Here is a 282,501-nt window from a genome sequence, read left to right on the forward strand (position 1 = left end):
GTCCCCTAGGATCTGTTGGCTTCTGGCCAAGATGAAGGTTAGGGCAGGGGAGAAGTGAGTTAGTCTCTCTGAATTCCAGGAATGGGACTTGGGTGTCGTATAGAACCTCATGGAAGTCCTCATGGGGGTGCATAGAGGGTCGGTGGACAGAGGTGGGCGCTGCTGCTGCTGCTGCTGCCTTCAGCTCAGTCTAGGAACACCCACTAGAGTTTGCCTGCAATGCTGTTCCCTCCCCACACCCAGGTGTCCTCCTATCCCACATGTACCAGAACCACAAAAAATTCTTGAAACTCGAGAGCTTGGCCCTCTTAGGCTTTTGAAGCATGGGCTCAGCGGCCTGGTTTCCATATTTCCTTGTAAGATACACAATGGCAGTGTGACAGTCCCCTTCCCCCAGCCACTGCTGGCTCTTCCAGGCCTCCCTGTACCCTTCACCACAGCCCCTGCTCTCCCTCTCCACAGTCCCACCTCTGTCCCCCTAGACCCCACATCTGGTCTGGCTGATCATTCTTTCCCATTCTGTGGCTCATGTCTCCCTAGGTGGGTGATGATTTCACTCAGTTGGTGGCCTTTGGGTGCACAGGCTTGGGGTGTGCTCCTGAGTTGTGTACACTTGTGTCTTTGAGCCCGAGTGACTGCTGTGTGCATTGCGGTGTGCACCTGCCCTGCACGGGGTGCGTGCGGTGGGAGGGGGTGGTGGGGAGGAGGGGCATCGGAGGGGGCAGCGGGGCTGTTCTATTTTTACTGGCCAGTTGTTGCTGGCCACAGTTTTCATAGCCTCCCCTCGGCTCTGCCCCTCACAGTCTGCTGTCTATATCGAGGCACAGGCCAGCCCAGCTCACAAAGGCTAAACGAGGTAAGTGTCTGCAGCCCTAAGACTTCAGACTAGGTCGAACTCAGGCAGAGTACCTGGGATTTTGTTTAAGAAGAAAGGGAGGTCTTACCTGTACAATGGATGTACTGGTAGAACAGTCCTAAAATGCTCTGACAGCATTTCGTCCCACAGAATGGTGTCTTTCCTTCTGCAAAAACTATTTGGAGAGGTGAAAACTCTGCCTGGCCATTTGGAGGCTGGGAGCCAGGAGGAGAATTTTCCACTAGGCTCTTCAGGAGCCCCAAGGCAGAACCTACTAGATTATGTTTTTGCACCCAGCAGGTGGTGGGAGAGAAAGAGCACCCAAGGGAAAAGGGAGCAGCACTGGAAATCAGAGAACAGGGTCAGGGGCTGCATTTGGAAGTTTGAGAAACTGGTAAGCAAGGCCAGCAGCAGGCAAGGCAGGCGCTCTGGCAGCAGCACTCTCAGGGAGCCTAGAGGACAGGACTAGAGCTCCCCGCTGACCCAGAAAATTATTTTGCTTCTTTGCTTTGTCTTTAAGGGACATTCTTGGCTCCCTTTACTCATCTATCAGCACAGTAGGACAAGAGCAGGAGCAGGGGAGGGTGGACTGCCAGCTCTTCTTGGCCAGCCCCTTTGACCACACCTGGCTCTGAGGAGCAGAACAGTTGTTGGGGGGCCTCCTGGGGGAAAGCAGATGGTGGCAGCAGGTGTGGGCAGCAGGTGCCCCCTGGAGACTGACATTCCTGGAGGATGATAACGAACAGACCAAGGGGGTAGTTCTTCATCAACTAGTATGTCTTTGGGGCTTCCTCAGTGTCTTTGGTGAAGCAAAGCCTTCAGAATGAGCAACTGCCTATAAACTCTAATTTTAGCCAAGCATCTTGGGAATTTATGGATGGGCCCTGCAACACATGCACCAGGGCAATGGCTACAGTGTGATCCATGGTTGGGGGTGGGCAGGGTGTTGGTGGTCTCTGACTGAGGTGGGGGCTAAAAGACAGCATAGGCCACTGGTTTTGGGAGTCGCTATCCCATGGCAGTTCTGAGATTAGGCTTTGATGTTTGGAGCTCTAGATGGGGGTGTGGTGTGTGGTAGACAGACGGCAGCCACAGGCTTGGGAGCACAGCTTTGTTAAGTCAGTCAAGGAGGAAGGTATGCCCTTGAACTGGGATCCAAGGTCAGGGGTAGGGAGCAGGGGGAAGAACATGAACCCGGCTAGATATTTGTATGCCTGATTATTAGGTGTGCAAAGAGATCAGTTCCTCCCCTTACACACACATTCTTTCCCTCACACACAATCACTTATACACATATTTGTACACACAATCTCAATCTCATAGTCTAGTAGGCTGTCCTTTCTACCCCACAGAGCCTTGGAGGAGGAAAAGCTCAGCTCTGAGCTATACCCCAGAGATTAGTTGCTCTGTCTGTCCGATTGTGAATTTTCTAATTATGTCCCTGCTTGCTCCTTGTCTGGGAGACAGAATCCTGGCTCTTCAAGCCTCGCCTTGGCTGCTGTCTACATCCTGACTTCTTATCAGGTCCCTGCTTGTCTTCCCTGGGACCTGTCAAGGGGTCCCATCTGCTGGGTGTCAGAGCGTAGATTGGGGCCTCCTGCCTGACGTGGGACCACTTGGTCTGGCATTTGTCAGTGAGGGACAATGGGGCAGGCCTTGGAGCTTGGCAGCTGGCTTAGACTGGCCTCAGCAGATGGGGCCCCACACTGGTGACAGTGGGTCTCTCTTAAAGAGAGGAGGAGGGGCGGCACCTGTGGCTCAAGGAGTAGGGCGCTGGTCCCATATGCTGGAGGTGGTGGGTTCAAACCCAGCCCGGGCCAAAAACCAAAAAAAAAAAAAAAGAGAGAGGAGGAGGCACGATCATGGCCAGTTGCCCACTAAGGATGAGACACATCTCAGGAAGACAGACTTGAGATCTCCTTGGCTGACACCTGGTGCCCCCTGGAGACTGACATTCCTGGAGGATGATAATGAACAGACCAAGGGGGTGGTTCTTCATCAACTAGTATGTCTTTGGGGCTTCCTCAGTGTCTTTGGTGAAGCAAAGCCTTCAGAATGAGCAACTGCCTATAAACTCTAATTTTAGCCAAGCATCTTGGGAATTTATGGATTTCTCTACACCTCTCCCTGTGTGGCCCAGGGTAACAGCTGATATTCTGGGGTCATAACCCACCCTCTACTTCATTTACCCCTGAGTCACCCTGGGTGGCAGAGGCAGCAGTGGAGCCCCAGAAGGCTTTTTGACAAGGTGGGAGACTCAGGAGAGGTGGACAAAGCCCTTTTCACCAGGGCCAGGAGGATGCTTCATAGGCACAGAGGGAAAGGAAAGACCAGGACAGAGGACAGAGTGGCTCTGGAATAAAACTACTGATAGGTGCTTTACGAGTGACCTTTAGAGTCTGCCCTGCTCTAGGTCCCTGAACCAAATGCAAACCCCCAATCTTGAGCTCCAAGCCTACCTGCCCCCCTCACTGGTCTCTCCCACCCCTCACTGTGCTGCCTAGCTCAGGGCCCTGTCCTACCCAGCACTCTCCACCCCATTGTCCCCTTTCTTCTCCTGTGCTTTTTCACAACCCTCCCCTTCTCCTCCTCCACTGGAATGCTCTATGCCCAGGCCCAGGCAAGATGGTGAGTCAGGTTTGGGTTTGAAATATCCCTCCCTGGAGACCCACAGACCCCCCCATGGCCTGGGCCCCAGGGACCACCTTGTCAAGGGGCTTCAAACCATGCTCCATGGCCAAGTGTCCTCACAGAGGACCACAGGGCGCCTATAACTTCCTTCAGCCAGGGCCATTTGCTCATGTTGACTGAATTTTTTTTGTTTCCAAGTATGATTTGGTTTGAACGAAAGATTCACGAGCTCAATCTTAAGTGGAAAACCACTTATTTAACCCCTTATTTTGCAGACAGGGAAACCCTCCCAGAGAGAATAAGGATAAACTTGAGTAGAACTCAGGGTTGTCCCTGCCTCCTGTCTTAACGCCCTCCATCCGGCACCTCCCCTGCCATCTGTGTGAGTGGCGCCCCCTGGAGTTGTCCCATGTGGAGGTTACCTGTATTCCAGCGTTCACTCCGCTGCATTCAGCTTCTGGGCCTTCCCCTCTCTGAGCTCTTTGGTGACACCTTCATCCACAGGATAAAGTGCAAACAGCTTGTCGTTCAAAGACAGCTTGTCCTCACTTTGCAAACATTCTTCCTATAAACTCTATTCTGTCCCCCATGGGGTCAATAAGTTTTTACCAGAAAGGGCCTGATAGTAAATATTTTAGGCTTGGCAGGCTTTTCACATGCAGTTCCTGTCCCATATTCTTTTTTAATTTTCTAACCTTTTAGGCAAAATCAGATATATTTGTGGGGTGTCCTTTGCTGATCCCTGCCCTATATCCCTGTCCCATACTGACCTGCTGGTATCCATTTTCTCTTATTTCTTCTTCCTGTGGTCCCCCTTTCCCAGGCAGCATTACTGGCTCCCAAGGCCCACCTGGGTCTGGGGTGGGAGTCACAATTTTCCCTTATTGGTGATTCCTCTGTGCCCTCTAGGTGCAGCCCCACTGCCACCATGCCGGAAGTGTAAGTATTCTCGCCTCTTCTGGGGCTCCAGGAAGGCAACTCCCTTTGCTGCAGATATCAGCCCCATAGTTGAGGCATCATTTGTTCAGCTCCTGAATCTGCTGCCTTGGAGACTAGATCCTAAAACAGGGACAGTCCCAAGTACCTGGATCAGCATTTACTGGCTTCCCCAATGTCTCATGTGTCCTCCCAACCTTGGAGCAGAACTTGCACCCCCAGGTTGCCCTGGGAAGACATTTTTGGCCTGTGCTTCAGAGTTTGCCCGTCTGCACTGATCAGATGGATTGCATGTGCCAGGCTATGATTTAACATTGGCCTAGGAGGTATACAAAGCGTTGAGACTTTACCCACAAGCCCAGGGATGGACCCTTTCATGTTACCGGAACCCTATCTTGAGGCTTCCATGACCTCCCACCACTCTCGCCCAACTCACCATGACTACACCCTCACAATAAGAACATCTAGTAGTCCAAAGGGCTGTTGGGTTCTATTCTATTCTGACAGAACCCTCAAACTGGTCCCCCACCTGATGCCTGATTTCTTTCTGACATACTGTTGGCCCCTCCTTTTCCCCAAGCTGGTCCCCATGGTTCTGGTGTGTGCATATAACATACATTGCTCATACTCACTCTGTGTTCTGTTTTTCTCCCATCCTTCCCGTGATGGATACATGAAGCGAGGTAAGTGATAGTTGGGGTATCTCTGTCCTGGTTAACTCTTCAGATTAGTGATGGGGGGGTGCTCTGAGAGAAGAAAGTTTGGATTAAGGCCTGGAGGTTGGAGGGTGCTCAGTGGCTAAGCAATTTCACAGGAGATAGACACCTTGGGTGAAGATTCTGGTTTGGGACTTTCTAAAGTCCAGGGAGTTGATGTTCTAGGGCACGGTGTCACTGGAAGGTGGTCCTGGGACTGCCACAGATCTGGGGGTGACTCTGCACCCTCGGTGAGAGCAAGTTCTCACTCACCCACTTTGATAGCTCATCCAGTCCTGGGGGGACCATTCTGGTCCAGAGCTGACTCTTTGCAAAGCTATATTTGAAGGGTAAGAAGAGAGTCACTGGCTGAACATTGAGGGAGGAGCAAAGAGATGTCCTCAGATCCCCCCAGCCATTAGGTAACCTTGACCTTGGTCTTCTATGCAGTCCAGATTTATTCAACCTGCTGAGAGTGCAGCCTGTGTACTGACCAGGGATGGGGACTGTAGGGGCGGGGCTGACTTAGGGATGCCAAGGGCTGGAATAGGCAGTGCTGATGGAGGGGACATTTGGTACAAAGATTCTCAATGAGAATGGAACATACTATTTTTCAACAGTCATGTCGGTTTCTGAAGTTTGCTGAGGCTCATCTTTAAGTGAGTGTCCACTGATTGATGGTCAAATGTGGCCATAAGCTCACCAAGTGGTGGGGAACCAGGATGGCAATAAAACATTTGGCATGGGTACATTACTGTGTGTAAATCATAAGGGTGATGGTTATAGTAACAGGACATTTCTCTTGAAATCACACTTACCTGAGATGTAGTAAAAATCTAGGTTTCAGGGGAGGAAAAGACAAACAACCCACCCTGAATATTAGGTTAGAAATCCCACATTTCATGTACCAAAACACTTGTATTGGGTGGCGCCTGTGGCTCAAAGGAGTAGGGCGCCGGCCCCATATGCCGGAGGTGATGGGTTCAAACCCAGCCCTGGCCAAAAACTGCAAACAAAACAAAACAAAACAAGACAAAAAAACCACTTGTATTTTCTTGCATGAAAACCGCTCTTGCAAAGCCTGATCACTTCTACTTTATGCACTAGAATAACAACCTAGAGCTGGAGCTGTGCGTTCCCAGCTCCCAGCTTGTCAGAAACAAATAGGATGCTCACTAGTATCTCTGAGAAGTGACAGCCTATGGCCCAGAAGAGACACAAGTGCTTGGAAGGTATTGTAGTCTCATTAGTTAGAGGTCTAGCAGCCTTACTTACTTTCGCCATCCCCGAGGCACCACTGACACAGGGCTAGGACTTATTAAGACTTATCAGAACATATCTAGTCAGCACAATACCTATAGATTTTTGTTTTGAGACAGAGTCTTGTTCTGTCACCTGAGTTCCAGTGTAGTAGCCTCATCATAGCTCACAGCAACCTCCAACTCTTGAGCTCAAGCAATTCTCTTGCCTCATCCTCCCAAGTAGCTGGGACTACAGGTGCCTGACATGACGACTGACTGATTTTTCTATTTTTAGTAGAGACAGGGTCTCGCTGTTGCTCAGGCTGGTCTTGAACTCCTGAGCTCAAGGGATCCTCTCACCTTGATCTCCCTGAATGCTAGGATTACAGGCGTGAGCCACTGTGTCAGCCAACTAGTATTTTTTCATAAGAGGAAGAAACAGTGTTTTAATATCTTACAAAGATTTATATGGTGGTGTCAACATTTTAAGAAGTTTTGAGGTCCACACAGATACGCTTCATTTATTTGGGAAATTCACAGCTTATTTCTTCAGCATGACAGATTATCGAGGTATTGCCATATTACTTTTCCGAGTACTAAAATGTACATTTCTCTCATGTTTTCAAATGATTTGTATATCCACGATCTCATTTTGTCTGTAATAACTCTGAGCATTAAGTGAGATGGGTTCTAGTATTCTTACTGACAAAAGATGGTGGAGGTGCATATGCATAATGTCACGTAGGGCCAGTAGCAACAGAGCCAGAGTAGGAAGTGAGGGCTTCACCTTGCATCAAGGCAGGTGATTGCAGTGTTCTGTGAATTGGAGGGGTTCAATTACATAGAGGAGCTTTTAAGGGACTGTAAGGTGAGCAGAAGATTCTAGGTAATGATGGTGAACCCAGGCTGGGATTTTTCTTGGTCTTGATCAGCAATTCAGTCTGCAGTACCCATCTCCCCTTTCTCACCCTCAGAGAAAACCCAAGATCACTGCGTCCCGGAAACTTCTGCTGAAGGTGAGGCTGGGGGCTGGATGCTTGGGGACACCTGTGAGAGACAGAGGGGCAGCCGTGCAGACCCTGAGTGGATGGAAGGGATTAATGGAGGGCAAAAGGAAGGAGGCCAGAGCAAGAAGGAGGAGGCGGTGGAGGTAGCCCCGCCGTTGCTGGAGTCAGTGCCAGCCTCAGTTGATCAGCGGGTGGGAACCTCGAACTATGGATTATGGCACCTGCCTGGGGTCCTGAGAGGGGCAGTGACCAGCTTCAGAATGGGAAGCTATTAGTAGGGGCACAGAGACTTGCTTTATTTTGGTTCAGGTTTCTCTCTTTGGAGCTCTGTGGGCCGAAACAGACAAAAAGTGGTAAGAGAAAGCTATGAGGGAAAGACAAGCTCTGGGGCCTGGGGGATGCCGTGCGCCGACACTTGGCATCTCTTCATATGCGCCTGCCATGGCTACCGCCCCCACCTGTATACTGCACAGTGGTCTCAGAGCTGGCTGGGCTTGGGGCCACCTCCCCTCCTTCCCTGATGCTCAGGGGACAGGGGGAGTAGGAGGGCCCTGGCTCAGTGGGTTTGTCCTGTCCAGAGCCTGATGCTGGCCAAGGCTAAGGAATGCTGGGAGCAGGAGAACGAGGAGCGCGAGGCTGAGAAGGTGCGCTACCTGGCTGAGCGCATCCCCACGCTGCAGACGCGGGGCCTGTCTCTCAGCGCCCTGCAGGTGAGCCTTGAAAGATGGGCTGGACTGGGGTGGCGGCCCCCATGGGTGGCCCCAGGGACCAGGTGTCAGACACCTGAATGAATGAATACCCCTCAAGGTTCTATAACTTACTTAGGAGGTGCTCTTCCCTGTCAGGGCCTCCTTTCCCCTTCTCAGCCACCGTGGGTGCTGATGCTAGATGGCATACCATAGGGGTAGCAAGTGAGCCTCAGAGGGACCAATTGACTTGATGGGTTGGGCCAAGCTAGGGATCTGGCTGCATTTGGGTTTGGGGCATGGGGCTTGAGAAGCCCCTCCCCCACCCCATTTGTTTTTGAGAGAGTCTCACCCTGTTGTCCAGGCTAGAGTGCTGTGGCATCAGCCTAGCACACAGCAACCTCAAATTCCTGGGTTCAAGTGATCCTCCAGCCTTAGTCTTCCAAGTAGCTGGGACTATAGGCACCTGCCATGTGCCAGGCTAATTTTTCTATTTTTAGTAAAGGTGGGGTCTCTCTCTTGCTTGGGGTGGTCTTGAACTCCTGAGCTCAAGGAATCCTCCCGCCTCAGCCTCCCAGAGTGCTAAAAGTACAGGCATGAGCCACAGTGCCTGTCCAGGGAAGCCCCATTTCTCCAGAGACTTGTCCATCCCCGCTTGGAGTTTAGGTCTTTAATGTTTTTTGAACATTGGTAGCTGTTTAAATGCCATGATTGCAAAGAAAAGAGACTGGAAGGACATATAGAAAAAGGTCACCAATTATCTCCAGGTGGTAGCAACAGTAGTTATTTTTATTACTATTATTTAATACATAGTTTTCAAATGTCTTCAATTAACTTGTATTTCTTTTATTGGAAGAAAAGTACTTTTAAAGCCAACTTGTACATACAGAAAGGAGAACCAAGGGTGTACCCTTTGCACTCAGTGGAGGAGTTTGTCAGCTGCTCTCCAGAGGCCAGGTCTGGCTAAGGGGCAGAGAGAGCCAAGGGAGCTGGATTTGGAGGCAGAGAGAGAGGCTGGAGATCGATGGCTATCCCCTCTGTGCCTGCCTGATCAATCTGCCTCCCCCAGGACCTGTGCCGGGAGCTGCATGCCAAGGTGGAGGTGGTGGATGAAGAGCGGTATGACATTGAGGCCAAGTGCCTTCACAACACCAGAGAGGTAAGTCTGTGGGAAGGGCATGGCTGCGTGGGGCTGGGGGTGGGCTGGGCACTGACAGGCCCCCTCCTTCCTCAGGGCCTGGGAGGTAACCACTTAGCTGGAAGCTTTGGTGTCCCCACCCTAACCCTGTAGGGCTGAAGATGGGCAGAGGATAAGCACACATGAAAAGCACAAACTTCCTCCCTCCCTGCCATGTGGGCTCTGCAGCCTAACAGAAGCCACCTCTTTATTCACCCCCACAGCTACTCATGTGCCTGTTAATAACATCCTACCTTTGGGAAGTGCTTTCATGTGCCTTATATCCTTTGATCCTCCCTACTCGCCTGAGGATGGAAGAGGGGCTATTATCTGTCCCTTGGAGAGGGGAAGGCTGAAGTTCAGAGAGGCTGAGAGCTTGGCCTGGGTCACCCAGGGGTGGTCCTGGGACCCATGCTGGGCTCTGACTCCTCGCACTCTGGTGCTCAGCATGGGGTGTGGGAACAATTAGCTCCTTCCAGACTCTGCTCCAGTGGGGTGTGGCAGAGGGTGGAAGGACAGGGCTCCTTCTGGGCATTTGTCCAAGCAGAGTGGGGTGTTGAGGGAGGGAGCACAAACCAATTCTCTCCTTCCCACTTCTGCCCTTCAGTAACGATGATCTGAGTGATCATCAAGCCAGAGATCACACCCTGGAGATCCCTGGAGGATCTAGAACAGGCAGCTTTGTCCACCTCAAAGGCTCTCTGGGGAGGGATGAGTTTAGAGCAGGCATGAGGCTGTAGAACGGGAAGAAGCAGCCTGGTATTCCTGTTGGAATTTTTTTTTTTGTTAGAGACAGAGTTTCACTTTGTCACCCTTGGTAGAGTGCTGTAGCGTCACAGCTCACAGCAGCCTCAAACTTTTGGGCTCAAATGATTCTCTTGCTTCTGCCTCCCGAGTAGCTGGGACTACAGCTGCCTGCCACAACGCCCGGCTATTTATTTGTTGCAGTTTGGCCGGGGCTGGGTTCGAACCCACCACCATTGGTGTATGGGGCCGGCGCCCTACCCGCTGAGCCACAGGCACCGCCCGCAGCCTGGTATTCCTAACAGGGCTTCCAAACCACACAAGTCTGAGCTTGGTGGGGCTGCTCTTCTACTTAAGGCTACAGCTCTATCCATGGCTAAAACGGACTTTGTGCACTTATTCACTCATTTTGTCAACAAATGTGTAGTGGCTATTTGCAAAGAGATGGGTGGGTCTGAGTGTCCTAGAGGCCTCAAAGCTGGGGAATCCTGAGTGTGGCTCTGGCTGGAACCCTAGCAACCTAAGACCCTCAGGCAGGGTGCTGTGGCCAGCTCCTCTCACCAAAATGGGCTTTATCTGTGTACTTATTCACCCATTTGTCAACAAATGTCTGTGGCTATTTGCAAAATCTCAGCTCTCTGGCCCCTTCTCACCTGCAGATTAAGGACCTGAAGCTGAAGGTAATGGACCTCCGAGGGAAGTTCAAACGCCCACCCCTCCGCCGGGTCCGTGTCTCAGCTGACGCCATGCTCCGGGCCCTGCTGGGCTCCAAGCACAAGGTGTCCATGGATCTGCGGGCCAACCTCAAATCTGTGAAGAAGGAAGACACCGAGAAGGTGAGGCTCCTCTGCTCAGAACCTTCCACCCCCTGTCCTACCACTTTTCCCCTGTCAATCCCTCACACAGCCTCAGGCAGGCTTGAGAGCTCCTGTTGGAGGCTAGTCCACCTGTCAGATAGAACCTTCTAGAAGACCAGGGAGACCAGTGTGGGAGGAAAGCAGGCTGTTTTGTTCTGAGGAGGAAACTGAGACACAAAGCAAGGCAGACCAAAGAATAAACTAAAAATCTTGAAACTAGTATGAAGAAACTGTGGAGATTTAGGGTACTAGGGTTGCCCTAGTCATTACGTGTAATGCCCATGTCATTACAGGGAAAGAAGAAAGGACAGAACTTCATCATGGGTGTAGGTACACATGAGTGCAGAAATTAGAGAGCTGAGTTTAATCACTCAGCATTGAATCACTCCAAGTTGGTTGAATCCACAGTGTTTGTGCCCATAATTGACAGCCCTGAAGGAACAGGGATAATAGGAACAAGAAGCCCAAGAAGCTCCATAAAGACAAGAAATGAACCAAGTATTATGCTGACAAAAGAAAATGAGGCTGGGTATGGTGGCTCACATTTCGTAATCCCAGCAATTTGGGAGGATGAAATGGGAGTTTGAGACCAGCCTGGTCAACATAGCAAGACTATCTCTAAAAAAAAGGGAAATGAGCCAAATTAGTAAGAGAAAGCTTCTTGGAAGAGGTGGCCTTGAGCTACATGCAGTGTTTTAGACCAGGAGTGTGGCGTGGGGCTGTGATTCATTGTGGGTGCGAACGGGTACCTGTAACCCTGCCACTGTCACCATTAGAGATTTCTTTTTTTTTTTTTTGGGGGGATATGACCTTTATTGAGCTTATCCACCAGAGTGGAAATAATGTCTGTACAAAACCAAATGTTTGTTACTATAACTTCTGCAACACAATTAAAATCCAAACAGTTTTTTAAAAACAGTCAACTCAATCAAAACCCACTACTTCAGAATCAATAGCTTCTTTGAAGCCACAGTAACACTTAAATATGGTTAAGACTTGAATGCAGAAATTTGGTTGGTTGGAAAAGCTAATTAAACTTACAACTTGCTCAAATAGAATTACAAAAAGGCAAAATTGTGTTTTTCACAGAGATACAGTCCACTGGAATCACCAACACTGGACAGCTGTTAGAGTATTTAGAGTCCTGAGATAATAAGGAATCCAGGCATCCTTTAGACAGTCTTCTGTTCTCCTTTCTTTCCAATCAGAGATTTGTGGATGTGTGGAATGACACCACCACCAGCAATTGTAGCCTTGATGAGAGAGTCCAATTCCTCATCTCCACGAATAGCAAGTTGCAAGTGACGAGGGGTAATATGCTTTACCTTTAAATCTTTTGATGCATTTCCTGCCAGTTCAAGTACCTCTGCGGTGAGGTACTCCAGGATGGCTGCGCTGTACACAGCGGCAGTTGCGCCCACACGTCCAGTGACTGGTCATCCTAGATTTCAGGTGTCCATGAATACGGCCCACCGGGAACTGCAAGCCGGCTCTCTGTGAGCGGAAACCGCCTTTGTCTTGGCCTTTCCGGAGTCCTTCCCAGCCTTACCGCCAGCCATTTCGAATTCAGCTGAAGCTCAAACAAGCAAGGCAGAGAAAGGGCTAATCAGAGAGACAGCGAGATCCCACCACCTACTCCTTCGTCGCACCGCGATTCAAACTGCCACCATTAGAGATTTCTAAGGAAACTTCTTCTTGGCCAGACACCAGCTGGGGAAGGGTGGTGTTGGAATTTCCTATCATTTTGAGGAGGCTGACTTTTTACCACACAGTTTCTCCTGAGCTGGGAGGCCTGATTCCCGCTCTGGCTGGGTAAGTTCTGATGTATGTGTGGTCTGCCCTCAGGAGCGACCTGTAGAAGTGGGTGACTGGAGGAAGAATGTGGAGGCCATGTCCGGGATGGAAGGCCGGAAGAAGATGTTTGATGCTGCCAAGTCTCCAACCTCACAGTAGAGGTACCTAGAGACCAGCTCCTTCCTCTTTGGGGTGCATCAGAGCCTAAAGGATGACAGGGAACACCAGATAAGGGCTGGGAGTTGTGTCTAGAGTCGTATAGGGAGCAAAGCACTGATGACAGTCAGCTCTCCTGGGCTCAGCCCTGGCTCCAGCACGGGGATACTCTGGGCATGTCATTTCTACTTTGGGGCCCGTTTTGTTCCCTCCATCTATGAAGTTGTGGGTTGTATGAGATCAGTGGTTCTCCAAGTATGGTCCTGGGCCCAGTAGCAACTGCATCACCCAGGTGCAAATGATCAGCCCCCACCCCAGACTCACTGAATTAGAAACTCTGGGGTGGGGCCAGCCGTCTAGGGCAGCGGTTCTCAACCTGTGGGTCGTGACCCACAGGAACTGTATTAAAGGGCTGCGGCATTAGGAAGGTTGAGAACCACTGCTCTGGGGGTTCTGATGCACGCAAGAGAACCACTGGATCAGATAATCCCTAGAGTCCCTCCAGCTCTGACTTTCTGAAAATCTAAGTTCTTTTAAATACCTCCTGGCAACATCCTTAATTTGTGCACCCTGCAAGTCCCCAGCACTCATGGTCCCTGCTTGCAGGGAGCTACCAGTCAGAGAGGATATGACTTACCACTGGGGAAATAGCTGGAGAAAGTGGACAAAGCAGGAAAATTAGGCCACATAAAATCCTCTGTGGGAATTCTGAGAGAAGGCACAACAGTGCAGGGGCCTACCCAGTAGCTCCCCAGTCAGAGAAGGCTTTCTGGAGAGGAGGCACTCTCTGAGGACGTGATTTCCAGTGTTAGTGGGTAAAGGGGAAGGGTGTGTAGTGTAGGCTGCTGATGTGATAAAAGAATAGAGGTAGGAATGAGCACCTGTCATAGAGGAGGGTAGCTAGGCCAGGCAAGAGCTGAGGGGCCCAATGTGGACAGCAGTGGGTAGGGAGCCATCCTGGAAGCCGAGGGAACTGGGCCACCAGCTGAGAAGCTGAGGTCTACGGGAGCCAGCCCAGGGGTGTTAGGAGTGAGAAGCCCTGGGTACCCCATGTGCCGTAGGTAAGTCAGGGGTTCATATACTGCACGCAGGTGCCCAGGAACTGATGGCTTTCACTACTCTGTTCCTACAGAAAAGCCTACTGTGCTGTGCTGTGGGCTCTGGCTTCATCCTTTTTCCTCCAGCCCGGCTCACCCAGCACCCTGCGCCATATCCCCATCTGGAGCAGCCCTCCCTGGCCCCACCTCTTCCCTCCAGCCTGCTCACTCTCCTCTGGAACCAGGATGCAACAGGCACACAGGAGAAAAGTGGACGCCAGTGTCTGAAGCCCTCACCCCAGACGGTGGGACTCCAGTCACTTTCAAGCTCTTGTGGTTTCCCAGCCATCCCCCCATGGCATGACAAGCAGAGGATGAGGAGGCAGTGGGCACACCTTTCCTCCAGCCTGTGCCAAGTCCCTTTGCTGTCTCTCCATTAAAAACCCAGCGTCCTGGTCCTTTCTGGAGCTCTGACTGTGAATGCTCAGAGGGAGTTTGTGAGGAGAGTGCTGTGCTGGGCCCCAGGCACTGTGTCCACAGTCAGGAACTCGGGATCCAAATGAAGGGCTGTGGAATTGGCAACTGCTTGCTCAGGTCCCCCACTGCTGTCCACCCCAGTGGCATCACACAGCACACACTCACACTGAGGATGCTTGGCTCACCAAATCCCTGTCCTCTGAGAACAGACCCTGTATCACCCCCATTCTGTCCCTCAAGTGGGGCCTCTCAATTTAGAGTGGCTTCCCCTCCCTGGTTCCATACTCTGCTTCCTCTGTAAACCTGGGTCATCTTTTTCTGGCACCCGCTGGATGGACTTGACCTTTCTGGGCTCAGATGTCAGGATGTTTTCAAGCCCTCACCTGGTCCTGCTGGCACAGTGCAGGGGGAATCATCCCATATCCAGCCCTCCAGGAGTGACACTTTGCAGTTCCAAGCCTCGCCACCAGGTGGTTCCTTCCCTGGGCTCTGTCACAAGTGCGCTCTGGTCCTTCCTGCCTCTGCTCTCTCCTCCCTTAGCTACCCTGCTCCTGACATTATTTCCCTTTCACACTCCTGTACTGGTCATAGCTGGTCATATCCCTCAGGACTGATTCGGTTCCCAAGGTAGTGCAGCCAGTGATCTTTCCTCTGGGTTAGGTCTTTTCTCCCTCCCATTGACATCCTGGTCCAAAGCCTGGTGAGGGACATAAGCCCAGGGGCTTTGGAGGTTTGGGGCCGTCCCTCTTCCCATCACCCTGAGAAGAATGGTTCCTATGAAGCAGAGACTAAGGTTCTGGGCCAGAGGTGGAATAAGCCTGACTTTTCTGGGCAGTGTCATGTGACTTCTGAGCTAAGCCTACGAAGGAAGTGGCCAGACAGGGAATTTTGACTTTTTGACTGCCCCAGCACTGGCCCCAGGAGAAAGTGAGCTGTCCAAGCAGCACCCCCTTCCACCCACCTTACTGAGTTCCCATTCAACGCTCTAATCACATGTATTACCAGCCATAAATTCCAGAAGCTGGTGCAAAGTGCAGTGCCAGCTACTCCCTAGGGAATGGTCTGGCACCCAGGGCTGCTCAGCCTGCCAGCTCCTTCCAGAGAGCACGGAAGTGGGAACAACAACTTGGGGTGCATTAGGGGAAGCAGCAGTCTGCACAGGGCTCCTGCTCTGAGTAGGTCAGATGGGCAGAGGCAGACATGTGCAGAAAGCAGAACTCCTACCAAACCTGTAGGCACAGACACGCCCGTTCTCACACACACAAAGCTGGAAAACCTGATGGGGCTGGTCCAGGCCACAGAGGATGAGGTTAAGCTTCATGCCCAGGCAGCCACAGAAACCCACCCTTCCCTGCCTCACAGGGCTTCTCTGGCTGGCCTGGGCCCAAAGCATCATCTCCTTGTTTTACCTTTTTCCAACCCTTTCATAGAACCTGGCCACAAGTTCCAGAGTGAAATCTCAGTTCTGCCAATCGACTATTAACCAGGGGCCCTGTCAGACTGGCGTATCCACCCTGCTATAAAGGTGGGAGAGCAGCCCGGGGCCTGACTCAAGGAAACACCTGGGTATAGAAGGCCTGTGGGAGGAGAAGGTGGGGCCACCCTCAACAAACCCAAGCTTATGACCCTCTGGGATGGAGCCTATCCAGAGGTCTCCCAGAGGTCATTGGGTTCCTTCTCCTTCCAGGCAGGACCAGACCTGATCCCTCCTGTGAGGATGGGGCAAGAACAAACATAGGCACAAACATCCCCTGAGAATGCAGATGGAGAGACCCTAAGTGGATTAGGGGAGGGGAGACTCTGTCACAGAGCTCCTTTGGGGTGGGAGAGGGATCCACAGAGGAGGCTGTTGTAGCCATGAACAGGGCCTGGGGGTGGAAGGCACTGTCTGTGGAGAGCCCTGGTTCTGTTCCAGTCCTTTTTCACCATGAAGGCCAACATGACCCAGCCTAGACACCAGACCAGTGGAACTGGGAGCTGGGGCCTCCTACTGACTCACTGTTCACATATACAGTACATTTAGGTGTCAGGCACAGCTAGCACTTTAATTCCTCTAACCTTCATGACAACCCTGTGAGAAAGGTACAATTACTACTCCCATTTTACAGAAGGGGAAACTGAGGCACAGAGAGGTTAATGACTTCCCATAGTTACACAGCTAGTAACTGGTGGGCTAAGATTCAATCTAGGAAGTCTGTTATTTGCTATTGCAATAATATTTCAATTACAACTATAATAGTAATGCTATACTAAATGCTTTGTTAGAATTGTATCATTACATTCTCACAAAAACCTAAGAAGTAGATACTCTTATCTCAAATTTACTGATAAGGAAATGGAAGCTTGGTGAGTTTAAGTAGCTCACTCTAAGTTACAAGGTTTGACTGATGCAGACCAGAGTCTGGAGCCTATCTATCTGCCTCTGGGTTGTCCCTTTCTGGAATCAGACTCGCCTCCACAGAGCCCAAACAACCTCTTTCCTGAAGGACACAGCAGGGGCTCAAGGGCCCTGCATATGCACCTGGGGAGTCCCCAGATTCCCACCAAAGGGGAAAACATCTCATGGGGTGAGTGACACCCAAATGGACAAAGGTGGAGGTGTTGGGGGTTACTTGGGGGAATGGGGGGATGTCTGTCTCTAACTCACACACAACAGCTGGGGGGGCACCCCTCTTTGCAGTTGGAGGCAGGTCAGTGCTCCTCCCTCCTGCGTAGGAATGACTAGGACAGCTTACCACGTGCTACCCCACCCCCACCCCGCTGTCTCAGAGCCCTTAGGAGGCCAGCTGTTGCCACCCCTTCCCCATAAGATGCCTCTGCCCTGGCAGAGCAATGAGGCCAAGCCCAGCTGTGTTTCTGGAGCCCACTTAGCAGTGGGTACAGTCAGGGCAGGGCCCAGCAGCTCAGAGCTGCTGGGGTTAAAGTGCCCTACTGAAGGAGGGGCTGAGTTAAACATTAGCCACAATGGCCCCCCACGAAGTAAGTCACACTCCCCACAGGGCTATGGGCTGGGCAGCAGGGGGTGGGGGCGGGCAGCTTCTGTTCCAGGTCGGTGATCAAGCTGCCAAAGCTTGAGACACTTGGGTGGGACTTGTTCAGATGGCAGCCTCCTCTCCTGACCCCTAAATGCTCTCTTTTTCCTTAAACATCCCCAAAGCATGACAGCCTTCACTGAAGGTGAGGGGCAAGGGGAGACTCTCTCACTCCAAAGATGTGCTTCTATGTGGCCTGTGGGTCCCCCGAGGGTGAGCCTCCATAACTCCATAGCACTGGCACACAGCACTGTGGTCAATGTCTGGAGGCCTGGGTTCAGAAAGTCATTTGCTCAAGGTCACAGAGCTAAGCAGAACTAGGAATTAGGTCCTCGGTCCCCATCTATTCAGAAAACTAGACATGGGCAGAGCTCTGATTTCCCAGCCACGGGCAAAGGCCCAGGGACCCACGCAGGCTGCCCACCTCCAGCCCCAATGCCAACGACTAGTCTCTCTCCCTACTGACACAGACTGGGTGGTCTCCATAAGTCAGGGGCATGTGAGCACGGAGTATGCAGGGTGATGGCCTGCCCTGTGACAGACACCTATGTATCCCCTGTACCAGTGCCTCCAGATGCTTTCCTCCCAACTGACTCCTCATGACCCAGGTTTCAACTGCCCCACCCCACAATGAGGCAACTGGGGCTACAAATGTAGTAAGATTTTCATAAAGCTCAACGTATTCAGTGGAAAGCACTCTCTTTTGTTCTGAAAGCATGCATGCCTTAAGTTTACTACTGTAGTATTACCTTATACTTACAGAGTGGGAGGACAATAGGTGGTAACTGTTGTTTTCTAATGTTCTTACTTCACACAATAAAATGGTGACAACACCATTTCAGTATTTACATTAAAAAAATATTCGTTTATAGAAACTAAAAGCCAGGAATTTACTGTCCTGGATTCTTTAGGGTATAGGTCTTAAATCACCACCTTCTTCCTCCGTGAGAACCAGAGGTGTGGCAGTGGCTCAACCATGATACACGAATAGGGACAGAACTGAAATGTCAGGATGTGACTTAAAAGCCAGCTGGGAGGGCTGGGGATCCCCCTGGATCTCCATGCTGGCCTCTCTGAAATTGAAGAAGCCGCCCATCAGTCTTGTGTCTGGGGGATTCCAGACGTTTGAACGTTTCTGGAGCTTCTCAGAACCCGGAGGGAGAGGAGGAGAGAAATGACCCCTTCCCCAACTACTGGCTGGAAAATCCTGAAACCCCCTGCCTTTGACCAGGGAATTCCCAGCTGTGCTCAGCACTGCCTTGGTGGACTCTCTCCAGAGGACGTGACAGTGCATGTTTACACTTTAAGTGTGTGTATAAGAATTATAACATGTACACTCATAAGCCAGCCACTCTTTTTTTTTTGCTGTTTTTAACCAGGGCTGGGTTTGAACCTGCCACCTCCAGCATATGGGGCTGGTGCCCTACTCCTTTGAGCCACAGGTGCTGCCAACCACTCATTTTTTTTTTTTTTTTTTGAGACAGAGTCTCAAGTTGTGGACCTCGGTAGAGTGCTGTGCCATCACAGCTCACAGCAACCTCCAACTCCTGGGCTTAAGCGATTCTCTTGCCTCAGCCTCCCAAGTAGCTGGGACTACAGGCGCCCGCCACAATGCCCGGCTATTTTTTTTTTCTTTTTTGGTTGTAGTTGTCATTGTTATTTGTCAGGCCTGGGCTGGATTCGAACCCGCCAGCTCTGGTGTATGTGGCTGGTGACTTAGCTGCTTGAGCTACAGGCGCTGAGCCCAGCCACTCATTTTAAGAACTAGGATGTTGCAAACAATTTTGAAGGCCACATGCCCCTCCCCAAACCCTTCCTCTCTACAAAGGTTAACATAAGCCTTAATTTGGTGTAATTCTCTTTATCACGTTACTACATGTTTATAGATTTCTAAACAATACATTGTTGAGTTTTGCTTCTTTTTGTAAACCTTACATAAATGCATGCACTTTGCTTTTTTTCTTCAACATGAAGGTTGTAAATTAATCCCTTTTAATACTTGTCACGTGTTCATTTTCACTGCTGTGAAATTATGAAATGATGAAAATACCATCAGTTATTCATTCTCTTCCCTGTTGATGGATATTTGGAAGGTCTCAGATTTCTACTACTACCAACAGTGCCGCTTTCAATATTCATGAGCCTCTCCTCTGCTGCTCATGTTCAAGACTTCATCCACTCAGGGGTTCAACTGCTGGTTGACAAGAATGACATCTTCATCTTTGCGAGGCTGTACCACTTACATTCCTGCCAGCAACTAGAAGAGTTTGTGATGCTCCCCATCCTGATTTTGCCAGATCCTGGAGGCCAAGGGTCCTGGGTGCTCAGAACTCCCTTGACCTCAGCTTCTCTCTGACCCAGCCTCTCAATGTCACTCTTGCCAGGGGTTCTCAGGCTATTTGAGGTTTCCTATTCTTCCTAAGTCAAGTTAGTGCAATTCTCCAAACCTTTATTAGCCTCCAGCTATGCCAGGCAAAGTGTTGAGGGGATACTGCAGCAATTAAGACATTCTTTTTCTTTTTTGGGGACAGAGTCTCACTCTGTTGCCCAGGATAGAGTGCTCTGGTATTAGCTTTGCTCAGAGCAATCTCAAACTCCTGGGCTCAAGCAATCCTCCTGCCTCATCCTCCTAAGTAGCTGGGACTATAGGTGCTTTCCATAACACCCTATTAATTTTTCTATTTTTAGTAGAGACAGGGTTTTGCTCTTGCTCAGCCTGGTCTCCAACTCCTGAACTCAAGGGATCCTCCCACCTTAGCCTCCCAGAGTGCTAGAATTATGGGTGTGAGCCACCGCACCTGGCAAGATATTCTTTTCCTTCTCCAGACACCCATAATATGCTGAGGGAGCCAGGACATGGGCACAGGTAACTTAAACACCAAGTTCCTTGCCCTCAAGGAACCATTTCCTCCTCCTTCTGACTTAGCATTCATCCTTGGGTACTATGGAAAGCACAGTGCAAAGCTGTCTCCTGAGCTTCCCCACCCTAACCTCCAACCATTTGCTTGACAGCTCCACCTGGCTGTCTTTGGAGATCTTAAATTCTAATAGTTAGAGGTTATGGACCCCACTGACCAACTTACAGTGCACAGACAGCACAACAAAGAACTATCAGGCCAAAAATGCTGAGGCTAAGAAACCCTCTGTGGTTTAAAGTCACCCGTCTCTGAAATCTCCCCCTTTCACAACCTTATCTCATCAGTGGCACCTGCATTCTCCCAGTCCCTCATGCCAGGGAGAGAGGATTCACCCAGATTCTCCTCCTTTACCAGCCACGGTCAATCATCTCAGTCCTGACAATTCAACCACTTAAAGCTCTCGCCAACACCTTCTTTTCCTCACTGCCCTTGCTCAAGCTGCCTTCATTTATTTTGTGGACTATATATTCAAAAAATAGCCCTCTAGGGCGGCGCCTGAGGCTCAGTCGGTAAGGCACCGGCCCCATATACCGAGGGTGGCGGGTTCAAACCTGGCCCCGGCCAAACTGCAACCAAAAAATAGCCGGGCGTTGTGGTGGGCGCCTGTAGTCCCAGCTGCTCGGGAGGCTGAGGCAAGAGAATTGCTTAAGCCCAGGAGTTGGAGGTTGCTGTGAGCTGTGTGAGGCCACGGCACTCTACCGAGGGCCATAAAGTGAGACTCTGTCTCTACAAAAAAAAAAAAAAAATAGCCCTGTAAGTGGTCTCCATTTTCATCTGATGTCTTTCATCTGCCTCTAGAGTTGTCTTTCAGTCTCGAGGCCCTTCCCAAAAGCCATTAACCCTTATCGTTTTCTTCAAATCCTGCAGATTCCATTTCAACTTTATTATATAGGGTAAAGGCTAACCAATTCCTTAGTATACAAAGTCCCTACTATCTGTTCTAACCTTTCTGTTCAGTCATGGAAGGTGCTCAGTGTTTCAGGCAGACTGGTGTCCTGTTCCACACACTCCTTGAACTTTACGCCTCTATGTTTTTTGTGTATGTGGTGTGCTGCAGCTGGAGGCCCTCACTGCCTTTCTGACAATTTGAATTCCACTTACACTTAAAGGTCCAATCTAAGTGTTCTTTCCTCTGTGAAGATTTCCCCAATTCCTCCATTAGGGTTAATCCCTCCTGAGGACAATTTCAATTTTTTTTTTCTTTTTTTGAGACAGAGTCTCAAGCTGTTGCCCTGGGTAGAGTGCTGTGGCATCACAACTCACAGCAACCTCAAACTCTTGGGCTTAAGTGATTCTCTTGCCTCAGCCTCCCAAGTAGCTGGGACTACAGGTGCCCCCCACAACACCCAGCCATTTTTTCAGTTGCAGTTGTCATTGTTGCTTTAGCTGACCTGGGTTGGATTCGAACCCGCCAGCCTCGGTGTATGTGGCTGGTGCCCTACCCACTAAGCTATGGGTGCTGCCACAATTTTAATTTTTAATCACAGTCTAACATGAATGAGGTGTGGGGCTGTAGGTATGCTTGCTGAATGTGTATTTACCAGCATATGTATATCTTTATTGCTAGACTAGGAATAGGTCTTGAGATCTGGAACTTTGTACCATTGAGTATCAAAGCTATTAACTGATTATAGTGGGCAGAATTATACCCCCTACCCCAGAAGTGTTCATTTCATAACCTTGGGTGCCTATGCATGTGACTTTATTTGGAAATATGGTCTTTGTAGGTATGATCAAGTTCAAATGAGGTCATGCTGGTGAGTCCTAATCTAATGTTGTACAAAATGAGGGCTACTTGGGAACAGGCACAGAGACACATGGAGAATGTCATGTGACAATGGGATTGAAGATTGGAATAACACAGCTGCAAGCCAAGGAAATCCAAGAATTGCCAGCAACCCTCAAGAGCTGAAAGAAGCAAGGAAGGACACTTTTCCTAGAGCCTTTGGAGGAAGCATCGCTCTGCTGACACCTTGACTTCAGAATTCTAACCTCCAGACCTGTGAGAGAATAAACTTTTGTTGTTTAGAGACGTCCAGTTTGTGGCACTTTGTGTGGCAGCTCCAGGAGACTAACTCACCGATCCAGCACTAAGCACTGAGCCTGCAGGGCACATAGAAAGTGTTGAGTAAAAACATAATGCCTGCCCTCCAGGAATTTTGGGGGCACCAACATGTATATGACTGACCTTTCCTTATTTCTTAGAATTGTCTACATACCAACTTTCCATGTCTTTGGCTATGTACATCCACAGACAGGGTATTAGATTTTGGGCTTTTACACACCTGGCTATCCTCTGTCTTCATAAAGCGACTCTGGCACAGCCAGGGTTCAAATGACTAGGGACATTTTTCTTCCTATGTTGAGGTGTGACTGCTGGCCAGCCATGGGAAGAACAATCCATCGGTTTCCAGGGAGAAAGCAGGTTCCCCGAGATGTATCAGGTCCTGGTCAGAGTATCCAGGGACAGAGATGATTGCCATTTCTCTGGAAAGGGCAACAGCTCGGGCCCTACCTTGGCTTCTGCTCAGCACTCTCTGAGGCCTTGTCAATGTTCACACTGCTCACCCCAGTGTCACTAAGAGAGAACTATTTGATTCCCACAACCCAGAAGGAAGCAGAGAAAGGTATCATTATGCTCACTTCTCAGATGAGGAAACTGAGGTGATTTGCCTCAAATTACACAACTTGTAACAGAAGAATCAGAGCTGAAAGCCAAGTCTCCAGGCTCCCAGTCCAGCACTAATTCCCTGAACTTCACTCCTCACCTCCCATACTAAGAAGGAAGCCTCCCTGAAGGAGGGGGCTCTATGGGAAGGAGGTAGCTTAGCAGACTGCCTATGCGAGTCTGTTTCCAGTCTTCTGCTCAACACCTGGTTTCCCTTCCACTGTGGAGACCACCAGCCCTGGATTAGCACCGAAGAGATGTTAAGCCTGGGCAGCAAGGCCCAGGAGAACGCTGGCAGTTCCAGCTGCCCTCCATCTTCTCATCCTGGAGCCTGGGGCCATGCCTCATTCATCTCATGGCAGGAACTGCTGCTGTGCTGACCTTGCAGTTCTGATTCCCCCCGGGAAGATAAGATTCCCCAGGGTAAGGCCTGGCCTTCCCTCAGCCCACCTGAAGCTGCTTCCTGGGTAGAAAGTACTTGGCACTGCCCCAGCCCAGACAGGCACTTAGCGGGGGCCAGGTGGTGCCTCAGCTGCCTCCAGTGGCTCCAAACTTCTAGTTGTAGTTATCTATGTTTAATCTTTCCTTGGGGAGAGAAGCTGAGCTTCCTCTGCCCTGCTGCATATCCTGCCCCTCCAGCCCAAAGTCCAGAATCAGAGAGTAAGGACAGCGCCTCTGACACATTTGCGTTTTCAGTGCTGTGGGCGCTCAAATGTTTGTCGAACTGAGTCTAAGGTTCTCCTTTTGGGAGGGGCTGGCTTTCTACGAGGTGTGTTTCGTATGCGCGGCAGAGAAATCAATACCCTTTCATCTCAGCAAGGCCTACTGGGGGTGTGTGTGTGTGGTGGTGGTGGTGGGGGGTGTTCTGCAGCCCTGGAAGGGAGAGAGTGCGCCCCAGGAAGGGGACGCCTAACTAGCGCATTACCTGTTCTAGCTTTTCCGCTGGCGTCATGTTCTTGGATTTCTCTGGGCTAAGTCGGTTTCCCAGTAGAGAGCTCAGCCTGACCCCATCTGCGCGTCCCCGCCCCCCACCCCACTCCCCAACACCCCGGGCCGCGACACCAGGAGAGGAGGCGGCCCAGCCCCAAGCTGGTCCGACTGGTTCTGAGCAGGAAGTCTCCCGCCCTCGCCCCGGGCAGCCGACCAGCCCCTCGCTGGCCCCTGCGTCCGTCTGTCGGTCCCGGGGCGAGTCCGACAGTCCACTAGGCGCTCGCGGCCGCGCGGCCAAGCCGGCCTGGGCTGCGATCAACGCCGCTTTGTCTGGGACGCCCACACCCAAGAGGCGGCTCCTGGTCGGCAAATCCGAGCGCGGCGCGGGGCGCGCGGGGCTGAGATAAGCGGCCATGTGATCCTACCTGGGCGGGCGGGGGAGGGCGCAGGTGAGGTGGTGGTGGTGGTGGTGGCGGCTGGGCGCGCAGCGCGACGCACGCGGCGGTCGCAGGGCTCCGGCAGCATGTCTGTCAGCAGGAAGGACTGGTCCGCGCTGTCCAGGTGAGCGGGGCTCCGGGTCAGAGGTGCACCTTCGGATTTCCTCTCCCTGGGCGTTGGCCACCTCCCTGCCCTGGGACCCTGGCACTGAAGCCGGACCCGTGTCTTGGTGCTTCTCAGTGGGGACAAAATTGGGGCCAAACTCAGGACTCCTCGGGTTCCAGGGTGTGTATTCCGGCTCCTCTCTAGCTTCTTGTCCTCTCGTTGTGGCCTGAGACCTCAAACGGGGTGCTTGGGGAAGGATGGTCCCCGGTTTGGACAGCCCCAGTATGTGACCACCCTGTGGGTTGGGGGCAGGCAGGAACGATGTGGGGACTGGGGAGGTGTTCAGGAGTAACTTCCAAGTCTCATTTCTGAGAGAAGCCTCTGCACTGCCTGTGTCTCTCCTAGAGAGTAGTGGAGTGGGCCTGGCAGTGTCCCCTGGCCCCTCTTTGGTTTGGGGAGTAGGAGGAGTGCCACCTTGGAGGGTCAGCAGAACAGGCATCAGTGAATAGGACCAGAGGAAAACAGACCCTCTTTCCACTAAGGGAGGCTCAAATTCTGAGTTTGGCTTTTTCAGGTGGCATCTGTGCTGGGGACCTCAAAATAGTTGTTGTCCCCCTCTGTGCCGCAATCTTTACTTGTGAACTGGTACCCCAAAGAAGTCAGAGGATCAGATGTCTTATCCCAGCCTGCTGGGCATCCTGTCCCGGGTGCAAAAGCCTGGGGAAGGGAGTATGGAGGGCAGCACCTCTCATTGTGGGTGGTGATTCCTCTCCAAAAGTAGCTACTCTACTTTTCCCACAAGTACCTACGCAAGCATCCTCCCCTCCTTATTCCTCCACTGGGCACACCCCCATCCTGTCCCTAGGGAAACTGAGGCTCATGCAGTAACCCTTAGGCTTTAGCCAGGTAGAAATTGGCTTCTTTGGGTCATGGCTTTTTTCATGAGGTTGGGTCTGTGCAGGTGCAGACCAGCACCCTCCAGTTTGGGTCCCACAGGTCTTCCCCATCAAGGCATCATTCACAGATTTTCTAGTGCTCTAGGATCCCCTCCTGAGAGTTCTGGAGAGTCCCATGTGGTCTAGAATAGGGAAAATGTAAGCTTCAAGAATGGAGGAACTCAGTGCTCTGGAAAAGGACCCAGGGTGCCACCGAGGATGGACACACCCCAGAGAAGTCTGTGTTGAGGGTGGGGCTGGGGAGTCAAAGTCTTGGACTTTGTGGATCAGTGTGTGTGTGTGTGTGTGTGGGTGGGTGGATTGGTGTCAGAGTCTTTGCTTCTGGGTGTGGGCGTATCAAGGCCTAAGACCGTATATGCTGATGTGTGTATGGGCAAGCATGTTTATGGCCTATGTAGTGATGAGACATTGGTGTGGGTAGGAGGTTCAGATGTTGCTGAGTTTGGGAGTTTGAATATGTTCAACATAAGCGTTTACTGAAGACCTTAGTATTGTTCATTGTTGGGTCAAAAATACAAACCAGACACTACTTCTTCAGAAGCTCAGTCTGGTGGGATATATGTGATTTTGTGTCTGAGAGCATGCCTGGATATGTACAGGGGTATGTGTTGGAGTGGGGGAGGCAGCTGGGGCACTAGAACTTTTAAAATGAGAGCAAGATCTGGTCTTAGCTTGTCCATTTCTCAGATGGACACGGACTCATGTGGCTGCAGGGGTGGGGCTCAGTTCCCATGGGATGGCCAGGGTGTCAGGGAAGCTCTGGGGAACCAGTCCTGCCATAGGAGCCCCTGGCCTGTCCTCCCTGCCTGGCCTCAGCCCTCACAGAGCCCTGTGGGCAGACGCAGCTGCTGCCAGTAGTCACCCTGATGAGGCACCTGGAGCAGAGGACCGCTCCTGTTACGCTCCCTAAGTGAACAAGCCTCAGCGAGCAGGCAGGAAAGGGCTGTGAGTCACTGTCAAACAAGCCTCCCTGCCTGGGGAGGACTGTGCCATGGGTGTGACAAGTAGGGGCCCAGATGGGGAGCTGGGTGGGTAGCTGAGGGCCAGCCTGCAGTCCATCCTTGGCATTAAGTAGAAATTCGGATGCTCTAGTCCTGGGATGGGGGCAGTGGTGAGCTGGCTGGCTAGGTGCCTTGGTCAGAGACCTTGTCCTTTCTTCCCTGGACTGGCCTGGTGACCAGTGGGGCTGGGCCAGACCTGTCTGCAGGGGGTGAGGGGTGGGTCTGAGAGGGCCTGGGATTGAGCAACTAGTGGTTAATCATTTCCCTGCCTGGGTCTTAAGCAGTCCTGCCACCTCCAAGCACTGACCTGGGTTCTCTTGACACCTTTTCCTGGACCATTAGGGCTGGAAGTGACCTCAGCTACTACCTACAGTGATCCCTCCTGTGGAAGGGGAGCCTGAGGCCTGCCCTACTCAGGTGCTGAAGACTGGCCCAAGATCACAGCCAGGCCCCAGGTTCCCTGCTCTATTCTCATTTCCCCTACCCCAGCCTCCAAGATTTGCAAATTATGCTCCTAGGGTTCTACAGAATGCTGCTGGGACAGCCTCACACCCTCTCCTGCTTTAACCAGAGGAGCTGAGTCTTGATTTGTTATATGATGGGCTTCTATCTGCAATTCAATTTGGGAATGTAGGTTTTGTTAAACATAACATTTAACAACCACTGCACTTAAACCCGTGCTGTCAGTTGCTACTGGATAGGTGTAAGTTAGATTTCATAAAGAAAACCCCCAGGGGAGAAGTCAAAACTAGCTCTCCAGGGAGTAATGGGGTAAAATGCCTTTTGGAAGTAAGAGAAAAAGAAGAGCCCCAAGAATGGTAACATTAAATGGAGGCAGCTGTATGCCTCCAACTAGTGGCTGAGAGGCAGAGGAAAGGGTTGTTGAGAGGGAGGGCTGTGGCATCAGCTGGTGGAGCCTGCAGGTTCCATCCCCAGTTTGGCTCTGGGGCTTGAAGGTCAATGACGCATTGGTCACTGGGTTTCCCCAAACCTCTGCCCTCCCTGACTGCACTCTGAACTTCCTGCCTGTTCTAGGTGGTGAATTCCACACCTTCAGAGGCTCTCAGGGGCCTCCTTGTTCTTTCCCCTGGGTGTTCAGCTACTGAGCTCCCACTCTCATTTGGGGCCAGCTCTCGTAGGACAGTTTTCTGGCAGTTGGTATCCTGGTTAAGGGCACTGGCTTTTGAAAGGCTGACCTAGGTCAAATCTTGGTTCCTTTTTTTTTAAATTGAGACAGAGTCTCATTTTGTTGCCCTCTGTAGAGTGCAATGACATCATAGCTCACAGCAACCTCAAACTCTTGGGCTCAAGCGATTGTCTTGCCTCAGCCTCCTAAGAAGTTGGGACAGAAATGGAAGGGAAGGCAAAGGTCAGTCCTCAGGAGAGACCTCAGCAGGTGCAATTGTTGAACCCCAGTAATAATTAAGGAGTTAGGATAGTGCTTAACATTTGATAGGTGCCCACCACAATTTTTTTTTTTTTTTTTTTAGCAGGCCCGGGCCGAGTTCAAACCCATCAGCCCTAGTGCTTATAGCTAGCACCCTAACCACTGAGCTACAGGCACCCAGCCATTGTCCTTCTTATTATTTTATTTTTTTATTTTTGAAAATTTTTATGAATTTTTTTTAATTGTTAAATCATAGCTGTGTAATTAGTGCAATCAAGGGGTACAATGTGCTGGTTTCATATACAATCTGAAATAGTCTCATCAAACTGTTCAATGTAGCCTTCATGGCATTTTCTTAGTTATTGTATGTAGACATTTGTATTCTGCCTTTAGTAAGTTCCGCCTGTACCCATTCTAAGATGCACCGTAGGTGTGGCCACACCCATTACCCTCCCTCCACCCTAACCTCCCCACTCCCTTCCCCTTCCTTGGCCTTTTCCTCATAGTCTTGTGCTATAGGTGGGTTATAGCCTTCATGTGAAAGCTATAATTTAGCTTCATAGTAGGGCTGAGTACATTGGATACTTTCTCTTCCATTTCTGAGATACTTTGCTAAGAAGAATATGTTCCCGCTCCATCCATGTAAACATGAAAGAGGTAAAGTCTCCATCTTTCTTTAAGGCTGCATAATATTCCATGGTATACATGTACCACAATTTGCTAGTCCATTCGTGGATCGATGGGCACTTGGGCTTCTTCCATGACTTAGCAATTATGAATTGGGTGGCAATAAACATTCTGGTACAGATGTCTTTGTTATATTGTGATTTTTGGTCTTCTGGGTATAAACCTAGTAAAGGAATTATAGGATCGAATGGTAGGTCTATTTTTAGGTCTCTAAGTATTCTCCAAACATCCTTCCAGAAGGAACGTATTAGTGTGCATTCCCACCAGCAGTGTAGAAGTGTGCCCTTTTCTCCACATCCACGCCAACATCTCTGGTTTTGGGATTTTGTTATGTGGGCTAATCTTCCTGGGGTTAGGTGATATCTCAAAGTAGTTTTGATTTGCATTTCTCTGATGATTAAGGATGATGAGCTTTTTTCATGTGTTTGTAGATCGTGTGTCTGTCTTCTTTAGAGAAGTTTCTCTTCAAGTCCCTTACCCACCCTGAGATGGGATCACATGTTCTTTTCTTGCTAATACATTTGAGTTCTCTGTGGATTCTGGTTATTAGACCTTTATTGGAGGTATAACCAGCAAATATTTTCTCCCATTCTGAGGGCTGTCTGCTTGCTTTACTTACTATGTTCTTGGCTGTGCAGAAGCTTTTTAGTTTAATCAGGTCCCAGTAGTGTATTTTTGATACTGCTTGAATTGCCTGGGGAGTCCTCCTCATAAAATATTCACCCAGGCTGATTCCTTCAAGAGTTTTCCCTGCACTTTCTTCAAGTATTTTTATAGTTTCATGTCTTAAGTTTAAATCTTTTATCCAGTGAGAGTCTATCTTAGTTAATGGTGAAAGGTGTGGGTCCAGTTTCAATCTTCTACAGGTCGCTAGCCAGTTCGCCCAGCACCATTTGTTAAATAGGGAATCTTTTCCCCACTGAATGTTTTTAATTGGCTTGTCAAAGATCAAATAACGGTAAGTAGCTGGATTCATCTCTTGGTTCTCTATTTTGTTCCAGACATCTACTTCTCTGTTTTTGTGCCAAAACCATGCTGTTTTGATCACTATGGATTTATAGTACAGTCTCAGGTCTGGTAGCCTGATTCCTCCTGCTTTGTTTTTATTGCCGAGTAATGTTTTGGCTATTCGTGTTTTTTTCTGATTCCATATAAAATGAAGTATTATTTTTTCAAGATCATTAAAATATGACAATGGAGCTTTAATAGGAATTGCATTAAAATTATATATTGCTTTGGGTAGTATAGACATTTTGACAGTGCTGATTCTTCCCAGCCATGAGCATGATATGTTTTCCCATTTGTTAACATCTTCAGCTATTTCTTTTCATAAAGTTTCATAGTTCTGTTTGTAGAGATCTTTCACGTCCTTTGTTAAGTATGCTCCCAAATATTTCATCTTCTTTGGCACTACTGCAAAAAGAATAGAGTCCTTGACTGTTTTTTCAGCTTGGTTATTGTTGGTATATATAAAGGCTACAGATTCATGGGTGTTGATTTTGTAGCCTGAGACATTGCTGTATTCCTTGATCACTTCTAAAAGTTTTGCAGTAGAATCCCTAGCGTTTTCCAGATATACGATCATATCATCTGCAAAGAGTGAAAGTTTGATCTCTTCTGACCCTATGTGGATACCCTTGATCGCCTTTTCCCTAATTGCAATGGCGAAAACTTCCATTACAATGTTAAAGAGCAATGGAGACAATGGGCAACCTTGCCTGGTTGCTGATCTAAGTGGAAATGATTTCAGTTTAACTCCATTCAATATGATATTGGCTGTTAGTTTGCTGTAGATGGCCTCTATTAGTTTAAGAAACGTCCCTTCTATACCAATTTTCTTACGTGTTCTGATCATGAAGGGATGCTGGATATTATCAAAAGCTTTTTCTGCATCAATTGAAAGAATCATATGGTACTTATTTTTTAGTTTGTTTATGTGCTGAATTACATTTATAGATTTACGTATATTGAACCAGCCTTGAGACCCTGGGATAAATCCCACTTGGTCATGGTGTATAATTTTTTTGATGTGTTGTTGGATTCTGTTTCTTAGGATCTTATTGAGTATTTTAGCATCAATGTTCATTAGTGATACTGGTCTATAATTTTCTTTTCTTGTTGGGTCTTTCCCTGGTTTGGGGATCAAGGTGATGTTTGCTTCGTAGAATGTGTTGTGTTATATTCCTTCTTTTTCTATATTTTGGAAGAGGTTTAGTAATATAGGTACTAGTTCTTCTTTAAAGGTTTGGTAGAATTCTGACGTAAAGCCATCTGGTCCTGGGCTTTTCTTTTTAGGGAGATTTTGTATAGTTGGTGCTATTTCAGAACTTGATATAGGCCTGTTCAACATTTCCACTTCATTCTGGCTAAGTCTTGGTAGGTGGCGTACTTCCAGGTATTGGTCGATTTCTTTCAGATTTTCATATTTCTGAAAGTAGAGTTTCTTGTAGTATTCATTGAGGATTTTTTGAATTTCTGAGGGGTCTGTTATTTCATCGTTACCATTTCTGATTGAAGAAATGAAAGATTTTACTCTTTTTTTTCCTGGTTAGGTTGGCCAAAGGTTTATCTATTTTATTGATCTTTTAAAAAAAAACAACTTTTGGATTTATTGATCTGTTATATAATTCTTTTGTTTTCAATTTCATTTAATTCTGCTCTGATTTTGGTTATTTCTTTTCTTCTGCTGGGTTTGGGGTTGGAGTGTTCTTCCTTCTCCAGTTGCTTGAGATGTCCCATTAAGTTATTAACTTCCTCTTTTCATTTTCTTGAGGAAGGCTTGCAGTGCTATAAATTTCCCTCTTAGGACTGCCTTTGCAGTATCCCAGAGGTTCTCGTAATTCGTGTCTTGATTGTTGTTTTGTTCCAAAAATTTGGTGATTTCCTTCTTAATCTCGTCTATAACCCATCTATCCTTCAGCATGAGGTTGTTTAGCTTCCATGTTTTTGTATGGGTATGCAGGTTCCTGTTGTTATTGAGTTCAACTTTTATTCCATGACCGTCTGAGAAGATGCAAGGAATAATTTCTATTTTTTTTAATTTGCTGAGGTTAGATTTGTGGCCTAGGATGTGGTCGATTTTGGAGTATGTTCCATGGGCTGATGAGAAAAGTGTGTATTTGGTTTTGTTGGGATGAAATGTTCTGTAGATGTCTGTTAAGTCCAGATGTTGAATGGTTAAGTTTAAATCTAAAATTTCTTTGCTTAGCTTCTTTTTGGAGCATCTATGCAGCACTGCTAAAGGGGTGTTAAAATATCCAACTACTAGGAACTGGAGGAAATCAAGTTGCTTATGTATGTTAGAGTTTCTCTTATAAATTGAAGTGCGTTCTTGTTGGGTGCGTAAATATTAATAATTGAAATCTCATCATATTGATTGTTACCTTTAACAACTATGAAGTGTCCATCCTTATCCTTCCTTATTTCGGTTGGTTTAAAGTCTATTGCGTCTGCAAATAGGATTGTAGCAGCCTGCTTTTTTCTGCTTTCCATTTGCCTGGAATATAGATGACCATCCCTTCACCTTGAGTCTATTTTTGTCTTTTAATGTAAGATGCGATTCTTGTATGCAGCAGATTTCTGGCTTGAATTTTTGTATCCAGTCAGCCAACCTGTGCCTCTTTGGAGGACAATTTAAACCATTCACATTAATTGAGAATACTGATAAGCCTTTTGAGAGTCCGGTGGGCATTTCAGTCTTTTTGCGACTGTGGAAGTTGGAATTTGATCAAAATTTTCTGGGTAGGTTTACTTTTGTGGTGGAGGATTATGCTGGTCTTTATGGAAGATAGGTCTGAGAATATCCTGGAGAGCTTGTTTAGTTATGGCAAATTTCTTCAACATGTGAATGTCATTGAAGTATTTAATTTCTCCGTCAAAATGAAACTCAGTTTAGCTGGCTGGGTACAGGATCCTGGGTTGAAAGTTATTTTGTTTTAGGAGATTAAAAGTCGATGACCATCCTCTTCTAGCTTGAAAGGTTTCAGCAGAAAGATCTGCAGTTATTCTAATATTTTTGTCCTTGTAGGTGATGGTTTTCTTTCGTCTGGCTGCTTTCAGAATTTTCTCCTTCATATTAACTTTCATGAAATTGATTATGATGTGTCTGGGGGATATCTTATTTGGGTTGAGTCGTGCTGTAATTCTGAAACTGTCTGCTATCTGAATTTCAGAATCTCTTGGCATGTCTGGAAAGTTCTCCTTCATAATCTCATGGAGAAGAGACTCTGTGCCTTGTGAAGACAGTTCGTTGTTTTCGGGGATCCCTATAAGACGATTATTGGTTTTCTTCTAATTGTCCCAGAGCTCTCTGAGAGAGTGATCTGTTTTTTGCCCTCCATTTCTCTTCCTCTTTGAGAGTTTGGGAGCATTCAAAAGCTTTGTCTTCAATGTTAGAAATCCTTTCTTCTGCTTGCTCCATTCTGTTACTGAGGGATTCTATTGTGTTTCTCAGATCTTTGAGGGCTGCAACTTCTTGTCTCAACGTGTCAAAATCTTTGGTCATTTGGTCTTTGAACTCGTTGAATTCTTGAGATATCTTTTGGGTTGCTGCTTGGAATTCTAATTCGATCTTATTTGCTATCCAGATTCTGAATTCGATTTCTGACATCTCAGCTATTTGTGCATGGGATCTTGTGCTGTGTCTGCCCCACTGATTCTTTGGGGATTTGATTTACTCTGATTATTCACATTGCCAGAGTTTTTCTTTTGATTTCGCCTCATGATTGTTCAGTGTTGCTTCTGGCCATCCTCAGAGTTGGGGAGGTGTCTCTCCAAGATTAGACCCCAGCGGGATCACTCTATTGTTGCTGGATCGTTGTAGGGAGTGACCCTGTGTAGTTCCTTTGGGGCTGCCCCAGCCAGGGGGTTCTGGTTGTGGAAGCAGCTCTGGAGTGTGACACACCTGGATCCAGCAACAGGGTGGGAGGTGGTGCGCATGGTTCTGGGAGTGCTTGGCGCCCAGTGACTTTGGCACAGAGTGCCCAAGGCTCCAGCAGTCTATGGCTAGGTGAAGGACTCTGTGCAGAGGCAGGGAGGACTCCAGAGGGCACGTGGCTACCAGAGTCCCTGGCCAGATGAGCAGGTGGGTGTGGAGGCAGGGAGGGTACAGGAGGGAGGATGCAGGGTTGTGCGGCTCCCACAGTTCCTGGTCAGGGCATGTGGAGGCCCGGTGGGCATGGGTCGTGGGTCTCCGCGCAGCTCTAATGGAGGTCCAGGCGGTGCCAAGCCCAGGAGTTTGAGGTTGCTTTGAGCTGTGACGCCACATCACTCTATCTAGGGCAACAGCCCGAGGCTCCAGTGTGCCAAAATTGGTCTCACTCTGCCCCTGAGGGTTAAGGCTGTCAGGCAGCTCAGTCCCTGCCTTTAGGCTGCTCAGTCACTAGGTTACTAGCTCCCTCCTGATCCTTGCTCTGCGACCCTGAGGGCGAAGCTTGCCGGGGCAGTGCTCTCACAATGGCTCCTTGCGGCCCACAGCTGAACTCTATTAGCTCTGTCCGGCTCAGCGGCTCAGTCTGGGGCCGTAGACAATGCCCAAAGTTCTCTGCACTCCTGCTCAAGCTCTCCCCAAGGCAGTTCAACTGAATGCCAAGTCCAAAAAACACTGAAACAGTTCACAGTTAAGGCCTTTCTGGTCTGCAGTCTCACTGCTGCTTGTACTTACGGCTGCTGATTGGATTAGGTCGATCGAACACACACAACCACTTGACAGTTTTCCACTGTTTTTTGTCCTCCTCTTGGGGTCCAGAAGTCCCTTGCTGACTCCCTGCATCCTCAAAGGGATGATTATAGGCAGATCCCCACCAGCCAGAGATGCCTGGAGTCTTTACCTCCCCAGACTCACCATGCCCTGTTGCAGGGAAGCTGTTACTTGGCCGCTATCTTGGATTGTTCTCCTTTCCTTCTTTTTATTAGCTGTGCTATCTTGGGGAAGCTATTAACTCCCCCAGCCCCAGTTTTTTCCTGTAAAATGGGGATGACACCCCCTTTCCTCCCAGTGCTGTTGTGTTAAATTAGTGCCCAGAATTATAGTTAGCACTTAGATGTTAGTGCACTGACTTATTTATTGATATATTATTATCTACCAAATGTTAAGCACTATCCTAACCCCTTAATTATTTATTACTGGGGTTTCAACAATTGCACCTGCTGAGGTCTCTCCTGGGGACTGACCTTTGCCTTCCCTTCCATTTCTGTACATTTCCTCATCTTCAAAGGTCAGTGGCTCTTTGCTTATTGGAGATAACATTTCTTCCTGGGGTGGGGTAGTGGTGAAGGGACTTGTATTTTTCCAGGGTTTTAGTTTGAAGGCAGCCTTATGATTCCTGAGCTGCAGGGGTGGTGAGCTTGTCACCTTGGCCTAACTGTGGGGTCTTGGTGTAAAGTTTGAGGTCACTCAAGGACACCTGGAGACCCCTTAAGACTGGGACTGGCTGGTGGAGTAAGTCATTTCTGGGGGACCAGGCTCTGACTGATCATATACCATATATGGCCCCACCAAAGGATAAACAAATAGGCTGCTTTTCCCAAGGCTGAGAGCAGGTGTGCGAACTGGGTTGCTCAGGACTGAGGAATCCTGGAGGCCCCAGCCCTGTGGACTGTGGGTGTGGCCAGGGGAGAGGTGCTTCCAGCTTTGTGGGTCACTTTTCCCAGTGGATCTCTCAGCTGTGGAAGGTAAGGGCTGTTCTCAAATGGCCAAGGGGAAGGGCTGCATCCAGGAAGAAGAGCGTGGATGACATGGCCTTAGATGAAAGGCAGCTGGAGTTGGCGCTTCAAAGTCTGAATGAGAAGCCAATGAGAGATGGGGTATCAGAGCCTGCTTCATAAGAGACCATCAGTTTGTTTGTAGCGAATGAGTGATGAATGCTCACAGGAGTCATGGGAAGGCCCAGGAATCTTGTTTAAGTTCCATGGTAAAGGCCATGGGGGAACTTTGATTGGGCTCTCCTCTGTCTCCACTGATGTAGGAGGGTTTGAGATTTTCAGAGAAGGGCTGCCCTGATGGCAGAATTGGGAGGATCTGGAAGGTTCCCTTTCAAAGGCAGCTTCTTTCCTGTGGGCAACGGGCAGGCGCTAACCTTTCCTAGCAGAGATGGGCAGATTGCTTTTGGGGGCACTGAGGACTCTTTTCCCACTTTGTACTCTTCTGTGTCAAGGCAGAGGTTTGCCAGTTCCTAGGGAGGAGAACCCTGCATTTCTGGTGGGTGCTAGATGCCAAACTGGATCCCAGAGATAACAGATGCCCTATCCTGTGGTCAGTTCTCTTATGGCAGGATAGCTACAGCACACTTTGATTTCACAGCACTCATACTCTTTCCACTGTCCTTTATTTACTCATCTTAAAAAAAAAAAAAAAAGGCAAAACTTAAGATCTATTTATGTAAATTATGCCTTAATTGTAGAAAGCATCCTTTAAGTCCACATTCTCCTTTAGCTGTTGTCCCATTTTATCTGCTTTGCTTCTCAGTAAAACTTCTTGAAAGAGGTGTTGCTAGTCACTGACCAATTTTTTCTAACTTCCCATTCACCCCTCAGTAGCCCAGTCAAGCTCTGACCTACCCACTGAAGCCGCCTTCCTGGGGGACCAGGCACCTCTGTGCTCATGACTGCGCCCTGGCCTTATTCTTCCTCATAGTAGCATTTAACTGAGGCCCTCAATCCTCTGTCTTTGCCTACTTTACTTTCAGTCTCCCTAGCTGCAGTGTGTTTTCTTTCTTTTTAAGAGACAGGGTCTTGGGCGGTGCCTGTGGCTCAGTGAGCAGGGCGCCGGCCCCATATACCAAGGGTGGCGGGTTCAAGCCCGGCCCCAGCCAAACTGCAACAAAAAAATAGCCGGGCGTTGTGGCGGGCGCCTGTAGTCCCAGCTACTCGGGAGGCTGAGGCGAGAGAATTGCGTAAGCCCAAGAGTTAGAGGTTGCTGTGAGCCGTGTGACGCCACGGCACTCTACCGAGGGCGGTACAGTGAGACTCTGTCTCTACAAAAAAAAAGAAAAAATTAAAAAAAAAAAAGACGGGGTCTTGCTGAGTTGTCCAGGCTGGATCATAGCTTACTGCAGCCTCGAACTCCTAGGGTCAAGCCATCCTCCTGCCTCAGCCTCCCGAGTAGTTGGGGAAAGCCATCAGGGCCTGGCTGCCTGCAGCACCTTGATCTCCTTTGCTTTTCACTGGTTTCTTCTCATTCTCAACAAGCCAGAGACAAAACTCTTCATTTTTCTTTCTCCTTCCACTGCCTCCTGGTCCCATCAAACTCCTTCCTCCTCTGGTCTTTCCCATCTTACTAATAGCACCAGGAGTTGCTCAAGCCCCAGATCTAGTTTTTCTTGATTTTTCTCTCCCTCACTTCTTATGCTGCTCTCCCCAACATCCAGTATATTAGCAAACCCTGTGGGATCTATCTTCAGAATGTGTCCTGAATCCATCATTTTTGCTCATCTCTCTATCACCACCTGGGTTCAAGCCACCATATCTCTTGCTGGGCAATTGCCGGTACCTCCCGACAGGACCCTGTTTCCCTTCTTCCTCTGCCCCCTTTGATTCATTTTCCATGCAGCAACACAGAAATCCTAACATGTCTCTTTGGGTACAGCCCTCCCGTGGCTCTCCTGCTCACTTAGAAGGAAACCCAAGTTCATTCCCAGGTCTCCAAAGCCCTCTGCTCTGGCTGTGCCTCTCTGTCCAGCTTCCCTGCAGGCCACGCTCTGGCTTTCCCTCCTCCCCTGAATACCCAGCTCCTCCCACTTAGGACCCTGTACTGTGCCCTCCTCCTGGGGCACTCAGCAGCCTGGTCCAGCTCTAGTGGTCTTCCTCATGAAGCAAGTCTCTCAGGACTTCCCCACCCTGTCACTTTCTCCCATGTCACTCACCTTGTTCCATTGTCCTGTGACACTTAGCCAATGTCATTTTGTTCATGGACTGGTTTCCTTATACATTGTCTAACTTTCCCCCATTTCCTCATATTGCTCCATGAAGGGAAGGACCCTGCTGGTCTTTTTCCTACTGTACCCCAGCCCCTGGATTCATGGTTGACACATCGTAGGTATTAAAAAAGCACTTGTTGAATGTGAACATTGGCTTAATAAGTGTGGCACTGGACCTAAAAAAAAAAAAAAAATCAGCCAATGTGTGGTTCATCTTTCTCATTTTAGGAAGGGAACCGAGGAAGGGCAGGAGGATGAGAAACCGGAATGTCTAACTCTGCCTTATACCAAAGACTCCCTGGAAATCTTCAAGGGGCCCATAGATGCATTTTATAAACAATTCCATTTATAAAGTTTGCAGGTTTTTGTGATTTTTTTTTCCCCCCTTCCCAGAATTGTGTCCTCTCTTTCAATCAAGGCTGGTTGTGTGACGATACCCCCTGGTGGGGAGAGGCTCAGTAGATCAGGGCTGTGGCTCTGGGAGGAGCTGAGACAGCAAAGCGGGTAGAAAGTTTGGCCCCCAACAGTGCAAAGGGGAGGCCTTACAGTCACTGCTGGAACTCTAAGACTGATCTAGGCTCCAGATAGTAAGGGGAAGTCAGAAGCAGGTGCCAGGGAAGGCTCACCCAAGTGCCTGTCAGAACCTGCTGCTCTCCTGCTCCAGCCCTCTCCTACCTCAGGCTGAAGCACAGCCTCCTGCCCCGAACAGACCCTGCATCTTCTGACTCCTTGGCCTGCTTGTTCTCTCTCCTCTGCCTGGACTGCCAGTTCTACCCCAACCCCCATCACTCATCGACATCCTGTTCCAGCCCAGGTTTGGTTTCTGCCATGAGCCTTTCCTGATTGTCTTGGCCTATGGCAGTTGTTCCCTCAGTCTGCAGAGGAACATCTCCATTTGGTTGGGGGAATTAATGGTGGACATACTTCTCTTTCTCACTAGCTTGTTGGTACTTCCAGGGCACATACCCTGCCATGCCATTCTGTGACCCTCCCCACCGACAATTCCTGATGTGGTGCTGGCTTATTGCAATTGCTCAGCCAGTATTTATTTGCTCTTTGGTTGAGTTGGAAGGGCAGGGGGATGAAAGAGAAGATGGGCTGGGGGTAGGTGGGTGGGTGGGCAGTAGGGCAGGGGTGAACAAGGATGATGGGGACAGGTGGGGCTCTAGAGGTGGGTGTTTGATGGTGGTGGTCGGGTGGGTAGGTGTGTGCATGAGAAAACACATGGCCGGAATGGTGGGGTCAGCTGGTCGGCAGGAGAGTGTGCCTGGCCCAGTGAATGATGGGTGATTGGGCACAGGGATCAAAAGTAGGATGTGCAGGGTCCCCTTCTCCCCAGGGAGATGAAAGTTGTCTGGATTTTCATCTAGATCTTTCAAGCTATGTGGCTTAATTCTTTCTACTGAAACTTTTTCATCAAAAAGGTAAGGATGGCACCAAAAGCTCCTTGGAAGCAAAGGGGAAATGATATCAGAGACTTGTGGGTGTAATTGGTCTTATTTGTGAGTCTTTCCCTCCTAAAAACTAATTCTGTAGGGAATTGAGTGTGAGAAAAATTTCTTTGTGACTGTCCTTTGAGGGATATTACCTAAGAATCCCAGGACCAAAAAGAAAAAGGCACTTGGCAAGTTCATCTGTTTCCTTCAGTGAGAACCATGCTCACCTTTCACATGCCTGGTCACCCCCAGAGAGGAAGGCCCCATGTCCTGCCCTGGAACCAAGGGTAAAAAGTCTAACCCAGTGATTCTCATCTGGGGTGACTTTGGCCCTCAGGGGATATGTGGTGATGTTGGGAAATATTTTTGGTTGTCAAACTGGGAATGGTGTTACTGACATGTGGCAGGGAGAGGCTGGGATGCTGTCAACACCCTACCATCCAGGACAGCCTTGTACACAGAATTATCTGGCCAAAACGTCAATGAGGCCGAGGTGGAGAATCCCTGATTAAATCTGTATAGCCATAGTAGAAATTTAACAGTCACAGAAAATAAACTATTTTTAAAATCGAAAATTTGAGGCTCAATGCCTGTAGCCCAGGGAATGAGACTGAGGGTGTGAAGATGGACTTCAGCGGCTACGGCACCAGCCACATACACCAGTGTTGGCAGGTTTGAACCCAGCCCAGGCCTGCCAAAGAACAATGACAACCACAACCAAAAAATAGCCAGGCGTTGTGGTGGGCACCTGTAGTCCCAGCTACTTGGGAAGCTGAGGCAAGAGAATCGCTTGAGCCCAAGAGTTTGAGGTTGCTGTGAGCTGTGATGCCATGGCACTCTACCGAGGGTGACATAGTGAGACTCTGTCTCAAAAAAAAAAAAAAAAAAAAAAATTGAAAATTTGGGATAGTTGCATTAAAAAGTAAAAAGCAAATTTAATTTCAATAATATGTCTCATTTATCCCAGCCTATCTAAAATATTACCATTTCAACATGTAACCAGAATACCTATTTTTTTTTTTTTTTTTTTTTTTTTTGAGACAGAGTCATTCTGTCACCCTGGGTGGAGTGGCCTTGGTGTCATAACTCACAGCTAACTCAAACTCCTGGGCTTGAGCAATCCTGCCTTAGCCTTCTGAGTAGCTGGGGCTACAGGTGCCTAATTTTTCTATTTTTTGTAGAGCCGGTGTTTTGCTCTTGCTCAGGTTGGTCTTTAACTCCTGATTTCAAGCAATCTTCCTACCTCCGCCTTCTAGGGTGCTAGAATTACAGGTGTGAGCCACCTCACCTGGCCATGTAATTCTTAATGAGAGCTTTTACTGGTCCTCAAAATCCAGCATGTATTTCAAACTTAGAGCACGTCTCTCTTCAGAACAGCCACATTTCCAGTGTTCCGTAGCTGCCTGTAACCCGTGTGGGCCTGGGGGACCTTCAGTTTGTTCTCCCAGCCCCATAGGAGCCTGGCTCGGGAGGGTCTGGGGTCTCTCCTGGGCAGCGCTGACCCTCTTCTACCCTCCCAGCCTAGCTCGGCAGCGGACTCTGGAGGATGAAGAGGAGCAGGAGCGGGAGCGCAGGAGGCGGCACCGCAGCCTGAGCTCTACTACGGACGACGAGTCTCCCAGGCCCACACAGAATGGAGACCGGACTGCGGCTGAGAGGTGCTGGGGCAGGGTGGGGGCCAGGGCATCCTGTCCTTAACCTGGGTGGGGGGAGGGACTTAGCTGCCCTGGACAGACTAAGTATGGCATATACAGCCAGCCCAGGGAGTGAGACTGAGGGTGTGAAGATGGACTCCAGGTTCCTCACCTTCCCCAGACGCCTGCTCAGCCCTTCCACCCCCATCCTAGCAGTGAGTGCTGCTGTTTGTTGGGATCATCTGAGAGCCAATATTTTGCCAGATATTTTATGGACATAGTTCACTAAATCCTCCCAATATTTCTGAGAGAGCAGTTTTGCTAACTCATTTTACAGATGGAGAAAGTGAGTTGAACTGTTTTTAGGCGAATTCCTAAGATCATTTACCAAAAAAGCAGCAGGGCTAGAATTTGCATCTGGACCTGGCTAGCTCTGTATGGCCCAACTCTTTCTGTTAACCAGGCTGCCCCCTCTAGCTCTGCCCCTTTATAATTCACTTCTGAGGGAAGGAACACTGGGGCTATGTTGCTATCTAGATGTTGGGATTATGAGGGAAAAGAAGGGCCTGGGATTTACTGAATACTACCTACATGCCAGGACTGTGCTGGGCACCCCCACAAGATGACTCTCATTTTGCTTCTTAACAAGCCCAGTTTGCAGATTTGAAAACAGACTCAGATGATGAGTTAATTTTCCTGAAATGACACGGAGATTAGGGTGGTGAGAAAATCCTCTTATGTTGTCGGTCCCCCAAAGAAGGGAGAACAGAGTGTGTACCCTGAGCTGCACCAATACCTGTGGCTGTCACCTTAGTCCAGCTGTCCCCACATGACAAGAATGTAGGATAGCATATTAGAAGCCTTGGGGTCTACTCCAGCTCACCTACCAATTAGCTGTGTGACCTTTGACAAGTCCCTGAACACTTCTAGCCTGGATCTGAGGTCTGTGGGTCAGGAACTGTGTTCATTCCTCTTGACCCTAATGCCTGGCATGGGGTTGGCATATATAAAGTGGTTGCTCAGTGTTTATTGATAGTTTCTATACATGAATGGTTGGGTCTTACATGGGTTTATACACTGTTTAAAAAACCACAGAGTGCTTTTTTCAAATGGAAACTTGGAAGCCCAACATATAGAGGGGATACAGGTGATCCTTATTTAAGCAGTGGTGGTGAGGAAGCCGTGGCCTGACTTTCTTACCTCCTCCTTGGCGGCTGTGGAGGCATCTTCGATGGGTTAGGGACACTCAGGGTCCTTCCCACCCTGGTATCCTGATTCTATCTCCACCCTGTCTCCCATCTTCTGACTTAGACTGCCGAGTGTGGAGGAAGGAGAGGTGCCCAAGCCACTTTCTCCAGCCTTTAAAGATGAGGATGAGGACGTGCAGGCCATCCTCAGGACACGGCAGGAGAGGAGGCAGAGGCGGCAGGTGCTGGAGGCTGCACAGGCCCCCATCCGGGAGAGGCTGGAGGCTGAGGAGGCAAAGGACAGTTCAGGCCCTGTGCAGGCCACGCAGCAGGCCCTAGCACCCAAGAAGGAGCTGGAGCCCCCGCCTCGCCGGAGACTGAGCCGGGAGCAGCGGGGGCCCTGGGTCTTGGAGGAGGAGAGCTCAGTGGGCAGGGAGCCAGCAGGCAGGAAGAAAGGGGTTCCAGAGAAGACCCCAGTGATGGAGAAATCCTTCATGCCAGAGAAGGCAGCACCTGCAAAGAGACTGGTCTCAGAGAAAGCCTCTGTCTCGGAGGAGGTGCTGGCCCCTGAGAAAGCATCCCTGTCCAAGAAGATGACTGTGTCACCAGAGAAGCTGGTTCCTGAAAAATCAAGTATCTCAGAGAACACTCCGGCCATTGAGAAAACGTCCGTGTCAGAGAAGATAGCAGTGACAGAGAAAAGGCCCATCTCAGAGAAGAAGTTGGCTGTAGAAAACACAAGTGTCTCTGAGAAGGTGTCAGCCCCAGGGAAGACAGCGGGCTCAGAAAGGAGACTGGTGTTTGAGAAAGCATCAATCTTTGAGAAGTCGCTGGTCTCAGAGAAGAGCCCGGCCTCAGACACCAAGTTGGTCCCAAAGAGAGCAGCAGCCTCAGAGCAGCCCCAGGCCCAGGGGCGGCCAGCCTCTGGGGGAAGTCCTGCCATCACCAAGGAGCAGAGAGGAAGGGCCCTCTCTGGGAAGAACCTGCCTTCCTCTGCAGAGCAGGGAGCAACGACCCCTCTGAATGTGGCTTCGCGCTTTCCCCCAGTAACACTCCAGGTTGGCCATGCTCTTGTGCCTTCTAGCCTCCCTCTCTACCCCGAGCTGTCCCGCCCCACTAGTCCTGCCCAGCTGGTCTCTCCCTTCTTCTCACCTGGAGGATGGCCTCAGTTGTCTCTCTTCTGCCTGCCTGCTTCCAGCCATGATTAGAAGAGGGACAGTGAGAGAGGGGCAGGCCACTGGAACTGACAGGGCATCAGCTGTGGGGCAGGGGGCACGTACCCCATACCAAATCTTTATCTAGGGCCCCAGAACTCCCAACAGACCTTTGGCAAGCCTCAGGTCCTTCCAGAAGCTACCCTAGAAAGCTTTGCCTGGTGGCCTGGCCCCAGGGAACTGTGTTTCCTAGCTACGCCCAAGCAGGTGCAGGAGGCAGGAGAGCAAAGCACAGGACTGTCTTGTTCTCCCCTTCGTCCTCCAGCTCCTGGGATGAGCCATGCCACTGGGGTCTATGGCTGTCTGGGCCTGGGGGGGAGTCTTCTGTGTGACACGCCCTCTGCTCCATCCAGGTGAAAATCCCCAGCAAGGAAGAAGAGGTAGACACATCTTCGCCCACCCAGCACACCTACAGCAGCTCCCTCAAACGCTCCAGCCCCAGGACCATCTCCTTTCGGGTGAGAGCCCAGGTCACCCTTGTCCACCTGATCCATGGGCAGACAAGCCAAGGAAAAAAAAATCACGGTATAGGAGCCTTAGGCTAGGTAGCAGGAAGATCCTCTGGATAGAGACGGGTTTAGATACCCATGGATGTCCCAAGCCAGATGAAGTTGTATTCAATAAAGGGAGCAGTAGCCCCCTCTAGTGGGAGAGGCCAGTGCTGCAGAAAGAGGGCACAGGCAGATGCTGGGCTGTGGGAAGCCCTCTCCTGCCCTCATCAATTCCTGGCCTCACCAAAGGAGGCTTGCCCTGGAGGGTGCAGAGGAGCTCTCTGCTCTGCCACTGCCACAGTAGGACAAATGGTGTGCCTTGTCCCAGTATTTATTCTTACTATAGTTCCTTCATTCACAGGGTCATTCACTCATTCACTGACCAAAGGGACATTGTGCCTCTAACGTGGCCAAGCCCTCATGGGTGTGCTGGAGGCCTGGTGTTGCTCAGTGCCCCACGAGGCTCATAGGCAGTGGGGAGGCAGATAGGAAAACATGGTTACAGGACTTCTGAGAAGGGAGCCTGAGGAAGGTCTCTGACTCAGACTGGTGGATGGGCACAGGTGTTTCCCAAGCAAGATGAGGGCCTTTAATGAAGATTTGGCCACATATTTCCTTGGGAGTAGAGAGGGTGGGAGGTCCAAGGAGGAGGAAGTGTTCTGAGAGCTCACTCAAGGGGGGGGGGTCATCGACCTCTCAGTGCTCCCATTCATTAATGCCTTTTCTTCCCATTTCAGATGAGCCCCAGGAAAGACAACTCAGAAACAGCCTTAACTCGCAGGTGGGGGGCCTGGAAGCTTTGGTTGTCTCACATTTGGTCATGTTCAGACTGTGTTTTTTGATCACCTGCCACCCATGCCTCTTGTGCTAGGCTGTGCCATGGGACATGTGAGGGGGAGGCATAATCCTTCTTCAGTGCCCCAGATCTGGCAGGGGGAGGCAGGATTTAACTGAGGAACTAATATTGGATGAGAAGGAACAGGGAGGGTGAGGAATCTGGGAAAGCTTCTTAGAGGAAGCAGGCCTTGAGTGGGGCTCTGAAGGGGGAGGAGGGTTTAGTCTTAAGCTTAAGAGTAGGTAGGGAGGTTAGGTATGTATAATCCCAGTACTTTGGGAGGCTGAAGCAGGAGGATTGCTTGAACCCAGAGTTTGAGGCTGCATTGAGCTGTAATTGCACCACTACACCCTAGCCTGGACAGCAAAGTGAGAACCTTTTCTAAAAAAAAAAAGTGGGAAGAGGGTGGAGGGCTTTCCAGGAGGGAGACCAAGAACAGAGTAGGGAGGGAAAGTCTCAGTAGGGACTCCTGCAGCCTAGTGCTGTCCCTGCCTATGCCATCGTCCCTCAGCAGGCTTTGTGTAGGGGCCCAGGAATCTGCAGACTTAAGGAGTTCCCTATATTCCACAATGCTGATGCAAGTCATTTGAAGACTATGCTTTGGGGGAAAAAAATAGGATCTGAAAAGTAGTTGTGCTTATGTGTTAGGAATTTCATCCACTCATGCTGTGTTCATCTACCCCAGCAGTTCTCAACCTGTGGGTCATGACCCCCTTGTAATAATGAAAATACATCCTGCATATAGGATATTTACATTACAATTCTTAACAGTAGCAAAATGACAGTTACGAAGTAGCAATGAAAATAATTTTATGGTTGGGGGTCACCACAACATGAGGAAATGTATTAAAGGGTCGCCGCATGAGGAAGGTTGAGAACCACTGCTCTACCCTCTGTATGTTACTGAAGCCTACCTGCTTATTTGTACTAGGCCTAGGGTTTGGGCTGGGGATGGACAAAGAGTACAAAGATGAGTAAGACACAGTTGCTGCCCTCAAGTAACTCACACAAAACCGTGAAACACAAGTCCCTCAAGCGAGGAAATACAGGGGTGGGAGTGTGAGCTCTAAGGGCTGGGAATTTAGAGCTGCAACAGCTCCAGCCTGCTAGGGCTGGGGAAGGTATCAAAGAGCAACTGACATTCGAATAGTACTTACAGGACTCGTGGGTGCTTTCCAGGTGGAAAACTAGAGGAATGGCATTTTAAATGGAACAGCATGTGTTAGGAATTTCATCCACTCACACTGTATTCATTCACTCTTTGCATGTGGTGAAAAGTGTGGGTTGACCAGCTGGCTGGCACATTAGGCATGTGGCGGGGGGTGCAGTGCTGGTATAGTGAGGGATGTGTGTGCTGTGCCAGGGACTTTGGTCTCTATCCTGTGGTCCGAGGAATCTGAGCCAGAAAGACAGGATCGGATTTGTTTGAGGTAAGAGCAGCCTGGTAGCAGAGGAGAGGGAAGAGCTCAGGGTGGCTGTCGGGAGAGCCGGGAGGTGGTGATTTCTGTGGTGTGGGGAAGGAAGAAGGGAAGAGCCTAACTCAGGAGTTTCTGAGGTGTAAGTGACAGGGCGTGGGAGAAGGGAGGAGGGAAGGAGTGGAAGATCTTTCTGATCCTATGGAGTGGGGTATTTCTTGGGAGGTGAGGAAAATCTCTGGAGACTGGGGTTCTTCACCAAGTCAGTACCCTGTAATGGAGGACCACGTGTCCCTTACCAGAACAGTGGGGTGTGAAGGGGCTGCTCCTCAGGCCCTGGGCACAAGCCTGGGCTCCCTGAGGTGAGGGGTGTGTCACCTGGTTTGTCCTGTCTTCCCATCCTGCAGTGCCAGCGTGAGGCTCCCGGCCAGCACAGTGAAGTTGGGAGAGAAGCTAGAGAGATACCACACGGCCATCCAGGTGGGTGGGGTGCCCGAGGAGTATGGGGGGCATGGTCCGTGCGCCTCACCAGCCACATAGGTCAACAGTGTGTTGTGTGTTCCCAGAGATCAGAATCAGTCAAGTCTCCAGGCTCCTCTCGCACAGAGTTCTTTGTGGCTCCTGTGGGCGTAGCCAGCAAGCGCCACCTCTTTGAGAAGGAGCTGGCAGGCCAGAGCCGAGCAGAACCAGCCTGTAGCCGGAAGGTAAGGGGCTCAGGGGTCTTTAGCCCTGAGATCTCCAAAACCTGAAACTTGGTCCTGGCAGTGCTAGGAAATTCTGAATTTTCATGTGTCAATTAATGTTGGCAGAACCTTAACTTGAGTTACCGTTCATGTTCCTGAGCCCATCTCTGTAGCTGTGTGCATAGCTCTCTGGGAGCAGGGGAGGGGCTGCCCCAGGCCAGCCACAGCACAGGTATATAGGAGTGAGGGAGGGTTCTGCCCCCATTCCAGGGCTTTGAAAATGCTTTACTATTGCCAGTGGCCCCAAACCCTGAGATGGAAGGCTGTCTTTTTAGGAGAACCTGAGGCTCTCAGGAGTTGTGACGTCCAGGCTCAACTTGTGGATCAGCAGGACCCAGGAGTCTGGAGATCAGGACCCTCAGGTACCCTGTCCCTCCCAGATGTCTTTTTCATGGTGGGGTGGTCAGGAAGAGTTCTGGAAAGTAGAGTCCCTCAGGAGTGGAGACAGCGGGGTAGTAGGCAGGGCATGGATGGGCCTGGGGGTTGGAATACAGCAGAGGGGAGGGGTGGGTCTGGGGTTCTTTGCCCTTTCAAGAGGGAGGATATGCAGGTAGGGTTTTGGGCCTGGGATCCTAAGCCCCTCACAGCCCTGCCTCAGTGCCTGTGCTCTCCACCTGATACCCCCAATCAGGAGGCACGGAGAGAGTCGGCAGCCACCAATAGGACTCAGTGGGCAAGGAAACCAGATTCCTCTCTGGATGCTGAGGTAAATAGAGTGGGCAGGGGGCTGGCCCTGGGCAGGAGGTCATGGGTACGCACTGGGAGACCCCTACATCCCCTGCCTCCCACCTGTGCATGACTGATTTGCCTGCAGTTGCACAGTCCAAGCACCCAGAATGCCCCCATTCCTGCTTGCACAAGCTGGTCTGAGCCAACCTGGAGAGCAGGATAGAACCCTCAGCCAGCTTTGCTTCCTGCAGCTCCACCGATCCCACAGATGGCAGGGCTCTGACCGGGTGCGGGTGTGGGGCTTGGGCAGAGGTCTGCCTTCCTGTCCAGGGGCTCCTCTCTCCTCCCAGCCCCAGGGACTCCCTTGCCTTGTCCTAATAGACCTTTGCCCCACAGGTGTGACAAGTGCTGCTGAGAGACCTGCAAATCTGCATCCCAGGGCCTGCCTTTCTTCCTGCCAGCCCCTGCCTCCGGCAGCACCACTACCCTGCCTGTCATTGCCCCTGCTCACTTCCTTCCTCTGGACCTGCCTGGCTGGGACCCCTGAGGGCCAGGACTGTCTGAGACTCAGCTCCTTCTGGGGCCTGCCTCTGGACACAGGGGTACCCTGGCAACTTCTTGTCCTGCTGCACATGCTGGGACCCAGCTTCAATCCAGGGGACAACACTGGTGGATGTCAGCACCATGGGGCCTCAGCATCCAATCCCGAGATGTCTCCCCTTCCTACTCACTTCCAGGATCAGGGCGGGGCATCTAAAGAACTCCAGGGCCATCTTTCTTCATGTTACTCATCTGCTCTTAGCAGGTGCCTACCTGAGCCTGCGATGTCTCCCTTGGTCCCTGCGGCTTGCTCCCAACCCCCGAAGCCCTAACAGGCCAGGTTGTGAAAGAACTGCCTTGCCTTTTCCATGTGCCTCCTTTCCCTCCTCATCCTCCCCTCCCTTCCCTGGCCTGCTGCCTTGGCCAGGAGCTAAGTGCCTCTTTTGTGCAACCACTTACCCTTCCTTTGAAAAACCCATTCTTAGGAAGGATCTGATAAACTCATTCACTCTCAGGTATATAAGTGACTGATGATAAACTCTACAAATGATTTAATTTTTAAGGTTTTCTTCCTAATAAGGATCATCTGCGGTGTGAGGAGGATCATCATTTGCCTAGACCCTTCCCCTTGTGTTAAGGTGATGGACTCGTCACTCAGGCCCTGGCTCGGTGACTTGAGTATCTAGAATTGCCACATACAGTACATATACAGTGCCAGACTTGTCCCCGCTGCCCATGGTTCTGACATCATGGCCCTTGTGAGCCTGGGGGATGCTGAGCCATTGGAGAATCTAGGATGAACCGAACTAAGAAAGTCAGCCCAGTGCCCTGTCAACCCCTTAAGGTTGTAGTTTAAAACTTGATTTTTTTTTTTTTTTTTTTTTTTTTTCATCAACAGAACTCTCACTCCTGGTTTTACCCAGAACCAGTTGGGGGTGAGAATAGGTTCAGAGCTCTGCTCACTTCCCTTTGCATGCCTGGGGAAACTCCAGGTCATGGAATACAACATAGGCTTCAGCATTCTCCAAGCTTGTGGGACAGAAGCAGCCTGCCTTGCCTTGGCTTTGAGTCTGTATGAGGGCTCTTGTCTCGGATCCCGTGGTTCAGGGGACAGAGGCCCCAGAGCTCTGTCTGTGTAGACTTCCTAGTGCCCGCAGGCTGGGTCACATCCAAAGTGTCCTGAGTTGGTCCCCCATGCTCTCACTGAGCTAAGTGTATGAGACCTGGAGGCTCTGCTCTGAGTACCCATGCCCACTGTTCCTGCCAGGCTGGAGTTTGCAAGTGTTCCCAATCCAGAGCTGGGTTTGAGGCCAATACCTGGGCAGGGCAGAGGAGTGGGTTGAATAGTGCCCAGATATTAGGGAGGCTTGAACTTGCTTGGCTCCTCCAAGTTGCCAAGTGTGATCCCTTCTGTGAGACTCAGGGTTCAAGCTGATGGCCTCAAAGGACTTCTGAATGCTCATGTTCTAAACTTTAGAAAGTCCACCCTGACCAGTGAACTTTTCCAGTAAGCAAAACTGTGCTCACACAGACTTAGTAGAGCTTCCTAGAAGCCTTCAGGCAGTGGAGGGGGCTGTTCAAGCAGCTGCAGCCTCAGAGTGGTGGGGCCCTTCAGGACTGCACACTATCCCCCAGGGTGCCCACCCAAGGCAGGCTGCTGGGGAGAATGTTGGTGTGGGGTGGGAGGGTACCTCTGCACAGTTGCTGCTCTTTTGTTTGGTGCATTTGACACCTTTGGGGACACAGATAATAAATGGACAGAAAAATGCACACCCAAGGTGACTTCAGCTGGTGATAGATCAGTGGCAGTGACTGGCTGGTGCAGTGGGTGGGGGAGGCCTCTTGGAGGCAGTGAAATGGAGCACACTCACCACTCCTTGACCTACCCTCCTAGTTTTCTGCCACGGTGGTCCTGTGACTCCACAGGTGGCCTGTCCTCTTGAGGGGCCTCTAATTTGCAAGCACTGTTCCAGCATATGCTGCTTCCCATACTGTTCCAGCTTTCTCCCATCTACCGCGGCACCGGGAGCTAACTTTATATCTGCTTGCAAAGACATCCAAAATGGACCAGGAGCATCCCTGCTATGTTGAGGAGTGGCTGCCAGATGGTGGCCAGGTCTTCTCAGTAGCTAAGTGGCTGCCTTGGAACAATTAGAAGTTTTACACATGTGTCCCCTGGGTATCAAGAATTTACTAGGTTTTTCCCATGGGATTCTGTATGGTTCTGGATGCCCACATCCTCCTCCTAGGCATCCATTCATACAAGTTATGGCTTGTTTTAAGGGTCGTTGGACTTAGAAGGAACAATACCCCCCTTGGGGGAGGGTTTAAGAAAAGCAGTTCCTAAATTCCTGGAGATCCCAGGCCAGGACGAATAGCAAGGCTAGGTCCTGGAGGGCTAGGATGGGAAAGAGGGATGATGGTCCCTCTGCGCTCCCCTGCCCCCCGACAGCCTGGTTCCTTCCTCACCATCTCTCTGTGAATCTTCCCTCTGTCTCCTGTGGTCTTCCCTCACCTCCATGCTGGCTGGCAAGCACGTGGCTTCAGCTTGCCCTGTCACTGATCTGGCAGCATGGAGGCCCATGTGGCAGGGTATAAGCCATGGGAGCCAGGGAATCAAGGTTATTAGCCCCGGGGGCCACTGGGGACCATGGAAGGGACAGTCAGCTGAGTGACGGGGTGAGATTCTAATAGCAGCGTGGGTGTGGAGCAAAGGGAAATCCTGTGTATGGAGGATTCTGTCAAGGACATCAGCATGGACGCAACATAGCCCAAGCAGGATTGAGAGAAGAATTTGAGGACTGGGAAGCTGGGACATGTGGTCAGGGGTAAAGAGAAAGGGCAAGACTGTTTGCTTTGTCTGCCAAGGAACAGAAGATTGTGGGTCTCGGGGGCTTGTGGTGAAGAGTGGGCCTGGCCCAGAGGAGGGCTATTCCTTCTCCAGACTGAGACAGGAACTGGGCTTTGAAGATTCAGGGATCAAGGGAGAGAGTCAGCTCAGCTGCCACCACACTTGTCCTCCTCGTATCTCTATTGATTTTTTTTTGTTTTTTGAGACAGAGTCTCACTCTGTTGCCCAGGCTGTGCTGTGGTGTTATCGTAGCTCATAGTAAACCTCAAACGCCTGGGCTTAAGCAATCCTCTTGCCTCAGCCTTCTGAGTAGTTGGTACTATAGGCATATGCCACAAAGCCTTGCTAATATTTCTATTTTTAGTAGAGACAGGGTCTCACTCTTGCTTAGTCTGGTCTTGAACTCCTGAGCTCAAGCAATCCACAGGCCTCAGCCTCCCAGAGTGCTAGGATTACAGGTGTGAGTCACCGCTCCTGGCCTCTCCTCTCTTTCATATTCCTCCTGTCCTGAGCTCTACGACATGCGTACACATGCAAGCAAGCAGAGTCCCTGTGCCCTGACTTTGTGGATCTTGTAATCTAGTGGGTTTAGTGGGTCATGGTCCTGCACTGCTTGGCTTTAAAGCTTTTGAGAGTGACATTCCATAGTCCTCACTGCTCCCCTTGCACAACCCTGCTGCCTGACCAAATTCTACCTTGTATTCAACCCATAGCAGTTTAAGTTCATTCTCTGTGAGGAGGGCTTGCCGCATGCCTTTGGGGATCATGGAAAAGATCCACTTTGCAGATTCTTTACTGAGGGCTGCGGAGGTGACCTCCCAAGGTGACTCAACCCAGTGGTAGCAGCTGGTAGCCTGGATACCATCTTTACCCACAGCATCAGTTCCAGAGGAGTTGCTGACAAGCTCTTCCCCTGCCTCCCAGAATTCTGGCACAGGGACTTGTGAAGTGTCTTGGAGGTTACTGTCTGCCTCCCCCGACCCTGTGCCCAGCCTGCCCTCCCAGACCTGGCATGCTGGCATCTGCTTTATCAGGGTTCTCAAGAGGGACAGCTGGTTTGTGTTACATGCCTGTTCCCGGCATATCTGTTCTGGTTTTAAATAGCTTATCTGAGCAGCTGGAGGACCACATGGGCTTATATGGCGTGGGGTACATGTTCCTGTAGACTTGTCCCTGGCACCTGCCAAAATAGCAGCCAACACCCCCTTCCCCACCGCCACCCCTCCCCTCTGCCTGTCTCGGCTGCACATTCCTCCCACCGCAGGGCTGGTCTCACCAGGCCCCAGCCCACATGCCTGCTTAAAGCCCTCTCCATCCCCTGCCTTCACCCAGTCCCTGCTGAGGCTGAGCAGACGCCTCCAGGATCTGTTGGCAGCTGCTGTTCTGAGGTAAGGCTTGGGCAGGCTCTGGGGAAGGGGAGAGCAGGGGATGGAGGGGCAAAAGTGAAGGTCCCCAGTCCCGGCACCTTGACCTAGTGAGTCTGCCTGTGTCCACTCTGAGTGGATGCTCAACTTGGTAAGAAGTCCACAGCCCTTCTGGGGGAGGCCACACTTCGGAGGAGGCATTGCTGAGATTGAGTTCCAAGATGAGTGCAGTAGAGTAGAGCTATTAGAGACCAGGGTTTGAACCCTGAATCTGCCACCAAAGATGTTGTATGGTTGGGAAGTCTTGGGTAAATCACTTTTCCTCCCTGGGCCTCAGTTCCCTCATCTGTAGAGTAGAATAGAGATTTGCTAGGCCTTTGCCTGTTCTAAATAACAATGATGTTACAGAGCAAGTATCTCAAAAAAGAAAAATATATATATGTATGTATGTATATATATATATATATACATATAGATAGATAGACACGCTAAGCATCAGGAACTCCATCAAACTGCTTGGTCCATTCCCTTGGCTCCAGGTGAGGGCCACCTAAACATTTCTGGGAAGGTCCTTCTGGATGGATCCCCAGAGAGCAGAGTAAGACCGTGGCCCAGTCAGTCAGATGAGTCTCTGTGGTCATATATATTCTCAAGGCTGGGAACTCAGAAACTATCATGGAAGCACTGGGAGAGACCAAATGCGCAGAGGCAGGCAGGACACTGGAGGCCTCTCCAAGTTGACATGTGAATTCCATTTGACTTCCCTGACCCAGCATCATTCCTTTCCTGCGCTGACAACACTTGAAGGCTGATGGGGACAGGGCCCTCTGGGAGAGCCTTTCATGGGGTGTGAGCCCAGTTTGTTATCATTACAAGGTTAACCCAGGGTGCCTGCAGGAGTGACCCTTGTCTCACCCCATAGGGACAGACCTTGCTCTGTGCCTGGAAGTGGTAGAGAAATAGTCTTTTGTTTTCATCTTCTCCTGGGCAGGCTGAGGGAACATTCCTTCCAGAGGAGATTTCCCAGCAGTGCATAAGGAATTTCCACCCATATTCCCCAGCCAAGTGCAGCTGGGAAGCCACCTGACCTCCTGCATTCCTCTACTGACCCATGTCTTATAGGGCAAGTCCTCCTTCTTTTGGGCAAAAGAGGAATCTAACAGGGAGTTGCCCACTGCCCTCTGCCTTCTGCCCCTCACTTCCGTTCCCCTTCCCCTGTCCTCCAGCTCTCTTGGTGGGCTAACAGCTGTAGGCGTAGGAAGATCTGAAGAATGTTGGGAAGAGGACTGAGAGGTGGGGCCTGAGTTTCCTCAGAAACTCAGGGACAGCTTTTGCAAGACTAGAACTTGAAGCTCATCTATTTTATAGATTGGTTAACTGAAGTCCAGAGAGGTTAAGTTACTTCACGAAAATTATACAGCAAAAGCTGAGTTTTAAGCCCAGATTTTTGGAACCCAATGTCAGCTTTCTTTTTGCCTTCTGTTGTTTTTCTTTTTTCTTTTTTTTTTTTTTTTTAGAGACAGAGTCTCACTCTATCGCCCTGGTAGAGTACTGTGGCATCACAGCTCACAGCAACCTCCAGCTCTTGGGCTTAGGCAATTCTCTTGCCTCAGCCTCCTGAGTAGCTGTCACAACTGGTGCCCGCCACAACGCCTGGCTATTTTTTGTTGTAGTTTGGCTGGGGACAGGTTTGAACCCACCACCCTTGGTATATGGGGCTGGCGCCCTACTCACTGAGCCACAAGCACCACCCTGTGGTTTTTCTTTAGTCCTCAAGAAAAGTGACCCTGATCTCTTGATTTTGAGAGAGTTGGGCTAGAAAGCAGCCTATGGAAGTAGGTGGGGCTTGAATGTGAGGACACTGGGGCCTCAGGACATTCTCATTGTCCTGCCAAGTTCTTGCCCTCCTCCCATCTGGAGTTCTAGTCTCAGTCCACCCTTTCCCCTTTATCTGGCCCTACCCTCGAGCCACTGGCTGTGATCTGCTGCAAGTCCTACTCCACCCTCCATTGTCTGCAGGCTATTTTTAGGAGCTGGATGGTGCTCCCAGGAGCAGGGAGAGGAGTCCAAGCTACTCTTTCTTCCTCTGGGCCCCAGCACTATGCCCAGTGGCTCTGAACTGGTGGGAAGGCAGGGCAGGAGAGGAGAGAGAAAACTAGAAGTGACCTGCCCCAGGTTGGCCATACACAATTCTCCTGAGAAACTTCTCCATCCTTCCAGAGGTGACAGGCTCCTCCAGGGGCTCAGGACACTAGTTCTGGCTGCTCCCCGGAGGTTTGGGCCAATGGTTGTCTGCTGCAAGGCTTTCCTCTCATCTGGGGCTAGAGAGGCTGTTCTCTGGGGCTGCTCTCATCCTGAGACCTGTGTAGAAACCCTCTGGGTTTGAGTCTTTCTTCAGAAGAATAAGGCTTGATCCACATTATTACACTGTACACGTTCAACATTTCTTTTTCTAGGAGTGGCTCAGAGCTGCTGTCCAGAGCTCCTGGTGCACAGGGCTCCTCTCTCGCTGTCCCCCTCCTGTTCCAGCAGAGGGAGCAAGAGAAGTGCTCACTCTGCCGCAGCCATGCTTGCCCCCCTCCCTAGCAGGGCCGGACAAAATCAGAGCAGGTTCAGAAAAGCAGCCAAGCCAAGGCTGCAGTGGGAGCCGTGTCTGAGGAAGCTGGGGAGTGGCCGCTCCCTCGGAACCCCTCAGCCTCACAGGGACTGCCTTGCCGTGGACATCCCCTGCCCTTCAGAGCACTGGCTCTCACTGGATGCCCACAGATGGCTGCCTGGGGTTGCTCTCAGCAGCTACAGTGGGAAGCGTAGGGGGAGATGAGGGAAGAATGAGCAGGACTATCTATGTGCTGCTGCAGCTCAGTCTGCAATTGGTGGCTGCAGCGCTGGCAGGAGGCACGGACACAGGAGAAAATCAGAGGGCAGTCCCATCCATCCCTCTGATTCTACTCCCGTCTCATGTTGGCTTCACATCACCTTGTCTCTTCTCCCCCTAGCAAGCCAACATCAGGAAGGTTTGCAGGGCCGTCCTCCTGCACAACAGCTGGGGGCGCTGTTCACATGTCAGCCCATGTGATGGTTCCCAGAATGCCGTCTCTGGGCGGGCCCTGCACCTCAGCTCTGCTCCGCACATCTGCTCCCCAGAGGAACAGCAATTTCGTAGCAGAGGGAACTGAGGTGTAGAGAAGTTAAGTGACCTTGCCAGGGACACACACACATACACACACACCCATGCACAGCGTTCAAATCATGTTAGTCTCACACTGGAGTGCTTGCCCCTTCCCCCTCTCTGCAGCCCTCCCTGTGGTTACACTTGCACAGCTACGCTTGACAGTGCCTAATGCTGGCCAGTTTCACTAATGTCAGCTTGAGTCTCACAAAGACCCCTGAGGAGCCAGAATGTGTACACTTGATCTCCCTAGGACAGAAAAAGATCTGAAGTTCAGAAAGGCTAAAAAGACTTGCCCAGACACCCTTAGCAAGCTAATGGGAGAGGATTTAAATTCAGATCGTGTGTTCTTTTCACACTGAGGAGAACATCTCGGCATGAGTTCCCTGGAAAAACTTTATTTAATTGGAATTTTAATTGATATAGTCAAAGGTTAATATGGAGTTGGAAGAAATACTACTGAGCCCTTGTACACTTTGCTCAGTTTCCCCAGTGGTGGCATTTGCAAAGCTGTAGTATAGCATCATGGCCAGCGTGTGATAGGGGCGTGGACATCCACAGTCAGTCCACCATCTCATGCAGGTTTCCCAGCTTCACTCCCGGGTCCACGTGTCCAGCACCACAGTCACGACTCTAAACAGTCCCCAAACCACAAGGCTCCTACATGTGGACTTTGGTCACCACACCCACCTCTCTCCCAGCCTCCACACAACCCCAGCAATAGTTTTGTCATTTCAAGACTGTTATGTGAATGAACTCACTCAGCATGTGACCTTTTGAATTGGCTCCCTCCCCCCCCCCAGCAGAATTCCCTGGAGACTCATTCAAGATGTGCATCTCAACTGTTCACTCCTTCTCATTGCTGAGTAGTGTCCTCCACGTGGATCTGCCACCGGTGGTTTAATGCTGCTCCTGAGGGACCTTTGTGTAGTGATGAACAGACTGTGGGGTGTGGGGGCCATTTGGACGGAGGGGTTGGGAAACTCTGTGGAGATTGCTTTGAGAGTCACCAATGGGAACCTCAGCATCTGGGCAGCAGGCCTGTGCAGAGACAAGGAATGGAATGGACTTCAGCGGGTTGCTTTGCTGTGATGTAGGTGTCATGATCTCCTGTTGGCAGCAGAGGAAACAAGCTTTTTGCTGCAGGGGGCAAAGCTCATAAGGGCGGGGCTTGATTCACCCCAGGCCTCTCTGGCTTCTTTGTAACTGGGGGCCTGGGGCTCTTCTGAACCGCAGGCTTCCCTTCCCAGCCACACTGACACTTTTCTCTTTCTGGAGGGAGAGCAGAGGCCATCCATGTCTGACACAGAGGAGGTGGCGGAAGAGTACGAGGAGGAGTGAGTATTGGGGTCATCCCGTCTGAGTGCTGGCCCCTGCCCCCCCACCTCCACCTGGTCCAGGAGCTGCCCTCCACCCTGGGATCCTGGCTGGCTGTGCCTGCTTTCGGGACCCTGAGGAGAGATACATGCCTTCCTTCCCTTTCCTCTACCTCTGGGTTGTGGGTCCCCGGCAGGCCACAGGCTGGGGGCCTTTGGGAAGTGCACAGTGCAGGTCCCAGGCAAACCCAGCCTTACCTGGCTAGGGGACTGGCCACTAGCAGAGGAGCGAGAAGCTGGGTCTCCTGAAGCACATTCGGAAGGTTCAGTGATTCTCCTGAGGCTATAGAGCTGATTATACCCTACGAAACTCAGCTCAGAACTCAGCATTCACTCCATCTTGGATCTCCACTCTCCCTCCGCCCTGCCCATAGTCCTGGCCTGGAGAGAACCCGGAGGGTGGGACACAGTCAATCTACTGTCTACTTGAGAGGTGCAGTGGTCATTAGGGAGGATACAGAGATACAGGCATGGCCCTGCTCTCACTGAACTTACTCTCCTGTCATGATGTTAAGGCATAAATTGTCAGGAAGAATTAGCAAGGAGGGGGCGGAGCATTGAGGGAGGGAGGGCTGTGGCTAGTGTGGGGGCTCTGAAGAGAGGGAGGCAACCTGGGTGGAGCAGGTGGACCTTACCTGCATTGAATTTGAGGAGAGAAGAGATTTGGGGGAAGGAAGAACTTTCTAGAAAGGGGTATAGCCTGGGAAAGCTCAGAGGTGAGTTGAGAAGGGAAGCATGCAAAAACACTGATGAGACCAACTAGGGCAGAGGCCTGCTAGGGACAGCAGGAGGTGGCACTGGATAAGAATGGTGGGCAGATAGGGGTGCCCAAGGGAGTGTGGACTCTTAGGGGGTGAGGAAAATATAAATGGTGGTCATGTTTGGGGAAGGGCCAGTGTGGTGTGTGTGTGTGTTTGTGTGTGCCCTTGAGGACAACTGACACTGTTTCCTGTTGCACCCAGGGAGCAGGAAGGTAAGCGTGAGAGCGTGTGCTCATTTGGATCAAGGACAGCCTGGCTCGACACTGACCCTCCTCTTCTCTCCTCTCTTTCTTCCCTGGCCTTCTCTTCTGAGCAGAAGCGGCTATGGAAGGTATGTACCTTGGGCAGGTGGAGGGCCAAAAAGTGGGTGTGTCAGGGATCCAGTGTTCCTGGGACCCCTGGAAAACCAGATCATGCATCCCAGCTGCTCACTGTCAGTTGGGCAGTGTCCCCAGCCACTGTGGCTCCTGGACAGGAATTAACTTTCTACTTTGGTTACTCGGGTCTTTAGGCAAAAGTTTTAAATCTGTCTCTTCTGTCTCCCATTTTCTTCACATAGAATCACTACTTTTCCCAATTATTTTTGCTTCCCCCCCATTTTTGATGGACATTTTTATTATTTTTTATTTTTTTGAGACAGAGTCTCACTCCGTCACCCCTGGTAGAGTGCTGTGATAGTGCCATCGTAGCTCACAGCAACCTCAGACTCCTGGGCTCAAGGGATTCCCTTGCCACATTCTCCCAAGTAGCTGGGATTATAGGTGCCTGACACAACGCTTGGCTATTTTTAGAGATGGTGGTGATGGGGTGTCTTGCTCTAGCTCAGGCTGGTCTTGAACTCATGAGCTCAGGTGATCCGTCCACCTTGGCCTCCCAGAGGGCTGGAATTATAGGTGTCAGCCCCTGTGCCCAGTCCTAATGGAAATTTTTAAATGCATTTAAAGGGTCCCCCCACCTCCACATACCCATCCCCCAGCTTCTCCAATCCTCAACTCAGGGCCAATCTCCTTTCATCCACTCCCTATCTCCCCCAGGTACTTTAAAGCAGACATCCAAACCATTCCCAGGCAGCATTAATATCTCAGTATGTATCTCCATTTAAAGCACTGTTTAAAAAAGCATAACCACAACACCATTATCACACCTAAAGACATTGCTTTTAATAATTTTACAAATTTGACTGTGAACATGATAGCGCTCAGGCATCTGAGATGTGTTGTACATCATGAAGGTTTATTATTATCACCTCTCAAAGGCCCATCTTGTTGCTCCTACTTTATCATCTATTAACATGTTACTCTCCTTGGCTTTGGGTTCCACATCTCACTGAAAGAATACCTTCACATTCCCTTCTTCCTGAGAGCTTGACACTTGGAAATGACTAAGAGACCACACTGCAGTGCCACCCCTACCACCAATGGCCCAGAATGGCCCTCGGGTGCCTCATGCAACAGGCAGGTTGGATCCTGATCCTTAGTGGCTCAGCTGTCAGTGCAGCACGTGGCATGTGAACATTAGGAGAAGGATCTTCATGGTTGGGGGGAGAGAGTCAAGGTGGCCCCTCCCTTGTTCCCCATGCCTTCTAGGGAAAATGGGGACCCTCCTGCATATTTAGGGCTATGCCAGGGGTATCTGGCCAATGATGAGACAGAAGAGAAATTCACAGAAGAAATTGAAAAGGGCCATAGGAGTCATTTTTGGTTTTCAAAGAACACCAAATACTTCAGAAGTTATCTGAAATGTTTTTTAAATCAAAAATCTGTATGGCTCCAGGTTCTGCTGCGTTCAGACTTGATATGGTGGGGCTTCTTTACTTTGGAGGATTTTCCACTTTGTTACACCAGATTTTGGGTGGTGGAATTAGAGATAGACCTCTGGATTTGGGACCAATCTGCCTGCTATGCATAGTAGGATTTGGCTGTGCGTTAACAAAATAATTCTCCACTGCACTGGTGGTCTAAGCTCCACATTAGCATCTGCTTTGCCTGTAATGAATGGATTGGACCATTTATTAGCCCCACTTGTGCCCCCACTGCACATTCCAGTGCTCTGTGCTGGGCCCCTCCCTGTGAGCTGGACAGCATCCAGGCAGGGTCGCCAGGGGTTGAGGAGTCTGAGGACAGAGTCATCTGAGGATCAGACTGGAAATAACCAAAGCAGAGAGGGCATGATGTCAGCCTTCAGATGTGTACTGCTGCGGTGGGGACTGGACGTGTTCCCAGTACCAGGGACAGGAATGGTGGACACCCCCTTTCCCACATGGCTAAGGCTGTAAATGATCAAGAGAGAGCAAAGTCCGGGTGGATGTCCACTCAGCCTACAGTATCTCTTCTTCCAGGAGAAGAATTGCTCCAATTACTGTAACCTCTTCGGGCAGAGAGTTGCATCTAGAATAGCTGTTGTTCATGAAGTCTGTTTTCTTAGGGTTATAAAGCTGGGCTTTCCCTTAGATGGCTCAGCCTTTTCCCAAGAGGCTGGGCACATCTCCCCTAATGCCAGGCTCTCCAGCAGGACTTTCTGAAGGGTAACTCCTGGGCACTGGGCATGGTTGGCAGGATATCTGAGAGGCTCACTCAGGGCAGGAACATGACAAACATTTCATGGGGCTGAACTGCTCCCGCTCTCTGCCCTTTAGGGGCCCCTGTCTTAGTAAGAGGGAAGCTGAGTCTCTGTTGTCCAGAGGCAGTGGCAGTGGCCACTGATCGAATGCTTCCTTTGTGCCCTGTGAATGTTAGGTCACTCACTCCTCACCTGCTGAGAATGAGTACAATTATGCCCACATTACTGATGACACAGCTGAGCCTCCGGGAAGCTACTGAGAGTTGCTCTGGTTGCTAGAAAGTGGTGGCTCAGGAATTGAAACCTAGGCCTAACTCCAAAGCCCACACTCTTAAACCACGTGCTGGCTGCCGCTCCTGTCCTGGGCCTTCTGCTCCAGACTAACCTGTCTCGCTTCTCCCCTCTGCTGCTGCCACTCCCCGACCCTCAGAAGAGGAAGACTGGAGAGAGGACGGAGACGGTAGTGCATCTTTTCCTTTTGCCCTGCTCTTCGCCCCTTGCTGTCCTGAGAGCCAGCCTGCCGGTCGAGGGACTGTTCTCAGGGAGGGCGCTGGGGGTGGAGGCCAGTGTGGAGTGGGTCAGTGGTTTCTTCCCACCTCTAAGAGGCCAGGACCACAGTTCAGAGCTGCTCACTGTGCCTTTCTTTCAGGGCCACCAGCTACTTCTTTTGGTTCCTGATCCTTCCCTGGGGCTGGGTGGTGGGGAGGACCCAGATGGCTCTTCTACCCTGCTCCAGATGTGGCCATAGTGGGGACGCATGCCTAGGATGGGTAGCCCCACCCTGCCCCCACTGCACATTCCAGTGCTCTGTGCTGGGCCCCTCCCTGTGAGCTGGACCACGTCCAGGCAGGGTCGCCAGGGCTTAAGGGGCCTGAGGACAGAGTCATCTGAGGAGCAGACTGGAAATAGCCAAAGCAGAGAGGGCATGATGTCAGCCTTCAGATGTGCACTGCTGCGGGGGGGACTGGACGTGTTCCCAGTACCAGGGACAGGCCAGGGCAAGGAAGACAGAATAGGCCATGATTTTAGAATGATCTTTCTCACAATGATGTCTCAAGATGCAGTGGGTGGCCTGGGAAGGCAGTGAGCAACCTGTCCTTGGGAGGGTAACATGACCGCTGAAGGACGGTGGGTGTCTGGGACAGACAGATGAAATGGCACATGGGGTGGGGAGAGGCATGAACGAGGTGGCCTGAGGGTGGACCCCACAACTGGTGGTTTATTTCCTGGCCAACTCTCTATTACTTTCATGCCTGCTGGAAGGATTGCTTTTGAAGTAAGGCTCCGGTGAGAATCAAAGAAAAGTCATCTCCAGGCCTCTGAGAGGTCTCAGACCTAGGCAAGGAGCATGGGGAGGACAGAGGCAGAGAGAATGAGGCTGACCTTTCTCCCACGATGGCCTCTCCCTGCCACCCTGAGCCTTTTCTTCCTCCTCTGGCCAGGGCCCCCTACTTGTCAGTGAGCATGACCAAGTGCTTCCTGCAGGTACAGACCTGGGCAAGGCGTCATTCTGTCTGCCTTATTTGTCAGTCTGTCTACTCAGGTGACTGGGGTGGAGTCCACATCCTGCCAAGCAAATGGAGGAAAGTGGAAAAATCCTGCCAGCTTTTTGGATAATGCAAATATCCAAATATTGACTATCTCATCTACCTGCATAGTCTCACTGTTTTGGCTTCTTGTAGATTTGAAAGAAGGGTCTCTAGACTTGGAGAGTCAATGGGTTCAGGACAGGAGCTTCCCTGACACTTCACCTTAAGCAGGACATGTCCTGTGGTATCAGATACTGGGTGGAAGTTCTGGGCTGGAAAGCTGGGGAATGGGGTGGATCATATCACAGGGAGGTCTGGGCACAAGGCACTAAGTACTGAGTTAGGAGTAGGACCCAGCAGGCACAGTCTAGATCAAGATCAGAGCAGCCCCTGGCATTTGCACTGGTCACCTTGAAATTCATCCAGACCCAGGTGTCTCTGACCCCCACCAGCCCCACTAGCCCTATCTGCCTGCTTTCTGTTCTGCTCTGCTGATGGAATACATGGGGGCCTGGTTGCTCACTGTGTCTGGTTCACTCCTCCAGAGCAGGAAGAGGCAGAGGAAGAGGAGGCTGACAGCAGGGCTGAGGCCGAAGTTGAGGATGAGGCTGAGACTGAGGAGACCAAGGCAGAAGGTAGGGTTTTTGGGTAAGGATGCTGGGACTTGAGGGATGGTGGTAGCCCCCAGAGCCATTCCTGTGGCAGTAAGAAATCCCCCTGGAGTATGATCTCCCACCTGTGCTTCTGCTCCCCCTTTCTGGGCTGGGAGTCAGCCATCTATTGCTTAATCAGTAAACATTGACTGAGCCCTTATCTTGTGTCAGGCAGAGTCTTGAGCCTGGGTGCACATGTATGCAAATAGACACCTCCCTGACCCCATGCACCAACATGGTGCCCCTGTGGGGCAGGCTCTTGGTGGGGGAAACTTGAGCTCAGAACTGTTACTGATTTCCTCATGTTTTGTTTAGAAGATGAACAAGAAGAGGAAGCTAGAGAGGCTGAAGGTAAGAACTGTTGGCCATTAGGAGAGAGGTTTGGGTGCATCACCAGGGGAGAATGGCCACAGGGCTTCTCCTGGGGAGGCAGGAAAAGCAGATCCGGGGAGGAGAGGACAGAACTTGGTGGCACTTGCAGGGTTTTAGATGTTGAGTTCTAAGCCTTTGCTGCTCCTCATCTCAGAGAAGCTGCTTTGTGGCACCCAGTGGGAGAGGGAACCAATGTCCAGCCCCCTGGTCTGGGCATGGCAAGGGGACCCAGAAGTCACATCCACACATAAAGCTCCTGGAGCTCAGGTGAAATCACTTACAGGGTGCAGTGTCCTGATGCATAGATGGTCCATGTGGTGGGTCATTGGCTGTTGCCATTGTCATGCTGCAGGTTTTACCAGGGTTCTACGAGGTCCCAGTCACATACCCAGAGGGAAGAGGGCAGTCAGCTGGGGCTTGGAATCATGTCCATCAGTTTTCTGGCCCTGTGGCCACTAAGAAGCCCAGGGGGCAACCAAGGAAGCAGAAACCTGGGAGGGTATTCCAGGGCCAAGACCCCTGGGGACCTTTCTAAAGGAGCTCGCTTCACTGTGAAGCCCAGAAGAAGCAAAGCTGCTTTGCCCAGAGCCAGTGACTGAGAGGAGACTTTGAAGTTCCACACTGAGAGTGTGTGTGCCCTGCAGGACTCAGCTGACCCCTGAGACATCCCCCTGGAATGCACTATGAGAAGGGAAAGGGAGTTGGCAACTCTGTTGTCTTAATTCTTGTTGATGCTCCTGTAATCAGGACCCCCTAGGGCTGGAAGGGACTCTCTGGGTACAGTGGAAAGGGAAGCCCGCAGGTGTCCAGTGCATCAGGGGCAGAGCTGGGATCAGATCTAGGGCTCTTGACCTGTGGCTCTGTGTGCCTCTCTCTCCTGCAGATGGCCCAGTGGAGGAGTCCAAACTAAAGCCCAGGTGAGTGGGATGCCCCTACAGTAAACCCTGGTGCAGAGGGCCAGTGAGGAAGGACAGTGATGGGGCAGGAATGCTGTGTGGCACGGTGGGCACGGGCTATGAGGGTATGGTTGTGGGAGTGTGCACTGCACAGGGGCTTCTTCCTGAGGGGTGAGGAGGGGTGGACATCTCTACCTACTACCAATTGTGCACCTGACCTGGGCAGGGTGCTTCACATGGAGGAAAGGGATGCCTACTCACAGCCCACCCTCCTCCATGGCTGAGATGGGACCTGGGGAAAAAGGAAGGCAAATTTTGGGGATCCAAGCAACGAAACCACGCCAGCCTAGACATGGTGGTTTCAGAGTGCTGAGAAAGGATAGGGCAGGGCGGCTGGGGGCCACACATCGGAAACACATGTGGAGGTGGTAGGTGTTGGGGCGGGTTGGAGCCATTTTCCCTGACTATGCTAAACCTGCCAGCAGGTGGCGCCTCCACACACTCGCAGGATTCTTGCCTTCTCAGTGGGACCTTCCCACTTCAGCACTGCCCAAGACAATTCCACTTCCCTTTCCCAGACACTTGTACACTGCATTAACTTATTTCAGCTCCACAGAGAGCTGAGGGAAGATGGGAAGCCAAGGACAGAGACCCACCAGGGCCTGGTGTCACACACTAAGTGTGTATTGGGGCTGGGACCAAACCACAGGACTCCTGAGTTCATGGGGAGCTTCTGTGGGTCAGCATGATTGATGTGGAGTTAGACGAGCATGCCATCTTGTCATAGCTTTTTTGTTTCCAAGTTATGTGGCTTCAGTTCTCTTAAATGAGACTAATGGCACCTATTCCATGGGACTGTTGTGTGCATCGATGAAATGAAATATATGAAAGAGCTTTGTGTATCTCCGGGCGCTGAGCAAAGTTGAAAACTGCTGTTGCTGACATCAATGTTGATGCCATTGTTTTTGGTGAAGGCAGTAGCAGAAGATTCTGCAGGAAGGAGAAGGGGCCTGTCTATCCCAGGCACTGCAGCCCCTGGTGTCCAGAGGGAGTTGATGTTCACCAACTCTTATTCCTCTCTCCAATAGGCCATTCATGCCCAATTTGGTGCCACCCAAGATTCCTGATGGAGAAAGAGTGGATTTTGATGTGAGTGGTGGTCCCAAGGGTTCTCAGTGAGAGAGAGTCTCCTGCCTGCTGGGGGCAGATAGCAGGTGGCATGGTTTTTAGCACACATCAGGCTGGGTGCCAGCTTCCAAGTATGGTCCTGGATTCAGGCCACATTTTTCCCTTCAATGGCCAGGCCCCAGGCCCTGCCAGAGGCTTTTTGCATTGAGGGGAGTATCTGGCCCTCCCACCTCTCCTTTGAGCCCCAGTGTCCACCCACAGGACATCCATCGGAAGCGCATGGAGAAGGACCTGAATGAGCTACAGACGCTGATTGAGGCGCACTTTGAGAACAGGAAGAAGGAGGAGGAGGAGCTCATTTCTCTCAAAGACAGGATCGTAGGTGTCCAGCCTTCCCCCCCAGTGCTCCCTGATGCCACAACCTGTCCTCTGCCCCTTTGGTTAGGCCCCGCCTTCTCCAGGCAGCCTTCCTGAGGCCCCTGGCCCTGCTGCAGGTGGGCTGTCCTTCAGGAGCCCTGAGGCACCGTGAGCTGCTCCTGTAGCCCAACCTGTGTCTTCTCGAGTCCCTGCCTTCTCTCCTCCCCAAACTGTACACTCCTTGATGGCAAGAGACGAGTCCAATCTGTTTCTGGGGCCCTGCAGGGCCTACTTCTGGCCCTGGCTGAGGAATAGCTGGCCAATGCCTGTTGCCTGACCCCTGTCCTGGCCTCCTCACATGCCACTGATGAGCAGAACTCAAGTGCTACCCACAGAATCCCAAACCATCCTACCCGGCAGTGGAGAGGTTGCTTTGATTCCTTTTGTCTGCCTCCACCACATGTGCTCTGGCTTGAGCCTATGACTTGACCACATATTAGAACACAGAGCACAGAGCCACTGCCTGGGTGGGGACATGGGGGAGTGCTTCTGGAAGACAGGAGAAGCCTGCCTGGCAGCTCCCAAATGTAGAGGGCAGTCTCTCCATGAGTAAGGTCATCTGCACGTGCCCTGGTGGGCTGTCCTGACCTAGCTGGGTGCTCTCCTGCAGGGCCCACTTGTTGAGGCATTGCCTCCACCCACATCATGGAGCTGGCCCAGAGGGGAAGCCCTGAGAGGCAGGGCACCACTGCCCTGAGACTCTGGGAGGAAAACCCCCTTGGGTCCTCCTGCGGTGCCACCTCCTCCCTGGGCACACCGGGCAGACTCTCCCTCTTCCCCACAGGAAAGGCGGCGGGCTGAGCGTGCCGAGCAGCAGCGTATCAGGAACGAGAGGGAAAAGGAGCGGCAGAACCGCCTGGCTGTGAGTAACCCCTGCCCAGGCCCACAGAGCCCTCCGTGCTCTCAGCTCCTGCTCAGCCCCCAGGCCTCTCTCTGTTCATACATGCTGAGTCAGTCAAGGGACAACATATACCTGGGTAGCGCTAGGCATTGTCTTGGCTCTCATAATCGGCCAACCAGCAGGACAGAAATGCCTGGGTCCTTATGAACTTGGTATTTTAAAAGCCTCTCCAGCCCTGATCCCTCCCCCAGCTTCCTGGTGGTGCAGGCTCTGGAGGAACTGAGGCCTGTAGCCCTCTTCCTGTGCGACTGCTGAGACCCTTCCGGAGTAACAGGCCTTCTTGGGGAGCTCCCTGCCTGAGGAATTCCCACGCTCTGGAATCAGGACCTGAATCATTTATTGGTTCTTCATTCATCCGATAGACTCCTGTGTGCCAGCCTGTGCTGGGAGTGTACACTTGCCTCAGAAAGCTCTTTGCCCAATGGGGGGAAAACTCAGCCCACCCATAAAGTCCACCAGCTGCAGTACAGGATCAGAGTTTAACACCCTACTCCTAATTTTCTCTCTTCCTCCTCCCTAAAACTCAGGAAGAAAGGGCCCGGCGAGAGGAGGAGGAGAACAGGAGGAAGGCTGAGGATGAGGCCCGGAAGAAGAAGGCTTTGTCTAACATGATGCATTTTGGAGGGTACATCCAGAAGGTAAGTGGAGAGAAGCAGCGGTCACCAAGAGGTCCTGCTGTATTTGTGAGGAATGAGGTGTCTGCTGCGGCATGCAGACCTCAGGCTGGATCCCAGGAAGCCATTGTCAGCTGCTGTGGGTGAGAGACAGGCCTCCCATGCTTGCCTCCTGAGAGGAGGGTCTGCCGGGGTAGGGGGCTATAGATGGAGCTCAGAGCACCAATGGTTCTCCCCAACCCTGGCTCCAGCAGTGCTCAGCAGCCCCCAGGTAGCTGGGTGAAGTTAGGAGGGCCTTGTGCCTGGATTGAGAGCTCTGGTTGGAGACCCAGCTCTGCCACATACAGCTATGTGGCCTTATGTAACCCCTGAGCCTCAGTTTCCTCATATGGGACTACGACTGTCTGCTCTGTCACTTTGGGAAGACCAAATGAGCTAACGTGGAAAGTGTCCATACGCTACCCAGGTGTGAGGTGGCTTGTTCCTGGGAACTCACTCTCCTTTCCTAACTTCCGTGCCCCACTCCTCCTAGACATTGCATGCTCAAGGGAGGCAGGGGTGTGTAAATTGATTTTCTCTATGCAGTGGAGGAATCAGAACCTTTTCTTAGATTTCCAAAGTCCCCAGCTCAGAACCAGGCCGGCTACTCTCCTTCTGCTCCCACCATGACCATACCAACCACCCCTTTGGCATTGCCCTGCTATCAAAGTGGTTCCTGTCCCAACCCCCAGACTTATGTCCCAGCAAACCAGGCTGCCTGCAGTGAGTGTCTGAACCATCCTCTTCCCTGTGTCTCTCTGCCTCGTCTCCTGCCATGCATCCTGCCTTCCCTCTGTGTCTCTGTGCGGTCTCGGTCTTTCTCTCTGGGCCTCTCTCTCATGGTTTCCTGGTTTAGCAGGCCCAGGTGGGTACCAACATCTCCAACATTCTTCCTACCCATGGTTTTGGGGAGCTTCTGGGGAGGGGAAGGTGCCTTGCTGGAGGGGAGGAGTGTGCAGTTTGGACTGGGTTGGGGAGGCAGGAGCCTGGAGAGAGGTGGAAGAGATTGGTGAGGCGAAGGAGGAAGGGGCTAAAGTGACCCTTCTTGTCCTTGCCTCAGTTTCTCCAGGGGATGTAGGCAGGCAGTAGTGTTCGGTGTTGCAGGAACAAGAGGATAAGAACCTGCCACTGTGCAGTCCTTGCCCCACTTCCCAAAGGGTTTTGGGAGGGTTAGGGCACAGGGAGGAGGCAGTCTAGCCAATTCTCCCTGCTTGCCACCCCTTTCAGACGGAGCGGAAAAGTGGGAAGAGACAGACGGAGCGGGAAAAGAAGAAGAAGATTCTGGCCGAGAGGAGGAAAGTGCTGGCTATCGACCACCTGAATGAAGATCAGCTGAGGTGGGGCTGGGCTGGGCGGTCCAGGGCCTTGCCTGCTTCTGCTCCGGGAGGGGTCTGGTGGAGGGCTCACCTCACTGCCAGCCACCAGAGGGCGCTACTGCCACACATAATTTCCCCAGGTCAGTTTGGCGGGACTGGCCTTGGGCCGCGCGCAGGTTAGACCAGCCCCTGTTTGGACTCTGTTGCTGAGCAAAGGGAACTGAGCTCCTTCTGAGCTTCAGGTCACCCTCCTGCACACAGGTGGTGGGAAGGGGGATTGCACGATGCTCTACAGTGCCTGAGAGCCTCCCCCCTTCCTCCTTGTTCTCAGGACTTTTCGCTGGCAGCTCCTGGGATCTCTGAGCCCCAGGCAGGGCTGGTGGGGGCACCCCGTGCGGGCCTGGAGGTGGGAGGGAGGGCATGGACCGGACCAGGACAGAGGCTCATAGGGGCTCTTCCATATTGCTCATCTTCCCCATTCCTTCCTGGACCTGCAGGGGGAAGGCAAAGGAACTGTGGCAGAGCATCTATGATCTGGAGGCAGAGAAGTTCGACCTGCAGGAGAAGTTCAAGCAGCAGAAATATGAAGTGAGCTGGCTTGTTGTGCCCCCAACCCATGATCTCGGTGTGATGGGGTCCTGTGCTGCCACTGATGCTGGCCAGGCCCCTGTCACTCTTCCCCACCAACCCTGTCCAACTCCCACACCTGCCCTGATGCCCACCTTCAGCCGTGTTTGGTGCCTGCCATTCTGGTTATTGCTTGCTGGGGGTGTCTGAGAGTTTTCTGGGGCTGAGCAGAGGCACTTTCCTGGGATTCTGGCTCTGGGGGGTCTCCTGAAGCATTAAGGCAGCAAGATTCAGGCAAGAGTCCTGAACCTTCTGATAGGATCAGGATGCACAAAGCCAGTTGCTTCATTGGAGGGGGAGGGTTGCCACTTGGCATGTCTTTCTGGTATACCAGGTTGCACCAGGCACGTGCACTGAGGGCCTGGTGTGAGCACAGTCAGGCTGAGCCCCAAGCCCGTGGCCTCACAGGGTCCTGTGAGCACTAATGAGGGCCAAGGAGTGCAGACACTAGGCAAGAAGATGGCTTATCCAGTAATGGCCCTGCACACCTGGGTGCAGACCTGGGAGCCAGCCCTTCCCCCCACTCTCACCCATGGAGGCTTCTCTGCTGACTGTAGAGGGGTTCAGCTGCCCCTCGAGGGGCCAAACTGCTGCCCCTGCCAAGCCACACCTCCTTGTTCAAGGAGTCCCTCCTTGGGCTTGGTTCAGGCCCCCATGGCTATAGGTGCCCCCATTCCCAATACTCAGGGAGGCAGTATTGTGTGGTGACAAGGAGTGTGGACTTTGGAGCCATGCTGCCTGGCTTAGATTTCTCCCTGATCTGTGCCCCTGACTAGCTGTGTGACCATGGGCAAGTTAACTTTTCCTTACCTCCATTTCCACAGATAACACTATAACCTTCTTCATAGGACTAGTGTGAGGGTTACAGAGATAGTAATAATTATTATTGTAGTGTTTCAAGCACTGTTCTGAGCACTGAATTATCTTTTATGTCCTGCCAACAGTCCTGTGGGTCAATGTTTGGGAAAATGCTTGGGACAGAGCCTGGCACCCACTGAATGCTCAACAGGTGTTAGCTGTTTTTACAGCCTTTCTAGGCCTGTCTGTGCCTTGCACTTTCCCTTTGGTTCCACACTTAGCTCTGCTCCAGCTGACAGGGCACAGATTTGCCAAAATCTGGGGCAGTGCCTGCAGTGTGATGCATAGGGATGCTGCCCCTCAGAGGACACAGCTTTGGGACGGTGGCAGCTGGGCAAGAGTGCCTGGGAGAGGGATCCTGGGTTGGGATGGGCTTCTGGGAGGGCTCTCTGAGGCTCTGCCCTGATCTGGCCTCCAGCTTGCACCCAGCTCTCAGAAGGCCCTCCTTACAGACCCTCATCGTGAACCTGCCATGGGCCTGACACCCCACAGAGAGGCCAGCAAGGTGGCCCAGAGCCTCTCCTTGGCTTCTGCCTCAGGGACCTGGACTCCTCCTGACCCAGAACTATTCTAACCCTCATAGTGTTGTAGTCCCTTCTCTCAGCCTCTTCCTCCTCCTCTCCCCTCCTATGAGCACTAATCAGGGTCTGAAGTATGCAGACATCAGGCAAGAAAATGTCTTAGCCAGCCCTGTCCTTCCTCCTCTCCTTCCTCCTCTTCCTCTTCACTCTCCCCTCTTCCCCCCACCCGCCTGTACTCTCCCTTACCCCCAGGCCACCTGGGACCTGAGCTGCACAAGTTCTGACATTACTCTGTCTTTCCCATGCCTCTTGCAGATCAATGTTCTCCGAAACAGGATCAATGATAACCAGAAAGTGTAAGTGTCTGACGTCATCCTTTCCTTGCTGCCTCTGCTTCCTCCTTCCCCACCCCCGGCCATCCTGCTCCCCCTTGGAGGACTCTGGGCATCCAGACCTTCCTCCTCTCCTGCAGTGCACAGGCTTCCTTCTCCGGCCTTCCGGGGCTTTCTGTTCCTCTCTCCCAGCCACTGCTTGCTGTAGTGGGACTCAGGGCCAGGGAGGCCTCCCTGCAGCCTGAGGCTGCTGCCCTCCTCTGCCCAGGAGGCAGCTGCAGGCCGTTCCTCTCATGTCAGCACCTGCAGGCTGCTCTTCTCAAGTCGGCACCTGCATCCTACCCCTCACCCTATGGAGACCTCTACCCTGCCTATGTCCCCATCTCACTGGGTTCTGCTTCCCCTGCAGCTCCAAGACCCGAGGGAAGGCCAAAGTCACTGGGCGCTGGAAGTAGAGGCTGCCCCCCTCAAAGATCTTTTCCTTGCTGTGTGTCCCCTGACCCCCGGCTCTGGGTCCCTCCTGCTGTGAAATGAAGAGCAGCCTAGCTGGTAGCTCCTGCCTGCCCACCACCCCACCTTGCCAGTAATAAAAAGCCACCCACACTGATTGGTATTTCTGTTCCTTTTCCTGGTCTTACGGCAAACATCAGAGCCTCAGGGACACAGGTGTCCCTTTGTATCCACCACATTTGGGGGAGTCTTCCCTGTCTGTTCCCCTCTGCCTGCCTCTAGCTGGGGAGATGGCTGATGCCCAGGGCATGCACATGCTTTCTCACGGCCCTGGAGGAGGCACGAACAGCCAAAAAGACTTTGACTTCAGCCCCTGTGAGTCACCAGGAACAGCACACTCAGAAAGGTGCTGTCAAGCAGGGATGGAGCATTCTGCATGAGTCATTCACTGGGGAACAATGGGGCACCTCTTCTGATGGCTCCTGTTTTCTTTTTCCTCCTGGCCAGAGCACTAAGAACCAGGCATCTGTGGGGCAGGAAGCCCTTGGAGGGCCAGTTTCACTGGGCAGTGTTCAGGCCCAAGCTGCTGAGAGGTGCAGGCTAGCGTGGGTGCCTCAGATTTCCTTTCCCACGATCTGCATGTCCTGTAGGGCTTAATCCCACAAATGGGGCACCACAGGGTCTCTGAGCTGAAGAGGACAGCATGGTGGCCCAGATTCCAGTTGGCAGGAGGACATGGCATCAATGTGGGACGAGAGAGCACGTGGTTCGGCAGCTGTCCACGTTCTCCTGCACCTCTGTTGCCTGTGCCGGGAATGCTGTCTCCTGTTCCCCACTTGTACTCATCAGCAAGAGCTCGATGAGCCCTGTGTCTGAAAGGCCTCCCGGGTCTCCCGGGCAGGGTGATCCATTCCTCCCTGCTGGCGCACGCCACTGTCACGTGAGGCCATCCAGCACCACAGTGTGTTGGACTCCTCTGTTCCCACAGGAGTCACTCTGTGTTCTCAGGAAACACACAGAGCTATTTATCCTGTGTTGGGTGCCATAGGGATGGAAAGGATGTGGTCCTTGGGCAATTGGGAGGGGCTTAGCCTGCAGTCTTGGCCTCATATCTTATTCAGTCTTTCATTCATTCGTACATATCTCCTGAGCAAGATCTGTGTGCCAGGCACTGTGCTGAGCACAGGGGTGCTGTCCCTTAAGCAGGCACACATCTCCAGGAGCCTGCAGGGCTCATGTGGGAGAGAGGGGCAGCGGCGGGAGGTTCCAGCCCCATGTGACAACTGGGGGCCTGCAATGCTGGGGTGACACATACGCACCCTGTCTGGCCTCATAGGTGGGAGGGTTTTCTTGAGGGCGGGTGTCTATACTGAGACCCAGAGGATGAGGAGGAGAAAGTCAAGGGGAAAGGTTGGGGTTAGGAAGGAAACAGTGCATACAAAGTTCTAGAAGCAGGAGCCAGCATGGTATGTTTTAAGAGCCACAGTTATTAGCAGAAGCCAAAGCATCCTCTGGTGGGGGCAAGAAGGCTCTGCTGTTAGAGCCCCCCAGATGGAAAGAGAGGCAGGAGCCAGGGCCTCGGGCTGGCTCTCAGCAGGGTCTCCAGCAGCTCCTGGCATGCTTTTCCTCTGCTATCCCCAGTTTGCAGGGCAGGGCAGGGCAGCTGAGGCAGTGCCCCAGCCCCTCTCCCCATAAGGGGACACTGTGGCCCCACCCTCACATGCCACCTTCGTGATTCATGTTCCTACAGTGGGGCCAGGGGCACTTGCCTCAAGTTCAGACTTGGGACATCAGAATTTTCTAGCCATCATCAATTCCGCCACAGGGCTCCACCTCCTAAGCCTCCATGTCTCCGTGGGCCCCCTCCCCATGCCTCCTCTCCCGACAGAGTCCTTCTGATCATCCCCCTAGTAGACGTGGCCTCTCCTTTAAAAACTGTACCTGAGGTGGACACAGAAGGCACTCTTACCCTCTTACTATGAAGCCTTCCAACCCCCTAAAGGCCAGATCCCACTTAATCTATTTTCTCCTACGGTCACTTGGTATTTAATGGTATTCCTTGATATTCAGGAAAGAACTTTTGAGTCCCCTGCCCAGTCAAGGTCCCTATACCATTATCTTAAGAGAAACATCACAGGTCAACCCGAGTGCTGCTGCCTCTAGGGAGGAGACCTACAGAGACCAGGTCTACATGGACCTTGGAGCATTTATTCCTGAGTGAAGTTTGTGGAGGTGGCCCTATCCTATCCTGGTCATTGAGGACAGAGCAAATGGGTGCCAGGTTGTAGGAGCATACCTGGACCATTTGCTTCCAAGTTCCACAGGCAAGGGGATAGGCTTCAGGCCAAGTGGCCCTGTGCCCTCCCCCTGTGACATTCCAGGGAACAGAAGGACCATGGTTGTGTGCACAAAATACACTGAGATGGATTCACAAGCCCACGCACTCACCCCTCGGTTCATTCATTACTTCCATCACTCTGGTACTTACCACGGTACTGAACCAAACACACAAGCTACAGGCATGGCCGAGAGCTGGCCTGGGCCTCCTGATCACTCAGGAGCTAGGTGGGGCTGCAGCTGGGTGGCTTCCACCCAGCCAGACACACTGACCCCTCCATTCCCACCAGTCCCTGTGCTCTCCCAGGGACCACCCTCTCCACTGCTCTCCGTTCCCATCTTGCCTCATGGTGAGACTTTGGATCCATGACCCCTTGCGACCTGGACCTCTCAGTGCCCTGTGTAAACCAGTATGTTCAGGGGAAATGACCTTCAGGCTCTGCTCTGCGCTGGGTCAGAGAGGTGGAGACCCTTCCTGTCCTGTGGTCAGATTTGCTTTCTCGACAAGCTTGTGCCCTGAGCAGAGCTGATTCCGCTCTAGATGTGCACTTACAGGTGGAAAGCTAGGAGAGAATGAGGGCTTCTCCAGGGCTTGTATGCCTTGGGGCCCAGCTCTTCCCAGGGAGACCCCATACTCTGAATCTGGAGTCTCCCTTTCTCCCACCGAATTCTTGTTCTGCCACTTCCCAGCTGTGGGCAAATTATTTGTCTGTGTCTGACTTCCTCTGTCTAGGAACTGGAGATTGTTATAAAGGTTAAATGGCAACATGTGTGTGGTAATCAGTGTGGGTAAGTATGGGATCAGTGTCAGCCACTGTCATTGCTTTACTGATTATAACATGTTATCAGGGGAAGCCGGGTTTGCAGTGGTTGGTCTGGGCTAGCCCCTCTTGTGTGTGGGGGGTTTATGGAGCCCCCAGAGACCTCTCTTTTCTGCTGGGTCCCAGGCCCTGGACTTCTCCCTGACCAGAAAGAGTGCTGGAGGCTGGGTATGGATGGGAACTGCTGCTGGGACCATCCCTCCAGGTGGCTGGCCCAGCTCTGTGTCACTGCCTGGATAGAGGTGGCAGAACCCAGTTCCAGACCAGGCCCCACCCCTGACTCTGCAACCTGGTTTCTGGAAAGGGCAGGGCAAGACCAGAGCTTGCAGAGGACACACCCTGGTTGGGGAAGGTCTGGGCTCAGCACCAGGCTCTCCAATCAGCTCATTTGGGGGGCAGGACAAGCTTGGAAGATGAGGGTGGACCCATGGTCCTACAGTGAGGCCAGGGGCACTTGCCTCTCTGGGCTCAGCTTCCAGCCTGTCCTGTCATCCCTACCAGTAGGCAGACTGAGTGTGAACTGGGGGACAACACTGTGGGCCTGGGGTAAACTCACCCTTCTCCACCTGGACACACACTCCACCCCTTGAGCCAGGTACTCTGCCAGCTACTTTGCATATGTTCTCCCTGGCCAACCATCCATGGTCCCCAGGTCACATCCCCACATTGCAGATGAGAAAGCCAAGGCAAAGAGAGTTTAAGCAACATGCCGGGGCCATTCAGTCATCATAGTAATTGGCCCAGTTGGGGTTGAACCCAGATGTATGTGACTCCAGAGCCAAGACTCTCCTAGCATATGCAGATTAAGGAGCACCTCAGATCTCCCCAAACTACCGTACTTGGGTCTCCTGTGGGTGGGCTGGTAGGTGGCCCTGGGGTTGGGGCACAGGGCATGAGTCCAGGGTCTCAGCCCCCTCTGTTCCTTTCCAGCCCTGACCCCTGGGCACTGATCAAAGGACATGTGCTCTGTCCAGCACAGGAAGCCCAGCCTGGGGGTGGAAGGAGCAGGTATTGAGGGGGGCTTTGCCCAGGGTGCAAATGTAGCTCTTCTTTCTTGGGGGCAGTTACAGCCCATTCCTATGTCCCAGAAGTGGTTGGGGGTTCTGGATCATGGAAGCACCTGTCAGTAGGGCACCCCTTGCCTCTGCAGAGAGAATGAGTGAACATTAGGGTGGGCAGAGACCTGGGCCTGAATGCCAACAGGGATGATCCTGCTCTTGTTGGAGGTGGTAGGGATGCTTTAGGGACCCTCAGCAGTCAACTTCCAATCTTACTTTCCAGCCAGATGGAGCTAGCTACTTTCATTTCCCCAAATGTTTTATTTTCTCCCACTTCTGCATGGATCTACATGCCTTTTTCTTTCTTTTTTATTTGTTGTTGTTGTTTTTTCCTTTTTAAGAGACAGGACCTCACTCTGTTGCTTGCCCAAGCTGGGGTGCAGTGGTACAATCTATCTCATTGCAGCCTCTGAAAGAACCAGACCAGCGCCATCTTAAGAGTTAAGTTTCGCTCCCCCACGCCATTTCACTCAGTAAGTTTTACTTTCCAGACAAGCCCAGGCAAGCCCAGGCAATTTCCCGAAATCATGAGACAACCGCCCACCAATCAGGGACCCCCCCACCTAACCAATCCAGAAGCGCCCCCTTTGTTTCAAGCTGTGCACGCCCACCGCTGCGTGGGACCGTAAGAACCCCCTGCTCCAGAGCTCGGGGCTCCTGGCTCGGATCTGTTGCAATGGAGTCCCCGGGAGCCCAAGTTCGAACTTGCAATAAACAGCTCTTTTGCTTTTGCATCGGACTCGGCTGCCTGGTGGTTTTTGTGGGGGATTTCGGGATCTGGGCACACACCTCAAACTCATGAACTCAGGGAATCCTCTTGCCTTAGTCTCCCAAGTAGCTGGGACTACAGGCATGCATCTCCAACACTCAGCTAATAAAAAAAAACTTTTTTAAGAGAGGGAGGCTCATTTTGTTGCCCAGGCTGATCCTGAACTCCTAGCTTCAAGCCATCTTCCTGCCTCAGCCTCTCAGAGTGTTGAGATTACAAGGATGAGCCATCCCTCCTGGCCTGCATGCCTCTTTCTACCCCCAGAATGCCCTTCTTTCTCTGCCTGTCCAACTGCTCCTCCTGCCTCAGGGCCTTGCTCAAGTCCCCATGACTACAAGAAGCCTCCTGGGCCTCTCCTGAGTTCCCTCAGCTTCTTGGGGTGATGGTCTTTGGGCTGCCCCACACTGGAGGCCCAGTCAGCCTGGGCCTGTGTTTTACAGAAATCAGCTCTGGGTGCCCGGCACAGCCTTCCCTCCCTGATGCTGTTCCCAGAGCCTCAGCCCCACCCTCCTGCTCAACCCAGTGGTTCTCAGCCCCCACCCCAGCATCATAGGAATTTAAATTGCTCTCAGTTGAAGACTCAGAAAAACGATTCCACACTTGTGCAGAGCGCCCAGGCCCAGGGTGAGGTTGTATGGGGGGGAGGGGGTCGGTGGTAGCCCCGCCCCTGGCCCTGCACTCAGCACTGGCCACACTAGCCACACCTGTAGCACACCCCAGTCCCAAAGCAGTTTTCTCCATAAAGTCAAGTCAGGCCTGGCAATGCAAATCTGAAGGAGACCAGGGAGGGGCTGAGGCTGCTCTTCAGGAAAGTGGTGGGTGGGGTGGGAGAGGCAGAGTCATTTCCAGGCTGGGATCAATTGTGCTGGGCTTGCTGAACGCGGGACAGGAAGACCTGCTTAGGATACACTGCCTCACCCCATCCTCTCTCCACCCACCCATACGCTGCCGATTCCCAGAAGATGACAGGCAGCTGGTGATGCAGGCTGGTGAGGATGAAGAGAGATCACGTCACTTATACGTAAGAGTAACAGACAAACCAGAGTTTTTCCCACTGAACTTGACACAGAGACCTCTCCGGTGCCACATTTCCCATCTCCTTAGGCAGGTAAGGTGGTGAGCAGTGGATTCTGCTGGAAGATGCTAGACATAACTTACAAGCCAGCTACATGTTAATACTAATAAGTGATATTAACCTCCATATACTAGGCGCCTATTGTGTGCTGGGCACTGCCGTGTAAGTTACATACACTCTCTAATTACAGTAACATGCAAAGTTAGGTGCTACACAGAAACTCCACTTTACACACCAGGAGACTGACTCATCAGAAGTCATACAGGGCAAGATCCTGATTACTGAATTTTTATTATGATTTTAAAATTATTTGCATGGCATACTTTCTACCAAATTAAGTCAAATTTCTGACAGAAACACAGAAAAGCATATTTTCATGTAATTGCTCCTGTATTTTAGCCAACAAATAATTGAATAATTTATGATTATACAATACAAAGTATATGTACATCAATACTATCATAGAAAAACTTGTGGGAAGAACAATGTTCAAATCTGTCTACTGCAAAACTTTGACCATTCACCTGGGCACCCAGGATTATGAATGGAGGATCTTACCACTGCTCCTTGCTCATTTGAAATGACTGTGGATTCACATAGCCCCATCCCACACAGTGGTGGTGGTTGATCCCCTCATCTCTGTCTCCATCTGGGTGGGGTGCTCCTTGGGGTCCTGGCTTGTTCATCCAGTGCCCTCTGCACATGTTGAATGGACAAGTGAGAAAAATCATTCCTCAAGTAGATGATCTCATTTAAGAGTTGATCTTCTAAATATCAAATATTGACAGAGAGGGAAAATATGGCAAAATTATTTCAAGATTAGAGTTGTATTTTTTTTTCAGGTTTTAAAACTTCTTATTTGCATTAAGAAAAAAATTGTGTGGGCGGTGCCTGTGGCTCAAGGAGTAGGGCGCTGGTCCCATATGCCAGAGGTGGCGGGTTCAAACCCAGCCCCGGCCAAAAAAAAAAAAGAAACAAATTGTGCATTCCAATAATTAAATCATTTGAACGAAAAAAAATGGCACTTAGATTAAACTGCATTTTACAGCCTGCAAGAAACCCTGGGCCAGCTTAGTTTTAACTCTAGATTTCACTGTCGTCCCACCCTGATTCTTTCTTCACCAACATGCAAGTTCTTTTCCTTCCCTGCCAGCCAGACAGGCAGATGGTAGAGGCAGGCGTGGCCCTTGTTGTCAGTAGTTCTGGATACTTTGATGTGAAAGGGGCAGCACAGTCACTTAAACTTGATCCAGCTTCTCTGCATCTTATAAAGTTTTTTTTTTTCATTTTATTTTTTTTTATTAAATCATAGCTGTGTACATCAATATGATCATGGGGCATCATACACTTGTTTCATAGAATATTTGACACATTTTCATCTCATTAGTTGACATAGGCCTCCTGGCATCATGCTAGTTACTTTGTCAAGACATTTACATTCCACATTTGCCAAGGCTCACATGTACCTTTGTAAGATGCACCGCATGTGTGATCCTTGCATCTTATAAAGTTAAACAGCTAAAAGAAGTAAAATAAGAAGGCGATGCTTGTGGAATGTCCAGTGCATATTGGCAGCGCTGCCCTCATTATGACTTGCCTGCTTGCTTCTCCTGTTCTGTTGTTTCTTTGGAAGGCAGTGGATTTTTCTCTTGCATTTCCATCTTCTTCAATTTTGACTTATTGAATTTCTCCATCTCAGCCATATCAAGTTTGCCAGACATGGTCGTGGGGAAGCGGAGCGAGGTGTGAGAGCTGGAAGAGTCCAATCTGCACAGTGGCAACCGCTGAATCGAGTTGTATTGTTTTTTACAGTTGTCAAAGTACTGTAGCAAGTCAAAACAATGGTAACTTTAGAAAAAGAATAGCATTGATTTTGAAAGGGTCATAGGTTTACCTCATTCATATAAATCCACACACTGAATCTGCTTGAAGGTCAATGTTTTTGTTAGAAGGATTCATTGATTCATTGATTCAGTCATTACATAAACCCAACATGTATTTGACACAGGTATCCCATGTGTCAACTAGAACAGCATGGTTGATAGTGTGGTCTCAGGAGGAGCTGAGAATGTAGATTGGTCTCATCACTACGTACACTGTCTAGTCCAGCTGATCTTATTTTATTGATTAAATTGGTTGTCAAAACTTTCTGGATGATGGAAGCAGTGAATAGACTTACATTCTCATGCAAAATCCCTATCTCATTATGGCCTGCAGTTTAGATTGGGTTGGGTCGGGGGACACATCCCTTGGGCCTGTATACTCTAGGCCAGGCACTGGCTACCTATCAGGGTTACAAATAGGGACAGACCAAGATTGCTCCCTACGTTTAAAGACAAGTGGAGTTATTAAGGGGACATTAGACAGATGAATATAGACAGACCTATAGATAGGTAATAGATGTATATTACACACGTGTATAAATACAGACATACAAATATATATACACACACATTATTTTTTGAGACAGGGTCTCACTCTGTAACCCAGGCTGAAGTACAATTGTGTCATCATAGCTGACTGCAACCTTGAACGCATGGACTCACGTGATCCTCCTGCCTCGGCCTCCCAGAGGGCTGGGACTGCAGGCATGAGCCACCACCCCGGGCCAATGTATAGATGTAGACACACACATACACACAGGTGTGCCTAAGTCTCAAATTGTGAAGAGTAATGGAAAGGAATAGAGCCGTGTGCTGTGAGAGAGAATGACTAGGGTGGATGTAATTTAAGTGGAGGGGTGGGTTTAGGGAAAGCATCCTTGAGGAAGACATTGCTGAGTTGGAACCACAAAGATTCAGCTGGGGGAAGAGATTGACGATGCTAGGACTGCAGGGAATGGCAGGTGCAGAGCCTGGTGTGGTTAAGGGATGGGAATGAGGCTGCAGCGGGCAGAGAGGGGAGGGGTGGAAACAAGGCAGACAGACCAAGCTTTGAGACCCTGGGTAAGGACGTTACTCTGGGAGTGATGGGAAATCATTGAGAATTTTACACAAAGGAAGGATATAGTGATTTACGTTTTCAAAAGATCATTCTGGCTGTGGAGAGACCTATTGGCTAGAGGAGGGCAGAGGGGAAATGGGAAGACTGGTTAGGAAACCATTCCTGTGGTGATGGTGGGGACAGGCTGGTGACCTGGGCTGGTAGTGGAGGAGATGGACAGATATGTGAGTTTACACTGGCAGAAGGCAGAATAGGGACCTGGAGAGAGTACACTGAAGGTGGCCTTTATTTCCAGTGTGCCACCTCCACCTGCCTGTGTTCCCTCCAGCACCATCCTTGGTCCTGGGCAACAGGGGCTCTCGCTGTGGGCCCTCACCTCCTACTCTAAAAGGTCCCACTCTGGCTCTCCTCTGACTGCATTCCTTTTCATGGGACAAGGAGTCTGCAGGCCCAAGGGATGTGTCCCCCAACCCAACCCAATCTAAACTGCAGGCCATAATGAGATAGGGATTTTGCATGAGAATGTAAGTCTATTCACTGCTTCCATCATCCAGAAAGTTTTGACAACCAATTTAATCAATAAAATAAGATCAGCTGGACTAGACAGTGTACGTAGTGATGAGACCAATCTACATTCTCAGCTCCTCTTGAGACCACACTATCAACCATGCTGTTCTAGTTGACACATGGGATACCTGCCGAAGGGTGAGGTCCTCTCCGAGTGAGCGAGTAGAGCGCTGGATCAGAGCCCTGCTCCCATTTGTCCCCAGTCTAGTCTGTGTAGAGCTGGAGAATGATGGAAGGGGCTGCTTTGAATTAAATAGGAGATGGGCATTTGGAATGGATGAAGACAGTTTTCATAACTAAAATGTGGCCCTTGTAAAATCAAAAGAGACTGTGGAGATTTGGAACCTTTAGTAGCACCTGCTGTCCAGCAGGGCAGGGGCTACCCAAACCACAGCTGGTGTCAGTTACTGAGAAACTAACCAAGCTTCTCACATTCAAACCTCACCTCCTTTGTGCCTTAGCCCAGCCTCCCAGGGAGACCACTCCCCCCTGTGAGGCTAACTTGGCAGCCCTGTCCCTTCCATGCTGCACTTCCAGTCCCCTCCCCAGCCTGACTTTTTTGCTTTTAACTGTCTTTTACACACAATATGTTTTCATTATTTATCTTGTTTTTTTTTTTTTTTTTTTGGTCTGTCTCTCTCTACTCGACTATAAGGTCCAAGAGAGTTGGGATTTATGGCTCTGTTCACTGGGCACATGGTGACACTCAGTAGCTGTTTGCTGAATGAATGACTGAGCACAGGGGGTTGAGGGCTCTTACTGAACAGGTTACATATATACAGTGTTCCCAAAAGGACAGAGAGAGAGTCTTGCGGAACTGAGAGATTTGGGGGCCTTGGGGCAAGTGCAAACAGATATTTGACAATCTGAAGAGCTCAGGAACTGTCTGGAACCAGGACTGCTGCACCCCGAATGAGTGACTAGTTGGAAAGAGATTTTCACAAGAAGAGATTGGGCTGTCTTGCCATGCCTGATAAAGTGGTTCTGTTGTCCTGGCCACCAGCAGCCCATTCTGCATTCTGCCCAGTTAAGGGTCAGGGCAGGGAGTAGGGGGAAGTCACATGTGTCCCAGAATCTGCTTCTTCTGGAAAATGTTTAGGGGTACAAACTCTGGGGCGGCGCCTGTGGCTCAGTCGGTAAGGCGCCGGCCCCATATACCGAGGGTGGCAGGTTCAAACCCGGCCCCGGCTGAACTGCAACCAAAAAATAGCCGGGCGTTGTGGCGGGCGCCTGTAGTCCCAGCTACTCGGGAGGCTGAGGCAAGAGAATCGCTTAAGCCCAGGAGTTGGAGGTTGCTGTGAGCTGTGTGAGGCCACGGCACTCTACCGAGGGCCATAAAGTGAGACTCTGTCTCTACAAAAAAAAAAAAAAAGAAGAAGAAGAAGTGGGACAAACTCTGAAGCCAGACTCCCTGGGTCCAATTCCATTTTTGGGGGGGCCGGGGCCGGGTTTGAACCCACCCTTTCTGGTATATGTGGCCGGCACTCTATTCCTTGAGCCACAGGTACCGCCCTCCATTTTTCTTTTTAGAGACAGAGTCTCCTCTGTTACCCAGGATGGAGTGCAGTGGTGTCATCACAGCTCACAGCAACCTCCAACTCCTGGCCTCAAGTGATTCTCCCACCTCAGCCTCCCAAGTAGCTGGGACTATAGGCATGCACCCCACTAGGCCTGGCTAATTTCTTTATTTTTTGCAGAGATGGGGTCTTGGTATTTTCCCCTGGCTTGTCGGGAACTTCTGGCCTCATGTAACCTTCCCACCTCGGACCCCCAAAGTGCTGAGATTACAAATGTAACCCTCCACACTGGGCCTCAGGTGAGTTTATGTAACTGTAAGTAAATACATTTATGTAAATACAAACATACGTGCATTCACTGTTCTCTTTGTGATAATGTGGAGATACAAAAGGTCCCGTGGCCTCTGTCTCCATGTCCCTTTCTGTTACTTGTGGTGCTCACTTTCCTCCCTCTCATTGGTTTCTCCAGCTTAGGCTCCTCTCCCTCCCAGGCCTGAGGCACAGGGTGGGCCTTGACTGGGTCCCTCTTTCCCGCCCTCTCCTTCCTTCCAGCCAAGCCTGGGACCTGCTGGTCATGGGAAGATGGGCCTGGTGGCCGAGTCAGCCCAGCCTGCCCTGCCCTGCTGTGTGCAGCCGGGTAGCAAGGGGTGCTGAGGACACCCCGCCTCCTGCAGGGACACAAAGCCCCAGGCCACTGCACCCTCTCCTGAGGGATTAGTGCTCATCCTGGGTGTGGTTTCTGGGCACTGCTCCTGAATTAGCATCAAACCCACTTGTGCAGGCCCTGAGAGATGGTGCTAGTAGCCTGACCTTGGCCTTTGTCTCCCACATCACTCCTGGCTTTAAAATCCTCGTTCCCAGACTTCTCTGACTTCCCGTTCCCACCTCCACCCTCCACCCCCAACACCAGCGTTGCTCGCACACTCTCCCCACTTTCATGTGAGTTTGCCACGCCAGCTGCTTCCTTGTATCTCTTCCCTCCAGGTTGCCCCTCTCTTACAGGTCTGCCCTTCTAGGAGCCTTCCCAGATTGGCTCCTAGGACCATGGTGCTCAAAGTAGGGCGCACAAAAGCACTCCTTGGAGCTTGCAGAAATGCAGAACCTCAGAATCTGAATTTTAACAAGATCCCCAGACATCCACGTGTACCGTCTGGTTTGAGAATTACCGAACTCATGTCAGCTGCTGCCCGACTGACCAGAGAGAGGAATGAGCATGTAAAATTCTGTAAATGACGTGAAAGGCGCCCAGCTGCTGTCTGGTGCTTCTAATCTTGCTTTCACAGGGGCCTGCCCACCCACCTCTCGGCTGGCCAGGCTGGATGTGCTAGAATTTCTTCTGCTGGGTCTCACCAGTTGCGTTTGGTCAGCAGAGACGAGGGCCTCTCCTCGTCTGTGCCCATCTAGTTTGCCATTTGACTTGTTCCAGGATGGACTTTGCTTGGGCTCTCAGACTCTTTTTTCAAAATCAAATTTATCTCGAGCATGGTGGCTCACCCCTGTAATCCCAGCATAGGGATTGGGAGGCCGAAGTGGGAGGATTGCTTGAAGCCAGCAGTTTGAGACCAGCTTGGGCAACATAGTGAGACCCCTATTACTACAAAATTTTTAAAAAGTAAGCATCAACAATCTAAGTGTTTCTGCTCTAACTAGCTTCTGAAACTGGTGTTCTGTTTAAAGTTTTTCTGCAATGAAATAAGTTGAAAGGGGCATCAGGCCACTTCTGTCTTTTTCTCTTCCTTACTTTGCCATGATACATATTAGCCCATTAAAGCTTCTGGGTATAATGAGTAAAGGAAACTGTTCAACTTCATTTAGCCCAGCATTTCTAAAAGCAACCTCATTTGTCGCTTAGCACCTATGAACATTCTGTGGAACTAACTTTGGGAAATGCTAATCAAATTTCCTTCTAGCACACACATGTACCACTCACTAAGATTTTCATGCAAAGATCTTTGGGTCCTGAGGGACCCCTTGCACTTCTTTTCTGAAGTGAGAAGCTGAGTCTGCTGGACCTTCTTCCCATGCCCTTTTGGGCAGGGAGTGGCTAGTGAAGGCAGTGTCACCTCCCCCGGGGCCTATGGGGCAGGCTGTCTCCATCAACCTCAATTTCTCCTGTATACAAGGTGGCTCGGATTTTATCAAGTTTCCAATGCTATTCATTATCTTGAACCCACCAGCCTAGTCCTGGAGTTGGAGTCTCTGCCAGCAGGGAGAAGACCATTCCTGTGAACCTCATGGCCATGGTGAAGGGTGGCATCCATAGCCTGGGGAAGGTGGGAAGGACTTCTACAAGCCTAGTTCTGGGCTGGGTTTATAAGGAAGCTCTATTTGCTCTGACCACCTGGAGGGTGTGTGGTGGCAGAGATTTCTCGCCAATCCCCCTCCTAGGTTTTTGCTGACACTGTGGTTAGATGGAAGGTAGAACTGGCAGGGCGAGTTCTGACGGCCTGAGTCATGGCTTCTTCAGCCCCCTGCCACAGGCTCAGCGGGGCTGAGAGGCTGGGTGGAGGAGGGTGTGGGAATCTCTGCAGGAATGCCAAACATGGAGATCCCCAGCCCTGGCCACAGAGCTGGGGCAGGCTGGGTACAAGTGTAGAGGTTTGCTGAGATTCTGGGGAACCAAATGGACATGAGAAAAGGAGCCCTGAGGGTTGTAAAGTATCAGCACAGAGTGGCAGGGCAGCATGTCCCCTGCCTTGGAAACTCACGTGAAGGTCTTTTGAGTCTGGAAAGGACCCCAGATACTCCTCATTTTAGCAGAAAGGTTAACAGGCAAGGAGGTTTCCCCAGGGCCATACATGACTCTGTGGCTCATCTGGAATCTCCTGAAAGTTCCATTGAGATGTTGCTTCTTGTGGCAGCTGGCTGCTTCCCCAGCTGGGACTGCCGTTTTCAGAATTACCTGAGAATCAATTTATCCTGAAGCTGGATCCATCTGCTCTGGGGAATTCCATTCCCAAACCAACATGTGCCACACCTGATTTCTTTGCTCCTCCCTGAAGAGACAGCAGAACAGGACCCACCACAGGCTGAAGGAGCTTGATTGTCTGGGGCTCCACACAGTCCAAAAAGATCTTCACATGTGTTTCCAAGAAAGGGGAGCTCGGAAAGCCCAAGCCCTGGCAATTTCCAGGCGGAGAGACAGAATAGACTAGACATGGATGCCTCAAATCTGAGAGATTCCAGTCTCACTGTACTTGGTGCCCCTCAGACTACATCCGATACCCTTTTCCCTGTTCAGAGCTCCAGTTCTTAAGAGGGACAGTGACCACCTGAGACATATTCAGAGAAGGTTGATCAAGACAGCCAGAGGGATGCTACACCGTGTCCTCCAGGCATGGTTGAAGAAGCTAAGCAGGTTTAGCTGCATATGAGAAAACACAGAGGTACAAGAGGGCTGCGTCCAGATACTGGAGGGATTGTCATGAGGAAGAGAGGTGGGACCTATTTTCCATGGTCCCAGGGGTTAAAGACAAGACCAGTGAGTGGAAGTTGTAGGAACCCAGAAGCTATCAGGATAGCTGAATCTTCTCCCTCTGCAGGTGCTCAGAGGGCACCATTGGTCAATGTGGAAGGTGGTTTATACACCTCCAAGGGCCAGAGGAGGGAAGTCTGGAAGTCTTTTAAGATCAATGCAATTCTATGAATCTCAGGGCCCTCTTCAATTTAGTGCATGTTGAACACGTGTTCTGCGCTGGACACAGTGCCAAGTGTTGAGAGTGGACACAAAGGCGAGCCAGTCACTAACACAGAGGGGAAAAATAGACACCTGTACAAGTCAAAGCATGACCAGGTACGCAGAGCTCAGTACCAGTGCGCAGGTACAAGCACGTAGGTTGCACAGAGAGGATGGCATGTGAGTTGGGCCTCAAAGGATGAATAGGATTTTGACAGGCAGAGCCAGGGGACGGGCACAGCAGTCAGAAGAAACAACAGTCCCAAAGACAGTGGGATTGAACAGGCACATCGTGTTTGGGGAGATGCCTACTCTGGGTGGAGTGAGGGAATGAATGGGAAGAAGCAGGAGATGGGAGGGTGGGCTGGAGCCAGCCTGGGAGAGCCTTGGGTGCAGCCTAGGGATTCCAGCTACAGAAATCTGTGTGCTGGCAGATGTGTCCAGGCAGGGGAAGGACACAATGACATTATTTATAAAGATCACTCTGGTGGCAGCACACACGGGGGCTGGGGAGGTGGGTGAGGAAAACCAGGCAGAGGAGCTCCCATATTGTAATGGGAGGGGCCAGGCTTGATGGTGGCCCAGCTTAAGGCAGTGGGGGATAGATACGAAGATGAACTAACATTTTAGAGTCACCAGGACTTTGTACCTAAATGGGAAAGGAAGTATGGAAGATGAGGCCCGAGTTTCTTGCTTGGATGCCTGGGTGGGTGGTGATGTCATTAACTTTTGTCTTTTATTTCTCAAAAGCTAAAGAACCAAAATATGTGTGGGTTGGGCTTGTTCTCAACTTTGTGGAGGCCTGAGCAAAAAAGAGGAAGGCCCAGGGAGGCCCTGGGAAGCCGGGAAGAAGCTCTGAGGGACAGCTGTGAGAGGTCTGAGTTTGCTGCGTGAGCAGCTCCCTTCTGGGGCTACACTTTCCCCTGGATGAGCATCAGGAGCTCTCTGGGAAAGACCCAGACCCTCCCTCATATTTATGTCTCTCCCTCCATCCCAACTTCTCTACCAATCTTGGTGAGTTCCCTCTCAAGATAAGCTGGTGGGGAGATGGTGGTGTGCTTACAGCACCCCCTGCACCTGTCTCCAAATATTTCCCCAGCCTGCCTGTTGGGACCACCAGGGGTGAAGAATAGACTCCTTCTCACTCTACTCTCAAACAAGGGTTTGTTCTTTGCTTATCTTTGAGTGCTTGGAAAAGAAATTTCCATCACTATATGGTGTTTATGTATTGACTGCCAACTACCATAGGTGCAGTTTAGGAGAGAAGAGAGCCTGGTGCCGCCTTGGAGTTTTACTTCAGTTTAGCTGAGCAAATATCTCATGTGGTTATGCTATACCACTGCTGTCCCTTCTTTTGCAGACACTGATAGACACCCCCCACCTTGCCTGCACCAAGGACACTCTTTTCATTTCCCTGAAGATTTTAACTCCAACCTACTATCACTTTCTCAATACTGTTATAATTCTCAGTGATTTCAATGCCTATGAGTATGATCCTTCCAATAGCCTGATCCTTGATCTCTTCTCCTCGAAAGATTTTGCCCTCTCTCCCACTTTAGCCATTCGTTTTCATGGTTGGACAAACTCGTTGTGACCAATAAATGCCAATTTCTCTATATTTGCTATGTCAAGCAACACACTCTTTGACCACTACTTTCCAATGTAGTGGAAAGTGCATTCCTTTGAGTACCCTGACACTAAGACTTCTTTCTACAATCCATTCATTCTATTGCTTTAATTTTAAGTATCTCTTGATTCTTTTATGTTTTCGCCTTCTTACCCAGGTGAGAGTTCACAGACCATCTGTAAATCACTCCCTTGCATACATCCTTAACTCTCTTACTTCTCTCTTGTCTCATTACACCTGCCCAGAAAAATCCCTGCTTAAATACTTTTTACTTACTCTACACCTGCACCTGTGCGGTAGCAAAACTGAGGGGAGAAAACACATGACTATGCTGACTGGTCTTCCTTTAAATTCATGACTGCCAACCTGAAGAGGGTTCTTAGTGATGCCTATCATTCCCACTGTATTTCACTAGTTGATTAGTTCTAGAAAATGATTTCGTTCTTTGTCCTGTCTTCTAAACATCCAATGTGTTCTCTTCTGTAGACCACACAAGCAATACAAATAGAACTCCACAGGCTCCACCTCCTCAGTGACTATAGATGGGCTGTCCACAATCTATCCAAGCCAACCTTTCCACTTGGGCATCTGGTCCTGTTCTCTCTCATCTGCTCAAGAACACAACACCAGCAACTTTTCTCTCTCTCTCTCAGATCATCAATTTCTTGTACCTGTTGTATTATTCCCATCAGCATATAAAACATGCTTTTATCTTTTAAAAAGGTCTATCTTGGATCAGCGCCCTTAGCACAGTGGTTATGGTGCTGGCCACATACTCTGAGGCTGAAGGGTTCAAACGCAGCCTGGGCCAGCTAAATGACAATGATGACAACCTCAACAAAAAATAGCCGGGCATTGTGGCAGATGCCTGAAGTCCCAGCTACTTGGGAGGCTGCGGCAAGAGAATTGCTTAAGCCCAAGAGTTTGAGGTTGCTGTGAGCTGTGATGTCACAGAACTCTACCTAGGGTGACATAGTGAGACTCTCTCTCTCTCAAAAAAAAAGTCTATCTTAATGCCACCTTAACTTCCTAAAGCCCCTTATTTCTCTTTTCCCCTTAAAAAAAAAAAATCTTTGCAGAAAACAGTCAATCCTCACTCTCTAAAATTCCTTTCACTTTCTCTTAGACCATTCCAGTTAAATTTCTGCCCTGGCCACTCAACCAAAATTGCTCTTTTTTGGTTTGGTTTTGTTTTTGATATGGGGCCTCAAGCTGTCACCCTGGGTAGAGTGCTGTGGCATCACAGCTCACAGCAACCTCCAACTCCTGGGCTTAAGCAATTCTCTTGCCTCAGCCTTCCAAGTAGCTGGGACTACAGGTGCCCGCCACAATGCCTGGCTATTTTTTTTTTTTGATTGTAGTTGTCATTGTTGTTTGGCAGGCCTGGACTGGATTCAAACCCGCTAACTCTGGTGTATGTGGCTGGCACCTTAGCTGCTTGAGCTACAAATGCCGAGCCACCAAAATTGGTCTTACCAGCTCAGCACCCATTCTCAGTTGTTAGGGCCCCAGCCACATGCTCCGGGGCTGGTAGGTTCAAACCCGGCCCTATCCTGCTAAACAAATAAACAACAACAAAAAATAGCTGAGTTGTGGCAGGTGCCTGTGGTCTCAGCTATAAGGGAGGTAAGAGAATTGCTTAAGCCCAAGACTTTGAGGTTGCTGTGAGCTATAATTCCATGACACTCTACTAAGGGTGACATAGTGAGATTCTGTCTCAAAAAAAAAAAAAAATTGCGCTTATCAATGCACCAGTGATTTCCATGTAACTAAACTGATGATCAGAAGCTTCCATTTCCAGCAATAGTGGAGTAGCTCAGCAAATCATCTTTTCTATAAATAATAGCTGTAACTCTGGGAAAACATAAAAAGTAACAACTAGCTGAAGACACTGAAGAGTGACCAAAAACAAGCAGAAATGGAAGGAGAGCTGACACTATGAAGAATAAAATTTCAGTGTTTAAGTATTCTATTTTGCACCTTTTCACCAAAGGGCAGACTGTAATTGGCTCCATGCAGACTATGTGAAACTCGAATAGAAGCTTGTCATCTGACTGGCTTGAAGAATCAGCGGAGAGAGATTACAGCAGCTTGAAAGAGGGGGAGAGGCATATTGGGAAGGAGAGCATCAGAGAGAGTGTGCTCTCAATTCTGAATATAAACTCTGCCTAAATCTCTAACTGGCCCTTTAACTATGCAAGCATTGGGGAGAATCCAAGCTACCCAATTGGAAGTAAGCTCACCACAAAGAAAACAGAGTTTGAAGTTCAGAGTTCAGTCAAACAAATATCAATATCTTTCGGAGGAAGAAGAATAGAATCCAGAAGCTGTACAGTATATCACTCATAAAGTTCAGGATGCAATCCAAAATTACTAATATAATAAAAACTAAGAAAATGTGGCTCATAGTTGAGAGAAAAGACAATAAGTGAGGACTCATCATAAAATGATTTAGATGCTAGAATTATTAGACAACTATTTTAAAGCAGAAATTATAATTTTGCTTAAAGATATAAAGGGAAGTATGCTTGTAATAAGTGGATAAATAAGTATTGTCAAAGAAATATAGATTTTTTTTTTTTGAGACAGAGCCTCAAGCTGTCACCCTGGGTAGAGTGCGGTGGCATCACAGCTCACAGCAGCCTCCAACTCCTGGGCTCAAGTGAGTCTCCTGCCTCTGCCTCCCAAGTAGCTGGGACTACAGGCGCCTGCCACAATGCCTGGCTATTTTTTTGGTTGCAGCCGTCATTGTTGTTTGGCGGGCCTGGGCTGGACTCGAACCTGCCAGCTCAGGTGTATGTGGCTGGCGCCTTAGCCGCTTGAGTCACAGGCACCGAGCCGGAAATATAGATTATGAAATAAAACCAAATAGAAATTCTAAAATCGAAAAATATAATATATTAAATAAAAATTGTGTGAGCTCAACAGCACATCTGCAATGACAGAAGAAAGTCAGTGAACCTAACTAAACACAGATTAATAGAAATAAACTAATCTGAAGAACAGAGGGGAAAAAAATAAACAGACACTCAGTGATCCGTAGGATAATAGCAAAAGATCTAACATACATGTAATTGGAGCCTGAGAATGAGAGGAGAAAAAATAATGCATAAAAATAATTGAAGATACAATAGCCAAAATTTCTGCAACATGGTGAAAGACATAACATATAGATCTCAGAAAAGCAACAACCCCCAAGCAAGATACATACAAGGGAAACCACCCTTGGGCACCTTATAGTCAAATTGATATAAATCAAAGATAACGAGAAAATCTCAAAAGTGGGCAGAGAAAAATGATACAATACATACATGAAAATAATATGAAAGACTGGTAAATTCTTATCAGAAACAATGGAAGTAAGAGATATTGGAACAGCATCTTTAAAATAATGACAGAAAAAAAAAGACATCATCAATTAGAATTCTAGAGAGAAATTTTTTGGTGAAGAATGAAGGTAAAATGAAGACATTTAAAGATAAATGCTAACTAAAAGAATTCACTGCTATTAGACCTCTACAACACAAAATGATAAAGGAAGTTCCTTAGACTGAAGGAATGTAATACCAGATGGAAATTTGAATCTTCAGGAAGAAACGAAAAGCACTAGAAATGGAAAGTATTAAAGTCTATTTTTCTGGATTAACAAATTGTTAATGTACACCATGGAATACTATGCAGCCATAAAAAAGATGGAGACTTCACATCTTTTATGTTTACCTGGATGGAGCTGGAACATATTCTTCTTGGTAAAGTATCTCAAGAATGGAAAAAAAAAGTATCCAATGTACTCAATACTACTATGAAATCAATATATAACCACCTACACACTCATATGAATGGCAAAACATAACTAAAGTCAGAAAGAAGGGAGGAGGAGAGAGAGGGGGGAGGAGAAAGGGGGTATGGGAGGAGGGAGGGTATTTGGGGGGACCTCACCTAATGTGCATGATGCAATGGTACATTTCAAAACTATTAGGAAATGAGTGTAATTGTGATGGATGTGTTACTAGTTCAATGTAAGCATCTCACATTGCATATCGAAGCAGTACCCTGAACCCCATAAATGCATCAATGTACAAAGTTATATTTAATAAAAAATAATTAAAGAGAAAAAAATAAAGACTATTTTTCTCTTAATTTCTTTCAAATGTATATGACATTTTAAAACAAAAAATTGTAACATTTTATTGTGAGTTTACAATATACGTAAATATAATACATACGACAGCTCCAACATAAAGGGGCTGATAAATGGACCTATATGATGGTAAGATTCTCATATTTATTTAAAGTGGCACAATTTCAACTGTAAGCAGATGGTGAAAATTTAAAGGTATATATTATAATGTCTAGATTGATCACTCAAAAATACAAAAAGTGTGATGATCTTACATACATTTATGTGTGCACAATACACGTGTACACATCATACATGCACACAGACATGGCATCAGTTTGTCACCTGTTGAGTCCTGGTCACCAATCCATGGCTGCAAGAAGAGTCGTACTCATCATACGGGGGTACTGATGCTGGCAGGGGCTACCACAGAGACTTCTACCAGCTGTGTGGTGTTATGTGTGTGTGTGTGAGCCCCCGTTCCATTTAGAGACTCCCTGCTTCATGAAATCAGGGGCTACTGATAAATTAAACATTCTAAAATGTTTAACCCCAGAGAAAGAAGTAAGGAAAGAAAAAAAAAAAAGAAGAAGACTAAAAAGAGATTTGACAATCAGAAAACAAATAGTAAAATAGTAGACTTATAACTATACCAATATTATACCAAAGGTAAATTATTAAGTACTCAATTTAAAACACGGAGATTATCAGAATGGATAAAAATAAGAATGTCTCAACTATTTGCTATCTACAAGAGCTGCACATTTAATATGAATACACAGGTATGTTGAAAGTTAAAAAATGGAAGTAGATATAGGATAGAAACAATAACCAGAAGAAAACTGGAGACTGGCTTAATACCAGGCACAATAGATTTCAAAACAAAGAATATCAACAGAAACAGAGAGGGACATTTTATGATGACATTTATCAGAAAAACACAGAAAACAAACATACACGCACACCCCCAAAATATAGAATGCATATATTTTTTAAGGGCAGATGATTCAATCACTAAGAAAATAGGTGTGGCCAAGAAGCAAATCTCTATAAATTCAAAAGGACGGAAATTATACAGAATATGTTCTCCGAGTATAAGGGAATTAGAGATATATAGAGAGAAAATATCTAGAAGCTCCAAAATGTTTGAAATTAAATAACACGCTTCTAAAAACCCCGAGTAAAAGAGAATTTGTACTCTTCTAAAAACCATAAGAGCATTTAGAATTTATTCTCAACAATGATGAAAGTTGTGTCAAAATTTATCAGAAACAGCTGAGGCAGTACTTAGAGGCTACTTAAATACTTGAGGGGTCCAGAAATCCAATGACCTAGATTTCTACTTTAAGAACTAGAAAAAGAAAAGCAAAGTAAACCCAAATGAAGCAGAAGAAAGAAAGTAATAAAGGGCAGAAACTGGATGAAATAGAAAACAATAGAGAAAATTGACAAAGCCAAAAGTTGGTTTTCTGAAAAGATAAGCTTCTAACTAGACGATTTGAGAGAGAGAAAACACAAATTATCAACCTTAGCAGTAAAAGAGGGTACACAGAACAGATCCTGCAGACATTAAATTTTTTAATCAGACAAAATGAATCCTGAAAAAAGCTCCAGTGGTTATCTCTTAGGGGTAAGGAGGACTGTTGATTGGGAAAATAGAAAATGCTTAAGGTGACAATAACATTCTATATTTTGATAAAACTTTGGGTTGTGCAAATGCAGGTGTGTGCATTTGTTGAAATGTTTTGAATGGTACACTTAAGGTCTGGGCCCAAATTTTACTTAAAGTGGAGAGAAGTACAGCCAGGGGTCAAAGGGAAGGAACGTCTTCCCACATCTTAGGTGTCCATCACAGGCATATCACACAGCTGGGCCCTCCCTCCATTCACACAGTTTCTTCCCCCGGCTTCCAGATGCCACACTCTCCTGGTTTGCCTCCCACTTTACTGGCCATTCCATCTCATTCTCTTTGGCTGGTTTTTTACAGTCTTTGAACCTCTTCTCTTTTCTGTCTAGACTCACTCCTTTGGTCACCTCCTCTAGTCTCATGGTTTAGAAGACCTTGGACCAGGGCTTAAAGGTGTCTAGCCCTCCCTGATTATCTGGACTCTCTTTAGAATGTGGGAGCATGTGGCATCAGTTTGTCTCCTGTTGAGTCCTGGTCACCAATCCAGGTCTGTGAGAAGAGTCCTACTCATCACACAGGGGTACTGATCCTTACCAAGTTTCTGCCCTGTGTCCATGTGCTGCCAGGGGCTATCACAGAGACTCCTATCAGCTTTTGTGTTTTTTTTTTGTGTGTGTGTGTGTGTGAGCCCCCCTGACCTTTAGAGACTCCCTGTTTCATGAAATCAGTTGAAATGGTATTCCAGACAAGAAAAGATTTCTCTTCCCTTATTCCCCAAGTCCCTCCTACTTCCTTCCTTCCTTCCCTCCCTTTTTCATTCATTTTAAAAAATAAGTAGCCAGCCCCTTCTCCATGCCAGGCACTGCCTGGGTGCTTGCCCTCAAGGCGCTCACAGTCTAGTGCAGAAAGAGATGAAGAGGTGGCACCAGCTGCCCAGGGTTCCAGGTGCTATGAGGGGCTCCAGCAGGTGCAGTGGCGCCCCAGGTATGCTCGCTCTGGGGGGAAGGGGACGGGCAGTTGCAACAATGAACAGAGGGCGGTGCAGGAGGAATGGCATTGCCCCTTGTGACCCTTGAGCAAGTTGCTTTCCCTCTTAGGGCCTCAGTTTCCTCATCTGCAAAGTGAGAGAATTGGGCTCAACCACAGGTTTCTCCGCGGCTCTTCAGAGGCTGGGATGGAAGAGGGTGGGCGGGTAGAGCTCCTGCCCTGAGTTTCTTCATCAGGGCTGCCTCTATCTTACCTGTTTGCTGCTTCAGACTTCCACCTTAGTGTCCATTACCTAAAGCATTCTGGGAAATGGGTATCACTTTTTGAGGAGTGTCTGGAGATCCTTCCACTCTGACAATGTGTCCCTGAATGTGTCTGGGCCAGCTCCATAGGGTGGGTCCTGGATGCTGGACAGTGTGTCCAGCATGCCACCTGAGCCAGCCAGCCTCCCAGCCTACCTATGACCACAGCCCACCCTCGACAGTCCTGTTAATGGGCCAGGAGATCTAGCTAGTTGGAGCCAAGGGTAAAGGATCTGCCTCATAAGGGCTCAAAGCCAGATAGACATGGGGATCAGGTAGGGCCAGCTTGGAACTGGCAAGAGAAAAAGAGGTAGAGAGGTTGGGCAAGAAGTGACCCCTTTTAGAGTAAGACGTCATCGGTAGGTCTGGTGTCTGGAAAAGGACTTTTCTCAATTCAAAGGAGTGGGTGGGGGTGGGGTACTGGCTTCTATTTTTGCCTTGAGAGGGTTTTTGGAGAAAGACTGTAACTTTTTTTCCAGATGTTTCTTGAATTAGAAAAGATGAGCAGTATATGACTAGGGTACAGATGCTTGGTCCATTCTCAACCCTTGGTGACAAAATGCTCAGGGGGCACCATGGTCTGAGGATGGAGTTATTAGAGGGCAGTTTGGGAGCCATCTGTTGACAACTGCCACATAGATGGCAGCTGTAGTGAAAGGGCGAGAGCCTTGGGCTTAGACCTGGTTCAAACCCCAAGTCCATTATCTATTAGCTGTGTGACCTCAAACAAGTTGCTCAACCTCTCTGAACCATAGTTTTCTTATGTTTGACATGGGAATGGTTGTACCTACTTTTTGGTATCATATGAAGATTAAAGGTAATTAATGTGTGTCAGTGCCCACCCTGCTAGTGGTCATGGAATGGGAGGGCATTCTTCTCCAGGTCTGTACCTGTCCCCCATAGCACAGCTGTCCTCTGGGAAAACCTTGGGCCCCAGAATGCAGGAGGCTAAGCCCAAGAGGATCCAGAACAATATGCATGCACCCAGTGTGGGCCTCACTAGCTTTGGAAACCTGCTTGCTGAGAGAGTGTAGGCAGCAGGATTGTCATGGCCTGGGTAGAGGGAGTATCATTTACGCCCCCCCAAGATTAAAACCACATGCTAAATGCTGAGTGCTTAAAAAATGTTTTCGAAATTAATTCACCAGTCATGAAACTTGTTAATGGTCAACCTAAGGGTTTGGAACATTGGAAACATGAAATTCTGCCTGTGTAGGGTGTGTCCCTGTTGCACCCAGGTCAGGAGGCTGGTCAGCTCTGACCTGCTTCCCACAGAGAATGACATGTCACTTGTGATGTTCACACTCTGCTGATCCAGCGGCAGGTGTCTGCAGGATGTCAGGTTGGGGTGGGGGACACCTGCAGAGTCACTGAGGTATGTTTTGCCCTGCGTCCTTGGCCTTATTACCCCCATATTCTAACCAGTCCAATCGCTGGTCCCAGACTAGAAGATCCACTCAGCAGTTTCTGGTGTCTGATATTCCATCTATTGGAACTCGTTATTTTTTGGCATGTCTGCACAGCAACCACAACTCACACGATGTGTAATCTGAAGATGCCTCAAGGTGCAGTGAGCTTCTGATTCACCAAAGATTTGATTGCACACAGTATCACCTTTGTGTCAGGCCTTTCTGAACATGTTCTAACACTTCGACACTGCACAGCCTCACGTGAGTTGACCAGACCACACTTGGGCTAGGACAGGGAGACCTGGGCCCTAGGTTTGGTTCTGCCACAAATGTGTGACATGACTCTGGGTAAGTCACTGTCTCTCTTTGGGTCTCACTTTTCTCACCTGTAAGCATGGAATTTAATACTCTGTGCTCTGCCTGTCTCACTACAGTGAAGATCAAAATAGAAAATGAAGGCTGGGCGCGGTGGCTCACACCTGTAATCCTAGCACTCTGGGAGGCTGAGACGGGTGGATTGCTCGAACTCAGGAGTTCCAGACCAGCCTGAGCAAGAGTGAGACCCCATCCCTACTACAGAAACATTAGCTGGGGTGGTGCACAGCTGTAGTCCCAGCTACTCAGGAGGCTCAGGCAAGAGGATTGCTCAAGCCTAAGAGTTTGAGGTTTCTGTGAGTTATGATGCCACTGTCTCAAACAAACAAACAAACCAATAAACGAATGAATGAATATCCCAAATCTTTGAAAACGAAAGGGGTTATTGTGTGGCCCCTCAAGTAAAATGGCATTTGTTATTGTTAATAACTTCTGTTAATTCCTTTTGCTAACTATGCTGGGCTTTTAGAAAGCAGTGCATTCTAAAAAGTGATGCTCAAATAATTCTTTGTCTCTAGTGGGTGAATAAGGTCCCTGGCCAGGTTAGTTAAAAAGGAAACAAGAGGAAATGGCTTTGGGTGGCGCCTGTGGCTCAGTCGGTAAGGTGCCGGCCCCATATACCGAGGGTAGCGGGTTCAAACCCGGCCCCGGCTGAACTGCAAACCAAAAAATAGCTGGGCGTTGTGGCGGGCGCCTGTAGTCCCAGCTACTCGGGAGGCTGAGGCAAGAGAATCCCTTAAGCCCAGGAGTTGGAGGTTGCTTTGAGCTGTGTAAGGCCATAGCACTCTACTGAGGCCCATAAAGTGAGACTCTGTCTCTACAAAAAAAAAGAGGAAATGGCTTCAAGGCTCAGGGGCAGACAGACTTGGGGGCAGCTTGGACACGGGATCTGGGAAACTCAGCCTTTAGGACCATGAGACCTTTTCTAGGTGATAGCCCAGGCTTCCATCTGCTCCTGGTGCCTCCCTGTTTTGTCTTGACCTGCCTGGACCCTCTCATTCTCTTTGGACAGTGCCCTGAAAGGCCAGAAGGGCCTGTCACCCTCTTGGCCAAGGATGGGTGACCGTTGAATCACCCAACTTGTGGGTGCATCTGAATGAAGGCCTTTGTTTCCCCTGGTCAGTCCTACCCATTAAATGCACCCACATCCCACATAATATCCAATTTCTTTACTGCTGTAGTTTCTTAGTAATCACATCATGCATGGGAGTTTTGGAGGAAGTGAAACAACTAACACAGTCATTTCTGTCTGTTTGCAAATAACAGCTGTGACAATGATGGTGATGTAATGTTGCATCTGTAGCATAGTAATGCTAACTATATAGCAGTGATTGTGACATGCAATAGGAAAGAACAAATCTCGTGAACATACTGCTGAGCTAAAGAAGCCAGACATAAGAAAGGACTTACTACTGACTCCCTTTGTATAAAGTTCAAAACCAGGCAAAATTAATATATGGTATTGGAAGTCAGGTTAGCCCCCCCTTGGAGGCTGGATAGTGACAGGAAGGATATGAGGAGGGCTCTGGGTGCTGATAATGTTCAGTTTCTTTTCTTCTCTTTTTTCGAGACAGTGTCTCCCTTTGTTGCCCTTTGTAGAGTACTGTGGGGTCATAGCTCACAGCAACCTCAAACTCGGGGGCTCATGCAATCCTCTTGCCTAAGTTTTTCATTTTTTAGTAGAGATGAGAGTCTCACTCTTACTCAGGCTGGGGTCTTGAACAGCTGAGCTCAAGCAATCCACCCAGAGTTCTAGTATTACAGGCATGAGCCACTGTATCCCTCCAATCTTTGGTTTCTTAATCTGGGTGCTGTTTGGTTTGTGAAGATTCATAGAGCTGCACACATCTCAAATTGCGCATATGTCTCTGTGCATGCCGTTATTTTCAGGAAAGCTTAGAAATGTCAACATTTATTAATTTAAAAATTTTAATGTCATCTCACGTTTTGGGGCCAATACATATTGGCATCAAAACATTTCTGGAGGCCTCAGGCCTTGTGTATTTAATAATCTGGGCCCTGGACAGGCCATCTTCCTGTTCTGGGCTGTAGTATAGCTCCTTGTTTCTGGTGGGCTGGGCCATTACTAAATTGCTGGATAATCCAGCATGTCAGGGCCATGGGCTGGAGCAGACAGGTTGTGCCCGTCACCACTCTCCCAGGCTGAAAACCTCAGTCCTTCCCTGAGCATCATGACCTTCTCCACCCAGGTGGCCGACAGTGGTTAGGTCCACTCCATAACTTGGAATTTACTATGTGCGTCTCAGAGTTCCCAGGTGCACATCTTGGCCCTCATGAGCCTCTCGAAGCTGATGCCCACCACATCCTTTATTTCTGTGACCTTCCAGATGCAAAACCCAGGTAGAATAGATATTCAGTAACCATAAGCTCCATGAACGTCATTCTTGAAGTTCTCTTTTCTACAGATACCCTGCCTGGAAGCATTTATGCTTGGGGTAGCTTTTCCATTTACAAATTATATAGCATTGGGAATATTTATTCCCTCCCTAAGCCTCACTTTAATTACTTATAAAATTAGGATAGCAATCCTAGTGTCACTGAGTTGTGAGGAGGCTAACCTAGGGCAGGCGCCTATGAATGGTGCTGTCCTTCTGCCCTCAGGTGACATTCCCAATCCCCACCTGGCAGTGGTCAGTGAGAGGAGATCCTGGAAGCCAATGAGTAGCCCCATTCATTCCTCCGCAGTACCCTAAATAATCCACTGCTTGAGAAAGTTCAAAGAAACATTAGCAATTTATTGATTTCCTGTATTTCCAAAAAAGCAAATACATAGCATATCACACAGGGCAACTGGGCCTGGCCACTACAAAGCTTTTATACAAACATGAAGCAAAGGGAGGATGGGCGATAAAAAGGCTCCCCCTGCCCCCATCTACCGCTAGCCCTGGCCTTATCTCTCCCAACCACCCACCTCCCAGACAGGCTCCGAGGTGGACAAGTAGAGAGGACATTGCTGCTTCTCAGGTCCCTATGAGAAGTGTGGGGTCTGAGTTGCCAGTCTGGCCCCACTGGAGAGGCTGCTGGTGGACAATAACCAGATTTTTAAGCACAGGCGATCCTGAGGTCAGGGTAGGGATAGAGTCTGTGTCTTCATTTGGCCTCAAATTGGAACTTCTTGTTCTAGGTGTCAACTTTGGTAGCGTGAGGTCCATGTGGACTTAAAATATGGAGATCTGTGTCAGATACTTACAGCCTAGCAAAGTCCTTCCTCTCTCTAGGAAATGCATCCTCAAGCCCCTCTCAGTGTCATCTCTTGCAAAGTGACAGGCATGGGTCAGAGGTCTGGGCCCACCTGGCTGGCCGAAGAGGGCACCAGAGGTTACTCAAATCAGACCAGACCTGCCTGTCTTCACTCCCAAGGCAGAGGGCCACTGCAGCAGGTCAGGCCAGTGCTAAGGTGAAGAGGCGTCTCCAGGCTTACATAGGTTTCACGAGTAGCGGCTTATTTCTCTGTCATCCCAACTGGACCACACATCCCCTCTCAGACCAAGGAATCCCTAAATCCAAGGACCCTGTCTCTCCTCTTTCCTACAGGAGAAGATATGCTACTCAAGGACAGCGCGTGGTCTGTTTTGTTCACAGATGTATCCTAAGTGCTTAGAATACTGCCTGGCACCGGGTGGTGCTCTGTAAATAGAGAGGTGAATCCCTCTGGGTCCTGAGGACTGGTAGATGGGACCACATTGAAACTTACTCCCAGGATCGTTTGGTGGGATCAGGCTCCCCTGTGGGTCCCCAAGAGGGACTGGGGAGCCAGGAGTTGGCCTTTCAGTGCGGGCAAAACAGAGTGTTTTTACCAGGTGTGCTCTCTGCTTGACACAGCACAGAGCACACCTAGTTTAATGGCCTGGGATTCCTCTCTGAGGACAGTGTCCTCGCATGTCTGGCCTCCTCCATTCTCACTTGTCACCACTCTTAACAGGCCCATCTCAACTCCAGAACGGTGTTTTTCAGTTCTGACTGCTGGGGTGACAGGTGGGGCTGGACTGTTAGGGTAGTGCAGAGGGTCAGGAGACTTAGGAGAGGGCTGAGAAGGAGTGAGGAGGTGGAGAAGGAGCATCTTACAGTCTTTTAGAGAAGGTATAGGCCAGGCAGTTAATTTCTGTCTGACACCAGCCATGCAGACACAGAGTTGGAGGCTGGAGAGGAGAGGCCCGGGAAGGCTATGGTCTGCCCTATCTGGCAGTCTGCACTGACGGCCATAGGCGCCGACAGGTTCCTCGGGAGGCCTCGGGAGGCCTCGGGAGCCCATTCCCTGCTTCTCACCTGCAGTGCACACAGGCTGGGGTCTTGGCATGGCAGGTGCTCCTGACAGGGCCTCCTTATCACATTCCTGGTTTTACAGAGAGGAATAAGACAGCTTGGGGGAAGGTGGTACCCTGATGTGAGGCTTCCCTTTTCTAGTCTATCCAAATTTCCTTACTCCAAGTGTTGTGGGAACCATCACTTGACTCACAGCAAGGTTTGGTGCAAAGCATTTTCCTGGTTTATTTCCAACCTCCTCCCCCAACTACCGCCCACCCCATGTCCATTCCATGGGAAGCCTAAGTAAGTGAATGCCTAGCCCGGGCCTATTTGCCCTCTTTACTGGGAATGTCAAGACCAAAATCCATTCCCTGAAAGCTCTTTGGCTTCTCCGAGCACCATTTTTGCCATCTGTCTCCTATAACAAGTAGGGACTTTGCCTGCTCGGTATACAGCCCAAGAGCTGGTGAGTCCCATCTCTCTGGCCCCTACTCCCTAGGCAGACCTCATACAGTAAAGCAAGTGAGAAAGCCCTGCTGTCTAAAGCCCCACCCACTGCCCGTGGCACTGCAGGAGGCATCATCAGACACACTAGATTTCCCATGACATCGACAAAGTCTCCCTGCAAAGCAGTGTCTTAAGCAGGGAGGTTAGCCCAGCCCCATTTCCTCCTCCCTCACCCCAGGAGATGGAGGGCAGGAAGCCCACAGGACTCCTCCATGGAACTGGACCACCAGAGCCCACACCCCAGCACAATGGATTTCTGGACCTACAGGCAGCTCATTGAAAAGCATGTGCCATCCTTGCCTGTGAGTAAGAACCATGGAACAGTCTTTTTTATCACCTGATGAGCTGCAGTGAAATAGCTTACCTAGCTTTTTGCAGTTTGTGGTTATGCTTTCAGGCACTCATACACACCACACGCACACACACACACACTTGCACACATATTATACACATATATATACCATTTCTTAGAGAAAGAAGTATTGACATTAGACTTAAGGCCCTTTAACTCAAGAAAGCCCTCCCTCAACTCCCCAATCCCTATCTCCTGCCAATTCCCCCAAGGAAAAAAAAAAGAATTTAAAAGTATTTCAATCATCCCCAGTTTGCAGGTTTCTTCTCAGTTGCATTTGGACTTTTCCAAATACCGCACAGGATGGACAGAATGACCCATCCAGCAAGGTCTGAGGTCTTCTCAACTGGGATATATCTTTCTGGAAAAAAACAAGTCCTCAAGTTAGTATTTGCTGCTAACTTTGCTAGTATGTTCCTACACCAGTGAGTCCGGCCAGTATTGCCACCTTTTCTCGCTTGCTTCTGCCCTAAGGTGTGCTCTGGCTTAGAGCACTGAACCCAGAGCTACACTTGACACATTTATAAGTTGTTCCTGTTGATTCATCAGCCTGTTAGCATTGTCCCCCACCCCACCCCACCCCACCGTCCCCTGCCCACCCTGTTCAGCACTAAGCATTGAGACTGAGATCATTAAGGATCTGCCAGATTGAATCTTCCTCAATTTTCTGTCTTCAAATCATTCCAGCCTATCTGCCAGGAAAGAATATCTAAAGTCTTATTTAACATCTATCTGGACCAAAGTTACAGCCCTGTCTCTCCTCCAGGCCACTCCTCAGATGTTGGTGGCAGAGAGGGTGCAGGTGCTGGCAGACAGCCTGGGCTAAGAAGTCCCCTTTGGCTCAGGAGGCCCCATCTTCATCCCAGGCTATTTGTAGATGGCTCCACACTGGGGCAGCTTCTCTAAGGTTGATGATGTCTGATTTGAGGATCTATCTGTGGTTCTCAGCTGGCCTGCATCAGAAACACTTTAAAAATGTTTAAAAATGCATTTTTAAACAAGGGCTACTAAGTCAGAATTGCTGTAGTTGGGGCCAGGAGTGTGTGAGCACCCCAGGGGATGCTGAGGAACACTAAGGCTTACAGGCCTTTGGTACAGGGTTGTTTCTGAGATTTTAGTCCCTAGAATCACCACCTGGAAATAAGCTTGTCCATACTAGGCATGTGCAGAGACTGGAAAGTGGATTATAAAAAGGATAAAAAAGTGAGCTATGGATGACTAAATCTAGAATGGTATATTCTATAACTTCAGTTATATATACACTGTATTACATGCTATAAACCTTGCCAATGGCACCACCTGTGTTGTGCAATGTGCAACCTACACATCTGTACCCAACAGTCCTACATAAACCATCTGGCCCTTCTGACATTACCAGCACATTATATATATATCTCATGTCCTGGGGTGGGACAGTCCATGACCCCAGCCAAGAAATCTACACAGCTGCTTGTGTTGGCCACAGCCAGGCTGTTTGCCAGGCCAAAGGATGTTTCTTTGCCCAGCCCTTCTCTCTGAGACTGGCTGAGGCTACTGCAGTGGTCCTGGAGGCATGGAGGACGCCCTGGGGGTGGAGCGGTTCTCACCTGCAAGGTGAACTTGCTTGGACAGCCTCTTCTTAGAATCTGGAGGTGAAATTCCTGAAGCTGTTGGCCCCGGCTAAGGTTCCCAGCATGTTCCTATCGAAACCTTGCTGCAAGCGAAGAAAGAGCAACAACCATGTGACACAGAGTGTGCTGTGGGACGAGACACTACCCTTTCAGAGCATCCTCGGCTCATATCGCCTCTGGACACAGGTATGCCCTGACCACTATGTACACGTGTCAGGGCTAAAACTGGTCTTATTCGATGTCAACCAAACATAATGCTATCACTCTCCATGAGTTAGGGAAACATGTTTGGACTTTCACCTGCAGGTTCAAATTTCCCAGTTGTATGTGCAGAAACCTGAAGCAAGGCATGAGGATTTAGGCTAGTATTCATTAGATTAGAGAAGCTGATAGCTGTTCTTCTTTCCAACCATCTCTGACAAGAGCTCTTGGCAGGGCAGACGTGCCCAGTGTTTCTCATACACAGGAGCAGGCAGAAGGCCTGCGGGTTTGAAGTGCTGTGCTAGGAGGCTCTGTTGACTTGTCTGTTCTCCAGTGCCAGCTCCACCAGCCCCTGAGTTCCCAGGACTTCTCCCTGTTATTTCCCCTAGCACACAGTAGGTGCTCTGTACATGTTTTGGAGTGAGTGAGGACAGCAAATGCGAGAGCAGCAGCAGGCCAAGGTGCCTTTGAGAAGCAGGCTCTGGCACCAGTGCTGAACTCTGAGGGCCAAGCCAGCTGTTGCTGACCTGTGGGAACAGGAAGGAGATGGCACAGGGGATCCAAAACAGCAGCCGGTTCAAAGCCCCATCCCTTCTATGTTTGGGCATGTGTTACATGATGTCAGGTTTTTCCCCCTGCAGATCTGCTTGCTCGATCCTGTCAAGCTTGGCTGAATTTGGTGGAAAGAACCCAGGACTGAGAAGTGCTGCATCCTTGCCTTGCTCCTGCTCTGACTCAACCGAATTGAGACAAATTCCCTAGACCCCTACTCAGCAAAATAGACGTACGAGTGTTCTGCCTCACCTGTGTCTGTGACAACCCAAAGAACAATGAATGTGAAGATACTCTGGGGACAGAAGCACAGACCTGGATTGTGCCAAGGCTGTCGTCCAGCATTGCTGGAGCGGGGAGTGGGGACTGAATGGGGATGTCTGTTTCCAAAGGTGCGCATAGAAGGGAATTCCCACTGAGAGCAATGCCAGTGGATTCTCCATGTGTCTTGGGTAGGGCGTGGTCTCTGTTTGAATTTTGGGGTGAGTTGAACTTTTGGGCCACCATCAAACAGCTGAAGGAAGAAGCTCTCCTGCAGGACTCTTCCCCTTCTCCCTGCCTTTGGTTTGTGTGGCAGCTGCCACTTGTCCAGCCCAGCCTCAATGTGGAGTTGTTGGAAAGGAGCACTAGTTATCACGTGGGGAACAAGGACTACTCTTGTCATAGCCTTCAGATTTCTCCAAGCATCTGTGATCACAGTGGTTTCATGGACTTCCCAATGGCCTCCCTGCTGTGCTGAAGAATTGTGCTTCCTTGTGCCCTGGGGCTGCTCTGTTGTTCCCCAGCCTTCCCCATCCTCCAGGCCCTTCCTCCTCCCCTTCTCTGCCCACCTGCCTGCTCTCTCTCCAGCATGACAGAGATACTTGGATCCCCCTCTATCTTTAAATCGGTCTCTCTTGTCCCCTAACTTTCTGAGCCAAACTTCAGTGAGTGACGTCTCCTCTCAGTACCCCATCACCTCGCCCCTGCATTGGGCCCCATAGAGCTCCCCTTGCTTCGCCAGCAGCATCTCCTGAGGTCTCCAGAGACTTTCCGAGCACGAGATCCAGGGCCTTTCTGGTGTCCATCCTTCTGGGAACTGCTGCCCGCCCTTAGAGCTTTTTCTTCCCTTCATGTCCGCAGCCCCTCCCCGGTACCTTGCACAGTCTCTCTGGTTCCCCTAGCCCTTCTCCTCAGGTTAGGGTCTTCATGCTTTTGCTGTTGTCCTTTAAGACTTTTCCACAGACACATGCCCCATGGTGGTCCTCTGCCAGCGTCCCACACCACATCCTGCCAGGACTCCCAAGTCTTCCAGACCCATCTTTCCCAATCAGGACCCTACTTACTCCTACTTCAAAAGCCTTCTCGACCTCTCCCTGACTGATCTGTCCCTGTTAATATAACTCTGTTGTCTGTAAGCTAAGAGCTCGAGCATCATCAGTCCTATTCTGTTTCTTCTGCCTCCTGTCTTTATTTCCAGCTTTGTTGCTGCCTACACCTCAGCCCAAAGAATGGCTGCTGCAGGATGGGAAAGTCAGCGTGGAGGTGTTATGTCATAAAGTAAGGCGTTGTCCTGCATGGGGCTTTGTGCCTGCTGAAGTGGGGAGGTGCTGAGGACAGAGAGAGCCACAGGTCACCCTGGACAAGCACAGCAGTCTTGAGCTCTCTCAGCTCACTCTGCCCTGCTCACGGTTGTGGAATTAGTCTTTCTAGTGCTGAGGCCCTCTACTCAAAAGCCTGAGTGGCTCTCTAGTGCCAAAGGCATAAGTCCAAGGCCTTTAGTTGGAAATTAAGGAGGTTTTATAATCTAGCCCAAACCTGTCTTTCTGGACAGAGCACACATCATGCCCCCACATGGCTCACCTGTCTTTTGTTCACCCTGCTTTTCAGATTGCTCCTAAGAGATCCCAGCCCTGGCCTCTCACACATTTCCTTGATTTCCTCTGTCCTCTACACAGTCAGCACCCCTCAGATGCCTCAGAGCCCAGACATTTGGTCAGAGCAATTATCACCTTCATTTTCATGGAAGTGCTGTCCTGTGTCTTGTGCAAGTCCCACCGAAGTGGGAAGAACCTCAGAAGGGGTTGATGATGTGGGCTTTTACCTGTCTCAGGACACTCTGCAGCTCCTTGTTGGACCACATATCAGACAGGAGAAGTCGGGCAGCTTCTGCAGCCTTGGGTGAGGCACTGGATGGTGGGATGAGCGTGTGTGAGATGAGATTCTGGGAGCCATGAGAAGGAACACCATCCCTCCCACCCTCGCCTCCAGGTCTCCCAGGAGCAAGGAGCCTAACTGGGGTGTGCTGAGCCCTGATCACTGCACAATGGGCACAACCCCATACCCCTGCCCACTTAGGGGCACCCCAGGACTCTCCTTGGGGGCCATGAGTGTGGTGCCCCCCCCCAAGCCATAGTCCTTGTCCTGGGAAGGAAGGGCCTCGTAGGGCAGGTAAAGTTTCTCCATAATTGGATCTGCTGCCTCTCTAAGGACACTGTGCCCCCCACATCCCCCAGGTGGTATGTGCACTGCCTCTGATCCCTCTTAGTAGCCTGAGGCCTGGATACTAAGCCCTCAGCTCTGCTTGCTCTCAGCTTCTTGAACTTCTCCATTCAGGCCTCCCCCATCCCTTGAATCCCCACAGCGTTGGGTAAAGGACCACCAGCAGAGCTAGAGGTGCGGGGCTATGATGCACCCGAATGGTGGGCCCCGCCCAGCCCCACCCACCTGTTGCGGCACAGATTGATGACATTGTTGAGCATGCTGCTGGAGAAGTACTGCTTGGCCATGTGTGGCTGTGAGGCCATCAGGTTCCTCACGGTATAGCAGGCAGAGGACAGGATGTCTTCAGAGTTGCTGGTGTTGCCACTGTGGCTGGTGAGGAGTCTAGTCACTTCTGGGAACACCTGGTTCCCTGGGACAGGAAGGAGTGGGGGCACAGGGTCAGGATGGCCAAGGGAAGTAGGGGTTCCCTCTGGGGCCACAATCTTGGATTGCCTTCTGCCAGGCTCTAAGCAAGGTGGCCACTCAGGGCTCTGTTCTAGCTCCGGCTCAGGACTCAGTGACCTAGACAGGACCTCTGCAGGTCTGCTCCCATATCTTAGGGGACTGGCTTCTTTCTATCTTCACCTCTCTCTTTGACCAACTTCCCTCCTGGAATGCTCGCCGTAGGGAATGGTTAAGAGGGTGATCTTCCAGCAGGCTCTGGAAAGTGATGGGTCTGCTATGTCCTATCTAGAAGGGGAGGAGAGATAGGTGGTCTTACCCATTACTCTGTGCAGCACAGGGTGGCGGGACATGTTGCTCAGGAGGGAGGCTCCAGACCGCACCACATCAGAGTTGCCGGATTGCAGGAGGCGGGCGATTTGTGGCAAGCCCTTTTCCTTCAGCCCAATCAACTGGCTCATGCCACTGGACATCTAAGAAAAAAGAACCCGTTGAGCTGGGCTGTGACTTCCCAGGTACCATGGCAGGCAGAAAGGGGCCAGTAATTTAAAGGTAGCCTTACTAAATAAGCTATTTAACAGAGGAAAATACATTATCTAACAGAAAGTAAAAGAAAGAAAGTCACAACACATAATTGCCCCTTTGAAAAGAAAAACTCACAGCACAACTGCCCTTTGTTTTGTATAATTTAACACCTGGGACTCCACTCACCTTCAAGTCTAACCCATTATCTCTAAGAGTTCCTTTTCACGGCCTTGAAGAGCCCTAAAAGCCATCCGCAGCAGTTTCACAGATGTTCTGCTATCAGTTGGCTGCAATCAATTTTTCTTTCTCTTTGCCCTCTAATAAAACCCCCAAACCCCTTATTCCAGTACTGATACTTCTCTTATGTCATGGCCTTCCAAACTTTGGGAAGTAAAATAAATTTTCTGTTGTTGAAACTGTTCTCTTGGTGTGAGAAATCTATCTTGTGAGTCTCGTGAGTCTCCACCTTAACAGTGATCCCTAAGAAATCCCAGAGCCTTTTATCTTCCACATTGGAAGCACTCATAGATACTCACACAGGACAACTACACAACACCCAGGCTGCCATCCCCTCTTTCCTGACCCCAATCTCACCCCCAGATGAGCCTGCAGCCCAGAAAGGGGTGAGAGTGAAGTCCCATTTCTCTCACTTGTGGCCACTCAGAGTCAACTTCTAGATAAAAGAAAAAATCTGATGCACTCTTCACCCCATTGTCTCAGCTCACATTCCCAGCACTATCTGCTCACATGAAACCATGTGGTCAAGGATATCTGTCAATTAAAGAAGCACTGGCCATCTTCTCCCAGCTTCCCTACCTGTAGACTCTAAGACAATACATACTTGTTGAGGGCGGATAAGGATGGATAAAGGTGGGGTGGTGTCTGTGTTCCAGGGAAATATAATCAGGGTCTCCTGGAGGCAGCCCAGGAGATAAAGATGGATAAGGTGGGGTGGTATCTGTGTTCCAGGGAAATATAATCAGGGTCTCCTGGAGGCAGCCCAGCTCCTCAGGCTTCTAAGCATCAACACCATCCTGGGTATAACCTGGTCTAGGCCAGTTTGGGGTTCTCAGAGCCCCCTACCCTGACCCTTCACAGTCAGGGAAGATCTTCTCTATCTTCAGTTCACCCTGGCCCTCTGCTGTCCAGTTACATCTTGTCCTAAGTGAAGCTGAAGGACAGCTGGCTTGTCCCATCTAAACTTAGACCCATCTAAACTTGTCTTCATTGCAAACAGCCTCTCTTTAGCTCTGCCCCATATTATTGTGATCCTCCAAGCTACGCACATTTGGACTCAAAATCTAAACTAATTCTGTTACATCCTCCTGGACCTGCCCATGCTCCAAGCCCTCTTTTTCCACCTGGAAGTTCAGCAAATGGGAGGCTCCTCCAGCCACAAACATTCCATCTCTGTCCTCCCTCCTTGGCAGAGCCAAGGAGGACAGTCAGGAGTGGGAGGAGTGGGAGATAGAAAGCCCAGGAGAGGTGTTGAGATAGAAACCATGTGGCCAAAGGGATAGTGTGGGAAAAGACAAGAGTCCAACAGGAGTGGGTCTGTCCAGTCTGTACCAACTGAGAGCTCCCAGAGGGCAGGGGCATTTCGACCCTCATCTCTTCCCCAGAGCCCAGCCCAACACCTAAGTGTATACCAGGTGTACTGCTAATGTTTGCAGAGTGGAACTCTGAAGCCCTAGGGCAGGGGTCCTCCAACTGCGGCCCGCTACATGAAGCGATTTGATTGTATTTGTTCCTGTTTTGTTTTTTTACTTCAAAATAAGATATGTGCAGTGTGCATAGGAATTTGTTCATAGTTTTTTTTTAAACTATAGTCCGGCCCTCCAACGGTCTGAAGGACAGTGAATTGGCCCCCTGTTGAAAAAGTTTGAGGACGCCTGCCCTAGTGTATTTGACTCAGCCAGGACAGGCTGGAGGGAAAAGGTAGAGAACAGAGGCTGGGCTACAGCTGGAGGCCAAGGGAGCTGCAGGAGGACAGCTGTGGCCCCTGCTCACCAGTCCCTTGCTGGCTGTCAGGTTCTGCAGGGCACCCGCGCAGGCCTCCAGGGTGGCATCCTTCTTGCTCTTGCCCATGAGATTCAGGTAGGTGCGGATGGCATCTGAGTGGTACAACCAGCTGCTGCCCTTGGGGTTGGTCTCTTCCTCAGGAAGGGGGCAGTCATAGTTGTTGTTCTGAGGACAAAGAGCAGGTCAGTGGGGAGCCTAGTGAGGGAACACAACCCAAGCATTCTGACCCTGTCCCCTTAACCTCAGGGTTGTGATTCTGGATGGGAGAGATTGAGAGAGTGCCTACTGAAGCAGGGGCCTACAGACAGACCTGCCACCCCTTTTCTCTGTGCACTTTAGCGGCTCTACGGGACAAGGAACTGGCCATGGTCACTGACTGTGGCTTACTGGCAGAGTGCTCCCAGGATCTCAGGGCATCTGCTCTAGGACAGCCTCGGCCCAAACCTGCCAGCTGTGTGAGGCTGCTTTGGGGTCTCACATCATGATGCTTCTACCCTTCCCAGCATTAGAACATGGGTTTACCCTGCTCTGGGGTAGCCTGGGGCCTGGGTTCCACAGTCGGGCCCAGTGGAGGAAGTCTGACCATCCCTCCACAGCACCTTCTGCTTCTAGGAAGACCCCTGGGAGGGCTCAGCAGATGGTGGGAACCAAGGTCAGAGAAGGGTCGGAGTTCTGGTTATCCCTAGGTCCTCAGGGGTAAGGGCAAAGAGACAGTGAAAGAGACACTTGCAAATACAAGGCTGGAGCTTTTGACCTCTGGTCTGGGCTCCTTTAGCCCCAAGGACACAGTGCCTCTCTGCACACAAGATGGAATGCCCTCTACCCAGCCCCCAGAGTGCAGCAGGAGCCCAAGGCAAGGCTGTGGTATGGGTCTGTCCTCAGGGGCTGGCTTTAGGCTCCAGGAGGACCAAGAAGATAGGGTGGATGAGTCTGCGGGATGTGGTGGGGTGCTTGGTGTGGCTCTGGGCCTGTGCCTGGGGCTCACCATCATCTTGTCACTCTTGTTGCTGAAGCAGCCGGTGGAAGACTTCTCTGTATAGGCGTTGCGGGCATTGTACTCCAGCTGGCGGTAGCGGGTGGGCACCTCGGCATCCAGGCGGTAGGAGAGGTTGTGCAGGATACACATGCAGTTCTCCACGGACTGGGGACCAAGCAGAAGCCTGGCGCTGAGCCTCTCCCCCAGCCCCGCGGGCTCCTGGGCTCACTTCCTACCCACACTAATAAGAGAGCATTGGGCACCTCGGCTGCATCGGAGAGGTGGGCACCCACCATGCTCTTCATCTGGAAAGATCTCCCTGGGACTCTTTGGGATCTGGATCTGAATCTATCATTCCCTGTCTGTGTGACTGTTAGCAGCTTGCTTCACTTCTCTGGACTACAGTTTCCTCAGCTGTAAATTAGGGATAAAACTTCCTACTCCACTGGGCTATTGGGAAAATAGTACATGGAAAGTACCCACCATGGGGCCTAACACACAGCAGGACATCACAGACTGTGGCTACTGCTTCTACTGCTGTGGACAGTGCACCAGGGACAGACTGCAATGTGGAAGAATGCATCTTCCCTCCTGGCATAAGCTCCTTCAGAAGCCCTGACACCTTTAGGTTCCAAAGCCATCTAGCCTCACGGCCCCTATCATTCCCACAGCCAGTCCTCAGCCCTCAAGATCACAGGTGCTAAGTCTGCACATACTGCCAGGCCAGGAGCCCAGTATTCCATGATGGCAGCTGGGCCCAGACCATTGTCATCAAACCTCCCAGGCTAAGGTTTGGGGGCAGCAGATTTATCTTCCTAATGACGTTCAGCCCCATCTGGGGTTTGAGGGATGCTGTCTTCCAGTGTTGGGGTTACACTGGTGCAGAGAATGTTGCACCCAAAGCAGAAAATCACTTTACCCACTGAAACCAGGCTGAGGCTAAGTGACAATGCTCTCCTCTGAGGAGGTCCTGTTGTCACCTCCAGCAGACGAAATGGGAAATAAAATCCCTCCTTGTGGAAACTGCTGAGGACCCAGATCTGGGGGTTGCTGTACCCCACCATCTCCCAAGTCACCGTCCTGCTCTGGTAGAAAAATCTCAGCCTTGAGTTTATCTGCCTGCCACGATTTTTCCTTTCTGTTTATGCTGGTACGTTAAAAAAGTCCAGGGAGGGCAGGAGGGTAGCTCTGCCAGTGGGTTTTTGGAGGGTCCGGAAGAAGATAAGAGTGGCAGAAGGAGCCCTGGACACACCACGGTGGATTCCTCAGGGCTGCAGGCAGGGCGCAGCACGGCCAACGACACACGGCCAGCAAATATGCATTGGGAGCTTGCTCTGTGCCCAGCCCTCTTCTTTGTGTTTTGCTTATTAATTAATCAATCGAGTTCTTCAAACAACACATGAATGAGGTCCACATGATTATGACCCTCGTCATTAGAATTAATGGTGAACTGAGGAACAGAGAGGTTAAGGAGGCAGCTATGTTGCTCACCATCTAAGTGAGGGAGCGAGGATTCACATACTGCCCCCATGCCTGCCCCTGTAGCCCTGGCCCTACCCTGTATTCCCAGACTTTATGTGGCTGCCTGTCACTGGGCCAGGCTTCAAAGGCACCCAGAAGGTGCAACCCTGACTCTTGGGATCTGGGAGAGAAAAATGCCACGACTGGGAGTCCAAGGAGCTGCCCTCATTGATTGGAGACCCTGGGTTTCAGTGCTTTGGACAAAGAGGATGGGGACTGGGGCTGGGTGTTGGGGGTGCCCTGGTGGTAGGGGTGCACTCTCACCTTGTCATCACAGCGGCTGGCTGCCACACAGTTCTGGACATAGGCCATGAGCGAGTCAATGAGCCCTGAGTAGTTGCGCATGGTGTGGCGGCCTGCATCGGCTGAGCTCAGGTTCCTAGGGGAGAGAACAGAGACGGTGGCAGGTGCAGAGAAGGAGGAAGGGAGAACAGGGCGGATGGGGACAAGGGATGTGGTGGGGGTCAGTCGGGGGAGAGAAGAGGCAGAGGGAGAGGACAGGTAGAGGTTGGAGTTTATGGTAGGGGGAGGAAGAAGGACAGTAGAAAAGAAAGGAAAGGAATGAGAAAAAGGAAGGAAAAAAATCATTTAATCCATTCTCCCTGGCCCTAGCTAAGGCTGAAATGAGGTCTCATTTAAGCTCAGTTCTTGCTCTTCTTTCTGGCCATGTGCTCCGTAGCTCCATAACATTTATGACTGTCACTGGCTCCATATGTCAATGGTTTCTCTGCAGCTGACAGCTCAGGGCTCACACCCTGCCACTAACAGCCATGTGTGGAACAGGAGCCGGAAGCTCCTTCCTGCTCAGTCTCCTTCTGGGGAGCAGAAAGAAGCTCTGGGGGTGCTGCCTTGGGAATGGAGCTGAGGGTGGCTTGGTTGGGGACCAGACACCCCCTCTCCATGCAAGCTGCATTCTGCCCCGTAGTAGGCTCATTCCTAAGTCTATTGCCTGATGCAGGTGGGGTGTGCTCTGGACAAAGGGGATGGGGACTGGGGCTGGGTGTCGGGGGTGCACTCTCACCTTGTTAATTATACTGGCTTTCCATCTCCCCAGCCTTCCTGCCTCCTGGAGGCCAGCAGGGAGTAGCACAAGCTGAGACACAGAGGCAATGCTGACTTCACCCAAACTCTAGGGGTTCTCAGGAGTTGGGGAAGACCTGGTGAACTCCAAGGTCTGTACCAGAGCCCAACCCCAGGCCCCCGCCAGCTTGTAAACCTCTGTTCCCAGAACAAGCACACCCACCAGCCCCACAGGGGCTCTGCCACACCCTGGTGTGGAACTCAGAAACTTGGGCAAAGCAGTGCCATCTTCATGCCAATGAATATGGCAAATGGTATTAGTACCACAGCCGGAAAGTGACTCATTAACAGCCAATCAGTAGACTTTTGTCTAAAAGAGCGCTCTTCAAGATAGCACAAGAATGCATTTTTTCAGGGGGTGGAGGTCAGGAAAATGGTTGAATCTGTTTGGATATTCAGATCCAGGCATTTCCACTCTTAGATTCCTAACTAAGAATCTGCTGTGTCGTCTCAAAGGAGGTGGTAGGACGCCTGGCAGATTCAGGGAAGTTCAGAACGCCTGGGCCTCATGCCTTGGAACCTGCTCATGGGAGCCATGCTGGGCTCTCTGTCATATTCTCTGTCCTGGCTGAATATTGGCGGAGACAGGGCTTCCTGGGGAAGGGCCCAGGGCTAGGGCAAAAAGATGCCTTGTGTCCTCTTCTCTCACCTCAAGCAGCCTGTGGCATTAAAGAAGACCTCGGGGTCCACCACTTCACGGGACATGTTGCTATTGCCATCGCACCAGCCAGAGAAGGGAACGATGACACGGTCGACCAGAACAGGCAGGGCATCGGCAATGAGCTCCTCCTTCAGCTCGTCAGAGGAAGACAGGTTCCAGAGCAGCCCTGGGGGGCAGAGACCATCAACCCAATGTGTGCCAGGCTCAGGAAGCCCCAGGGACCAATAAACCAGCCTCAGCCCAGGCTTTAGCAAATAGGCCCCATTGAAACATCAACCTTCCAAGTGGGCCTGGTCTATCAAACCTATTGCCTGCCTTATGAGCCCACTTCTCAATATTTTAATGAGACTGCAGTTTCTTTGGGGACAGAGAGCATCTCAGAGTTCCCTATCAAGGTCCAAATTATGCATATGGAAAGTTACCAAAAAAAAAAAAAAAACCCATTTGATTGATCAGTGGTTTTTAACATAAATTTTAGAGCTCAGAATCTTCTCTGTTTTCCATCTGAAAGCCATTCTGGAAATACCTATCAACTGTTACTCTGAACATGGCCTCATCCTCCCAGTCCAATCTGAGGTCTTCCTGGTGACATGAATTTCTTGTGCCTCCCACCTTGAGTGCTTGGCATATTTTTTGAACACAGGGTAGGTGTATAAGAACTATTACCCCCCTCCCAATCAGTCTTCCTCGCTCCCCATCACATGCAATCCCACAGCCTGCTGAAGAGGGCTCCTGCCTGGACACTAGCCTTCCTCCACTTACCCTCTAACTTCAGAAAGACCGTGACCTCTTGTGTGTATGCACATCAGGCAGGGTCACCATCTGGACACCACTAAGTGGGCGAAGGCCAGTGCCTCCAGGATATTAGCCCTGGGCCAAATCTGCACAGCAGTGCTTTGGCCCAGCCTGCCCCCTGGCTTGGGACCTCAGCCAACAGCCTTGCACAACACCCCACCCTCCTGGCTCTCCGCCGCTGGGGTGTCCTACCAGTCAGTTGCTTCTGGATTTCGGTGTTTCCGGTTCTCCTCAGGAGGTTAACAGCCTCTCGGATCCCATTCTGCCTCCGGGTCTCCAGCTTGTTGGTGGTGCTCCTGAAGACCAGGTTGCGCAGGGCCCCGGCTGCGGCCTGCTGGACGTTCTGGTTGGGGCTGCGAAGGAGGTCCACCAGTTTGCAGATGCCTCCCAACTGATAGACCTGCCAGGAGAGAGAGGCCACGGTGCCTGATCAGGGGAGATGAGTCTGACCTAATAATTCTCTACCCAAAGTGGATTTTTTCTCAGACAAAAAAAAAAAAAAAATCTGCTTTCAGTTCAGAAACATCCACGTCAACCAAAATAAATAGTATGAAGTAATGGTAACTGACCCAGGCTGGAACCAAAAGACATGGATTTAGGTCCTGGCTGCCCACATCCCTGCTGGGAGGCCCTCCTCTTGCCTGATCCCTATTTTCTTCCTTTGGAGTATGGTAGTGAGGATCAGATGAGACAAAAAGGATATAAATACGCTTTAAAATCCTTAAGCAGAACACAGACATAAGGGAGACTCTCCTACGCAAACCTTTTCTCCTACAACAGAAACTTTGATGCAAACTAATCCTGGGCTCTAGAAGACCCATGTATGGTACTACGTCCTTAGGTCAAATTGCAGAGTCGGGTAAGAGCCTCCCTGCCAGCAAAGCTTGGGAGGCATGAACAAGCCCTATTTTCCACCATAAGATGCCTAGAGAGAGAGAGAGAAGGGGATAGGAAGGTGGGAATTGACAGGGGCATGGTCATGTTCTTTTCTTTTCTTTTTTTTTTTTTTTTGCAGTTTTTGGTCAGGGCCGGGTTTGAACCCACCACCTCCGGTATATGGGGCCAACGCTCTACTCCTTTGAGCCACAGGCACTGCCTGGTCATGTTCTTTAGTGGAATCTGAGAAGGGATTTCTATTGAATCCATGGCTGGTGCTGAAGTGTCTCTCCCATGGCTAGTGGAAAAAATGTATCTGACTAATGTCCATTCAGCCAGAGGCCTTTGCTCATAGAAGATACCAACCTCTGCCCTCCAGCAAGGCAAGGCTGGAGCTGGGCAGGGTGAGAAGGAGCCAACTGCAAATGCCTGCACCCATCTCTGGATATAGGGTCAGGCCCTGCACAGGCCTACTGGCGAGTAAGATGTGCAGCCGGTTACCTGTTGCTTGGCAGATTCATCCTGGAAGCAGGTGTGCTGGATGTAATAGGCCCCAATGGCCTGATACTTCTCATCCTGGGAGCTCAGGTACTGCACAGCCTTGGGGATGGTCAGCCCACTGCACTCAATGTCCTCACTGCAGATCCTGCAAGGAAAGGGGAATGGGGGTGGATTACAGGGTGGGCTGGGAGCCCTGGTCAGGGGGCTTGGAATTCCTTCTTCCCCCACTAAGCTGCCATAGCCTCATCTGCCTTCCAGAGAGTCAGAACATGGCAGGCCCACGCCCAGATGGAGAACACTCTGTGAACAGCTCCTTCAGGGATTTCCCCCTGACAATACTGACTCTGTGAGGCCTGGTTGTGGTTGGTGTCCAGGCAGACAGGTTATCTCTGCACTGAGGAAAAACTCCACCCTTTACCCTGCAGGGAAGCTCCCCACCCCCAGGGAAAATGAAAGACCATGGCTTGAGGGCATCATCGGAAAACGAAAGACCATGGCTGTGAACAGCTCATCCATCCCCAGGTCTAGCTTCTTACACAAAATCCTCACATCCATCCCAGCTTCCCATCTTCATGGCTCCCACGTTCCTACTGATCATGATCACTCTTGTGCCCAAATGGGACATAACTGGCTCTCTTTCCCAAGTTCCTCTCTTCAACATTTTACATCCTTTTCCCAGATAAGTGGTCCTAAAATTCTGTTCACTGTGTTGTTCCCCAGTTCAGAAACCATCAGTGTCTTCTCCAAACTGCAGGTTCAGGTTCGAACTGCTTAGACTGACATCCAAGAGCATGTGTTATGTTGAACCATAGGAAATGGCTGGTAGCCTTTTTTGAGGCACAAAACTAGAAATTTCCTATGCTTTAACTTAATCCTTTGGCTCCAGGGTGTCCTCTTGCACATTCTGAGCCCCTTCACAAGGCTGTTCCTCTCACTGTACCCTGACCAGGTCTCAGGTACACCCGAGGGCACATCACAGGCCCTGCCGAAGCCCTGCTTCTGCAGAGCCTTTCCAGGGATCCTCTCCAGCCCGTGATGTTGAATCACAGGTTGGTGACTGTGTCCTGGTTCCCAACAGAGATAGAGAGATGTCTGAGGGCAAGGGGAAGATTTTTCGGTGGCACCCAGCTCTGCTCCACTCGATATCCTTTGGTATTTATCCAGTGAGACTTCTCCTTATAGATCTGCAGTTTGCCATCCCAGGTACTCAATGAATATTCACTATTTTAGGCATGACAACTCAACTTCACTTCTTGAAAAGAACTCTGGCACTGGGCTAGCAGTACCCCTGCCCTGTATTGAGAGAATGTTATCCTGCCCTGTCACTCAAATGTCATCCTGGGGGATGATCTAAATGGCTTGTTACTCATCATCTCACCGAGACCCCTCTCTCAAGGCCTCTGGTTGGGGCAGTAATCCAGCACACGCTGCTCTGATCAGTCTCCAAGGGAAAGAGGTTTCATAGTCCCTCTCCAGTCATCCCAGATATACCTACAGTAATTAGGAGAGGTCTAGCTCTCTAATAGGGTTCTGCTTATTTTTTGAATAATGTGGTACCAGCACGGAGAAGCACAGGATGTAGAGGCAGCTGTGTGGCTTTAGACGGGCTACTTAACATCTCTGGGCCTTGTTGCCTCCTCGGGAGTACTGGCGCCTGCCTGGCAGGGGTTGTGAGGATTACAGATGAAGAGTGCACTGTTGCTGGGTTCTATGAAGAGCGGTTAATCATGCAGCTCCAGGACAGCTCTGGGCTGTCCTCTGGCTGTGTCCCTGCACTTACCACAGAGCTTGGCAGGGAATAGATGCTCAGTAAATGTTTGCCAGAGAAATGATTAACAGGGATCATTAGGTGGTGATAAAGGACACTGCGAAGGTTCATGGCACTCTGAGCCCTGAAGGGCAGGTGCCATGCCAGTCATGACACTGGATGCCTAGGCTCCTTACGGGACAGCCCATCAGTCTCCTTTTCCTTTCTTTCCACTGGGCAGTAGCCTTTCAACATTTACATGTAGGAGCTGTGTTCTGTTCCTTAGCAGTAAATCATATGCCTCTGGTTTCATGTCTCTTTGTCCTATTCATTCTTTGGCGTTACCTGTCCTATACGACCTATCACCCATTCTATCCCTGTTGTCTACACCAAGCACTTTCCTTTGCTCTTTCGGAACACAGATGAATATTTACATGCCTAAGATCAGAGGTTCTCAAACTCTAGTGTGAGCTTGTGAGCTTGTGAAAACACACATTGCTGGGCCCCTCTCCCAGTGTTTCTGAGTTAGTAGGTCTGAGTGGGGCCCAAGAATGACCATTTTTAACAAATTCCCAGGTGATGCTGATGTTGCTTAATCACAGGCACATATTTTGGGAACCACTGGCCTAGCTATCCTCTAATTCATCTGCCTCTGTCCACAACCTATGTATGGCCTTTGAAACCTACTTACTGGGTTCCATCTTCCCTTCACCCTGAGAACTTCCTGAGGTCAGGGCCCACTAGGCTGGGCCCTCGCCACAGTGGCTGTGTCATCCTGGGAGGCTTTTGTGGAGTAAGCTAGGCTAACAGCCCCTACCCAGCTGCCAGCCCAGCCTAGAAGTACTCACTTGGAACTGGCCCTGGAATGGCTAAAGGACAGGTCCTTGTTGCAGGAGATGGGCGGGACATACACGGGCTCCTGCTTGGAGGCGCAGGAGGGTGGGCGCACGGGGCACTTCTTGACGGCCTTCTGACCACTGCAGGTGCTGTAGAAGCTATAGCGGTTCTGGGTGGTCTTGTGGCCCTTGCTGGCCAGTGTGCCCTTGCGCAGGGTGCCCCTTGGGTCGCAGTAGAGGTCTGGCTCGCTGCGGCTCGCCTTGATTTTCTGCATGAAGCAGATGTCACTGCCTGCGCCAGTGGTGTTACAGCTGCCCCGGGGATAGTGGCGGCTCCAGTTCTCCATCTGGCTGTAGGAGCTGAAGCGTCTGTTGTCAGGTTCCCGCTTGAGGGTCCCATTGTAGATCTGGTCAGGGAAAGGGAGAAAGGCTCATTCAAGGGTCCTGAGTGGGGATCCTGACTCCAGCTGGTCTTCAGAGACAGCCCCCCCTGAGAAGCCCCCATAATAATGCTCATAGAATCCCAGAATGTCTGGAGTGGAAGGGACCTTAGTCAGCATCTGACATATTACTTTTCAAACTGTAAGCTGCGACTGTGACGATCATTGTATAATAGAATAGAATAATAAATCCCAGAATATAAAACAACCGGGTGCAAAGCAGGTAGGAAAGACACGTATTATTTTGTGAAATAAGTGGGGGTACTAGACGGCAACACAGAATGGCTTTCTTACTGGGGGATGCAGTCTAAAAAGTCCACCAGCCACTGATCTGCTCTCACACAGGCACAGTCTGGGCAGGTGGGGGTGGCGGGGAGGTGGAGGCCCAGAGAGAAGAGGAGTCTTCCAATAGTTACTTAAGGAGGAGAGGGCGAAACCTGGACCTAAGCCCGCATGTGCCCTTGCCCCAACACCCTGCGCCATTCCCAGATACCAGCTGTTCTGATATAGCCAGCACGTAGGACTTCTGTTCTGGACAGAACTGTTTTCTACTGTTATTTTCTGCTAAATGCTTCACCTTGCCTCCCCTCTGCCAGGGCGAGAAGCAAACGGCAACAGGTCATCTGGGAAACAACTCTCATAGGCTGAAAGGGATGGTAGTCCCTGCTCCCGGGGACTGTCAGCTAGGGTCTTGCTGGTCACAGGGGTCCCCCTCCTGCACTGGTTTGTCAGGCTGGGGAGAGGCTCAGTCCAACAGGAAAACATACAACCGACAGTGGGGTGCCCCCAAGGCTTTGTGTAAGCCCAGCTGGGAAGTCAGCTCCCTAAGAGGAGCCAGGAAGGCTGTAGACTCTGTGGGAATTAGCTTTGGAACAGAACTATCCGAGGAGGACTTTCCCAGGAGCTCACAAGCTGGTGGGTCTGGCCTGCTGGGACTTGTTCTCAGACTACAGGATCAACATCGCGCCTGATAAAATGTCTCCACACAGGTGCTGACTTGGGACTCACCTTTGCTGAGTCGGGGCCAAATCCAGCAGCCTGGAGCCTGCCTACCCCTCCCTGTGAGTGTGTGTGTGTGAGAGACAGAGAGTAGGGGAGGTCCTTAGGCAACTGGGTACTTCCCCTGGGCACCACATCTAGCCACACGGCTGGCGAGGGGGAGGTTCCCTTTTATCTCCACAGAGCCATAGAGACGAAGAGTCTCCATGGTTTTGAGCTCCCAGAAAGACTGAGTGTCAAACTACCCATCAGAAGTGGGATCCAAAACTCAGAAGCCACATATGGTTAAACCTTGGCAATGGCCTGCTCATCCCCTTCACCCACACGACCAGCTGTGCTCTCAAGGCAGGTGCAATTTCCCTCCCCAAACTAGGTCAAACCAACCTACCTCAGAGGACAGTGGTGTAAGGGTGTTGAGATAGTGGGGCAGAGGGAAGAAGAGCTGGGTAGTTTCTAAGCATTTGGACATGGAATGTGCACCTTGCGGATTACAGGCAAAATGTGTAATTAGCCTCCCCTGCTTTAGACAATGGCCACACTGTCCATTCTCCTCTTGGTGGAAGGAAGGTGGCAGATGGCTCTTTGGAGGGAAAGCCAAGCACTGCTGAAGGGCAAAGGGCCGCCTAAGCCTTAAATGGAAATGCAACAAGGAGCACCCTGTTCTCAGTAAATGACACGCCTGGACGTCATTTCAGACACCTGAGGAAAAGTCCAAACGCTTGTTCTGGCCCAGACCCAGCAGAGATGTGATCATGCTGATCAAGCCTGACAGAGGCTTTGGGCTTTGCCCCCCTGTGCCGGGAAAAGGAGCAGCAGGCAGCCGTAACAAGTCTCAGCAAGGGGGTTGCCATAGGGAGCGGGCACCAGCTACACTGCTGGGGAGCTGGTAAGGCAGGAAGGCACATACGCCCTTGTGGGACCACAATCCCAGGTCCCTGTCACCTATTCCTGGTGGTGTCACCCATTCTACAGGACAAACTGGATCTGGCCCCACCTGCCTGGCCAGCCCCAGCTCCTGGTGTCACGGTGCTGGTGGGCTGTAAGGCTGAGTGTACTGAGGTCAGCTGTGGTGACCCTCCCCCATCATGATGGCCCTCTGATGTCACTTTGATTAGTAGTGGGAAATCTTCCTCTCAGCCAGACCTTGTTTTCTTCCAGTGCTATGAGGGGGATGAGTCCCCTTTAAGGCTCGATAAGGCAGGCTGGACCGACCCTGTCAGCATCACTGCCTGAACTGCAATGGCATCCTGGGAGTCTGGGTGCATTCCTTAAGCTCACTGGGCTGAGACCTATTCTGCAGAGGACAGCCCGGTGGCTAAGAACACAGACTACCCTGGCCTTGTCGGCTGCCTGCTCAGTGGCCTTGGGCAAGTTAGGTAAGCCCAGTGTACCTCAGTTTCTTCATCTGTGAAATAGGATTGCAGCCAACATATAGAGTTGCTGGGACAATTCAATGAAGAGTTTTTGAAGCACATAGGACAGTACATGACGTAGGTATTTGTTCAGTAGGGACATCCTCATCCCTCTAACTCTCAGATTGGAACAGCTGGCTGCCTTTAGGACCTGGCTCCTAAAGGAGGGGTCTTACATCACCCATGCCATACCTAAAGGAGCCACAGGTTGGTACATGAGGACCATGAACCCAGGAAAGCCAGGAAAGGAGTACGCAGTAGTATCAGAGTCCCATGCTTGGTCTCATCCCATGGCCACAACAGGTCTAACTACATCTCAGAAAAATGGAGGCACCCAGAGTGAAGCCAGGCTCTGGGATGGTATGGTATGGTGTTTCTTCACGTGGGCACTGTCGGCCTCTAAGGCAGGATAACTCTTCCTTGTGCAGCGTGCTCCAAGCATTGCAGGATGTATAGTACTGCTGGCCTCCAGGCCCTAACTGCCAGTAACACCTTGTAGTCACTGGGCCTAGCAAAAATGTCCCCACACATTTCCAAACACTGTCTGCCAGGTCCTGAGTGAGTGGCTGCAGCCGGTGCACACATGTGCCCACTGCAGGTGGGAGCGCTTTGTTGCCAGGGCCTGCCACACCCCCACACCCAGATAGCGATCTGCTGGCAGCGTCCTCCTCTTTGAATACAAAAGACAGTGACACACACACCTTTTGTCTGGTATTCTGTGCTTCCTGGGGAAACTCCAGCCTCAGGTGGGATGGATGGATCAGAACATTCCAGAGGCTAGAAACTCAACTGTGTGGGAGCAGAGTTGACCGCTCAATCCAAGAGTAGGCTGGGCTGGACAGTCTGACAGAAGAACAGGGTGTGCCCAGAGACACATGTTTCTCCACTTGGTAGGCCAGTGGAGCCCTTGGGACTCAACACTTAGAACCATAGTTCAAAGTGCGCCAGGGAAATCTGCCTTTAGCCAGGATTCCCCCTAGCCAGTCCCTGCTCCGCTATCCCATTCTGGCAACGATGTAAGGCTTGTAACTTATCCATCTGTCTTTCCTTCGCCCTTTCATCCTACAAGTGTGATGTGAACCTCACACAGAATACTCCCTTCTCTTCCTGCTCCTTCTTAAGCCAGGAAGCTCTCTGAGGCCACCTCTCATTTTGCAGGCAAGGAGGCAGTACCAGAAGGCGACTGGGCCAAGGTGAAGCAACACAGGCCCCCAGACCCAGGGCCTCAAAGAACTGAAGGCAGCCAGCACCTCCTTGAGAGAGCCATTTAGTCTGGAAAGCCCCCCAAACTGGAGAAGCTCCTGTTTGCCCAAGATCACGGAACAGAACAGTAACTAACCTTTTAGGAAGAGATAGTGTCCTGTCCTTCCACCTGAAAGTCCTTTCCAACGCCTCCCTCTGCACTCCAGGCTATGGCAGCTCACCGCTGGGCAGCTCCTGGGCCTCCCACCAGCCCCTACTCAGCCCTCTGGGCTCTGGCCCCTGCCTGGCAATGCTGTCACCCGACCTTCTTCACACAGAGATTCCATCAGCCCTCGCCACGCTGAAGAGCCTGCAGTGTGTCTCTGCCCGTTACAGGACACACTGGGCCTGGCCCCACTTGCCTGGCCAGCCCTCTGTGTCCCTATGCCTTCAGTCATTTCCTGGTCTCCCTGCTCCTGCTCAGACTCTGCTCCACCCTGGATGGTTTTCCTTGATCACCTCTTCTCAAATCCTACGTTTCTCCAAGGGCTCTTCTCAAACGTGTTATGTCCACAAATCCTGCTCTGACCTGACCACAGCCCTGTCTCCAGATACCAGTAATGCCCAGAACCAGAATTATTCACCCCCACCTCTGGTGGCCTGTGGTCCTGTTTGTTCTCTTGTGGCTAATGGATGTCTGTGTCATTACCTTAAGCTCTCTAGGGCACAGATGCCCTTTACTGTGCCTGGGACAGGGCTGGGTTTGCAGCGAGTACTGAGTGAAAGGGGCACTGTGAGAATTTGTTCTGGGAAAGGAGATTCAGGCTGCAAACTGGCACTGGGTCCCATGACCTGCAGAGCACAAGGGAGCCACCTTAAGCAAAGGGGGCTGCTAGGAAGGCAGGACCATCTCTTTGGGATGAACCAGTCTATGGAGGGTGGTCCAGAAAACTTCTCTTCTCCCCTTGATCTGGGTGACAACATTGGTTGGCTGAACTCAGAGAGTTTCACTCTAGCTCCAGCTGGCCAGACAGAGCTGCCTGGCTCTTGGGTGCTGGGTATGCTCTGGGCAGGCCAAGATGAAAAGAGTGTCTGTGTCCCCAGCTATTAGCCCATTTGAAACCAAGCTTCTGCCAGCAGGGAGGGGCCAACCAAACCGGCTCTCCAACAAGACACACCCTGGTCTGCCCTGCGAGTCACACACCCAGCAGAGTGTTCAACAGGGCCATCTTCAGCATCGTGATCTCCCAGCGCCCTCCCATGATAGTGAGTGTACACGCACAATTTCATGGAGTCCTCCTGTCTCTCAGGCCTGGGGAAGGACCTTGATTGGAAAACGCTGAAGATGGATTCCATTTGCCTCTCCTAGTACCTGCCACTCCCCACTCCGTGCCATCTGAGGGCCCCTGGTGTGGTAGCATGCAGCAGCCCTCTCTCATCTTGCTGGGATTTCGGTGAGGACTGGGGGACTGGACAGAGCCAACCCGTCTCAAGCTGTGCCTCTGCCAGTGGCTTGCATCTTCTGCTCTGATCCTCTCGAGGAATTCGGAGAGGACAGGTCTTCTCCCAGCAAGGCTGCCTAGAAGGGGGCACCTGAGCTCCAGGGTGTGGAGAATCCTCCTGGAGGGGTTGGGTGGCTGCTTGCTCAGTAGTCTGAGTCAGCATGGGAGCCACGGAGCCTGAGTCACCAAAGATGGGACTTCAGCAGGGGTGTGATCTTGTCTCCTCTGGGCATGGCTCCCACTCTGAGAAGCAGGGGTCCCACCCTGGGCTGGCCCTTCTTTCTTACTCTGGCATGCTGCTTTGGGCAGAACAGCCCCTCCACTCATAACCCTGATATCAAGACAAGGAACGATCCTTTGGCCTTGGAGGAGGTTGTGGTGGGTGTGCCTCACTGGTGCCCTCAAAGGCAGGAGGAGCTATGCCCACACTCCACCGGCACCCCAAGACTGGCCAGTGCCCACCAGGACTGAACTCTGGAAGGCACCTGCAAAATGCCTGTGAACTGAAGGACTGGCTGGTGGAGGGCTGGCTCCCCACTGCTGAGAAGAGAGGGCACAATGGAAACCAGAAACAGCCCACGCAGCCCACGCCAGGTTTGGATACATTTTGTCACCTGAATTTTTCAAATGTAAAAAACAAACAAAACAAAGTTTTGATGCTGATCCTGATAGTATGGACTTTACCAGAGATCTGGTCAGTGTCTCTTCTAACCTTCAAAAAGTAGGAATTGTGAGCCCACATCCATCAGGCCAGTGTTAACAGACATTTCTGAGTAACAGAGGCCAGATTTTCGAATGTATCAGGGTAACTAATGACCAAATAGAAAAGCTCCTATAAAACTCCGGGCTGTAGCTGTAGCTTTTAAGAAGTGCTGCTCTCTCCAGCAAGACCATGAATCTGGGAAGAAGAAGTCATCTTGGCCTCTTGGGCTCCAGGCTCCAAGTGACTGCAAGGGTCAGGCCCACAGAGGTTCCCAGGGCCCTGGGGAGGCAACATGCACTGGTGCTCCCACCTCCAGCTGAGAGTTGGTGCTCCAGAACATCCATGGTCTGAAAACGGTGAACGAGCCAGCTCTGGCACCAGCTCCAGCACCAGCTCTGTCTCATGGCCTGCACCCTGCCTGCTTGCTACACTGTGAGGAAAAAGCAGATTTCCTGAAATGCTTCCCTTTTCTCTCTCTCCCTTCACACCTGAGAAGTAGGTTTTCTCAGCTCCTGACAGGCACATCTAGGATGGGTTTGGGAACAAGGACCTAAGGTTTCACAGGCAGACATCACTATTTTGTTTGGGAAAGGAAACCTCTGCCCAGAGTTTGCCACCTCAGACGCAGCTCTCACAGGCCCAAGAGGCAGAAATCCCTGCACCCTGGCCCTCAGCCATCTCTTTTCTGTGGATTCAGACCTGAGTTGGGGCCATGGTCTTTCGGCTCACCGAGAGCCCATGTTCTGTGGTCATGGCTTCTGGCTTTCAAACCCAGAGGCGGACTCAACTGTCCTGTGACAGTTTATCCTGGGGAGGGAAAGATGAGGGGGACATCTGTATGTGAAATAACTCCTGGAGTCCTGGGTGACAGTCCAGCTTGTGGAAAAGCAAACTTGAGGGCCAGGAGTCCCCACCCTCTTGTGGGGAGTAAGAGGGAGAAGCTGGCAGCCCTGAGCTGCCCTATGCACTGGGCCAGGAGCCCCAGGAAGAGGCAGGCCAAAGACTGGGAAGTGGAAACATCCAGAAGGGCAGATGTTACCTTGACCCCCCAAAATAGCTCCTTGGAGACCCAATAGTGGAGGGAAACCATTCCTACTGCTTAGCCAAGAATTTCACATAAAGGAGGGACACTTGGCTGGGCCTTCCACTGCTTGGGTAACAGAGCTCCCCTCTGGAAGATGGGCACATGGTCATGTGTGCACACACACGTCCATGTGCACTTACTACCTGCCCACGAGGGACACATATCACTCTGCCAGAAGTGGATTCAGGCAGGGAAGGTCTTTGGAAATCCCTTGAGTACACCTAAAACACCTTAGCAGGTGTGTGCTCAACAGTTTGCAAAGGGTTTCCTTACTCATCATCTTGTGACTCACCTCCTACCTGGCCAATGAGGTATCAGGGCAGAGAGCAGCAACCTCATTCTCTCAGCAAGCATATTAAGCTTGGAGAACTTGACAGTGATTGTCCAAGACCAGCCACAATTAAGATGTGGCAGGCCCTGAGCCAGGACTCCAGGTCTTTCACTTCTCTTTCAGTGTTTGTCCTCCAGCCACCATGCCCCCAAAGTTTGGTGACACTAACAAAGTCTAAATGACAGAGAAGATCTATAGCTAGGGGGTTCCTCTGCAGGAACTCCACTAGCATTTCTGGCCAGTTTCTGGCCACAACTTCTAGAAGGTCCCCTCCCTAGGGATTCTTGTTCTAGAATAGGGAGTATCAGCCCCCCTCTTTTGGCCAGTTGTGAGAGGTCCTTTAAGACATTTAAGAAGTGTATAACTGCTCAGCTGGGTGACAGGATCTACTGCCCAAAGACCTGGGCTGGAAAACCCTCCGTCCCCAAGGATGCCTGTGGGCAAGGAGACCTTGTAGTCATGATAACTGGTCTGTTCTGGCCAGGACCACAAGAGTGAATGCTCAAAAGAGTGACTATTTGGTACCCCCAAATCACACCATCCTCTAAATGCACCACTGAGAAAACAGGGACTCATGTTAAGGTTGGTAACTGAGGCCGAGTTCCGGAGTCTCCTGTAGTCAGTCCAGCTTTCTGAGCTTCTTCAGGTTCAGGAAGCTGGGCCATCCTGCTCCAGTAAGGAGAAAGGAGGATGGAGGGGGGGCCACTGGCTACCCCTGAGCACCTCCACTCTGCCCCCAGCCTACCAGGGCCACAAATAGATGCGGAAGAAGCTTGGGGATTTCCTGTGGACCCTCTCCAGATTGATTCCAAAGGGCAATCCATCCCACAGACACTGCGAGATAACTCCTGGCATCCTCAAGGAAAGGCCAGCTTGTGGAGAAGCACACTGGATGGTCAGGCGGATCCCACTGGGCCAGGGGATTTTTGTCATTTGAAGCTTCCTTTCAAATTACACCCACTGAAATAGCCAGGGGTGGGGGTGTGTGCTTTTAGTCTCAGCTACTCGGGAGGCTAAGGCAGGACAATTGTTTGAGCCCAGAAATTTCAGAGCAGCCTGGGAAACATAGACCCTGTCTCTAAAAATAAATAAAGAAATGCATTGGAATTTAAAAGCAATTCTATTAAAAATAATGATTTTGCAAAAATTGTGACAGTAGAATGCAAATGACAGGGGTTTGGGAAACATGATTGCCCACAATGGCAGAAGTACAGTACCATGACCTGACAGTGTAACAGGTAGGCCTGGGCAAGGAGTCAGACCAGGGTCTAGACCTTGGGCGGTCACCTCAGCTCTCTGCACCTCGCTTTCCCCTTCTACAGTGTGCCCCCCGAGGCTGCTTCTGAAGTCGGCAGTCTGAGATTCTGCCTGGCTGCAATCACAGGCAGCCTCCTCCCCAGCCTGGCTCAGCCCTGTCTTCACCGGGCCAGGCCTCACCCTCACATGCCCGGTGTGGCTATAGGGGAGGACCTTCAGGTCTAGAGCCCGCAGCTGCTTCTCTCCCCACCTGTGTCTCTATAGATGCCCCATCCCCTCCTAGCCAAGCTGATTTTGTTTTTCAGCTGAGCTTGCTTTCCTGGGGCAGGCGGGCCTCCGCAGAGACATGCCAGGGCCCTGGGGGAGAAAGCCGGCCTCACCCTGGCAAAGGGTGGGGATGGTTCTTCCACCCACTTGGGAAATGCTGCTGCATTTGTCTCACTGAGCTGCCGCATTTGTCTCACTGAGTGACAAAAAGAAAACTCTCAAATCAGAAAAAAGGCACCGGAAGACCTCCCCAGGACTTGTTTTTTTTTTTTTTTTTTGCAGTTTTTGGCCGGGGATGGGTTTGAACCCGCCACCTCCGGCATTTGAGGCCAGCACCCTATTTGAGCCCCAGGCGCCATCCCCCAGGACTTTGTTTTGACGGCTTTTTCTCATCCCCTGCCTCCTGGCTTCCGAGCTTGGCGGGCAGGAGAGAAGGCCCTGCCGCCTCTCCCCTGCCCGTCCAGGTTCCTTCCTCCTCTTGCCTTTCACACCCCCCTCCAAGCCCACTAGGGTCACTTCTTGGTTCTGCTAAATCCATCTGTGGGCTAAGGAGAAGCCCATGTACTTTCGGTAGTTTCATTTCCCTGCAAAGAAAATCGGGATAGCAATCCCTGGTTTACCTAGGGAGCTCACAAAGACTGAGGGATCAAGTTGGGAAATGAAAACACAAGTACTTTGTGCAAGTTCAGAATGCTACAGTAATTCAAAGGATTATAAAATCACTGGGGAGCAGAGGATCCCAGCACTTCCCACCCGAGAAATGCTGGAGAAAGTGAGGAGGCTCAGTGGCCTTGCAGGCACCAATTGCTCTCTAATCTGGACCAAGGCCTCTGTCTCCAAATCTCCAGGACTCCAGGGGAAGAAGGCTTGGAGAGCACCCGGTCCCACCCTTTGTTTACAGACAAGGAAACTGAGGCCCAGAGAGATTTAAGTGCTGCAAAGTTTAGCTTTTAATTATATCCTCTCTTAGGCTTGTTTGTTAGTTGTTTTGAACTATCATGTAAGGCCTTTAAAGATGTGTTGGTTGAGTAGATTAGTTCTTGTCAGGACCAAAACAACAACAACAAAAACATATCCCCAAATAAAACCCCAATAATTTCTGCTGGAGCAAAATGAAGAAGTTTATAATTATCCTTAATTCTTCAAAGCTTCCCTTTAAACCAGTGTTTTTCAACCTTTTTTATCTCACAGCACACTTGAACCTATAGTTAAATTTCCACGGCTCACTTAAATTACGTTGATCAAAAAAAAGTTAAAAAAAAAGAATACACTTACTTGCTTTGAGCTTCTTTTGAAAACAATTTAATTGATGATCTTTAAAAAATTTCACTGTACACTAGTTGAAAATCTCTGCTCTAAAGTTTCAGAGGCTCTACTTTGAATATGCATGTGGGGGGTAGAGAGCAGTGGCTAACTCATCCAGATGCTTCTTTCTTGGGAGAAGACACCATTCCTTCCTCTTTGATGAGGGAATTATCTGCCTCACCATTATCTAGTTGGGGTAGAAGAAACTGAGCCTCAGGACAGTTTCTAAGCATTAGTTTTCCCAGTTTAGCCATAAACTCAGAGCTCCATATAAAACAAATGGGAATGATTGATGCTTGGTTAAACTAAAGGAAGATCAGACTGGCCCCCGTTGTCCCTGGGAAGCGTGGAGTTCCCTCCTGTGGCCTTTTTAGAAAGGGCCAACTGCTGACCCTATCTGGGGCCGGCAAAGCCTCATGCCATCCACAAGCCATACAGCTGTCACACTGAATCCCTGGCACAGTGACATTTTGACTGCCCCCCCCCCCCACCCCGAGTCCACACCGCCAGGACAAGTGACTGGTGTGGTTCTGTTCTCTCCTGGGTCTGGTACCTCTCACAGGGGTGGGAGGATGGTGCAGACATCTTGAGTTTGCAATCCTCAGGAATTGGCTGCAGAGGGCCAGGGAGGCTTATGACATCTCTGGAGCTGGCAACATGAAACCAGCTGTCCTCCTTAGGGTGATGCCTATTCTTTGTGAACAGCCACAAAAGTGCTCTCAGACTGCAGTGCCAGGTCTAGAGGCATCCCTCCTCTGCCCCTGCATCCTCTCTGCAGAGGGTAGCCTTCTCTTCTGCACACCAGCTCAAAGGTCAGCTCCTTTAGGAGCCTGTCCTAGTTCCCTCTACCTGGTGCTAGCGCTTGGAGAACGTCACTTGCATTTATTTGCTGGAGCCATGCCTTCCTCCTTAGCAAGCCCATGGGGCTGACATGGGGCCATTCTCTGACTTCTCTCCCCAATGAAAGACACAGAATACAAATGTCAGAGCTACAAGGAGATGGCCTGAGCAACCAACTAGCCTTGTGTGTGATAAAGCCGAGGTCCAGCAGGGAAGAGTCTCAGCCAGGGTCCCTTGGGCAGTGGCAGAGGACTGGCCTCAAGACTATGCTTCTTCCTTTTCTCCACATTCTCTGCACTCTAAAGAGACCTTCCTGGCTTGCTCCTACCCAGGCCTCACCCAGGAGGAGGGACTCCATGTCACTCAGAAAGGTGAAAGTCAGCCTGGAGGGAAAAGCAAACACAGAAAGAAGCACCCTGAGTTTGGCCCCAACTCTAAGGGTGACAGAAACTTCTTCCATGGAAAGCAGAGCCACTCTGAGGGACTGTAGCTTAAACAGGAGGGCCTATCCCCAAGGAACACCCCAGGTAGAGACATTTGCCATAAGGCTTCTCCTCCATAGTTTAAGTATAGGGAGTGTCCCAGTAGCAGCGATTTGTCTGTGAAAACATGCCACATGCTCGGCTGCTACCTTCCACAGGGAGGGGTGCCCTGGGTGCCGCCCTCAGCTCTCACTCACTCACCTCCATTCTCTCTTGGAGGCACAGTCTGTCCCTTGGCAAGTAGGATCGTTGCCTCTTCTTGTTGGGTGAGAGCCCGGGGCCCTGGTAGGACCCTCCTATCTCCTAGGGCTGGGTAGGGATGAGTCACAAGCTGGCAGCAGGGACACCAAGTTGGCAAACACATCAATTGCTCCCTCTTGGAGCAGAAGCCATGCCTCCTTGGAATAGGAGCCTGTGATCTACTCCCTGTCTTTCCCTCCACCTGGACTTTTTAAGAAAAGACAGGGGCCCATCTCATGCCCCTGGAAAGCATTCAGAGCTAAGAAACAAGTGCTGGGGAGAGGGAGTCAGGTCTGAGTTTTAAGTCAGGGTAGTTACTTGCTAGGTCTACATGCTGTGCCTCAGTTTCCCCCTCTGTAAAGCTCAAGTAAGTGAAGTCCTACATCTCTTTATCCTGTTGCAAGGGCTAATTAGCTGCTGTTTTCCTGGTGCCTAGAGCTGCTTAGATGAAAGCAGGGAGGAAGCACGGAAGCATTTATCCATCTGTAGGCCTGACGCAGAGGTCTGGGCTGGAGGAACTGACATTACCTTTGAGGAGACTGTGCAGGCTTTGGCTACAGGGCCCTGTAGCTACTCAGAGTCAGCTCTCAAGCCACACAGAACCCTAAATGAGTCCTTGGTGAGGATCTAGGACTTGCCTTGCTTTGCAGTGAAGAAAGCTGAGGTCTAGAGAGGCAAAGGCTGCTCCAGGGCCTCCCTCAGTTTGCAGCAGCCCAGCTGAGGCTAGAATCCAGGGCTCCCACAGCTGGTCTGTCATATCCCTAAGCCTTCTCCTGCCCTCTAACATAGGAATTTCCACCCATTGGGATGGCCAAGCTGAGGTTCAGTGAAGTTAAGAATTTGACTAGAGTCACACAGCTAGTTAGCAGAGTCAGGATTCAGATCCAAGGTTCCAGGACAAAGTCCAGGCTTGTTCCTCTGCACCAGGCTGCCTCTGGCATGGCCTCTGTTAACTGTGGATGGATTGGTTAGGATAGTCTTCTGCTGATCCTAGGTTGAAGGTCCTTCATGTTTCTCTCTGGCAGCCCCTCTGCTGTACTTGGTCCATGGCTTTGCCCTTGTGGACCCTCAGTCAACATGGCTAGCTATGACAGCACGTGAACCGCCAATCTGGAGAGCACTGTGCCAAGGTTTCCTGACCCCTACTGAAGCTTGATGCAAACCCAGCCCTCTCATCTGTAATGGAGGCTCTGCCAAGTTGCTTTGGGCCTAGGGTGAGCGGGATAAGTTGTCCCCAGGGTGAAGGTCCCTAGCACCTTGTCCACCCCAGGAGTCTATCATAATAGAATCATTGAACACTGACCTATCAGTTAGGCAAGTACAACTGAGAAGGGGCTGAGTGAGTTCTGAGTTGAAGTGGAGAACTGGGGTTAATGAATAGGACAAAACCAAGACAGAGGCAGAATTTTCCCTGGTTACACTCCTGACGAGTCTCACTCTCAGGGAATGAGTCTCTCCCTCAGGAGTCCTGGGCTGGATGTAACCAAGCATGGCCATACGACCCAGCATGGTTGTCACCATAGCATGCCCTAATCCACATCTGGCTGATGGTGCCACCTGGTTTCTCTCCTTAATGGTCAGATCCCGAGAAGGATAGTCTAGTCCAACCCACAACTGAAGAATATTTTACTTGCTATGACTCCCGGAAGAACTAAATACTCAAGGTGTGCTTCTTGATTTGAAAATAGAAAAACCTTTAGCGCCTGAGTTGATGGAAAAGGAGATTGTCATCTTAATCCAGAAGCATTTCCTGGAAATCAAGATTGTCCAGTGGTCTCAGCTTCATCTAGGACAAACCTGAGTGTTAAGTCTATTTTCAGCTTTGGAAGAGAAGAACTGTGCCTCCCAATGGCTCCAGCTCCCCATTGCCCTCTTCCTGGTCTTAGCTGACCCAGGAAAAGCTGTTCCAGGGACCCATAAAGAGGACAGCTAAGTGAGGCCAAAAAGCCTACCTTTTCTCACCAGACATGCAGCCTGGAGTAATTCTGTTTGGGTCCCTAGCCTGGGAGAGGAGCCTTGACCCAGGGGTTTATCAAATAAGTATACAGAATGTGTTTATAGTTGAACTTCATATAAGCAGTTAATAGTTTTAAAGTATATTCCAAATATTATATTTTATTATGTTCTACCTGGTAACCCTACCTGACCCCTATTAATGCTTATAGCTGAGTGATCCCAGCTTGAGTCTAGGAAGGAAAAATACAGCCACTTCTCTGCCTCTTTTGAGCTTGGCTGACTCCCCAAGGAGAGAGTAGGATGGTGGGAGGGCAGGGGAAGGGAAGAAATGAACGGATTCAAATTCCTGGGTCTCTTGCAAGTCCCTTGAAATAATTGTAGTGTTAAAATACTGAGACTGTGGAAATACACAAAATAGCCATCACCAAAAAAAAAAAAAAAAATGCAATTGTCTGTGGTAATGAAAACAAAACCCTACTAGATTAGGAGTCAGGAGGTCAAGGATCTAGTCTGCTATAGCATTGACCAGCCCTGTGGCTTGGGATGAATAATTTGTCCTTCCTGGTCCTGAGGTTCCTCACCTATAAAATATAAACTCTGCTGGACCTCTAACATTCTACAATTCTGGTTTCAAGAACTAGAATAGCAGAGCTGAGCCTGTCCCCCTCAGAGATCAGGCAGTGGGGATAAAAAGTGTCCCATCCTTTACCTCCTGGCTCCTTCCCTTCCCTGACAAAGACTGTGGGACTCTGGATTCCAACACTGTCCACCTGCAAATCCTTATTTTTGAAGGAAGAGGTGAGGTGGCCAGTAGACAGCAGAGTCAACTGGGCCAGCGACTTCCTTTGGTCATTCTACTGTAAGCCCCTTTCCGTATGTCACACTAACTTTAAGTTTTATTTTATTACAAGATTTTCTATGCTAAGCCTTCTTAATTTATAAGTGATTGTAGATTATAAATAATATTATTTAAAAAAATTATAAGGCCATATCTAATGTAGAATATAAGGTAGAACTACGAGGTCAAACCACAGATTTTTAAACATTTTTAGAACTTTCCTTTTGGAATTGCCGGCAGATTCTTTACTATTTAAAGAAAATATGAACATAATAGTGACAAAGCTCTGTTATTTGAGGATGGTTAGATATTGAGAATTGGAGCCAAATCTGAGGCGTGAGATGCTCAAAGTGGGTAAACACAGGTCATGATAATGAAAAATGACACTGGTTGTTTAATCTGGCTCCTAAAATGAGGCTGAAAACAGTTTTAACATTTGTAGAGGTTCTGGAAACATTTAGAGCCATGGCAGGGTTGCTGTAACACTCCAGTACAGAAGGCAATGCCTTTATTCTGTCCTTTTGCCTCCTTGCTTCTCCCCACCTGACTTCAAGTTCATTGAGGGCAGAGTCAGATTCTTTTCAACTGCGTGCCGGCAGTACGCCTTGCTCTCTGCTGTGCCCAGCAGTTGCTCAATACAAGTTGGCTGACTGAGTGAATGCAAAGCATCTGTAGGAAACAATCATGAGCTCTCAGGAGCTCCTGCAAACATGCTGACACTGCTCACACACAGACCACACCCTCCTCCCCACCCTCCCCACCTTCTGCTGCCATATTGGTTTTACCAGAGGGGAGGAAATAAAATGGTCCTGTGCCAGTTGTGCCATCCATGGGAAAATCTCATAGGCATGGGATTATCTCACGCCACAGATCTCTATTACCTTTTCTCCCGCTCTCTTTTTCCCTCAGTCTGGATCCCGTTTGGTTCCCGTTTGGTTTTGCCCAGTCCTTGGCTGATTATATGTCTGGCTCCCAAATCAATTATTCCACTTCCTCTCTACGCGGCCCCCTCCCTCTGACAAATCCTTATGTGTTCTCAGCTCTTCCCTGTTCCCATAGCCTCTCCTGAACTAAGAGGAGCCGGGACGTGCCTCAGCAGCTACCCCGGCGTGAGTCATGTCTGCAGTCCCACCAGTGAAGAAGGACTGAGGAGAGTTGGGCCTTAGGGCGCAGAGAAGGAAAGGGATTTTCACTGGTTGTCAGAAAGTGGGCACAGGGAGGGTGGGGACAGTTTGGGAAAACTAAAACCTACTGAGATAGCTGAGGATTAGCCAATGAATCAGAAGCAAAATGCTCAACATGGGCCATATGAGGATTTTTTTGGGGGGGGAACACCTCCCTTTATAGCTCTTGGTTGCAGATTTCAATGGTTATGCTACCCATCCAATAACGCCTCATAGTTAATGTAACATGATACCAACTTAAGAGTGAAGTAGACACACAGGTATCATCATTTCCATTTACAAATGAGAAAAGTGAGGCCCAGAGAGGTTAAAAGATTCATCTAAAGTCACAGAGCCAGAGAGTGGCAGAACCAGGACTAGAACCTTCTAAGCTCTGATCTGGTTAACATCATGTATGTGAAGACATGTAAACACCTGTATTGTCAGCATAATGATTCATTCTGACAGCTGGTCCAGTGGCCTGCCCTCCTTGGGTTTCACCTAATCGCTTTACACTGTATTCCTAAGCCATTTTCTCAGTCTGTCTGGTTGTCACCCTTTACGTCAAAGCCCTTTATTCACATCTGTGCCTCATCTGCCAGCTTATTGGGCTTAGCTGTATGTTGCACTGAGAGTGTCACTTAGCATTAAGAGTCAGGAAAAAAATGAGGGAAGTAAATTTGTGGCAAATCTAGCTGATTCTTCTCTTTAGTCCACAATCTGTAACATGCAAGAAAGACATAACCTCCAAAATTAACCCTAACAAGAATTTGGGAAGGAAGGAAGGCATCAAGTCAGTGACAAAAGAGCACCTGATTCCTAAACCACCCACCTTCTCCCTTGTCCAGGACCCAGGACCTTTGAAAATCAGTAGAGACATGTGTGAGCAATGTGGCCCGAAGCAAATGCTGCTGAAATCCTGCAGCCCCTGAAGACAGAGGCCCAGCTTCTCAGGGAAAAGCAGCCTTTATCCCAGTTTGACGTGTCTCGAGGGCTTCACAAAAGGATTCCCAGGAACAATACAGGCCGATGTTGAATCAGCAAAAATTAGTGAAAGTCATAGAATTTGGGGACTGGGAAAAGCCCTGGGTGCCATCTAGCCCAATACCCCTGATTGTACAGTAGAAGAAAACTCCTGCACCAGCTGGTATAGCTATATACAGAGCATCTACCGCAGTGCTTGACACAAAGTTAGGGCTCAACGAATATTTGCTCAGCAAATGGATGGATGAGTAGAGTAGTTTGAGATCACTTAGAAAGCCAGGATCACCCATTTGATCCTGCAATCCCATTACTAAGCATCTACCCAGAAGAAAAAATAATTATTATAAGGACATTTGCACTAGACTATTTATCACAGCTCAATTTATAATCACCAAATGTGGAAACAACCTAAATGCCCACCAACCCAGGAATGGTTTAACAGGCTGTGATATATGTATACCATGGAATACTATTCAGCCATTAAAAAAGATGGAGATTTTACATGTTTTGTATTAACCTAGATTGAGGTGGAACACATTCTTCTTAGTAAAGCATCACAAGAATGGAGAAGCAAGAATCCAATGTACTCAATTCTAATATGAAGGCAGTAGATGATCTAATTCAAGGTGTGGGGGGGTAGGGGAATGAAGGAGGGGGGAGAAGAGAGGAGGGAGGGGAATGGGGGTCACAGTGTATGGCACACCTCTTGGGAGTGGGACACAATTATGAGAGGGAATTTACCTAACAAATGCAATCAGTGTAACCTAGTTCTTTGTACCCTCAATGAATCCCAAACAATAAAAAAAAAGAAAGCCAGGATTAAAGGTTCTAGATTAATAGATCATACCCATGTTAATCAAAATAGTCTCAAGAATTATGTTCATCATATTTTTCTTGTACATTAGTTTACTTAATCCTAAAAACATCTCCATGAAGCACACTTTGTTATACCCACTTTGCACATATAGAAACTGAGGCCCAGAGTTTGAAGTAGTTTGCCCAAAGTCACATGCTGAGTAAGTGGCAGAGATAGAATTGAAACCCAAGTTTGTCTGACTGATAAGCTCAAGTAACACCCTACTCCAGCATGCAGCCTCATATGCAGGAGTCACCACTGTGGACATGCTCTGCTGGTCTCCAGGACCTTCTGGAGTCACCTCTTTGGCCACCAGCACAGACTGAAGAGAGATGCCCCTTCAGAATTTTCCTAGAAACATCTAAACTGGTCCACAAAACCTCAAGAATATAAACTTTTCCCAAATCCATGATGAAATCCGACATGTTGGGAAATGGACTTGATTTGGGCACTCTTTGATGCTTTCTCTAAAATGTTCTCAGTTGAGACATTAAAAAATATCACATCAGCCCTCACCCAGGAGCCACTGTGAAATAATGGCCAAGCACACAGATCTAGCCACAACTCATGGGCCAAAGCCTGGATTGTTCTTTAGCAACCAACACAGATTTTGCATCTTCAAACCCAAACCATCCCCATAAAGGCCGTAGGTCTTTTAGAGTCAAAGCACTCCCTTACCGGATATCCCCAAGAGCCAGTGCCTGTCTGGAACTTGGAATAGTAGCCACTCCTGCTGGTGGTCCCATAGTTGTAATTGTCAGTCAAGCCATCATACATAGAACCTGGAAGGCAAAGGAAGGAAGTCAGGACAGGGATAGCTATGATCTTCACCAGGCCTCTTCCCCAGGGCATCTCTTGATCATCCAGGTCTACAATGTCCATGGAGAAGAAAATAGCTCCTGGAGGAGGGAGACAGAGAATGTCATCTGCTGGTCACCTCCATCTATCTCCACTGCCAGGGCCGAGGGAAGGACCACCACAGCCTACAGCAGGGACAGCTATAAGAGTCTTGGCTACCTCCTTCCCAGAAGCATAATGGCTTCCCTGCTGCTTGGAGTCAATGGACACCTACAGGTCAGGAATTGGTCTGGAGGGCCTTGGAGCACTGCCATTCCACCCCAGGGAATCAGCATGCCATGTTCCATAAGAACAAGCTTCCCACTCGGAGAGGGCAGGCAGGATCCTGACATTCCTGGTCCAGCAGTGATGGCTGATTGGTCTGATTCGGGGCAGGATTCTGGATTTAATACTCAGCCAGGCCCCTTCCAATGACCAGGTAAACATCTGCCCCTTCCTTCACCTACGATGTGCTCTAGTTGGTGATCAACCTCAAAGGCCCAGTGAAGATTAATTAATGTTTTGGAGTGCTTAGAGACCCACAAATGACAGGCTACATGGGAAAACAGAGTGTCATTAGGGTTATTAGTGGCAAAATGGCTTTGAATCACAGAAAGCAGAATTGGATTTGGGCCTCCTGGTGGGATCACCTCTCTCTTTTCCCTTTCACCAGATGGCAGGGGGTGGGGGGGCCTAAGGGACAGCTTTGACTCTGAGCAAGCTGGTTTATGCCCTGTACTACTTTCTCTGAAACATGGCCAATGGTGACATGCTCATGATTTTGCTCACTCCTTGCCGAATCTGCCTTCTCTCCTCCACCATAGCCATCAAATCTCACGTATCTCACAAGGCCAAGCTCAAGACCCCACATCCTCCAGGAAGCCCTTTCTGATCAGCCTTGATCAAGGCAATCTCTCACACCTTTAAACACATGCTGTCCTGTTCTCTGTAGCCTAAGTCTCATTCTGCTTGGTGTCCCATTCCCTTGGTACCCTGGGAACTCTACAAGGGCCAAGCCATGGCTCTGTGGCCTAGATGCCTAGATCAAGGCCTGCCCTAGACTCTTTTTAAATCATGGCCTCTGGGAATGAAAGCAAGTGGGATCCAGTGAGAGCTTCCCAAGAGGGATACGTACGCCTTTTCTCTAAAGCAATGGACATATTCCCCTATTAGAAACCCTGTCCAGGGGGAAGAGAATTTGACCACAATCTCACCTGGGAAATTAGTTCCTCCCCACCAGCCACACCCACTCAGACTCCCCAGCCTTACCCACTCAGACTCCCCAATCTTTCCCTTGGGGGCCAGAATCACTGAGCTGGGAGGAGAGGGAACAGCGGAGGGAGGCAAGTATCCCTACCTGGTGCCAGCTCCTCTGTCCAGTGCCAGATGACTACTCACACTCCACAGCAGAGGACATTGCCCAATTCCTTGTCCCTACCCCAGCATGGAGGACCCCCATGGATATAAGGGCTGTCAGGTTGTGGCAGCACAACTTGTCCTCGGAGCCTAGAGATGTTGACATTGGGCCTGGCTCTGGCACTTGGACAAGCCTCAGCTTCCTGTTCAGTCAAAGGAAGAGGTTGGCCTCTATATCCCCTAAAAGATCCTATACAAGTCTAATGTTCGGTAGTGGTGTGATTATAGTGACACATTCCTGATGGCATTCAGAGAAGCCTGACTCCTTTTCTCCCGGAGGTAGCGTTCAACTTATGAGGAGGAAGGACAGACATCAAAGGCTGAACCTTTGCTGCCTGCCTCAGGGCCAGGCCCAACTCTGGAAGGGCCTCCCCCATGAGTGACATCTCATATGCTTACCTTTAGCATGGCCCATTGAGGCTCTGACTTCCTCCAAGCTCCCTGTTGAGTATAGGCAGCTCATCCCTCCCCTTCCCACCAGCAGCAGCTCCTTGGGAAAGACTCCTTTTATGCAAGTGAGGCCAGAGGCAGTCTTGGGGGCTCAGTCACTCAGAGCTGGCGCTCACCAGGCTCATGCATGGTTGGGACCTTCAGCAGCCAATGACCATGTCTCTCCCATCTTCCTTTTGTCCAGCCCACTTCTATCAACCCTTCTAAGGCTTGGCAGGCCAGTGTTCATTTGGCCCGTGCCTGACAAGCAGGTATTTCTCACCAAAGAGCAGGTATGGGTCAGCCAGCTGCCTCTGGGTGGCAGACAGATTTCTATGGAGCCCCAGAGAAGACTCCAGTTAGGAGAAGCTTGGGGGTGGGGGGGCTCCCACAGGGGCTTCCTTGACTTCCAGGAGGGAACCGTCAGCATGAAGGTGCTCTCCCTCTGGGTCTCCCTCTGCTCCCTCTACACTCTGCACCTGCCTACCTCCCTCTCACACCCTCTCCTGCCTGTGAAGGTGGAGGCTTCTCTGCCATGGAAGCCAGGGTGGATCCATGGACCCATGGAAGTAGAGCAGGGCCTCAAACTGTGGCCTCAATACTATGAATTGTATTTGTTCCCGTTTTGTTTTTTACTTCAAAATAAGGTATGTGCAGTGTGCATAGGAATTTGTTCATAGTTTTTTTTAAACTATAGTCTGGCCCTCCAACAGTGAATTGGCCCCCTGTTTAAAAAGTTTGAGGATGCCTGAAGTAGAGGGTGGAATTCTGAAAGCCGGTCCCCTGTGTCCCAGCAGTGACTCTGGTAAAGACAGGTGGGAATTGTCATTCACAATTCTGGTTGGGCCAAGGCCTCCAGGCCCTTCCAGGCAGCTCCTGAAGTCATTCCCTAAGACACGTCGGCAGTTGGGGGTCTGCCTGGCTTCTGTGAGAGTGAGGCTGCCATCATGACAGCCTGCACAGCTGCTCTGACAGGAAGGAGGTAGCAGTACTTAGGGCAGGATGGAGGTAGCAAGGGGGGACAGGGCCCAGAGCTGTCACACAGCTGAAGTTACACCTTGCACCCTGCACCAAGTAGTAGTGCAGCAGGCGAGTTGTGCCTGGAATAGTGCTGCTTCCACAACAGAATCAATCTGCCCCCCCCACCCCCCTTGACCTTGGGGCATCTGGCCAGTAAGCAATGTTCTCTAAAAGTCAATTCAACGGTGAGAGCATGGGGTTTCTAATGAGTGCAATGGTGACAGCTCACTTTATCTGGTCCTGGATATTTCTAGAACTCCCTTCTAGGAAGGCTTTCCTGATGAATGACACCTGGTCCAATCTCTCTCCCATGCTGTGCCTTTCTCCACCACCATGCACTTTGGGCACTCTCCGAAGCACCAACCACATATCTTCTTTCCTTGGGCCCTTGGGCACAAGGCACTGCTCCAGCTGGGCTGGTCCTAACTGGCCTGAACTGGCCCTTTTTGTCTACCACCTCCTCTCCTCTCCCAGCCCTGTGGTGAAGGTGCTCTGGGGCCTGGAGGATGAGTGTCCCCTGAATGGGGTCCGGGTCCTTGAACGCTACTCATCCAAGCCTTCCTCCTACCCAAAGAGGTCCCTGATAGGTGATGGGGCAAACACACAGCTCCACAATGTCCAAGGCCACCTCCTGGAAGAGGATTCGGGTCCCAGGGGCATAAGGAGAGGGGATTCTAATACCCAGCTTACCCCACAGAATCATCCCTATCCTCCAGCCAAGTATCTGCCTTCCCACTGTTCTCTCCAGATGGGAGCATGTGTCGTGAGCAAAGAGATGCTGGCTCCTCAGTGACACTGACAGCTGATCCAACCTGTACACATTCTCAGGAACCGTCTGACCTCTCACAGAACCCCAAGGTCAGAGGGCAAACATCTCAGAGCATACATTACTTTCCCTAGCATACAAGCAGTAGGAGCTGCTCTGTCCACATAGCTTGTCTCCTTTTACACCAGTGTTTCAGGGTATGAAACAGTCTCAGAAACTCCCACTCACGTGATCAGCGTCCTGACATGCTGCTTCCCTTTGGTGCCTTCGACCGCGACTGGCTGATTCTCTCTTGTGTCATCAGCACAACCCAAGCATCCTCACCTACAAAACCTTTGAAATGGGGGCAGCTCCTTCTTTAGGCGACATGGAATGCTCTGCAGTGGTGGCAGGCAAACCTTTGCAGGATGACTCATCCTTTTCCACCTCCAAGCTTTCAAATAGGGCACACCTACTGCGCCCGAAACATTCTTTCTCTTCTTCTCAAACCCTCCCTCTGCACTCAGAACCTTGCTCAAAAATCAGCTTCTCTTAAAGATCGTCCCACCCAGCTCTGGGAACTCCAAACCCTCCCGCGTGGCCACGTCAGCATTCTGTCCAAGTGCTAAGCATACTCTGTGCCGGCTCATGTATTTCTGGGTGTGTGGCTTCTGTCCACTGTGTGTGTGTTGTGTGTGCATCTATTATCCTTCTCCCAGAAAGTAGAGCCTAGATCTCCCCAACCAAGCAGGGGGCTCCCTGAAGCAAGAACTCTTCACTTTCACTAGATCCACACTGTACACCCCTATCCCAGAACCAGATTCTACATAAAGAAGGCTCTTAGGACATCAACCTACCTGACCAATAAGCTACCCTCAGGACAGAGATCATCTGAAATCCCCCTTCTCCACTCTCTCTCCTCACAAATCCCTCTCCCTTGCTGGTTAGGGGGACTGTCATAGGGCAAGCTTCTCCAGAGGTTTATTGCTTGCTAAACCTGTCTGAATAAGGCTGATGTTGCTTCTAGGTTCTTCTATACTTGGAAAGAGCCCACCTGTCCATCAGCATGAAAAACTAAAGAAAGGAAGCCCATTATCTTTTATCCTCAAAAATGACTCTACTTCACTTCCCGAAACTTCTTCCAACTGCAGTGCCCAGGGAGGTGCTAGCAAGAGGAATTTAAATGAGATAACAAGAACTTCCAGGAAGGTACTTCTCAGATGGTATCCTTAGAGATGTTTAAGAGGGGGCAGGAGTGTGTGGGCTCTGTTTGCTGGATGGTTCAGGTGTCTTGAGGGAAGACAACAGCCGGCTGTCCTCCCATGCCTTCCACCAGACTGCTGGGAGCACTGGAGACCCACCTCCCCTACTCTGGGGCTTCCAGGACCCTGTGGAGGGCAAGAAGTTCAGCACAGCCTCACCAGGCACTTTACTGCGGTTCTTGACCTCTTCCTGGGCATCCGTACAGAACAGAAATGCCAAAACAAATTGGGCTGCTATGGCCTGTGTTCGCCCTTCTAGCTCACCAGCCCACATGACTCCCTCTGGCTCTGCTGGGACATGTTCAGCCCAGCTCTGCTTGGATCCTGCTGCTCTTTCTGATGATCAGTTTGTGGCCACCACCAAACCTGAGGACCGAACGGAACATGGGAGCATCTGTGGGGATAGGACGGGTGCAGGGGCAGGGTGGTGGGTTAGGATGGGCATGGGTTGGATCGGGGTGCAGCCACCTGGCTGGGATCCAGAGTGAAAAACTCTCACCAGGAACTGTGACAGTAGGCGCCTGTGTGTGTGTATGTGTGTGCGTGAGAGAGAGGTGTGCATGTCCCTGTGTGAGTGTATGACCTTCTGCTATGTCTACATCTAAATGAAGGGGCGGGGGGGGGGGGGGAGGGACCAGAATGGTGGTCCTCAAACTTTGCTACACTTCAAGGTAGTCTGGGAGTTTTTTAAGTCCCAGTACCTGGGCTGGCCTCCATACTAACTAGATCAGACTCTGGGGGTGGAACCCAGGCATATGAATTTTTTACACTTCTCAAGTGATTCCAATGTGTAGCCACTTTTGAGAACTGTGGATAAGAAGGATTTTATTTTGGCATATCAGGATGTGTAAGAGAGACCTAACAGGTGGTACACCTCCAGGGGAGGAGCCTTTTTGCAGTCCAGCCGCAGGCCACCTGGGTGAGTGGTTTGCAGAGGTAAGGAGGAACAAAATCTGTTTCCGAAAAGTGTTATCACCACAAAGCACTTCAGAGATGATCTCATCCAATCTCTGACAGTTGCAGAGATCTGAAAAAGGTAGTAACTTGCCCAAGATCATACAATAAGCAGCAGTGGTAGACACAAGCTGGGCTCTTGCCAGGCACAAGCCGCCAGGTGGGGTGTGTGTGCATGTGTGTGTGTATACATGTGTGGGTGTGTGTTCATACGTGGGGGGCATGTGTACATGTGCATACACATGTGTTGAGGTGTGGGGTGTGTACATGTGCATACATGCATGGGCCTGTATGTTCCCATGTGGGAGGATGTGTGTACAAGTGTGCACATGTGTGTTGTGTATGCCTATAAAGAACTTCACAGGGCACTATTTAACATCCCTCCATTTTGTTCAAATATCACACACCTTCTAGGGGTCATGCCCCATTACAGAAGCACTTTCCAGATCTTTAAACCTAGAACAATGGGCATATTGATACTTATAATTTGGTACTGGAAGAGAAGAATTTCTACCTTTTAAAAAAATCTCTGCCAATGAGCTCAGCAAAAGGCCAGGCTATAGAGAAACAGCATTTGCTATGAAACACCCTGGAATACTCAGCATTTTTGCATGTGTTATAACAGGCCAACAGAAATTCTGGCTAAAGCTACAACTTCTAGCCAAGATACATTATAAAGAAACAAGAATTGGTTCATTTGAAGTTGGATTAGTATGCTGCTGGAACAAGTTAAAGCATAAACGCCCTTTACCATCTCCCTTCTCAGCTTTGGTCCCAAGAAGACAACCCCAGAAGTGGTGTCTGCGGTCAGGAAAGGACAACCTTCAAGAGTGTCGAATAAGCAGAATATTCACTCGGGCACAAGTTCATGCCAAACTCAAATAGAAAAAGCAACTAAAGGCGGGCTCCTTATCATGCCCACTGTGGAGCTGGCACAAGCCTGCCCCCAGAGGAGCCTTGGAAGGGGAGCCAGATACCTCTCCTGGCCCAATGTCAACTTATCTCTGACCAGAAAGAGATAGAGGCTTGACAATTTTAGATTGAAGGGAGAAGGAGAACTTCAGGACTAAGGCTGAAATAAAAAATCACAGACATCTAAGCAGCCAGGGAGGCACAAACCAGGCACAGTGCTGGCAGTGTTTAGATTGCCCTGGAAGGAGAAGTGATATCAAAAGGTAGCTCCTTTCACTGCCCTTCGTGTATGCTGTGTTCACAGTGATGGTGCGAGGGAATGCTTGGGGTTGGAGCAAAAGAGAGTTAGGTTAGGTACTGGAGCATGGTCCTTCCATGGCTTCACTTAGGAAGAGATTCCAAGTGAAGTTACAAAGATCTGGAAGATGGAAGTGTTTGCTTTCAGGCTGGATACCAGTGCACCAGCCCCCTAACCCTACACAGAGCAGCTCATCATCAACTCCTGGGGGGCCTTTCCCACGCTCAGAAGGTCAAGTTTCCCTAGCAAAGAGCTTTACTGAGTGGTCACACCCCCCTCGGTTTCCTCTTGTGTCCCACACAGTATGGGAAGATAAGGACACCAGTATCCATCCTGAAGCACACAGGGACATCCTGAAAACATGGGATGGTGGGGGCAACACTTCAGGGCCTATTCAAGACAGATGGGTGGTTCAGAGCAACCTCCTTCTATAGAGTCTCCAGAGACCCCCTTCTTCTTCAGGGATTTCATGACCAGAGCAAGGTGTATGTCTGTCTGATCTGCTGTTTCAAGGAGGGAATGGGTGGAGACAGGCACCTGGTGTCAGGACCTTCCGTAAGGCTCCTTCTTCCAGCCCTCAGTCCCTCAGTTCCCCCTTCACTGATAAGACAGGAAAGAACCCTAGTGTAGGGGACTGTGAGGAAAGCTGGCAGCTGGTGCTGACTATCCCAGGGTATATGAGCAGTGGGCATTCTGCTAGGCAATCTGGGGTATGGCTGGTCTTTTTAGAGCAATGTTTATTAACTGGGAATGCTTGATGGAATTCACAGTCCCTAGGAAGGTAAAAGACCCAGAAGACCTAGCTCTATGTGCTTGACAGAGACTTAAGGAGAATTTGAGTCTGTCGGGGGCAAGAAAAAAGTCCTGGGGCCATGGTCCCTCATTCCTCCGGGAACCAAAGCAGACTCATGTCACGTAAACCAACATGAGAAAGAGGGAGCAGAGTGAGTGGAGATGACCGGAGAGCACAGAGGGAATGCTTGGGCGTTTCTGATGGAGAAGACAGAAATCTGATGACAACAAAGCCAGATAAACCAGAAACACCAGCTCCAAGTGGCTGGACTGCCTCTTCCAGATAGGATGCCTCTAGGGAAAATGTCCCCCTTTCAGAACTTCCCCACAGGCTGAGGGTAGAAGGGACACACCTACAGAGCCAGAGATATGTGTTAGCCATTAAGGTCAACCCTCCCCTGTCTGGGGGATTTTAGGATGGAGAAACAGAGAGGGAATGAAGGAGACCCCATCAGATGGATGTTATCCACAAAGATCAAGGCCAGAAACTTTGTGAGGACAGACACTCAGCCAATATCCCAACAGGTGGGAAGAGGAAAGGCCATCAGAGGCAGTTTGAGACTTTTCTGGAACTACCAGCCAGCAGCTCTGTGTAGGACGGAGTGGGAATGGGAGTAGGAATAGGATGGCAAGCCTAGTGCAGAGAATAGGTGACTTGAGCTGTGCCCTGGGCTACAGCCAGAATGAGAACCTACTTCAAAAAGAGGCTAATAGGCAGCTACAGAAGGCACTAAAGAAAAGGGAAGGAGGCCGGCCTCTGGAGGCGCCTGACCTTGAGTGGAAATCTGGTAGGGCAGGAGCCCTGACAAGGGCAAAGGGCACCCAGAGCAGCAAAGGCTTTTAGGTCTAGGGCACGGGAGGTCCTCTACCAGCTGTTTTCTCTTCCTTAGCTCTATCTGGGACTACTAAAGAATGTGCAGCAGCAGAGGTAGAAAGTGTGAGCTGGTGTGTGCGTGAGTGTGCGTGCGTGGTGGGAGAATGGATATAAGTCTGTCTCCTTTGTCGCCTTCCTCCTTACTATCCCCTGCCCCTCATTCTGTCCTAAGAAGGTGGCTTAATAAATAAATCTTGGTTGACCTGTACTGGTTTACAGTGGGCAGCACAAATAGGTTTATTCACTTGTGTGCCCTTCTTACTGGGAATCCTTTGTATCGAAGTATTTGGTCTAAAAAGTCTCCACAAATGTCCCTGTCACTTACTGCACTTTCCTCCATGAGTCTGCAGGGTCCTATCCCTTTGTCCGAGTCACAGAGCATGGGGGAGGGGATATCAGGCTCCCACTCAGATTGGAAAAGTACCAGTGAGGGGCTCAGCTGAGGTCTTTCTGTCTGCTTCAGGTGCATGTTTCTATTTAAGCCGGATGGGGTAGGGAGGATCTGGTTTGAAAGAAGGCTTCCACATTTGGGAAAGAGTACATCCCTGACCCTCTCCCTGACTCAAGGTGCCCCTGGCCCTGCAGTGACTTTCAAACAGGTTCACCTCTTCCCATGAGGCTCCTGCTAAGCGCCTTGCAATTCAGGGAACTTGTTCCCGCTCCCTGCGCCACCTCGAATTCTGTCCTGCAATGCTTCTCCCCAGCCAGCAATCCCCTCTCAGTGACATCCTCACTCAGCCCCATCCCCACCCCCAGGCACACAGTCCCCACCAGGCCTGGGTGCTAGGCCTTGGCTGTGGGCTGAAGGCTCCGGAAATAGGAAGCCCAGGAAGGAAGGAGGGTGGCATACAACTCCTGGTGAGTGCAGAGGCCTGGCTTCCAGGACAGCCTGCAGGGTGATCCCTAGAACAGGATCGGAAAGGGAAAGCAGTCCAGACCCAGGGCTTCCGCAGAAGAACCGCCGGCGAGAGATCCTCAGCCTCCTGTCGCTCTGGACAGATGCTCCTGGCCGTGTCCCCCAGTGAACCAACCACCCTTGCCCGTCGTCAAGCTCAAGGAGCGGGCGAGCAGGTCTCTGGCACGGCTCCACCCTGTGGGAACCGGCGGGGAACTCAGAGCAGAAGCTGGCTGGGGCTGGCAGCCGGTCCCTTCTCTGCAGCCCCGGGATCCGCGCGCCCCTCCGTCCCTGTCGCCGGCTGGAGGCGCGCTGGGAAGGGGCGCACAGACCACGCGAGCGCCGGGCCTTTACCTCGGTTGGAGTGGCTCAGGGTGGACGACTGGGAAGACTTGGACTTCTGCCGCTTGACGGTCATCATCACTTGTTCCTGTACCCGCTGCCTGCCCGAGGTGCCCGTCTTCATCTTTTGGTCCGACGGCAAAGCCAGCGTGGAGTTGTCCTGGTCCTGGAAGCATTCGTACGCCAAGGCGGTCTTGAGCGGAGTGTGGTTCATGGTGGCGGGAGACGCGCGCGGGCCGGAGCCTGGGAGAGCAGAGAGGCGAGGCGAGGTGCGGTGCTGCGGCCGGGCGGGCGGGAGGGAGCGTGCTCTTCTCGCGCTCAGCGGTTCCCTATGGCCATAGAGTGCGTGGTCCGCGTGAGGGCTCGCGGCAGCTGCTCTTGGCGCCTCCACCCAGGCTTGTCCCTGCACTAGCGAGGCCCGCCCTCCGTCAGACAGGATATACCACCCCTGTCCTGCACCACCCACTCCACCGGGCTGCGCGCAGCGGCGCTCAGACAAGGAGCTGCAGGGCACGCCGCCGCTGGAGCCAGCGCTCCTGGGGGGCAGGGCTGCGAGGGCCGGGGTGGGCCGCCCTGCATCTTCCTGCTCGCTCTTCTTTTCTCTTCCTCTGCGCTCCCCGTGAGCCAGACAGGTTGCTGGCCCTGGGGGCCCAGGGAGACGCCCCTCTGTCCTGGTTCCTGTTGGCTCATAGAGAAAGTATGTGCTCAGCCTAGGAACCGAGGAAGACCTCTCTCTAGGAAAAAAAGAAGCCTTTCTCCGCGAGGCTGCCCAGGAGAGCTAGGTGTCACTCTCCTTCTGTACAGTGGTCACGGCAGAGAAGAGGCCAGCCCTGCCAGTGGGGGCTCCCAAGCTAGTGGCTGAAGCACAGCTCCTGCCCAAAAGGAATGCTGGATATTATGGAAAATCCTACTTTAAGTCAGCTTCCAGTCTGAAGAGAGTGAGGTAGGGGCAGAAAGGCCACACCAAAGACAGAACTTCAGATAGAAAACCAAAAAGTAGCATGTCTGTCATTTGTGGTATGCCTTGGTAAAACACCACGTCAACAGTCCTTTCTGAAATTCTGTACATACATCCTCCTAAAACATTGCCTGGCATATATTAGGCACTCAATTAAAATATATATATATATATATTTTTTTTTAGAGACAGAGTCTCACTTTGTCGCCCTAGGTAGAGTGCTGTAGCATCACAGCTAACAGCAACCTCCAGCTCTTGGGCTTAGGTGATTCTCTTGTCTCAGCCTCCTGAGTAGCTGGGACTACAGGCACCTACCACAATGCCCAGCTATTTTTTGTTGCAGTTTGGCCAGGGCCGTATTTGAACCCGCCACCCTCGGTATATACAGCTGGTACCCTACTCACTGAGCCACAGGTGCCGCCCGATAAAAAATATTTTTAAATGAATGAATAAACAAATAATAGCTGATTTAAGGTAAGGTAAGTCTAACTTAACTCCTACCCAATTCTTACTGAAAAACTGGAAAGCTGCCTTACTCCTAAAATGACTTGGCTGTGAACTTGTTAGGACTGCAGTGTGCATCCTCCAGTCCGCTTGCCCCTGAGGCGTGTGCAGTGATGCTGCCCTCATGTTGTATCCTCATGGACATAGCCCACACCAGTGAATCTGCAGTTAATAAGAGCTGAGTGTTTTTTAAAAGTACTTTGATCAAAATCTAAAAGGCATCAGATTTTGGCTGGATATGGTGGCTCACACCTGTAATCCTAGTGCTCTGGAGGCTGAGGCAGGAGGATTGCTTGAGCTCAGGAATTTGAGACCAGCAAGAGTGACACCCCATCTCTACTAAAAATAGAAAAATTAGCCTGTGGTTCCAGGTACTGGGAGGCTGAGGCAGGAGGCTGAGGAGTTTGAGGTTGCTGTGAGCTAGGCTGATGCCATGGTACTTCAGGCTGGGGCAACAGAGAGAGATTCTGTCTCAAAAAAAAAAAAAAAATCAAAGGTATGCCTCCTAAAGCAAATGATACTGAACCCATTTGCCAAACTTCTTGATGACTCTGGTTTCTCATTCTGGACACTCATTACTGAACTGTGTGGTAGTACAGTCCAGTCAGCTCCTTAGTTTCTGGGTCTCCACCAGCTGTCACGCTTGCTGTCATTTGTAGTCCCTGCTCACAGCTCACCCACTTTGCATTTAGTTTGTCCTTCTAATCTGCAGAGAAAGGGACCATTAGAAATCGATGCTTGTTGAAATTATATGTCAGGGAAAGATCAAGGGACCACATGGAGGTCACTCACTCACTTCCTGAGAAGTAGGGGTTCTAGGTTGGAAGTCCCAATTTTTTCTTAGAAGGCATTCCTGGTAGCAGCTTGCATTGGAAGGCAGAGCTTGGTTTCCCACAGAAACAGTTTTATAACTGAAGGTTGTGTTTGTACCAGAGATGTGACAAAAAGTGTGTCCTGCATAGATACAAAACACCCATCTATCATCATAGACTGTCAGGGCTGGACAAAGCCTTGGACTTCATCCAGCAGTGCTCCAAATTTCACTGATGAGGAGAGGAAGTAGTTTGCCACAGTGTCCCAGCCTGAATGTGGCAAAGCCTCCGTTCTAACCAGGCTTCCAGGTGACTCCTGGTCCAGCACTTATTTCACCACACTATCCAGCCTCCCTTATAAAAGCCCTATAAAATGGGCATTAGAGTACAGCACACGCTGATTACATAAGGGCCCCAATGTACTATAAAAAGATACATCTCCATTGTATCATGCATCTAGCCTATCTAAAACCTAATATACTAGTCATAATAAATGTTAATTAAGTCTTTAAATAATGATTTTTCTACCTTCTAGAATGTAGAAGGGCCCTGGAGGAGGTGATTGGAGTAGCCCATATTCCTATAAAAGGCAAGTCCATGGAAGCTGAAACTAATTATCTTTAAAATTGCTTCCAGATATAAAGTTTGATTTTTCTAGCTACTTCTCTATTTTGATACACTCATAACAATAGCCAACGCTTACTTGCTCTGAGCACCATGTCTACAAACAGGCATGGTTCTGAGCTTTGCATATGACCCTGTCATTTGAGGCCTTACAACCCTACGAGGTGGGTAGCAGCAATCTCATCCTTCTCTCTGACTTCCCTGGGACAAACAGTGGCTTCGAACCCCTCCTAAGGATCAGTCCTTCACCAGCATCCATTTCCATCATGTGGCACAAAAGTCAGGCCAGCTGAGTTCCAGTCCCAGGTGTGTCACTAACTAGCTTCTTTGTGTTAGACAAATTCCTTCTTCCATCCCTGGCATGAAAGCTATAAAGAGAGGAAGTAGATTAGATGGCTCCTAAAATCCACTCTAGCCCTAAAATTCCACAGTTCTGATGTCAAAATTGTGGGGATTTGTAGAGCAGGAGAACATTGGATCAGGTCTTTCCAAGTGAAGAGAAGGAGAGGAAGGACAGTCAAGTCACACATCTGGGTCAGGGGAAGGAGGTGCAAGGCCAGAAGGATTAGTTTGACGTCCAATTGTATGGTTTTGAGGCAGGAGGCCAAAGCTATTTCCATCCCCTCTCTCTTTTCTGCCTGCCTTCGCCCCAACCCATGAGGGGACCTATATCATAAATCAACCAGAACAGAGGGTAACACTCCCAATATGAAGAATTGATGTCAGGGAGGCATGGTCATATGACCTGCACTCTGAAATGACATGCTTTCAATGACTGTCAGAAGACTGTATTTAGAGGGTAAAAATATTCTAATGAGTAGGAGTTAATTTGAGCTGGGAGTGTGGGGGTGTTCTGGGGAAATCTTTCTGAGAGAAGATAATTTTGACTCGATTCTGAAACAAAATGAGTAAATTTTCATGCTAGAAGGAATAGGTATGAATGGGCTTCTAATTCTCTTTGCTGCCTGCCCTAGAGCGTTAAGTGTGACCCAGATTTCAGTCTCAACACTCAGGGCTCTCAGATACTTCACATCCTGTGACCTGAATGTTCATTAACAAGTGGAATATGGATTCATTTATTTCACAAGTATTTATCCAGCATCTCTGTGACAGAGCCTGTCCCAGGCACTGAGGATACAATGACAAAGAGGATAAAGTTTGTGTCTGCACCGAGCTTCCTTTATTTAGAAGAGGGGAGGAGGGGAAGGCTGGATCAGCTGGGAGGATCACCCGTGAAGGCTGAGAGGAGATCTCTAGGACTCATGCTGCTTCTAAATGTCTAGGCTGAAGCTTCTCCTTGCTTGGTTTTCAGCCTCTCAGGTGAGGGGACCACCTCCATCTGAGTCCCAAATTGATGTGAGCACCCCCAGGAAGCTAGAAGAGGTTACCTTCCTTTCTGAACCACTATGCTTGCCAGGATGCCCACCACCTTATTTAGGCCAGTCCCTCTGCAAATGATCTCTGTTTCAGACACCTTTGGACTACCTGGACAGTGCCCATGGGGCCAGCCTCCTACTGTCGAACCTTTTTCTGACTGAAATCCTTTGGCTAGATAGCAGGCTCTTCAATGACTGCCTACCTCAGGAATCTTATAACATTCCTAATGAGCCCACCTGCCCCCTCCCCATCTCTAAGGAGCCTCTGTCTTTTCTCCCCTTATTATTTCATTTCCTTAGCAGCCCTCATCCCATGCCGAAGCTTGCCCCTGTGCCTTCGCATATACGCTATTCCCTCTATGTGGGGCACTCTCGGTCAGGCACCAGAATATGTATGGTGTGTCTAAGTGGGCTGGTCATCACCCCAGGCCCTAGGGATGCAATGATGAAAAAGCCAGATCCACTCTCACGGGGCTTACGTTCTAATGGGGTAGTCAAAGAGTAAACTTGGAGATATGCGGTCCAGATGACTGCAAATTCTACTAAGTGCTGTGAAGAAAACAAATGAGAGGCTAAGAGAGAATACAGAGAGGGACAGCTGAGCCACAGTGGGCAGAGTGTGCTGAGACCTGAAGCATGAGAGGTGGCTGCCCATCTCGGGAGGGGGGAAGGGCTCCGGGCAGAGGGAACAGTTAGTGTACATGCCATGAACATGGCATGTCCTTAGAACTCACAGACCAGGAGAGAGAGGAGGTGAGCACAAGAGTGGCAGGCGGCCTATGCCGACCTCTCCGTGGTGATGGAAATGCTCTGTGTCTGGGCTGGCTATTTAAATCACTTCAAATTATATGAAGTAAAAATTTAGTTCTTAGACACACTGCCCCTATTTCAAGTGCTCAGAAGCCATGTGTTGCTAGTGGCCACTGCATTGGACAATGCAGGATCACACTGGATCTTCTCAACTGGGGTTTAAATTGTATTCTAAGAGTAATGAGAATCCATTGACAGGCCCGAAACAAGGAGGTGACAAGACCCTCCCACCTCCTGCCTTCCCATCACTTGTCAGTCTTATCCACCCTTATGGAGGAATCCCCCAACCAAATTCAATCCCCCTCCTGAGGCCCTTTGTACCTATGATACAGTCCAGTCTCAGGCCACCATACGTATTCATGTGGCCATAGGACCTTGAGCAGTCTGAGGGAAGGGAAGTGTGCTATTCATTTCTGTTTCCTTACTGTTTTCATTATTGGTACCCATCAGGTGCTCAAAAAAAGGGTTATTTTGTTGAACTGAACCCATATGTTGCTCTGGAGCAAAGGGTACGTCCCACCCTTCCCAGGTCTTTTCAGTAATTTGGGCTCAGTGCTTCCCGCCCAGTTGCTCTTAGGACCTTTGTCCTCACCTCCTGCTGGAGGCACAGACCCCAGCCTACCCCCCAGCTTCCATGAGACCAGCTGCCTTTCTCACTTCCTAAGGGAAATTTACATCGGAAAGTGAGAATTCCCGTTCACCTTCTACCCGGTCCTGGACCTCTCAGGAAAAACCAATCTAGGAAGTTATCTTTGCAAGGATCTGAATAAACGATGCCTTGAATGAAGGAGTCAGTATGGTGATTCCTTCCAGAATCCTGGACCCTCACTGCCCTCAGGTTACCAGGGCCAAGAATGGAACAGACTCCTAGTCTGACCCCTGGTGTCAGGGTGAGCCACCCTAGGTCCCTGCCGCAGGCCACTGGTACCTGGAAGGTGAAGGGTGCACAGAAAGGCTCCCACCATGGGAGGGGAAAGAAGGGACATGGGAAAGGGTGGGGACAACAGAGGCCACTCCCCCAGCCCACTGGCCAGCTCCCCAATTAGAGTGATCAGAGCATGTGATCATAGATCCCCCGTGCATAAGGGCTGGGGCCAGAGGGCTGGCAGGTGCCCATTCACACCAGCCTGCTCTGCTCCAAGGAGCTGTGGGGAAATTTTGGCAGTGGGAGGAGAGAGGCAGAAAGGGGCTGGGCAAGGAGACCCAGGAAGGAGGGCCTAAGTATGTCTGAGGTGTGCTGGGCTAGGCCAGCTACAGGGCGAGGCCAGGGTGTGCACCTAGGGCTCTCAGACACGCCACAACTCTCAGAGCTGCCCTGCTGGTCTCTCTGGGTGGGGCTGGTAGGAGAGAAGGGAGGGAGGTAAGGTGATGAATAACGCACAGGGACCCAGCCCGTGCTGACTGCCTGCTGTCAGCACCACATTTGCCCATATCCCGCCCCTCTGCCAACCCAAATTCTAGTCCTATCCTCCAAACATTGGCATACTTCGGGTTCTTCCGTTCCACCTGCCCTCTCCTTTTGGCCAGCACTGCTGTTTTACAATCTTCTGATAGGACTAGGGCCCCAGGACTGAGCCATAGCCTTGGGATCCTGCTCAGCTCTCAGTGCTCTCTGGAGCCCAAAGCCATTCCACACGGATTCCAAGGTGTACCTGGGAGAAAAAGAACAGGGGCTTTGGAGTCAACAGAGCAGGGTGGTATCCCAGTCTTGCCACTGCCAGCTGTGTGACCTTGAACAAGCCACATAACCTCTCAGTACCTCAGTTTCCTCATTTGTGACATCAAATCAGCAACACCTATCTCATAAGATTCTTGTGACCATAAATGGGTACCATATGTAAAATGTCTATCACAGTTCTTGGTACCCTGTAGATAGATGATTTCTTCCTTCCTCCAGCAGCACTTCCTAGCCTCCTAACTGCTGTCTCTTCCACACTTTCTATGTTAGATATGCCATCCAGGGCCAAATCCCCAGCTCATGCTCATCCCCTAATCTCAGAGCCGCCCGGCATTCCTCCTTGCTCTGGGAGTGGGCCATACCTCCCTCTAAGTTCTACTCACAGGCCCTCTCCAGCTGCCCCTGCCATTCCTTCCCTCCCCACCATCATTGTTGTTTGCAACTGTGGCTATCATTATTGCCCTTGGAGACTTCAGAACTTCAGAGGCAGAGGGGATCTCAGAGGCCATCTAGTCAAGCCCTTTGGTTGGGTGGAAGAGGCAACTGAGTGCAGAGAGGCACAGTGACATGCCTTGCGAAGGCCTTGGTGTTTGGGTCCTGCTTCTCCCAGGTGGGGGCACGATCCCCTCCTCCCCTTTTGGCAGGTGGATGGGGATGGGGATTGGGTGAGAAACTTGAGCTTTAAAAGGGAAACCAAGTCAGGAGGGGACTCTGAGAGGAGGCTCCTGCAGGTGCTGGCCTTGCTGCCTGTGCTGGAAGCATCGCTAGCATTTGGGAGGGGAGTAGTGGCCCAGGAAAGGGCCGTGAGAGCTGTAAAACTGGCAGGAGTGGGGGGTGCGTGGCCATCGCGAAGGCTGAGCAGGCCTCTGTGCTCTCTCTGTCTCATAGACACCTGCCCAGCCCAACCCCAGCCCTGCACAGCCTCGGTGATAATTTCATGAGTCACCCACCCTTGCCTGCAGACAGGGCAGCCACACCCAGGGCAGTTGGCACCCTGGACAGGGTTTCTGCTCTGAGCTGCTTGGTGGGCAGCCTGCCAGGCCATAGATTGGCCCTGACGGGGAGCCAAGATGCTCCAGGGCCTTGGGCCAGGCCAAGAACCTGCTGAGTGGCAGAGCCTCCTGTCTGCGTTGCCCCATCGCCATGGCCAGGCCCTCCTGTGGAAAGCCCTGGCCAGGTGCCCTCTTACTAGGGCCAATAACAAGCAAGGGGGCCGGCATCTCCCTCATTTGTGTCCCGTAGGTCCCTGGGCTTTAGGCTGCTCCCAAAGGGTCCATAGCTCTCCTCCAGCCAGGCTGGTGTTAGGGCCATGACTGCTCATCTGTGTCTCTCTCCGCCAGACACAGTGGCGACTTCATCCAGGGCCCTTCAAATCCCATCACAGCCCTGCCCTTTGGAGCACAACCCAAATGCTCTCACCTCTCTCAAAACCCTTCCAGATGTCCCCAGCTGGAAGCAATACCCCTTCCTTGAACTCTGGGAGTTAATTTGTACCTCTCTGTGCCACTTAGCACATCATGCTGTTTGCTGTGCACTGTGGACTCTGTGTCACCAGCAGACTTGCTACAGTGCTCTCGGTAGTGCAATGGCTCAATAAATGTCTACCTGGGCAATCCACATTCCATTCATGTGTTCTGTTATGATGTCCCAGATGTCTCCTTTTGGCACCTTCTTTTTGTCTCCTCATCTCTCCTCTTGCCAGGGTGCATCACCCCACAGGAGGACACCCACCATACCTTGACTTCAGGCTCTGCTGGGGTTGTGGCTGGGCCTGGACATATCCCGACAAAGAGCCCTTGAGGAATTGGTGGGTTCCATGATGCTTCAGTTTTCAAGCCATCTCCAGTCTCCACTGATTGCCTCAGCTGCCAAGGGAGCAGGGTGCGGGGTAGGAAGGCCAGAGCTGGGCCCAGGAAAGCTGGGGGAGCCCTTTTCACTCTCCAAAGACCATTCCCAGACACTTTGTATCGGCCCAGTCCTGCCCTTGACTGGCCTGCGCTGGAAGCCCTTCTTCCCCAAGGAAGACCCTGGGTAGCCTCTGTCATGGAGGGTTCTGTCTCCCACCCCACTGTCATAGAAGCTGGCCCATGAAGTGGGGATCACTGGGATCGGGCTGGTAAGGGGGTCAGCTCAGGACTCCTGGTGACCTGAAACGCCAGCTCAGGCCAAATGTATCTGTCTCACTGCTCTCAGCTCTAAAACTCCGACTGGGCCAAGGAGCAGGGAAGGTGGGCAGTGTGACAGTGGAGACAGAATTTGGAGGCATTTTAGAGCCACCAAATACTGAAGACCACTGAAATTGGAAGGTGAGTCTAGGGGGAAGTTTTGTTTTTACTGCTTCAAAGGGAAATCATATGACTCTGAAAAAGAGTACTTTTAGGAGCCCTTGAGATTTTGCCACTACTTTATCTTTTAGCACACAGAATCATGGTAATGTTTCAAAGCTCTTTACAGCACACCAAGTAGTTTCCTGTCCTTTATCTCCTGGGGTCTGTCCATCAACTCCCCATTATGGGGATGAGGGGACAAAGGCTCAGAGAGGATATGTGACACGCCCAAAGTCACCTCTGGTTAGCGGCAGAGCTGGGTATGAAAGGGGCTTCCTATGTACCTACACCAGCACCTTACATGCCATGAGCCATTTGTGGGGGTGGAGAGAGTTGCTGAAATCCAGTTTACAGGGGATGCTTTATTGGGATGAATAGTAGCCCCCTCCCACCAAAGGATATGTTCATGTCCTGCCTCCCAAAACCTGTGTCTGTGACTGCTGGGAAAGGGATCTTTGTAGATATAATTAACTTAAGAATCTTGAGCTGAGATCATCCTGGATTTAGGGTTGGTCCTAAATCCAGTGATAGGAGTCTTTCTATGAGAAAGGCAGAGGAGGCTTGGGGCACAGAGAAGGCCGTGTGAAGATGGGACAGGGATTGGAGTTATGCTGCCACAAACCACAGCATGCCCAGAGCCACCAGCAGCTGGAAGTGTGGAACGGAGCCTCCAGAAGGAACCAAATAGGCCCACACCTTGATTTTGGACTTCTGGCCTCCAGAACTGCAAGAAAGCATGCTCCTGTTGTTTTAAAACTCTGAGTTTATAGTAATTTCTGCAACAGCCCTAGAAAACTAACAGACATGAACCTTGAAACTCTCCTAGACGTGTGTCATGAGCTGTCCCATCAGCAAGCCCACTTGGCACATGGCTTGGTGGGGGTGTGAGACCCACAACTGGTGGTGGTGGTGGGAGAGTACTAGAATGACACAGTCCCTCAGTAATGGTACCATGCAGGGACTAGCCAGCTTCTGCCAGCTCTTGACAGCTCGTCTCTCACTCCTCTGCCTTGCCCCCCTTGCCACCCGCCTTTGTGTTTGGTTTCACTCCACAACAAGAAAAGAATGATGCCCCAATGGCTCTGGGAAAAATGAAGCGGCCATGGGCAATGTCACCGCTCCACCAGGAGGAATTTATGAAGCCAGTTACGCCTCTGCCAGGAAGTTGGAGGGGCCCAGCCTCTAATAACTGCCCATCTCAGCCTTGGCGGCCCATCATTTTCATACTTCCTCACTTAATGGAATGTCTTTAGGCAGTCAGAGGCAACACAGCCACAATTAAACACAACAAAAAAACACAATGGGACTTTGTCTTTCTATGGGGCCTTTCATTCTGAAAAGCCTTGGCAGGGTGCTGTTATACCCTTTAGAGACGGGTAAACTGAGGTACTCTACAGGAAGAGAGCCAAAACAGAGCTCCAGTCAAGTTACCAATCAACACGACCAAACAAGAACTTGGTTCTTAATGTCCATCTGGCTCTTTTGATGGTCAGGTCCACCAGGCTTTAACAGTAAGCTTAGGTTTTTTTCCAGAAACTCCTCAGGATTTGCTGTATCTTGTTAGAGATGGTCATAATGGGGCTCAGTCATCCTGCCCAGCCTGGTGGGGAGTCAGGGATTAGTGAGGCAGAAGGTGGGTGTCAGGGTAGAAAGAGCAGTGCTTTGGGAATCCTTGGAGTCTCATTCTATGTGGTATGAAGCAGAGTTCTGGGCCTGGCTTGGCTACCAACTTGCTGTGTGTCTTTGGACAAGTCACTTGCCCTCTCTGGGTTTGTTTCCTTGCTTGTAAAATTGCGGGGGGAGGGGGGAGGCCAAGTAGATGCTTGAAGTCAGTACTTCTTGAATCTCAATTCACACTGTATTTGCATAAATTGCAGATTTTGATTCAGCAGGTCTGGGGCGGGGCCTAAGGCCCTGCATTTCTAGCAAGCTTCTAGGTGATGTCTACGCTGCAGGCCCTGTGACCACACTTAGAACAACAAGTCTCTGGGCAGATCATCTAACCATGATCTGTAAAATGCCATCGTCTCATCGTCACCACCTCCCCTGGGGTGCTGTCGAGAGAACAAATAGGCTAATGTGCGTTAAGAGCACTTTATAAGCTGTAAAATCCTGTACAAATATGCATTTTTAAAAAAAGTCGTGAATAATATGATTAAGATTTGATATTTGCAAACAAAAGACTCAGTTCAAGACCAAATTCTAGCACCTCTCATCAGCTGAGGACGTCGCAGGCAAAGGCAGCATTTTTCTGAGCCTGTCAAATGGGGGTAATAAAGCCTATCTCATGAGCTTGTCATGAGGATGAAATAAGATGAGATCATTGAGAGCAGCGCCGGCACAGGAGACCGTATGTGGAGACACTCAGTATCATCCTTCCTCTTAACCAGCATCCTGCGTGTAGGGTGGGAACTGGTGAGCAGAAAGCCAAGGCCTCTACTGTCTCCTGTTCTCCTTCTTGCCTTGTTGGTGTTCATCTGCTGGGTTGCAGTTTAAAGGCTACTCGGTCCCCAAAGTCCTTCTAGGTCCCCTCAGCCTCCTCTACTTTCCTGCTGCCCTATAGGCTAGAATAGCAGCGCCCTGTGCCTGAGTCCACTGATTGCCCTGTGCCCCCAACTTAGGACGGCTTGGGACTCTGTGAACAACCATCTCAGCTCCCCCAGCTGGAGTCTCAGGGTTGAGTAGGAGAGAGGCCGCCTGGCTTAGGTCAGGGGGACCTGTATTTCATTTCCTTTGGGAGACTGCCTGCCACCTAAAAGGGCTCAGGCTCTGGTAAAGTGGCAGTCAGTCTCCATGGTTACCGACTGAGCTTGTGGACACAGCCTCCCACCCCCATCCTTAGCATGAGCCACTCGCAGGGTGGACACTGTGACAGCAGTAGCAGTGTGTAGCCCTCTGGAGAAGGTTCCAGGTGTGGACTCTCTCCCAACCCGTGCCAGTGAAGTCTGGTTATGTCTAAACAGAACAATTACCCTAATTGTTGTTTGTGCTAATTATACTGTCATCGTTGGTCTGACGATTGGCTAGGCATTACTCACCCCACCTGGCCACGGGACAGTAGCCTGCTGCAGGTCAGAGCCCAAGCCACCAGAGAGGAAGGGCCCAGAGTGTAGCTCCGATGGCCTCCGATGGCCAGCCAAGTCCTGTTTGAGCCTATGTCTACCTTGGACCACCCTTTAAGCCTTTGGGATTCTCTAATTGTGGTTAAGATGTCTCTTAGTTTTTAGGTATGAAGGTTTAGATTTGCGGATGCACAAAGCTTAAATGCACACACACATAAAGGAAATTATTTTATTGCCTATGGCCAATTCTACAGAACTCACAGGCCCCCTTTCTGATGATGGTGGGGAATCAAGAGTTGAAAACAAAACAAACTTGCCCATTTAAGGTGGCTGGGATTTTTATTTATAAATACCTCTTTTGGATTCATTCAAAGTTCTCTAAGTAAGTAAAGTTCAAAATCCAAATGATCAAGGCTGTTCCTGCCCATCTGAATGGGCTGCCCTACCCACCCTTACCCCTCCAGTATTGGGAGAGTGGGGAGCTACTTTCTGCCCTCTGTTTTCAGTATGTTTGAGGTTCCCAGACAGGATAGCTCTGTGTGAGTATGGCCATCTCCCCTGCTGCTCAGAAAGCTGCCCTCAACTTAGTGCTTGCTGGCCCTGAAGATGACCTGAGTCCTAGTCGTGACAAGAGCTCCATCCCAGCCTGGGTGTGCCACCCTGCAGCCTCTGGCAGGGCTCTCCACGCCAATGGTGACTCCCAGAAAATCTGCCAGTCAGCACTCTCAGCCTCTTTTGCAGCATCCTTGGGGGCACTCAAAGCCTTCTAGACGCCCTGCAAACCTTGTAAAGGCGTAGGGATTCACAGGACAAAAGCTCCAGACCATCTCTCTAGACACCTCCCTCGGTCATTTAAAATCTGTCGTCCTGCCCTTTTTTTGGATGTGGCACCTTGGGGACCACTAGACACTTCTGAGGCCTTGCAGTTTTCTAGGTCTAAGTCCTGAGAATCTGGCAGCAAGGCTCCTGCATAGGGATCGCCCACCAAACCTCTCTGGGTGTTCCTACCCTGAGATGACACTTCCTCTCTCCTCTTGTCTTGAACCTGGTGGTGGGAGAGAAGGGCCAGACACTCATGCCGCCTTTATCCTCCCCCACAACCTCTCCCTGTCCTCTCTCCCAGGCTCCTTCCTCTTCCTCCCGGGTGGAGACTTCTCTACATCATCTCCTTTTTCTATATCCCTTCTGAGCAATAAGCCTCTTAGCTTAGCCTAATTACGGAAGAAGTATAGGGAAAGGAAGAAAAAAAATTGGATTATGTTAGAAGGGATTTGAAAATCATCAACTGCATTACACAGAAAACTCATAGCAACCTGGGGGAGTGGAATGAGCTGGAACTTGGAGCCAGAAGGACAGGTTTATGTCCCAACATCGCTCTTTCCTGGTGCTACCTTTTCCAGGCAGAAAGAGTGTGATGTGCACTAATATTCGGGAGCCCTTTGGGGCCTACCCGGCCTTTCTTTGGGAGTAACTCCCCTCTCAATTCATATGGATACAGCAGCCTTGGAGCCCTGGGTCATGGTCAGGGTGCTCAATCTTGCCTCAACAGCTCCAAGAGGATGTGGGACTGGGGCTGTGAGGGAGGGAGCCTGCTTGATCCCCAGATAGCTCAGATGGCCCCCGATGGCCCAGCCTCTCTGGGCAGTGATAGCCTATTTGTCCACCATGTTGACTGGCATGCAGAGAACTCACAGAGAACGAGGACGCCCCATAGAGAGGAGACAAGAGAAGAATGAGAATCCTGGCAGGCTCCCAGCCCCTGATTCTGAGCTGCTCAGGTGGCCTCGTGGCATACTTGGGATTCATGATAACTAAGAATGGACTGTATGAGTAAGGGAGGAGCCTGGCCTGCAGGAATAAAATCAACACTGACAGCACCCCCATTTCCCAGGTGATTCCACACACCCTGGCTGTCATGATCAGACATGACCTCTTGGCTGCCAGTCAGTGTCCAGCCTCTCTCAGACGCCTCCTGTGGACACTTCCCTGTGAATGAAACTTCTGTGATTAATGAATCATCCTGGACCCTGACATGGGAGGGCCATGCAACAAGGGAGTCCGGCGGTGATGGGGAGCAGAACCACGTGGCCTATTAGGCCCTTCCCGTTGTAAGACCTCATTCTAGGGAAATAGCTCTGCTGTGAAGGCAGGTCAGAGCAGATGGACCAGCTGCTGCTGAGGCCACTGTCTTGGGATTCACCAGAGAAGGTGAACTTGTCCCAGAAAGGGCAGCCCATGTTAAGGAACAGGGCCCACAGGCAGAGTGGAGTGGTGCAGGTTCCCTAAAGCCCCTGGGTGTGACCCCAGCCTGTGGGAGGACTCTGGTCATGTCCACATACTCCTCCAGCCCACCTTCTTGTCACTGGCCAGGAGTCTGTATCCCAGCCCGTCCTCAAGCTGTAGCATCTAAGAATCACCTGGCAGCACTTTTAAAAGGGAGACATTTCAGAAATCTACCCGGGTCTGAATTCACTACTTCAACTATTTTTAAGTGTACACTTGGACAGCGCTAAGTACATTCACACGGTTGTGCCACCATAACTAATTGCCGTTCTCCAGAATTGCTCCACCATTCTGAACTGAAACTCCATAGCCATTAAAACATGACTCCCACACTCTGAGGGGCCAAGGCGGGTGGATCACCAGAGCTCAGGAGTTCGAGACCAGCCTGAGCTAGAGGAAGACCCCATCTCTAAAAATAGCTGGGCATTGTGGCGGGCACCTGTAGTCTCAGGTACTTGGGAGGCTAAGGCAAGAGGATCACTTCAGCCCAAGAGGTTGATGTTGCTCATGAAGCCATGGCACTCTACTCAGGGTGACAAAGTAAGACTTTGTCACAAAAAAAAAAGAAAGAAAAAGAAAATGACCCCCATCCCTTCGCCCCATGCCTGGCCTACCATTCTGCTTCTGTCTCTATGAATCTGACGTCTCTGGGTATCTCATACAGGTGGAATCATGCAGTTTTTGTCTTTTTGCGACTAGTTTATTTCACTTACTTTAGTATCATCAAGGTTCATCTAAAATCATAGCATGTGAAAGAATTTTCTTCTCTTTTAGGGCATAATAAGATTCCAGGGTACAGATAGACCACACTTTGTTCATCCGTTCATCTATCATTGGACATTTGGGTTGTTTGTACCTTTTGGTTACTGTGAATAACACTGCCATGAACATGGATGTGCAAACATCTGCTCAAGTCCCTGTTTTCAGTTTTGGGGTATACACCCAGACCCTTCTCTTACGTCTCGCTCTGCCATCCCACCCTCTTTACCCCCGTTACCTAGAATATCTCCTTACTTTCTGCGTGCTAAGTCCCATCCTTTTAATACCATAGAACCTCCATAGTTGACCGCCTGCCTACATTGACCACCTCCTTAAGTTGACCTAATTTTCATGGACTAGACATGCACCACATATACTTATCAATACAGAAGGCCAAGCTTCTTATGTTGACCAGTTTGTTACACTGCCTTGGGTGGTCAACTTACAGAGGTTCTACTGTATTTCCCTTGCCTCTTCTAAATCTATCCCCACCTCCTTAATGCCAGCTCAGGAAGCAATACAATGGAAGAGCACAGGCTTTGGAGCTGTGCAGGATGAATTTGTGCTCCTGTCTCAGAAGGACCCCAGTCTATGTCCCTCGACTGCTCTGAACTTCATTTTTCTCATCTATAAAAGAAGACTAATGAAAACTAACTGGTAGGATAACTCGAGACGATTAAGTGAGAAGATAAGTATAAAGTATCTGGCATAGAGCTGGTATGTAATAAATGATGGTAGTTGTTGGAATTATTCAAGAACGCTTTCCCTGGCGGGGTAGAAGTGAAGTGTAGGACTTTGCAAAACAAACTCCTAACCCAGAGAAGATGGGATGAGCCAAACTCCCTCTTGTCACTGAAACAACCCCAAAGTTTCAGCTGCTATAACATCAATGTAAGTCAGGAGTAGGCCAAGTTTTAGAGTTTAATAAGCTATGTTTTCTGCGTCATTTTAATTTCTCTTGAAGTTATTTAAATGCATTTTATCTTGTTTTGTCCTCAACAAGCTCCCAGAACTGCTGCTCAGAATCCTCTGTAATTATATATAAAAGAATCCTGGCTCAGTGCCTGTAGCTCAGCGGCTAGGGTGCCAGCCACATACATCGGAGCCGGCGGGTTCAAATCCAGCCCGGGCCTGCCAAGCAACAATGACAACTACAACCAAAAAATAGCAGGGCGTTGTGGTGGGTGCCTGTAGTCCCAGCTACTTAGGAGGCTGAGGCAAGAGAATCACTTAAGCCCAAGAGTTTGAGGTTGCTGTGAGCTGTGATGCCATGGTACTCTACCCACGGTGACATAGTGAGACTCTGTCTCAAAAAAAAGGAAAAAAAAATCCTTTAGAACTTGAGAAACTGAACCAACCTCCAATCACTCTAGTCAAAACTCAGACACCGGATTCTGGGTGCCTGTGCCCAGCAATGTAGCTGGAAATAGCACTGAGGCTACAGAATATAGCATTGTCCTTGTTTTTGAGGAGGCCACAGGCACACAGGCAAGATTTACACACATGAGGCAATCCAGGGAACAATATGAGACAAATATGACTCATCTCCTTTATATCAAAGCAAGCAGAGGGTGTGGACAGAGCTGCTCAGGTTAGCATAAGCATTATGAAAAGAAATAACACAGCAACTTTGAAAATACACCAGTGGGGCAGAGAGATAGGAAGGAAGGAATGTAACCTGGAAAAGATAGGTGAAGAGTCCAGGCTGGAAGAAAATCTACGCTAAAAGCAGAAACGGATTCCTCACCAGTGTTTCATGTTTCAGAGGATGCTAATACTACATGAATTCAAAGACTGGGTAATTATAAAACTGAATGAGATGAGAAGAGATTGCGGGGTTGGGAAAACAAATTGAGAATGAAATACAATTACGTATCTAATAAATGATTTAGAAATAACAACATACAAAGCTAAAAATAGAAGGGAAAGGCTTGAAATGATCATGATCAATGCAGGGGAGAAAAAGACAGAGATTAAAGCAATTAGAAGGTCAGAGGTTGGGAGGACAAATAAATACATAAATAAAGATTAGCTAATATAAAAATAATTAACATCCCCAGGAGGCTGAGGTGGGAAGATCACATGAGGCCAGGAGTTTGAGGCAGCGGTGAGCTATGATTGCACCACTGTACTCCAGCCTGAGCAACAGAGCAAGACGCCATCTCAAAAAATAATAATAATTAATATCCCTAAAGTAGAGAACCACACAAATGAAACAAAAGATATTCAGGGGTATAATACAGTACGATACAGAAAAATCTTCAATAAAGGACTGAATTTACAGGATAAAAAGGACGCGTGGAACACCAGAAAAAATAGACAATGTTCAACACTGTGAAATATCCTGTGTAAGTGATTGAACACTAAATCATAAAGAATTTTTCAGGAGTTCAGGCAGAAAAAAACAAGTCATTACAAGAGGGAAAACTCAGGCTTAACTCAGACTTCTCCGCATTCAATGCCAGAGACAATAAAGCAATGTTCACGAAACATGCAGTGACAGCATGACCCACCATCACTAACCCAGGGAAACTGTGTCAGGTTTGAAGGCAACAGAGACATGTCAGATGTGACAAATCTGTTTTGAAACTATAATCTGACAACACAAGCCGGAAAACTATGAATGATTTGAGCTAAAGAACTTGGGAATAGAGAACCCAGGGGGTTTTGGTGAACATTGTATCCATTAAAATATAGAATTGTTGCAGAGAAGAATAAAAAAAACATGTAAAACTCCCAAAACAAAATAAAAAGTACATAAGCAACACAAATCAGGAGGTGGGAGAAAGAAAGGTGGGGTGAAGTGTAGGCTGCTAATCATTTCATCTTTCTCTACAAGGATTCAGCTGGACCAGGCGTCCTCGAACTTTTTAAACAGGGGGCCAATTCACTGTCCCTCAGACCGTTGGAGGGCCGCACTATAGTTTAAAAAAAAACAAACTATGAACAAATTCCTATGCACACTGCACATATCTTATTTTGAAGTAAAAAACAAAACAGGAACAAATACAATTCACACCGCTTCATGTGGCCCGCGGGTCACAGTTTGAGGACGCCTGAGTTAGAACGTCCAGAATGAAAACATAATTTTAAAAATCACTGACTATAGTCTCTTAAAATCATTCTGAAAAATAATTTTTCTTGCTCATAGAGGGATTTTACAAGTCCAAATGCTTCTTATGGTTAAGAAACATTTATCTAAGATCGAATAATGCCTTTACCCAGCTTCATTTTCTATTTTTCCATCATATATAATGCAGATATGTTTAGTATTTTCATATTTTACAAGGATGTAACACATAATCCCATTCTTACAAATTTATTTATCTATTATTTGTCCACAAACCTTTCTATCTGTAGGCTAGAATGTCAGGACTGGTATTCAGCAAATATTCATGTTGGCTTTTTCTGGTGGTGGGTTTGGGGGTGATTTGTTACTTTCCTCATTGCAGATTTTGCGCTGCTTAAACTTTTATAATAAACACATACCATTTTGATAAAAAATCATCAATATAATTACTTGAAATACTATAAGCAGTTAAAGTAAAAGTAGTCAAAATCGGACCTAGAGCAGAGGGGTGGGCCCTGAGGACTGTGGTGTGACAGATGCCTCAGCTTCCTTCCATGAGACTAGTGGACCCTGTGACAACAGGGATGGGGACAGTCAGATACAGGAAACTTTCTGTAGAAGATGGAGTTGGAGCTGGCCCTTGAAGAACGTGCAGGGTTTGGCGAGGCAGGCCATGGATTATCTTCCCTAACCTTCCTACATCTATGGGATAAGTAGCAGGTAGACCATTTTATGAGGAAATTGAGAACAGGGTGAGAAGGCAGGGGAAGAAGCGGAAAGCACAGGCCCTTCCGGGGAGACTGGGGACTTAGGGGCAGCCGGGAGGCCGAGTGCCAGTGCCCATACCCGGGCTCCCTCGGGCAGAACTCCAAGGAGGTGCATATCCCGAGCCTGAGTGAGGAAGGTGGAATCTTATATGTCTGTGAAAATGACAAGGACTGCCTTCAGAACCAGCCCGTAATGGCAATGAGACAGGGCAAGGAAGGGAGCAGTGACTGATGATGACCATGGGACGTGGCACCTGCCACTGCCCACATGCCACAACAGACAGGTGCTGGGCACTGAGGCCAGCTTGCAGTGCCAGTGAGCCAGGCCTGTGTAGACTGCAGATCCTCCAAGGAGATCCCCATGTCCAAGAGAGGAGGGAGCCAGGAAGACCTAAGTCACAGCAGCAGGGAAGGTTCGGTGGTGACTACCCACCTGAGCCTGCAGGGCATGGAGTTGCAGCTCTCAACTGGGGTCATACTCTCAGAGATCATAAATGGCTTTCCGCTCCTTTTGCTTCCTGAAAGGTCATTAAGTCATTAATTACATGGCAAGTGGCAATAAAATGGTCTCAGTCTTCCCCATCTTCCCCAGAGCCCAGGGCATTGGGATCCACGACCCAAGGGTTCTGTTTTAAGCCAATTGCTTTGCTAACTTTGAGCTCTGATATTCCAAAACTGATCATGGCCTGATTAGCAGAACCGCCACAGTACAGGAGTCCCAGGCTTTCAGTCCAGCCCTGTGACCTATCCACTGGGCAACGTTGGTGAAGCCACTCAGCCCTTCCCACAGTAAGATGGCAGGGATGATGAGCCTAGGCACAGACATGTAGAAACAACCAGAGCATTTTCAGAGAACATCCGCCTTGCCCCCATCATTGCTTTGACCTTCAAAGTTCATTCCTTCCCTCGACAGGGATGAAATTCCCAAACTCCTTCCCTACTTCCAAGACGGTGAAACCACCTCATAGGACGAGGAGGTAAAGAGTGCAGACTCTGAGGTCAATAAATTTTATGTGAACCACGGCTCTGCCACTCACTAGTCGTGTGACCCTGACTAAGTTAATTAACTGCTCAGAGCCTCAGTTTCCTCAGACGTAAAATGGAGATAATATTATCTGCCCTTAAAGTCTGTCATGGGGTTTAAACGGGATAGCACAGACAATGTGGCTGATGCCTAATGAGGATGACCCTTTCCTTCAGTCCACTTCTCCTTAGTGTCAAAATTATGGATTTCCTTCCCACCCCTGATGATAATATTTTGAATTAAATGAAACAAATCACCCCCAAACCCACCACCAGAAAGCCCACCATCAGCCCTTCTCTCACATTCCTCTCCCCCACCTCCTCTGGGCCTACTCACCCCACTTCCAGGGGCAGCAAACCCCTGGAACCTACTGGCCTGGAATGAGCCTGAGCCCTGAAGACCTCCTTCCTTCCCACCTGCTTCTTATTGACCAAGAGCAGCTGGCTCAGGAACCCAGTCCTCTGCTTGCCACCTGTCACCCATGGTGTCCTCAGCCCACCCAACACCATGGCCTTTCCCAGGGCCCACAGTCCATCCCTCCTCCACCAGGCAGACCAGTCAAGGAAGCTGGTCTGACTGGTCACAGAACTACAAGAAGATAAATTCCCACCTTCTACTGTCCCGAGGATGGGAAAGCACAACAGTGCTTGGGCAGTGACTACCCCCTTCCTGCCATGACACAGACTCTCCGCTCCATGCCTGGCATGCTCGCTGAGTGACTGTCAGATGAGGTAAATCTCCCAACGCAACAGAGACGCCCATCTAGACCACAATTCGCCCACCCTCCTGGACGCCTCACCACAGCCTGACATTCCTGGAAGGAGTGGGGTTTCTACCACAAGCCAGTTGTGTAACCCCAGGCAGGCTCTCTCTACTCTCTGAGCATACTTCCTCATCTGTAAAACGGGGTAGTAACACCTACTTTGTGGGATGGTCATGAGAACTAAATGAGGTCATGGATACGAAGATTTATGGTATATAGTGAGTGCCCAGTCACAGTTGGTCACATCCTTTCTCCACGTTTTTGCTAGAAGATCATCCTGCAAAAGACAGCCTATCCACCATGGCATCCCAGCGCATAGCAAGGGGGTATTTCGGGATGCCCAGTGGAGACTGGGATCCATGCACCTCTCTCTGAAGCAAAGCCCCATCATCAAGAACTTCAAAGAGCATGTCATGGAACCCAGGGATCTCACTGGGCCACCTGCAGCCACTGGGGTCATGGGGAGAAGATTGTTCTTGGGTGTGGGGTACTGGGATCCTCAGGCCTAATTCTGAGTGGCTTTATCTTATTTACGTATGCTTTATGTGTTAGTGTTCCAAATATCATTGTTTGAAACTTTTGGTGTCCCAGAAGTTTGTGGTCACTTCTTTCTAACCTCATTCTATAGACTGGAGAAATGGGGGCCTTGCTCAAGATCACTGAGAGCCTGAAGTACACAGTTCCTCAGTGAAGCCAAGCTCTACAGCTGCAAGTGGCTGACTCCAGCCCTAGGGCAGGCAGCTGCTACAGCTCCATGCTCAGTGTTCAGACCCCAGCCTCAGCTGTCAACACTCTGTGGCACACAGGCAGGACATTCCGATCCTAGATTCCCACCTCCATGTATTCTGGGGTCTCAGAGAGCATCTCATCCGGGGGGGTGAGGGGCAGCAGTGAGCACAGGCACAGCTTTAAGGCAGATGGCACCAACACCACGGGCAGTGGACTCAGCCTGGACGCTGTGAACTCAGTGGGGTTGTCCTTGTCCCAAACCCACAGACATCCCAAGAGTTGGTACCCAGAGACCCCCACCCTACTAGGCAGAGAGTATGAGGGCCCCCGTGTGAAAGGGAGGCAGTTAGTCAAGACAGGCTTTCCATGGACACACTGGCACCTGGTGCCAGGTGCTGGCAGGACACAGTGGTGAGCATGATACGAGCCCTGCCTGCAGGTTACTATTCACCAGAAGGGGCTTTCCAGGGGTGGCAGGAATATGCCGTATCTCGATTTTTATACATTATCAAAACTCATTAAAAAGTATGCATAAGGTCTCTGCATTTATTGTATGCAGAATGTACCTCAATGGCTTAAAAAAAATCACCCAAGAGAGACCAACTCAGAAGGAGGAATATTTTGAACTGGGACCACCAGATAGGTATATGCCTACTCCACAATGGCCTGAGAAGACAGGACACCATCCAGAGAGGGTATGGCTCCTTCTTCTAGCAGGAGGCCTCAGGAGTGCTGAGATGGACTCTGTCAGAAGCCAAGGCCAGACACTCCCATCTCTGTGTGCACGTTCTGCCAGAACCCTCCCTCTGTACGGGTTCTTGCTCCAGTCTGGAGGACACACCAAGCCCTGCCCCGCTGGGTCAGGCTAACTCTCTCCTGGTCCCTTTCCTGCCCTTGGCCCCACCTTCAGGGTCTGGGTATCATGCTGGGAGAATTCATCCGTGAGTTACAGGAGGGAGATTTGTCTGCTGGTACTTTCATTCCTTACAGTCCACTGACTGGTCTCCTCTAGAGGGCCAAGAAACCAGGTTCACTGCTAGCTGGGGGAGGTAGGGACAGTCACAGCCCACTCACAGAGAGGGGGTCTGGGGAGCTCAGCCACCGCAGATGACAGGGTATGAGCAGCCAGCAGCTTGGGGAGGCAGGCTGGGAGCCATGTCTCATCGCTTGGGAAGCTGGGTATAAGCGCTGACAGCTCCCCTGACGCAGGTAAGAGGAGGAGGTGCTGTTGCCAGGGGAACGGGAGCTCTTACCTGGGCAGCCATGCCAGCCCCCTCCCTGGCCAGCTGGGGGTGGGGAAAGTCCCATAAGGAGCATCCTGTGCACCCAGTGCACTTTCCCAGGGAAGCAGTGGGCCTGGCCCTCTAGTGGAGAAGGGGCCTCCCCTCCTGGCTCTGGAGTAGGAGGCTCCTGGGGTAGGACAGCTCCACTAGTCACAGCCCTTCCCAAACAGTCCACATCTCTTTATCAGGTGAGACCTCCCCCAGCCCACCAACCCTACCTGCCATGATGTGGAGTGACTGGCCCCATCATCTGTCCCCCTGCAACGTTCCCAAGCCCAGCCTGCCCTAGCTCCAGGAGGGTAGCTAGAACCGTCCATCTCCAAGATGAAACCCACCAAAGCAGAAGCAGGGTGGCCCAGGCAGTCCCCCAGCTCCAGGGGCTGCTCAGGGAGTGTGGTAGCGCCTGTGAGACTGCTGGGACAAGCCAACATGGACCTGATCATTTTTCTTCAAAGAAAAAAAAGTCATTTAAAAAAACCCCATGACGGGCGGCGCCTGTGGCTCAGTCGGTAAGGCGCTGGCCCCATATACCGAGGGTGGTGGGTTCAAACCCGGCCCCAGCTGAACTGCAACCAAAACATAGCTGGGCGTTGTGGCAGGTGCCTGTAGTCCCAGCCACTCGGGAGGCTGAGGCAGGAGAATCGCTTAAGCCCAGGAGTTGGAGGTTGCTGTGAGCTGTGTGAGGCCACTGCACTCTACCGAGGGCCATAAAGTGAGACTCTGTCTCTACAAAAAAAAAAAAAAACCCATGACACATGACTCTCAGCAAGGAGTCTGAAAATGGTAAGCTCAGCTGATCTGGGGGCCTCTCCCCTCCCCAGCAGCAAGGAGCAGCAAGCCAAGAAATAGGGAGGGACCGGGCTGTCCCCCAGGGCCCTCAGAGCTGGCAGCGCCCTGCCACCCTGACTGCTGTAGCCCTGCCTCTGTAAAGTCCTGCCAATGCTCGGTCACACCTGCCCAAGGCCCACTGCTCCCAGGTAACACACACATTCATTCCTGCCCTGGGCTATAGGTGGGCTGTGCCAGCTAGGGCTGACATCAGAGAAGGGATAGGACAGCAGAGTGGCAGCAGATGCCAGGTGGAGGCTCTGAAGCCCACCACTCCATGGACATGGGAACTGCTCCACAGCAACCATCCCACTGCTCCCCTGAGCAGGGGCACGGCCTGAAGCAGGGCAGGCTCTTCTTGCTTTAGGATGAGTCTCCCCCACAGCCCAGCCATAAGCGTAAGGGGGCCCTCAAGATGAGGGACAGACCTCTGGGGGTGCGAACTATTTGTGGGATTGAGAAGAGATGAGGGGAACTGACGGACAGGGCTGAGTGATCTGGGTGAGGGGGAGGTCCACTCCACAGAGGATGGTCATAGGGTGGGAAGGCAGGTTGGCAGGACTTGCAGTGGGGGTCAGGGGCTTTGCAGGACATCGCCTCCCAAGGGCAGTTTGGAGACTGAGGGGGGTGAGAAGGCCACTGTGGGGTGGGAGAAACCCTCCTCCGTGGCTGGAGGTGGCAGCACTAAGGAGAGCCCCTCGCCCTTCCTCGGGGCTCCACCCTTGTCAGGTTTGTGCCCCACATCCCAGGGTGCCTCACCAGGAGGCCATGCCCCAGGAGTGCGACAGCACTGTCAGCAGCTGAGGCCGCACCCATGAGGTGCCTGTCCTCCCTCCTGGCTGCCCCGCCAGCTCCCTTCCTCCCTCAGGGTAGGCAAGGGTGGAGGGAAGGACCCAACTCCATCTCTCAGAGAGGATGCCTTGCCAGGAGCCAGTGCCAGCTCTGGGCCTGGACCCCTGGTTAGAACTGGCTTCGATGATGGGGTCACTGTGCTCTGCTCAGGCCATCTGAGCCCAGGTCATGAGGGAGCTGTGCTCTGGCCAAGCCCCTCATAGCTATCCTTGACCCTCAGGGAAACCCCATCAGTGAGCTAAGGAAGAAGTGGGAAGGCCTGGTATCGTGCCTGGGCTCTGCTCTGCCCCTCCCAGCCCAGTGTCCAGCAGGAGCAGAGGAGGAGGAAGTCTGTAATCCCACCAACCAGCCAGGAGGGAAGAGAGCAGAAAGAGGTACTGCTGAGGAGAGGTAAGGAGGCCAGGCAGGCCCAGGAGCAGCAGGAGAGGAAAGGCCGCTCTGGACTGGGTCCCACTGAGGCCAGTGAAGCCCCTCCCTCATGTACACAGGCCAGGACACCCAGCCCACCCCACTGACCTCCACTCTGAAGCACTGCTTTGTGATACCCAGGGTGGAGTCCGCCCAGGCTGGGGACCATGGAGGGATGAGGGGAGGGAGCTGAGGCAGGAGACACCCCTTGTCTGGGGCCAGGTTTGGGCACCTAGGGCCAGCATGCAGTTCTCCCCAGAGAGACCTAGGGGAGGGCAGGGGGGACAGATAACCTGCTGGTGCCAACTGCTCCATCCCTGCTTCAGCTCCACTTTTCATCGTTCTTTGCTCTTCTGCCCCCAGAATGTCACAGAGGGCCCATTCTCTCTCCCCATCAGACACCTTAGGCATCAAGGACTTCTCTAGCCCCACTGCAAAGCCTGTGGTGCCACCTGGTGGTCATATCTGGGAAGGACAGAGAGGGTGACACCAGGGACTTAGAGGCCTTCTTCTATCCCCTCACAAGCTCCCACAACCCCTTCCACCCTGCTGTGTCCTCCTGGGGCTCCTGGCCTTCACATGTCCTTCTACCTGCTCCAGCCACTGTGCCCACAGCTGCTCCTCTGGTGTGTGGGCGAGCTGGGCCTCACTGACCTCCACCTGGGGGTGTGAGGGATGTAGAATTAGCAGCATGGCTATGAGTTGGAGTGACAGCGAATCCTCACCACGGCTCTCTGGGAGTGGGGGGGGGGTCTACTATCATTTCTATTTTATGTATGGGAAACTTGGCTTAGGGATGCTAAATAACTTGTCCCAGACTACAAAACTAGTAAACAACGGTGCCAAATTATGAACCACACATCTGGAAATCCTGCTGGATGAGGGGACCTGTGCCATCCACAGCCTCAATCCCAGGACAACAGCTAAGCCTGGAAGAAGAAAGTAAAAAGAATAGTATATTGTGAGTTTTGCTAGAGCTCTGCCACCAACTTTCTGGGGGATTCTGCAAGGTCAGTCCCATCCCTGAGCCTTCTCTACACAAAGTAGTCAAACCAGGCAATCCCATGTGCCTGAGCTGGAGCCTGGCTCTGGGCTTGAGGTCCAAGCTACTTTCTCTGGGCTGGGTTGGGCTAGCTGCAGCAGCTCTCAGCTTGCACAGAAAGATGCCGAGTGAGGCCCTAGAGCTAATGTTGGAAATGGGCCCTCAAAAACTACAGGTCAGCATTCAATAATATCTCATTTTTGCCCTAACTCTTCCCCTCCCAGGAAGCACCTTTGGAAATTCTCTTAAAGCCCTTTGAACATAGCCTTCAAAGCCCTCACCCCACTCCCTAGGAATGGTGGGCTCCTGCCCCTTTGGGCTTCCTTCTAGTGTTCAGAAGGCTCTTTCCCTGGCCCAGACCCTGCAGGGTCCCTCCACTCTGGGAATGTACTCCCCCTCACCTGTTTTCCTGGAAGTCTCTGCCCTCCAGCCCTCAGCCCAAACTAACTTGGGTCTCTGTGTCAGGTGTATGTCCCTGTGGCACCCAACATGGACTTATTTGGCAAAATCAGTTCTCTGGTAAGCCTTGAAAGCCAGGCAGCCTGTTAATATACCACCAGGGTCTGCTCTGCACATGGCATGCAGTAGATACTCTAAAAACTTAAGAACTTCTTGCACAGCCTGATGTGACAATTGTCAATAACAAGACACTTGGCTCCACACTTGCTTTTATCCACTCTCCTAACCCTGTACCCCATCTTCCTATAGAGGCTGGGGAGAGGCTGCTGCTGGGGGCTCCTCAAGTCTTGACTCCAGCTTGCCTGCTGACCACCACGTATCCATGTCACAGTCCCCATTTATGTCACCATCCTGAGGAAGGTGCCTATCCCATTGCCACAGCCCCACCCGTGCTGTACCTTCCTCCTCCGGGCAGGAGACAATAAGCCTGGAAAGAGGGGCGCATCAAATGCTGGAAGGAGGGAGGCCCAGCCCCGCCTTGGCCAGAGAATATGAGAAGCACAGAACAAGCAGGAAGAGGCTTGGGGGTTGCCCTGTCCAACCAGAAAAGTAAACAGGGCCATGTACGGGGAGGGGACTTGCTGAAATCTCTCAGAGCTGAGGTTAGAGGCCAGGTGTCTTGGCCTGGAGCTCTTACCTGTGGTCTTGAGTGCTGAAGAAGGGGACTCCACAGAAGCAGGAGAGTCCCTGACCCACCTCCCAATGTACTTTCATTCTTTGAGACTTGGGGCTATTGGTTGTGGGGTGGGACCCAAGGATGGAGTGGGAGGATTCCTCCAGACAGCAGACAGGAGTAGAACCTTCCTGCCCCTTGGGTTCTGTTCTCCCAGGCCAGCCTCTTACTTCCTGGGGAGTTTAGATCCTAGCAACCTGGCAGCAAGCCTCTTACCATTATTGCTATTAAGATAGTCAGATAGTAATCATCTATTAGTATTCCAACAGCAATTGAGCACCTGCAGGCACTAAGCACTCCCCCCACACACGTCTTCATTTAATTCCAACAAGCCCTAAACATACATATTATTGCCTTCATAGGACAGATGAGGACAATGAGGTTTGCGGCAATGAAGCGGCTGCTGCCCTCCTCCTTGCACCCCTTAAAACCTCTCCCTGGCTGGCCTCCAGACAGCCACAGAGAGTGGTCAGGGAGGTCTCCAGGATGGTGGCTCTGCTGGTCAGGTCTGTACTCTGCTCCCAGAGGCCCTGCAGGGCATGCTGTGTCTGCTGCTCCTCAGCCAGCTTCTTGGCCTGCAGCTTCTGTAACAGGCACCTGGAGCCAGAGGTGGCAGGTGGTGTGGGGCTCCCTGAGCTGCTCTCACCAGCAGCCACTTCCTATTCAGGTCCCTCCTGTGAGCAGATGTCAGCCCAGGGGATGTGGTTGAGAGTCTGGGCCCCACTGTGTCTCTTCTGGAACCCTCTCCCCCCAAAATCTGGGGCTGCTTATTCTGTGCCCATGAGGACACCAGACCCTCCTCATGGGGTTTGATCAGTTGAGGTGTGGTGATGGGAGTCTACTTGGCGTGATTGGAAAGGGCTTCTCTCTGCTGTCCAAAAGCATCTCTTAAAGGGGGCTGAAGTTCACCCTTAGTTTAGGGCTGGAGAAGATGGGAAAGACTCCTCTCTGGGAACTGCCAATCTCTCATGGTCATCATGGACAGGGCATGAGGTTCCCGGTCCTTTTGCTTACTAGCTTGTTCAGTCCTCTCATGGGTCTAGTAGCAGGGTGGCCTGATTTGGGCACAGGTTCTGAGAATGCGGCCAACTTGCCCAGGGCTATATAGCAGGTGGCCAAGTTGAAACAAGAAGCAGGTCAATTCCTGGTGGAACGTTTAGCCATCTAACCAGAGACCAAAGGACAAATGCCCACTCCTTCGGGCACATTCAACGTGTTCCACCCACTGATGTCCCCTGGGAACCCTACCTTGCAGCAACCCCAGACTCACCTCCAGTGCCCCAAGTATGCAACACAATTTCATCCACACCTGGCTCATGTGCCTCCTTCTCTGCCCATAGACACCTTGCTCAGCTCTGCAGACCCTCCCTCCTTAGCACACTCAACGTGTTGCATCTAAAATGACTTCTTCCCCACTGCTCCCTCTCTCAGGGTGGTACCCCTACCCCTCTTGGCTGACACCCAATCCCAAAGACCACTGACTTTACCTCCTTCTCCCAAAATATCCCCTTCTTACTGGCTCCTCTGTCTGGAACTTCCTCTTTTCTTTCCTTTTTTTTTTTTTTTTTAATATATTTACCTAGAAGGATTCGGAAAACTTCTTTTTTTCCTTTATAACTCTCTAATTTCTAATTAGCCCCTGGGGTGCTGCCCAGGTGTCACCTTCTCCAGGAAGCCTTCCTTGATTCCCTTGAGTTAGGTATTCCATGAAAGCACTCCCATGACACCCTGCGCTTACCTAGGCTAGTACTGACTCAACTGTAATGCAACTGCCTGGCCACTGGCCCATGCCCCTTGACCAGGGCTTCCTCTAGGGCACAGGACATATTGTGTTCTCTTAGCACCCAGATGGGGTCTGGCACCCAGTAGCATTCCATAGCTATTGGGTAAGGGAATTGATAAATTCACAAAAAGTAATGCTTGGGAAACCCTGAGGCTTTGGGGCTGGGAAAATATCCAAAGGGAAGAAGCGAGCCAGACCATGAGGTCTCCTCTTCCGCATCAGAACTCCCTCACCTAACCCAGCACAGGCCTGCTGCCATTAGCTGGCACCAGCAGGACAATGCAGGAGACCCAGAGGGGAGCCAGTTACATCGGCACCAGATGTTAGCTGTACTCAAAGTGTGTTCACCCCCACCTTGTAAAGCAGGTGGGACAGGAATCTCATCCCATTTAAGGAGAGTCTAAGACCCAGGGAGGTTAAGGGAGGTGCCCAAGGTCCCCCACCAGGGCAGGGCTACCCTTTTGACTACAAGTGGAGTCTGACAGACCAACTGCCCTGTTCTCACCAGATGTTCTTCCGCTGCTGCACCCTAGAGTCACCACTCATCAGCTCTGCCATGCTCGCCTTCACCTCTCTCAGCTCCTGCTGACTCCTGTGCAGCTGTTGCTGCAGAGCCCAGGAAAGCCGGCCCACCTGGCCCAGAACCCTCTCCACCTCTGAGGTGTGCTTTACTACACCTCCAGCTTCTGCTTCAGCCTCCAGCTGGCCCCCTGGGCCTCCCGTACTCCTCTCTGCAGGGTCTGAAGCATTTCCTGGGTCTCTTGGAGGCTGGAGGCCAGGGACTGGATAAGGCACTCCAGATGGGAGCTTGATGCCTGGGCCCAGGCCAGCGCTTGGTGGAACAGCCTCAGGGCTCCTGCTCCAGGTGGGTCAGCCTCTCCTGCAGCATGGCTAGTTGGCGCTGCAGTTCCGCTCTGGCCTGGAGTAGCTGGGCCAGTCTTCCTGGTGGGCGTTGGTCAGAGCCTGCTTGGCTACCACTGTGACTTCTTGGAGCTTCAGCCCCAGTTGAGCCTGAACCATCCGAAGCTCAGCCAGCTCTTGTTCCAGGACTCTCAGGTCACGGCTCTGTAACCCAACAAAGCAAGGGGTCACTTTCCTATGTGAGAAACGCCCTGCGCCATTGCTGCGTTCTCAATCGTTTGTGGCCACTGCAGACACACATCACATTCTCCTGCCAGCCCCTGGGAGTGGTATTTTATGCACTTTTAATTCTCATAACTGTTCGAAAGGGGTATTTTTTTGGTACCTACTTTAGTGATAGGAAGTTGAGGTTCTGAGAAGTTAGGTAATTTATCCAACATCAATCACATAGCTAACGAGCTTGAATTCAGACATTAGTTTGACACCAAAGCCCATAATTTATTCTTATTTATTATTCATTATTTATGAAATGTCTGAGTATCTGTTGTGTGCCAGGAACTATTTTAGGCCTGGAATTAGAGCAATGAACACAAAAGACCAAAAAAAACCAAACCCGAAATCTATCCTCATGGAACGTATATTCCCATTGGAGGAAACATACAAGAGAAATCAGTAAAATAAATGTGTCATATAGTGATAAATGATTGAGAGAAAGATAAACCAAGGGAAATGGACAGAGACTGCTGGCAGAGAGGGAGGCTGCCAGGGAAGCCTCACAGGGATGGCGCTGCTTGGGAGCTGACCCACAGGAGGTGTGGGAGGAAGACAGGTAAGCACCTGGAGGAAGACTGTCACAGGCACAGGGAGAACAAGGAGACCATGGAGCTGCAACAAAGGGGCCAAGACCAGTAGCTGGGCTCAGAGAGGTACAGAGGGCCTGAGAAAATGCGACTGGATACAGTACTCAAGCCTAATGAAAATTCTTTGTGGTAGGCTGGAAGCAGGTTTCTCATTCACGCCACATTCACCAAGTTCACTTCATAGACCCAATCATGGCAAGTGGCATGTCAGGAGGGGTTGCCCACTCTTATTTATAGTAGGAGGAAATTGAGGCGCAGAGAGATTAGACAACTTGTTCACAGCCATTCAGACAAGTAAACGGTAAAACAAAGGCGAAAACCCAGAATCTTCTCTGAGAACTGGATTCCTTCCTTTTTCTGCACCCCACTGCCCATCTGTAGCCCACAAAGCCTCTGCCTCAGGTGGCTTCTTGGCCAGAGCAAATAGTGAATTCCCCCACAAGGATGGTCTGTCCCTTTACCATTCTAGGATTTGGGAGGTGGAGGTGAGAGGGACAGAAATGGGGTTGATCTTCTTTCTTGTTTGTATGTGGGCAGGGTAAGCCAGTCTGTGCCCAGAAGCTCTAACCTCCCCAATGAGCTCTCCCCATGCTGGGAGAAAGTCATCCTAACAGATATGCCAAAAGACCTCAGGAAAAGATGCCACATCCAAATGACAGAGCAGTAGGCAGGGAGGCTCGTGGGAGGGTAGGGCAACCTCTCATTTAAATATAAAAGGAAGTGACTGGCTGTAGAGGCCAGATCATGGCAGTCAGAACACACTCGACTTCCACGGGGGCTGCAGGGCTGCAGGCCAACAAATGTCTTTTCAGGGTGAAGTCTGGACTGAGCAGAGATGTTGGTGGAGTCCCTGAGATTCTTGCCCCCGACATGGCAGGGCATTTGCCAGGATTCTTGGGCAGGGTCCAACCCAGGTTTTAGAACTCACACTCTGCCACTAAACATGCTGTGACTTAAGCAAGGCCCTTCTTATCTCTAGGCCTCAGTTTAGCTTCCTACTCTGTAAAATCACAGTGACAGGCTGTTTCAGGAGATGGTTCCCCAATGATGGTTCTGGCTGTTTAAGGCGGGGGTGGGGGGGGTGGAGGTCCCCATTAGATTCTCAAGTCTCACTCCAGAGCTAGTAAGGATTTTTCCAGAGGATTATTATTCTTGTCAGTGGAAATATTAGCATTTAGCACCCAGAGTAATTTTGATGTGTATTAACAATTGCTCGATGGTGTCCCTACTCTCACCCAGGACTAGCTACATGATGTGCAGTTCCAGTGTAAAATAAAAAAGTGAGGGTCTTTTTTGTTAAAGTTTTTGAGAATTTCAAGATGGTAACAGCAGAGTGTTAAACCAAATGAAAGGCCCTTCTGGGGGTGGGGGGTGGGGGGCTCTGTGCAGCTGCCCTGCCTTCACCCAGTCTGAGACCCTATCAATCACAATCTTCCATTCCTATCACCATGTGCTCAATCCACCATGAGCAGGGGATTTTTTTTTTTTCCTAGAGACAGAGTCTCACTTTGTCACCCTCGGTAGAGTGCAACCTCACAGCAACCTCCAGCTCTTGGGCTTAGGTGATTCTCTTGCCTCAGCCTCCCAAGTAGCTGGGACTACAGGTGCCTGCCACAAAGCCCGGCTTTTTTGTTGCAGTTTGGTCAGGGATGGGTTCGAACCCACCAGCACTGGTATATGGGGCTGGTGCCCTACTCACTGAGCCACAGGCGCTGCCCTGAGCAGGGGATTTTTAAGATCTGATGGGGTGTTCCAACTTACATAACAATGCCCTGTGTGTGCCTCCACTTGGCTGGGAAGTAGAGCAAATGGGCAAACCGGGGTGACTGTGGGTGGTGGGGAGGTGAGGGGAGGTGGGGGCCAGAGAACAGCTAAACTCCAGGGCATTAACATAATAACTAGGAAACCTAGAAACCTGGATCATAACCGTCAAAGACAAATCTCCCCTGCCCCATTTCTTGGAACAAGAAAATCACTTATTGGCTCCTCGCCCATAGAACATTGGTTATGGCGGAAGCCACACACACTGAGTCTGGAGGGTTTGAACCACCCCGGGCCAGCTAAACAACAATGACAACTGCAACAAAAAATAGCCAGGTGTTGTGGCCGGCGCCTGTAGCCCCAGCTGCTTGGGAGGCTAGGCAAGAGAATGACTTAAGCCCATGAGTTTGAGGTTACTGTGAGCTGTGGCGCCACAGCTAAGCCCAAGAGTCTGAGGTTACTGTGAGCTGTGACATCACCGCATTCTACCGAGGGTGACATAGACTCTGTCTCAAAAAAAAAAAAAAAAGAAAAAGAAAAAGAAAAGAAAAGAAAATCACTATTAACACCTCTCCCCAACTCAGCTGTGGTGAAGTTTTCATTCCAGAAGCCTAAATGACCCAATTACCAAACACTCCCAGGAGTCATGGAAATAGTGGCCCAGCCTGGACACCCACTCCCTGGCCTACAGAGTGGGCCAACAGAGTGGAGGAGGGCTTGGCGAGAGCAATTTGGGGTGGGGGATCTGCAGTCCCTGGTGACATCTGCATGCACACACTCCCTCGCTGGGCCAGAGTACCCTCACCTCCTGCTGCAGGAGCCTTCGGCCGCTCCCTGTACCTACCTGCTCTGTGAGCTTGGCCAGATCTTCCTGCAGCCCTTGCACCGTAGACCCCAGCGTCCGCAGGGCCTCCAGCTGGAAGGCAAGCAGCCAACCCTGCAGCCCTATGCTGCCCACCGCCAACCTCAACAACAGGACCGCCAGGAGCAGCCGGACCCAGCGGCCACAGCCCAGGGCCCTGGTCTGGGCCTGAGGCAAGGAAACCGCAGAGCTCACGTCCGTTGTCTGCCGCCTCATCCGGCGGTGCTTCGCCACCATGCTTGCTCCGAACCAACCACGCGTCAAGAGTAGTGCTACCACGCTCCAGGAACCCAGGCCTCCTCCGTAATCCAAGAAGGTTCATTTGCGACGGCCGGAAGGCGGGGCGAAGGTTGTCAGAGCAACCAGCTTCTGGTTGGTTGCTGTCGTGCTCCTTTGGCCAATGAGAGGAAAGAGAGGGAAGGCTGGGCTTGGTCCTGCTAGAGAGTGCGGTGGGCGGGGCATGAGGTGGATGCATGAGGGCTGGTTGAGCAGGTGCCAACCTCAGAGAGAGCTCCAGGTTGGTCAGATGAGAATGAAATCATCATTGTTCCTTTACTCTGTCACCATAGTGGAAGTCTCCAACGATGCTATATTATCTTTCATAACTCAATGCTGTGAAAAACCTTTTTCCTGTGCAGGGCCATTGCACTTCAAGAATTATGTACAAGTAAAAGATAATGTAGCTTAAAAATTAGACATGTGAAACATCTCACTCACTCACCTTAAAATTAGGAGCAGAAAACATGCAACTGTGTTGAATAAATCTGCAACTAAACCTAATAGATTTATGTGTGTAACCTAAATTAACACATTTAGCAGCAGTTTTTCAGTTAGCATATATTACATATGAAAATCAGTTAAGGTGAGTTAGGAGAGTGAGAGTGGATGAGGGTAGGAGGGAGGGGTGGAAAGGGAGAGAGATTAAATATTATATTTTGTGCAACAGTGTATCGCTATTACTTATTTTATTGTTAAGTATATCATACAAGAATGTATTGCATATTTTTATATTTGGTTTCAATAATGATAATAAAACATTAATAAACTCCATGTTACTACTACCCTTTTTTTATTTTTTTGAGACAGAGTCTCACTTTGTCACCCTTGGTAGAGTGCCATGTCATAGCACACAGCAACCTCAGACTCCTGGGCTTAAGCAATTCTCTTGCCTCAGCCTCCCAAGTAGCTAGGAATACAGGCAACCACCACAACACTTGGCTATTTTTTTAGAGACAAGATCTTGCTCTGGCTCAGGCTGGTCTAGAACCTGTGAGCTCAGGCAATCCGCCTGCCTCTGCCTCCCAAGTGCTGGGATTACAGGCATGAGCCACTGAGACCAGCCTACTGCCCAAATTATGAAATAGACTATTGGCCAGGGGTGGTGGTTCACACCAGTAATCCTAGCCCTCAGGGAGACTGAGGCAGGAGAGTCACTTGAGCTCAGAAGTTCGAGAGCTGAGCAAGAGTGAAATCTCATCTCTACTAAAAATAGAAAAATTAGCTAGGTGTTGTGGAAGGTGCCTATAGTCCCAGCTACTTAGGAGGCTGAGAGGCAGGAGAGGCACTTGAGCCCAGGTGTTTAAGGCTGCTGTGGACTAGGGTGGACTAGGCACTGGAGCTGGTGCACAGCTTCAAAGATGACCACAGTGTTACTATTCACATTATAACATGCACCACAGTGTTATTCACCAATGAAGTATGTAGCAATTTTTCTAGGATGAGTTTGTGAACTTAATTGTCTGACTGCCTTTGCATTCTTAAGTAACATAGTGTTTAGTTCTGTTTAGTTTTGACCTTTACATAATGGATTTGTGCTGTATAAGTTATGTAATTTGTTTCTTTCAGATTGTTTTTGCAGCACAGTCCCTGCTGCTGAATGAAGCAATTCTTTCTTCCTTTTCAAACCTTTATGGTATTTCATTTTTTAAAATCTATTCTACTGTTGATTGATACTGGGTTGTTTCCCGTTTATAGATTGTAATAGCCACAATGGTGCTATGACAGAGCACATATGCAAATGTTTATTGTCTAGCATATATACCTACGAGTGGAATTACTGTGTTATAGGGTGTAATTCCTACAGCCAACTTGATCTGGTTATGGCAGATTGTTTTCCCAGTTTATGCTCCTATTAACAATGGGTAAAAGTTGGTATCCATTGCTTCATAGCAACCTCAAACTCCTGGGCTTAAGCGATTCTCTTGCCTCAGCCTCCTAAGTAGCTGGAAGTACAGGTACCCGCCACGATGTAAGCTATTTTTTGGCTTCCCAGTCTCACAAACACTTGTAACAGACTATTAACTTTTGCCAATCTGATAGAGGTGAAATTGTAGTTTGAGTATGCACTTTTAGAGTTAAAAAGAAGTGCAGCATCTTTTCATATACTGTATGTTAGGCTTGGTATTTGTATTACCTCTTGCTCGAAATGTATGTTTATCATTTGCCACTTTTTCTCTTGAGATGTTTTTCTCATTGATTTGAAAGGTTTCTTATAGATATTAATTATACAAAATGATTCTCTGACAGATATTTGTGTGGCAAATGTTTCTTCTAACCTGTGGCTTATCCTTTCATGTTCTTCATTGTCTTTTGATGAAAACACATGCTTAATTTTAACAGTCAAATTTATAATCCTTCCCTTTTTTTTTGAGACAGAGTCTCACTCTGCGGCCCTGGTTAGAGTCCTATGGCATCATAGCTCACAGGAACCTCAAACTCTTGCTTCAGCCTCCTAAGTAGCTGAGACAACAGGTGCCCACCACTACGCCCGGCTGATTTTTCTATTTTTAGTAGAGACAGGTTCTTGTTCTTGCTCAGGATGATCTCCAACTCCTGAGTTCAAGTAAATCCCCTGCCCCCCAGCCTCCCAGAGGGCTAGGATTATAGGCATGAGCCACCACACCCGGCCTATAATCCCTTCTTTGGGGATTACCTTTTGCTTTTGTTATCTTGTTCAAGAAATCCTTCCCCACCTCAAAGTAATACAGATTTTTTTTTCCTATAGCATCTTCTGAGAGTTATAGTTTTGCCACTATATGTAAATTTTTAATACATACGGAATTCAGTTCTGTATATGGTTTAAGGTAGGAATTCGAGTTCACTTGGATAACCAATTATCCCAAAACAAGTAATTAAATAGTTTATCCTTAACACATTCTGTAATGCCCACTGTATCATAAATTACATTTCCAAATAGGCATGGATCTATTCTTTTTTATTATTCTATATGTCTATTGATACATCAATACCGCACTGTTTTAATCACTATAGAAACAAGAAGTCTAAATATTGGAGAAGGCAAATTTCCTCCTTTCCTTTTTCTGCTCCTTCAGGAAAGTCTTCTCTATTTTTGATTCTTTTCTCATCCACATAAATTTTAAAACCACTCTGTCAATTTGTATGAAAAGTTCTGTTGGGTTTTTTACTGAAATGCATTGAATCTATAGATGAACCTGGGGTGATTTAACATCTTTATAATATTGTCTTCCTATCTTAGAACATAGTATGTTTGCCTTTTTAAAAGCCTTTTAAAATTACTTTCAATAAAGTTTTATAATTTCTCCATGTAGATTTTGTACGTCTTTTGTTAGATCTATGTATAGGTGTTTTATATATTTGTAGCTATTCAAAATGATATCTGTTTAAAGTAACATTTTCTAATTGATTGTAGCTGTTCATGGAAAGGCAAATGATTCTTGCATATTGATTACTTTATCTAGAACTCTTTATAAATTATTTTATTGATTTGCATAATATATATAATGGATCATTTTGCATTTTCTTTACAGGCAACTATATCATCTACAAGTAATAATGTCAGCTTTGCTTTTCTTTCAATTCAGATATATTTATTTTTCTCATACTGGCTAGGAGTCCCAATATAATGACAATTTGTGGAAATGATTTCTATAAATGATGACAATAAGCATTTTGCCTTTCTTCTGACTTTAAAGAGAGTGCTTTCTCCACATCAACATTAATTATGATATTTCCTACAAGTCTTTGTAGATGCCCTTTCTAAAGTTATGGCTATTTCCTCCTTTCATAATTTGCTAAGAGTTTTTAAATCACTAATATAATAATAGCAAACATGTATGCTTTAGATATGTAAATTATTTTAATCTTCACAACACTTTTATGAAGAAGGTACTATTACTATCTTCATCTGTATAGACAAGGAAGGAAAGTGAAGCTCAGAGAGCTTAAATAACTAGCTGAGTTACAAACTTTCTTAATAGTATAATCAGCATTAAAGCCAGGCAGATTAGGTCCAGAGTCCCCACTTGTAACACTCTACTACCTCTCATTAGATATTGAATTTTGTTGAATCATCTCAGTATTGAAATGATTGTATGTTTTTTTTTTCTATTTCATTAATCATTTTTCCATTATCACCCCAATACTGTCTTGGTCATGATCTGTGAACATTTTTCCTCCTTGCTGGATTCAGTTCAACTAACATATGTTAAGAATTTTGTTAAGGATTTTTTTTATCTATGTAATTCATTAGCCCTCATTTTCCTTCTTTGTACTATCCTTGTAAGTCTGGTATCAGGGTTAGGTTAATCTCATTTAATAAATCAAGGATCAAGGAGTATATTATCAGCTCAGGTTGCCATAATAAAATAACATAAATTTGGTGGCCTAAAAACCCAGAAATTTATTTCTCTTGGTTCTAGAGACTGGCAAGTCCCAGCTGATTCAATTCCCTCTTTCTGGCTTGCAGATGGCCACCCTTTTGCTGTGCACTTACCTGGTGTGTGCACGTGGAAAGAAAGAGAGCAAGCTCTCTGCTGTCTCTCCTTATAATGGCATTAATACCTATCATGAGACTCCTCATGACTTCATCTAACCCTAATTAACTCCCAAAGGCCCCATCTCCAAACACTATAACACTGAAGGCTAGGGTCAATATATGTATTTTGGGGTGGGGGTCAGTCACTAACCTTTAGTTCTTATCAGAGACTGCCCCTTCTTTTTCTATTTACTGAAGAAGTTTGTAAAGATTGTAAATGTTCCTCAAACATTTGCAAGAACTTTTTACCTATTAGACTTCTGGGCTGTTTTTTCTTTGTGGGAAAATGTTTGATGGACAATTAAATTTATTTTATGATATGGAACTATTTAGGTTTTGTATTTCTTCTTGAGTCTGTTTTGGTAAGTTATTTTTTTGTAGGAATTTGTACGTTCCATTGAAATTTTCAGTTGTATTAACGATAGCTTTTTAAATCTGTAATGGTTCCTATTTTTCATTCTTAATATTTATCTTTGACAGCTCTTTTTTCCCTTGATTAATCAGGACAGAAGCTATTAATAGCCATTTCAAAAGGTCAGTATTTGAATTTGATTATCCTCTCTATAATACGTCTTCATTGTTTTTATCTAAGTTCTTTACATTTATTCTGGCACTTTTTTTTCACTTTTAAAGTTATTTGCTTAAGTGGATCTATCACAGACAAAATTAAACTAAAATTAAATATAAAAATAAATGTATAAGATTAAGTTATTTGTGGGCGGTGCCTGTGGCTCAAGGAGTAGGGCGCCAGCCCCATATACTGAAGGTGGTGGGTTTGAACCTGGCCCGGGCCAAAAATTGAAAAAAAAAAAAAAAGACAAAGTTATGTGCTATATTAGTAACAATACATTAACTGCTATAACAACCTCCAAATCACAGCAGCCTAATATGTTAAGGTTTATTTCTCATATGACAATCCACTGTGAATTGCCATGGAGCATCTTGCTCTATCAGAGTCATTTAGAAACTGAAGATCTTTTCATCAACAGGCTCAACCATACTCTGAGCTAAAGAGTCCTACAAATGATTCTTTCCATCAACTGGTAGATGAAGGAAGAGAGAGAGAGAACAGAAGGTTTTAGTGGCCAGACCTGGAAGTTATTCACATTACTTCTGCCAGTATTCCATTGGCCAGAGCTCAGTCACATGATCATCCCTGACCCCTGTGGGGTAGTGGGCTGGGAAAATGTCTCTGACATGTCTCCTTACCTAATTAATATTAAGCCTTTTTTCTCTTTTTCACAGTAAGCATATAAGCTGTAAATTCTTTACATTTTATTTTTACTAGATTCTACAAGGGTTGATATTTCCAGTCCTAGGATGAAATGACAAATAACTTATTTTCATTACTGTTATATATATGCATATTCAATAACTGTCTCTTTTTAATCCATCTGACACTTGTTGAAAATGTATTTTGATGTATGGTATGAGGTAAGTACCCAACTTAATTTTTTCTTAAATAATTTGTTAATTATCCAAGTACCATCTCCATCCTTATTTAAAAAGCCTTATTTGTTTTATATTTGCAGTAAGTAATTTTTTATTTGTTTAAATAAATTCTATCTCCTCATCTCCATGGAATTAGGTAGATTTCCTAAGTAAATTTGTAAGTAAAAATTACATTTAAATCAAATATTTACATTATCTTTTATACATTTGCCTCATAGTTCTCCTTTAAATCTTCTCTTATTTTTATAAGAGCCCAGATATGTGAGTAATGGTGTCTCTTTTTTTTCTTTTTTTTTTTTTATTGTTCTGGATTTATTGAGGGTACCATAAGCCAGGTTACACTGATTGCACTTGTTAGGTAAAGTCCCTCTTGCAATCATGTCTTGCCCCCAGAAGGTGTGGCACACACCAAGGCCCCACCCCTCTCCCTCCTTCCCTCTTTCTGCTTTTCCTCCCTCCCCCCATGACCTTAATTGTCATTAATTGTCTTCATATCAAAATTGAGTACATAGGATTCATTTTTATCCATTCTTGTGATGCTTTACTAAGAATAATGTCTTCCACTTCCATCCAGGTTAATACGAAGGATGTAAAGTCGTAATGGTGTCTCTTTATGTGGGACTTTTAAAAAGTTGGAAGGGATACTCATATCTTGAGAACTAACATTTCTTGAAATTAACAAATGTTTGAGCTTGCTATATGCCAGGGACATATAAAAAAATTGAGAATCCAAATTGGTGGGACCACACCTATGGTGCATCTTACAAGGGTACATGTGAAACTTACTAAATGTGGAATATAAATGTCTTAACATAATAACTAAGAAAATGCCAGGAAGGCTATGTTAACCAGTTTGATGAAAATATTTCAAATTGTATATAAACCAACGCCTGGTGCCCCATGATTGCATTAATGTACACAGCCATGATTTAATAAAAAAAATTGACAATCCAGGAATGAGTAAGATCCACTACTTACTTTCACAGAGCTAACATTCTAGTTGGAGAGATAAACAAAGATGCAGAAAAAGCAAATAATAAAACCTTAGGTGTATTCCTTTAACTTAGTAAATACAAGGTTGCCTACCATCCCTGCTACAATTGGAGGCAGTAGCCAATGCAATAGGTGAGGACAATTAGGGTGCAAGAATAGGCAGGGAAGAAAGAAAACTGCATTATTTGCAGACAATAGGATAAAATAATTAGAAACCAAAAAGGTTCAACAAACTACTGTAACTAATAGCCAAATTCAGCAGAGTTGCTGGATTTAAAATTAACTTAAAAAATCGGTATCATTGTTTTATACTATCAATAACCAGCTAAAAATGAAAGTAGACTAAAAGTAGATAACTAAAAGTAGAATAGAGTGGGGCACTGGGTAGCCCCCTCTGTGCAAGCACCCTATTCTCACTTCTGAACTGCAGACTATATAGGCCTGAAGCTCTGCCCTCCCTCCCAACTCCAGGACTCCCCCTGCCGACACGTTGAAAGCATTATGAGACTAGCCCCACATAGGCTGAGGTGTCCAGCTACTGCCTCTCAGTTTCCAATTCTTTTCTTGTGGCCCCTACAATAACAAGGTAGAGATATCAAGAAAAAAATGGCTTGTGTTGGTTTCCATGGTGGGGTAGGAAGGAGCCATAGCCCAAATAGACACCAGTTGTCTAGTCCCTGCTGCTGCCTCTGGAGGACAGTCTTCATCTATCTAGGTTGGACAATTATGTCTCCAGTCCAGAAAGCTTTCCCTTGATCACGTATTCCTACTCCTCAGAAAGGCGTTTTTGACTTCCATCCTCATGCGCTCCTCCTATGAACTGTTCTCCTTCCTTCCCGTCTGGCCTGCAGTTGGGAGCAAAGGGAGGCTGTGGGCAGCAGAAGCCAGGGGCTGAGCAGAGGGAATGAAGAGTTCTATCTCATCAGGTGGCCCACTAGGTCTTGGGGCTAATGTCCTAGGAAAGCCTGGGGCTGAGCCCTCCTCAGGGCTCCCTCCATCCTTTGAGAACTCTGGCATATTGCCTGGGAGCCTGAGATGTTCAGGGGCCATGCCTTGAGAAGAAGGGAGGGCGAAAGTTGTGTAGGCAGTTGTGTCAGGAGCAATGGGCTGTGGAGAAGGTGAGGGGACCCTAAGGAGTCTTGGTGAGAGTCACAGCCTCCCTCATCCCCTCTGGAGGGGCCCACAGGGCAGGCCCAGGAATAGGACTCTCCCTGACCAGGACCCCTTCTGACCCCAAGGAGTGACAGGTGTAGGGCCATCCTAGGAAGCCCCAACCCTGTGGTCCCCACATGTGTGACACCTAAGAGGCCTCTTGTCCTGCTGCTCACAGGATTTCTGACAGATAGGAGTGCAGGAGATGCGGAGGGAGGCGTCTCCTCACACAGATCCCCTAAACCTCCTCAGCTTCTCGACCCTTAAAATCAGTTGTGTAGGCCTGGGCTGCAGACAAGGAGCCAATTCTGAGTCCATTCTTCCCTCTCATCCTCCCAACTGGAGCCTGGTATAAAGGCTTAGCTTTGGAAATCTTTCCTCTAACACACCAACCCCAAGTTAATTTGCAAATGATTCACATGTATATGCATTATTCTAATGCTTTAATGAAGATACGTACAGAAAACGCCAACACACACACACACACACACACACATCCCCCTAATGCCTTAGTCCTCACCCAGATCCTCTGACCCCCTTTCTTTTTTCTTCCCTGTGCTCACAGCTGGCTCCACTGTTCCCACCCTCCCTCCCAGCCTATGAAAACAAGATGGACCCCACCCTGTAGCATGTGCTCTCTTGGAGAAGAAAGAAACCCCAAAGCTCACTGTCATTCTGCTCAGTGACTTAGCTTGGGGCCGGGAGACACCACCCCTGCCCCATCAGTTTTCTTCCCTTAGGAGCGTGTGTCCTGGCCAAACTTCCCCAGGAACCTCCTCAGTTCCTGGCTTCTTGGGGCTCTGGGCACAGAGTCCATCCTTGGGGATTGTCTCCTTGGGTCAGCATGAGTTTTAGGAGTGAAGCTTCAGGGATCCAGGGCCATCCCAGGGTGAGGCAGGGCTAGAAGCTAGGTTCTGCAAGAGACAGGATATTCCAGTGGGTCCAGAAGGGCAGCTGCCCACTCCAGCCCCTGTTCAGTGGTGAAGGCAAAACAGCATGGGGGTTAGGTCTCTAGAGGGCTCTGCCATCAGGAGTGGTGGGTTCAAATCCAGAGCCATAATGTGCTCTCTGAGTTTGAGCAAAGTCTTTCCTTGGCCTCTTGGGCAACAATAACCACCCCCAAAATACCAGCATTTTCCCATAACTAAGTGTGTACACAAGCTGGTACACATTGAGAGTGGCTTCCTAAGTGCTTTGGTGTAGATGCTCCAGAGAGCTGTTCTGGATTAGGGCTGAAGGGCCATTTTTGCACAACAATCAATTGTGAATAATTAAAAATATTGAGGGGTCACTTTTGTTTGCTATTCAAAATGTTTTAAGTACTACTGGGAGGAAAATGTTTTCTTATTAACACGTATTATTTGCTTTAAGAGACTACTCATGAGAGAATAAACATGGGTTCTGTTTCTTTTTTGGGTAGTAAATGTCCATGTTGGGCATATTTATGAAAGAGCAACACAGAGGACACTTCTTAATCTCTCACCCTGACATGAATGTGTCACAAGGCTTCCTGGGAAACTTGTGGGGGGTTGGGGGGGCAATATGCAGCCCCTTAAATCAAGAGTTCCTCATTTAGTCCAAACACCTCATTTTACAAATGAGCTTATCAAGACCCCAGGAGGGCTAGTGATGGCAGGGTTAAATGACAGAGAGTTGATCCAGAGTCAGGCAGAGAACCCTGGTCTCCTGACCTTCAGCTGGATCACTCTAGAGTGGGGGTAGCCCACTCTGGGAGCTCCCTGAAGGCAGGCAGCTGGCTGCTCCTCTGGTTCTCCTTCCTGCCCTCCAGCCTGGCCCTCTACCAGGGCAGCCAGCATTACCTATGACAATGAGGGTGGCAGTGCTGACAGCCTGGCCCAGCATGTTCTCTGCCACCGCCTTGTACTCGCCACTGTCCTCAGGGGAGACGCTGGGGATGACAAGGGAACACACGCCCAGCATGTCGGTGCTGTACATTGCAGGATTTCCTTCCAGGCTCTGGTCATTCTTGAACCAGGTGACATGGGGCCGGGGTGAGCCCTGCACAGCGCAACTCATGCAGCACTCGCAGCCTTGGGGCAGCAGGTGTGACCGCAGGCCCACCAGGAACCGGGGCTTCTGACTCAGGTTGGGCTCCCGGTAGCTCCGAGCCTTCACTGTGAACTTGTCTGTGGGGAAAAGCAAGGATCAGAGAGAGGAGGGTCAGAACAGGCAGGTCCCAGCTGAGGCCCATGCCTGGGTAGGAAGTTCATGGCGCTGCTACACAGGCATGACCCAGGCCTTCCTGCCACCGTCTGACCTGTGAATTTGAACCCCAAGGCTTGACTCTTTTTTTTGTCCTTTTCCTAAAATTATCTTTGGATTTTTTTTTTTTTACTACAAACTAATACACATTCACTGTGGACAAATTAGAATACTTAGAACATCAAAAGGAGAAAGAATAAAAACCGATCATAATCTCACTGCCTATAGATGACCACAGCTTATATTTGGGTATAGAACCTTCCAGACGTTTTGTATTTTATAAAAATGAAATCATCCATCAGCAATATTATAACTGGTGACCACTTTTGAAGATCCACATCCATTTGCCTGTAAAATACACTTTGTCTTCAGAGAAATGTTAACCTCCATTTGCTGCGTTGCCTGTCACTGCTTTTGAGAATGCACCCAAAGGCACACCCACGTCTGGCTCATTCTTCCCACGGAGCTGGGACCACCCTAAATTAGGGAGGCAGAAGACATCACTGCAGGCAGGTGTTAGGCAAGGGGTGGGAAGAGCAGCGGCCCCTGCTGCTGGCTGTTCTTTCTGACCATGTCCTCACCTCCCACCCCGCACTCGCTGCAGCGCAGACTACAGCTCCCACCCTGGCTTCCCCTCCCCACCAGGGACCACTCACTGTGCTGCCGGGGGATGCACCAGGGCTGGCTGGTGTCCGAGGGTTTGCTGGCCCCCACCTCGTTCTTGGCCACCACCCGGAAGTGGTACTCATAGCCCGGGAGGACCCACGGGAGGGTGAAGCGGTTGGTGTAGACACGGTCCGCCGCCTCCCGCCAGCGGCTGTTCACGGAGGAGCGCGTCAGGACAGCGTAGTGCAGCGGGATGCCCTGGGCCTCGTCTGGAGAGGGCTCCCACTCAGCAGTCACCGTCCCAGGCACGTTCTCCTGCAGGCGGATGGGGCCTGGCGGCTGCGGACACGCTTCAAGAGAGGGAGAAAGGAAGCCGGCGTTGGAGGCACCCAGCGGGACTGCTGCCGTGGCCCTCCTCCTCCTCCGCGGGGCCCTACGTCTGGGGGTGTCCCAGGGAATGAAGTCCCAGGAGGTACCTGGGGCCAGAGAGAGCTTCGTCGGGTGTCTACAGCTTAGAGGATGGAAAATCTCCCCCAAAAGAATACTTAATTTACCGTGGTTTTTAAATAAAACCATACAGGACCTGGTGTGCTTTTTTAGACAGATAAGGCCTTCACTGCTAGTCTCTTTCATCATTTCTGTGTATCCAGAAACTCCTCCAGGCAGGGACTGTGTAGGAGTTACCACCCAGGACAGCTTGTGCAGGGGCCACAGATAATTCTGCCCACCAGGTTTTCCAAGTGATGTAACCATGATGCAACTATCTTTGCTCACTGACTCAAGGAGAAGATTACCTGAGGTTCCAGGAAGGAGTGTAGCACAACTGTCCCTAAGTTCTTGAGGAATTCTCCTTGTTCTTTCCTCTTTTCTACCTTCAAGCACATGGGGAGGGGGGACGGTGTGGTCACCTTGTGTACCCAGCCCTGGTAAGATGGCTGAGATCTATGACCATGCTAGATGGGAACCTCCATATCTTGTGAGTGGCTGAACCAGCGTCCAGAGCCCAGAGCCATGCCTGCTTCACCTGCCACCTTGATGCGGAAATTGTGGGCAACCTCCTTCCCCTGAAGGCTCCTCAGCACCACGGTGTAGAGGCCACTGTCTGAGAGGCTGGCCACAGGAATCAGAAGCTGCGTAAGGCCATCCTTGGTGGTGGTCACACTTCTTTTGGGCAAGGGCAAGCCATCCTTCAGCCAAGTCACCTCAGGCATGGGGGCAGCCTGGAAAACAAGAGGAAGGAAAGGGTAAGGAGGAGAAGTTTTATGGAGATGAAGGCATTTAAGCTGGGCCTAGGGTAGAAGTGGTGAGAAGAGCCTTACCAAGAGGAAAAAGGTCAGGAACAAAACACAGAGGTAGGAAAGTGCCTGGGCAGGAACAGGCTGCTGGAGAGGTGGTGATGAAGTATGGGGGTGGCAGGTGGGTGTAGTTGGGGAGGGGTAGAATGGGAAAGAAAGCTGGACAGAGAAGTTAGGCAAAAGTGTGATACACCTGCCATATCACACAGCACAGACATCTAGATTTTATTCTGTAAGCCGTGAGTTGCTGTTATGAGCAGGAAAACATAATTAGTTCTGGATTCACATGGAGGCGGGGGCTAGATGGAAGCAAGAAGGGAGGACTTGAGAATCCCTGCAACAGTCCAGGAGGGAGGTTATGGCGGCCTGGCCTTCAACTGTGGTGACCCTGAGCGGGGAAGGGTGGTCAGCCCAGCTGCTTGGTGATCATGCTGCCAGCTCTCCTTAGGACCCTCAGGACTGGGCACACTGGGCATCAGAGTCAAATGGACATGTTGACAGTCACTTAGCTCATGGGATTGTTCTGAGGATTTAAGGAGCTAATAACACACAAAAGCACAGAGAACAGCCTAGGACACAGTGAACACTGTGTGTGAAATACTTTTGTCATCATTCCATTGTTGTTATTGTGATCTAATATTCAAGAACAAGTAATTTTGAGTAAGACAGATCTAGGTTTGAATTTGGCTCTGACATCTATGAGCTTCACATATATGATGATGGGATTTTAAATAATAATAATGGGCTGGGCATGGTGGCTCACACTTGTAATCCTAGCACTTTGGGAGGCCAAGGTGGAAGGATCCCTTGAGACCAGGAGTTCAAGACCAGCCTGAGCAAGAGTGAGTCCTTGTCTCTACTAAAAATAGAAAAATTAGCTGGGCAGGCTGGTAGTCCCAGCTACTTGGGAGGCTGAGGCAGGAGAATCACTTGAGCTCAGGAGTTTGAAGTTGCTGTGAGCTAGGCTGATGCAGGGATCCTCTACCCAGAGCAACAAGCTGAAACTCTATGCCAAAAATACATACGTACATACATACATATCATAGTAACATGTATTGAGTGCTTGCCATATGCCAACCCTATTTATGTGCTTTCAATGTATTAACTCCTTGAATCCTCAGAACAACTCTTTGATACAGGTTACTATTATTATCCCCAGTTGAGGATGAAGAAGTTGAAACACAGAATGGTTAAGATATTTGTCCAAAGTCAAACAGCTGGTGAGTGATGATGTCAGAATTTGAACCCAGGCAGTTTGCACTTTTAACCACCACACTACTGTTATGCTATAAATACAGAGTCAGGTGGTGTTGGTGTTGACTGAGGATCATCCTGAGTCAAATGCAGGCCATGTGTTTGCACAAGAATACATTTTGAGGTCAAAGGGGATTATCTGCTGTGCAGCCCCCTGAAATCCCAGATTAAGGAGAGGTGGAGACAAGTGAGGGCCCTGGTTTGGAGGTGCATTACCAGAAGCTACCACTAGAGAGATCTGTAGACGTAGAGCAGAATGGCAGCCTGGTGGCCAGGTGAGGGCTGTGCCTTCTGTAAGAACCAAAATCTTTCCTTTCTCATGTGTGCCCTGATTACCAGGACAAGCCCAGGTCACTGACTAGGGGCCAAAAAACAACCGGGAAAGGAAGAAAACTGCAGAGCTGAGTCTGGCTCCCTTGGCCTCTCCCCTCCCCACACCCCTTGAGGTACACTCACTTCAAAGGAGACAGGCAGGCGAAAGGTGTCCCCAGCCTTGACCGTCAGCGAGTCCTTTATACTGGAATCTATTAGGAACTTGGGACAGACTGAAACACACAAAATGGCTTGTCACTTCCTTCTACAGTTGGACCCCAGCCCCGGGTCACCAGAATAGGACTGGAGGGGAAGGCTGGGCCAGTCTAACTGATGCTGAGACCCCAGTGGACTGGGTGCTTTAAAGCACATGGAGGGGAGTTGGGAGAATAATCCTGGGGGAACCCCAGCAGCTGGTGGGAGATGCCAATAGGAGAGGGACAGGGGCTGAGAAGGAGGAGGCACAGGGAGAAGGTTAAGGTGAGGCTGGAACAGAGGAAGTGATGTGGTGGACCTCTTTTGTTTTGCAGATGAGATAACCACCAATCTGAGGCAGGAAGTGACTTGCCTAAGGTCACACTGAGTTAGGGACAGAGCCAGGACAAGATCCCAGGGTTCTGGACTGTGTCCTGTGTGGTGTGCACATGTATCCCTTATTGTCACAGTGACAAGTAGGTAGGGTCATTTGGGATGGCCACTGACAATTTGGGTCAATGACAGATCAGCTGCTTCTAGCAATTAAAGCCCAAAGGGAAAGTTAATCCCCCTTTTGATAATGGGGAGCTGGAGCATGTTTCATTCTGATCGTGAACCGCATGAGCTGTACTTATGATTCCTTAGGCCATGCCCAGGAAGCAGCAGCTCTCTCTCCTGGAGAGAGCGCCACCTTTAGAATCACCAGGTTTAATTCCTGGCTCTGCCACATACCAGTGATGAGACTTTGTGCAAAATATTATGGGCCTCAACTTCCTTCTCTGTAAACTGGGCGTAAAAATACTAACTTTGTAGGACTGTTATGAATTGGAATGCGAAAACATTTCCAAAAAGGGCCTTCCTAGCCCTGTGCCTAGCACATCACAGGGGCTCAATGATGTTACTTCATGAAACTGGGGAAGGAGATCCTGGCTCTACAAGTGCTTGGTGATTGCTCAGGTCCCTGCAAGCCTCAGAGGTAGGGAAAGAGATGGCACTAACCAGTAATGGGTGTGGCTTGCACTAACGTGTCCAGGACAGTGGGCTGGCTATGGCCTCCTTTGTTAACTGCTGTCACACGCACGAAGTAGCCTTCTTGGGGCCGAAGCCCCTTGGCCATGTAGGTGGTGACTGGCACAGTGCCCACATGGCATGGAATCCATTGGAGACTGTTTGAGCCACACAGCTCTACCACATAGCCCTGGGCTTCATCCCCATCCTGGGCATCCGGTCTGGTCCAGCTCAGGGTGATGCTGGTGTTGGACATGTCTGTGACTTGGAGAGGAAGCTGCTCTGGGCTCATCCTCCCTCCACAGAACTTAGCTTCTGGGGCGTTCATAGAGCACAGAAACACAAAGGCTGCCACAGAACGCCTCAGCATCTGGCCAACCCTCGGCCTTTTCTGAGTTCTTTCTCTTCTCTAAAAATAGTAGTTTCTTAGGAAACTACTAAGTGGGACAGGAGACCCTTTATTCACTTATTGGATGAGGAAACTGAGATCTAGAGATTATTTGAGTGCCCAAGGTCATGGCCACGGCTAACAGCTTCCTCTCTGGCTTTTAGCCGGGCTTCTACTGAACCAGAGCTTCTCAACTTCAGCACAATCTAGTTTTTGTCAGATAATTATTTTGTGTGGGGAGGGGCAGGGATAAGCTCCACCCTGTGTTCTGTAGGAAGCAGCTTCCCAGGGTTCTTCACTCTGGATGCCAGTAGCATCTATCCCCTAATGGAACAATCAAAAATGTCTCCAAATATCACCAAATGTCCCCCAAGGAGACAAACTCATCCAGAAGATACCCACTGTACTAAACCAATCCTGGAGCCAAGAGAGGGATCTAAGGCAGCAGTTCTCAACCTGTGGGTTGTGACCCATTTTTAACAATGAAAATACATTGTGGCATTAGGAAGGTTGAGAACCACTGGTCTAAGGGGCCTTTGGAAGCCAGGACAATGAGGAGCCCCGCTCAGGCCTGCTCACCAGGCAGGGGCTGGTCATTCACTGCTGTCCAGGTGTTGCTCCCTTTCTTGCGCTTCTCAATCAGGTAGCCCAGGATGTGGGCACTGCCAGGGCCCCGAGGTGCTGTCCATGTTAGTGTGATCCCCTGGCTGGAGGCTGACACAATGGCTGGAGCAGAAGGGGCCCCTGGAGGAGCTGGGGGCAGAGAAGTTGCTTGTCAGCCAGGTGCCAAAGAAAGGCGTCAGCCCATGAGGTGGCCCTAGGGGTAGAAGGCATGGGCATCTGGGAGAGGGCCACACTCTGTTCTTACCTGGGGAGTGTCCAGGGCTGAAGTAGCCTGTTCTGGGGCACTGTTCTGGTTTTTCAGGGGCAGGAATGATGGGACAGAGAAGGTACTTTGGCCCAGGAGTCTATTGCCAGTCCTGGGGCCTCTCAGCCTCAAGTCCCCTGACAGGATGTTCCAGACAGGAGGGATCTGATGTGGATGCTAGTCCCTGCCTGGGTCCTGACAGAGCAGCTTCTGCTTGCCCAGCCCCTCACTCCCGGAGACCCCATCAATCTGATCTGGCTGCCTGATCCCAAATACAGCTGAGTTAAGGAGTCTTCAGAGTGCTCAAAAGGACCTCCAGACCCCCAGGCACTGGCCAGTGTTGCTCAGACTCTGGAGCAGAACTGTGGTTCTCTAGGCACAGTAGGGAGCCCAGGGGTGTTCCCCAGCCCTGGCTTTTTCTCTCACCTTCAGGAGCCACCAGCACCTCCTCAGACTCCAGGGCCTCGCCAGCTCCCTCTGAGGTCACAGCCCGCACACGGAAGGCATACTTCCAGCCTCGCTCCACGCGGGCATCAGTGAAGGTGGTGCCATCTGCCAGAGCCTCGCCCACCTTCAGCCAGGTGCTCCTGCCAGCCTGTCGCCTCTCCACCACGTAGTGCTCCACGGCCCGGCCCCCGTCATCCCTCGGGGGCTGCCAGCGGAGGCAGACACCAGCCCCATGGCAATCCTGCACCTCCAGGGGGCCTTGAGGAGGCTTAGGCTTGTCTGTGGACCCACCGAGAGGAGCAGGAAGAGAAGGGGGTCAGAGGAGCTGGAGGGGAACAGTGCTGGTCTTCCCCCCCACACACACACACACTGTCTACAGATAAGCCTGCAATGGTGTGGACTACCCAGAGTCCCACGTGTTCCCTGAGATGGCCAGGTGTCCCTGGGCACCACCCTCAACCCACACACTATACCTAGGGATGGACCACGGGAGCCCCACCATCCTGTGGCTGATAGGGGCACGGCTCAGTTTGTGGAAGTCCTATCTTGCTGGCATCACTCAAGGCCGGGGCCACCATCCCACCCAGCAACTTCCCTAAGGCCCAGTGTATTGGAGTCAGAGAAGCACAACCACTTCCCACCCCAGCAGAAGCTCAGCCCTTTGTTCATCTAAACTGCTTCTTTTTTTTTTTCTTTTTCTTGTTTTTTTTTTTTTGAGACAGAGTCTCAAGCTGTGGCCCTGTATAGAGTGCCTTGGCGTCATAGCTCACAGAAACCTCCAACATGGGCTCAAGCGATTTTCATGTCTCAGTTTTTCTTTTTTTTTTTTTAGTAGAGACAGGGTCTTGCTTTTTGCTCAGGCTGGTCTCAGATTTGCGAGCTCAAGCAATCCACTCTCCTCGGCCTCCCAGGGTGCTAGAATTACAGGCGTGAGCCACCATGCCCAGCCAAAACCACTTCTTTTTAACCAGTCTGATGAGGGGAGAGAGGGCAGGTAGGGCTAGTTTTGGATCTTAAACAGCACGCAGTAAGGATCAGCACCAGCAAATATCACACCAGGACCTGCCCTTGCTGGCAGGGCTGGAACCCCAGGGACCCTCAGGCCTTGGTTGTGGGGAGGGCTGAAGCTGGCACCTATAACTTGCAGGGTGAGCTTGGCTTGTACAGAGCCTCGCTTGCTCTTCAGTGTCACGCTGTACTGGCCACAATCCTTCCTGTCTGCACTGGGGAGGCATAGTCGTGTGTAGCCATCCCCCAGGGCCATCTGGGTGCCCCTGCTGCCACTGCTGTCCATCTCAGCCCCGTCCTTCCTCCAGGTGGCCTGAATGGGAAGGCAGCTCTGGAAGGGGATCTTCACTGCCACAGGCTTCCCAGCCTTGACCACCAGTGGCTCTCTCAGTTTCTCTGTCACATCTGGAGCAATGATGGGGGTGTCTAAAGATAAAATAAGGCAAAGTAATTAAAGAAGCCAAGGGCACTGGGCATCTGGGGAGTGCAGAAAGATGCATCCCGGGAAGGAAGTTGGGGATAAGAGTAAGAAACCCTCTGCCCCACCTCATGAGGACTAACAAGGGGAATGGGCTTCATCTGCGGCAGTAGGGATCAGGATTAGACCTCACCAAGGACTTCCTGACAAGGAAGGAGATAAGACACTGGAATAGGGAAGATGTGGGTTGGCTTTTTAAATCATGTTCTCGGACTGAGGATGAGGTTAGACCCTGGCTGCAGACTAGCCACAAATTCAGGTGTTTAGAAGTGGAGCTTATCACTTAGTACAAAGAGACTGTGGGACAGAGAAAGGCAGGGCTGGGCCTCACCCTGGACAGTCAGGGTGGCCTCGCTCTGCTGGTTGCTGGCTACAAAGGTATACCTCCCAGCCTGGGTCCCCTGTACATGGGCAACGAGGAGTCTGTGCACGAGACCTTCTTGCTCAAAGACAACTCCATCCTGGGTGGTGAGCTGGGGACAAGAGCCAGAGCAGGAGAAGGTCACTCTACCCCCACCCTGCTCCCCCAGGCCAGCTAAGCACAGCCATTTACTCATGCAATCTCAGGAATTATAACAGCCACATGAGTTGAATGCTTATTTTGTGCCTAGTGTGTTCTAATGTTCCCCATGCTTGGTACCTTACTTGTCACCACCTTAGGAAGTGGGTACTATTACTAGTCTCATTTTATAGATGAAGAAACCAGGATGTTTAGCAACTTGTGGAGGTCACATAACTGGTAGTGACAGAGCTGGGATCTCAAGCCAGATCTAGCTGATGCCAAGGCCCATGCTCTGAATTACTGTGATGTATTTCCTTCTGAGGTGACAGTTATAATGGAAGACAGGGGGGCTGTTCAGAGAGATGAGAGCTCCCCTCTCGTTGGGATGGGAAGATGGCATTTGTATGAGGCCTTGAAGGATGGGTAGAATCCAGCAGGTGTGGGTATAGGAGAGGCATTCTGAATGGAGGAAGAACTTTTGAGGGAGGCAAGGGTAGGATACACAACATTTTAAAAATCCGCTTTTAGTTTAAACACAACAAGCTGCTGGCTATTTAAACTTCTCCCAGGGTGAGTACGTCAGTAAAATGAATAATGAAAAAAATCTTCCTTGCAAAGCCCTACCCTCTACTGCCTCTCTGTTTTACCCCATCCCTCCCCAGTAAAGAGAAGGTATAAGGTGGGCAGTACCTTGACTCCATCCTTAAACCAGGTGCCAGGTCCCAGGTCACTGGTGAGGGTGCAAGAGAGTATGGCGGTCTCGCCCTGTTGCACCTCCGTGTCTGCCAGGCCCTGGGAGAAGTGGCCGGAGGGACCTAGAGAGACACAGAGGCAGTCCCCAATGCCGGACCTCCCAGGCTGTGGCCTGCACTTTGGTCTGGGAGGCCACCATGGTCCTGTCAACAGGGGTCAGCCTGAGCCAGCAAAGCTAAGCCTCCTATTTTTCTCAGTAGGACCTAGGCTGGTGCAGGAGATCTGGGGTGTTAAGGCAGATGAAGGGGCCCTCTGGATCACACAGGTGGGAAGTCTGGATGACTCCAAAAGAGTTACGCCAACAATTCTGGTACTTTGGACATAAGATTTCAGACCATTTACCCATGAGACCTCTAAGCCTCATGCAGGGTGGATCGCACCTACACGAGGAGGAAGAAATTACTTCAGAATTTTTTTTTAAGTCCCTGAAAATGGGATGCATTGGCAGGGACAGAATCCTGTGGTTGGAGGCAGAACTGGGAAGGACCCAAGCATCCTAATGTCCAGAGCTTAGTTGGCTGGAGCCCACTGGAGCCAGCTAGGCTGAGCAATACTTACCTCGGGCCTCTGCGGAGAAACTGTCAGTGCCGTGCTTGTATCTGGATGTGGGACTCTGGGTGGCATCTCTGCCCTTGCTGCCCTCTTTGCCACTTCTGCTGCCAAGATCACTTAGGGTCTCCTGGCTCCAGTCTTCGCATGGAGGTTCTCCTAGGCACCCTCCAGTCTGCCCCACAGGAGGCTGCCCCGTGCCTCTGGCCAAGTCCACTTCCACTCTCTTGGCTACTCCAACCTCAGCCCCTGATTGTGCTTGAGAACTGCTCTTGAGTGAACCAGGCTTCCTGTCTAACCTTTCAGATGCTTCCTCTCCCCAGCCCTCATTCTCCTTTAGGGCCCTGGGACCTTGGGCCTCTCCATTCTCAGCCTCCAGGGACTCTTGCTCCCTGAGGGACCCCCTTCCTTTTCTCTGTCTTTTGCTTAGCTGAGAACTCAGGCCCTGGATCCCTCCTGATCTGTCTCCATAACCTTTTCTGCCACAGGGACCATCTAAGACATTCCAGGCTTCCTGAGGTCCTGAGTCCCCCGGTTTTGGGGTGAGGCCATCACCCCACTCAGTGGAATTCCCCTTGCCCAGGATACCTGAGTCCTCTGCACCACCAGACCTGTCCCTCCCAGGATCTGAACCTTTGCTATGCGGGGATTGTGAGCCTTGACCTTCTTGGCCTGGTGCACCCTCCCTGCCTTTAAAGCCCCCTGGCCCTTCATGGGTCCCACTAAAAGTGACACCTTTCTCCTGCAGAGTAGTGGAAGCCCTGGATCCTGAGGCTTGGCTCCCAGCACCTGTGCTGCATTGCCCAAACCACTGGTCTTCCCAGCCTGGGGCCCCAGTGCTGCTCACCCCTCGCCCATCATCAGGTCCTTCTGTTGATTTTCCCCTTCTCTTAGGCATGGAGCTGCTGACCATGGCCTGGCCTTCCCCTGCTGAGCTCCCTGAACCTGCTCCCATCCTTCTGCCTCCCAGCAGTGAGTCCCCACCTCCCTGAGGTCCTAATCCACCCTGTTCAGGAACTCTACCTTTGTCTGCTATTCCTGGACCTTCTTTCTGAATGTCCCGTTCAGGTCTAGACTCCAAAACATCCACCTCTGCCCAGGTCTCACCTTCTACTGCCTCCTTACTATCAAAAAACCCAGAACCCTTTCTATCTCCTCCTTGGTCTGCAGACCTACCCTTCCACCTGGGGACCCCTCTGTCCCTAGAAGACCCTGCAATCCCAGAACCATCTTGCCCCTCCTCAATATCTGGTTTTTCTTTGGAACCAACAGCCTCCAAGGCCACAGGGACCCCTGAGGTTCTATCGCCTCTAAGACCATTGGTGGAGCCCCACCCATATGGCCCTCCCTGAGTCTCTGGCATCCCTGGGACCCTAGGGCTGCCCGTGTATGCTGTGCTGTCTACAGTGCGTAGCATTCCAGCCATCCCAGGGCCCACCTTAGGGCCTGCCCCATCAGCAGGCACCGTTCCTCTGGCCCTCTGTGGGCCATCCTTGGAGCTCATGCCACCTTTGAATGCTACCAAATATCTTGACCCATGCTCCATAGCTTTGTGGCCTCTGGGTCCACCCAGTGAGCCTGGCACTTCAAACTGCCCTGAACTATCTTCACAGCCCATCTCACCCTCTGGCTCCCTTTTCCCAGGTCCTCCTGGGCCTCCCCTATAACTGACCTCACTCCCTGATTCCATTCCCCAAGTTTCCTCCAAGCCTTGCCTATAATCTGCCTCATTCCCTAATGGAATCCTCTCAGAACCCCCTGCAACATGCCTATAACCTGCCTTATCCACTGACCCTATTTCCCCAGAACCCCCTAAACCATCCCTAAAGATCTCTTTCCTCCCTGAGCCCCTTCCCCTAGGAACCCCCAAATCTTCCCTGTAATCTGTGTCATCCTCTGACTCCATTTCCCCAGAACCCTCCAAACCACACCTAAAGGCTGCTTTGCTCCCTGAACTCCTTCCTCTAAGAGCCCCCAAACCCTTCCTGTAGCCTGTGTCATCTCTTGATCCCATTTCCCCAGAATCCCCTAAACCATCCTCAAAGGCTGCCTTGCTCCCCAAATCCCTTCCCCCAGAAGCCCCCAAATCTTTCCTGTAACTTATGTCATCTGCTGACCTCATTTCCCCAGAACCCCCCAAACCATCCCTAAAGGCTGCCTTGATCCCCAAACCGCTTCCCTCAGGAAACCCCAAATCTTTCCTATAACCTGTGTCATCTCCTGACCCCATTTCCCCAGAACCCCCTAAACCATCCCTAAAGGCTGCCTTGATCCCTAAACCCCTTCCCTCAGGAGCCCCCAAATCTTTCCTGCAACCTGTGTCATCTGCCAACCCCATTTCCTCAGAACCCCCTAAACCATCCCTAAAGACTGCCTTGCTCCTCAAGCCCCTTCCTCCAGGAGCCCCCAAATCTTGCTTATAACCTGTGTCATCTGCTGACCCCATTTCTCCACAAGCCCCTAAACCGTCCCTAAGGGCTGCCTTGCTATCTGAGCCCCTTCCCTCAGGAACCCCCAAATCTTTCCTGTAACCTGTGTCATCCTCTGACCCCATTTCCCCAGAACCCCCTAAACCATCCCTAAAGGATGCCTTGCTCCCTGAGCCCCTTCTTCCAGGAGCCCCCAGATCTTTCCTGTAACTTGTGTTATCTGCTAATCCCATTTCCCCAGAACCCCCTAAACCATCCCTAAAGGATGCCTTTCTCCCTGAGCCCCTTCCTCCAGGAGCCCCCAAATCTTTCCTGTAACCTGTGTCATCCTCTGACCCTATTTCCCCAGAACCCCCTAAACCATCCCTAAAGGCTTCCTTGCTCCCCAAATCTCTTCCCCCAAGAGTCCCCAAATCTTTCCTGTAACTTGTGTCATCTGCTAATCCCATTTCCCCAGAACCCCCTAAAGCATTCCTAAAGGATGTCTTGCTCCCCAAACTCCTTCCCTCAGGAGCCTCCAAATCTTTCCTGTAACCTGTGTCATCTGCTGACCCCATTTCCCCAGAACCCCTAATATCATTTCTACCACCTGCCCCATCTGATCTCATTTCTCTGAGGCCTCCTGAGCCACCCCTAAAACCAGCCTCATCCCCTGACCCTGTTGTCCTAGGCCCAAGGCCCCTTGACCCTCTTCTATAAGGGGCTTTGACTCCAGTTCCCTGAGGCTCTGGAATTTCTGATCCAGGCCTATAACCTAGCACATTGCCAGACCCATAGGCCCACTGACTCTCAGAACCATCCCCAGAGTGAGGAGCTAGAGCCTCAGGGTGGCTGGTATCCCAATAACCACTTCCAGCTCCAGAGGCCGTAGCACCAAGGTACCTGGTCCCATCCCCATCAACCACCTTTGCCCCTCCCCTCAGAGGCCCTGATTCCATGGCTCCTGAACCCCCAGGGCCATCTTCATAGCCTCTTTCTCTGAAGGTCCCCAGGGCCCTCAAGGCTCTGAAGCCCCCATAATCTCCAGTCTGTCCCCAACACCTTATCCTTCCAGAGCCTCCCAGCTCTGCTTCCACATGTCCCTCCCTAGCAGTCTCCACTGTTCCAGAGGCCTTGAGACTATCTCTATCCATGGACCTCACTGTCCTAGAACTCCCTAGGCCACCATCCAAATGATGCCCTCCCCCAGGGCCCATTTCCCTCTGGCCTCTGCAAGCATCCCAATTTCCGGCTTCATCCATGGATGCTCCATCAGGGCCACCTGAGCCATTCCTGAGACTAGCAACTCTCCCAGACCTCCTTCCTGTGGGGCCACAACCTCTGTGTCCAGACCACATTCCCCCAGGAACCCCTGAGCTATCCCTGTAAGCACCCCCTTGCTCAGACTCTGTTTCCACAGGTTTCCCAGAGGCAACTCTGCAACCAGCACTGTGACCAGACCCCATTTCTGCTGGCACTCCAGAGCCGTCACTATAACCAGCCCCATTTTCAACACTTATTCCCCTAGGAGGTCCTGAGCCATCCCCATACCTAGGTTCCATTCTCGCTGGGCCTCCTAAGCCATCCTCATAGCCCATCTCTTCTCTGCATTCTTTTCCTCTGGAGCTGTCAGACTCATTCCAGAAATCTGGTTCAGACCCTATTACCCCTGAACTTCTTAATCCCTTTGATTCTCCTAATGTGCCCCCAGGTCCCTGAGCATCCAGGCCTGGAGACCTAATCAGGCTGTGGCTTCCAGCATCTGCCCCCTGACCAGACTCTATCAGCCCAGTCTTACCACCTACTCCCCCTTTCCCCTCACTGGACCCAAGCATTCCTGGCCCTTGATGGATCCCAGTTTTTCTGAGGCTGGACCATGTGTCATCCCAGGGACCTGTGCTCTCAGACTCCAGTCTGCTGGCTCGCCCTTCTCCCCACTGCCCTGCTGCCCAGTCCTGGGAAGACTGGAGGCTTCCAGAGCTTTCCCCTGCCCCACACAAGGCCCTTGCTATCTCCTGGCCATCCCTTCTCCCAAGCTCCTGTAAGCCACCTTCCCAGCCCCTGGGGTCTCCTAAGCCAGTTTCATAGCCCCTTCCTGTACCTACAGAATGCCCTGAGCGTAGATCACCTGCCTCCTGCAGGGAGTCCTCAGCTTTGGCCTCAGGACTTTCACTCTCTAGAGGGAATTTTCTGGCACCTGATAGTGATGGTTCCTGGAAGTTCTTGCCTCCAGATATCTGTCCTAGATACTTCCCTGACTCCCAGTATCCGCTGGCTTCCCCATAGTCAGCATCTCTACCTCCCTGAGAAATCCAAGATTCAGGGCCCATGCCTGCCTTGAAGCTAGAGCCTCTTCCTCCAGGAAACTCCATGGTGCTAAGATCTCCTTCCCCACTGCTATTTCCTGCTGCCCCCCACACTACCCTTGCTACTCTTTTCCCCCTTTCCCTACATAGATTGTCCCCTCCCTCCATCTCATCCAAGCTGTCACCCTGCAAAGTCATCTCTGTCCCCTCCCCTTTCAACCAGGACCTTGTAGGACCAGACTGGGATCCTTGCAGGTTCCTCTTTCCTACCCCAGGTCCAAGTTGAGTGTCCTGGAGTCGTTCTTGGTCTTGGTTGACCAGTTGATCTCCACTGTCCTCTCTATGCTCCTTTCCTTCCCAGCTGCTCTTCAGTTCTTCAACTTGAGAGCCACTGGACCCTGCCTCCCAGCCTCCTGTCGTCCCCCAGCATCTGTCCCCATCACTATTTCTGCCATGATCTTGCTGTTTTTCCATGAGGCCCAACTCTGATTGTGGGCTCTCTCCCTGCAGATGAGGCTTCCCTAGAAGGCTTCTGGCCCAACCTCCCTCTTTGTGGGGCTGATTTTCCCCAGGAGTGACTCTGCCTCCCCCTGCTTCTGGAAAGTCCTTTCTTTCCTGCCCTGGGCCCCAGTCTGAGTGAGCTGCCCCTTCATCCTCCCTTAAGGAGCATCCATGCCTGTCAAGGCCAGCCCTTTTGGGGCCAGCAACCCACTGAAGCCCAGAAGCTAGCTCAGCCCCCTTGACGGAGCCCCTTGGGGGGTCCTGCTCTCTAGGTTTCCCTTCCTGGTTACTGATGGTCCCAGAGTCTTCTGCTTCTGAGGCCTGGGCTCCTTGCACCTGCTGCTGGCTGTCAGTGCTTGTGGTCTGAAGGTCTTTATCCTTGCCCGCTTCAGTGAGGTGTAATTTACATGGGAGGTCAGTGCCCCCATGGAGAGACAAGAGAAAAGATCGAAACTCCTGTCAAATCAGGCTGAAGCACCTGCTTGACCCCAGCCTGCCCAGCGGAGAAGCAAGCTGACCATCTGGGAAGGAAGCCAGGATGCTCCTGCAGATGGATGGATAAATGCACCACCACCTCCCCAGTCCTGCTCCCCCAGGCCACCCTGCTACATGGTTCATGAGGATTGGGGAGAAAATGCACAAGCCAAAAGTCATTTGTTTATCAAACAGCCACATTAGGTGTGTAGTTTGAAAAAAAAAAAAATCCACTTGCTCTACCACCTGCCTTGCATATGTCCAATTTACAGTGTCCTAGGAACATCTATAACCCAAACTCCAATCTCTAGGGGGGCCAAAGGGTGCTCTCTTGTCTGGCCCAGGTGCTTCTCAACCACGCTTAACTTGAACTAGGCTGTCCAGGACCCTAGGGCCATCTTAGTAATTGCAAGAGGCCCCGTGGAGCAGATGCAGCTGAGGAGGGCTAAGCTGGCCATGAGGAGTCTGCACTGCAGTGGGTCAAGAATAGAGCTAAGTAGCTCTCCTCATTCTCTCAGATCGAAGGACTGAACAAAGCCAGCCCCATGCCTCTCACCCCTACCCCAGCCTTCCTCACACCTCCCTGGCCCTGAGGTCTTGCCTTGGAACAGGCAGGGAAAGAAAGGTGTGAACCACTCACCTTCAACCACTAGCCAGGCACTGGAGGCATAGAACCCGGTATCCAGAGAATAGAGGCCCATGTCTGAGAAACGGGCCCCCCTCACCACTAGCCGGTGGGTCAACCCATCAGGGGACACAGACACTTCATATTTGTCACTGGGCTGGAGTGGCCGGTGCCGGAATTGCCAGGCAGCCTTGGGACAGGTGTTGGAGAGAGTACATTCAAAGACTGCATCGGCCTGCTCTTCACAGAGAGTCTCAGCCAGCGGGACCACCACTCTGGCGGGGATGGCTGCCAGGAAAGCAGGAATGGGGGTGTCAGCTTGATAGCACATGGTGCGACTTGATGCAGTGGGACTGGGAGCTCAGAACCAGGGTCAGCTCCTTTCTTGCCCCAGGTATCTGTCCCCTGCCCCACAAAAAATGAAGGGGTATAATTAGGTTATGATTAATGAGGCTATGTTCAGCTCTGGGATTTTATAATTTCAAACCCAAAAGTTATATGTGGGGACAAAATAGGTACATGAAGGAAACCTGACAGCTGAGAACTAGTGCTTTATATCTATCTATCTATCTATCTATCTATCTATCTATCTATCTATCTATCTATCATCTATCTATCGATACAGATATAAGTCCTTTTTACAGGTGAGGAAACAGAGGCTTAAAAAGTTAAATGACTTCCCCTAGACTGATGCAGCTAGGAGAAATCTGGCGACTCGCAAGCCCATGTTCCTTTCCCCACGCTGCACAGTTTCAGTCTTTCAAACCTCACCCAGGAACCCCTGACCTGCTGGGATGCAACACCCTCTTCTCTCTATCTCAACTGCGATTCAGCCTTGTTCTTTATGGTGTATCTTCCCTGAACTTCCTTCTCCTAGGCCTCCCCTTGTCCTTCTAAGAACCCCTTCGAGCTGTCAGGTGACAACCTATGCACTAGTGGTATGAGACAAATGGGGGAAGGGGCACAGGGTGCAGGGAAGGAAAAAGTCTGTATAGGACACAAGTGTGCCTAACCCAGGTGGAGATTCCTGTTGGGGGGTTGTGGGATATAAGGGCACGCAGCAGAGAGGAGTGAGGTTGCAGCTTGAGGCTGTGCAGTTAGTTTGGATCTGATCTGAAAATAATTGGCTGCTGCAGAAGGTGTGTGAGCACAGACATGACACCAATGTCCCACATCTGTGGCTGTAACTCAGCAGAGCCCAGCTCAGCACCAAGAGAAGACACAATTTGGACCCAGGCTTTTGGGGGAAAAAGCACATCAAAATGAACTGTCTGGGTGTGCAGGCCTCTCCCAGCTGTCTTTGCAGCCAGGAGCCGTGTCACATTTATCCACACACATTGCACTGACATGGACCCCCATTCAACCTTCTACAGTGAAGACCACTCACCTCTGGCCTCTAATTCTGTGGAGAAGACTATGGTATCCTCCACCTTGACCTGGTAAATGCCGGAGTCCTCCGGCCTCAGGTCCTGAATTTGGAAGTGGTAGCGCTTCCCCAGCCGGCGCAGACAGTGCTTGGTCAGGTTGTCGAAGCCATAGGGGACCATTTCACCATCCTGAGACCAGAAAAAGGAAAAGGGGGCTGCTGAGGGCCTTAGCAGGTTCCCAGCACTTCCTGCCCCAGTCCCACATTGACTACAATCAGCAGTCTTCCCCACTGGCCCCAGGCACCAGAAAACATTCTTGGAACTGTGAAAGGAAGGAGGAAGTAGGGCATTTGGCAGCTGGGATTGTGAGGTGGGTGGGAATATGTGCTCTAGGAATGTCCGTAAGTGCATGCATTGAAAAACTGCACATTTTATTCAAAGAGGCACCGCAGATCGCAGAGATTTCAGCTCAGGCTGGGAGTCAAGTTACTACCCAGCAGCCTTGCAAGTTTGGCAAGGGGTCAGGGAGTTAAAACCAATGGCCCATGGACCTTGGCCCCAGCACATTTATTCACCAAGAGAAACTTCCAGAGAATGCCATCTTCAATGTGCGTATTCTCTATACACACACACTTAAACTAAGCCCTAGATGGATTTGCTGCTTGCTGAATAATAACAATAGCTAACACTTATTAGGTGCCCACCATGTGTCAGGCATTGTTTTAGGTACTTGGGACACATCAATGAACAAAACAAAAATTTCTAAAAAAAAAATATGTATATATATATACATATATATATATATATTTACCCCTCAGGAGCTAAAAACCTATGGGGGACACAGGTAAGTTATAAACATTATAAATAAGTAAATAAGGCTGGGAGTGGTGGCTCATGCCTGTAATCCTAGCACTCTAGGAGGCTGAGGTGGGTGGATTGCCTGAGCTCACAGGTTCAAGACCAGCCTGGGCAAGAGCAAGGCCCCATCTCTAAAAACAGCGAGGCCTTGGGGTAGGTACCTGTAGTCCCAGCTATTTGGGAAGCAAGAGAATCGCTTAAGCCCAGGAGTTTGAGGTTGCTGTGAGCTGTGACGCCATGGCACTCTACTGAGGGTGACAAAATGAGACTCTATCTCAAAAAAAAAGTAAGTAAATAATTTATGCTAGAAAAACATAGAACAGGGGGAGAAAAAGGAAGAGGAGATCCAGGAGTGCCAGGATGGGGCTGGCAGGAATGCCAGTCTCCCTGCTGTCAGGAAATTAGCTCTGTGGGTGTGGGGAGGAACATGCCACACAGAAGGAACAGGGACAAGGCCAGGGTGGCATGGGGAAGAGTAGCAGGAGTGAGCAGAGGTGAGGGGAGGGGCAAGCTGTACATTATTGCGGCATTGCAATATACAGCAAGATGGGTGCTACGTTACACCCATTTCCCAAATGAGGAAACTGAGGCACAGGAAGGTGAATATCTTGTCTGAGGTCACACAGCTTGTAAGTGATGGAGCCAGGATGTGTGTGAGGCCCAACTGGAGCACCTGATAGCTCAATGTGAGGTAAAAGGTCCCTGTGGACTGTATACAACAGAATGTGACTTAACTCCAACCAGTAACTCCATGGGATGAGGGGCTCGCTGCCTCTGTGCTCAGGTCCCCCAAACCCAGGACCTGCAGCATCCCTCCCAGATCCTCCCACTCAAGGCCCCAGCAGCCTCACCTTATATAAGTAAATCTTGCTCTCAGAATCCTTGAGAACAAGCTCCAGGTCAAATGTTGCGACTCCCTCCTTGGTGACCCTGATGTGTCTCAAGTTGGAGATGGCCTTGACATACTAGAGGCAGACAAACCCAGCAGGGGAGCGCTTAGAGCTCTTTCTTCAGGCATTCCAAACCCTCATAAGCCCTGGTACCATGCAAGCCCAGAATGTTCCACTCAAACATGCACCAGCTCATCCAACAATGGGGAGAAGTAAGCCCCTTGAGGAAGGAACATTTCCAAAATGAGAGATCAATTCAGGAAGAGAACCAGGAAAAGTGTCCAGGTGCTCCAAGTGCACAGTAGAGCATTGATCTCGTCTTCCATCTAATAAACATTAGTTGAGCACCTACTATTTGTAAAATTCTGCACTGAGTTCTGTGATAAAGCAGGTGAGAAAGGCTGGAGGAAATAAAGCTGAGACCCTGGGGGGAAGGGGGTTTAGGGACCACCTTTGAAGCAATAAAATACTATTTTCAGGATAATGAAAACTAATTGTTTTCCATTTCCAGAGGAAAAAGTAGACTCTATGTTAGACTAAAGAAAGAAGTTCCCATACAGTTTATGAGATTCTGGAACTGTGAAATTCCCTTCCGTGGAAGGGTTTAGAAATCAGACAGGTATCCTACATCCTTAGATGATGATGATGATGATGACGATGACGATAGCTGACGTCAAGCTCTTATCATGTGTCAGGCACGACGCTAAGGGCTTTAAGTACATTCTCTCATTCATCCTCCCAAGGACCTTATAAGGTAGATACAACTATAATCCCCATTTGACAGAAGAGGAAACCAAGACACAGAGGCCCTGACTTTTCCAAAGCCCCAGAAGTGACTAAGTTATCAGAACAAGGTTTCAGAGCCAAGGTACCAGCCTGGAGGCACGGGTTCTTAGCCAGATACCCCACAGGGGCTAGATGGAGACAGGCCATGGGACCATAGTTGGTGTTTCCCAAGGCCTGCCTCCAAGCCTGGCTCTGGGCTGTGGCACCTGTGCTGTAGGTTTGTGGCATGGGGGTAGGGAGCGTGCACCTGCGCCATCTTGTCCTCCTGTTTCTGCTTCATTTCCTGCAGCTTGTGCAGCAGGCCCCGGTAGTCAACAATGCCGTACTTCATGCAAATCTGCTCGTAGTCCTTCCGGTCTGCTGTCATCAGCAGCTGCCACACCTGCTCCAAGTCTACCTTTTTCGCAGGGGCTGGTAGGGCCCTGGGGAGCAGAGCCAGCAGGTCAGAGGCTAGAGACGCCCCAGATTTTGGCCACCTGCTCTGGCTCCCCAAAAGGACCTGGGAAGCTGCTCTGTCTGTACCCAAGGAAATGGACACAGAGCCTGGAATCTCTGGGACTGACTGTTCTTGAGACTGGAAGGACCCAGAGATTGGTGGGGTAAGCCCTAACCCACAGCTCCAGCCTCCAGGAGAAACTCTGCTCCTAACATCTTGTGTTGTAATTTCTGGGCAAGATGTCAGGGGAAGGGGAGAGGTTAAACTCTTCTATTGCTTAAAAATTTTTTTTTAAATCATTGTTCTAGAAGACCATCCCATTTTGCAATTGAGGAAGTCAGGACCCAGTGAGGAGAGATGATTAACTGAAGGATATGGAGCTTTGAAATGGCAGAGCTGATCTAGAATTATAAGTTCAGTGACCTTCCCAACCTCCCATCTGCTATGGGTGGTCTATGTCCTTCTGTTCTGGGTGGAAGGGGGGCTTAGCCAAGCTTGCTTAGGGAAATAGTAAGGGGTGGGTACTATACATGCTTACAAAACACCCCTAGACAGACCCACCTCTTTTTCAGCAACTTCCTGAAGTCCATCAGCTCCTTCCTGAGGTCTAAAAAGGAACAAGAATGAGGCCCAGTCCCAGGTGGGATGTGTTGGGAGCTGACCTTCTGGGAGGTAAGGCCTCCCAGTTTGAGGAAAAATGTACTCGAGTCAAGGACCAAGTACAAACCTGGCCTCAGCGGTTTTCCTGTTACGGCTGGTTTCTGAACCAGATTAGATTGGAGCCAGGCCCCTTTGGTCACTACAGACTGCTGAAAATGCTATTTTGCCCCTATGCTGTTTTATAATCAAGTTATGCAATTATGACAAGATCGTGCCTTCAAGCTACTATATAGAAAGCTGTGCAATAAAGCTGAGATTGCTGGTTCCTACTGAGGAAAGCCCTCCTGATCCCGCTATTCTCTGTCTCTCATTTCACATCCCGTGCTGATCTACTCCCAGGGTCTCTAATAACCTTTGCCAGGCAGGTTCCCAGCAGGATGGATGCCTGGGAGCTGATGCAGGGCTTTTCTGTGTGGGCCATGCTAACAACTGAGCCTATGAAAGGGGCTCTCCTACAGATTGGTGATGACCCACGAGGTGTACATGGAGGCTTAACCAGGTGGGGAACACCAGACAAGGAGTAGCATCTCCCCCAAAGGCCCCAAGGAGATTTCTGACAAATCCACCTACCCTCTTGTGATTCCTTTTGCCTCTTCCGTTTCTTCCGAAAGCCAACTGGGTCATCCAGGGAGGAATTGATATGGATAGGCAGGGAGAGCGGCAAGATACACTGTGATCTTCCTGAGAAACCAGTGAAGTCCCAGAGCCCCACTGCCCTCTAAGGCATGGAATATCCCAGCAAGAGGAAGGGAGCAGGGTGGATGGTCTGTCATAAGCTTTGATACCCCAGAGCCCTACCATGACATGTGGAACCAACCTGAGCATCATCTTATACCGGGGAGGCCCAGTCACATGTCCACAGAGACCAGGGAGGTAGCATAAATGAGTGAAGTGGACACTGGCACCCACAACAAACTGAAGAGCATTTGAGGGGGGCAACTGCTCATTCATTCAACCTGAGACCTGCCATTTCAGGGTATAGGTCCAAGATTGCCAAATATGCCAGACCCTGCTGCTTGGCTGACCCTGCAGCCATTCACAATCCTCTACTACTTCACCTGCTTCTACTAGACAGGCTGGGAAAGTTAAATACTTGCTTTCCCAGCTTCCCCTGCGACCAGCAGTGGCCATGAAACATGGTTCTGGCCAGTGAACTCCAAGAGTTTCTGGGAAAGCTTTTGCTTCCTTGACAGGAGAGGCAGATGGACCCAGGACACCTCTCCCACCTTCCTGCCTTGCACATGGATTGGTTTAGATCTGCAGCAGCCATCTTATGACCATGAGGCGATAAACCAGCCTGCTAAGGATGGCTGAACAGTGAGACAGAAAGAATCCTGTTTTCTGATGATGACCCTCAACTGTGGCACGAGCCCTTGATGCCAATCTCAGGACTTGCTATGCGAAGTAATTAAATGCCGTGGCTGCTCTTAGTAGGATTATCTGATACTTGTAGGCAAACCAATTCATAACCAACTGAAAGACTAGATGTGCTTCCTCCTGAGACAGCTACTTTTAATTATTACAATTGGACAACTAGGGCGGTGCCTATGGCTCAGTGAGTAGGGCGCCAGCCCCATATGCCGAGGGTGGCGGGTTCAAACCCAGCCCCGGCCAAACTGCAACAAAAAAATAGCCAGGCGTTGTGGCAGGCGCCTGTAGTCCCAGCTGCTCGGGAGGCTGAGGCAAGAGAATCATGTAAGCCCAAGAGTTAGAGGTTGCTGTGAGCTGTGTGATGCCACGGCACTCTACCCGAGGGCGGTACAGTGAGACTCTGTCTCTACCAAAAAAAAAAAAAAAAAAAAACAATTGGACAACTAACTTTTAAAATTTCAAATACTGTGCAAATCAAAGTAAATTCATCTGAGATAGGATTTGGCCTTTGTGTTACCCATCAGTCACCTCTGACAAAGACCTATACAAAACATCCTTTGCACAGTGGAGAAACTGAGGCTCAGGGAGGAAAACAAAACCCACTGGGCAAGTTAGCAGACAATCCAGGACTAGAAAGCAACTTTCAAGTCCTGTCTTCATTCCACTTGGCCAAGAGAATACCCTTCAGAGCATCTGCAACAGGGCAGCTGCTGAGGTGTGCCTTTTGAATCACATGTAGTTTCGTGAGTAAGTGGCTGAGGGCCAAGGGCCTGGTGCAAGGTGGGGTGGCGACAGCAGCCTTGGTGGGTCTCCCTTTCCTCCCTGCCACCACCTTTCCTCCCCACCTGGGCAGCTGCACGGCTTCTGATTCCCCTGAGGGATCTTGGAGGAGGAAGTGATGCTTAGGCACTGATGAGACAGGCTTGGGGCTGGGGATAGGGGAAGCCCACCTTCGATGACGGTGAGTCTCACTGTGCACGTGGCCTCTCCGTACATGTTCACCGCTGTGCAGCGGTACACGTCAGTGTCCTCACCTGTCAGCTTGTTGACCTGCAGAGAGGCCATGGGCAGGGGAACAGGCCTAGCATTTCATTTCCCTTCCTCAGCTTCCTAGACGTGCTATGTGTTGAGGGTATAAGGTAAGCAGGACACAGTTCTTATCCTTGTAGGGCTCACAGTGTTTATGGGGACAAACTCCAAAATAAAAACCTGGATCTGGATAGGTGGAGGCACCAACTCTTTGCCATCAGAGGCAACGTGGTGTAGCAGAAAGAATTCACTTGTAGGGCACTGGATTTGGGACTGAAAACCATCTCTGTCACGATTGCCAGATGTGGGACCTCGGGGAAGCTACCCAACCTCTCTAAACTGTGTTTCTTCATTTGTTAGATGCGTATAATAATACCTCAGAAAGTACTGAAGACTCAGGATTAAATCATGTAATCTGTGTTTAGGCCAGGGCCTGGCACATGGTATATGTTCCATGGCTGGTATACATATTACCAATATAACCAAGATTCATTGAGTACTCACTATAGGCCAGGCACTGGCTAGACCCTTTACATAAACCTTTAATTCTCGTAAGAACTCCTTGATGTAGGTACTACAGTAGGGAGGAAGACTTTAATTAGAATGTCACTAAAGTATACTATAGCCTTCCTCCAACCAATCTCCCCTATAGGCCACTTCCTGCTGCAGGGAAAAGGGCCATCCTTCCCTGATGTAGGTACTTATTGATGTAGGCACCACATATACATATAATATATATACATATAACATATATATGTATATGTAGGTACTACATATAATAATGAGTATTATTATCACATGTTACAGATAAGGAAACAGGTAGAAAGAGGGAAGTAACTGTGAAGCAGGGTGGTGGCCTAGGCGCTCTGACTCCAGAGCTTAAGCTCTTAAGCTGCAGTCTACATCCCCTCCCAGATTATTAATAGAGGTATCTGCGAGTCTGCTGGGTCCACTCCTGGCTCAGCAACTTTGAGCCATGGAATGGAGTTGAATGGACTCAACTGCAACTAAGAGTCTCTTACTCCTCAGGGAGATTAGAAGCCACCAAGAAGACCTTCAAGGGGATGGGAAGAGATGCGTGGACCCTGGGCAAGGGAAGAGCTTTGGTTCTTACCTGTAGCACATGCTCCTTGCTGCCAGGGGCAGAGGAGACCTGGTACTTGCTGGAATTACTGAGGTCACCTTTGGTGCTCTGCCAATGCACCTTGGGCCTGGGCTCCCCGCAGACCACAGCCCGAAAGATGGCATTTTTCCCTGAAGTAGGAAGAGGCATGTAGGGAGACTGGTTGGGGAAAGGCTAGAGTGTGCTTTATTGGGAGTCTAACTAATGTCATCCTCCCTGCTCTAGGGATCTCCACTGCCCATTCTGAAAAGTGTGCCAGGTCTTGGTCGCCTTGTCTCAAGACTCGTGTGAGGGGGAAGGCGGTAGGTTCCAGGCACCGACAAGAGAGTCCTTGCCTGCTTTTGTACTGCAGAAGCCTGGGCTCCTTGACAGAAAGATCAGCTAGACTGTCCTCAGTAAAAAAAGGAAAGCCAGTAGGGCTTGGGCAGGAGAAGGGCGTTTTTTTTTTTTTTTGAGAGTGGGTGTCCAAAGGATTCTCCCAAGACTAGGAAGGGGATGAGATCTTGAGGGTTCCATTTCTACCTTCTAGGGGGAAGAGGAATGACAATTTCAGAAAGGAAGGGCTATTTGGTGCTCAAAGGAGCTAGTCCTGAGGCACAGGGCTCCAGAAAAGACCCCAAGTCTGGCATGGGAGCCTGGGAGCTGCTTACCCTCACAGAGCCCCTCCGCCTCCCACAGGGTCATCTCGGTAGAGAGCAATATGGACTCATAGCCCAGGGGCCCTCCCCAATTTCTCATGACCTTGTTCAAGATTTAGAAAAATAAAGTGCTGCTATTTTCCTTCTACCAGAATATTGTGAACTAAAAATTATTGTGAGGATCTGCGTTGAGAAGAGAACATCAATTCCCACCCCTTTCCCAACAAGCCTTTTTTGCCCACCACTGTCTTGGGCACTTTTCTCACGTGGCCTTCCAGAGCCCAGTCTGGGAGCCACTGGCAATGTGGCTGCCTGGAGGCAAGGGTTGAGGGGAGTCAGAATTAGCTCGGTTGTAACATGGCCTCTCTGCAGCGGCTTTGAGGCAGGGAGAGGGGAGAAGGGGACTAGGAAACATAACTTCTCTCTGCTTCCCAATTTAGCATTTCCCTGTCCTTGTCCCCCAGATATTTCTCACATCAGCATAACATGGTATCTCTTCACTCCCTTTCTCCCCATGTCTTAGTAAGAGACCCAAGCAGATACCACCCAAGTACAGGAGGGAGACACGAAATGGCCCTGTGATGGGTGGGGGGACAGGGTGCCTGCTAGGAGGTGACGGGGCAGGAATCTTGCCTACCCACCCCCAGGCTCTCACCCTCCTGCAGAGCCAAGGTGACAGGCTTCTGCTCAAAGTCCGGCGTGCTGCAGCCTGCAGGGATGTCCTCCACCAGCTGCCGGATGCTCACCCCAGGGACGGAGGACTTCTTCAAGGGCTTCTCTGGGGAAGGCAGGAGAGACAGAGGTGGACCTTTCCCCCTTCTCCCCTCTTGTGTGGCCCTTCAGTAGAATGAAGCATTCACCCCATCACCCAAGGAGCAGGAACCCCCTCGTCTCTCGGCCCGTTGGGGCAGGACTGCAGGTCCTTCCTCTTGCCTGTGCAAGTGCTTTTGCATTTTCTAGAGGGAATCTGATGGAGGATCTTCAGCAGTGTGAATGGAGCCCCTGTGAAGTGGGCAGTGGGCACCCTGGAAGGCCACAAGCGTTTCCCTGGGAAAACCTTGGGAAGGAAGAATGGGGAAGGGCTCCTCCTCAGGAAGCGGGAGCCCATGTGGGGGCGCTGCACCTCGTATTTAAGAAAACAGTTTGAAACTCAAAGCCAAACCTTAAAAAAGACAAAGAGCCCACTAAGTCCTCCCAAATCTTTGGCCCTTCCTTCCTCTCCACCCTGGGGAGTAGGAGAGGAGGGTGGTTCTTCTCTCACCTGCCATAGTTGTGCCTCCTCTTTGGCTCCCCCAAGAGCGGAAATAGATCTCCTGAAAACAGAAGGTAGTATGGCTCCTGCAAGGTCCAGACTGGTCTTCTCCCAACCCTCTCACGCCATCAGTGTGCCAGACAATATCTGGGGCAGGAACTGGGAAAAGCTGCTGTCCCCAAGAGCTTGTCTAACCCAATTAATGGCACCGACTGGTTTTCTGTAATTCCCTGACTCCAGCAAAACCAGTCTCCCAAAGACCAGGGAGGGGGTACCCAGCTGGTACCTTTCCCAGAAAAAGGGAACCACAGGACTGAGCCTACCCTCTACCATATTGGTCTGGCCTCCCAGTGGGACCCTGGGCCTGATGTCCACTCTGGGTGAGACACAGTCTTCCCAAACAAGAGGAAATCAAACTCATTCAGGATCCTTCCAGCTGTTTAACAGCCTTCGCCCCTCACTTTTGGAATGTGAATTCTCCAGGGACATTCTCTGGGCCTCCTGGCTTCTCCCCCAACTGTGGGACTTTCTGGCAGTGCCCAGTAGCCCCTCACCTCCCACATTCCCTGGATCTGGAATTCTTTAGATCACAAGGTCTGCAGGGGAGAGTCTTCAACTTGGCTGCTCTTAAGCTCTTCTCTGCCCAGACCAATGGGATCCCCATAAATCTATCTGCTCCCCTTTGAAGCCAGCAAATTACAGTGTTACGTGAATGGAGTGTTTTCCATCCTCTCCCCACCACCACCACCATCTATCTCCCCATGATTTCTCTTAAAGGCATCCATCTGGTATGGCCGATAGTGAATCCGACACAGGGGTGGGGTAGTTGGGTCTCAGACAGGATGAGAGCCATAAATTTGGGGGCAGGTGGTCTTGAAGGAATTGCCCAGCAATCCCACCTCCTGTGAAATTGGCGCATAGCCAAGCAGTTCCATTTTGGTGATTCCATTTCCTGCCCAAAGAGCCCTGTTATTAATATAGAATCACATATGACAGAGCAAATTCCTCCCTCCAACTGAGACTCTTTCATTTCTCAACTGCCCACCCACTGGCACTTCTGGCCCCAGGCAACCCCTCTACAGCTCAGGCACTGCACCCTAGTGCGCTGGAATGCCATGGTGTGCCAACTGCGTTCTAGAGCAGTCACAGGTGTCACAGCCGTTATGTCACAGGGATCATGTGGGAGGGTGGAGAGGGAAGGCAGCCACCAATGGAGGAGGACACAGTGGGCCATCATTGGAGGAGAGTGCTGCAGAGGCCTCCGTCCCACCCACTCCCCACTACAATCTTCTGGTAGAGTCAAGTGCATGCACCCGTTAGTGGCTCCACACTGAAGCAGTCTGAGTGGAACGCAACCATCTCAGTAATCGTCTTCATCATCGTCCCCATCATTGGCATCACAGGCTGTCAGTCAATTACTCAGCTATTCATCACACATGCAGAAATATAGTGCCACTCTTACCCCTCCAGACCCCACCCACAGGTCCCAGCTGCAGGCGGAGAGGGAAGCAGAACACTTTAGCGAACTTAGTGCCCAATGTCAAGCCATATCAGTTTCTGGACCTCCCTCCTCTTTCAGAAATAAGCCAGATTTGGTACAAGGTCAATGACAAATGGGTAAGGGCATGTTTGGTTGGAGACTAGAGAGATGTGGTCATAATTGTAGAGGGTAGAGAAGGAAATGAATACTCTCCTCCTTCCTTCTCACATTTAGGAAGAATCCCAATTTTCCTGGCGCCAAATGGCAGCTTGTGTCCTCCCCAGGGTAGTATCTTCTTGGCCTTTTCAGCACCCATGACCCCCACCTTCAGCCTCCACCTGCCGTTCCCTCCTCTAGATCCAAGTCCCTGCTATCTACAACTCCTTAACTGGTGGATTTTGACGCAAGAAAAGCCAAACCAGGTTTCTTTTGACTGGTTTGACAATGTTATTAGCCAAAATATGGCAAGTTGCAGCCCTGAGGTCCTTATTCTGGGCTGCTAGTGATATTTTCAATCTGGTCACTGTATCCCACTCTAAGTCAAGCAGTGCTCCAGGAAATCAGAACCAAGATAGAACCACCCAGACAAGACTTACTGAAATCCTCTCCTTCGATATCCTGGAGTCACCTAGAGGGGCTATAGATGTACCCAGCATGGGATCAGCCAGCCAGGCTGAATCTTCACCAGGCTGATCCTATGCCCACTGCCTGCCGCTTCTTGAGTAGAAAAGATACAGAACAGCTCAGTGTCTCCATCTCAGCCCTACCCTGGCCTTGGTGTGCAGCCAGGTGTGCAGCACCCACTTACCTGGGTGCACAGCCAGCCTCCTGCCTCCTGTCCGCTCCCTCCTTCCTGTGTCCAGCTGCTGCTTGCTGCCAGAGCCTCTGGGTCAACTGACAGTGGACAGCAGGGCTGCAGCAGGTGTCACTGCAGGCGCCTCAGCTCCCTCCGCCCCTCCCACTTACCCCACCTCCCTCCTCCCCCAGTCTAGGCTTGGCAGGGCAGGGTCCCCTAGGGCTAACACCCTAGCCTCAGAGGCGAGAGACGGAAGGGTCCTATGACATCAGCCCATCCAACTCCTCTTCACAGAGCTTTAATCTCAACCAGATTGGCTTCGGGCGAGTTTGTTCCATGATGCCTCATTTATACGACCCCTCACAGGGAGCGCATTTTCATCATCTGAAGCCTTAAATTTTCAGCTAAGTTTGTTGCTGGAGACCCATGAGACCATAGGTCCTACAGATACATAAACACTCTTGGGAATCACATCTCAAAGTGATACCAAACAGGCAACAAATTTCAGGAACCAGTCACAGTCTAGACTCCATTGAGAGCGGCCAGGAAGGAGGAGGGCCTGGGAATTGTGCAGCCAGGAGGCCTTCTGGAGAAGGTGAGCTCACTCTGGAGCTTCTTCAAGGATAGAACAGGGGATTTGACCAGCTAGGCTGGGGCCATCTATCCAGTTGGCAGGATAGATGGTTGAGTTTTTGAGCAATGTGGATAGAAGATGGAAATTGGGACTGGGTGCAGTGACTCACGTCTGTAATCCCAGCACTCTGGGAGGCTGAGGCAGGTGGATTGCCTGAGCTCACAGGTTCAAGACCAGACCGAACAAGAGCAAGACCCTGTCTCTAAAAATAGCTAGGTGTTGTGGCAGATGCCTGTAGTCCCAGCTACTTGGGAGGCTGAGACAAGAGAATTGCTTGAGCCTGAGAATTTGAGGTTGCTGTGAGCTGTGAAGCCATAGCACTCTACAGAGGGTGACAAAGTAGAACTCTGTCTCAAAAAAAAAAAAAGTGATGGGAATAGCGATAGATTTTCTTATGGAGAGCAGAGGGCAGGTGAGGCACAAGAGACAAGACCACGTAGTCTGCTTTGGAAGAGCTACCAAGTCCCTCTCTAAAGACAGGGAACTGTATTTATTGCCACCAATAAGCAAAGTTTGACCAAGGATTCAGGTGAAGTAGAAGGGAAATGGGGCTAATGTTTCCTTCAAGGAGAGGACACTGAATATTTGCATGTACTCATTAGCACCTTGCTGACTCTACAGGAGCGACTCTCCTGTCCGTGCTCTGAGAGGGGAGGAGTTTGACCTCCGAAGCTCAGAGGTGCCTGTGCGCGCATGCACACATTTGCGTGTCCTCCCTGTCCATTTCTGAATGTCAGAGGCTGGTCTTTCACTTATTCAACAAATACCCGCTTAATACCTACCTTGTGTTGGGCCCGGGCCCTGGCCCTGGCACTGTGTTAAGCCCTTAGTATAAAGCTAAGCAAATGGCAGAGCCCTCCCCTCAAGAAGCTCACAGTCTAGTGAGGCAGAGACTCATTACAAGATGTTAAACATCTGCTTATAAACTATGATACAGGCTCTAAAGGAGAGCAGGGAGAGCAAGGAAAGCCAGAGCTTAGAGAATGAGTGAAAGAGCTGAGTCAGGAGAGTTCAGTCCAGTAGGCTTAGGAGGCCATTGAAGAGTTTCAATCTCTATTTACAAAGAGCTATTGAGGTTTGTTTAAGCTAGAGGAGTGACAGTGTCCAATTTGTATTTTAAAAAAAAAAAAAAAAAACTCAGTCTGTGCTGGGCATGGAGATTCACTGCCTGTAATCCCAGCACTTTGGGAGGCCGAGATGGGAGGATTGCTTGAGGCCAGGAGTTGGAAACCAGTTAGGACAACATGGTAAGACCCTCATCTCTATAAAAAGAAATTGTTTTTAAATTAACTAAGCATAGTAGTGTACTTATGGTCCCAAATACTTGGGGGTCTGAAGCAGGAGGACCTCTTGAGCCAAGAATTCGAGGTTACAATGAGCTATGATTGCACCACTGTACTACAGCCTAGATGGCAGAGTGACACCCTGTCTCAAAACAACAACAAAAACCCTCATTCTAACTGTAAGGAGGAGAAGGGATTGAAGGAGGGAGTGGGCAGGCTCTTGGGAGGGCAATCTATTATTGTCACAGTGGGCCTGGACTCCAGGGACCTCCTGAGCTACATGCTGCATCCCAGGAGGGGGAAGAAGGAAGCTGCAACGTGGTCCATTGCGGAGCCTTTCAGCATTTTAGGAGACTATTGCAGACCTCTGCCACCCCCAGGTAGCTAGTGAGCTCTTTCCTGAGGCCTGGGGGCAGCAAATAGAGCCATGAGCCAAGGTGCCCAATGGAGCCAGGAGGCCATTGCCTGGCCTCTATTTCCCATGTTATAAGAACAGCTTACATAGGGTGGCTCTCCTTTCTGCACTGCTTCATACCTGCATCCCTCTCATGGCAATAAGATGAAAATTTCAGGACCCTAAGGAACTGAGAGGGGTCAAATGGCTTTTCCCACCCTCCCCCTTTATCCTCTATCAGATGCAATGTCTAAGAATATTTAGCTATGTCTGGATGTCCAGGAGTCCACCCCCATTTCCCATGGTATAACCTTATTATACCGCCTAATAGACTTTGCCTTAGGGAGATAAAGAAACAAGATTGTGCCTTCCCTGATTGGAGGAATACCTATGTCAAAAGAACTCTGGGTGGAGGATTTGTGTTTGGTGTTCATTCTTCCTCAGTGCCTTACAGAAAGGGCTCAGCAACTTTGGCGTGGAAAACGGTCACAGTTTATCAGTGCTCCCCTGTCCCCACAAGGTGGAAATTCATTATATAGCAGGTACCAAGAGGTTCTGTCCACATAAAGGCCTTCCTTTTTGGGCCTTCACGGGGACATGTCTTGGGTTGGATGAGATGCTCTCTAACATCCTGGCCAACTACAGTCCCCTACAGTCTTGTGACTTGAGTGGACAAGGCACTATGTATTTGAAAAGCAAGGTAAGTCCGTGTGACTCAAGAGAGAGTTTGAATTCATTCGCAGGCTGACATTGCCTCTATATCTTGGTGTGAAAATGGTTCTGCCTTAGAGGAGTGAGGCATGGAGGATCCTCTCCATGGGGCAGTGCCTTTTCTCACCCCCACTAGGGTCCAGGTAGATGGGGTGGGAGAGCAGGGTTCTAACCAAAGACATGCAAACATACACATACATCCACACAATGCCACCAGAAGAGCTGGACTCCCAGAGAAGACCATATATGCTGGTCCACAGAGATGGCTTCAGGGATTTGAGCTGTTTTCTGAGCCTAGGGCTAGGGCATAGGATTCCATTCCCAGCATAGTTGTTACACAGGCATATGGAGATGTGAGAGCTTGTGGGGGCAAAAAAACCCTTCCTGTGCTTCACACCAGTACCCCTTGGCCACCAGGCTGCCCTCCAGTCTGTCCCCAGCTGCCTGCTGGCTCCCTCTCTCCAGTCCAGCCCACGGGTCAGCCTTAGTCCAAGTCTTTCTCACCCCACCTTCAGTGTAATCAATCCCATGGCCTCATAGGAATGAAGACCTTGGAGACCCCAAGGGCAATTTCATGCTTGCAAAGCTGGCTTTCGGTAACAGAGAAACTTGAGTCAGGTCTCAATCCCTTAATCCGCGAGGGCCTAACCCAACAGGCCCAGCTGGCCTGAGGACTACAGAAGCGGGTCCAAAGGACCCTTCCTGGGGAAGAGAAGCTAGGGAGGAGTCCTTACTCCAGTTTCCAGGAAGGACTAGACTGCAACAGGCATCAGTCTCTTGGGGCAGCGTAAACCCTGACAGAAGATCAAAGCTGGACAGGGCCTTGAAGACATCTAACGACAACAATAAAATTATAACAGCAACAGGTATTTAACCCTTGCAGAGCTCTTGCTGCATGCCAGATGTTCTTCTTCTAAGTCTTCAGATTTTTTTTTTATTAAGACATATATACATAGATCATGAATACATTTATGCCTTTGTGGGATTCAATAAAACATGGAACGCTTCACGAATTTGGGTGTCATCCTTGCGCAGGGGCCATGCTAATTTTCTCTGTATCGTTCCAATTTTAGTATATGTGCTGCCGAAGCGAGCACAGTCTTCAGATATGTTAACTCATTTAAACAAATCCACAAGGTAGAATCAATTACTAACCCCAATTTACAGATGGGGAAACTAAGATATAAAGATGACGTACCTTTCACGAGGTAACGTCTAGTGAGTCTTACTCTAGTGAGCTACAGAGCCAGGATGTGAAACAAAGCTATCTGGTGCCTGGTCTGCAGTCTTAACAATGGGTATTTTGTGGATCTAATTCAACTCCCTTTTTCTTGAAGGTGGGCACTGGGACTTGGAAGAGGAGTGGTGCCTCCAGAAGGTGCATAGTGAGGTGGCATACAGCCAGACTCACCTCCCTCTGGAGAGTAGCAACAAATCCTTAATCATTCCAGAAAGGTGCACTCTTGAGGTCTCAATCTCAGGTGGTGAGGAGAGGAATAAACTGCTCCTGCTAACCAAGGTGCAAGCACAGGGGACACTCTGCCTCACTCCACCACATTGCCTCTCTCCACACAGCTCCTGCTGTGCCCTGCCCTGGCAGAGAGGAAGAAAGGGGAGCCCCCCCGTCCATCTGTCCCGAGAGCTACTCTAACAGCCACACTGCTGCTGCTTCTCCTGGTGGCCTGAGGCCTCGCAGCTAGAGGTTTTGTGCTGACAAGAGATGGGGAGGTAGGACTGGAGACCTCACCTGAACAGTCTCCTGGAATCCTCACCCAGCTCTCAGCTAAGTTACTGCCCTGCACAACTCCAAGAACCTAAAGCTGAAAACCATTTTCTCAGGTGGGAAAACTGAGTCTGAACAGAGCTAAGGATGCTGGGTAAGTAGCAGTGAGGCAGTTTGGATGAGCCAGCTGCTTCAAGCCAGGAGACCTTAAAAGGGACCCTGAGTCCTGGAACTGGCCCCTGAAAGCCCCAGAAGAACAGCTTGACTCAGACTCTTATATTAGAAACAGACTCCACCGGGGCTGGGTTTGGAGTAGGATCATTCTTCCATGCTGAAGAGGGCACCACCCTGCCCACACAAGAAGGCTGCTCACAACAAATCTAAACTCTTCCCAGCATCCAAAGCCTTTCACCAACCGCCCGACACCCTCCCCACCTGATCTCCAGCTGGTTCTCTCCAGGTCAAGCAAGCTGGCCTCTCCCCACCCCACTCCATTCTCCCTCCCTCCTGGAATGCTGACTTGCCTGCTCTCTGTGATCCCATATTAAGAGGTATTTCCATGTGACTGCATTAATTCACTGCAGGTCTCAGGACTCGCCTGTCCTGTGGACACTCTCTGTCTCCCTCGAGTTCTGGGAATTTCCCAAGGACTGGAATTGCCTCTCCTTCTGGTCCACCTTTCTCCAGCTCACTGTGCCCTAGGACTGGACTCTTCTCACAGAAGCTTAATCATGGGTGGTTTCTCCAGCATCTATAGGGCCTGGGGTTGGGAAATGCTCTGAAGCTATGTCTGCCCTTTCCCCTGCTCAACCTGCAAGGAAAAGTTTCCTTTAAGTAAAATGTGTTAGCAGATTCCCAAAACGGAGCCTCAAGCAGGCCAAATTCCTTGAGGTGGCAGGAAGTCTTCACCTGCAGGCCCACCCACACTGTGGCATCATACCCAGGAAGGTTGTAAAGGGACTTTTGTACCTTGCTATGGGGTTAGGTATTTATTTTGGAGTCTATGAGGAGTCGTGGGAGGTTTTCAGGCAGAGAATTAATGTATCTGTGTTTTGGAAAGAGCCCATGGGTGCTGTGTGTTGGTTAACCTAGAGTAGAAAAAAATCTGAAGCCAAGACCTGTCTCCCCCATTAGACTAGGTAGGGGGTCTGTCTCCCACATCGGATGGGGGGCTCCCAAGGGACAGACAGGGACTTCCAACTCCTGTGCTTACGCCTGGATACACACTCAGGGAAAGACTAGGGCTTGTGGATTGATGGATCTGGGGTAGAAATTCGGTCCCAGATGGCGACATGACTTGTCTGTGGGAACCCTCATTCCCACTGGCCAGTCAAGAAAGAGACCCTGAGGATGCAATCATGTGACAGGGTCTCCCTGCCCCCACCCCCCAGCCTCTAGCCTCACTTCTTCCCTGGGATCAGCTGTCCTCCCTCTGGCACTGACATCCCAAATTCCCAGAAGCCTAGCCACATTCAGCTGATGGCAAAGATCAGGCTGCCAACGCAGGACACCACAGACAGGGCCAGGCCCAGGGCTGGGCAGGGAGCTGTTTGGGACTTGTCAGGCACTTTGAGTACTTGGAAAGCCCAGCCATGGGCAGAAAAGATGGCTGACAGTCCCCTACCTAGGATACCTAGGGGGAGGACCCTTCCTAAGACCTGCTGAGGAGACAGTTCCTGAATTCAGGAAGCTCCTCCTTGGATAGAGAGACAGAGCCCTGGGCTTCCACATGTGGTGGCAGAGGCACAGCCCCTGCCATCTGATTGAGAAGACATGATCTCCATTGTCAAGTCACCATTAAATGGTGCCTGTCATTGCTCTGGTTGGCTCTGAAAGCCAGTTGTCTCTAAAACAAGTGGAAATAGAAACTAGCAGGTAATAATCATCTACAGGGGGCAGCTGTACAAGGCTTTGGGCACTATTATCTCATTAAGTTTTCTCATTTAATTTTACTGTTTCCACTGTAAATTATACGGAGGTATTTGTGCATTCTATTGCCTCCGCCTCATTTACTCATTTATAGTTTGGTTCAATGTGACCTTTGATTATCCAATGAAAAGTAACTAGCACCTACTGTCATTGAAATTATGTTGTTGAAATTATGCATCTTTAGGACATGCGTTTGTATATTGCCCCATGAAGGAAGGATTCTGGCTCGTTCTCTGAGTTGAGAATCATGCTTAATATTCATTTGTCATGGCTTGGGCACCTGTAGCACTGTGGTTACGGCGCCAGCCACATACACCCAGGCTGGCGGGTTTAAACACAGCCCAGGCCAGCTAAACAACAATGACAACTGCAACAAAAAAATAGCCAGGCATTGTGGCAGGTGCCTGTAGTCCCAGCTATTTGAGAGTCTGAGGCAAGAGAATTGCTTAAGCCCGGAGTCTGAGGTTGCTGTGAGCTGTGACACCACAGCACACTACCAAGGGTGACATAGTGACACTCTGTCTTAAGAAAAAACAAATTCATTTGTCAGATGAATAGGCCCTGAGAGGATCTACAAATGATTTCCCTGACTGTTATATGTAGGGGTGGGGGAAACAGTGTCTTTACCACCACTGCTTGATTTTAAGTCTGGAGATATTTGGAGATTCTTCTGTAACTGTGCTGTCTAAAAGCTAGGGAAAAAGGCCAGGTGCAGTGGCTCATGCCTGTAATCCCAGCACTCTGGAAGGCTGAGGTGGGAATATCAATTGAGCTCAGTAGTTTGAGGCAGGCCTAAGCAAGAGAAAGCCCCCATCTCTACAAAAAAATAGAAAAATGAGCCAGGCATTGTGGCAGGCACCTGTAGTCCCAGCTACTTGGGAGACTGAGGCAGGAGGATCACTTGAACCCAGGGGTGTGAGGTTGCTGTGAGCTAGAGTGAGGCCATGACACTCTAGCCTGGGGGCAACAGAGTGAGACTCTTTCAAGAAAGAGAGAGGGAAAGAGGGGAGGGGAGGGGAGGGGAGGGGAAGAGAGGAGAGGAGAGGGAAAAAAAAGGAAAAGAAAAGAAAAAGAAAGAAAAGAAAAGAATAGAAAAGAAAAGAAAGCTAGGAAAGAAGATGCCTAACATGGCTCTGTGTAATAAAACTGCATGATGAGGAAGGGAGAGGTTCCAAATAAAAGGTGACAATGAGACTCTAAGTGGAAATGGAACTTCACCAGGAATTACACAGTCACTTTGGGAGCCGAGTTGTTAGTAGCTTCAAAGTTAGGGGCTAAGTGTTGAAGGTTGGGATGGAGGATCAATGGAGAGACTCTTGCCTCAACCCTGACCACGGCATTATACAATCACTAATGGCTTACCAGAGCTGTCCACCCTCTGGACTCCTGAACTGCAATGGAGTATCCTTTAACAATTAAAGACTCAAAGGAACCCACAATAGATAGTCAAACCAACTTCCCTATTGATTTTGGTTCAGAAAGAGCAACCAGTGAGTGGTTCAACGACCCAACCAGAATTTGAGATGCAAAGCATTAAAACTCCATCAAATACTTAAATATACCCAAGGCCAAATACAAAAAAGTGTCAAATAACCATCAAGCGCTAGAAGAACATCAGTCACTATAAAGTTAGGATGAAGGTTTTGGGTGCACTTAGTGATACACAAAGCATCTGCTCTGCAGAGTGGAAACACGGACCCCATGCGGTCTTACTACTTTAAATTCACGTTTTCTTTGACCCCCTCAGAAGTTTGTAGCCACAATTGATCACCACTAATTTAATTTCTCAAACATGGCTCCCGATACATTTTGGGTTTCTTTTCCAAAAATTAAATCTAACATTCCAGAATTTTTGTGCTACTGTCAGAGTTCAGTAAATGACAGAGAGGCCAGGTGGACATGAAGACTTTTACCAGGATAGCAACTTTGTACCCTGGCTTAGTGCGGGTTACACTGGGCTCTTAGACATATGGGCACCACTAACCACACAACTCCCATGTTGTAGACAGAGTGCCTGACACTCAAGAGGTGAAGTGAATTTGGGTGACTGGGTGAGCTCTGACTTATGCAGGGCCAGAGCTGGAGATGGGCAGATGAGTCTCTAGGCCTCTCAGAATTTGGACTTCACCATTTATAAGACAAAAGACATCCAGGGCTGCTTGCTTGCAAGTCTGTTCAGTTCCCCCTATAGACCTCACTCCTAGAGAACCGGAAAAGACAAGATAAAGAAAGGAAGGGAGAAAGGAATGGAAAGAAAGGAGGAGAGAGCATGAAAGAGATAAAGAATCCTAAAAAAAAAAAAAAGGCTCAGTGCCCCCTAGCACAGTGGTTACGGCTCCAGCCACATACACCAAGGGTGGTGGGTTCAAACCCAGCCCAGGCTAGCTGAACAACAATGACAAATGCAACAAAAAATAGCTGGGCATTGGGGTGGATGCCTATAGTCCCAGCTATTTGGGAGGCTGAGGCAAGAGAATCACTTAAGCCCACAAGTCTGAGGTTGCTGTGAGCTGTGATGCCATGGCCCTCTACCAAGGGCAACATAGTGAGACTCTGTCTCAAAAACAAAACAAAACAAAAATTCCACTAATAGTACTAGTCACAAGGAAAGGTGACAAACCCTTTGGTTTGTTCAGCTCAGTGACACCCTTTGGTGCTACTCTGTCCAAATGCACAGTCAACATCCACAGAGATTTCAGGCACCCGCAGCATGCTTCTCCCTCTTCCCTACTTTCCTTTTCCTAAAACTCCCATGGCTCCCACCCTCTCTGCAGTTAACTCTAGAAAATGCCCCAAGCATCCCTGGGCTAACTTAGATCATATCCCAGGGGACCACCTGTCAGCCTAGGTCATTAGAGGCTTGCTCCTGGGAGATTGACAGGAGCCCGCTGGATCTCATTAATGCCCAAGGCGGAAAAGGGCTTTACTGTCTGATGACCAATTCGTGTCCCTGGAAGAACTTGATCAGGAGCTACTTGATGATGAGCCAGCATGGTGGCTTCATGGAACTGAGAACCTGAAGACCTGAGGTCCATTCTTGGTCCAGTCTTGTGTCCAACCTGGAGGCAGTAACTCTGGTGTTCATCTCCCTGCTGGAGAAAGTTCTCTGAGACTCTCATCCCCATTCCTTCTCATTGTATGGCTGTGATCTGACCTACAGGAGTGGAAAATTGTGACCCAAGCTCATTGTTTCCCTCTCAGGGCTATCTTGTCTGAAGGACTTTCCTCTGTCCCTTGTGAAGGTTCCACTGATGATACAAGGAAGACTTTCACTGGCTTCTCCTGAACCTGGCAGGAGGGAAGCTCTTTGTAGGAGGCTGGGAGCAGACCTCCTGGGGGCTACCCTCTGCTTTACTTACAAAACTTTTAAGGATTTAAAAATACCTTGCATCCTGGGTAGCATGAGAATTTAAAGGAAGATAAATTTTCATTTCCTGGATGACTTTTGGAAATCAGTTTAAATTGACTATAGACTAAAAGGAACAAAACCACAAGCTAGATGGAAATGATAATTGCAGGGAATGTGGTATGGTAGAAGTGACTTGAACTGTTAACACTATAGGGTGTCCCAAAGGTCACCCATTAATTTCCCATACATAGGGAAAATGGGAAATTTTAACTAAACATATCATTATTTACAAAATATTCATTACAAAATTTTACAAAATATTTATACAGTAGTCTCTATGTGTTGGCCAGCTCTTTCTAAAATTTTGTATTATTTTCTGATTCACACCGGTGGACATTTATGATCCTCTAGAACAGTGGTTCTCAACCTTCCTAATGCCGCAATGTATTTTCATTGTTAAAAAGGGGTAACGACCCACAGGTTGAGAACCGCTGCTCTAGAAGAAGTGGTAGGGAATCTATCTCATTTATAATTTATAATTATGTGAACCTGGGCTCAAATCTTGGCTCTGCATATTCTAGTCATATGACTGTAGTCTAGTCTTAAACTGATTGGACAATTGGACATCTGTTTCCTCACTTGTAAAATAGGAAGGGCCACAGACTTTTGAATCAGACAAATCCAGGTTTAAATTCCACTTTCCCCACCTGGGGGACTGAGTAGACAGAGGAAAGAGGGAGTGAGAAGGTGTTTTATCAGAGAAGCACGGGACCACCATCACATAGGACCATAAGGCCACAGGTAAGGCCACAGTAATGACTTTGGCTTACTCTGAACAAGATGGGAAGCTGTTGCAGTGTTTTGAACAGAGGGATCGTAAGATCTGACTCATGTTTTTAAAGGACCACTCGGGCTGCTGGGTTGAAACCAGACTGATGGGCAATGAGGGAGGAAGGAAGGACAGGAGACCTGTAGCCCTGCAATGATCTAGGTGAGAGAGGATGACGCCCTGAGCCATGGCGGAAGGCACAGGAGAGGGAAAGGGGGCTGAACATATCCTTTTATCAGGAGCCCACTCCCATTCCAACTAGCCCATTCCCACAATAGTGGGATCAATCCTCCTCTTAAAAGACCTACCTCCTCATACTCTCACAATGGTGTTTAAATTTCAGCAGAAGTTTTGGAGAGGATGAAGGAGGATGGTACATGTGAAGGTACATGGCAGGTCATGATGCACTGCAGGGACAACCAGAGGACACACCATGACTGGGGTCTGAAGAAGAAGAGAAGGGGTCACAAGGAAGAGCACAGAGGTACAGGGATGCCCCTCTTCTGACCAACATCCCACACAATCTTCTTTTGAAACTAGTGATCCTTCTCCATCACGCTCTGGCCATTGCTCATGAATCTTGTCCTTGGCAGAGATGACATGTGTTCAGGGCTGGGGACACAGCCCACTCTCAGCTTCACACAATTAATCTATCTACTTGTGGCACGTGCTTGCACGCACTTCTTGCTTGCTCCACTACCGCATCCACATTTGATCGTCTTCACACACACATACACACACAAAATCTGGGTACAAGGGAGTTTAGTCTTAAGATCATAAGTCCTGTCCTAGAATGTGAAGCCTTTTTGCCTCTTTGTTCTTCTCCTTAATCTGATCTAGTGAGAGAAAAGTCTGGTGATGCTGGATTTTTATTCTAGGCCAATATACCTACAAGGACTTTATTTTAATCTTCCAATCAAAGGCCCCCTTTGCTGCCTCTGAGACCTGTTTTGTTTTATTTTATTTTATTTTATTTTATTTTTTGAGACAGAGTCTCACTATGTTGCCCTTAGTAGAGTGCTGTGGCATCACAGCTCATAGCAACCTCAAATTCTTGGGCTCAAGTGATTCTCTTGCCTCAGCCTCCCAAGTAGCTGGGATTGCAGATGCCCACCACAACATCTGGCTGTTTTTTTGTTGTTGTCATCATTGTTGTTTAGCAGGCCCTGGCCGGGTTTGAACCCACCAGCCCTGGTGTATGTGGCCTCTCCCCTAACCACTGAGCTACGGGTGCCAAGCCATCTGAGCTCTGTTTTAAAATAACTTAATCTGCCTTGAATCTGGATCTCTTTCCATCAAGCACCATTCTATAAAGCTTCTTGAAGGGCCAGCTCTACTGGAAACCTTTCCTGGTTAATTCCTCTTGACTCAGTTTCCTCTTGCACCCTCCTCCACCCCCATCTGGCCATTCCAGCATCACACAAATGCAAAGAAGGCTCCCAAGGATTAAGTTTGCCTGTCTGACAGCTCCCACTCCCCACACTCAATACACAATTCCTATGAGCCCCTCAAAGAGAGACTGATGTCTCCTTCTCCCTCTGATTATCCCCACAGCACCTCAGCCTGGATTCTGCCAGAAATTACTCAGCCCTGGGTGCCTTGTCAGGAGAAAGCATCTTTAATGGCAGAGACCCAAGCAGACTAAGCATGTCACGTGTTTACCAAATGACTGTGTGGGGAATGGAGAGGAGTGGATCATCAGACGGGTGGCTAGCTTAGGACTCCAGGTGCTGGGATTAAGCTCCTGGCCTGGCAAGGCCAATCTCAGAACTTGAAACAGACCCTCCCTGCCCAGTGACCTACAAGTAGTTGCCCTTGACTAGTTGGAAAAGATTAAGCACCTCTCAGCCCTAGCAATTGAATGAGCTGCCTAGGCTGTTAATTGCTTTAAATCAATTGTCAGCTTTTCTGCCAGGGACGCTCTCTGGTGTTGAGCGAAGGTGAGAAGAACTAAGAACACTGGGGAAGAAGAACAGGGAGTTGGGGGAGACTCTATAGTCAAGCCAAGCCCCTGTCCTGAGGGCCACCCCAAGAGGCAAGAGGTCAGAGAGAAAGGGCCAGGAATAGAAAGAGAATAATAGATTTGTTTGCAATCTGTTTTTAGTATCCCGTAAATATGCTTTGCTTATAGGCAAGGCCTGCCTGAGCTTCTAGCCAGGTTCATTCTACTTGCTCCCTGAGAATTCCTCAAAGGTTATCCCCTCAAAGACACTGAAATCAAGAGAGGCAGTGGAACTGGGCGAGGTGGCTCATTCCTGTAATCCTAGCACTCTGGGAGGCCAAGGCACCCGGGTGAATTGCTTTAGCTCATGAGTTCAAGATCAGCCTAAGCAAGAGCAAGACCCTGTCTGTAAAAAAATAGCTGAGCATTGCCGTGGGTACCTGTAGTCGCAGTTACGTAATCAGGAGGCTGAGGCAAGAAATTCACTTATCACTTGAGCCCAAGAGTATGAAGTTGCGGTGAGCTATGACACCATGGCACTCTACCCAGGGCAACAAAGTGAGACTTTGTCTCAAAAAAACAAAAAAGGTGGCACCTGTGGCTCAATGAGTAAGGTGCCAGTCCCATATACCGAGGGTGGTGGGTTTATACCCAGCCCCGGCCAAACTGCAACAAAAAAATAGCTAGGTGTCGTGGCGGGTGCCTATGGTCCCAGCTACTTGGGAGGCTGAGGCAGGAGAATTGCCTAAGCTCAGGAGCTGGAGGTTGCAGTGAGCGGTGACGCCACAGCACTCTACCAAGGGTGACAGAGTGAGACTCTGTCTCTAAAAAAAAAAAAAAGAGACAGAGAGGCAGTGATTCCTTGGTCACAGGCCTGGAACTGCCCAAGGGCTGCGTTGGGCCATATATGACTGGCCTCAAAGACAGAGAATGAAAAGAAGTCAGGATAAGTTTTCCAAAGAGGTAAACAGAGATGGGCACGGGGAGGAAACCATCAAAATAGTCTAGAAATGCATGTGTCCTCTCTCCTGTCCCCCACCATCTCCTACCCACCCACCATTCAGACGCTGGCCAACATGGGGCAGCAGAGTCACCACCTCCAATAGCCCTGATGAGGAGGTGGTGGAATACAGCAGTAGTGGGTCTGAAGACCTGTGGGGTTCCTCACTCTTGACACAGCTCCTCACAGCTCCAGTGCTCCTCTTGACAACTTCTAGAGGAGTGGGTGAAGGAGATGCCCATTATTTGTGAAGGTCCAGGGGGCACCTTAGCCAGAAACTGAAACTGCACAGAAACTGCCCACTGCTGCTGGATTGAGGGCCCACCCAGGCCCCAACCCTAAACTGTCTTCTATTAGAGGCCAGACAGTGGCCAAATCTGGTCCACAGCCTATTTTTGTAAATAAAAATTCACTGGAAAAAGCCACACTCATTTATTTATATACCATCTATGGCTGTTTTGTGTTATAATAACAGAACTGAGGGTTGTAACAGAACTTGAATGGCCTATATAAAATATTCACTATCTGGCCCTTTACAGGAAAAGTTTGCAGAACCCCAGGCTAGATGAACTGAATACTTTTAATCCTCGTATGTGCCCCCAACAAATCCCTGAAAACCTACCCCCAGAAATTCCATCTCACCAAATGCCCTGGCCTCATAAATTGTCAATGCTGAGACACGTGGACAAGGAACATGAAGAACCTCCTTCTATGGAGATTTCTAAGAAGAGCTCTCAGTAGGGCATGGAGCAGGGGCAACCCACGGAGAAGCAGGAAGTGGACTTCTTAACAATCTCCTAGGCCCCTGTGTGAGCTAAAACCGGATGGCGGAGGGGTAACATTGAAGGTCTGACAAAAGATTATGAAAACATGGCAGGGGTGAGAGAAGGGTCAGGTAGAAACAGAAGGGCTGGGTGGCAGAGGCCAGGGCTGCTAGAGGAGCAGGATGAAAGCTCCATGCTCAGCCCCTGTGACCTGTGAAATAGAGAGGCCCTGTCTTGTGATGTTGTTTCTGACGGCTGCCTCATCAACACCCCTAATCCTGCAGCGTTTGCACCCTCCTCTCCTGGTCCCACAATGACAGCTGAACTCAGTCAAGGAGGCCTGGAACAGCCTGTTGGACAGTGCAGAAAGAGAAGTGAGTGAAGTGTGAGAGGGAGGAATTCTCCAGGGGGGATTGGAGGATTGTGCATCTGCAAGGGCCTCCAGAGGTCATCGAGATCACCCCTTCTCCAGGGAGAGCCACACACCCGGCTGAAGGGAGGGAGGATCTTTTGGGTAGGTGGAATTTGAGGCTGACAACCATACTATTAGAAAGTTCTTCCCAAGCCCATCCTTGCTGGGTGACTCAGAGCATGCACTCTGGAGCCAGATGGTCTGGGTTTGAATTTCAGCTCTGCTACTTCCTTGCTCTGTATTAGGCCCAATACTCTACCCTTTCTACGTCTCTATTTCCTTTGTAAAGTGGGGACAAAATAATATCCTGATGATTGAGGCAAGACCTCCCAAATTCCAGATTTTTTTTAGCATTATTTATTAAATACCTAATGTATGCTAGATACTGTTAGGCATTTTACCCAGAGATGTTTGGGGGGACTCAGAAGGAGAGAGTGTGACAACAGTTATATGTGCCAGTGTCTTCATGTTGTGACCACTTATCCCACTGCCTTCTTCCTGGGACTGATTTTCAAGCCTCCGGGAGAACTGTAGGAGGTCCTTCTCTGTGTTACTCCTGCCTGTCTGACACTCCCAAAGATGGCAGAGATGGTGGACCATCCCTGTCCCAGACAGAGCCAGCTGCAGTTGACTGTGATTAATGGCCTCTATTAACAGCAAGTTGTAAACTGATCGAGTACACAGTGCTCATCAAGATCTCACCTCTGACACCCCTGGTAAATCCCACACCAGCGAATACTCTTAAAACTCCTAAAACCTCCTGCCTTTCTTAGTTTGAGAGACATAGTATCAGAGAATGGCTTTACCAAAGGAGTTCAAAATGCTACGAAAGCAGGAAATAACTCCATTAACTCTCTGGAGGAAAGGCCCAAATCCTAAAACCTGGTTTCACATGGGATGGAGCTTGGGGAGGCAAGATTGAGGCCCAGGTCCGGGAAGGTTGTTTCACTAAGCCTCGAAGAAATTCCAGAACTGACACTGGCCAACACCTGTGTGCCCTTGGACAAATCACCTCCCACTATCTGGGCCTCAGCCTCCCCAAATGAGGGGCTTGGCTCAAAATGACTCCCAGTTTCCTACCCTAATCAGCAGACTTAACAATGGCTTTGCTCACAGGAATCTTTACAAAACTCACACCCTAGGCTTTAGTGTCATTCTTTCATTCCCTGAGACAATCTCTGTAAATAATCTGCCCTCTCCTACCCGCCCTTCACTTCCTACCCTCATCTGACCAGGTAGGTTGGCCTCTTTTAATTCAACTATAAACATTATTTTATTTTATTTTTCTTTTCTTTTTTAAGACAGGAGTCTCACTCTGTTGCCCATGCTAGAGTGCCATGGCAACCTCAATCTCTGGGTTCAAGGGATCCTCTGGCCTCAGCTTCATGAGTAGTTGGGACTACAGGTGCTTGCCACAACACCTGGCTAATTTTTCTATTTTTAATAGAGATAGTTTCTCACTCTTGTTCAGACTGGTCTACAACTTCTGAACTCAAGCTCTTGAGTTCAAGTGATCCTCCTCCACTGTAAATATTCTTTAAAAAAAAAAAAAAAATGAAATCGGCTGTGTGCCCATAGCTCAATGTTTAGAGTGCTTGCCCTTTGCACCAGGGGTGGTGGGTTTGAACCCAGCCAGGGCCTGCCAAACGAGAAAAAAAAATTGAAACTGGCATTTTTTGATAAGCAAACATGTGCCAGAGATGGAGGTGAGAGTCATTATCAAGGTTTTAAAAATTAAAACCCTTGACATGTTTTAATTTTCCAACACTGTTTGGGGTCTCTTTTATCCTTAAAAGCTACAGGGTTTGGTTTAACTCATGGAACAAGTAAGAAAACTGAGGTCCAAGGCCAGGCATAGTGGCTCATGTCTGTAATCCTAACACTCTGGAGGCTGAAGTGGGAGAATCCCTTGAACTGGGGAGTTCGAGATCAGCCTGGACAAGAGTGAGACCCCATCCCTACTAAAAAATAGAAAAATTATCCAGGCATGGTGGCGCTTGCCTGTAGTCTCATCTACTCGGGAGCGGTCACTGTGAGCTATGATGAAGTCATGGCACCAGAGGCTGGGAAACAGAGACTCTGTCTCAAAAAGAAAAAGAAAGAAAAGAAATTAAGGAAGGAAAAGGAAAAGAAAACTGAGGTCCACAGAGATACCAAGATCTGGGGCAAGTGGCAGGTCAACGATTAGAACTCGCGTCTACGTGTCCTGGTCTCTGGTCCCTCCCTGGTAAGGTTCTGTCCCATGCTGTCCCTGAAAGTGTGAGCCAACAGCTTCTAAAACCAGCAAATCCCTCCAGCTATGAGTACAATTTGAAGTACGTAATCTCCTTCGTGTGAAGTGATTATGTGCAAAAACACCGGATTAGTGTCTCCGTGCAGCTATGTCTTTTGGGATTGGCAGGACCTAGCCTTCCGCCCCACCCCGGGACGCGGACGATGACCTCAGGGTGCAGTAAATCGCCAGCGGCGCCTGGAGCCCAGCGGCCTGCGCACCCCCGCTGTGGGGCCTGGGCTCGTTTTCTGCGATCTTAGCTTTTTGCTTCTAGCCGCTGCCATGGCAGGGGCGCCAGGGGCCGGGCCCAGGAGGTCGTGCGCGGGATCTATCTCAAGCCCTCCCATCCTCACCGCTGGAAGGGGAGGAAATGCCCTCCTGCAGGCGTCCCCCTCCCAGAAATCCTTTCCGGCTCAGTCCCTGTGTGGGAAAGGACACAGCGAGCGGGCAGCCGTCTGGAGGCCAAACGCTTGGGGATTGATTACATTTTTCCCGGGTTATTACCTCGGGGAGGGAATCCGAGCTGTGCCTGTGTCGGCACAAGCCTAGTCTCTTGGTGAGGGAATCTCAATCTTTCTCAGGTGACAGCTGCTGGCGCGAGACAGAAATGTTCTTATTTTGGAGACGCCACTTCCCTAGTGGACTACGAGCGCCCCAAAGCCGCCCCGATAGGGGCGGAGCCTCCCAGCTGGGTTGACGGGGATTGGACGACTGGAGTGGGCGGTCACTCGTGGGTGGGGCTGCGGTGAGCCACTTTTGGGCCTGGAGGAGGGAACCTGAAAGGAATCCCTCCTTGATCCGCCCCACCCTGTTTGACCCCGATGCAATTCACTTACCCTTTTCGTTTACACGGGGCAGATATTTAACCTTTCCATTTTTGCACTGGCTTAACGAGTCTCGGTATCTAGCACAGGCCTTGACACATAATAGGCACCCGATACCTGTTTGTTGAATGTGCAAGTCCATCAGTTTGTCTCCTAGGGTAGGTATGTTCTCAGACTTGTTAGCATTTCACCACACAGTTATGACATGTCACATGTGCTGCTCCTAGTAAAACTCTAAGCAACCAGATGAAGGCAGTTTTCATTGTTAAAGAAAGGTTAAAATAGATGGAAGACTATTTCTTTTTTTTTTTTTTTTATTGTTGGGGATTCATTGAGGGTACAATAAGTCAGGTTACACTGATTGCAATTGTTAGGCAAAGTCCCTCTTGCAATCATGTCTTGCCCCCATAAAGTGTGACACACACCAAGGCCTCACCCCCCTCCCTCCGTCCCTCTTTCTGCTTTTCCTCCCCCCATAACCTTAATTGTCATTAATTGTGATGGAAGACTATTTCTATTATAATGCTACTTGTTCTCTTGAGCTCTGACATCTGATCGATTCTGAGTGGGAGAGAGAGGGGTGGAGGTTGTAGGGACACTTGCTGTTTGATCTTTCTAGTAATACCTTTTGATTTCATCTTAGGGGATGACCTTGAGCTGATAATGAATATATCCTGATAGTGAATATAAACCTTTCCTTCCAAAGAGCAGACATGAGACCAAGTTAGGTAGGTCCAAGGGACTGACTCTCTTGTCTGGACTTTAAATGCTGAATGGTGATGTAAGAATGAGGGGGAAACCCATCACAGCTGATTCACTTCTGTGGCATGCCAAGAGAAAATGCTCTAGTTTCTGCTCTCTTGATGCCTTATCAATCAATGATGCTGAAGAGAGCCACTTCTTAGATTATATGGCTTTCCCTCTTTTGAACAAATTCCTTTTTCACTAAGTCAGTTTCTGTTGCTTACCACCCAAACAGCCTAACTGCAGGAGTCACAGTTGATGATTGGGAATGTGTATAACACCACATAGCTCCTCTGGGCAGCAACTCAGTGAATCTTGTTCACTACAAAAGAATCCTTAGGTAACTCATCATTTTGTACATCAGCAGTTCTCAACCTGTGGGTCGCGACCCCTTTGTAACAATGAAAATACATTGCGGCATTAGGAAGGTTGAGAACCACTGTTGTAGATGAAGAACTAAGGTTCCCCATTCACACAGCAAGATGTATAGGATCTCAGAGTTAAAAGAAAACTTAGAGTCATTCATCAAACTTTTCATCTCTGAAATAGCAAGAGATGCCTGACCACCCTCAGTGATAACAAAAATGTCATTTCAAGCAATTCATTTCTTTTTTAGACAGGCTGCTTAACACATTGAGTGCCACACTAGAAAAAATTTTTTCCCTTGGGGCCACAGTGTTTTACTATGAAAATAGGACAAAAACTTTGAAAACAAAATGATCCTTTCTAATTTAATGAAAAATTTGTTGTTTTGTATTGTCCATGTGAGTTATATGCAATTCGTATGGCCACCTGGTGCTAGAATCAATTTTTACATTGCACACCATGAGACTTATATGTGACTCACAAATCTGTTTCTCAGAATCGAGTCTTTTGTCATTCTACAAGTATTTAGTTGTGTCTGGAGTGGACCTTGGGTGGTCCTGGATGACATTTTCTGAATCAAACACTCTTGTGTATGTGCAGCAATGTTATATTACCATATACTATGTTTTTTTATTTTAGTTCAAAGAGTCACCAGGCAAACATACAAAAGGAAATACACAATTGGAAGTTATGGTAACTGGAGAATACAGTCCAGCCCGTATGGTGTGCCTTAGTGGGCTGGCTGGAGCAGGGTGATGAGAGGTGGGGGAGACTTGCCAATTGACCGCGAAGACAGTGAGCAGAGGTTTCACAGCACACAGGCATGCTAGGGACCTTCTGCCCATCCACCAGTTCTACACAAGGTCCTAGGCTCAAAACTAGCATGAGTTAAATACAACTCACATGGCAGTTAATGTGTTAAACATTCTTCATGAAGCTAACCTGAAAGATTTCTCTGTTAGTATCTATTATATACCTTTTGGAGTCCTGCACTTCAAACTCCATCCCTCTTCCATGTGCCACCACCTCAGATGCTGAAAAGAGCTATCATATCCCACAGATTTCTCTTTCCTAAGACATGTCCCATTTCCTACACGTGTTCTCCATGTGACAGAGGTTCCAGGCCTTTACCACTGATCTCTAAATGTATTCTTGTCTGTGCTCCTCCTAGCAGCTGTTCCTAAAATGGAACAGAGCACTCAGCTATGGGCTGCTGGTGCAGAATGGGGTGAATCACCAGTTCCTGGGTCCTAAATTCTGCTCAGACTGAAGTCAAGTTAGCTTGTTTGCTTCTTCTTGTCATTCACATTACATTTGTACCATCCACTACTCATCCTCAGTTTCCTTATCTCTCTCACCTTGTATTTGTGTAAGTGGGAAACTTAGATTCAGCCTTCATACAAAAAAAAAAAAAAATTTTTTTTTTTTTTTTGAGGCAGAGTCTCACTCTGTTGCCCAGTCTGGAGTGCAGTGGCTTCATTATAGCTAACTGCAACCTGGCAATCCTGGCCTCAGACAATCCTCCCACCTCCCAAAGTGTTAGGATTACAGACCTGAGGTACCATCCTCTGCCTACAAAATCTTTGTGGATCCTGATAGTCCCAGTTTCTATGCCCTTCTCCCCACCCCACTCTACACACACAGCTCTGTGGTTTCTGCAATTGTCTAAGCATATACTAAGTGGTTTACCCAAATATGTGCATTCAAAATCCCTGCAAGAATCTGAAAAAGTTTAAGATCATCTCTATTCCTACCCCTCCATAAACACCTCCCTATAATCATACAAGAATCATACACAATTTTGTATGATGATAACACTGAGTAACAATTCTACTCCTAGATATATACCCAAGAGAGATGCATGCACAATGTCCACAAAAAGACATTTACAGTAATAGTAGCTTTATTCACAGTAGCCCCAAACTGGAAACAGCCCAAATGTCCACCTGCAATAGAATGGATAGGTTGTACCATGTTCATGCTATGAAATACTATTTGGCAATGCAAATGAATGAACTATGGCTACACACCCCAAGGACTGTAGCCTGAGTGAACATTTAAAAAAATTAAGAAAATGCCTATTAAAAGTTATCTCCAAATATGCAATTAAGGAAGAGGTATAAATCACTCTTTTACCCACCCTGAAAAGACTCCCAACATTGACTACTTCCTCTGCCCCACCTTTTTGAATCATCTTATCTTCTGTAGATTTACTAAGCAACAAGTAGAAATTCGCAAGAATGCCATCAGCTGCCTCACTGTTGACTGCTTTCACCTTTTCTTTTTCTTTTTTTTTAGACAGAGTCTCAAGCTGTCACCTCGTATAGAGCACTATGGCGTCATGGCTCACAGCAACCTCAAACTCTTGGGCTCAAGCAATCCTCTTGCTTCAATTTTTCTATTTTTTTAGTAGAGACGGGGTCTCGCTTTTGGTCAGGCCATTCTCCTGAGCTCACCTGCCTCAGCCACCCAGAGTGCTAGGATTACAGGCGAGAGCCACTGCACCCAGCCTACAGTTCACTTTTTCCTATGTATCCCTTATTTTCCCCCTTTAAATACAAAATCCTCAACCTCTTCTGTGAAGACCCAGTCCACAACAGATACTTTGTGGGTTGTACTTTTCCCGGGCACATCCTTACAGAAACTGCCTTTACAGAGTAAAGAAAGGATACCAGGTGAGAGCTAGAGTAAGGGCTCCTAAATACTGTGAAAGAACAGGTTTAGCTAAAATCGTGATAATAATCAAACTCTGAAGGAAAAGATTTAGCTAAAATAATGATAATAATCAGCCACTGTTCCCTTGTTTGCTTGGTAATAGTCACTGTCCCATTGTTTGCTTCTCTGTTATTGCTACTGTAGAATGTGGAAGTGGTAACCATAGAGATTAACTTTTCTCCATAAATAACAACACCCATTTAGAACCTAGGGGTAGTTTTTGAGATTGTTTCCAGGTCCTGCATTCCAGTGATAGACCCAATCAGACCAAGGAACTGGTCTTGTGACCCCCCCACCCCCACTCAAGAACCTAGTCCTGCATTCCAGAGGATTGGCTGACACACCCAAAACTGCCCCTCATACTGTTGGACTGACAGGCTCTGCTCCAAACCCACCTGATTTGCAGATCTTGATTACCTAATCCCCTGCCTGTCAAAGGTCATTAAAAACCCTGTCTCCCCAATTCTCAGGAAGGCTGATTTGAGAAATTTCTCCCGTCTCCTCACTTACCACTGTGTGAAATAAACTCTTACTCTGCTGTAAATCCTGCTGTCTCTGACTATTGGCTTCCTCTTGGGCAGTGAGCAGATGAACCTGGCTGGATGGCAACTTCTTGGCTTTATAAACCTCAATTGAGTTGACTCTCTCATTTTCCATCACTTATTAAGTTAACACTTTACAGTTAGGGAAACTGAAATTCAGGGAGAGAGACCTGCTCTGCTCCAAGCCTCACGGAGATTTAACAGTGAGATGGGATGAAACCAGTGATCCTGATTTCCAGGACCAAGTTTTACAAATGTGAAAATTCATCCAGCTGTACAGGAGGTTTATGCACTTTACTGTAAATTTGTCATACTTCCATTAAAAAAAGTTAAAGAGAAAAACAAAACACATGACAGGACTGGGTTTTCTTTTCTCCTCTTTGACTCGTGGGAGTCCTTAATAAGACAGTAAAGACTCAGAATTGTTTGTTATTGAGGCATAACTAACATGAAAGTTACTATTCATCTGATGAAATACATTGTACTTTTATAAGTCATGCTACTATCCTACATAGGTAATAAATCATGTGTTGTGAGTAGATCTCTCTGGGGATTGTGATTTTAGGACTTTCTTATAGCACAGATCCAGTTAGAGATCCAGGTATAAACAGCACATCACGTCTAAGTTTTATTTTTATTTATTTACTTATTTTTGAGACAGAGTCTCAAGCTGTCGTTCTGGGTGGAGTGCTATGGCGTCACAGCTCACAGCAACCTCCAACTCTTGGGCTTAAGTGATTCTCTTGCCTCAGCCTCCCAGGGTACTACGCCAACCAGTGGGCAGGATTTATTTTGCGGGCACTGAAACTGCCACACACTGGAGTGGCTACATGGAGGGAGCTATGGAGGCTGGGGAGAGAGCAGCCCGAGAGATCCTGCAGGCTGCAGGGAAGATTCCAGAGGATGAAATCTGGCAGCCCAAACCAGAATGGGTGGATGTCCCTGCACGACCCATCACTACAATCTTCTTGGAGAGACAGCTGCCCTCTGTGCCAGGCCTACTGAAGCTGATTGGACTGACCAGCATCTTTTCTGCAGTGGCTCTGGGCTTCCTGGAGCAGAAAAAGGGGCTGCTTGTGCGACCCTAAAGAGAAAGTGTCTTAGCCACACTCTCTTCTTATTGTATTTGGGGTGTGGGTTTGGGGAAGGGGTTGTAATAAAGTTCCCTGAAAACATAAAGAATGGAGTGAGGTGGGGAGCATGAAGAGAAGTCTGGCTCTGACTGCTTTATCTCTTTCTCCATAGTGGCCCCAGGTTAGGATTCCTTACCTGGCTGTGTTTCACCGATTTCTAAGGTTATTGTCCTCAGACCCTTTAGAATAGTTAAACAAGCTTGTGTGCTGCCCCACATTACACCTTGTCCATGCATAAACAACTAGTTTTCTCCTCCCTCTGTGGCTTCGTGCTTGTACTTTCTCTTTTCCTATAATATCCTCACCTTCCCTGTTTTTTTGCATTTGTTTTTAGAATCGTGTTTTGTTACAATTGGAAGACCTTAGAGTCTCCTCCCCTAATCCTCACCTTCTGTTTTAGAGCTGAGCAAACTGAAGTTTATAGAGGTGGAGCTCAATTGCTCAAGGGCCATAAGAAGCCACTGGTATCTGGGGGATGAGAACACATGTCCGCTGCTTTTCCACCTTCCAGGATGTATCCCCCAATTGCTCTCCTTAACTCCCTGTCATAGTTGCTGATGGTGTCCCCTTGTGTGGGTTTTCTCTGTTCTGTGCTGTCTTGCACTACTCAAATGCTACCCAGTAAATATCTCTAAGTCTTATTATCTTGTGCACTGTGTATCAAGTTGATTTTAATTTTTTCAGGGTAAGGATCTTGTCTCTTTTTCCTTTGGTATCTTCCATTCCGTCCCAATAAAGGTCAGTACACACTTGGCTAATTAAAAATAAAAGTTGGTTGAGCAGGAAAAAAAATAGTTTGTTCCTTTTTATGGCTGAGTAATATTTCATGGCATGGATTCACCAAAGTTTAACCATATACCCATTAAAGGACATCTGGGTTGTTTCCAGTTTTTGGCTATTTTAAATAAAACCACTATAAACATTCATGTACAGGTTTTTGTATGAATAGAAATCTTCTTCTCTAGGCTAAATGCCCAGGAGTGCATTGCCCAGGAGTTGGGTGTAGTTTCAGGTTTAGTTGTCAAAGGAACAGGCACACAGTTCCCAAAAAGCTGTTCCATTTTATATCTCCACCAGCCATGCATGAGTGATCTGATTTCTTCACTTCCTCACCAAGCATTTGGTGCTATCACTATTTTTTGTTTCATTTTAGCCCTTCTGATAGGTATGTAGTAATATCTCATTATGGTGCTAATTTGCATTTCCCTCATAGTGAATAGTGTTCAATAGCACTATTCATGTGCTTACTTGCCATCTGTATGTCCTTTTTGGTCAAATCTCTATGTCTTTTGCCTACTTTCTAATTGGATTTTTTTTTTTTCCTTGTTGCAGTTGTCATTGTTTTTTAGCTGACCCGGGCTGGGTTCAAACCCGCCACCCTTGGTGTATGTGGCTGGTGCTATAACCACTGGGCTACAGGTGCCAATCCTGGATTTCTTTTTTTACTGTTAAGTTTTGAAAGTTCTTTATATATTTCAGCTACTAGTCCTTTGTTGGACATATGATCTATAAACATTTTCTTTTCATTCTCTTAACAGGGTTTTTGTTTTTTTATTTGAGACAGAGCCTCAAGCTGTCGCCTTAGGTAGAGTGCCCTGGCATCACAGCAACCTCCAACTCCTGGGCTTAAGCGATTCTCCTGCCTCTGCCTCCCAAGTAGCTGGGACTACAGGTACCTACCACAATGCCCGGCTATTTTCTGGTTGCAGCCGTCATTGTTGTTTGGTGGGGTGCAGGCTGGATTTGAACCCGCCAGCTCAGGTGTATGTGCCTGGCGCCTTAGCTGCTTGAGCCACAGGTGCCGAGCCATCTTAACAGGGTTTTTCACAGAGCAAAAGTTTTTAATGTTAATGAAGTCTAATTATCATTTTTTTCATTTATGAACTGTGCTTTTGGTATCAGGTGTAAGAACTCTTTGCCTAGCCCTAGATTCAAGTAATTTTCTCTCATTTTTTCTAATAATTTTTTAATTTTCAGTTTTACATTTAAGTCCATGATCCTTTTCTAAGTTCTATTTTTATAAGGTGTGAGACTTCAGTCAAGATTCCTTTTTTTTTTTTTTTTGCCTATACATGCCCAATTGCCCCAGCACCATTGTCAAAAGTCAATTGGGCATATTTGTGTGGATCTACCTGTGGGTTCTCTGTCTGTTTTATTGATATATGTATAATCAGTAATTACCTTCACTAATACTAAGTGCCTTGATTATTGTATTTTTAGTTTTACTTATTTATTTTGAATCAGAGTCTCACTCTGTCACCCTTGGCACAATGCCATAGTATCATAGCTCAGCAACCTCTAACTTTTAGGCTCAAGCATTCCTCTTGCCTCAGCTTCCAAAGTAGCTGGGACTACAGGTGCTTGCCTCAATGCCTGGCTAGTTTTTTCTATTTTTAGTAGAGACTGGGTCTAGCTCTTGCTCAGGCTGGTCTCCACCTGCTGAACTCAGACAATCCACCCACCTCACGTTGGCCTCCCAGATTGCTAGGGTTATAGGCATGTGCCATAATTATTGTTTTTGTTTTTTTTCTTTGAGACGGAGTCTCACTTTGTCACCCTTGATAGAGTGCCCTCAGCCTCCCAAGAAGCTGGAACTATAGGCACCTGCCACAACACCAGGCTATTTTAGAGAGGGGAGTCACACTCTTGCTCAGGCTGGGCTGGTCTCGAACCAGTGAGCTCAGGCAATCCACAGGCCTTGGCGTCCCAGAGTAGTAGGAGTACAGGCTTCAGCCACCTTGGCCAGCCTATTGGTTTTTTTTTTTTTTTTTTGAGATAGAGTCTCACCATGTCACCCTCTGTAGAGTGCTGTGCATCACAGCTCATAGCAACCCAAACTCCCGGGCCCAAGCGATTCTCTCCACAGCCTCCCAAGTACCTGGGACTACAGGCGCCCACCACAATGCCCGGCTATTTTTTGTTGCGGTTGTCATTGTTGTTTAGCTGGCCCAGGCTGGGTTCGAACCTGCCAGGCCTGGTGTATGTGGCTGGAGCCATAACCACTGTGTCATGGGTGCCGAGCCCTATTATCTTTTTTTAAAGGTTACCAGCATATAGTAGAGGCTCAATACATGACAATATTTATTCAAGCACTCGAAGTATATATATTACTATTAATATAATTACTCATATTCTTTCTATTTAATTTTCAGGAAAAAGCAACTTATCTAGAGACCAAAATTTTAGCAATCTGAGGTTCTCTTAGCCCTAGAAATGGCTGTGACATAAAGTCTCTACACCAAAAAGTGTGCATGCATAATTTTCTTTAGAGGAAAAAATGATTCCAAATGATAGAATCTGATCTATTAATACTCAGAAAAAAAGATCTAGATATTACCGGTGCAGTATTTCCCAAAGTATATTATGTTCCTTGGTAAACTAGTCTTGAAAGATGCCCTTCAAAAAAGAGTTTGTCATCAAAACTATGGGGGAACCCTATACACAATAATATATTTTAAGGGATTCACAATATGTGTATTCACATGGAAGCACTTAAAAAGTCCTAAAGTATGCCTATTTAGCTTACTTTAGACTAAGGCTTCCCAAACTAATTTACTCATAGAAACCATATTTTCCCCATAGCCAGTATACTACAGCAGAGTATTCTCAGAGAGACCACAGAATGGCAGATCTGGTAGAAATCTTAGGGTCTTCAAAATTAGCAGTTTTCAAGATATATGGTCTGAGGACCCTGCTATGTCCCTAAGACTCTTTCAGGGAAATCACGAGGTCAAACTCTTTTCCTAGCAATACTATGATGTCATTTTTTTTTCACTCTCATTCTCCTACATGTAGTGGAGTTCCCAAATGTTAGATGACATACAATATCACAACTGATTGAGTGCAGGAGCAGATATGAGAACCCATCTGTCTTCTATTCACTCAGACATTAAGGGGATTTACAAGAAAATGCAAATTAATACCATTCTTCTCACTAAATTTTTTTCTTTGGAAAATATAGGTTTTTTTTCCAAAGTCTCAAAAAATAAACAACTAATATTTAGAAACAAAAATAGAAGATAATTTCAAAAAACAGATCATGCCAAATCTTACAGGCAATAGAATAAGAAGAAATACTTCAAAATCATCCTACCATTCTGCCATTCTACCAATCTATCATTTTATTTTTTGAGACAGAGTCTCACTATGTCGCCCTCAGTAGAGTGCGGTGGTGTCACAGCTCACAGCAACCTCAAACTCTTGGGCTAAAGCGATTCTCTTGCTTCAGCCTCCCAAGGAGCTGGGACTACAGGTGCCCACCACAAAGCCCAGCTAGGAAAATATAGGTTTTTTTCCACCAAAATGTGCTTATGTATACAGTGAATTTATTAGAGTTATTTTAAAACAAATAAATAATGTTTTAAATGTCTCGCAGTTTTAATTTTAATATTGCAAATATTGATAGATAGGACCCACTTAAATAACAACTCTTTGGGGCTCTCGATAATTTTTGTTTGTTTGTTTGTTTGTTTGTAGACAGCCTCTCATTCTGTTGCCCCAGGCTAGAGTGCCTTGGCACCATAGTTCACAACCTCAAACTCCTGGGCTCAAGTGATCCTCTTGCCTCAACCTCCTGAGTAGCTGGGACCATGGCCACCCGCCTGGCTAATTTTTCTATTTTTAGTAAAGATGGGATCTCTCTCTCTCTTGCTGAGGCTGGTCTCCAGCTCCTGAGCTCAAGCAATTCACCCACTTTGGCCTCCTAGAGTGCTAGAATTATAGGCATGAGCCACCATGCCTGGCAGGGTTCTCAATAATTTTTAAAAATGTGAAAAGACATGAGACCAAAAAAATTTTAAAACTGCTATTCTGAACAAATAGCACTGAAGAAAACTGGGGCTCCAATAGGAGTAAGCGCAAACTAGAAGGCATATCTTGAGATTTCTGGTCCCAGGAACCTACCATTAATGCACCCTGCCTATTACTCACTACTGGGAGCTAAAGCACAAACAAAAGCCAAGGTGTTTGCTGTAGTTAAGAAGAAATTAGGCTTGGTGCCCGTAGCACAGTGATTACGGCGCCAGCCACACACACCAAGCCTGGCGGGTTCAAACCCAACCTGGGCCAGCTAAACAATAATGACAACTGCAACAGAAAACAGCCGGACATTGTGCAGGTGCCTATAGTCCCAGCTACTTGGGAGGCTGAAGCAAGAGAGTCACTTAAGCCCAAGAGTTTGAGGTTGCTGTGAGCTGTGACATAGTGAGACTCTGTCTCAAAAAAAAAAAAAAAGAAGAAGAAAATTAAACCCCCAAACAGAAGTTAACCCTCCACAATGCTGCACCATGAAGTCTATACCCAGAAGAGCATGTGCGTCGGTAGGAGGGAGAGGGACACTTGGACCTAGGGCCATGAATGTCATGGTGGCTAAAGGATGACTACAGGTAGAATGGCATAAAGTGGTCTAATATTTAAATGTAAATGTGTGTGTTACATATGTGTGTGTGCATATGCGCATGTATACACACATATACACATATATAGTAAACTGAGTTTATATCTGGGCAGAGTTTATATCACTTATTAAACTTTAGATGGAATAATGTTTTTCTTTAAAATTCTGTTTACGGTATAATTTCTCTTGCTTAGGTGTTGTTTCAGTCAGTGGGTGTCAAGAGAGCATTGTAGGCTAGGCATAGAGGCTCGGGCCTATAATCCCAGCATTTTGGAGACCAAGGCGGGAGGATTGCTTGATCTCAGGCATTTGGGAACAGCATGAGCAACACAGTGAGACCCTGTCTCTACAAAAAGTAAAAAAATTATCTGGGCATGGTGGTATGTGTCTGTAGCTCTAACTAGTAGGGAAGCTATGACAGGAGGATCACTTGAGCCCGGGAGCTGCAAGTTACAGTGAACTATGATCACATCACTGCACTTTAGCGTGAGTGACAGAGTGAGGCTGTTTCGAAAAAAAAAAAAAAAAACTAAAAAAGGGGAGAGAGCATTGCATCTGTGACAAGGCAAGTTTGGTGACTTTTTCCAAACTTGCCAAACTGAGAGAAGGTTTTGTATGGCAGGCGCCCTTTGCCCTTAGCTCAGTGTTGTCATTTCTCTGATGCCTAAGAAATCCTGCTTTGGTCAGAGGCAGGTATCCTAGGATGGTGCCCATCCTATTTCAAGGACATCGCCAGGCACCTGACCTATCATCTGTAACAGGGTAGAGATTTCCTATAAGATGTGAGTCAAGGCTCAGTGCCCAGTGGTTACAGCACAGGGTTTGAACCCAGCCCGGGCCAGCTAAACAACAATGACAACTGCAACCAACTGTGGCAGGCGCCTGTAGTCCCTGCTACTTGGGAGGCTGAGGCAAGAGAATTGCTTAAGCCCAAGAATTTGAGGTTGCTGTGAGCTATGACACCACAGTACTCTACTGAGGGCAACATAGTGAGACTCTGAAAAAAAAAAAAAAGAGGTGAGTCATGAGCTCCTCTGTACCCCAAATTATTGCCCCTTTGAGAGAGAGTGTTACAAATGCCTAAATTCTATCACTTAAATTTTATTCTCTGTTTAGGTTAGACAATTCTTCAGTGTAGCTAAGACATGCTTCCTAATACAAAAATTTAGGAAATTAATGATCTCATAGGAGCTTTAGGCTATGAAACACTGGACAGATAGGCTTTTCTGGGGATTATAGGAAAGGCAGGAACTTGTAGTAAGCCAGGGAGAGTATGGGTTTTGGCCTCAGTCCTACAGCTCCAAACTTGGAAGGGGCACTGTTCCCACCACCACACTAACTCAGCCCAAGTAGCTAGTCACTGTCCCTAAAGGCCCCTCTCCACCATTCCAGGCTTCCCTAGTCCTTAGTATAGGTTTCCCTCTGGCCTCTGCAATCTTCCCCCAGCATAGCTCTTACCACCCCCAGCTGTAATTCTTGCTGATTTGTCATTTTCCTGCAATAAACTTTATGTTCCATTGAAAGTTGAGACCAAGTTTGACAGAGGTAATTTACCAAGTTATCCCCAGCATCTTGCACAGTGTCTGGCACATCATGCTCAAAAATATTTTTGGGGAAAAAGCTCTTCTTTGACACACCAGTTTCTATATTAAATTACATTCTGACCATGTGATTGCTTTTCTACTAGACTATGTATTACTTGAAAGCAGAGTCACCTGTGGTTTGTTGTATCCCTAGGGCACCTAGCACAGGGGTTGGCTTATGGTGCTTGGCAAATGTTTGCAGAGCAGAACTGAATGAGTAGGTCCAGACTCATCTCAATGGCGTGGCTCTTAAACACAAGGCACATGTGTGGGAACAAGGTGCCCTGGGTCAAGTAGGGCTACTTGGGAAAGGCTTCTGGAAGAGAAGTGCTTGGGCAGAGGTTTGAAAGAGATGAAGGATAAGGACTGGCAGGGCTACAATGAGAAAAATCAAATGTAGGGACAGCTGGGGGAAAGCTGGGGAGGGGAAGTGCAGAGAGGGCAACCAGGCTTGGATGCCAGATGGAGGGATCTGGATTTGCTGCTACAAAGTGCTACCATGGATTATTGAGCAATGAGCAATGTACTGAAAACACAATTGGAAGAAGGTAAGATGGACGCAGAAGGACAGAAGAAGGGAACGTATTTCAGGAAGCAGAGTGCTCACTGAGGCCAGATAAGGCAGGGTGATGATAGCTGCCTCTTGGAGACACCCAACTAGACTAGATGTGGAAATAGGAGAGAAAGGAGTCAGAGGTAATTTGATAGCCACAATCTGGGAAGTGAGAAATACAGAATGACAGTGCTATAAGATGACTGAAGGGTGGTGGCTCACGCCTGTAATCCTAGCACTCTGGGAGGCAGAGGTGGGTGGTTCCCTTGAGCTCAGGAGTTGAAGACCAGCCTGAGCAAGGGCTAGACTCTGTCTGTACTAAAAATAGAAAAAAAGAGCCGGGCAACATGGTAGGCGCCTGCAGTCCTAACTACTAGGGAGGCTAAGGCAAGAGGATTGCTTGAGTCCAAGAGTTAGTTTGAGGTTGCTGTGCATTACGCTGATGCCATAGCACTCCACCCAGAGTGATAGAGGGAGACTCTCTTAAAAAGAAAAGAAGACTGGAGGCCTGGCTTCTGTTCGATGGGAAAGACAGCAAGCTCAGCATTGGGTATCTTTAGTGTTGGGTGTCAGAGGGCCTTACACTGGAGGCAAAAGACTCAGCCCCATGCTTTTGTCCCCGTGAAGGTCCCCACTTCCACATGGAATGTATGTTTTTTCTTGTCCCTGGACTATCCTTTCTGCCTCCATAAGGTAGGTATCCTACCTCAGGTCTCTGCCCCAGGCTGCTCACCAAAACAGCCATTCTGACCTCCAGAATGAGCTAATATTTCCATTCATAGAACCTCTCTTTCTGAGTCAGATGTTGTTTTAGGCACTTTGCACGCATAGGCTCACTATACTCTCACAAAAAACACTGAAAATTGGGTAATATCATCCCCATTTTATGGAAGTAGAAACTGAGGCTCTCCACAGGATAAGTCAACAACCCAAACATACACAACTAGGGAGGACCAGCATCCGTGTCCGGATCACTATAGCTCCAAAGTCACCAAGCTTCACATCACACCATAGTGCCTCCTGCTCATTCCCCCAGCTAGGTTTAATTCCACTCAATTCAGTTTAGCAAATATTTCCTGGGCATCCACCAAGTGCAGGACAGTCTGCCGGGGGTAAGGATATAAAGAGGAAGGAGACGTAAGTGTAAGAGAGACAAGCACAAACTAGCTACCTCCAGACAAGTGCCCACCACCATTCACAGTCCCTGAGAGGGACCTCATTCTATCTGGACAGAGCCTATCTGTCATTCCAGACACCAATTTTGAGTTTGGGTCATATGCACACACCCCCCACACCTCACCCCCACCCCCGGACACAAGGACTCCCAACATATCAAAGTTGAATGGGATCTCAGAATCCAACCAACTCTTCTCAGGGATACGGCAACCAAGGCCAGAGCCCAGAGGTGTCTTTTCCAGGCTAACATAGCTGCTCAGGGGCAGGGCCAAGTCCAAAGCCCAGGCATCCTCATTCTGGTTCTGGAGCCCTGTACTCAGATGGCTTCTCTTTCCTTCACAGCTGGCAGGAAGTTCACAGCCTGGGACCCCTACAGCCACCCATGCAGACCTTGTCCCAATTTGCTAGGCCCAGAACCAGCTCCTAGGGCAGAAAGACTGGGCTAAGGGGACTATTGCTCACTCTTCACAGGCCCAGCCTGCAGTCACCCCATGGCCAATCCTCACTTTCTCCTTTTCCATTGGTGAACGTGGGTATAGGGGTAGAGAGGTGTTGCTGCTGCAGTCCTCTGCGGTAAAGACGTGTATCCCTAAGTAACATTTCCAGATTCCCTGAATAGCATTTCTAGACTTTGAATGAGGACAAAGCTCTTTTGTCTCTCATTTATCATTATCATTTATTATTATATTATAGTGTATTAAGTGCCTTCTGTTTAAAACAGCAACCTGGAACAAGAGGATTTTATAATACAAGGAAGGGCAAAGCACTGGGATAGTTCTACAGGTCACACGCAAAGGCAAGACCCTTCCCCAGCCCTAGTTTGTGGGGCTGACATTCCCTTTTCAGTTTGGTCGGGTTTAAGAAATGCCTACCTCTCCCTTGCGCAGAAGCCTCCCCGCCCAGGAGAGGGTGGATCTTGTTGTCTTGGCTACAGCGAGCTTGGGCTGAGAGGCTGCTCCGGCAGCCAATAGAAGCTGGGCGGGGGGACGGGGCCAGCTAGGTTCTGTACAACCGCGGAGGGGCATGCAGGTTCGTGGACCAGGCGTTGGGGGAGGGGGGTGGTTGCCGATGTACAGGGATCTCGGGCCCAAGACCTCAGGGCGCGGTGGGCATTGGCCTCCGCCGTCCGATCAGGGCTCCCAGATTGCACCCAAAGTTCCAGTCGGGCCTGAGCGGGACGGAGCTGCCCGGGCAGCAGAGGCGGAGATGGCGGAGGGCGGTGGGACGTGATGCGCGGGTCAGAGCCGGGCCTTGTGCGGGAACTGAATCTGGGCCCCTAGCGGCAGTATCCCCGGGAAGCTCCCTCTGCAGGGCCTACCAGGTGGTCAGTGGAGAGCCGGAGACTTGGAAGACAGGGAAAGCAGCATTTGGTGACCAGATTTAGCAGGCCCTGGAATCCTGGAGCCCAACCCCCAACCCCATTCCCACTTCTTAGCAAGATGGTTAAGGGGCGGAGCACGCTGCCAGTGGTGTGACCATCTTCCTTTTATCCTACTATGTATCTCTTTTCCAGGTGTCCGGTCTTGGTGGCCCAGCAAGCCTGATGAGCATGAAGCTCTTATCTTTGGTGGCTGTGGTCGGGTGTTTGCTGGTGCCGGCAGCTCTAGCCAACAAGGTGAGGGCATGAGCACCCACCCTACCTACAGGGCTTCCTCAGAGGTAGCTGCTCCTCAGGCCCTGCCCCTCGCTCACCTACGGGTCATTCCTTTTGGTGGGGGCTCTCTTGGGTGAAGAGAGCCAAGGAAGGCCTCCTTAAAGACGGTGTGGGGAGAAGGGTGTGCATAGAGGACAGGCTCAGTCTGGATCAGACAGACTAGTGGTGAAATTCCAGCAAGGAAGTTAGGAGAAGTTATCTAAGTTCTCCATACTGTCCTTTGCTTGGGAACAGAAGTGTTTTTTAGGATATTTTTAGAAGTGCATTTAGGATATTTTCAGATTTCGAATATTTGTGCATATGTTGGGGGTGAGGCTCCATGTCTAAACGTGAAGTTCATTTATGTTTCATACACACCTTATGCACATAGCCTGAAGGTAATTTTATACCATATTTTAAATAATTTTGTGCATGAAACAGTTTAGTGTACACTAAACCATCAGAAAGCAAAGGAGTCATTATCTCAGCCTTTTGTTAGGACAGTCTGTGGTTGTTTGGCATCACTGGCATTCCTGACTCTAGATTTATGTGCTACCAATAAGTGGTCACGTTTTTACACTTACTCACATGTAAGTACTTAAGGGTAAAAAGTATAAGTTAACCATCAGTGCAGTGAAAAAGTAATGTGTTAAAGTAATGTGTTTGGGATAACTAAGCAGCACTGTAGCATCACCTGAAAACCTGTGCCAGCTATTAAACAACAGCATCAGCAAACTACAGCAGGTTTCAGTCTGTACCCATGGTCCAGCTAGCCTGATAAGCATGAAGCTCTTATTTTTATTTATTATTATTATTTTTTGAGACAGAGTCTCACTCTGTTGCTGCAGGCTAGAGTGCTCTGGCATCATAGCTCACAGCTACCTCAAACTCTTGGGTTCAAGTGATCCCTTTGTCTCAGTCCCTCAACTAGCTGGGACCATAGGTGCCCTCTGCCATGCCTGGCTAATTTTTATATTTTTAGTAGACATGGGGCCTTGCTCTCACTCAGACTGGTCTCAAACTCCTAAGCTTAAGGGATCTGCCCACCTTAGCCTCCCAGAGTGTTAGGATTACAGGCATGAGCCACCTCGCTTGGCCACACTTGTTTTTTTAGAAGAAACATCAGAAGTATTTGAAGGGCCAGGAGAGTCCTCTAGGGATGAGGAGGCAAGCCATTCTGCCGAACCGCTTTTTAAAATGTTTACTCAAGAGTCATCTACCTCATTAAAGTGGCTTTTGCCTTAGAAGTTTTCCTTTGATTTTATAAACTAACATGATTTCTTGTTCTGTTATAAATGCATGCTGCTGTAGTCCTTCAGTAAGCCCATCACACATTTTCACCATTTCTGCAGTGTTATCATCTTAATGGTCATGTCAATGCTCAAAAAGTTTTAGATTTTGGAGCATTTCAAGTTTTCAGATTAAGAGTGCTCAACCTGTACAGTGATTATATCCATTACCCGGGTAGAATCAAATGACACAGCAATGTAAAAACTATCTGCAAGTATAAAGTCCTATACAGATTAAAGTTTTTGTTATTGAGGTTGACCTACCTAAGTGCTGGGACTCCTGAGATAACTTCCATTCTTTAGGGGTAAATGACCTGGAGCTACATTGGTTCGGTTTATGGACTTTGGAAAGTCTAAAGATCACCAAGGCTTTGACACAAGATTAAGTCTGGGGGTTTGCTTCTATTCCCTATATAGAATTACTAATTGGAATATAAACATTTATGATGTTGTCTCTTACCCATTCCAGAAGGGAAGAACTTTCAAAGGGGTTGCTTGAGTATTTCCATGGAAATCATTTGCTTTTCCTTATTCCCCCACCCCATCCTTTCCCATCCCCCAGTCCCAACCTAGGAAGTTGGAGATGGAATGAGGGGATAGGGCTGGCTGCCAAGTCCACTTAACAGAGGTGCACACACAAGTGTGGGGTCCAGAGTAGGGGACTGTGGCCTTTGCTTGCCACCCCTCCTATCCCTGTCCTGTGTAAAGCACTACACGTAGGGAATGACAGCCCTAGGAAGCTTTCTTTGTATCTTATCTGTCACCTGGACATTTTCTGTTTTGAGACCCTGTGATATAGTGTCCTTCCTGCAGAAGCAATCCTTTCTGAACTTGGGGATGGGGAAAACTCAAGAGCATATATAAGGTTACCTAATGACACAGGGAACTGAAAGTTGGCAGCCTTGCTAGATCCTGAACCCATTCAGGGGCTCTGTATACCTCATATATCTTTTTTCTTCTAGAGTTCTGAAGATATCCGGTGCAAGTGCATCTGTCCACCTTACAGAAACATCAATGGGCACATTTACAACCAGAATGTGTCACAGAAGGACTGGTAAGGCATTACCCACGGGCTGGTCCTTGGCTGCTTGTTTATCCTCTGAGGATATTCCAGTTTATTCTAGCAAATGCCCTTAAAGGTATGGTTTACTACTTGGACCCTAGACAATGGGTGTGTTCTTCCATTCCCATGGAGAATCTTACAAAGGTATATTTTGTCCATGGTCACAGAACCAATTCCATGATCATCATCAACTGTATCAGGACCTACGTGTCTTAAATTCAAGCTGAAGTGCTGGTCAGAGTAGTGAATATTTTTGTTTTGCTTTGAATTTTGGTCTTCAGTGATATATACAAAATGGTGGTAGAGAAGTTGGGAGAGGTAGGTGTTACAGCCACATACTGTGGGATGCTCAACGCTTTGCAAAGCTCTGTTGCCTATGTCACTCAGTGTCAGTCTCACAGCAGCTTTGTAAGACCGGTGGAATGACTGTCGTTCCTATTTTATAGCTGCAGAGACTAAGGCCCAGAGAAAGATTTAAATTACACTCCTGGAGTCTTGAATTCATTTCTGGGTGTTTCACTTTTAAAAAGAGAACAATAACCAAGAATTCATTTAGAGAAAGGAAACAAGCTGGGTGAAGGGAAGTTTCAATACATTGTTCTGGAATTAATTGTTGAAGGAGCTGAAGAGCTTGAAGAGGAGAGGAGATGGAGACACACGATGGCTGACCAAGGTCCAGAGGAGAGCTGACCTATTATGGGAGGTGGGGCCCATGGGGGCCAGTGCTTGTGAAGATTATTTGTGTTCATTGTGGTTTCTTGGTGTAGAATTGAGGCCATTTGCATGAAAGCTTCGGGGAAACAGACTTAAGCATGGGTCAAGGAAGCATTGCTAATCTAGGCAGTTTCAGGAGTTGGAAAGCCCCATTCTAAGGAAGAGCTGAGCACAGACAAGGTGAGGTACTGTAGAAGGGATTAACATCGGATGGGGGCATCTGGGTCAGTGTTGCTGCTACTGGGTATGTGTTGGGATCATCAGGTGAGCTTTGAGAACATACGGATTTCCAGCACTGCCCCTCCAGGATTTTTTTTTTTTTTTTTCAGACAGTCTTCCTGTGTCACCCCAGGTAGAGTGCAGTGGCATCATGATAGCTCATGGCAACCTCAAACTCCTGGTCTCAGCCTCCTGCCTCAGCCTCCCAAGTAGCTGAGATCACAGGTGTGCTCTGCCATACCCACCTAGTTTCTCTATTTTGTGTAGAAACCAGGTCTCTCACAGGCTTAGGCTGGCCTCAAACTCTGACCTCAAGGATTACAGGCATGAGCCACCATGCTCAGCCTCCCCCTCCAGATTTTGATTTAGCAAATATTGGCATGTGTGTGGGAATAACTTTTTCTTAAAGTTCTTTAGGTGCTTATGATACAGTTGATCCAGAGCAATATTTGAAGTCTGAAATTAGCTGAATATCCAACTCTGAGATTGAGATTTTCTGAGAGGCAGTCTGGTTAGATATAAAGACTCTGGATCCAACTTCCCTGGCTTCACATCTAGCTTTGTTATTTGTTAATTGTGTGACAGATTACTTCATTTACTATTTCTCCATTGTACTTTTGATTTCCTTATCCGTAAAATGGAGCATTATTTTGAGTGTTGAGTAAGTATATGGATGTGTGTGTTGTACACGTGCACACACACAAGCAAATCTGACACTTAGAATGATACCTGGCACATGGTTAAGTGCTACAAAAATGTTAGCTGATGATATTAATATGTATTACCATGCCTTCCTAGAGGCTGCACAGATAATCACGGTCAAACTTATACCATAGCCCAAGAAAACTTGGGCTTCTCTTTTCAAAGCACTAGCCTGTTTCCTTCCGCTTCTAACTATTCTGATAGATTCCCAAAGTCCTAAAACCATAAAGGCTTGGGAGGAGCCCTAGTGACCTCCTTGTGTCTTGTGGTCGTGGTTCATATGGCATCAGTCAATATACTGATGGGCTGTCCTACCCCTGCCCCAGATAACAAGTTCATATCCCACAGCCCTTGTGTAGGCAGGTGCTGGTGGCTGCCATAGCACTCTCTGTCCTGGAATTATAGCCTGAAAACCCAAGCTTGGTTGCCCCAGAGAATGGAGTCCTGTGTAGACCTCAGGCTATAGTTCATCTTTTTCTTCCACATAGAAGTCAGAATTGGAGGGCTGGCTGTCTAATGAACAAACTTACATCAGAACCTCAAGGCAGTTCCCTTAAGGGTGAGTGGGTATAAACCATGGTTAGGAAGAAAGACTCCAGGACATTTTTCTTGTCTGGGAGCCACCACATGGTTGCATGAAGCTCTTAAAGTGTGGAGTGGAGCCTTGACTTTGGCCTTGATCTTAGCACCTCAGTGCTAGGCCAGTTTGAATGGATCTTCAGGTGTCTCCCATATTTTTCACTGTGGTGGTATATTTGCAGAGAGTACTCTTGTCCCCTTCCCCAGCTGAGCTGCCATCCTCAGATGAGTGGCCAAGTCACCTGTGTTCTTGTGCTACTGGTACTCTGCCATCTAGCGTTGAGGGTTTATAACCACATATGCAGCCATTTTTCCCCATGGGTGGGTCTGGCAACAGAGGTATAATAGAGACAATTCCAGAGCAGGAAGGAACTAAAAAGTTGGCTGGTTCCTTACCTTTCAAACTTGTTAAAACACTTTTATAAACAAAAGCTGTTTTGGAAACACAAAACATGTAGAACATGGAATCAGAATTGCTCTGGCTGAGAGGGAAGCAGCCCACATCCCGTCCCTCACCACCACTGTCCCACACCATGGTTTCTGTGCTGCCCAGAAAAGCGCAATCATCAAGTTCATCCCAGAGAAGTTAAAATAGGTAGAATAAGTAGAGGAGCAGAGAATTAAACCCAGTTTTTAACTCTCTTCCCTTGGTGGCCCCTGATCAGTCCACAAAGTCCTGTTATCACTGGTCCCCAAAAGGTAAATGGGAACACTTAGGAGAACAAGAACTTGTGTCCTTGGTTTCACCGATTCCCAGGGGAGCTTAAGACAAATATTTCAGCTCCTTATTGCTGTTCTCCTGACCCCTCCGCCTTCCAGCCCGTTCCTCTGCATAACAGGATCCCAAATTAAAGAACTCAGGTTGGCCTTTCTCAGCTGCTCCTGACACCACATCTTGGCCTGTGGCAAGTCCACAGACCCCACTCAGCCCTGGAGTGACCTTCTAGACCCAGGACTCAATGTGGCTTAGGGTAGGGAGGCTTGTAGAGACTTGCTGGAGAGGGGAAGGTGGCACTCCCTCTGGACAGGAGTGACAACTAAGTACGTGTATGACCCTGGCCTTGTCTGTCAGCTCCTCCCAGAGGAGGCAATGTGCAAGTCCTGAAAGCATTGCTTACAGTGGGGGAGAGGAACGGGGAGGAGCAAGGGTTAGGCACATTTAGATATGCCATATCCTGGAATCTTAAGGGGAGCAGAGGTCTCCCTAAAGGGACAACCTTGGTGTTGCCAGAAACCCAGCCCTGTAGCTCAGATGAACAGCCCTTGTTAGGTGAGGGTGGGCTAAGTGAGCTTACTCTTAGGACCTATAATTGATGTTTTTACTGAGCCCTGCTCTGGCCAGCATATGCTGGGCACCAGGAACATGGGATTGCGTGAGGTACGACTGGTCCCAGTGCAGTGTGATGGGGTGGTAGCCCAGAGAAGATGAACACAGGTATCTGGCCATCGGGGAGGGGACAGAACTCAGAGCTGAGTCTTCTGAATGGAAAGCCCAGGCTGGGCAGCAAAGCTGTGCATTTCTGGCAAGGATGTGGAATGTGGCATATTTAGAGACCAGTCCAATAATCAATCACTGGGGCTGGGTTGGGGCAGGGTGGCAGGTGGTGGGTTGGAGTGAGGTAGGCTGGAACCCCATGCAGTGCAGCTGAATTAGCCCTTACCCTGGGGGATCTGTGGAGGCACTGACACAGAGTTTTTTTCTGGTAAGATCACTCAGCTGCTGTGTGAAGGTGTGTGTTCAACAGGGCCAAACTAAGCTAGAAGGGCAGCAGGGAGGCTGGGTCAGATGTCCAGGGGAAAGGGCCTTCTCTAAGATTCAGTGGTATAAGAAATAAGGAAGATGGATTTTAGGAATTTCTAGGGAAGTAAGTTCACTGGCACTTGGTGGTGGGCTCATAGATGAGAGAAAAAGGAGTGTCAAAGATGATTCCCAGGGCTGACTTGGGCAGCTAAGTGGACGGTGGAGGTCTTCTGTCTGCCACTGAGAATACAGAGCCAGCATGCAGGACTAGGGAGTCAGGGCAAAGGGTATGCCAGGATGAGTGGGCAGTTTGTGGTCCCTGTGGGATGTCCGGTGAGTGGGCAGTTTGTGGTCCCTGTGGGATGTTGGGTGAGTGGGGAGTTTATGGTCCATGGGGAATGTCAGGGTAAATGGGGAGTTTGTAGTCCTTGTAGGACGCTGGGGTAAGTGGGGAGTTTGTGGTCCCTGTGGCATGTCGGGTGAGTGGGGAGTTTATGGTCCCTGTGGGATGTCGGGTGAGTGGGGAGTTTGTGGTCCTTGTGGGATGTCGGGTGAGTGGGAGTTTGTGGTCCGTGGGGAATGTCAGGGTAAGTGGGGAGTTTGTGGTCCCTGTGGGATGTCGGGTGAGTGGGGAGTTTGTGGTCCCTGTGGGACATGCTTGGTGGGTGTTGTGGTGGCTGTTGTGGCGGATCCTGTAGGCACCTGGACATGAGTCCAGCTCTTAAGAGAAGAGAGGTCCTGACTAGAGATCCTAATCTAAGACCCGGCAGCTTCTGAGGTGAACCTGTGGGGTGGATGTGCCGCCCAGGGAGAACACAGCGTGAAACAGGAAGGCAGTGGAAGGCACAGCTTTAGGGAAGGTTGGTGGTTGTGATGCCAGCACTGTGGGCAGTTGGAAGAACTGGTCCTAAGGGCCAGGTGCATGGGCTGGGAGGGGCTTCTGACAGCCTGACCCTTTATGAACCCTCTGCCCTCCCTGGGGGCACCCTCCACCTGTGCCCCACCCCTGCCTCTCACCTCCCCAGGCCTCCTGCTTCTGGTCTTGAAGTTTTGAGACCTTCCTACAGCCCAGTCCCCATGGCCTGTCTGTGTCTGTTGCAGCAACTGCCTGCATGTGGTGGAGCCCATGCCGGTGCCCGGCCACGACATGGAGGCCTACTGCCTGCTGTGCGAGTGCCGGTACGAGGAGCGCAGCACCACCACCATCAAGGTAATGCAGCTCTCGGCCCCGGAGTCCCTGCATGCCATCTCCCTCGCCCTGGCTGTCCTACACACATAGTGTTTTACTTTATTCTGGAATATTCCAAATGACTGTGGGACTGGCTTTAAGGCTGGCCTAGTGCAGACACAAGGACTCACGTCCCATGACTTCCTGGAACTGGCTTTCTTCTCTGGTGTTTTCCAGTGGCTCCCATTACACTGAGCACCCCGGGAAAGCTCCTCGAGACTCCTTTTTCCCTCTGTTCTTTCCAGTTTTTCCCTTTCTCTCTTCTTCGTTCCTCCAATAAATCTTTTGAGTGCCTGCTCCCTGCTGGGTACATGCAGTATACTACAGGTGGAAAGGTAAGCCTGCTCGCCCAGAGCTTAATCCAAGTAAGCTCTCAAAGTGCCGTCTACCTCCTCTAAAGGGTGTCGGAGCTATGAGCCAGGGCTGGGGTCTTGGGGCTGGGAGGGGCATCAGATTGTCCTTTCGTTTTATTCCTGAACCTTGTTGTCATCAGTCAATTGGGTGAGTTCAGGACAGAAGTAGTAGACGCAGCCACCACCAAAAGGAGGGAGGAAGGCACCATGGGGTCCTTATCCATTCTTCTGCCCCAGGCAGGGCTTGACTAGGCCTCGTAGAAGCCATAGTACCACCCTAGTAGAGACTCTGCTATCTCCTGAGCCTCACTGTGGTTTCTTAGTCCAGGTTCTTAGCATCCTGGGCCAGGCTCACTAATGTCTAACAGTGCTAGTCTGTAAGCCTGTTTTTGTTATCCTTTGAAGAATGTGGAAATAGCATCAGAAAATAATCATCGTGAATTTAAAGACACCACTGAATCCACTATCACAGTGGTTCTCAGCCTTCCTAATGCTGCGACCCTTTAATACAGTTTCTCATGTTGTGGTGACCCCCAACCATAAAATTATTTTTGTTGCTACCATAATTTTATGGTTGGGGGTCACCACAACATGAAGAACTGTATTAAAGAGTCGCAGCATTAGGAAGAGAACCGCTGCTCTATCAGGTTTCCTCTTCTGAGGCACTTTTGGAGAGAGAGTGGTCATCACTGCTGTCCCTCCCTGCCTGCACCAGGGAGCCCTGTGCTATGTGGTTCCTGTGTCCTCACCATGAAGGCAGAAAACAGCTGTCTCTCCCCCCACGCAGGCACCAGCCTATCCAACTGTGCAGACTGAGTTCCTTTCATCCTCTCACCAGAGGTAACCCCTCTGGGAGCTTCCTTCTTAGAATTTGCCCCAGTGGATCCCACCTTCTGGAGACCAGATGCCTGAGACCTTAATTTCAGAGCTAGATGTCACTTCTCCCTGATTGGCAGGGAAGGGACTTCCCAGCACAGGGACCTCATCAGATACCACTTCCTAATCCCTCATGTTTCCCTCGAGTCCTTGTACTCAGGAGACCCCCCTTCACCTCAGGATAGTAAGGACTCAGCCTCTATTTTCCTTCCCCCTCCCTGGGGTATAGGGAGAGGGATCTGAGTATTCACCCTGTTTAAAGAAGCATGAGTGGCCAGGTTTGGTGGCTCACACCTGTAATCCCAGCACTCTGGGAGGCTGAGTGAGGCAACTCAGGAGTTCGAGACCAGCCTGAGCAAGAACAAGACCCTGTCTCTAAAAATAGCCAGACATTGTAACAGGCGCCTTTAGTTCTAGCTGCTTGGGAGGCTGAGGCCAGAGAATCGCTTGAGCCCAAGAGTTTGAGGTTGCTGTGAGCTAAGATGCCACAGCACTCTACCAAAGGTGACTAGATGAGACTCTGTCTAAAAAAAAAAAGAAAGAAAGAGGCATGAACACTTCGCTTCTGTCAGGGAGAAAGTTGGTCCAGTTGAACTTGACAGTGGCTGAGCTGAGCACCAAACTTGAAGGTCTTCTTTTTCTCATGACCTCTTTACAGTCAAGGTAGGGCCAGGCCTGGGATCAGAAGCCAATGATGGCCAGGCTTTATGGAAGCAGAAAAAGCACTTGCGATGGAGTCAGCAAATCTGGTTTCAAGTTATACCTCTGCCATTTATAAGCCTTGGGGTCTAGGGTGAGTTCTTCTCAACCAGGTGATTTCTATCCCCCAAGGAGCATTTAGAAATGAGCAAAGGTACTTTTGTGGTCCCACTAGCTGAGGTGCAGAAGCTGCCTGCCCCATCTGTCCTGCACTCCACAGTGGGTAATGAGCCTGCCACCAGGTCTGTTCTCCCCCTTGCCTCCTGGCCTCTCCACCTAGTTCTTCTTGCTCTTGGTTTCTGATGCCCTTCTACCCTTTGTTCTGGACTCTTCTACAGCCAGGCAGGCCCTGTTTCTGCACCCCCACCCCGGGAGCCTATTGTGTCAGGCTCCGGACGTCTCCCCTCTCATCTGTCTGCTGCCTTGACTCCTGCTCTTTGGGCTCTCTCAGGTTAAGACAGAGCCCATCTGTCTGAGAAGTAGGGCCCTCCCTTTTCCTTCCTGGCGCTCTTTCCCTCCAACCCACGTCACCTCCTACTCCTTTCTCAGAGAGGCACTTCAGGAGCAGCAGCCAGCAGAGCACAGATGGCACCTGGATAGACACACTTTCCCCATCCCTGACCCGGGATATTGGTTCACAGCTGTGGCGGGTCTCCTCTCCAGGTCATCATTGTCATCTACCTGTCCGTGGTGGGTGCCCTCTTACTCTACATGGCCTTCCTGATGCTGGTGGACCCTCTGATTCGAAAGCCGGATGCGTACACTGAGCAATTCCACAACGAGGAGGAGAATGAGGTAACTGGGGCTCCAGGGCCAGGGCCCTGCTCTGAGGATGTGAGTCCCCAGTGCAGGACGCAGAAGAGCATTACTTGGGCCCAGGTGGGGTGGGTGTCCCCCCCGCTCCCACTTCTATGCTCCAGGTTGTTCTCCTTTTGTTCAGATGAAGCAGGAGGTGGCCCTGGATATCCCTGACCCTGGCCTCAGTGCACACTGAGTGAGCCGTGTCTTCCTTCATGCCGCAGGTCTAGGCATTGGGAAGAGAACCAGAATCAGGGCCAGTCACATGTAGTGGTAGATACACATAATACCCTGCTTGTTCAGACACTGGTGACAAGCTGGGGGGATACTTGGAAGTGGCAGATTTACTCTTTTGTTCACTGATCCCACAGGCATCTGTTCAGCACTTGCTCAGTTCAAAGCACAGCCCTGGGGTCTTGAGGGAAAAGTAGTATTTCAAGAGCGAAAGAGAAGTAAGGTAGATAGTGGTGCTATGTAGGGGGACGTCACCATATATGCATGAGGGATTTTGAGCATTTCAAGGATAAAGGTAGGCCTGTAGGAATAGGGGCAAATAGAGCTGGCCAGTAAGTTTGGGCCAGATTATCACAGGCCTCAGATGTCATGCTAAAGGTTATTGGCTTTATTCAATAAGGAAGGTGGGGAACCGCTGACGCCAAAGAGTTATGGACACCATGGAGAGGAAACCAGGTTGGGATGGGAGGGCATAGTTGAAGAGCTCCTCATGAGAGCAGGATGGGGTGTGCACTGTGGTGATGGGATGAGCCGGCGTGCTCCCTAGGAGAACAGAGGAACCTGCTTGCTGAGTAAAGACTGATAGTCCCTCATGCCTCTCTCTCCCTCACATACCAGCGCAGCAGCCAGCTGAGTGTAGGAGACTCAGGGCACCTAGCTGGTTTGCAGGCAGGGTGGACTGCTCCAGGCTGCAGTAGCCAAGGCACGCGGGCTCACTATTGCTTCTGCTCCAGTGAGCTTTGTGCCTAGGGCCTTGCTGCTGGAAGACCCTCTGTTTAGCCATGGAATGAGTGAGGCAGTCCGTGATCTCGTGCGTGTCCAGAGGAGCAGCTAAAGGGGAAGCGTCTCAGCTGAATCCTGGGAGTATTAGTTGAAGAAACTGAGAGATGTTTAGCTTGTGGGGGATAAAACCAACTCAAGGAGGCACATGATCACTGCCTTCAGAAATCTGAAGGGGCAAGCTTGGTCTTACCCAGGGACAGAGGACCCACAGCTGGGAGTTGGAGGAGGAGATTTAATAAACTGGTCGAGGGGTCTTCTTGCTGACAGTGTGATCTAAGGATGGAGTGGGTGGGTTCCCTTGTAAGGCTGTGAGGAAGTTTCCCACCAAAAAGAGAATGCAGGGCTCAGGTCTTACGTGTGAAGCTGCCAAGGGGACATGGAACTGGGCTGGCAGGACAGAACAGGTCAGGTCAAAGAAGAAGCCCTGGCTGGTCCCACCAACCCTGTTGTCCCTTCTGTGTACAGGCCCAGGCTGTTTCCAGTCTGCCTGAGGCCACCAGCTAGTGTGAGTTTGGTCAAAGGTGGAGCCGGGGGGATTGAGCCTCGCCCTGTTGGAACTGGGGCCTGGCTGGCGATGGCGCTGGCCTTTGGGTGGTCTTTGTTCAAGAGGAAACCTTGCATACCTACCTGGTTATTAATGTAGAGTAATAGCAGCTCTGATAGGGGAGGAGCATCGCTAATAAACACCCAGCGATTAGGGGTAATGTGGTAATTGCAGTCCTGGCTGGGGGAGTAATTGAGAGATGCAGCCTGATCATTTTCCTGGAATGCATGGCTCTCGGGCACAGCCTTGTCATCTCTACTGCCATCCTAGCTACGGAACCAGAGGGAGGGCAGCTTGCCATCTCTGGGTCTGAGCCCAGGCCTCTCTTTACCCCAGGAGACTCCCACTTGGAGCCTGTATGAAGGGCCTTAGGGAGTAAGGAGGGGTTAGATTTGGTTAGCCCATTTCCCAGAGGTAGAACCTGAGTCAGAGAGAGGACCTTGATTTCCTACGTGCAGGTTTTGGCTCAGTAGGAAGGAGGATTATCTAAGGAGGGTGACTTGGAGGGCAGTAGAATATAACAGGTGGCCCTCAACACAGAAGTTGGCGAGGCCACCTCTGTTTTATAGAGGAGATTCCCGCCCTGGGTGGACAGGATGATACCCCTGACCTCCCACCCCAAGGTTCTAAAAGATAATAAACATGTTCAGTTTCTTGAATACCTGGATCTGAGGTACAGCCAGCTCTGGCTGATTGAGGGCCATGGTGGGTGGATCTCATCGTGCCCTTGGGTGGGTAAGGAAATGCCCTCTAGTCCTTCATTTGGTATCCCCTCTTCATCCCTCATCTCCTGGGATTCTGTATGGTGTCCCTGTCACAGGTACCTGTGGTTCAGCAGCTCTGCTTCTCCCGCTATATTCGGAAATGCTGCAGGTGGCACCGTGTTGAGATTTGCACAGGCCTCGTGTCTGCCCTTAGGGGTATAAGCTTCAAGACAGCCAAGCCAGGTAAATGAGCAGGGACCATAAAGACCTGCAGGAAGGTCCAGCCTTGTGAGGCAGGTGGTTAGGTGAGGAAGCTGGATGGATTTGGGAGGTTCCTTCCCACTGGACAAGGGCTGGGGAAGTTGTCTTTGTCTGTGTGCTGGTCTAAGGAGAGCTTTCTGGCAGAGAGGGATTTGCAGAGGCAGCTTCAGATGGATGGGAAAGTGACAGGTAAACTACTACAGGGAGGATGGACAGGATACCGGGGCTAGACACAGCCCAAGGAGCTGGTCTTTACGGAGACTGAGGCCCTAGTCCTGCGTGGTGAGGGGTAATCTGCTGGCCCGCTCCACTCAGTGCACAAGGAAAGAGAATGTGGGGAAACTTGGGATTGGGGGACAGGGAGAGAGTGGTCATAGGCCCCAGCTAAGCAGCAGGAGAGCCAGAGCTGTAGCCGTGTGTCTGGGTTTATTAATGGTCCAGAGAGTATTTTCCTTAAGAAGGAGGCTATGACCCCAACACTTGGGGAGGTTGAGGTAGGAGGATTGCTTGAGTTGGAGACCAGCCAGGGCAACACAGGGTAACCTTGTGGCTAAAAAGAAAAAAAAAAATTAGCTGGGTGTGGTGTATACCTATAGGCCCAGTTACCCAGAAGGCTGAGGTGAGAGGATCACTTGAGCCAAGTGTTTGAGGCTGCAGTAAGCTGTGATTGTGGCACTGCACTCCATCCTGGGTGACAGAGCGAGACCCTGTCTCCAAAAAACAAAAGAAAAAGAAAAAGAGACAAGACCATGTCTCCCCTGGGCTGGAGGGATTTAGTTTTCACCAGACCCAAGAAGCACAAAGTTGGAACAGCCTCTCCGGGTTCCTTCAGAGAACACCTAGGCCTGCACAGCTAGGTGACTTTAGAAGGAAAACAGATCTAAGCTCCAGAGGTTTCCAGACCCCTTGGAAGTCAGAGGTGAGATATGGAGGTCAGACATTTCTCAGGGTTGGGGGCCCCTTGGCCTCGGTGGCTAGGAGGTCTCTTGCCCTGGGGGTGGAGAACTGGGAGAGGAAAGGGAGGCCTCCCCCACAGCCTCAGCCTGCGTCCGTGGAGGGAGATGAAAGCCTGTCGTGTTCCCTTTGAAAGCGCTGGCAGAGCCTCAGTGGACCCGATTGCTGGGCGCTGCCTCCCCTGGGATTTCAGCCGCATTAGGCCTAATCCCTGGGCTCAGACACCCTTTGAAAGGAGGAAGCAAGCTTGTTTGCTGGGGCAGAGATGGCAAACAGAGCTGTTTTAGATGTGCAGGTTGGGCCCTCTTTGAAGAGAGACATAGAGCTGCTCTGAGGCTCGGATGTCTGCTGCTCACAGGGGTCTTCAAAGTGCTTAGCCTCCCGGGGAGGTGGGCAGAGTTCTGAGCCCTCTTTGGGTGAGGATGTGCCGGGGAATTAAGGAAAGAGGCTGGTGATGTGGGAACTGGAAAATACATAGGTACTGGGGAGAAGAGAAGACTCAGACCACTGAGGCATGGTCTCCCTTCCTCTCTGAGGAGGGGTGCGCAGCTGTGTGCTGAGGGCTCTGGCCAGGGGGAGCTGACAGTGAAACACGAGGGCAGTGCAGACAGCTGCCTCTCCCCTGAGGACAGGACAGAAAGGTGGGTGATCAATAAACATTTCCAGAGCCTCCCTTAGAGCCAGCACAGCACAATAGTTAGGCACATAGCTTTGGAATCACAGTCCCGGGTTGAAGTTGAGCTCTGCCCCTTACCATCCACGGTGCTAGCTTCATAGTTTAGTTTTCTAAGTCTGAAATGGGCATAATCCTTTGCATCTCCACATACCTGTTGGGATAGTGGGTGTGGAAGCTGTACAGGTGTTTGCTTGTCCTTACAAATGAGATATGTCTTTGGCCTTAACACTTAAGCAGTGTTCGGATTGCTGCAGGGAAGGCTGAGGGGCAGGACAGGTAAAGAAAGGACGGGTGGACCAGTCAGACTCTGGAGCAAAGGGGAGGTGAGGCTGGGGATGTGCAGCTCAGCCAGCCCAGAGGCTGCCATGTGCAGCAGGGTGTTATTTGTAAGCTGCTGGGTCACCAGCCATAGTTTTTGAGCAGGGGAATGGCGTGATTTGGGCTGTCCTAGGAAAGTGACTCTGGCAGCAGCATGTAGGAGGTCAGGGTGAACCTCAAAGCAGAGAGACATTTGGATTTGGTTAAGCAGGAAGAATTTGGGTTAAACTTGGAAAACTCAAAGAGACTGTGTAGTCCCCTTGCTAACGGGCCATTCTTTGCTGAGTTGCTGGTAAGTGACAAAACTGTCTGGTCCTGCTCCTGTGCCTAGAATGGTAGAGAAGGGGAAGGGACAGCCAGAGAGGGGAGAGCACATGAGGTGGGTTCTCGCTTTCCTTCGTCTCTTTGTCATCAGAGAGACTTAACCCCAGGCTAGTGCCAACACAGAGCCAGGGCTTCTGGGCAGGCTAAAGAATGTTTCATCTGGGGCAGCTTGGTAGCCTCCAAGGTAGTTTATCAGTTCAGGTTTATTCACACAGATATCAGGGTTCTGCCAGGGCTAGAGAGAAAGGCCTTGCTTGATGTTCCTGGCACCCAGATCCGTTCCAGGTGCTTATTTCTGCTCTAACCTTGGGGAAAGAGACCACCCTGCTTCTTTGGTTGTCCCTGTTGGCTCTCTCTTAAGGGAGAGTTCTAGGGTAAGAGCTAAGTCCTGGTGGGCCAGTGGCTTCCCAGGTGCCTCTTCAGGGCCCAGCTCATCTAGATGGCCAAGCAGGAGCAGTCAAAGAAAGCCCCAGCAGAGTCCTAGCAAAAGAGCTGTGCAGACTTGGGTACAGAATCTGACTTACTGTGCAGCCTTAGTAGCAAGATGACTCGTCTTTCAGGAGCTTCAGCTCCTCATCTATGAGAAGGGGATGATATTACCCATTTGCCAGGTTCATGAACCTGAGAATAATCCACATAAATGACTAGCAGAGTGCCTGGTACATAGTGGCACTTGTCATGCCAGTCTGGTCCCCTGGGAACCCCCTGGGAATCCCTGCACATCAGAGCTCTTTCCCCCTGCTTGGCAGGGGCTCTACCCACTATCTCTCCTAACTGGTTCTTTGCCTCCCTGGGTCCCAGAGACCCAGCCTCAGAGGGAAAGGGTAGGGTGTGGTGATCGTATTTCTCCTGCTTCTCCCAGCATTCTGCCGCAGTACCAGCAAGGATGAGGCTCCACTCTGGGCTGTCTCTAGAACAGATGTGGAGTCTCTAATACCTTTTAATCAGACTATTAGCAATGGAAATAGAGCCTCTCAGCAACAGCTTTCCTCCACTTAGGAGCTGTTTGTTAAGACTTTACATGAAGAGGAAACAAATGATACTGTGGTAATGTGGTGAATTTCAGCATGTTCCCTTAATGCTCTGCTCTTGGCTCTCCCTGGCTTCCCCTGAGATGCACAGCAGGAGAAGGAGGGCAGGGCTGAGACTGTCCCTCCCCTCCCAGCCAGGCATTCTTCACTGAAGCCCTGTCATGAGGACTCTGGTCCCAGAAAGGATGAGATGGGACATGGGGAGAAAGCGGAACTGCTCCAGCTCCCAGAGCCAGGATGGCCAAGTCCAAGTGGGCCAGCGGCTTCCCAGGGAGCTGGAGGGGAGGGACAGTCCTGAAGCTTCTCTTCAGGGCCCAGCTCATCTAGACTGCCACACAGGAGCAGAACTGGGTGGAGGCTTGTCCTTAGCACTATGGCAGATGCAGCCCGACTAAAAGGTAGCACAGCAGCTGTGGTGAGTTTTCACAGGTGCTCCCCCTGGCAGTGGGCAGCTGGCTTTCCACCCCTTTCCCTGCCTACTGGGTCCCAGCGCTAGGGCTGATGCCAGTAACCACTGCTGTTTGCTTACTGTCTGCCAGGTGCTGCCAAGGCTTTATTTTACATTCAGCGTCTCATTGAGGAGATGCCTCTTCAGTCTTCGCCTCATAGACAGGAAAGTAGGTTCAGAGAAGATGGTAACTTGCCCAAGGTCATATATCCGGTAGAGGTCAGAGCCAAGATTCAAAGCCAGACTTGTTTGATTCCAGAGTTTTCTTAACTGCTGTGCTAAGCTACCAGGAGGGAAACTGAACATTTCTTGAGCTCCAGCTCTGTGGCAGCCATGATCGCAAGTGCCTTACATATATCATCTGACTTTGCTACAGCCCCTCTACTGTTGTAAAGCAGTGTATTTCAAGCCGGGTCACAGCCCGTTAGGTCATGAAATGAATTTTGTGGGTCATGACCAGGATTTATAAAAAATGAAATGGAAGAGGGCAGAGAATATCAGACTACATCATACTAAATACTGTTTCACAAAACTTCTTTGTGCTGTGTGGGTATGTATACGTGCATGCATATTAGATTGTCTGATAACTAAAATTCCTACTGACAGTATAGTGAAAAAAAGTCTCAAAGATTGGATTTGTCACATTGAAGCTTGGAGAAACAGTCATTTGTCCAGGATACACAGCTGCTCAGTGGCTGAGGTGCCTCCTCCCAGCTTCCACTGTAGACCTGGGGTTCCACCTGTGAAATGGGCCCAGGGCGTCTGAGGCCAGAAGGGGTGGGTCACCAGCCCAGCCACATAGCCCGAGAGTCCCAATGGCCCCTGCCTGATGCCACCATACCTGCTTCTCAAGTATCACCTAATCTTCACCTAGCCTGGCAGAGGAGGCCTTCCCTGGGGCCTACACAGGAGGCTCCAGAGGACAGTACCCATCTGACTCACCTTTAGCGATGAGTGCTCACAAGACAAATTACCCAGAGCCGCAAGGTTGATGGACCCCCTCCCAGCCTCATGCGTAGTAAGCCTCCACTCTGTACTGCCCACCCTTCCTACCCGCACTAACCTCCCGCACCATCACCCCCACCCCCAGCCTGGCAGCTGCCTGGTGACAGAAGCCTTGCCAGCTCAGGGCATTAGAAGCAAAGTTGCATTTACTGGGCGGCTCTGGGCTTAGTGAGGTGTGCTAATCCCTTAAGAGATGTGTGGCAGGAGATGAGAGGCAGGGAGAGCTAGGGAGGAAATCCCCACAGGAGTGTAGGCCTGGCCCTGGGCTCTAATTCTCCCCAGAGATCAGGTTCAGGTCCTGCAGGAAATGCATGGGCTCCAGAGCTTCAGAGGCAAAGAAGTGGTAATTAGGAGAGGATGAGAGCAAAGGGGAAGGGGGGTACAATGGGGGCAGATAGGGAAGGAGCTGAGCTGCCCTAAGCTATTAAAAGAGGGAGTGGGCCAGACCAGGCTCTGCAGCGGGAATGCCGGGGTCATGCGCCAAACTTCCATCCCCGCCAGACTCCCTGAGTGATGTCACATCCCTTCTTTCCCAGGAAAAGTTAGCAGATCCTGTGGGTTTTGATCTTAAGATGTGCTACCATCTCAGGGTAGCTTGACTATAACCCCTGGGCCTTCCTGCCACCCCTGGGCCATGGTGGGCAGGGAAGGGGGGTTCCTCAGCCTAGGAGCAGTCCAGAGGGTATGGTGCCTATCCTCAACAAATGTTACTGAGTGCTCTGCCTAAGTGAAGTCTTGAAGCGTACACTTGGCATTCTTCGTGAGAATTAGAAATAGGCAGACAGGAGAGCCTGGGAACCTGACCTGAGCTGACTGTGTTATTGTGGCCCCAAAATGTGCTCCTTGGAGTGCTTTCTTTCCCAGGCCCGGGAGGGGAAGATTCTATGTGCACTAAGTGCAGATTCTTCAGGCACTGAGGCCTCCAGCAGGCCAGCACACTGCACCAGGCTGGCAGATGACAAGGCAAGGTCCTTGGAGAGTCCCAGCCTCCCATTGTGGGGGGAGGTTAGACTTTGGGGTACTTGTGGGATATCCTTTCCATGTCAGTCTTTCAGGACCTGAGCCCCCTCTAGCTCGCCATGCCAGGTATTCTCTTTTTTCTCCCCACTACAGGATGCTCGCTCCATGGCAGCGGCTGCTGCATCCCTTGGGGGACCCCGAGCGAACACTGTCCTGGAGCGCGTGGAAGGTGCTCAGCAAAGGTGGAAGCTGCAGGTGCAGGAGCAGCGGAAGACAGTGTTCGATCGGCACAAAATGCTCAGCTAGATAGGCCGGGCCATCAAGAGGCCGGCCTGCCAGCCTGGGGGGCGCACGGGACCAGGGAGCCGCTCCTCCCCTCCCAAGGCCAGTCTTTCCCAGGTCTTCCCTGTAAGAGCCCATGGCATTTTTCCTTCTTCTCCCTCTCTTTAGAAATGTACTCGGCTGTTGTGATTAGGGGAGAGTGACGAGGTCTCTGATATCTGCTGTCTCCTCAGGTCTTTGGGGTTGATGGGAGGGGGAAGGCAGGCGAGAGGGAATGGAGACATTCTAGGTGGCCTCTGGAGTGGGTGGCATCAGTCCCTCCTTGTCCACCCTTACCACCTTTCCAGCTCCAAATCCTGGGACTCGCATTACCCCTCTGAAGATGGAGCTGAATCATCAGAAGCTCAGTGTTTGGGAGGAAAGTATGGCCCAGCACTTAGCACATGCTCCTTTCTGCCATGCTTCTTATTCCCGCCGTCCTCCCAGCACCTCACCTGGGTCTAGCCCCTGCAGCAGCTCTTATGGGAGAGCTGAGCCCACTGTGGTCTGTGGGCACCTGGAAGCTTGGTGTTCCTTCTGCCCACTCACTCCTGCTTACTCTGCTGCCTGAAAGCGCTCCCACTTCAAGAGACTGGGCAGGCCCCCTACCTCTCCCAGGTGTCTATAATTGCTGAGTCAGATGATTGGACCACACGACACAAGAAGTTCAGCAGTGCGTCTGAATGCCATAGCTCCTGTCCTTGGATCACCACTCGTCCCTGAATTTCATTGTACCAGTGCATGGAGAGAAATGTTTGTCCTTTCTGTTGTCTGTAAATTAAGGAAGCCATCATTAAATTGTTTTATTTCTCTCACATGCTGGATTTTAAAAGCTTTAGGGAACTAAGGATTTTTTTTCCCCAAGTGTCCTGTAAGTGTGGTGTCCTAGAGAGGGAACAGAGAACAATATTGTCCTTGGTAGGTCCAGGCAAAGAAATAGAGCTTTGGGAAGTCCGGGTGGCTATGGCAGACCCACAGGGGGATCCAGGCCAAGGCCCAGGCTTGTCAGAAGTCCTCCTTTCTGTGGATGGATGAGGAAGGGACCTGCCAGCCGCAGCTGCTGCTATTATAGGCTCCGGCATTGCAAGGTGCACAGGTGAGCTGGCCCTTGGAATGAACCTGAGATTTTATTTGTTTCATCTTTGTGGAGCTCTGAATAGGGTCTGGTGGTATCCCAGTATCTTACAGATACAGGAAATACTGCTCACCGCAAGACCAGTAAGTATCCCCAAATGAAAACCAGTAGGTAATAGGAGGGGGCAGGGTGAGGGAAGCCAGGAGAGTGGAGCTGCCCTGTAGAAGGCAGTGCCAGCACCTTCCTGAGGCCATCCCGAGTGGTCCAGCCCTGCATCAGCTCCACCCAGGATGCACGGTGTGCACCCAAGGAGTCTAGAGGCATGGTCTGTTCTGATGAACGTTTCTGCCCGCAGTTTGTCCAGATAAATTTGTACTGAGAACCTTTGTGTAGACTCCCTTGCTGGGTTCTTGGTGACAGATGGGGGCAAGAGAACAATGTGAGGTGGGAGTTTCGATTTGCAACAGTTTTCCAAAGTTTAGAGCACTGATCTTCAATCCATGTTCTGCGGCACACTAGTGTGCCCTGAGAGGGTCTTAGGTATGCCGCAAAGTTCTTGAAGATCAGTAATTAAAATTATTTTCAAAAGAAGTTAAGCACAGTTAAGTATATTGTTTTTTTACTCCTTTTCTTGATCAACATAATTTAAGTGTGCTGCAGAAAGTTAACTATGGGTTCAAATGTGCCGTGAGATAAAAAGAGGTTGAAAAACACTAGTTTACAAGTACTAGAGATGGCCTTCCAGGAGCAGCAGAGACTTTGTTATTAGTGGAAGTAAGTAAAGGACACAGCCAAGAGGGGTCTGCTTAGCAGGAGGTAAATGCCAGGAACCGGTCCTGCTGTCTTTGCCAGTGTTCATTTGCTGGGCATGTGGTTGGAATATACCAGAGCCAAGCACTGCCTTGGAAGCTACATTGGGCCCATTTTATTCTGTCAAGATGGGGATGCACTTATTTCAAGAGGCAGACAAAAGCAGGGCTTCCCAAAGGTGGAAAGATGGCGTATTAGCTTATCAGGAATAACCAATTCAGAAATTAGTGTCTAACATTACCATATCTGCCTTCTAAAACCACTCTGCCTGGAGGAAACCTCAAGTGCCACGTTTCTCTGAGTCTTGGGTAAGTCCTATGACGATCCAACCTGGCTTTAATATAACTGCTACCAACTACAGATAAGCCCAGACATAAATAAGCCCAGCATATGAAAATTCATAAAACATGCGGAATGACTAACTTTACATAAAAATTCAGCTAGTAACCAAACATCTAAATATGTTCTAACTTTACATACAACCAGATCTTTGTACAACTCCAGAGCACACCTCATTATCTTTCTGTGAGTAATGGAATTGGGGAGCCCCAGCAAACCGGCCAGCCGTGCTGTTGTGCAATCGATTGGTCCTGCCTGGAAAAACAATGTAACTGGGTTTGGTCTTGGGAGCCTCAAAAGTGTCACCACAGTTAGAGGTGCACTCACCCCTATGTGGCTCAAAGGGTGTTAATGGAGAGGTAGAGACCAGCCCACCTCCACGTGGCCTCTGTTTTTCACTCAGCCCGATTGGATCACCCTCCTATTCCTGTTACCTGGCTTCCATCCTTACACATCTGCCAGCAAAAATCCAGCCTGACTCCTCTGCTCTTCCCTGGGCAACTCAGTGCTGGTGCAGGGCTGAGGGTGGTGATAGCAGGTTCATAGTTTCCTTCACGCCCCCACAGGGGCCATTAATCCTTCTTCAAGACTCTTGAGGCCCCTAAGCAACCTTCCTATATTTCCTCTTCTCCCTCCCTTAGAAAATCTTGACCTACTTCAAGGAAATTGAGGCCATTCATTGTGATCTCTTAACCCCTCATCCCCATCTGCAAATCTTCATTTGTACTCATCATGACCAGCTCTGCTGTGGTCTTGGGGTTAGTGTGTCCCTTCTGTCCAGAGCCAACACCCACCCTGTACTCCCTGGAACCTCCATCGTCTCTTCAGTCTTGCCTGTTTCCTGGCCCTTCTCAGCATAGTAACATGCTCGAGTCCGCTGCCTATAAAGACCCTTCTAGGGCAGTGGTTCTCAGCCTTCCTAATGCTGCGGCCCTTTAATACAGTTCCTGTGGGTCGCGACCCACAGGTTGAGAACTTCTGTTCTAGGGGCTCTACACTCACCTCTGGCTACAAGGAAGTCTCCCTGTCTCTATGCCCTTCACTGTCCACTCATGGTCACTCTCCCCATGGCCTTGCTGGCTGACCTTACTCTCCATGCTCCACTGAAGCAGTTCTCAGCAAGGGCACAGGTGGCCCTGTAATCGCCAGTCCTGGAGGATGTCTCAGTTATTATCTTTCTGGCCCTCTCTGCTACATTTGATACTGTTGATCTTTCTCCCCTTTAGCAAATCCTGTGCTCAGCTTCTGGGACCTTGCCTCTTGGGTTGCCTCATTCTTTCTTACCATCCCTTCACCCTAAATGTTGCTATTTCCCAGGCTTCTGTTCTCCGCTTACTCAGCTCTATCTAAGACAGTGGTTCTCAGCCTTCCTAATGCCGCAGTGTATTTTCATTGTTAAAAAGGGGTCTCGACCCACAGGTTGAGAACCGCTGATCTAAGATGTCACATCTTTCATGATGTTCATTCTAGAATCTCTGTCTCTAGCCCAGAACTGACCCACCCTTGAGTTCTCAGAGTTGTCTCTCTGGCTCTCAGTTGGAGTTCCCCTGAGCACCCCAGAGACTGATCAAAATCGGCATGTCCAAGGTTAAATTCATCTTTGCCTTAAAATTGGCTTCTTTCACATTCTTTTATCTTAATTGTTCAAGCTAGAAGGGTGAATCAGGTCTGGGCTAAAGAAAGAGATTCTAGAATGAACACCACGGAAGACCTTACATTTTAGGTTGAGTTGAGTAGGCTGAGAATAGAAGCCCAGGAAATAGCAACAGTGAGGGTGAAGTGAAGGAGGTCATCAATTCCTGATTCTTCCCTTTTCTGCAGCTGTCACATCCAATTGCTCACAAACTCCCACCAAATGTACTTCCAAATAGTTCTGGAATTTGCCCCCTCTCCTCAGCCCCAGCACAAACCTTCATTTCTCACGGGATAAAGCGGTTCTTGTTAGAGCCTTGAGAGAGCTTGCTTTACTCTGATCGTGTTACTTCCCTCCTTCAAAACCATAAAGGGCTCCCCATTTTCTAAAGTATGAGTCTTTTCCTGGGATCTATAAGGCCTCAAGGCCATGATCTGTCTGCCCCTCCAGACTTTAGCCCCAGCACCAATTGGCAGGAGTCATGGCGTGGGGTACATGCTCACCTAGGTGAGTGCCGCATCTGGGGTGTCAGGCAAGGAGCTGGCCACGAGCTGCCCCAAGTGGTTCTGTGTCCTGGGTAGGGGAACCCCAGCAGCTCCCACAGCTCAGGCCCTGCCCTATGGGCTGAAGAGGGAACTGAGCTTGAAGAAGTGATTGAAGGGCTAGGAGAGGGGTGCCCCAAACCTGTGCTTGCCATCTGTCCCTGAGTACTTGCCCTCCACTGTGCAGGCATCTCCTACGAGGCTCCCAGGAGGCAGGGGTGGAGTGGGCAGAATGTGGGCCCAGAACTAAGAATTGACCTGACTTCTCAACCCAGCTGTGCCCTCCGGCAATCCTTACCCCCTCTGTGCCAGCCTCCTCACATGCAGTAATACCAGAGCCCAGGGCTTAGCCTGCATAAATGCCCACTAAATGATAGCCACCACAAGAGGGCTGGGACTAAAAACTGCCTGAAAGATCAGTATCCACTTGGGAAAACAAGTGGGGCAGTGAAGAACGTGGCGTGAACTCAGCCCAGTAATTTGGGTGTAAATCCTAACCCTGCCACTTACTAGCTAGGCAGCTTAAATTTCCAACTCTATATGTCTCCATTTCCTCACTGCGAAATGGGGAAACAACTGCCACCTGCGCTGGGTTGTCGTAAGGATTGCATTGTTCATACAAATAAAACCCCCAGAGCAGCCTCAGCATAAGCACTTGGTGCGTGCTGGCTGTTCTCCCTTACATCCCAGGCACTGCTCATGTGGCCTTCTCCCCATCAAGTCACAGTTCTGCGGGTTCAACAGTGACTTCCTTCTCAGCGTTAGCAGCCGCCCTTCAGGCTCCAGAAGACCCTGACCCTCCGTTAGATTCCCACCTAGTTGAAATTCCACTCCACGCTGGAATTTCAGGGGGGGGGGTGATTCCTCTTCTGGTCCCCCCAGGCTGGCAGAAGGCTCTGCAGTCCCTGTGTCCTCCCCAGGAATGGAACTGAGTGCAGAGCTAAGGCTGTGGGCGGGCTGGCCCAAAGGGCACATGGGCTCCCCTGATTCCTGCATCGGGGTGGACATGGAGGGCCAGGGCTTCAGGCCGGGAGTCAGGAGCCCCAGCCCTGGCTCTGCTGCTACTTGCTGTGTGACCTCAGGCAAGGGGAGGCCTCCTCTTTGAGCCTTAGCCTCTCCAGATACAGAGAGAGGACTTTAAACTAGCCCAAGGTCTCTCAAAGTGCAGTTCACATTTGCGATTTTAGATGGTTCCTGAAAGAAGAATTTTTACTCTAGTACTTATGTAATTATTTAAAGGTATATTGGAAGAAAAACATTATTAGCATATACACCATGACTTTTTCAGATATTAATGCTAAGTACAAGTAAAAAGAAGTGGGGGAGTGAGTATATGTAAAGAAAAATACTAGGGACACAGTACACATGGTACTATAAACGGCGGGGATTTTGGAAGCAGCTGTGCACTAATGCTGCTGAGTTAGGCCCTGAACCAACTGATATCCAGGAGAACTTCAGATCTGCATCTGTAAACTCCTTACTCTCTCCAGACTTCAGTTCCCCCATTGATGACCAGGAATAAAAAAGTTGGAAGAGCGGGTTTTCTCAAAGCTCTGTCCCTGCAGTGGTGCAAAGGCAGCTCAAACCAGACCCCACATGGACCCACACGGGCAATCCTGGACCTTCCCCAGCCCAGAAGGGCATTGCGGGGAAGTAGCCAAGAGTGTAGACATCAGACCAGACTGCCAGGATCCAGATCCCAGTGCCAACTCCTAGCCGTGTGACCGCAGGAAAATCAATCTGTCTTCATCCACTTGACTAAAAAAAATGGAAATAGTAACTTACCTCACTCATGGGATGTTGGGAATGATAAATGTGTGTGAGAGTGTGTGTGGAACAGGGGCCTGGCACATAGTAAGTGCTCATGGGTATAGTTGGTTACTATTCTTCAATATGCAGGCAGGTGACAGAAGAGGTCTCTCCAGTACAGCTGAGAGAAGGCCCTGTTTGCCACTCAGCCCAGTCCCCAGGCTATGTCTTGTCTGCTGTGTAGGATTTGACATGGCAGGAGGGTGAGGACTAGAGGCTGGAACACAGGTCTCCCCACAGCCAGCACAGGCCTCCTCCCGAGAGCCTCACTGGGCAGGGGCTGGGCTTTCACTTTGCAGAAGGCTGAACTAGCAGGCTGCGTGTCCCTGGGCAAACCCCTTCCCTTCCTTTTTTTTTTTTTTGTCCCCTTCCCTTTCTAGGTGCTGCTTTCCTCAGCAGACCACCGAGGAGGGTGGCCTTGGTGACCTCCAAAGGGCCCCTCCAGCCCTGGCTTAGGCAGCTGTGATGTGCGGCACAGCTGCCTTGTGGTCCCTGGCAGTGCTGTCTGTGCGAGCATCCTCACCAGCCCTGGACTATGTCCCCGGAGAGCCATGCGGCCCTTCCCGTCCCAGTCCAACCTCGGAGTTGGACTCCCCAATGCACCTGACAGCCCTCTCCCCCAAACTGGTATCATGAAAACTGCTCCAGAGAAAGTTGTTTTCCGGTACCCATGAAGATTTCCCCCCACTGTAGGAGACTCCCCGTGTGCTCCTGGGCTCTCACCCTGCTCACCCAGGATGCACTTCCTACACTCTGATTTCAGTCCCTCGCGCTGCACAGACTTCCATTCTAGAGGTGATCTGCTTCCCCCTATTCCAACTGGGCCAGGCGTATGGCCCTCCCTCGGTCCTCAGCAGGCAGTGCCCTGGAAGGATGGCATTCCTCTCTTCTAGGCTCCAGCCTAGAGCTGCTGTCTCTTGCCCTGACTAAGGGCAGCCAATCACAGGAGGCCAGGAGTGGCCCTCTCTCCTCCTTGGGAGCTGATCCCAGATCAGAGGAACCCCCCACCCCCCCACTACCATCCTCCCTCCCCTTCTGGGTGTGTCGCCTTTGAAGCTTAATCAGGTAAAGTGTACCTGGCTCCTGGTGTTGTGGCAGGGAAACCCGGCCAGAGGCTGCTGAAGGTGCCCCAGGGCAGCGGCAGCACTGGAGATCCTGCAGTCCCCCCAGGAGGCTCCCGAGCCACTGACCAGGAGAGCAGTGCTGGAGGAACAAGCCCCACAGAGGTAACTTTGAGCGAAGGTGGTGGCTGAGGGATGAGTTGAATCCTGAAATAGTGATGGCCCCACCCGGCCTGGAGGAGGGAGGCCAGGAGCATTGTTTACTCAGGGCTTATTCACCCCCTAGGGCTTTCCTACCCAAAGGAAAGGAAAACAGAGCCAAGCCACCTGCTGGCTGGGGTGATGGCACCCACCTCTGAGGGGAGAAGGCTCTGCTGCTGCAAGGGCATTGCCACCTGCTGGGAATCGTTCCCTGGACTTGGTCAAAGTGAAGGGTCTGGGCAGGGGGAGAGCCTGGCTGGAGGAGGTGCAGAGGTGTGGTGAGAGCATGGCCACTGGAGTAGACCTAGCTTTATTGCTTAGTGGATATGTGACCACAGGCCATTTGCTCACCTGGGTCTCTGTTCCATCACCTGTTAAGCGGGTTAGTAACAGTATCTGCCTCACAGCATGTTTGTGAAAATCAAATGACTAAGGTGCTGAGACTGTTACAGTACCTGGCACAATGCAAACCTCTGTAAATATTTTAGTTGTTTTTAATCCTGCTAGTTTCTAAAAGTGTGATCCCCCTTCAGTTCACTTAAACTTTCTGGGCCTCAGTTTCCCCATCCGTAAAATGGGGGTGGAAAGTTACAATGAAGGGAATTGGAGGGGATTAAATACATTGTTAGCACATGGTAAGTGCCAGATAGAGAGCAGTCTCCTTCCCAGTGGTATGAGCCAAGATTCCATCCCTGCTAAAATACCACGTTTCTTCCCACCTAGCACTTGTGCTTTTTATCCTGCTCCCAGAGGATGCAATTTAGATGGATGAGTTTCATATTTTTAGGCTGCTCTACCACAGACATTAGACAAAGCAGACATGGCTCTCAAGAGCTCCCACGGTGCCATAGCAGTCATGGACTGGTGACCCAGGAGCCCATGGGTTTAGCCATTGACTCAGCCCCCATACGCCACTGTTGGGCTACTCCTTAGGCACCTCCTTAGGTGTCTGGTGCAGGGCTGGGCCCTGAGGGAGGCAGAAGGATCCTGCCCATCAAGGAACATTTTTGCCTTGAGAGAGCAAGATGCAAATGTACAGCAAGGCAAGAGGCAAGAGGACCGTGTGCGGGCCAACACACAAAGCCTGAAGGATTGGGGGGAGAAGGAGAAAGAGCAGAAACAGGAGTGAGCTGGGAAGAGAACACGGACAGGGAAGCACAGGGACAGCTTCCGGAGGAGGAGGCGGATTCGCATGGGGGTAAGGGAAGGGGCCGATGCTCCCAGAGGGAGGGACCCAGGGAGCACAGGCTTAGCAGAGAGAGCAAGGGAAGAGAGACAAGAGAAGGATCCCGCTGAAGCTGAGGGCTGGTCTGGGGCTACCAGGAGAGCAGGTTGGGGAGGAAGATGCAGACTGCGGAGGACCTAGACGCCAGGCCCAGGGGTTTACTGAGCGCTTACCAGCTACCCGCCTGCTAAGGGGATTCCACACTCAAACCCCTTGACTTTTGCAGTAACCCTGGGAAGTAAGTGCTGTTGCTATCCCCAGCCGACAGAAGAGGAAATAGAACAGGCTTGCTCAAGCTCTATATAGCTCAGAAGTTGCAAAGCCAGCATTCTAAGCCACATTTGGCTGGCTCCAGAGTCCCTGGCCGTTCAAGATAGGACAAGTTCAGAGAGCACCAATTCCCTCTGAGATAAGGGTAACCCTACGTGCATTGGAGAACCTCAGGGACAGAAGGTCTGTGTAAGGTCTGAGGACCTCAGCCAGCAGGAGAGAGACCTGGAGGGGGAGGCAGTGCAGAAACCAGGACCACAGTGTAACCAGGCCACAAGTCTAGCCTCTCCTAGCCTCAGCTTCCTCCTGGGGCGTCGGGGCTGAAGATGTCCACCTCAGAAGGGCACCCTGAGGACTAGATAAGATCCAGCATGTGGAGCATCACAGTGTTAAACAATATAGGTTCCTGAACTCCTTTTCCTCATTACAGGTGCCATATTCCCTAAGTTCTGGAGCAGGGAGTCACTTTCCACCTACGAATTCTCTGGGCCTATGATCTGGAGGGGCCAAAAAGCCCATCTTCTGTGTAAATCCTCAAACTTTGTTCTGTGGCCCCAAGGGCTTTTTCCCCATGAAATACCCATCACGTATAAGGAATACATCCTTTTGTGGAGAAGGGAGTGAGAATCCTTCTATCTCTGTTCCCCTGACCTGGCAAGGATGCAGGGCCCTAGGCATCACTCTCAGCTTGAGGTCAGCACTGTGGCCTAGTGCAAGACACCCTTGGGAAGAGATAGCCATGATGGTGGATGGGCATTGGAGGGCAGGGGGCTGATTAGAAGTACTCCGGGGTAGCTTCCTTGGTGCCCTCACTCCAGCTCCCTGGCTTGCCAGCCTGTGAGCCCAGCTCCGAGGCCAGCTGTTCCACATCAAGGGAGGCTTAGGCACAGCTTGAATTTCTGGAGTCAAAGCTGATTTCCCCTGCAGAACTGCCTGCTTCACTCTGGCCATGCCTTCACTGTGCCCAGAGGGCAATTTCCTTCCTCTTTATTTTCTTTGAAATTAACATTGATTAATCATAAACATTTAAAAACACTGTTGAGCACCTGCTGTGTTTAACCAATGGTGAGAACAGGAATCATAGTAACTTGCATTTGAACAGTGTATGTATTGCTTGAGCAGGAGAGATCAGGTTAAATACGGGTTCCCAGTCACAATCTGGGCCAGGGCACAGCCCTTTCCCTTCTATCCCCCAGCTGCCCTCTGTTAACCCCAGCACCCAGGCCCATTAAGCCTGTTGGACTTCGTTAAAGGTATTTCTACTCTCCAAAAGGCAAGGGAAGGAACGGTTTTCTCTTATGGTAAGATCTGTCCATGGAGTCACATTAGTACTTGTTAGTAGCTTTGGAATAAGAGTCCAGGTATCCTGGGTCCTGTCCCATAGCTTCTTCCTCTGCTTTTGCGTGCAACTGACAGCAGGGGGCAATGGTGAGGGCTGAGGCGTAGGAATAATGTATGGAACAGGCTTTCTCTCTTCTGAACCTCAGTCTTATTCTTCTGGGCTACGAAAGACTCATCCCTGGACAGGATAAGATGATGATACCTAGCCATTCCCAAAGTGTAGACCAGTTTCCCTTGAGTGTCCGGTTCAACATCTATCAGCTGTGTGATCTTGAGAAAATCACTTTACCTCTCTGTGTCTCGGTTTTCCTATCTATACAAAGTAGTACCTACTTTGTAGTATGGATTAAATGACTGTGTGTGTGACTCCGTGTATGTGATTGAGGCTAGTGCTGGGTGTGGCAGCTTATGCCTGTAATCCCAGCACTTTGGAAGGTTGAGGTGGGTAGATTGCTTGAGCTCTGGAGTTAGAGACCAGCTTGAGCAAAAGCATCTCTACTAAAAATAGAAAATCTAGTTGGACGTTGTGGCAGGCGCCTGTAGTCCCAGCTACTCAGGAGACTGAGGCAAGAGGATCACTTTAGCCCAAGAGTTTGAGGTTGCTGTGAGCTATGATGCCATGGTGCTCTATTTAGGGTGACAGAGTGAGACTTTGTCTCAAAAAAAAAAAAAAAAGAGAGAGACAGAGACAGAGAGAAAGAGAATAGTGACTGGAAGGTTAGTTATTATTCTCTGGTCCAAGCACACTCCAAATTTCAAGCTCTCAGTGGCCACTGTTCCTAAAGGTAAATCTAACAAGTGCCTTGGTGATAAATGCAAGAATGAGCTTTCTTCAAAGCTCACTGCAGGCTTAGAAGGATATTTGAGAAATCATTCTTCTTCTTTTTTTTTTTTTTGAGACAGTCTCACTTTTTGCTCTCAGTAGAGTACTGTGGCCTGACAGCTCACAGCAACCTAAAAA

General features: G+C 49.7%; 7 protein-coding genes, 1 non-coding gene and 1 pseudogene across 17 annotated transcripts; 4 read left to right on the forward strand and 5 right to left on the reverse strand.

Moving 5' to 3' along the window:
• Positions 1 to 757: 757 nt before the first annotated feature.
• On the forward strand, positions 758 to 14,284 carry TNNI1 (troponin I1, slow skeletal type). 2 transcript variants are annotated; one of them, XM_053605777.1, is made up of 9 exons: positions 758 to 856; positions 4,397 to 4,426; positions 5,103 to 5,106; positions 7,334 to 7,375; positions 7,945 to 8,076; positions 9,122 to 9,211; positions 10,633 to 10,809; positions 12,676 to 12,785; positions 13,913 to 14,284. In XM_053605777.1, the coding sequence occupies exons 2-8, from the start codon at positions 4,416 to 4,418 to the stop codon at positions 12,781 to 12,783; spliced, it is 564 nt and encodes a 187-aa protein (XP_053461752.1). In that variant the 5' UTR covers positions 758 to 856; positions 4,397 to 4,415; the 3' UTR covers positions 12,784 to 12,785; positions 13,913 to 14,284. The 2 variants fall into 2 exon arrangements, with proteins under 2 accessions (XP_053461752.1, XP_053461753.1); XM_053605778.1 differs by lacking the exon at positions 5,103 to 5,106 and having other exon boundaries at positions 4,397 to 4,430.
• Positions 11,631 to 12,669, reverse strand: LOC128596206 (histone H2A.Z-like; annotated as a pseudogene). The gene has a single exon (XR_008383091.1). The product of XR_008383091.1 is annotated as a histone H2A.Z-like (transcript).
• A 9,753-nt stretch (positions 14,285 to 24,037) lies between the features above and the next one.
• On the forward strand, positions 24,038 to 48,045 carry LAD1 (ladinin 1). The gene is made up of 10 exons (XM_053605249.1): positions 24,038 to 24,403; positions 40,288 to 40,425; positions 41,713 to 42,646; positions 43,156 to 43,260; positions 44,031 to 44,074; positions 45,951 to 46,023; positions 46,110 to 46,247; positions 46,562 to 46,648; positions 46,918 to 46,992; positions 47,352 to 48,045. Exons 1-10 carry the CDS (start codon positions 24,366 to 24,368, stop codon positions 47,355 to 47,357), a joined length of 1,638 nt encoding a protein of 545 aa, XP_053461224.1. The 5' UTR covers positions 24,038 to 24,365; the 3' UTR covers positions 47,358 to 48,045.
• Positions 48,046 to 56,160: 8,115 nt separating this feature from the next.
• TNNT2 (troponin T2, cardiac type) lies at positions 56,161 to 70,385 on the forward strand. 4 transcript variants are annotated; one of them, XM_053605253.1, is made up of 15 exons: positions 56,161 to 56,216; positions 57,218 to 57,228; positions 57,333 to 57,347; positions 60,006 to 60,035; positions 61,650 to 61,739; positions 62,073 to 62,108; positions 63,013 to 63,046; positions 64,114 to 64,174; positions 64,415 to 64,531; positions 65,355 to 65,432; positions 65,999 to 66,109; positions 67,352 to 67,461; positions 67,938 to 68,028; positions 69,762 to 69,802; positions 70,188 to 70,385. In XM_053605253.1, exons 1-15 carry the CDS (start codon positions 56,176 to 56,178, stop codon positions 70,231 to 70,233), a joined length of 912 nt encoding a protein of 303 aa, XP_053461228.1. In that variant the 5' UTR covers positions 56,161 to 56,175; the 3' UTR covers positions 70,234 to 70,385. The 4 variants fall into 4 exon arrangements, with proteins under 4 accessions (XP_053461228.1, XP_053461226.1, XP_053461227.1 ...); XM_053605250.1 differs by lacking the exons at positions 56,161 to 56,216; positions 57,218 to 57,228 and having other exon boundaries at positions 57,237 to 57,347; positions 62,076 to 62,108; XM_053605251.1 differs by lacking the exons at positions 56,161 to 56,216; positions 60,006 to 60,035 and having other exon boundaries at positions 57,218 to 57,347.
• A 7,489-nt stretch (positions 70,386 to 77,874) lies between these two features.
• On the reverse strand, positions 77,875 to 78,071 carry LOC128597275 (thymosin beta-4-like). Its single transcript, XM_053607518.1, has one exon. The coding sequence runs from the start codon at positions 78,007 to 78,009 to the stop codon at positions 77,875 to 77,877; it is 135 nt and encodes a 44-aa protein (XP_053463493.1). The 5' UTR covers positions 78,010 to 78,071.
• Positions 78,072 to 98,169: 20,098 nt separating this feature from the next.
• Positions 98,170 to 146,494, reverse strand: PKP1 (plakophilin 1). 2 transcript variants are annotated; one of them, XM_053607525.1, is made up of 14 exons: positions 146,021 to 146,494; positions 135,911 to 136,014; positions 117,404 to 117,798; positions 114,809 to 114,953; positions 113,624 to 113,831; positions 112,625 to 112,802; positions 111,160 to 111,274; positions 109,384 to 109,539; positions 108,387 to 108,563; positions 106,171 to 106,324; positions 105,633 to 105,819; positions 105,010 to 105,094; positions 102,150 to 102,256; positions 98,170 to 100,920 (listed from the first exon to the last, which is right to left on the reverse strand). In XM_053607525.1, the coding sequence occupies exons 1-13, from the start codon at positions 146,220 to 146,222 to the stop codon at positions 102,182 to 102,184; spliced, it is 2,181 nt and encodes a 726-aa protein (XP_053463500.1). In that variant the 5' UTR covers positions 146,223 to 146,494; the 3' UTR covers positions 98,170 to 100,920; positions 102,150 to 102,181. The 2 variants fall into 2 exon arrangements, with proteins under 2 accessions (XP_053463500.1, XP_053463499.1); XM_053607524.1 differs by having other exon boundaries at positions 98,170 to 100,924; positions 146,021 to 146,490.
• A 41,687-nt stretch (positions 146,495 to 188,181) lies between these two features.
• IGFN1 (immunoglobulin like and fibronectin type III domain containing 1) lies at positions 188,182 to 236,353 on the reverse strand. Of its 4 annotated transcripts, none has more exons than XM_053607540.1 (23): positions 236,251 to 236,353; positions 216,238 to 216,289; positions 215,632 to 215,754; positions 214,330 to 214,469; positions 213,137 to 213,236; positions 211,386 to 211,430; positions 210,717 to 210,762; positions 209,967 to 210,141; positions 208,895 to 209,008; positions 207,206 to 207,374; positions 205,834 to 206,106; positions 199,514 to 205,105; positions 198,893 to 199,017; positions 198,032 to 198,173; positions 197,349 to 197,648; positions 196,194 to 196,493; positions 195,479 to 195,652; positions 193,453 to 193,541; positions 191,472 to 191,667; positions 191,242 to 191,319; positions 190,498 to 190,797; positions 189,439 to 189,765; positions 188,182 to 188,532 (listed from the first exon to the last, which is right to left on the reverse strand). In XM_053607540.1, exons 2-23 carry the CDS (start codon positions 216,242 to 216,244, stop codon positions 188,519 to 188,521), a joined length of 8,829 nt encoding a protein of 2,942 aa, XP_053463515.1. In that variant the 5' UTR covers positions 216,245 to 216,289; positions 236,251 to 236,353; the 3' UTR covers positions 188,182 to 188,518. The 4 variants fall into 4 exon arrangements, with proteins under 4 accessions (XP_053463515.1, XP_053463513.1, XP_053463516.1 ...); XM_053607538.1 differs by lacking the exon at positions 191,242 to 191,319 and adding an exon at positions 194,503 to 194,826 and having other exon boundaries at positions 188,183 to 188,532; XM_053607541.1 differs by lacking the exons at positions 188,182 to 188,532; positions 189,439 to 189,765; positions 190,498 to 190,797; positions 191,242 to 191,319; positions 193,453 to 193,541 and having other exon boundaries at positions 191,527 to 191,667.
• On the reverse strand, positions 222,517 to 222,623 carry LOC128597815 (U6 spliceosomal RNA). The gene has a single exon (XR_008383374.1). It is a non-coding gene; the product is annotated as a U6 spliceosomal RNA (small nuclear RNA).
• A 15,335-nt stretch (positions 236,354 to 251,688) lies between the features above and the next one.
• Positions 251,689 to 271,355, forward strand: TMEM9 (transmembrane protein 9). The gene is made up of 6 exons (XM_053606621.1): positions 251,689 to 251,806; positions 252,291 to 252,392; positions 254,662 to 254,753; positions 259,819 to 259,927; positions 262,537 to 262,668; positions 271,067 to 271,355. Exons 1-6 carry the CDS (start codon positions 251,801 to 251,803, stop codon positions 271,217 to 271,219), a joined length of 594 nt encoding a protein of 197 aa, XP_053462596.1. The 5' UTR covers positions 251,689 to 251,800; the 3' UTR covers positions 271,220 to 271,355.
• The last annotated feature ends 11,146 nt before the right edge of the window (positions 271,356 to 282,501 follow it).

The sequence above is a fragment of the Nycticebus coucang genome, chromosome 10 (assembly GCF_027406575.1).
Source record: "Nycticebus coucang isolate mNycCou1 chromosome 10, mNycCou1.pri, whole genome shotgun sequence".
Classification (NCBI taxonomy): Eukaryota; Metazoa; Chordata; class Mammalia; order Primates; family Lorisidae; genus Nycticebus; species Nycticebus coucang.

Coding starts and splice junctions, on each gene's coding strand:
- TNNI1 (XM_053605777.1), top strand. Junction 7,376..7,944: donor CCCGGAAACTTCTGCTGAAG/GTGAGGCTGGGG, acceptor TGTCCTGTCCAG/AGCCTGATGCTGGCCAAGGC. Junction 8,077..9,121: donor TGTCTCTCAGCGCCCTGCAG/GTGAGCCTTGAA, acceptor TGCCTCCCCCAG/GACCTGTGCCGGGAGCTGCA.
- LAD1 (XM_053605249.1), top strand. CDS start 24,366: ATGTCTGTCAGCAGGAAGGACTGGTCCGCGCTGTCCAG. Junction 40,426..41,712: donor GACCGGACTGCGGCTGAGAG/GTGCTGGGGCAG, acceptor CTTCTGACTTAG/ACTGCCGAGTGTGGAGGAAG. Junction 46,024..46,109: donor GATACCACACGGCCATCCAG/GTGGGTGGGGTG, acceptor GTGTGTTCCCAG/AGATCAGAATCAGTCAAGTC.
- TNNT2 (XM_053605253.1), top strand. CDS start 56,176: ATGTCTGACACAGAGGAGGTGGCGGAAGAGTACGAGGAGGA. Junction 62,109..63,012: donor GGAAGCTAGAGAGGCTGAAG/GTAAGAACTGTT, acceptor TCTCTCCTGCAG/ATGGCCCAGTGGAGGAGTCC. Junction 64,175..64,414: donor GAGAAAGAGTGGATTTTGAT/GTGAGTGGTGGT, acceptor GTCCACCCACAG/GACATCCATCGGAAGCGCAT.
- LOC128597275 (XM_053607518.1), bottom strand. CDS start 78,009: ATGTCTGGCAAACTTGATATGGCTGAGATGGAGAAATTCAATAAGTCA.
- PKP1 (XM_053607525.1), bottom strand. CDS start 146,222: ATGAACCACACTCCGCTCAAGACCGCCTTGGCGTACGAATGCTTCCAG. Junction 105,095..105,632: donor ATCAATCTGTGCCGCAACAG/GTGGGTGGGGCT, acceptor CCCACCATCCAG/TGCCTCACCCAAGGCTGCAG. Junction 102,257..105,009: donor TGCAGAGTGTCCTGAGACAG/GTAAAAGCCCAC, acceptor CTTCGCTTGCAG/CAAGGTTTCGATAGGAACAT.
- IGFN1 (XM_053607538.1), bottom strand. Junction 210,763..211,385: donor GCAAAAGGAATCACAAGAGG/GTAGGTGGATTT, acceptor GTTCCTTTTTAG/ACCTCAGGAAGGAGCTGATG. Junction 197,649..198,031: donor GGCCACCCTGACTGTCCAGG/GTGAGGCCCAGC, acceptor TTTTATCTTTAG/ACACCCCCATCATTGCTCCA.
- TMEM9 (XM_053606621.1), top strand. Junction 254,754..259,818: donor AATGTGTCACAGAAGGACTG/GTAAGGCATTAC, acceptor TGTCTGTTGCAG/CAACTGCCTGCATGTGGTGG. Junction 262,669..271,066: donor ACAACGAGGAGGAGAATGAG/GTAACTGGGGCT, acceptor TCCCCACTACAG/GATGCTCGCTCCATGGCAGC.